This window comes from Dasypus novemcinctus, chromosome 7 (assembly GCF_030445035.2).
Source record: "Dasypus novemcinctus isolate mDasNov1 chromosome 7, mDasNov1.1.hap2, whole genome shotgun sequence".
NCBI lineage: Eukaryota > Metazoa > Chordata > Mammalia > Cingulata > Dasypodidae > Dasypus > Dasypus novemcinctus.
Window position 1 is genome coordinate 92,715,306 of NC_080679.1, and position 288,358 is coordinate 93,003,663.

A 288,358-nucleotide genomic window follows, 5' to 3' on the forward strand; every position below is an offset into this window, starting at 1 on the left:
TCATAGATCCACCTCCTATAAAGAAATATCCTCATTATGAAGGTACCATTTCAATTTAAAACTTCTGTTGTGTCCTTCCTTCATAAGTCAAATGTCATCAGGTGAAATCTTACACCAGTGATAATGCCATCTTAACACAGACTGCAAAATATTAAAGTTAGTATCGTATTTTCCTTTCTTTGATTACCATACATTTTATATATTTTGAAAACTGGGAGCAATGTACTTTGACAAATCTTATGTTGACAAATTTTAAAGCACTATAAATTTGATAAACTAGATTAATGAAAATGTTTTGAGCTGCTATATATTTTTTCCAGGCTCCGAACAAATTGTTAGAAGTCTGTCTGGAAGCCATTGCTTTGGGGTAGTCTATACAATTTCAAAGGACCTTCAGAAGCCCATGCATGTCTTTGAGCACACAATATCAGGAGGCAGTGCATCTAAACTACAAATGGAGAATATGCTCCACATATGTGTGTAAATTAAAACCTACAAAATAACATGGGCATTATAAAATTTGTGTTAAAACTGATAACAGCTTTACTGATTTACTGACAATGAAAATATATAGCATTTTTTCTGTCAGAGCATTTATCAACACTTGGCAACCCTGCACTAACCTGACATGTAAGATGATCAAAATGGATTATGTAATCTTTCCCATTCATTTCTATTGATTTTAGTTATGATAAAATTCATCAGTGTGCCTGGGAACGCTTAGGCTGAAACGCTCTGGTTGACAAAAAAAAGAAAGGGGAAAAAAACAGTTTCAACAGAGTTGTAATGAATGTAATTTTAGAATAGGATTTCACAAATACAGAAGCCATTCCCTAAAGGCTACAACAAAAAATTAATCCAAATAATCCTGGCAGTCTCATAAAATTACTTCTGTCCATGCAGAGATTCCACTTTTAAGATAAAATTACAAAATTCCAAGCTAAAAGGATTTATGTGTATTATTAAACATAGAGTTTGTGAAAATATTTTCAAACTTTCTTTTTAACTTCAGCACTAATTAAAGTTATTTCTCTGACTTTAAGTAACATCAAAATGCCAGCAAATGGACCATTTTAATCAGTTTTATTGATTCATGCTTTCAGTTCTTATTCAGTTAAAAACAAGGCACATTAAATACATCCTCTTACTGCTCTATAAATGCATGCAGCTCATTCTGTATATCAAAAGTAATAAATAATGGCAATAAAACACCAAGACAGTTATAAAAATGACAACCCAGCCTCAAACATAGTATTTAACAGTCCAATCTAGAACAATAACCCAACATAATACATAAAAGCGCCACATATGAAAACATGCAGTGTGCATATCCGCTCCAGTACTGGGGTTATACTTGATATTCTTTTAAAAACATAGTAGGATATTTTTATTCCCTAAAAAGGATTGATATAATGAAAAACAGTGCAAGTCACAGGTCCATTGACTTCAACATTATTACATTCATATACCAAAAAATCTTTAAAAATGCATAAAAAATAGGGAAATAAAATCAATGATCACCCTTACAGTGTATTTAGTGAAAGTAAGAATGAAATTTTTGTTGTACAAAAGAGGAAGCTATATATTGTGATACACACAAAGCAAAGCCAGGGAAATTAAAGCAGAATACGGAGCATGCGTTTAACAGTAGAAATTCTAAAATTGCACTCAGAATAAACTGATTGAAAGCAAGAATATTGCAAACAGTATGATGGATATGAGGCAGACAACCATGGCTTAACATATAATCCAGCATTATCACAATTATTATGATGTGGCGAGAGGTTACTTAAAGAAGTATTCAACTCTCCACCACAGATGGTGGTTCCTTCACCTGAATCCCCTTAAGGCTCTTAAAATAAATCACTTGATGATAAAAGACAATCCCTGCATACCTCACCCCTCCCCAACAGAGTTATCACATTTATATGAAAAGAAAAAAATATTCTTTTGCACATGGAATGGGTTTGGAATGGGCTTCTTCCTCTAATTTCCCCCTTTTCTTAAGTCAGGTCAAAAAGCTATAAAGGTTTAATTAAGAACTTGCACTAAAATGTCAGGATACCATATTTACAGTAAAGGCTTAGAACCAGCTCATTTCCAAGATAAGTCTCTGGGATTGGTGAAGGAGCGTAGGTTTGAAATCAGCAGATTTTAGGCAAAAGCAGATATGCTCAAAAGAAGAAAAATGCATTTTTCTTTGCCCTTAAAGGAACTTCACTCATAGCAAAGCGTGCATAAAATACACAAGGCCTGTTTTACAAACAGATCTCTCCAGGCCAGTCAGGATTTCTAAGCCCGGTCCCTATGTAACTGATTCAGGGAGGATACAAGCCATCTTTATCTTGATCTAACTAGAAAAAAAAAGAGAAAGCACAAAGGTACAATATATGGGTACATCATCTGGGATGTTTTAGAAAACAGATCTTCCACCTATTGAGGGTCATTGAGTTCTAAATAGTGAAATTTATTGCACTGAGTTACAAAGCAACATGTGTCCGTTTATTAAACAGCATAAAAACGTTACACCTTAAAAAAAAAAAGTTCACAGTGATACCTGGGAGGATCACTTGCCCTGTTTTAGGTTTTCTTTTAGGAAGTGGCAAGTTATCTAAACTTCACTTCAAAACAAAACGAGTTAAAGATGCAGTCCTTTCCTGGGGTTGGTTTGTTCTGGGAGTGAGGGAATGGACTTAGGTGAGTGATCTCCAGTGTTTATATTGTGACAGGCTCATAACCCACTTGAGTGAGGTATAAACATCTTCCACAATGTTGGCATATATAGAAATAATAGCACAAAGTGTTTTATGTACCAGTTTAAAAAGCAAGACCTCAAATCTTCAAAATGGAGGTTTGCCATGAAATAAAATGCTATATACTATTATATGTAGAACCTGATCTCAAAAAACAAAAAAAGTAGGTAGTTAAAGTTCCAAGAGCAAGCCCAATGAAAAATATTCAAGTGATTCTAGTTAAAATACCACCAAAAGATGCAAAAGCACCCCAAATTTTCCTTTTAAATTCAAAGGACTACTTATTAAATTCAATGCAGATTCTGTGTGTGTGTGATTTTACTTTTTATTTTTGGTTGAAAATTTTTCCATTAAAAACAAAAAAGAGAAAAACTAAAATGAACTTGAATAGTGGAATGTTTAGCCTTTTTTTTACACAACTGTAATTAAAGTTAACTAAAATCTATTTCTATAGTTTTGTGGTTTTTTGTTTGCAAAAACCCTCAAAAAATGATGCCGTAAACTACCCAAAATAGACAGACCATATTTGACAATACTGTATGCTCCAAAAGTCAGGATTTGGAGGCTGATAACTGTGCTTTCATATGGATCTATAAGCACAATATTTAACCCTTAAATTTATTACTACTGTAAAGATTTGAGAAATTTGATCTCATCTCATTACATCCAACCTGCCACTTGAATGCTAGTTTTAAGGTAAGAAAATCAAGGCTCTTCTTGGCAACTATAACAGTCAAAGAAAACCAGCAGTGACTGGGAAAAAAAATGAACTGCTGAGATGAAACTATCACTGCAACTCCCAGCAAATGTCAATGCTATCCTTATCTTATACCTGTAATTCTGGAATTTCAGAATTACTCTTTGAGACTGGCTCCTGTAACCATACCTAAACTTTTTCTTCCCTCTCCAATTTCGCCAGTCATCCTTTAGATTAAAAATTGTGCAAAGTTGTTTTGGAGGAAGAAGGGGATGGGAGATATCCAGAAATGAATGCTATCATTTCAGTAGGGCTCACTTCCCATTCCACTTCTTTTAGGAACAAATGCTATCTACCAGCTTAATGTACAGAGGTTGTGCGGGTCACAAATTTTTTCAGCTTTTCTTTCAATTTCTTCCAAAATATTCTGCCTCTAGAACTGCTCTAGAATAAAGGAATAAACAAACCCAAAAGGAGCATGTCCAGTCTAATAAGTAACAAAATCAACATAAAACATTAAATCAGTGTGCACTGAAAATGAGAAAATAAGACACACTTTTAGAAGCTACACTGAATGGCAAATACAATTAAAGGATATATACCAACATCCTAAAGCTTTGGAATGTTTCCCAGTGTTAAAAGGCAGCTATCCATAACCATAGTTTTGGAGTGGTGTAAGTCATCTCTAGGTGTTACGTGGGGATATGTTCTTTCTATGTTTGTTGGCTGTGGATTTACTGCTCAGACTCACAATCCTCCACAACTACGGTCCACGGGAATCGGAACTCTTCTGTCAAGGTTTTCTTCAGCGGTTTTCATTAATATAGCAAGCCGGCTGCCAGACACCCTTCCCTTTTGAATAGCACTCATCAGCTTAAAGAGAAAAGATGCAACAGATTCAGAAGGCAGGAACAGTTTCTTCTTCACAGCACTTTAATGGTTACTATTGTGGCAGACAGAGGTAATTAAGTGCTCCATCAAATACCATAGCAGGTGCTACAGATTAAATAAGAAGAATACAATTTTTGAACATTTCAAAAAGAGGGGAGGGCAGGTAATTCACCATTGCTGTAAAAACCACATCCATCTAGCAGCAGATCAGGCTGCCATTAAAAACAAATGAAAACATATTACTTTTTTTTGCCCCTTAATGTGCTCAGGGCACACATTTTTTTTTTTTTAAAGCAACTCAAATATTAGATCTTTAATCCCATTTTAAAACATTAAAAAGAAATCCCAGGGATTGAACAAATACAAACCATGACCCATATTTAACTACCCATTTTTAGTGTTACTGTACTTGACAACTTCAAGTCTCCTAAATTCAAATTTCTTAAAGACTTTTAAAAGTAACTTACATTTAAGTCATTGAAAATGGACCCAGAGATCTACCTTAAGAATTGAAAGTCCTCGACAGCCCAGATTTCAGCTAATTCATTTTTACCCAATGTGCAAAATCAGAATTAGTCTTGAAATTACATGCCATCAGTAGGCAAAGGCCTTTAATCTGGAAGGTACTTTGCAGTCATGAGCACAGGGACATTTCCCCCCCCCCGCCTTTTTGAGTTGATGTGGTTTTAGCTATTTGCCTTTCTTGCTCTCACTTGCCCAATATCCTTAATTAATTAATTTATTTTTAAAAACTTATTTAGCCATTCACCAGGAAAAATATATATATATATACACAAATTCTTAAAATATGTTTAGGTTTACAGTTTTTAGCCTATAGAGAGAGACATTAAAACATGGCTCTGAATGAGGGTTAGAGGCATCTGCCAAGGGGCTAGATCAGAATTTCATGACCTTATTAAAAGCCTATTCACAAGCTTTTGCTTATTAGAGATAGTCTTCTATATGCAGAAATGTCATTAAGGCCCAAACCTAAAAATAAAAGTCAGGTAAGCATGATGCATCTAGCATGATCCTTCCATGAGGATTATGGAAAAACTTATCTTTATTAAAAATTATTTTAATGGAATAAACATAGGCTCTTAATCTTCAGAAAAGGAAAGTATTTTATTTCAAAAAGCACTAAAACTTACTTTACATCTAATGAGAAATGTCTTAACAATAAGGAATACTGATATCTAAATACAGAATGATTTGTTTATTGTTTTGTCTCTGATGCCGTGACATCCTTGAAAATTTATCAGAGCAAACAAAACAGCAAACCGAAGTCATTTTTTCCAATTATAAACTGTATATGATATACCAATCTCTGAAAACTCAGTTTTCTTTAAACATTAAAAGTATCCAGAAACCATATTATAAGAAAAAATTTGGGTGTAAATATATTGTATGATAAACACAGTAAGATTTTTTAGTTGAAAGTTAATTTTTTGTACTTAGTAGAAGTATGAATTGTCTCTCATTTATAATTGGATAAGAATTGGTCAATTATTAAAATATTCTACAAGAAAACCTGCAGATGGATTAAATTAATTCCTGTGCTTAACTCTACTGCACTCAAGAAAGTTTCTTAAAACCAAATGTAGTATATCCATAAAATCAGATTCTTATTGTTTCTGAAACTCCAGGTCTATCAACTCTAAAAGCTGTTGTTTATTTTAAAACACATGAAATGAAGCAGCAGCCATTTCTTTGAAGAAAAGTTTTTTAGAATCCTGAGACAGATGATAAAACATTCTTCAGAAAACTATGCAAAAATATATTAAATGATTTTGAACCCCCAAGCATAAATTTTAAATTCAATTTAAAATGTGCATTTAGTTAAATAGCAAGCTAAAGAACCAAACATTCTTTTTTTGTAATGCTAGACACAACCTGTGAAAATTTTCTGCATTTAAATTCAACAATGCTCTTATCTGCAGCTCATCTCCTGAGAGACAATTACCATTTCCTTTGCCTTGATCTTGTTTGTTTAACTTGACACAGTGAAGAAAGGGCTGACATTGACCAAAATCCCCAGCATTAATTTATTTCATGTTCAGCATTCATCATTGCCATGGTACAAGCAAGACCTGGCATTCATTTGAAATCCCTACCCAAGAAGCACTATTGGAAAACCCTGGCTGCTGGGAAACCAATGCACTCCTCCTATGATCAGAGTCATATGGGCAAATAATGTATGAGTTCATTTAATGTCTTTCTGTTAAGGAAACTTTCAAGGAAAGATATGTAGCATCCAGTCTGAAATTACGTAACAAAAATTCCTTCAGTGATACAAAGATTAAACAATGGGGCCTTGATTAAGGTAAAATGCGAAAATGGAAATATTTGAATTATACTACCTTGACCCCCCAGAATAGTGGTTTCCTTCCTTTTTCTCTTCCGGTCCTTTATAATAGAAGAAACTAATAATTACATTCTCAAATAAATATGTTTATCAAATAAATACAAAAATAATTTTTTTTCCAACTTCTTCCATTAAAAGGTACCTTCCACATTGGAAATATTACGTTGCTTCTTTTCAGTCAAGTCGAGAATGGTGCAAGAGTGACATTCCATGGTACACTTCCTTAAAAAGCATGCATCCCATCCAACCCTTCAGACCACAATTAACTGGGATTTAATCTAAATTGCCCAGTACAACAGAAATTTCCTCATAAAAATTTTTTTTTAAAAAGTACATGCACCAAGTAGAGCCTGAACTTTGAAGGCAGACATATCAACCTTTGCTGGCTTCAACCTTTCTTTTTCAAAATGAAGTGACAACTGTGTAGACTTAAAAATCCATACTTGAACACCCATTTGCTATAAAGACCAAAGAAATATGCTTGTTTCCTTTCATCTCAACTTACCTGCAAAAATTCATTGAGTTCAACCTGTCCATTTTTGTTCAAATCTACTTCATTCAGAATTTCATGCAGTGTATTTTCATCCATTTGAACATTGATACTCTGAGTAAATGAAAAGTATAGAATAATTGTGAGGTCTACTTGAAAAATTAAGAATATTTCTAAGTTAATGTTTTCAAGCTTTCAAAAATTTAAACAAAGATACTTGTAGAAAGCATTAGATGAAAAAATAGCTAATATCACCTTTGTACTCTTCCACTATTAAAGACTAACATTGTAAAAAAAAAATACTACCTCTAATACACGTTGAACATCAACTATGGTAATAAAGCCTTTTTGGTCTGCATCAAACTTATGAAATCTCTTCTTGTACCTGGAATACAACATTGATTAATGGAAAGATATACTTACAGAGGAGTTTTTAAAAATGAGTGAGATGGAAACTTATTAGAAGTACCTGTCAATGTCTGAAGGCAGCAGGCTAATTTCAGATCGATCTGTTAACTGTTCGGATCGAGATTTATAGCCCATTTCATAATAGAGAAATTTCTTGGCTGTTTCAAGTTCTTCCTAAAACATAGACACACATGGAATTCAAAGATTTATAGAAAGAATTATTGATTTCTTTCTTTTTCTGAATGTGTATATGTGGGAGGGGGTGGAGTTCTGCAGAAAAAAAGCTGATCTTCACTTACTTGACCACCTTATTTTAAAAATCCAGCATTACTGAAGTATAATAACATGTGAAGTAAAACTCACATGTTAAGTATGCAGTTTGCTATCCTGCAATCAACAGGGAGAATATTTCCTTCATCCTAAAAAGCATCCTCATGTCCATTTGCAGTTAATCCCTTCCTTTAACCTCCAGCCACAGGAGATGACTGATGCACTTTCTGTCAGCAGAATTTTGCCTCTTCTAGAGTTCATAGAGCACATAGTCTGTTCTGTTTGACTGCTTTTACTTAACACAATATGATTCTGAGAGCCACATGTTTCACACATTAATACTTTCTTTTATTGTTGAGTGTTCTTCTATAGTATTAACCATCAAAATCTATAGGGCCTAATTCTTGTGGTTTGGTGACACGGACGTTGTTTGTCCTGTCATGGCCCACTGGGTGGACTGGGGCAGAGTGTGGACTACAATGTGGACCACTGTCCATGTGCTGCAGCGGGTCTCCAGAATGTATTCGCCCGGTGCAGTGGATGTGCCACAATGATGGGAGAGTTTATTGATGTGGGAGCAGTGGTGTGAATGGGGTGGGGGGAATATGGGGACCTCATATTTTTTTAATGTAACATTTAAAAGAAAATAAAGAAGAAGAAAAAAAGCAATGAAAAGTAAAGCTAATATTTAGGCCTTAAGCAATTACTATAATGTGGCATGCAGTACTAAGGCAGCATCATGGGATTATCTATTCTAAAATTTTGTCAGTAGGATTCTGATAGTTGGGTGGAATTGGGTGGAATGATGGGAAGAAACACACTATCCTGAATAGTTACTCTTCCTGTTTTCAGTGTCTCAACCCTCATTTGGTATTACTGTTGCTAACACCATCTCCCTTAGTTTTCAACATGCTACTTTCCCTAAATGACTCTTGTAGTATGATGTACTATATATTGTTCACACATATATCTGTTTCCTCCCCCACATGAGAGAAGTATATTTCTCAACCCCCTAGATGTGAGCTTGGCTATCTGCCTGACTTTGGCCAGTGAAATATGAGAGGACATCACTTTTGAGTAAAAGCTTTAAAAGAAACAGCACAATTTTGATCAGCTTCTCTTGTTTTCATGCCATGAGAAGGGTTTGTCCCAGATGAGACCTGGAGCCAACCTAAAACCTGGAGAAGAACCACAACAGCTAATGTAGCCTTCATGTAATGTGAGTGAATAATAAATGTTTGCTGTGGTAAGTTGCTGAGATTTTGAAGTTGCTTATTATACAGCACAGCACAGGTAAAGCTGGCTAATACAAGTCTCAAATTCCCTAGACTGCCCATCAGAGGATCTTACTAAATCAGTGATTCCCAAATTCTGGTCTGCAGAACAGTGCCAGTACAAAGAAAAATGAGGATAATAAAAGAATGTCACATGCACTTGTACACAACATGTTTGCTTATGTCAGTGAGAAGTCCCCTTACTCATTTTTCTTGCAAAGACAAATCATTCTACTTTCCTTTATCTTAGGAAGTAGATGCTAGAAATGTTCTTCCTTAATCTTCTCACATAGCAACATATAAAGTTGACAATGCAAAATAATTCTCCAGATTAAAAATATAAATGTAAAGGGTGTGTGTGTGTGTGTACTGCTCTTTAGAGTTTTCTTTTAGTTTACAACTACTCTTTGCATAAGACAGGATTTCAAATCCCTAAAACCATTCTGGATAACTTCCTCCAGATCTCAATCGGTCTATCTTATAACACCATTATCAGAACAAAATATAATACTCCAATAGAGATATTACAAGGACCTAGAAGAGAGTAACTACCAGCTTCATCAATCTAGATATATGATTTCTATTAATGCAGCTTACAATTGCAATTGGATTTGGGGGCAGCCATGGTCCACGGTAAGTGCTATGTATTCACAGTTAACTAAGACCATATTTCTTTTTCACATACGCTACTGCTAAGCCTTGTCAAATCTATCTTGAATGGATGGAGTTGTTTTTGTACTTTACGCAAGATTTGTCATTTATCTCTATTAAATTATACCTAATGAAATTTCACCTGTTGTTTCAATTTGTCATCAAACAGTCACTCTCCCTCCAGTTCTTGTTATTGATACACCAATGATGCATGCCATCAACGTTATAACCTAAAACCTTGAACCAAGGTGAACTGGGCCAAGACCAAAAAGAGAGTCCTTTGGACCTGGTTCCTAGAGATCTCTTCTGAGGCCAACACTGGTCACTGGACTGGTTACAAATTTACCGATTTTACAAAGACATTACATGGGGTTTCATAAAATGCTTTATAGACTCCAATTCATTTTGTCTCTAAGATTCTCCTGATGTAACAGTCTCATTACTCTAACTAAACTGGAAATTATTTTTCTAAATTTACTACTTATTGGTACATGTTGATAAAACACACTTAAAATGCCATAATCCTGCCCAAGGTCAATGCCAAGATCACCAATTTATAGGTTACAAACTCAACTTTTCCTTTTTGAAAATTGGTACTACACTTGCCCACCTTCTGTTTTCTGACCCATTTCCTATTTGCCACAATAGTTTAAAGATCAACTGTAGTTAAATAAGCCCATCTGCAAATTCTCTGAGCACCCCTGAGGTATAATTTTTCTGGGCTGGCATACAAATTCATTTAGAGCAGCCTTCTCTTTGTCTATTCCCTCTTACCAATATTTATTTTCCTCTTTCCACACTGAAAATCATTCTCCTTAACCAAAAATAAATAAATAAAGTTGGCATTAAACTGCGAGTTGACTAGTTCTCCTTTCTCTCTAGCATTCAATAATATTGTGTCGGTCAAGTTAAGCAAAGGTCTAGGTTAGTCCTTACCTGAATTCCTTTCAATTTTTAAAAACTTATTTCTGATGTCCTCAGCATTTTTTCTCAACACTAAGCCAATTCCTGACACTATTCATATATAGCAATTAGTCCTTGATATCCTTTCATTATTGATCACCTGTCTTCCATCTAAATAGATGGCGTTTATCAGTTTGCTTCTCCAGAGTCACACTAGCTTCCACTTTTGCCTCACTTGCTTCCCTTTCGTCCTAACTGGAATCCATTTTGAAAGAATTTCTTTTTGTGAGACTCTGTCTACTTGAACAGTCTTCTCTCTAAAGCAGGGGCTCTTAACCTGTTTTGTTCCAGGGACCCCTTTGTCAGTCAGGTGACTGGGCCCCTTACAAAGGCTATACTATATTGTGTATTATTTAATTAATATATCACACCTGCATCAACCTATCCCCATATGAATAATGTTTTTTTGGATTTCAATTCAAGCTCACGGACCCCTTATTAAGAACCCCTGCGCTAAAATCTCTCAATGAACTATATCTTTTTTTCCTGAATGTTATAAAATCTACTTTACCAAGTCCTATGGAAGCATTTCCAAAGTATGTCCTAAGCAATACTGCACCTCCCTTACTGCCCTTCCAAAAAGCCAGGGTTTGGTTCTGACTATATAGAAGTTCCTACTGTATAGCCCCTCTGAGAAACTGACAATGCACATAGCATTTTAAAGGCTCCATATTATTTTGCACTAAAGAAAATGATTTCATATGTTTAACTCAGTATTTCCTAAACTCTTTTTTTAACCTTGGAGTCATCTTTTCATTTATATTAATTAGTAGCTCATGGAACACACTTTGACAATGTCACTCTCTCTAAATGTCCTCACCAACACCTTTGACAACCCCCAACTCCCCCAGACATTGCCTTCCTCCCTAATCAGTTCTTCCAAATTGGTTGGATTTTGGTCTTAAGCAGCAGTTCCTCTACATCTTTCTCTAAATTTTAGAAAATATAAACAGATCTCTGAGATGTACATGTGTTGTAGCCTCATAAGATTTCAAAATCCCTAGAACTATGAGCTATTTATTATTCCCCTAAAATATTTGGAACAATGCTCAGTATACAAGTCACTCATTAAGTATTGACTGCTAAAAACAACCACCATTCATCTACTGAGAATTATTTATCACCTCATTTCTCTTTCACTTCTGCAGGTTAAATAATCCCAGTGCTTTTAACCTTTTCTCAGAATACCAACTTTCTAACCTTTTAGTTCTTTTTTTTCCCCCTTCTCCATTGTTCTCTCTAGCCTGTCCAATGTTCTCATTAACACTCCTATGGCTTGGATACTGAGTAATAACTTTAGGTCTTTTATTTCTGTGACTTTGTTGAGAGGGATAGAAGAGTATTTCTGAGCAAACAAATCTGCTTATAAAATTTGAACTGGAGTTAAATCTAGATTCCTGGGAGGTCCAAATACAACTAGTTTTCAGAATTTTCTTCCACCTTCCTACTTTCCACAACCTGAAATCATGGCACAAAATATAATTGTGCATATTCAAATCATTCCAGCCATAATTTTTAGTGGAACATAGACTTCTTCTATATAGTAAAAATGATTGGCAGGAGCACAGGAGTAAGTTTCACTGTTGTCCTGCCTCTATATACAGTTTAAGCTGGTCAAATCAAAACTCAAACCTGGAACAGGTATAAATCGGTGCTGCTAATCCAGAGACAACAGGGCAGAGTGAGGAAAGCATATGCTATGTGATCAGAATATCTGGTTTCAGTCCCAGTTCCACAATTTGCTAGTAAGTGTGAACTTGGACAAGGACTTCCTCTCTGACCTGTTTCCTCAACCATGAAAAAGGGGGAGAGTAATCCCTGAGAGTGGTAAGGTCAAGAAAAAGGAACCCTTTTTGACCAGTGATGCCCATCACCTGGAATGTACAGATTACATCACAAATACTAGAGGGGCACTTTAAAAATATAGGCCCAAGGCCTCACTCCTGAAAATTTTGACTCTGCTAGTCTAAAATCTAGCCTGAAAATCTGCCCTTTCCCCCACATTTCCCAAGGAAGTCCATAAGGTACCCATCTTGGGGACTCTGTACCAGAATAAGAATATTCTAAGATCAAGACTATGCCTCATCCTTCCTTGAGCCTTCAGCATATGACATAATTCTGACATAACGTAAATGCCTAATAATGTCAATTCATTCATTCAACAGATATGTATTCAATGCCTACTATATATCAGGCACTGCGGCTACAGAAACAAAACAGACTCAGTCCTCTCCATGAGTATTTCAGGGAGCCTACTTCCTGTGGGGAAAGGCAGACAATGAATAAACAAGTAAATTCATGGCACGTAAAATGATTTTAGGTGCTAAGAGAAAAATTAAGTAGGAAAAGGGGTAGGAAATGCCATTTAGAGGCTCTTTCATAAGCCCAGTTAAGGAGGCACAGTGTATTGAAGGGTGGCCCTTAAAAAGATATGTCCATGTTCTAACCCCCAGCACCTGTGACTGTGAGTTTATTTGGAAAATGAGTATATACTATACGTAATTAATTTAAGGATTTTGAGATGAGGTCATCCTGGATTAACTGGATAGCCCTTAAATCCAAAGATAAGTGTCTTTACAAGAAAAAGGCAGAGGGAGATTTGACTCAGAGGAGGGAAGAAGACCATGTAAATATGGAGGCGGAGATGGGAGTGCGGCAGCCAGAGCCAAGAAATACCTGGAGCCACCAGCAGCTGGACAAGGTATGGAAGGACTCTCCCCTAGAGTCTTCAGAGGGAGGTTCAGTCCTGCTATCACCTTGATTTCATACTCTAGCCACTAGAACCAGGAGCAAAGAAATTTGTACTGTTTTTAAACCATACAGTTTGTGGTAATTTCCAGCAGCCCCAGGAAACTAAGGCAGAAGTTCCCCTAAAGCAGAAACTAATAGGAAGTGAAGGGCTCATCTATGGGGATAGGAAGGAAAGAGCATTCCAGGCAGAGGATTCAGCAGGGTTTAAATTTAAGTTGGAGAGGGAAGTGGACTTGGCCCAATGGATAGGGCATCCGCCTACCACATGGGAGGTCCGCGGTTCAAACCCCGGGCCTCCTTGACCCATGTGGAGCTGGCCCATGCGCAATGCTGATGCACGCAAGGAGTGCCCTGCCATGCAGGGGTATGACGCCACACACACGGAGAGCTGACACAACAAGATGATGCAACAAAAAGAAATGCAGATTTCTGGTGCCGCTGATAAGGATAGATGCGGTCACAGAAGAACACACAGCGAATAGATACAGAAAGCAGACAACTGGGGGGAGGGGAAGGGGAGAGAAATAAATAAAAAATAAATCTTTAAATAAATAAATAAATAAATAAATGTGGGTTGGAGAGAAACAAATGGAGGGAAAGAAGGAGGGGGTAGAGTCAAGGAGGTGGTGAGGGGCCCCATCAGGCAGGGTCTTGTAAACCACTGTGGGGATTCTGGCTTTACTCAGAGAAAGAAAGCCCTTTGTTTTTAGCAGAAGAGTTGTTAATTATCCATCCTCTTCTTACTAAACCTATCATCAGCATAGGTTATAGTATGTAATATATCCCTTTCTTCTTATCATCTTGAAATACTTCCTTACCCTTTGGAACACCACTCCCTGTTGAGTCTTCTCCTACTTCTTCCAACTTCAATAGCTATTACTCTCCCATTCTCCTTCATTCTTCCTTATATCCCCAAATGTCTAAACTGTGGAGTGCTCTGACTGCCTTTGCTATTTAACTGCCCTAACTCTCTACATGATCTCATCCAGTCTAAGGGCTTAAATGACACCAATATGCTGACAACTCTCAAATTTTTATCTCCAGCCCAGACCTACCCTCTGAATTTTCAAACTTATACAGCCAATGATCTAATGGATGTTTTAATACAAGCACTAAGGTTGTCAGTAGAGCAGGGAAGTCAGGTAGGAAGAGGGAAGTCATTATTATCCATTTGAGAGAAGATGATAGCTTGAATCAGGGCGACAGAGGTGGAAAGTGCTAAGAAGTTGAAGTCAAACTATTATTTGAAGATAAATATGATGAGGTTTAGATAAAGGATATGAGAGAATGCATTAACTATGATACATAGATTTAGGCCTGAGCAACCAAAGAGTAGAATTGCTATTTACGACATAGAGAAACCTACTGGAGTTGTAGTTTGGAGGAGGCAGGAGAGAGATCCAAGAGAGGTAGTGTTTCAGAAAGTAAGAAAGTAGTTCTACAAGGAGGCATGAATCAACTGTGCCAAAAGCTATTATTTGGTCAAACAAAATGAGAAGGAGAGTTCACAAGTATATTGAGCAACACAGAGTTACTGGTGAGCTTGGTAAGAGCTGGTGCAGTTACATAGTGGGCCAAATACCTCAATGGCATGGATTTAAGAAAGACTAGGGGGAAAAGGAATTAGATGCAATGAGTACAGACACTATTTTTTGAATGAATATATGAAAATGCTTCACAAATTTCTGCATATAATTATAGTTTGGGTTAATTCAAAAGGGTGAAGATTCTCCTATCAGATTCACCCATATTACAAGCCCAGGCCTATACCTTAGCATGATTTTTTATTTGGATATAAATATAAAATCTAAAATGATGCTAATGAATAAGCACTTGGTGGGCAGGCAGTGAAACCACTATTTCCTGCTGAAGACAAGTGAGCAAGTAAGTGAATTTCACCAGAGAATACATTCTAAACGTGTTTGCAAAGAAAACCAGAAAAAGTTCTAGCACAATCATTTTTATCTTTCTTCAGGATTTATGGAAAATTTTCCTATAAGGGATGTTCCCAGTAACAACTAAGTTTCAGTATTAAGTACAACAATCTTTTTTCACTTTCCTAAGGGCTGGCAATATTAACCACACACAGACACACACAGACACACACAGACACAGGCAAGAAATTTAAGGTCACCATCAAAATGTATACAAGCCTCTACTAACAGATCAAGTCGTGATGTGTTTATATGGGGAACTGTGGTTTTAAAAATATAATACCTCTTTCTTATAATCATTCCAATTCAGTTCTCTGCCCATCAGCTCAACAATCCTAGGAAGGGCTTCCTCTGCTGCCTGGACATTTAGAAAGGCCAGTCGAGTGCGACGTGAAATCATATCCACTGCAGTGCAGGCATACTCCTTAATCCCATACTTCACCTGTATTCAAGTTAAAGAAAACTACCAGTTCAAGACCATTTTTCAAAAGAGGAAGTCAAGTTTAACCTAAAAATAAAACCAGTACTTTGGAAAGGTGACATTTTTCTTTACAGTCCCTGGTTACCCAGTAGGCATGAGATGAATAGTGGCAGAGCACATGTCCTCCACCTGCCTGTCAAAGGATGTTTGGAAAATGGGATGAACTGGACAAAAGTTAATGCCTTCTTCCTGAAAAGAACCTGGCTGAAACATGCAAATTGTATCACTTCTCATCTGCCATCCATAAGTAATTACTGACCTCTTTCCTTATACATAATATGGATGTTAATTTATATAGTAGAATAATCAAAGGACAAATATTAAAAAGTATGGTCTCATCTCTTCATTCTGTCACAGATTGAACAGATGATAGAAGTCCTGAATTCAATCAATGAACAAATGTTTCCTGGAGATCCAATTTTTTGAGGCAGAATGAATGGTAAATAAATATTAAACATGATCCCTATTTTTATAAAGTTTGAAACCTTTTTGAAAAACAAGGTTTAAATATTTGAAAAGTTCAGTGTCAAATCAAGGTATGTCATCAGGCAGTATATGGGTGGGAAAAATGCAAAGAGCTACAAGGTCAAAAGAAGGTACAAACAGCTGTGAATTGACAAGACTGGGGTTAACTCCATGAAGGAGAAAGAAATCCACAGTCTATCATTATTATTATTATTATTACCACTACCAAGCTCATTTCAAAATTCAAATTTTTCAAATGAAAAAATCTACTCTAAACAGACATTTTGCTCAAGGTTTAAGCTGATATGACATATGTGCATTAAACCTTAGCTTTGTATAATTTATAAATAAGATGAAAAATGAGCAGATGCATGGTAGCCCGTAGCAGATAAGAAATGCACACATGGTCATTCACATACCTCTGCTTCAATATATGGAAATTCTGACACAAGGCGCACTCCAACAATGGGCCACCGTTTTCCAGTCACACTTGCCATTTTGGCCACCTCAAAAGCTTTGTCACCATAGGTGGAGGCAAGATGCTGTGCCACCTGAGGAAATAAAATGCATTAAGTAGGGACTTTGAAAATGAATACCTCCTAGGTACAAAGTGAAAAAAAATACATGCCTGTCTTATCAATTTTCCCACAGCCTGTAACTAATTGTCTAGAGGAGTACTAGACTGATTTTGTGGGAGGAAACCACTTGAGCTTCAAATGCTTAGGGCAGCACTAACTCTACTACACATGTATCACTGCATCAATGACTGATGAAGCTTCAACGGCATTCTGCTCCTTTCTATCACTTTTGAAGAATAGCCTCCCTTTATGCTTGAGCAAGAATTTGGAATGCCCTGTCTGCTAGGAACAAGACAACTAAACTGCACGTTTTAAAATAGAAACGAAAATGCACAATGTTTTTTAGGTGAATAAAGGAAGGTATGATTTTCTCTCTCTCTCTCTCTCTCTTTAGTTTAGTCTCACAGTGAATAGAAATGAACCAGCAAAAGGAGCTCTGTGTCAGGGAGGCCACATGATTGTCGATTATCCTACTGGCAACAGTGAAATTAGGCAAAGAAAAAGATGATGAGGCAATGTATACCCACCTCACTTTCCAGTCCATAATCCTGCACAAGCCGAATGTAGAGTGTGGGGCTCCAATCTTTACCCCCTTGAAGGAAAAGTCCAACTGTTCTACTTGGTCCTGCATTCAAACTGTGAGTCTTGATAGCAGCATTGATGGTGTCTTCTGCCATAGATCGGTATGTTGTCCACTTGCCCCCTTAAAGGTAGATAAATAATCCATCCAGTTGGCACCCATTGTTTTTCTTATCATTTGCCATGTATTAACTTATTTAAAACAAAATGCAACCATTATTTACAAGAAACATGGCAAAGCAATGTGTCTTTACTTATAAGAATTACAAAAATCTCTGTTCATTAATTAAGAGGATTCAGGTGTGACAATTTCCCTCAAGTCCAATTTAACATCCCATACCTGCAATGGTGATAAGGCCACTCTCGCTGATATCAACAACATGATTCCGGGAGATAGACTGTGTGTCTGCAGACTTGGGATCTGTCACAAGGGGGCGAATGCCACTCCACGCGGCCAGGACATCCCCTCTTCTCACTGTCAGGATAGACACGCAGGTGTTAGAGTGGGGTGAGAGGATGATTCAAAAATATTCCGAAAAAAGTATGAAATGGCTATGAAGTAGGCTTGAATTCAGTAAGAAGAACCTATGAATGTGCACTCTGAAAGGGGGAAAAACCCTTGAGTATAGGAATTAAGTAGACAGGTGAAAGCTGATAAAGAATGAATTGTTTTGTTATACAACTCCATGTGAAAAAGCAAAGACCTTAAAAAACAGACACTTATCCCAAAGGCAAAAGGAACAAATGTTAGCAACCCTCCAGCTAAGTTAACCTGGTTAAAAGGAACAAAAAGCAAGTCTTATGATGATACTTTCTTTTTTCAAAGATTTATTTATTTATTTCTCTCCCCTTCCCCCCCGCCCCAGTTGTCTGTTCTCTGTGTCTATTTGCTGCGTGTTTTTCTTTGTCCACTTCTGTTGTTGTCAGCGGCACGAGAATCTGTTTCTTTTTGTTGCGTCATCTTGCTGTGTCAGCTCTCCATGTGTGTGGCCCCACAGGAATCTGTGTTTCTTTTTGTTGTGTCATCTTGCTGTGTCAGCTCTCCATGTGTGCTGCGCCATTCCTGGGCAGGCTGCACTTTCTTTGACGCTGGGCAGCTCTCCTTTCGGGGTACACTCCTTGCGCTTGGGGTCCCCTTACGTGGGGACACCCCTGCGTGGCAGGGTACTCCTTGCGCGCATCATCACTGCACATGGGCCAGCTCCACATGGGTCAAGGAGGCCCAGAGTTTGAACTGCAGACCTCCAGTGTGGTAGACAGACGCCCTAACCACTGGGCCAAGTCCGCTTTCCACTATTTCCTTTTAGAATATATCCTGCTACCTCTTCTCTGACACGACAAAGATTCTTATTAAATTAAGCAAACTAGCCTCCACAGGCACATGTATCTGAATAGGACGTTTTCTTGCCCTCATCATTACTATCAGCCTCTTTGTGAGCAGCTGCAGCAGGCCCAGCACTCTGCAAAGCACTTAACATTTCTCATCTCACTGAATCTCCCAAGGCCCCATGATATAGGTTATTATTATTTCACTGTACAGATGAGAAAACAGATTGAAAACATTTAAACAACTTGCTCAAGACATACATCTTATAAACAAATGGAGTGGAATTGGAATCCAGTACTTTCTGACTTCTAAAGTCTAAATGACACTATCTCTCAATCTGTTGACAATTTCCATATTTTACCTTTTTCCTGTTCTGATTTCATTTACTTTATAATTGTCACAAAAGCAGGTATACTGGGGCTCCTCCCAGCAGGTTCATAGTACTTATGGAATATCATGTAGAAATTCTTTCAAGACTCATGTCAATTTTCTTCATTATTCTTGCACAAATACAATTATCCATTTATATCAAGAATTGATGAAGTTTATAATATCACTAGGCAGCTGCTGAATAGGACTCATTAGTGGCCCAAAAATGGCTGAGGAGAGTAGCCAAGCCGTGGTTCTGCTCTACTGCCAGGGGCAAGGGACGAGCTTTCAGAATTTACCTTTTCATAGTGCAGATCAACATCAAGGATGGTTGGGCTCTTTTCCTCTCCACATCCAGGAGCTGACCTTGCGCATCAATCTACCAGCTGCCTGATGAGGGAGACTTCGGGAAGGTACATGACTACCTGGTTCTGCCTCGCCTGTCTTAGTAAACAAGTTAATTCATTCCTGGATAATAAAGAAGTAAGTGCAATATTGCTTCAATCATGATTACATCATGTGTGACCCCCTTTTACCTACTCCTATATATTACCCACATGGTATGAAGAACCGATTGCATATAGTTTTGAAAACATCAAAAAATAAGATAAATTGATACATTTTGAGTTTCAAATTATGAGCAGGTTAAGGAAATATTTTATATATAATACAGAAGTGTCAGGACCTCTATCAGCCCATACCTTGCCTTAGTTCAAATTAGTAAATCCCACACAGGGAGCACAGCTTAGAGAGCAAAGGGAAAGCCGGATTTTAGCTCCCATTCACTCCTCAGTTGCATGTCCTTGCAGTGAACAACCTGTATATCTACACACACAGCAGTCCTTGAGATATTTAGGTATGCCTCCTGCAGAATCTTCGTGAAAGGGATTATAAAGACTCCTTGAAATGATTAGAATAGCCCTACAAAAAGAGTCTGACCTAGTTTAGGGAAAAGACTCTAAAAACAAGCTATATTGAAAAATAGATACTCCCTCCATCTTTATCTCCACTGCAAAACAGATTACTGGAAAAGATAAATTAAAGCAAAGTAAACCTGATATATTTTCACAGAGCTCCTTAAGGACCACACACAACACAACCGTAATCTGAAAAAAGAGATGCCCATATGTCTCTTTGGGGGATGTTTAATCAAACTCATATCCAAACACAGTAACTGAAACAAAGGGGAAGAAACAAAATGAACTGGTGAGGAAAGCCTAAGGTTTCTAATCTTGTTAAGTGATTGGAGACTACCTGGGAGTCGCAAGGCTGGGATTCCATTCCAAATCTGTCCCTCTGATTTGTGTATTCTCTTAAATACATTTAATCCCATTGGCTTCCGCAGTTTAGGGCTTAATTCCTGACATGTGATTCTAAATGTCTTAGAGAAACTCAACACGAATCATGCAAAGTGTGTTAATCTTTACAAAAAATAAAAAACAAACCTTAACTAGGAAATTACCAGTATTTTCCATTAGAGTTCACATCACCCGCTGAGTCAAAAATAAAACCTAGCCAACCCAAAAACCCACTTACAACGTCATTGTGGTTACCATACAGTTCCTAGAGTTTATCTGTGAAATTCCTTAGGTAGCCACGCTGATCTGGAATTTGGCTTCAACTCTTAAAGTTCTCTGACTGATTTTTAAAATATTCGATGGAAAATTAGACTGTCTTGAGAAAATCGGAAGCATATGCAAATAATTTTCAGGACAAAATTGGAAGCATATGCAAATAATTTTCAAGGGTAAACACTTTAGCTTTTCTGTTTTAACAGACAGAAAACACTTATGAAATTGTGTTGACTGAAAGAAAAAGACTGATCTAAAACATTTAAGTTTTATACTGATAGAGAAATATTAAGAAAGTCATTACATTTACTGATAACATTTTACTTCTGGAAATGATACTCAAAAGGAAAAAAAAAGACTATTACGAAGTTTCTCACTTGTTAAGAATTAAGAACTCAAGTGTATTTTGCTTGAGAACTTAGCATTTAAATTTTTAGTTGGAGAATTATATGAGACCAATGTCGCAGCTGAATTTCTTTATATAAAATAAAGATACATTTAAGGATAATCAAATTTTTATTATCTAATATATGAATCAGTCTTTATGGCTTGTGGGATTTTTATATTGTTAGACCAGAGGGTGGCTGGACCAGATTATCGATCAATTCCCTTCCAAATTTAACATTTTTATGGATTATTCAAATGCTATCTGCAGCAGAAGAATAAAGAGCTTATACCTCTCATCTCCCAAATTAAGCAATGATGGTCATGGCATTGATACAATCCAGTTCCATGAGTCACAGCATAGCTATGTGAGACAATTTTAACTTCATTATTATAAACACAGCAACTAACTGAACTAAGTGGTTTCTCTAATAGGTTTCACCTATTCACCCACAATGGGAACCTTGTATACAGTTAAACCCTAAAATTTTCTTGAGAAAGCAGCAGAAGAGTAGTTAGAACAAGAATCCTTAAAATATTTTCTAACTCTACCTGGAACCACTGCAACCATGTTGCAACCCTGGGGAAGACAACCTTAGAATGAAGCCAAGTTAGACGGTGGTAGAGTGAAAAGAAATTAAAGCCATGGGTCCTAGACATTATTAAATCACTAAGCTCATCAACTCTTGAGCCTTCTTACAATCTGGAGGTCTTATTTTGCAAGATAAATCATTTTATTTACAATATATAGCAAAGAAAATACTAACTCAATGGCTATTAAATCTAATATTTCCTTTCCTAAAGGTATATATAAATATCTCTAGATCTTCTAATGGAGTATTGTCTCAAAGACTTTTCAGCATGTCCTATCTCTGCACTGTCCAATTTGCTAGTCTCTAGCTGTAAATGGTTATTGGTCACTTGAAATAAGGTTCACGCAACTGAGGAACTGAATATTCTTTCATTTTCTTCAATGTATATTTAACTTTTTTAAGTTTAACATTAAATAGCCTCTGTGGCTAGTGGCTATCGCTGTCCAGTGCAGCGCTAGAGTAAAAGCTTTCAAGCAGTAAATTTCAGACCTTGACCTGGTCAACCATCAAGCTCATTACTTCCCACGTGACCACATCTCTAAAGGATCATCGTTTCATTGAAATTTGACTCAACTTCCTTTGCTCATGAACACAATCTGCTGTAATAGCACCCTTTGCCTCAAAAACTTTTTTTATCACTTCAAACTATCCTCCTCTCCTACTAATCTCATGAGTTCAAAGAAATGAAAAATATTTTTATTAAATTTAGCATTCCTACCCTTAAGTTCTTAGGCAGAAACTGGTTCTATCATACAGGTTGTAGCTAAGAGCATGCAGTGAATCTCAACTACTTTAACTTTCCATAGTATAATATGTGAAAAAATAGCACAACTCAGGGCTTTTATGCTTCAGAGTTGGCAAATTCATCTTGATTTTTCTAATTTTAATACCACCAGGATAGCTAAACAAAATTTCATTACTGTTTCATCTCTATCTTACCATGTTGAAAGTCTTCAGTAACATCAACTCTAATATTTCTTAACTCTTTCCTCAATATCCCAAATATTATATTAAGTAGGTACAATAAATGGTATAGTGATCAATAAATATTAAGTGAATACTAATGTGTTCTCTGAACTTCTATATCAAACTTTAAGACTTGGAATTACAAAAATCAAAAGTAGGAGTATCCCAGCTCCTACAATCTGATTTATTGGACTCACCTCACTCAGCTAAGATGGAGTTGAAGAAGGACGGCCGCCACACCATGGAGCCTAGAGTGCCTACAACTGAGAGCAGGGGGATTGCATCCAGTATCCATGTGGAATCTGAGCCTCCTCTTGACAGGGAGGTGCAACGGACACAGCCAATCCAAGGTCCACAGAGAAAAGGTGGCTTTGGAGTGGGAAAAGTGGACATGCTGGCTGAGGGGTGTGGGGAGTGGCAGGAGGAGATGAGATGTGGGGGCGCCTTTGGGACTTGGGGTTGCCCCGGATGGTGCTTCAGGGGCAATCACCAGACATTGTGAGTCCTCCCAGGGCCCGCTGGATGGAGTGGGAGAGAGTGTGGGACTTGATGTGGACCGTTGACCATGGGGTGCAGAGATGCCCAGAGATGTACTTACCAGGTGCAATGGATGTGTCATGATGATGGGAGTGAGTGTTGCTGGGGGGGGAGTAGTGGGGTGGGGGTGGTGGGGTTGAATGGGACCTCATATTTTTTTTAATGTAATATTTTTACAAAATCAATTTTAAAAAAAGTAGGAGTATCTGGCTCCCTGCTAGACTCTGCGTAAGGTTTCTAATGACCATATATTTAAACAATTATATATTCCCTTTCAAAATAAATGAACAATTAAAATAAAACAAAAGAAAAGGAAACAAACCACCATTAAATAAAATTGAGAGAAATCTATCATTAAATAGCATTTATTACAATGGCTCATCCATAGGACACCCAGTTGATGTTTTTTAAGGGCTAATTCCCTAGACACTACCAAGGAGTACCTCAAAAGATTATAAAAATATTGTCAATTGTTGTTATCCACAGATTCCAGAAATTCCATACATACTAAAATTTATTTGCATCCCGAAATCAATACTCCCAATACTTTTGTCGTCATCTGCAGGCATGCACAGAGCAGCAAAAAAGTTCAGGTCCGAAATGAACGAGGCAACACTCTGCCTTCTTGTTTCAGCTCTTCTACTCTAAATAAATGTCCTTTTTGGGCCATATTTAGTGCCATTATTTTCATATTTTTGTGCTTTCTGTTGGTGATTTTGCTGTTTAAAATGGCCCCCAAGCCTAGTGCTGAAGTACTGCCCAGTGTTCCAAAGCACAAGAAGGCTGTGGTGTGCCTTATGGAGAAAACATGTCAGATAAGCTTTGTCCAGGCAGGAGTTCAATGTAAATGAATCAACAATATATATTACTCAAGGGGTCTTTAAATAGAAACACATACAATCAGTTGTGTATTGATAAGTTGGTGAAGATACTGTGAGCAGAATTTCACAAGAACCTCCCCTGTAGTCACCAGTATTAGTTCAATGTTTGCAGGGACTTGTTAGAACATAACTACCATAAATAAATGAAAATCATTGTACATGGCAATATTTTTAAAAGAATGGTGAAAAAACATATGGTCCTTCTTCCATCATGTTTAAGAATCATTATTATTACATTTCTGATAAATAACTCATTCAGCTTTTAGCAGATATATATACATATAAATTATATGTATGTAAATTTAATACATAGATGCAATTTAATAATACAAACAGCAACATATAAATAGTAAAGTTGAACAGGCATTTTTCACAACTGGCTGAAAAACTAAGTGTGATAGTGGCTATTTCAAATTATAATTAATATTTCTATTCTTAAAAACTTTGCAATATCAGTGGGTGTTTTTTAATATTAATAGAAAATGAAGCCCACAGGAATGGCAAGAGCTAAATGTGTGGTTTTGTTTCACATTAGTTATTTGGGCACATGTTTTTGGGTGCTCTTTCTCATGTCTGTCACTTTCCAAAAAAATTAATAAAACGTAGGTGAAAATATATCTACATGAATACCAGGGAAATAGTGTCAGAAATCAATACTTTTCTACCAGCATATTTAGCCTGCTGAAATGAAGTGTTAATCACAGAAAAAAGATACCATATTACATTTATAAACTAATGAAACTAGAAAAAGCAAAGCGCATGACACTATAATTAAACAGCTGGAAGACATCCAAGCCTGTGTAAGTCGATAACCCTGGTACAATCTCTGGCAGGGAAAAGGCAGGCCTGCAGTGAGTTGATATGGCCAGCTCAGTGTTAATTGAATAACAGGCAATCTATAAACACTACTAATTGCATATGTGAAAACCAGTGTACGACTAGAAATGGTGCCTAGAGAAGCACTCCAGAAAAACTACATGGATAAAGCACTCAGCGAATCTTCTGTCTCTCTCAATCCCGTGAAGTCATAGCTTAGTTTAGCCACTGCATCCTTCTGATTAACCTCTACACAGCAGTCTTAATGATACATTTCTCAAAAGATCATTTTTCTTCCTAACTCAATACAAACCATAGAACTATCAATTACCCATTTCAGAAAAAAACAAACAAGTAATCTAGAAAATTCAGCCTGTGAATGGAAAGCTTTCTAAATTGTAAAAGAAGACATGGTCTTATTCCCAACAGGCTTTTCAGAATTGTTCCGGCACATTTTGCAGAAGTGTGGCAGCTGCTGTGAACAGCATGGAGTGTTAAGATTTGACACTTTTTTTTTTTTCTTAAGGGTATAGCCATTTGGGGAGGCTCAGAAACTGTTGTCAGAATTTTACTTATTCATCTATTTAATAAATCCTTTCAAAATCATAATTTCAACCCTGGTGAATGGAAACATCTCAAAATCTATTACTCTAGAATCTAACCCAATCTTTTTTTTTAATCTGTAGAGAGTCTGGATGGGCCACAGGATTAGTTATGTGATATGAAACCTCCTCTAGTTTAACATTCAAATCCAAGTAAGACCGGTTGAGAGCAAAGGTCACTGACATTCTAAAGCTGTCTAACAGCTTCCAGAATGTAAAGAATTGATAGACTTAATCCTATCCACTCCCTACAGATACAGTATCACCTCAGCAAATGCTGAAGTACCAGAGTACTGACCAGACTTTAGAAGCACAGGCCTTGCAACTAGACTGATGTGTACTCACATCATGGCTCCGACACGAATGAGTTACTTGACACAAGATAAGAAATTTAAAGTTGTTGGGTCTCAGTTTCTTTATCCATAAAGTGGGAAGTACAAAATATAATTTAGAAGATTGTTATAAGGAGTCACAGAGAAAATATAGGCAATAGGCTTAGTAGAGTTTCTGGCATAAAATGTGCTCAATAGTGGAGTTTAAAAAAAAATAAAGCATCCCTAATCCTGTATGGAAAAATGTAAATATTAAATTACGTGCAGCAATAGCATGAAGTCAAATGACTGAATGATGCCTGAAGCTAAATCCTCTCATATTTCATCCATGTAGAAGAGATTATCAAGTTTCACCAAAATTCCTCAGAGACCGTGACTTTGAACATCCTTACTTACAATATTGACATACTTCAGTTAACTGACACTCTACATCAGGACCCAGCATATTTTCTCAAATATGAGACCTTCAGTCAATTAGAAATAATAATGAAAAGAAACTATAAAGAAACACAGTTAATTTTTTTTTTAAAGAATAGGCTTATGAATTGGAAAGGTGTGATAGATGGTAGGCACAGAGAAATAAAATGAAGTAGATGAAAGAGCTGTTGTCTCTGCTTTTACCATGGTTATTTGCTACCTAGAGGCCACTTCATAACAAAATATCCCCTGACTGCCAGGACAAAGACCTGATTAGATATAATTACCAACACTTTTCTCAAAAATCAAGATCGACAATAATTCTTTGTTAGCTTCATCAGTTCCTTATCAAAAGACAGGCTAATTGAAAAGATCCTTATGGACAGCTAGGTCCCACCGTGTATTTTCAATTTTTATTTTATTTACAGAATAAAAGTGAAAGAACAGCACCCACTGCCTGTTAGGGCTCAGGGCTCACTTCAGTGGTAGAGATCCCCATCTATGATGTGGGCACCAGCAGCCCTCCTGCACCCCACCTGCTCCCCGAACACCCAGCCTCAGCATGGAGAAGCAGTTGCTCATGAGTAACACATCTGAAAGAATTTGGAAACTGTCAGCATAAGCTCTTTGCTCTTGGATTAATTTTATTTCTTGCTCCAACAATCTAAAAGTCTTCATTTTAGGATCCACATATAAACCCAGTTTTAACAAATATTTAATTCTGGTGAATGTGAAATGAAGCATGATTCACTAACATTAATGAATACACTGAAAAACAATCACAGCCAGATGTGACCGTCTTGCCTAGATGGCAAAAGAGAAACAACAACCACCACCACCACCAACTAAATTGCAATGTACCTTGACTATTTAAATATGGAAAATATGGATATTAAACAAGATATGACTCATTTCGCTAATAAGTATGTATGGATGTGTATGTATGTAAGAATAAACATTAACCACCTAAAGTTCAACTACATGTACTTAATGTATTTATACTGTTTTTGTAGATATTCAGAGAGACTTTACTGAAACAGTGAAATTATACTCATAACTTTATATTAGAAGCAACTAAGACTATACAATATAGATCAATTAAACTAGGAGATTCATGTAAACTGTCTTTTTAAGCATTTTGCTTATTTTGTTTGTAAGTATGACAAACCAAAGAATTCTTTTGTAAAAAAAGATTCAGAGGTGCTAGTGCCTCACATCAAGCCTAAAATAGAATCTGCACAACCTTACAGAAGGTTCCTGATATAAAGAGGTAAAGACAGTAAGATTTTTCAACCTCGTAAACTTGTCTATTTAATTAATAAAGCAAGATTTTCAAACTATCAGGCTCAGAAGCCCTGTAAGCACCTATCAGTAATTCATTTTAATTCAAAATAGTCACAAGTGGTGTACCAGTTGAATAGCAAGCTTTATAGTTGAATAAAGGATCCTTATTCTCAAATGAGAATATACCCAAGACCATTACCTACAATATATGTCATGACATACTAGCAATGTGCCCAATGTCCTGTGGCAATACAGACAATAGGTGTTCTCTGAAATATAAATAGCATTTTAACAAAATAAGAAGTTGTAAAGAAGGGAATGCTGAAGCAAGGCTTCAATCTAAACACTGGATGAAGGTTTAAATGTGTATAGTCTGATATGAAACTGATTAGTAATTACAGAATGCATGGGGGGGAAGTAGTTGAATACAAAGCTGCAAAGGCAAGTTGTGAAAAGCCTTATGTTCTATGCAAGATAGTTTAGAATTTTTCCTAAAGTCAATGAAGAGACCTCAAAGGGTTATTTTTGTGCAGGAAAATGATGATCAAAATTGAGCTTTAGAAAGAGAGCTCTGATGGAAGAATCAGACTGGGTGATCAGACCTGACTTAGGAATGCCAATTAGTGGCCAATGCAACTGTTCAAGTGAGAAATGGCACAGGTGTGAACCAGGGCAATGAATGAAGTGGGAGGGATTCACCAATAGGAATTAGCCATTTCTAGCTTAGGTGACTGGATGGATGGAGAGGCTATTAACTGAATTAGGGAACACAGGATAATGTCGCAGAATTTCTGGAACTAATGAGGATAAGATAATTCAATTTATAACACGTTCCTTTGAAAAGACCAGTATGACACTCAAGTTAAAATGCCCAGCTAAGAACTGGAACTAAGTAAACTGGTTTGTTTCAAGTTACATTTGCCCAGTAAGAGCAGGAATCATTTGGAAGATAAAAGAGAGGGGGAAAACGTAAAGGAATGCATAGGTTACCTTCAACATCACAACTCAGGTAGTTACGCACTTCATTCAAAATGAAGTTGATATCTTCTTCTGAAGGAATTGGATGGCTTGTAATATCAGTTGGAGTATCGGTAGTGCCAGCTATGGTCATCTTTTCCCAGGGTAAGAAGAAAATAACTCTTCCATCACTGGTGGCTGGGTCAAGAAGTCCCATGCTCTCTGGACTGAGGTAAAAAGAAGGGTTATCTATTTTTTCAATTAGCAGAAATTTAACCTTAGTCTGCATTCTAAACACTACTAAATCATGAATTCTCAAAGAAGCAAATGAGAAAAAAATGAATTATTACTTTTACTGCTCATATCCTAATATGAGTTTAAACCCTAATATGGGTTTTTTAAAAAAAAGGAATGGAACAAGTGTGACAATAATAATATTCCCCAGCAGAATGGCCCCCTTCCCACCTCAATAATGCAAGGTTAATTTAAAAAGTAGACTTCAACCTCCAATGGTTTGAGTTTATAAACCCCTTGGACCATTCACATCAGATAATGTCAGCAGGATTAATGTCTATAATTTCTTTCATGATGGTCAATTAAGGACAGCTCTTCAAACTTTTTCAAGTCTATGAAAAGTATTTTCCTGGGACATTTGACATTTGGCATGTCTTTCAGTGGAAGGTCTCAGAAGTACATGAGAAAGTGAAGTGTCTAAGTTTCTAAAAACCAAAATGTAATCAAAAAGCTCTTTACTCCTCTATGCCTGGATGAACCTGTGCCACTTCACCAAATATGAAATTTTTTACTTTATTTCAAGGTTACAGAAATCTAAAGAAGTACATCTGTGAGAAAAGGGTTCAGCTTTCTACTACTACCTAAGTAACAATGTGCTAAGATAAGGTCAAAAGGAAGAGGTATACCTCAGCAATGAAAATCCTGAAATATAAGACACCAGTGTATTACCCTATTAAATCAAGGTTCAAGGGTGGCTCTCCTGACAGATTACATAAAATCATCCAAAATATCAGTCAAGAACTTTCATTGACACAAATTTAACATTCTAAAACCAAATTATAAACCGTGCATGAATAGGCAAATGAAAATAAACACTAGCAAAACCCATCAGATTTTGTTTTTAAAGCACTAGAAACTGTTGGCTTTAATGTATTCACTAACCATTCAAAGAAATTTGAAGTTGTTAAGGGGGTGGGAGGAACTTGAAAGTGTCATATTCAAATAGAACACTACAAATCATCAGTTAGCTGTTTCAATTTGACTGAATTCTCATAAGCCAATGTTAAAAGTATTTTCTGTAAATATATTTTTAGCTTCTATTAATACAAGTTCTTAAATAGGAAACATAATTTTATTTGGTTTGAACAAATTTCAAGAAATCCTTACACACACACATTTAAGAGCATAGGATTACTGTTTGGGACAATGGAAATGTTTTGGTGATGGATGATAATAATGGCAACACAACATCATAAGCACAATTAGCAGCACTGAAATATATATTATCTGAATGTGGTTAACAGGGGAAGTGTTAGATTATATACATGGTAGCAGAATAAAGTTTTTTTAAAAAATTCCATCGAATCTGCAATACACAAACAGTAAACCCTAAGTTAAATCATGGACTAGAGTAAATAGTATAATCATAAAACTGTGCTTTCATTAATTGTAATAAATGTTCCACATTAATGCAAGATATTAATAGGATGGTATATGAAAATCCTGTATTTTATGCATTATTGTTCTGTGAAACCAAAACTTCTCTAATAAAGAAAAAAAAGGGCATAAAGTCAACTTTTGCTTATCATTCCCAAAAAATAAAACTTGGGGGGTGGGGAGGAACAGACTGATTCCAAAGAAACTAAGAACTGTTTGAAAGCAAACCGAAAGCAATTTTCTTTAATAAAAAAGAAATCTAAAATCTAAAGTGGCCTAGTTAATGCATCTGTCTTTACTTAAACCACAGGAATACTAGTCTTTCTTTACAAAGTCTCCTCAGTCCCATGAAATGCCTACCATGCCTGCTCAGTCTCTGCATAAAGAAATCACAGGTTACAATCTACTTGAGAGACACAGAAGGGAGTGAGCTACAATGCTTCTGTTTAGCAAATGCAAAAATAACCTTTAAATCTTTACTTAAGATTCCACCTTCACTTAGAGGAAATCATTTCACTTTCACTCTAATATATTGAAAACTGCAAGTTTTGATTATTTTTGGAATCCTATGACCATGTTTTTCTTCATATTTGTCATAAAATTCTTAAAAGAAATCTGATATGTACTCTGTAAGCACTGTATTTGATTAGGGGGTGATATGCCCTTAAATTAAGTCAGTCACTTTGGGATTTAAAATTAACTGACCAGAGTTAAAGCATTTGATGTGATAAACTCTGCTATATTGAAACAAAAGGGTAAATTACATTTTAGGAACATTTCAACATTTAAGGAATAAATCATATGTTAATATATATTACATTTTGATCATTGTATGGACCAGAAATGATGTGCCTAAATAACCTCAATAAACTTGAGCATAAAATTGTAATATTCAGCAACCTAGTTATGAAATACTGTTAGAAAAGCTCAACTATGAAATCCTTTAAAATGTTTCAATGCAATAAAAGCAGTTTAAAGGGTGATGGTGATGGTTACCAAGACCCCCATAACTGGAAATCATAGAGAAGCAACTGCTTAAGTGAAGACAGATGTGTCAAACATAAAATTAACAAGCACAGAGGGAAAACAAAGGTATTAATGAATGGTATAACAATTTAAGAATCTTCTTGGATATGCCTTCCATCAGTTTGAAATTACCTAATTCATACTACTCATTAAAGAAAAGTTTGTTTTCTTATGAAGGATTTGTTCTGCAAGGTCACATTAAAGTTTGAAAATGGGTATCAATTATAGTGACAGCATGTGCAATATGGTGATGCATAGGTCTTTTTCCTGTATGCATGATTCATTTGACATCAGGAGGAAAAGTTTCCTGCTAATTTATGTGTCTATCTAGGGTTAAATGCAATGAACATTTTCACATGCAGACTATTATTTTCCTGAAGTACCCTTATTTAAAACCAAAATCAATTTACTGTTAACTACATTGCAATCAGTTTCAGAGCTAACAGTATGCACATGCTTTATAGAGAAAAAACTGACCTCTTGCTAGTAGTAAAAAGCATCAGTAGACTAAGAGGGAAGATGATTATTTTCATGTATTTCATTCATTTGGTGTATTATTACTGCTTCTGTAAGAGCATCAAGCCACAACCCTGATGAAAATTCCAGGCTTGTTCTTGATGTAAACTGAAGAGTGCCTTTGTTATACAATTATTTCTGTATTTTCGGTCTTCTGAAATTAAAACAACCCCAAAAAATGAATTGCCATGGCATACAATAATTCCACATGTGGATTTGTTAGCCAGCATCATAACAAGCTTAATAAATGCTTTAAAGATACTTCTGATAACTGACCTACAAAATATACTGCACACTTGGTTCTCACTCTTCATTTAGTAGCCTGCATACAATAAATCAATGGCTACTGAACGCACTGCATTTCCAAATTGATGAGTTTCTAGTTGAAAAGCGTGGTCCTAAGTTACGACCAGCCAATTTTGAGGGCAGCCCCAGAAAGTCCAGACTAGCTCTGGTTCATCCTTAAGGACCCGGTCAAAACCCTTGAGCTGTAACTACTGAATGTGATTGATTGATGAGCCCAAAGAGTCATTCCAGTCTTAGATCTCCTGACATCACCCAAGAAAATGACTTGAGATGGAGAGCAAAACCATCCCCATGGGATGCCAGAGCTACAGATACCTGAAGGGCAATGTGAAAAGAGGGAAAACTCCCTTAATTCAGGCTACAAACCAAAGCCAAGCGGCTCATCTGAAACAAAGCCTGAATGGGAATTAGGTTGCAAACTTCTCCTCTAAGGTTTCCAACAGGATCTATAGTTGTTGTAGTTCATAGGGATAAACGGGGATATTAACTACTCCCAAAGTAGAATGAGATCATTTCCTAACACCTTCATGATTTATGGGGAAAGTCTAAACTACTGACAATTTTTTTTAGCATTAAAGAAATGAATTTTATTCTGAAAATATTATACCTAGGTGAATGAATATATATAGACATATACTTTTTTTTTCTTGAAGGACATCTCTGTTATTAACAAAGCATAGTACAGAACAAAGCCTAACACCTATTTCATGATCCTTTCATGTTAAAAAAATTAAATATATATTTATACAAGGAGAAACCTAAAATTTTATGAAAGGAATCAAAAGAAAGTGTTGCCAGTTATCAGAAAAGAACTGGGGAGATTCTGGGGACATAAGGAAGCTAAGAGAGATTTTCACTTTTCCTTTTGTTCTAGTTTATGCATTTCTACAGTAACTGAAATTTCTTATCATACACTTATATTACTTTTATTTATCTTTTTTGGTCTACAGAGTTTAACTGGGCAGTTAGGATGAAGACTCACATTTTGTTTATATTTTTAAAATTATCTGTATTTTAAAATACACCTTTAAAATGTTATATAAAAATTTCATTTAAAAAGCCAACAATCCTAGTTTGGGCTAGTTAATACAAAAAGGTTCCTAGAATTGATTAAAAATAATATTCTTTAGGTACTATCCCATGTCAGACACTGTCTTAGGAGTGGGCAATATCGCAGTGAACAAAACAGATGAAAAAGAATCAAAGATCCTTGTTAAAATATATGTAGGATCATGAGGTAAGGAATCAGAAGCTCAAAGAAGTAGCTTGCCCAAGGTGACAGACACAGCAAGAGGTAGAGTGGTAAACAAACCCAGGGAGCCATACTGAGGTATTACTTTAACCTACGCTCAGTATTATCCTCTTGCCTTTGCACCTTTTAAGAACAAAATATCTTCCCATTTTAATGATGAGAAAGCTAAGGCTCACAGGGGGAAAAGGCTTGTCTCAAAGAATGCAATTATTAAGTGACAGAATTATCATAGGGTCTCTAAGGAATAATGAAGAATAATAAGTACCCTCTGACATCCCAGGATGACAGTGAAGGAAACATGAGACATAATACACATGACAAATAAGGATCTAAAAAATACAAGGAATTATGTTGATGTGCGTGTGTCCAGTTTAGGTATTAAAGCTCTACTCTACTCCTAAGATGTTAAAAACAAACAAACAAAAGAAAATAAATATATACGATTATGTTTTGCACTATTGCAAAAAACTTTCCAGACACAAGAAACATATGTGACATTTACATATATTTATTTCTCTTCTTTTCATCTGAACTGGACTACTTCTGGTTAAAACCTATTAGGTACCACTGCATAAGTTTTTGTTATCAAGACTGAAAGCACCTTGGTTCTGTCAGTCCAAAGAAAAAATACTAATGATGGTCTACCTTATCTCATATAGACATTTAGAAAATAGGATTGAGATGTCTTAGAAATTGGTGGATAAAAAAATGCTATTTAATACTTTCCTCAGTAGAAGTGTATTTGATGGAAGCACTGCTATATGAATGCTTTTGACAGATGTCTTCAACTGTACATTAGGAATAATCATTATTAATTTCTTACCTAGAACTAAATAAATGTATCTTTTTAAAAATAATTATTAACAATTTCAAGAATGTACAAAAATAGATTAGTATAATGAATCCCTATGTATCCATCACTCAGTTAAATGACTTTCAATTGATAGTTATTCTCATTTTGTCTCTATTCCTACCCATTTCTCTACCACCAATTATCGCTGTTATCGCTGTTAATGTGATAGTTTAGAATTTATATCTGGTTACTACTTGTTACAATCTTTTTAAAAATACAATCCCAAGTTATAAAACTAGAAATACAAAATGGCTCACTCAGATTTTTCATAAACTGAATAGCCAAACTCTGCTACATCCATTTCCAACTTGTTACTTAAAACTACAATTCACTACATCAAGTGCTTAATCTCTGAAGGTGACTACATTGGACAAAGCACAAAGATGCACAGATCCTAAACTGTCAACCCTAGAAATGAGGTTTACCATAAATGGCTAAGAAATCCCCAAGACTGGTTTGTGTTTTAGGTTTTGAAAGAGTTCTTTTCTAATTTCTCCTCATTTCAGACATCAAGCTAAACCATTTATTCTTGAGAAAGATGTGCTGGAGGAATAAAATATATGCCCTCTCTTGTACCAGTGTTCGCTAACCCTGACCTCCAGGTGGGAACACTTACCTGTAGTAACCAGGCATCACAATATGCACACCAGCACTCGGCTGGCAGATAGCAGTGGTGTTCTTGTCATCCATTTTGCGCACCGAGTCTGTGAAAGGTCCTGTAGCATTGATAACACATTTGGCTTTCACATCAAATTCATGCCCTGTGAAAGAGAGCAGCCTCAATCACACACCCATTCATTTCTCCGCTCACTGATGCTGTGGATTTCTAATTCATCTATTAACTTAACATATGGCAAAGTATACTGTATACCACACTAAGTGACATGAGTAGCTAGTTACTGAAGAAAAAAAAAAGTTCATATTTGAGTAAAAACAAGTCCAAATTGAAGAAAGAAAAGCATGTGATGTTGTCATTTTGGCTCTCAGTCTATTTTGTGAAGCACACAGCATCAAGGCACCACGCGTAAAGAAAGGGTAAGGAGTAAATGAACCGCTCTCTCCTTAAAACTAAAATTTGTAAACAGCTTTGCTGTGAGCCAATATACTTCAACATGTTGGTTTTGTTCAATGAAATAATGTAATCTTATTGCTGCTTTTTTTTTTGTCTTTCTGTTCTTTAGGAGGCAACAGGGATTGAATCTAGCACCTTGTACATAAAAAGTAAGTGCTCAACCACTGACTATACCCACTCCAAAATAATGTAATGTTAAAGCATTGCCTACAAGGTCACAGAACCGGGACAAACAAGAAAATCTAACCAAAGTGAAAGGTGATGGATTTTCACAACATATAAATGCACTGCATATGTCACCTGAATGAAACATTGAAATGTGGCACATTTATTTAGTCTTATTAATCTTAACATATTTTTATAAAGAAAACAGAATTCATTCCTATTTGTGGATATTATTATTATCACTATTGAACACAAAGGGAAAAACTGCCAAGTCCCTAGGGAAAATTTTCATGTTAAACCAACCACTTTTGACAATAAGGAATATAATTAATATGACTTTGAAGTCTGAATTAAAGAGAAGTGACAAAAATTGTAACCTGGTCATTATAAAAGCAAGACAAGATGCTAAGAAATACCTTCCTCTCAGAGACTTGGCATACCTGTGAGCACATCCTTGCACCGAGCCCCACTCACGCGCTCTCTCCCTGTTTGGGGATCTGTCTTCTTAAGCAAGTTCACTACCTCCATGTAATTGGCTGTGGCAGCCCCATACCTGGCAGCGGTGAGAGCAATGGCGAGGTTCATCCGTGCATCATTGTGTTGTCCTGCAGCAAGGAAAAGCATCAGAGGAAGGATAGGGGTCACCTCAAGCCCAGACTGGTGGTATGGAAGTGTGTCACAACAGATCTGTCACATCTGCCCCTGTCACCCAGAATATACATGATGGTTGGTCTGCTCTCCAGGGGACTATTTAAGAATACATGGTCATTATCAGTCAGGCATTTACCTGCCACTTGAGCTTCAACAAGTGCACATTGTATAACTCAAAAATAGTGGAAAGTATCTCTTTCCTACAAAGCTGACATCAATTATCTAAAAGTTAAGCGATAATTATTCTCTCAGTTTTGGAACATATGTATATGTCAGATTTCTCTTAATACAGACACCCCATAAGCATGAAAGTGAAGCAATTCAAAACTTCAGAATATTTGACACCCCAACTGGTGTTGATTAACAATTTCTAAAAGTATGTGCTCTATATAATATTCAAAATTGAGAGTGCAAGCTTCCACAGAGAATCTCTTAGTATTCTATAAAAGGAGTTTTCTTGGTTTGAATTTTGACATAAGAGCTTCTTAAAGTCTAATTTTTTTTAAAATTCTGCATAAAAGGTAAGAAATTAGGCAGGGCAAAATTTAATTACAGAACAATTCCTACCTGTATTGCTAAAGATTTATGGCTGAAAAATCCTAGTTAAAGAAAACGAAGGGGGAGGATATGGGGGGAAAGATGATTAATCACTTTAAAATACTGGCATCACTAGAGACTTTTTCTATTTATTATTGCCAGTGGAGTTAACGCTGACCGGGAAGAATTACTCTACATTGCAGGGGCCAGATTCTCTGTGCCCTGAATAATTAATTATCCAGGGCTGGATGTATTGAAGCAGGGTTCAAATTCCCACATGTTGGGATCAGTTCTATCAAGATAATACTGATAAAGAGATGAGTTTGTAATGGATATTATTGTTGATTTATGTTGCCAGCATACCAAACGTTTAGTATAAATGGTTTATGTAAAGTTTCTTCCTTGCGATTCAGTCTGTGCAGGGCTAGAAGCACTACACAAGTAATCTGTTCCAGCTAAAAGGGCAAAGTTATAAAGAGAGAATCAATGACTGAAGATTCTGTGTCCCTCCTCACAAGCATCTTATTCTAAAAGCGCAGAACTAATACAATCAGCCAAGACCCTTTCCCCCCAAATTAAATGCTCTATCAAGTGGAGAACATATGTTAAACCTCAACCTTCGGAATAATATTTTACCCAAAAAATTAACAATGAAATTGGGAGAAGAAATAAAAGAAAAGGAAAACAAAACAGTAGCTGAGCTGTAAGGAGGAATAAAGAAGGAGAACATTTCTTATCAATTTTCAACTAAGCATGATTCTAAACTCACTGTTAAAATAGTCACTGGTATATTTAAAGTTCAGTTCGAGAAAAATAGAAATGTGCTCCACAAAGTGAAATGCATGCAAAGTCCATAGAAACTAAATAAAAACTGCATTACAGAGCTCCTCTTTAAACCAAGGTAATTACACAGAACCAATGCACCCAATCTTTCTGACAAATTTCAATTCAAAACAATGAAACATCCTAGAGGGAAATATTTGATTGCACAATAGGGAAACTCTACCCCAGTCAGGTATACCTTGATTTATAGACAGGACAAGTCTCTGTAATACCAATGCATAATCAATTCTTTTAAATTCTAAATGAAGGCAGAAATTCCATTTATAAATGACAGACTCTTTTGCAATGCAGTGTCTCTATTACACAGTCAGCTGGGAAAAAACCTCAAAGTTGATTTTGAAAATACAAACTTATTTTTTAATATATTTTTTAAAATACAAAATCTCATCAGAGCAGTACTGGTATAATTCATCAATCTGTTTCTTCTATACTAAGAAATGCCTCATCAGTTAGATTCTAAATCCCAATACTGCTGAAGGTTAAGAAAGTCAACCTCAGTTAAAAATGTGAGGTAGAGGGAAACAGACGTGGCTCCACCAATTGGGCTTCTGTCTACCATATAGAAGGTCCAGGGTTCAATGACCAGGGCCTCCTGGTAAGGTCAAGCTGGCCCATGTGAAGTGCTGGCCTATGCAAGAATGCGCACCCATACAGGAGTGCCACCCTGCGTGGGAAAGCCACCGCCAACGGGAGTGCCAGCCGATGCAGAAAGCTGGCGCAGCAAGACAACAGAACAAGAGCCACAGAGGAGAGAAAATAAGAAGCCATAGCAGAACAGGGAGCTGAGGTGGCACAAGACAGTAATTGCCTCTCTCCCACTCCAGAAGGCCCCAGGATCAGTTCCCAGAGTCGCCTAATGAGAATACAAGCAGACACAGAAGAACACACAGTGACTGGACACAGAGAGCAGACAACAGGGGGAATGGGGGTGGGGGAGAAATAAATAAAATAAATCTTAAAAAAAAAAAAGTGAGGTAGAAGTTCCTATGGTCCTTCCTTATTTTCCACCCCTTTCCTAGCACCCAACAGGTCCGGACTTAACTCAGTCACACATGTCACTTATTTATGGAGGCCCTTCTGGTAAAGATCCCAGATTGCATCATTTTCTCCTCCCACTACTTCTACAAATAATTGGACAGCCCTCGAGGGTAATTCCTGTATACCCATGTCGTTTCACACCTTCCTGCCTTTGCCCATGCTAATTTTCCTGGCTGGAATACCCTTCTGAAGCTCTAGAAAACTCCTAGTCATCTCTTATGACATGGCTCCAGTAGCTCCCCATGAGGTCTCTCCTTTTATCTGCTTCCCTCCAAGGCAACACTGTTAACTCCTTCCTCTGGATCCACATTCTATCTTGTATATACCTTTTTTCAAAAATAGTCTTTATGATACTACATCATCCATTTTTTCATCCTCTTAAAAAAAATAGTAAGGCTCTGTTATGAGCCAGGCACTTTGACAAATGCTGGGAACAGAATGACAAGAAAAATACAGGGAGGTGTCTCCCTCCTGTAGAATTTACAACCCACTGCATTTACTGTATGACTTCATATATATTTTCTTGTCTCAGTAATGGGAAGGCAGGAAGCCTTACCTGTTCATCTTTTTGTTTTTCCTCTTTAGTACCCAGCACATAGGTATCCAGGAAATCGAGTTTAGCCAAATTCTAATCACTGTGTTAAACAAACAGTTATTTGGATTTAAGTCTTATCTCTAACTATGGAATGGAACCCAAACAAGACAAACAAGCTGAATAAGTGTAAGGGAAGGGGAAATGGTTATCACTGATGCTGTCAGGGGAATGAAAGCACAGGTGTTAAAAAAAGTTCCTAAAAATTGAGGAGCAAGTCATTTGACTTCCCGATAGGCGCAGGAGCTCACACTTCCACCCAGCAATTCCCTTCTTTACAGTGAATTAGGTTTAATTCATTTACCTCCTTGATTCATGTTGGACTTCCTCCCCCACAGCCCACAAGAAATATATCCTTTACCTGGATATACTCAGTATACGCTTTCTGTCATAAGTTGTATATTTTCACTATTCCTAAAAAAAATTCCCCCAACCCCCTTTCCTGACATTTGAAAGGTATCTCTACACTTCCCATAATTTTACTTCGATACAAAGCTTTTGACAACACTGTATGTCATTTGAATGTGATAAAATAATCTCAACTCCCCCACCCGACTGATCTGCTTATTAAGTTTAGATTTTCAAATCCATTTCCTTAGAGCCAGGCAATGTTATACTGCATTTCACTGATCAGTGAGTAGCTTTACATTGGCACTTACACAAGCACCCAGACGGAGGCTGTGAAAATCTGTTTCCTACTCTGTTCTCCTTTTGCACTTAAAATCTTACATATGTGCACATACAGAGCTTTCAAATCATAGGAGAGGAAGCGCGTAAGAGGTGGAACTATAACTGTTTTCCCTTGTTTAGAAAAACAAAATATAAAAATCAATGCACCAAAATGAGTGAAGGTTGGTGGTAGCAGAGGAGGATTTTGCCTTACTCCTCAATAGTCTTGCACACAGGGTAGCGGCAGAATATTATAAGTGAGAAAAACATGACCACACATATTCTAGAATGTAACCATCTAAAAGATGGGCCTCAAAGATAAATAATTTGGAGACATAGCAATATTGCTCTCCTCAGAGACTTTCAAAGTTTGGCAACTTAGTTAGCATGCAAACTAGCTGAGAAAATAAAAATAATCATCGAATGTATAAAGGTTATAAAGAATGAGTAAATGTTAAATATCCCCACCAAATTACCTGGCCTTCCAGATCTAAACTTCTCCAATCCCACATATAACTTCATGTTAATATTTCTAAATGGCCATTTTACAGGGCACAGACCTATCTATGGATCCCAGAGTCACTGTAGAATTTCTGTTAGAAAAAATAGTTCTTAATTTAAACCAAAGACAAAAACAAAAACCTGCCCAAACATTGTCATAGTCAATAGCAAGTGCCACTATTGAAGTGTTGAGACCATTCTTTTCTATCTTCCTGTGCCCTGACTCGGTTCTTTTGCAAAATCACTTTGACTAGTTCTGGTGGGGGGCTGGTGGAGGGAAGGCTTGAAAGAAAGAACACCTCCTTCAAGTTTTCATTCCATTTCTAACAAAATCCACACAGCATGCTTTATTATCTCAGACTGACAGTGTCACAATGACCTCCCTGGCAGCTTCCCCTCCGCAGTCTGTAAAGGCAATTCAAAGGCTAACTACCAAATGCAAGCTGATTCAATATCATAATTATATTTAAAATTTCTCCTTCTGATGGGAAGAGTGAAGGTGGAGGCAAAATAAGAGGTGTATGTATGTGTGTAGATTATTAAATTCTTGTTTCGTACACATGACGACACTCACAATGAGAAATGAAAAAACATACATTTCATCATGAGTCGTGACAATATTGCAATTTCCAAAAGTAAAATATTTATAAAAGTGATTATGTATGTGGGGAGAGGTAGGTGCCAGGGAGCCCACGGACAGGGTAAGGAAAATGTTCCTCATAAGATATAGTAAAGAAGGGATCTGGGCTTGGAATGATTGGGTTGCAAGTTTTAGGTATGTCACTAAACTGCCTGCAGGGATGTGGGTGATGCATTTTATACTTCTGGGTTTCAGAATTCTGTAAAAGGAAGAGAGCTTGGCATACCGAAAATTATGCAATGCATATAATAGCTGATCTATTTTTATTATTTATTTATTTTTCTCCCTCTCCCCTCTTCTCCCTTCCCCCTTTCCCTCCTCCTCCTCCTGCCCCCCCTCCCATCTGCTGTCTGTGTCCATTTGCTCTTTTTGTCTTCTCTTCTCCTCCCTCTCCTCTAGGATTCACTGGGATTCAATCCTGGTGACCTCTGACATGGAGAGAGGTTCCCTGTTAATTGTGCCACCTCAGTTCCTGATCTTTGCTGTGCTTCACCTTAACTCTCCCCTTCATATTTCTTTAGTTGCATCATGGTTGTAGCAGTTTGAAATTATTGATGAATTCAAAAAAGAAATAACTGGGTTATGCTTGCAAACTGATCTTTTCCTCCAGGCATATGAGATTATATTGGATTGATTACTTGATTACTTAATCAAGTAAACCTCTTGTGTCAGTAGGGCATTGGGTCCCCGCCCTTTGGTGGGTGGGGATTCGCCAATAAAAGGCATGGCGAAGGACAGAGTTGAGGTTCTTAATGTTGGAGTTGTGGGGTTTTTTTGTCTTTATTTATTTTTTTAATGTTACATTAAAAAAATATGAGGTCCCCCATCATCCCACTCCTCCCCCCATAACAACAACCTCCATCATCATGAGATATTCATTGCATTTGGTGAATACATCTCTGAGCACCACTGCACCTCATGGTCAATGGTCCACATCATAGCCCACACTTTCCCACAGTCCACCCAGTGGGCCATGGGAGGACATACAGTGTCCGGTAACTGTTCCTGCAGCACTACCCAGGACAACTCCAAGTCCCAAAAACGCCCCCACATCACATCTCTTCCTTCCACTCCCTACCCCCAGCAGCCACCATGGCCACTTTCTCCACACCAATGCCACATTTTCTTCGATTACTAATCACAATAGTTCATGAATAGAATATCAGTAAGTCCACTCTAATCCATACTCTATTCCTCCATCCTGTGGACCTTAGAATGGCCGTGTCCACTCCACATCTATATCAAGAGGGGGAGTAGATTCCACATGGATGCCAGATGCAATTCTCCTGCTTTCAGTTGTAGACACTCTTGGCTCCCTGGTGTGGTGGTTGACCTTCTTCACCTCCATGGTAGCTGAATGGGGTAAGTCCAATAAACCAGAGTGTAGGAGCTGCAAGTCTGTTGAGGCCCAGGGCCTGGCTATCACATGGTCAGTCCAGAGATTCAGGTCCCTTGGGTATACATTAAACCCCAGCACCAGCTACAGTTCCAGTAAAAGTAACAGGAGAGGCTTGTGGACAAAGATCACATCTGAGTCCAGCTCCATCACAGAGACGCGCAAACTCCAAATTAGGGCCAACTGACATGGCACTGAACTCCATCTGCCATGACCATAGACCCCGTGGGTCTCTGTAGCCCTCAGAAGAGCCAATACCTGGGGTTGCATCTACTTTTATCTGTCTCTGGGACTTTGCTCAGTTGTGCATAAGGGCAACCCCTTTGATAACCTCCCAGCTCTTTTTGGAGACTCATAACCATATAAACTCATTTGTCCTTTCCATTTCTGCCTTTTATTCAGGTCAGAAAGCATTTTTAACTCCTGGTATTATATGTAGACTGAGATATTCTGCTGGTCCGAGTTGACCCTTTTATTCAAGGTCATTTTCTTGTTACATCATCAGCTGGTACTTGGTAGTAATCCCTCGGCACCAGGGAGGCTCATCCCCAGGAGTCATGTCCCATGCTAGGGGGAAGGCAACACATTTACATGCTGAGTTTGGCTTCAAGACTGGCCACATTTGAGCAACATGGAGGCTCTCAGGAGGTAACTCTTAGGCACCCTGCAGCTCTAGGGCTTGTTCTTATTTCAGATGCACAGGCTTACAAGCATAGTCATTAGTACCAAGGGCTCATTGTTGGACCTTCCTTTTTTTTTTGGTCTTTGCCGTTGCACTTGGGGGATTGTTATTGTTCCTTTAGGGACTGTGATAGAGCTCCCCTGGCTAGGAACTCCCTCAGTTGTTGTTTTTAATTGTAAACACTATGAAAACTCCAAAGTAGGGCCAACTGAGATGGCACTGAACTCCATCTGCCAAGACCATAGAACCTGGGGTTCTCTGTAGCCCTCAGAAGAACCAACACCTGGGGTTGTGTCTACTTTATCTGTCTCTGGGACTCTGCTCAGGTGTGCATAAGGGCAACCCCTGTGATAGCCTCCAGGCTCTTTTTGGAGACTCATAGCCATATAAACTCATTTGTCCTTTCCATTTCCCCCTCTGATTCAGGTCAAAAGGCATTTTTAACTCCTGGTATTATATATAGATTGAGATATTCTGCTAGTCCAAGTTGACCCTTTTATTCAAGGTCATTTTCTAGGTACATCATCAGCTGGTACTTGGTAGTAATCCCTCAGGGCCAGGGAGTTTCATCCCCGGGAGTCATGTCCCACGCTAGGGAGAAGGCAACACATTTACATGCTGAGTTTGGCTTCAAGACTGGCCACATTTGAGCAACACAGAGGCTCTCAGGAGGTAACTCTTAGGCATCCTGCAGCTCTAGGCCTTGTTCTTATTTCAGGTGCACAGGCTCACAAGCATAGTCATTAGTATCAAGGGCTCTTAATGTTGGAGTTTTGATGGTGGAGTTTGATGCTGAAGTCTTAAGCTGGCACCCCAGGAAGTAAGCACAGAAAGGAAAGAGAAGCAAGTGCCAGGAAGAAAGGAACCTTGGACCCAGAGAGAAGCAAGACCCTGGAAGGGAGGAACCCAAGAAGCCTAAACCCTCACAGATGTCAGCAGCCATCTTGCTCCAACACATGAAAACAGACTTTGGTGAGGGAAGTAACTTACAGCCTGGTATCTGTAAGCTCCTACCCCAATAAATACCCTTTATAAAAACCAACCAATTTCTGGTATTTTGCATTGGCACCCCTTTGGCTGACTAATACAATGGTCTTGCTGTGCGACTCACTTGCATGGGCACTAGGCTCACCATGCAGGCACCGGTTCACCACAAAGGCACTCAGGTGGGCACTTGGCTCATCACGCAGGCACTTGGCTTGCTGCACGGGCACTTGGCTCACTGCGCGGGCACTTGGCTCACCACACAGGCATGCTTTCTCTTCTTATTTTTCACCATGGGGCCCCAGGGATCGAACCTGGGTCCTCCCATATGGCAGGCAGAGGTCCTATCACTTTGAGCCACATCTGCTTCCCTAATAGCTGATCCTTAATCATTATCTACCCCTTTCAAGTTTCACTTCAACATTTTCTTCATTTCTGATTTCTCTGACTTTGCCCCAAGATCCCTAAAAAGAAGCTGGATACTATTCCAGACCAAAAGACAGATGCTCCATGAAGGAAATCAGAAATCAGATTGAATAGAACTGGGGGTTTACCTATAATATTTTAATTTTTATATTGGGTTACTTAAACTCTCCCATTTGATCTAGAATTATAATTAAATGTTGATTTGATTAGGATTTATGGGCTAAAGAGCATATTATGAGAAATTGTCCCAATTCTTCTCCCCTCTTTGTAACTGTGCCATTTGCCATGAGCCTTCATAGTGTCCTCCCCCACTCAGACTCTGGGCTCAGCCATGTGAAATTATTTTGGAGAATGAGGTGTTATTAATAACAGACACAATAAACCCAGAATCTCAAAAATATTTCTGCTTGTGCTCTTTCCCTCTGCCATTGTCACAAAAAGACTTATCCAGGTTAACTTGCAGGTTCCTGGAGGAAAATGAAAGGCTTGGGGCTAGTAGACCTGGTCATCCCAGTTAAGGCCATCTTAAACCAGCTGACAGCCAACAATTCCACATGAACCAAAGTCAGTGGAGAATAGAAGAATTGTCAAGCCAAGCCCACGTAAGATCAGAAAAGCCACCTAGAGGGCCACCCCAATGTATGTGCAATAAACTCTATTTTTTTTTTATGCCAATGAAGTTCTGTGGCTGTTTGTTATGTGGAATTATGGTGGCAATAGATACCTTACACAGGCAATGTAGCCAGTTTCTATTAAAATTAGTCCCAACTTAAAAACAGGTTCTATATTCAAAACTGTATTCTAAGATGGTCATTTAGAAATCGTTTTTCCCCCACAGAAATGCTATAAACAACAAGGTAAAGCGATCACTTTGAGCAACAGAGTTATTTCAGTGCATACGGTACCTGAATAAGGGAATTAATAATTCCACCAACCCTCACACTCAACTAAATTTCCATGCTGACCATGGTGCTCATCTTCAAATAAAACTCTGACTCTTTGCTCATGTTGTCCCTACTCCAATGAATATCTTCCACTACCTGGCAGTGTCCTATTCAACTTTTAATCTTTTTTCATTTAAGCTCCCCTGACTCTTCTGTTTCCATGGCACATTGTAAATACATCTATTACAGCACTTACCAAACTATCTTCTGAATATTGGCATTCAACAATTATTCATTTGTTGAGCAGATATGTACTGAGTGCCTTATTGTGTTGGGATTATGCTAAGTAATGGGCTTACAAAAGACACCCAAGTAGACATAATTCTTGGCCTATGGAGCCTAAAATCTAGTGATATACTCCTAAAAGAACAGAGTACATCTTACTCAATTTTGCATCCCCAGTATGCCTACCCATACCACTGGCTTCCTAATAGACATTCAAATATTTTTGAATGAATAAATGAATGAATGAACAGGACCATAGAATATAATCCCAGGTCAGAGATTGCTCTAATAAGGGAAATGTGTTCAAGGCTTAAAGATTCTAGGAACAGTTCCAAAACACCCACTCCCCAACCCCACCTCCATCTCTCACTATAACTGTGATATCCACGGGACCAAAGAGTGCTGACTTTCCTATGTAGCTACCCAGTCAGTAGACAATGGAAGCAGATTATCTTCTATCACAAAATCTTTGGTGAAAGCATAAAAAAAGGGAGGAGGCCACTGACAAAGACAAGGCAAGCAAGGGTTTAACTGTTGATTAGTAGGACAGTTGTAGATTCATTAATCCCTTTAAAAGATATTTACTGAGTACATATAATGTGCAGGCATGGTGCTAGGCATTAGGGATCCACTGACAAGTGGGAAGAATAAGACTGTCCTAGCCTCTGCTATATCCTCATTCCAATGAGGGAAGATAGATTTTTTCAAAAAACAAGGAAATGAATAAGACAATTATAAATTACAATAATCAAAATAGAGGGAAAAATTAGGAGGCAGAGAGAGCAACATCTTGAAGAGGGGGTTATATGTTGGACAAGGTAATTAGGGAAAGTGTTCAAAAAAAGCATAGAAAATGCATAGAAAAAGCAATTAAGTCTTAACGGCAGGACCACCTACAAACTTAAATCACTGCTAATTTTCAATTATACCTAAAGCTTACAGGATGCATAAACTGGAAGAAATGAGTCTGTGGCATTAGTACAACCCCATTCATTAAATAGTGCTGGCAAAATGATTTTTTTGACACTTATACTTTAAAGAATTCACTTATATTTTATGTGTATTTATCAGGAATTAAGTTTAAAAATCTTCCAGGGTTGATGTACATTCTTTCAGAAACGTCTCCTAGTATAGGCTGGTGAAATTCAAAATAAAAGCATAATATTCAAAGTTTATGAATTGGAGTAATTTGCTGTCACCTATCTATACTAGAGTTCTCAGGAAGGGACACCTGTTAGCACTGCGCATGCAATCATTTTTATTATTAAATACAAAGGTACAATTAAATGCAGGCACAGGATGTGACCTGCATTGTAATTCTGCCCAGCCTTTCTCTTCACGATATTTTTTTCATTATTATGGACCTCTTGTTCCTTCCATGTTTCTTTAGTCTTACCAAAAGTTCTCGAATAAGCTATTTACAATCTGAATAATTAGCAATCAGTGCGGATCTGTGATCTTTGGCCCCATGTAAACGAAACACTCTGAAGTGCCTGAACATATTAAGTACATAAAGATTCTATACCATCAGACTTTCTTTTCCTGGAAAAGTTTTAAATGAATATTATGAGTAAATTTTCTACTTTTTAGACACTTAGGAATCTAGGTAGAGTTAAACAAAAATGAAACCATATTTAAACTACAAATAACAGAATGTTTTGGGCATTCATTAACTATTTCTGCACAATCAATTCTCTCTCTAACGCAATCCAAAAATAGTTTTGTTTTTTTAAATATATACTTTCATGGAGCAAAAAGGGGACAGGGCGTACTGGGACAATTAATTGGAATTCATGAAGTTGAAAAGTCAGGAAGCAAGACTCTTTTTTACAGACCATATAATTCTGTAGTATCATGATTGTGAAATGCACTCAATTCATTGATAAGTCACCCTGGAATGCCTACTTTGAGATAAAGGGTCTTTCTTTACTGAGAGCTTCAGTCTGAAAAGCATGGCATCTTAAACCAGTATAACTGCCCTGAGATGTTAGGAATTCATTCCTTTTGCAAACATTTTTATTGTGCAACTAGTATGTGCCAGCATTGAGCCAACTATCAGCATGGGAAAGCAGAAACTGAAACAATGCAGGTTGGCTCAGCTGCCCCAGGACACCGAGGCACAAAAAAGAACAAGTTTACAGTTTAACTTGGAAATGTATGTGTTTCCTTTCTCTTTCCTCTGTAGTTTTCCTAAAATAGCACCAAAGACAGTGCTCCAGAGCTATCTTCTTTTCTCTCTTCTGTTATAGGAAGATTTGCAAGGTTGCTTTCATAGAAAGAATACTTAAGTTTAAACCCCAGCTCTACGGAGTCTGAAACCTCCATCTAGTTACTTCATCCAAGGCTCTATTCTCTCATCCATACAAAGGGAATGATAATGGGATTGACACAGGGTTACTGCAGGGAATAAGTGAAATAGGTAATGTATGCTGTGGCTTAACAGTCCTCAATAAATATCAACCATTATTATTAAAGATGAAAAAATGTACTTGAAAGCCAAAATGACTTTAATACCTTAAAGGATATAGCTACTGCCTAAAATCCTTTAAAAAAAACAACAATCAAACAAAAAGCCCTCAATATTTTCCAGTTCTAAATGGCTTATTGCTCATCAATCTGGCAGACTTTCCCTGAAATGTGTGACAACTACTCTAATCTCTGCACCTCATGAATACTATTTGCTCATTTTGTCTCTTGCTCTCTCCCCCCACTTTTTAGCACTGACAAAAAAGGAAACTTGTCTACACCTCACAAAGGAGAGGAAGACAGAAAAATCGTTTTCAAAAGGGTGGAAAATGGTGCTGCTGATGGGATAATAGAGTGTTTCAAAATATTAGAATGATCAAATCTTAATCCAGAGGAGTCCATTTTCTCTAAAAAACTAAGAAGGCCTTAAGTTTTTACAAAGGAAAGCAATACTTGTTATAGAGTTTGATGTCTTGGGAAAAATCAGAAGGCCCAAATTCTAGTCCCTCATTGAGCCACTAACCTGGTATGTTTTATTGTGGATAATTGTCTCTTATTTTGCTTCTTAGCATCTAAACACCCTTCCCCATTTTATAAGACTTTCAGAGAGGTAGAGGAAGAAAGGAGAGAAAGAAAAGACCTGCTGGGTCTCTCATCCCAGATTTCAATCGAGAGCTAGTTACCCAAGGAAGCAGACACAGAGAATCCAACTGGAGGTGGAGACAATGGCAGCAGTACCATTCTGTTTCTCCAGCGATAATAAAGATATCAGCCTTGGCAGCAGGGCAAGTGACAATATAGTATTTCGAGTTCTCATCCTAGGACCAGATTTTGGCTGTGGCTTCTGTTTTTCAAGCCTGGTCTTTAGCCTTCCAAGCCATTGTGCCTATTGTTCAATGTCCCCTTGACAAACTCCTTTTCTCCTTAAATCAGCCAGATTGATTTTCCTACTCTCCAGTTCGTTGGACTCAACCACAACAACTAAAAAGGCATTGATGGTGGACAACACTCATCCAAAGGAATAGAGAGTGTCTACAATTGGAAGCAAGATAGTTCAACCCATCTGCCCCATGGGATCTAAGCCCCCTCTCAATTAGAAGCAGAGTGGGCATCACCACCCCAAAATTCTCAGGACTGGGGAATGAACAATGGACTAAAGTAGACTTATGAGTATTATTTATAAACTTATTGTTATTCTAACAATGGAAGAGCTTTTATCACTGATATAAAGGCAGTGGCCACCAGAGGTTCTGAGGAGAGAGAGAAGCAACAATAGGTATAATATGGGGGCATTTTTGGGAAACTGGAATTGTCCTGCATGACGTTGCAATGACAGATACAGGCCATTATATATTTTGTCACAACCTACAAAATTGTACGGGATAGAGTGGAAACTATAGTGTAAACTATAGTCCATGGTTAGGAGCAATGCTTCAAAATGTGTTCGGCAATTGTAGCAAATGTACTACACTAATGAAGGATGTTGTTAATGTGGGAAAGCATGGGAGGGGGAGGGGTTGGGACATTTGGGAATCCCCTATATTTTTTTATGTAACATTTATGTAATCTAAAGCTTCTTTAAAAATAAAGAATTATAGACCTTGAAAAAAAAAAGTCCATCTGACACACTGAGTGACCTGGGCAAGTCCAGACCCCCGTGTCCTCATCTCGCAAGCTGCAGAGTAGAAGCTGATGATCTCTCAGGTCTCTCTTCCAGCTCTAATAATTTTATAAGTTACAATCACAAAATTTCCAAATAAACCAACTGAAAACCTGAGAATCTATATTTCAAAGACAAAAGCAGCCCTATAATGTGAAACTAATAAACCTCTCATAAAAGGGCTGGCCAATGTGAGTAAATGAATGCTTTCATCTACACAGAAACTTTGTTTCAGTCCTTTCCTTATTTGCCTGTGAGTACATCCGCACAACTTTTTCAAAACCTGCCCCAAGGGCGATTCCAAGTGTGAGCTACATAATAAATACAAGAAACTATGTGCAAAGGACCAGCTGGGGAATTCTAACCGTAAGCAGCCTTTTGAGAACCTTTATCTGTTTCATGACAAGTCCTGTATCTTATCAGATTTTTCTCTCTAATCTCAGGAAGATTCTACAGCTTATCAAATTGTTATCAAATCAGTCTGACCTGAGCCCAATGTCCTGATTGTCTGGAAGAATGTGTACTAGTACATTAACATGAAAAGCCAGCTGCTGTTGGGTTGCCAGGACAGAACACCCGGCTTGGAGATTCAGAATGCCTGAGCTCAGAACACAGCTTCTCCATCTTCTGACTCAGATTCCAAGCACATCACTTTGCTCATCAGAGGCTGTTTCTCCATGTATAAAGCAAGGTAAACACCAACTTCTCTATCGATCTTCTAGAACCATTGAAATGATAAATTACAGCACATGTGAAAGCATTCGTACACTGCAAAGCATATAAGAATAGAAGCTATTATTGTTCAACAGGAATTCCTTCTACTAAATTTATTCTCCTTTTTATTTGAAGGAGTTCTTTATTTAATATCCAAATCATAAACATTTCTCAATTTTCATAATAACTCTTAGCCACACAGATTCAGTGTTTACTGGGAAACATTTCTGGGACTTGAAACTCTAAAAGAAACTCTAAAATAACAAAGAAGAAAATTAATTACCTTAATACAAAAGCAAAACATTCAAATATATATTTAACAGACATTGTTTCAAGCTGCGGTGAGAACATCCAATTCCTTCTGCTTGAACTTATATTCATTAAACAAAATCTTGATCTTTATCTAGTTATTAAAATGGATTCCTGCGGGTTTATTTTTTCTTTTAACATCAATCATGAATCATCTGATCAGCATGGATATTTTGCTTTGCATAGGAATTAATAAATTTAAATTAAGAACTTAGCTCTGTCCCACCCACCCTCAACCACCAGTTTATCTCCACAGGGCCTTGAAAGTAGGAAGGTGCTAAACTATTTGTTGTCTGAAGTAAGCAATTTCCAATTTAATAGGCTGTGAGTTTGGCTAGTGCCAATCAATTTAACAGAGCTTGATCCCCCTGAGAGAAAGGATAAAATAGACTTTCTGAAGCTTTAAAGCCAAGGTCAGCATGCCGAGGCAGATGACTGAAGCACAAATACTTTGAAAATCAGCTTATCAGGGTCCTTTCCTTAATTCTGCCTCCTCCCTCCTAAAAGCTAGTTGAACATCTGATTATCTCCCAGATAAAAAGATATAAAAAGGAAGTTTAAACGCAATATAGTTACAAATAAAACTATGTTAAATTACAACTACATACATCAAATACCATGCCAAAATTTTTAAAACCAACCAATTTTTTTCTTAAAAAAAAAAAAATGAGGACAAAGGAAATACACACTAACCATTGGTAAGAAAAAAGATCCACCCCTTTGAGAAAACAACTTCAGTTTTAAGTAGGTGGTGGTTCAGGAGGGGCATTTATAGTTTTCACAGGGCTGGAATGATAAATTAGCTAGCCACCTTCTCTCTAATTTGGAAACGCATACTTCTACGTGACAACAACAAAAAATCCACTTCCTGACTTCTGAAAAAAAAGTTTTGTTTCATTGTCCTACTCTTCAATGATCCTTCAAGTTCTAGGTAGCCAAACTACATCTCATATAAAATGTGAAAACACTTGGAAAACACTTTAAAAACATTTATAAAACATAAATATGATATAAAAATTATTTAAATTTAGTTGGATAAAATAATGGCATGGTAGTTATGTATTGATTTTTTTTTTTTTAAGTCTTTAGTTAAATATACTTTAAAATGCTCCAGAAGGGAAGCGGATGTGGCTCAAGCATTCTGGTGAAAAAGAAGAAGAAAAAGCATGCCTGCATTCCAACCCAGTGCCCGCACAGTGAACCAAGTGACCATGCGGTGAGCTGAGTGCCCGCGAGGTAAGCCAGGTGCCCACTGGGTGCCCACGTGGTGAGTCGAGGCCCATGGAAGTGCCCACGTGATGAGCCAGTGCCTGCACGATAAGCCAGTGCCCATTCAGTGAGCCGAGTGCCAACATGACAAGCCAAGTGCCCGCATGGTGAGCCAGTGCCCGCACCAAGTGAGTGACGCAGCAAGATGATGATGCAACAAAAAAGAGACAAAGGGAAAAGTCAAGGTAAAGTGCAACAGAGAACAGGAACTGAGGTGGTGCAATTGACAGGGAACCTCTTTCCACATCAGAGGTCCCTAGGCTCGAATCCCAGTGAATCCTAGAGGAGAAAGACAAGAAGAGAAAACAAAAAAATAAATAGATACAGAAGATCACACAGCGAATGGACACAGACAGCAAAACCAGCAGGGCAAGGGAGAGACAAGAGGAGGAAAAAATTAAAGGTAAAACATTGTAAAAAAAAAATGCTCTGGGGGTAGAGTCGGAAAACTTTTTCTATAAAGGGACAAGAAATAAATATTTTAGCCTTTGCAGGCCATAAGGTCTCTACTGAAATACTCAATTCTACCACTGACAATATGTAAATGAAAGAGCATGGCTTTGTTTCAATAAAACTTTATTGACACTAAAATTTAAATTTCATATAATTTTCAAGTATTGTGAAATATTCTTCTTTTAAATGTGAAAAATCATTCTTAGCCAGCTAGTCATAAAGAAAAGAAAGAATAGAAAGAAATGAAAAGAAAAGAAACGAAACAAAAAGAAAAGAAAAGAAAAGAAAAGAAAAGAAAAGAAAAGAAAAGAAAAGAAAAGAAAAGAAAAGAAAAGAGAAAAGAAAAGAGAAAAGAAAAAAGAAAAGAAGTGGCAGACCAAATTTGGCCCAAAGGGGTTCTTAACCTTTTTTATTCCACGGACCTCTTTGCCAGTCAAGTGAAAATCATGAACCATTTACTAAGTCCACACTATCCTGTGTATTACGTAATAAATATATCACACCCACATCAATTCAAGTTCATGGAGCCCTTGTTAAAAACCCCTGCCTTAGTTTGTTAACCCCTGCTTAAGGAAGAAAGAGTATATGTGGGAGAGAAGGGCAAGAGAGGAAACAGATTAAAATAAGATTATCCATGAGTTGACAATTGTTGTAACTGGATGCTATACACATAGGGATTCAAATTCTATTCTACTTTTGTGTATGTTTGTAAATTTTGATAACAAAAGTTAATATTTTAAAGAGGGAAAGAAGGAAAAATTGTGCTCCCACCACCACCAAGGATAGCTTTTTGCTGCTGATGGGAAGCTCCCATTCACAAATCTATAGTAAATTTGGTTTAGGTAAAGTTGCCTTTACCTTGTCAAATGTTGATCTTTCCAAACTAATTTAAGACATGGCTGTTAAGAACTTTCTCTCGAGGGAGAAAACAATGAATCCAGATCTAACCAAGACCTTTCGCATTTGAGAAAGACATTTCCAGTATTATAGACATTTCATTTAAATTACACTCAATAAATATGTAAGAACTTAAAAAATAAAATGATTCAATAAATAGGTTACAGACACATATCCAGTAAATTATCACATAAATTAAAATTACCTAGTACCATTTAAAAAATTTTTTTCACCAAAAAGTAAATTTTAACAAATGTCAAAAATTTTCCCTTTGTCTCTGAAATGCTGCAACATGATAGCATAAAGAAAGATATAAATGTAAAATAAAAACAAACAAAAAATTAATCACATCTTCTCACTCCTACCCATTCCCTATAATTTAAAAAATGAATAATAAATTCAGACATTATGCAATGACACACTAAATTGAACATATTTATTAGCTTTACTTTCGCTTTTTAAATACAAAGCAAGGAAATACAATGACTATTACTATTAATTTTCTTTTTCTTTTATAATTTTAAGTAAAGAGAATTAAATACCATGCTTCAGTGAGTAAGATTTCTAGCCTAGACTTCCAACTATTCTCAGTCTTCCTGGAAACATTAGTCGCTGATTACTGTCAATGAAAGTTACTGTTAGTTTCTACATGAGACAGTCCAGATACTCTCACCCAGTTGTAATCACTGACAACCTTGACCTGCAACCTCAGCTCCATTCAGTCCGAGTCAATCCTGACCATACCTAGCAATATTTAATGAGTCTCATCCAGCCAGAATTAGGGTCTGTCCACAAACTGTTATCTGCCTAGGCAAAACCCTTGATGCTCACAAGATGCGGTTGCAGACCTTCCCACAATATACACCAAGCATGAGTCCCGGCCCTGCCTTGATTTCTGGCTTGGACTCTCCATTCTTACTTGGGCTAGAACTCTGCTCTTATCTCAGGTTACTTGGCCAGAGCCCTGACATCCTCCCAGGCCTTCCCTCAAACACTGGCCTCTCTCTGTATTTCAAGAGAATGCCTTGTGCCCTGTACAGACTCTTCATCCAAAGAGTCCCCAAGAAGCTGCCATGCATTGGACCCCATGGATTATCACTTCACCAGGAGAAATGCTGCTGCCCTGCTCAGACCCACCATCAGAAACACACACGCTAATGCAGACTGGGATGAGTACTAAGGTTGCCTAAAGCAGCTGAGACAAGTGGTTTTAGACTGCCAGCCATTCTCCTTGCAGCCCGCCTCAGCCCGACTATATCTCCAGCCCAGCCCATTCTTGGTTCATGTCTCTGCTTCTTTCAGCCTGCCTTCAGGGAGCCCTGACTTCAAAAGCTGTTGAAGGATCCCCATATTTTATTGAAGGGTCTCCATATTTTAAGGACAAGAAAGCTTTTAGCAGACATAATCAAGGTTTAGTGCTGCCACATATAGCAATCCATAAAAGTAGAGTCCATGAATTTTAACTATCTAGAAATGAAGACAGTCACTCATCTACTCTTTATCAACATTGTAATTCAGGATGCAAATTCAAAGTCAAGTTTGTGAGTTATCAATTCACCTGGTCACACGTAAAAAAACCTTGTATGCCAGCTCTCTCCTCCTTCCCGTTCAACAAGCAGCCACAGCTCTTCATGCAGTGCCGGCCGCATCCCTGAGACACAATGGTGAAAGTTGAAATAAACAGATTTGGCTGTATTGGGTGCCTGGTCACCAGGGCTGCTGTGAACTCTGGCAATGGGCAGGTTGTTGCCATTGATTACTCCTTCATTACCTCAACTATACGGTCTACATGTTCCAGGATGTTTCCACCCATGGCAAGATCAAGGGCACCGACAAGGCTGAGAACAGGAAGCTTGTCATCAATGGGAATCCCATCACTATCTTCCAGGAGCAAAGTCCCGCCAACATCAAATGGGGTGATGCTGGTGCTGAATATGTTGTGGAGTACACTGGGGAAGGCTGGGGCTCACTGGAATGATGGCACCAAGAGTCATCATCTCTGCCCCATCAGCCAATACTCCCATGCTTATGAGGGGCATGAACCATGAAAAGTACGACAACTTCCAGAAGATCATCAGCACTGCTTCCTGCACCAGTAACTGCCTGGCCCCCAAGGCCAAGGTCATCCATGATAACTTAGGCATCATGGAGGGACTCATGACCACTGTCCAAGCCATCACTGCCACCCAGAAGATTGTGGATAGCCCTTCTAGAAAGCTGTGGCATGAAGGCCATGGAGCTGCCCAGAATATCATCCCTGCCTCTATTGGCACTGCCAAGGTGGTGGGTAAGGTCATCCAGGAGCTGAATGGGAAGCTCACTGGCATGGCCTTCTGCTTTCCCACCCATAACATGTCCATCATGGATCTGATCTGCTATGTGGAGAAAGCAGCCAAATATGATGACATCAAGAAGTCGTGAACCAAAGCAGGCATCAGATGGACCCCTAGAGGGCATCCTGGGTGACACTTGAGGACCAGATTGTCTCCTGCAACTTTAACAGTGACACCCACTCTTCCAATTTTAATACTGGGGCTGGCATTGTTCTCAATGACCACTTTGTCAAGCTCATTTCCTGGTATGAGAATGAATCTTGCTATAGCAACAGGGTGGTGAAATGTATTGTCCATGAGGCCTCCAAGGAGTAAGAGTCCCTGGACCACCAGTCCCAGCAAGAGCATGAAAGGAAGAGAGTGGCAGCTGCTGGGGAGTCCTGGCCCCAACTTGATCCCCAACACTGAGCATTGCCCATCCTCCACAGCTTCCATCCCAGACCCCCTGAAGAAGAGGAGGGGCTCAGAGGGCCCTACCTTGTCATGTACCATCAATAAAGTATACTGTACCCCCCCAAAAAAAACTTGTATGCCAAAAATATTGAATTCTCATTGAAAACCTAAGACTAAGAATCAAAGACCCCAACAAACTATAACAGTCTATTCACTTTGAGACAGTGAAATTATATTACTCCATTAAAATATAATTTAAAACATAGCATATTAGTCTTCACCTTAACACTCATCTCAAAACTTCTGAGGAGTGCTGCACAAAAACATTTTTGTAAAACAACCTCACAGCACTTTGATGTAACCGTATGTTCATTAAAAGGAAGTATTACTACTTACATACATAAGGTACATAATGAATTCAGTATGGATCTAGAGTTGGCTAATACTGTGGAAGCACATGCCAAAAGCACAGACTAAAAATCAAAACGTGATTTGTCAAAGTAAGATCTTTAAATGATACAGGTTAAAAATAAATAAATAAGCCACTAAAGTTCTGATATGTGATTGGAGAGGAGAGCTAAGCCTAAACTGAGACCAGGTTGCAACTGACATCCCTTTGTTCTATCTATAACTTTGGCTATTCATCTCTCTCTTCCACCTGGATAAGTACAAAATTAGCATGCACCCGGCATTCTTCACTCCCCAGAGGGTTTGTATCTCTAATACCACTTTAAAGATTGATATTCTTTCCAAAATGCTGACATAAACCAGTTGGGCAATTACAGATTTTTAAAACCCACATACCTGAAGTTTGAAAAGACCTAGATTATCCTTAAAACAGAATTTGGAAAACACTTGACATTAGTTTATTAATTCACTTCAAAATTCAGGGAGATTTAACAAAAGTCATACGAATTAAGAGGCCAAGCCACAAAGACAACAATCAAAAAGGTAAGAAAATCTAGTTAAGGGATACTGTTAAATTGACCGGGAAATATGAACAGAGATGGATACTGCTCCATGTATTAGACCTTCTCTTTCCTACATGTTCATTTCTCTCGTACTCCTGGGTTCTTTCCCATTAATCATCTGAATATGTTCCTGAGATCATGGGTCTTCCTGCACCAAATGCTCTCTCCTTCTCTTCAAAACAACACCTTGAAAGACTAAATCTGCATTCATGCTGTTCTCTTCACCTCTTTCATCCAACAATCATATGCTCTGTATCTGAATTCTTCTTGGCATTCCCTTGAAAGGGTGTCCAATAAAATCAAAGACTTTATAATTACAATCAGAGTATCCTTTAGTCTTGTAAGTACATGATCTTTCTCTAAAATCTAACCATTCTCTCATTTCTGAAGCTTGCTTTTCTAGATTAACTATGACATCAGGCTCATTTTCTCTTATTTCTTTGAACTTTTTCCTTCACCTATTCCTTTTAAGAGTGTTTACACAGAGTATGTGTATATGTGTTAGTATATATAAGTATGCATGTATGTGTGTAAAGAAAGAGAGAGCTGTATAGAGATGAAGAGAGAGATAAAGGTAGATATAAAGAAAGAATTGCCCTGCCTCAATGTTCCACACCTACGATTCCAATTACAACGTGCGTGCGAAAGACTCCAAGTTCTCTTCCTAACTTCTTGAGTTCCCGAACGATGTAGCTTACACCAACTCATGAGATCCAAACCTGAGGCCCTACTGACAGAATCCAATTCTTTAGTGGCCTAAAGGCAGTGTGGTGGGATGCAAGTGGTCAAGACGGGCTGCAATTTGTTGGGGAACAGCAGCCTCCGCAGCACAAACAGGAGGCTAAAGTTCTAATAGTGTTTTCCACATGTTCTACACCATCTTTCCAGGACTTCACTCAGGAGTTGTTGAGGGGGAAAGAGGGTGCTCAGCTTTTTATTATTTCCCTTTGAGAGATTAACCAAATCTATACACAGAGACCGCCATGATCTATCCATATGTTCCTCAGCGCTGCAATGCTACAGAATTTTCTGGAACATGTCCGTTTTATTTTGGACACAATGAAAAGTTGTAGAGAACAGAAGCAGGCCATGCTCAGTGGCTGCTGCTTCCTGTAGCCCAGAGGAATTTTCTTTCTTGGGAGGTTGAAGAGAGATTTTAAGTTCTGGGGTATCCTAATGCCCCTCGAGGTAGACTCTGGCCTCCTATCCTACCAGTTCTAACACATACAGATGCCCGGCTGAAACAAAGTGCTGCGGCTCTTCTTCAGTTTGGAAAATCTTTACGGCAACTTGCTTTAAGATGAGACTATCCGATACTAGACAATACATAAATTCTATATGGTGGAAATTTAAAATATTAGGGACTTTTTCCCCCAAGCCATCTAGTACTCAATAGCCTGCTAAGTTCCTGCTGCTTTATTGGTTATGGTCAGAACTTCAGTGACTTGGATTCCTGATTTCTGGGTCACACTGGTGTCTAATGAGTGCTGATGCAGCAGACTGTAGAATAATTTCAATAAAGGGCTTGCCTGGATCAGTCAATTTTGGTGTCACTAAAATTTCAAGAATGTCAGTATTTGTGAAAAATGGTGAAAATGCCATAATTAGAAGTGAATTAACAGTATAAAACAGTCTGAGAGTGCAGAAAATAAAGAAGAGCATCTACTCAAAACCTGATGGGGGAGGAGCACTGGGGGATGGGAGGAGGAAGAAAACACCTGTACACAGCAGGCCCTCAGTATACCCTAGATGCAAGAAAAGGCTGGTTGAACTGTGACACTCCATAGCAAAAGGTGGAAAAGATAAATCTCGAAAGTGGTGTTTAAATTAAAATTTATAGGGTGAGGTAATTCTATCCTAGGGAGAAGAACTAATGTTACATTAGGCAGCAAATGTAGCAAACTAAAATAAACTTTAGTGAGGTATTTAATTGCATTCAGGTATTTGTATTACTTTAAATATTACTCTAAATTGAACGTGTGTTTCATTATGTTTGTTAATCATGTTTATGCATAGCTTCTCTTCAATAGGTCCTTTGCTACATTTTAAAAAAAGAGAATTGCGCAAGGAAGTATGTTTCTCTCTATATATTCATATTTAAGGTTCATGACAACAACAGTTTCACCCAAATGTATGATCGGAAAAAGAAATATACAAGCAGGAGATCAGGGGGAAAAGGTAAGAATATAGATTAATCTCATGTTACCCAATAGACTTATTACTTACAACTAGCATACACCGTTTCTTTGTTTGTTTTTGGGGGGGGCTTTTTTGTTTTGTTTTGTTTTATTTCTCTCCCCTTCCCCCCTAACCCTCTGTTGTCTGCTTTCTGTGTCCATTTGCCGCGTGCATGTTCTTCTTTGTCCGCTTCTGTTGTCAGCGGCACGGGAATCTGTGTTTCTTTTTGTTGCGTCATCTTGCTGTGTCAGCTCTCCGTGTGTGTGGCGCCATTCCTGGGAAGGCTGCACTTCCTTTTTCGCGCTGGGTGGCTCTCCTTACGGGGCGCACTCCTTGTGTGTGGGGCTCCCCTACGCAAGGGACACCCCTGCGTGGCAGGGCTCTCCTTGCACACATCACCACTGCACATAGGCCAGCTCCACACAGGTCAAGGAGGCCCGGGGTTTGAACCACGGACCTCCCATATGGTAGACCGACCCCTATCCACTGGGCCAAGTCTGCTTCCCCACATGGTCGTTTTTAAAATGCTGTTGGGGAAAGCAACTATTAATCAAAAAAAAAAAAAAGATAATTGGAGAGCAGATGTAGCTCAGTGGTTTAGCACCTGCTTCCCCTGTACAAGGTCCTGGGTTTAATTCAAGGTACCTCCTTAAATTAAAAAAAGAAAAGAAAAGAAAAAGAATTATTTGGGTTTATTTTATTCCTTTTTGATTTTGGATTTTTTTTTCCTTTTTGGAGGTGGCAGTAAATTAATTCATTCAATTTTAAAATCCTAATTGTATTCAAATTAACTTTTTAAAATATATTTATATCCCTCTGCTGGGGATTGAATCATGTGCCCCACAAAAAACTTGTCCAAGTCAATGTGCTCCTGCGCCTAATAACCCATTTGTAAATAGAACCTTTGAAGGTATTATTATTAGTTAAATTAATAGCACATTAATTTATGTGTGGGCTCATTTGTGAAGAGAATCTTTGAAGATCCTGCTTAGATGAGGTCAAACTGAATCAAGGTGGACCTTAATCCTTTTGGCTGGAGACCTTATAAGAAGAGGAAATCTAGACAGACACAGATGACTACACAGGGACAAAAGCAGCAAGAACTAAGAAGAAACCAGAGAATGAGGCAGATGGCCACCTGATGGAGGTAGAGAGGCAAGCCAAGGAACCCCAAGGATTGTGGTAAGCCAGCGCCAGACCACAGGAGATTCTAAGAGAAAGCCTGGCCTATTGAGACCTTGATTTTGAACTTCTAGCCTATTGTTTAAGCTGACCCATTGTGTGGAATTTGTCATAGCAGTCCTGGCAAACTAAGACCCTCCTTTTACCAAAATGGATTTGAGGTAACTATTGAAGTAGAGTGCTTTGCACATAGAGTTATCAAGACATAGAAATGACTAAGAGCCACTTTCTTATTGCCCTTCATTCAGCCTTTGTTCATCAAAAGGGAAAGTAAAACTGCATGAATCACCCATTCATTATAGTATACTATTCCTCATGTTAAAAATTAGAAGAATTTAAAATTAGGGAAATATGAAGTTTCTCATTTACTGATAGTCTTGAAAATTACCTATCCCAATTTAATTCTGAATTATATATTAATCATCTTTGCCATGAAGCTATAAAGAAAGCTCCAGTTGTTTGACTTTGTTCATAAGCCAATAATAGCTTTCATCAAATTATTGTGTCCTTTTATCATTTTCTTCTCAAAGACCTATTATTCTGAATAACAGCAAATTTTTGGAAATACTTTTCTAGTAAATGCAAGAATGCTTATTTGGTTTCTTCTAGCAAAGCGGCATTAGTTATGTAAGTTCTGTGGGGAGTTAGTTGTGGGTGTGTTTAATGAGCACAGCTGAATTTAAAATGAAAAAATAGGTGCTGTGCGATTCTTGCTTTCCGTGGGTAGATGTAACAATCTAAGGAGTGTTTTGCTAATATAAAGTGTGATATGAGTAGGCATTAATAGTAATAATGAAACTAACTTGAAAATTCACATTCTAAAATAGCTCCAGGAAATAAAATCTACCAAGGGGTTAGTTTTATTTATAAGAACTATATACCAATGACTTTTTCACACTATTCTGTATTATATTTCTAGGGCTTGGTTGTAGAAATGGTAGTTGAAACTATAGTGTGCAGTTTTTTTATTGAAGGGATATTTTTATTACTATTATTTTTGTGAAATAAATACATGTCAGGCCGGTTTTCCACTGCACTAAGAAAGCTGCATGTTTGCGGGTATGTGTAGAGAACAACTCCAGAGTAGATTTGGTTACTGTTTTTCTTCTCTCCTTCTTCCTTTTTTTAAACACTTACCTGAGCAAAGAGTCTTGATCTCCCTGAATGATTGCTAAAACACATTAAAGTGGATAGAGCAGTGGGTGCCTAGAGAGCCTGCCAGCAAATATGTGAGCACTATATCATCATACAATAAAGTTGCAAGAACATCAGTTTCATATATATTTTAAAAATTATATTTTTACTTCCTATTTATTTCCTTATATTCTAATGGAAACTAGTTCCTTCCTCCCTCTCTCTAAATGTGACCTATAAGATTTTATTTCAGAAGGAGAGTTATTTTGAAACAAATCCACTGGATAGTTACATTAAGCTTCCACATGCATCATTTTTTTTTTATTTCTCTCACCTTCCCCGCCATCCCCCAAGTTGTATTCTTATCAGCGACATCAGGAATCTGTGGCTCTCTTTGTTGTGTCATCTTGCTGTGTCAGCTCTCTGTGTGTGCGGCGCTACTCCTGGGTAGGCTGCACTTTTTTCATGCTGGGCGGCTCTCCTTATGGGGCACACTCCTTGCGTGTGGGGCTCCCCTACACGAGGGACACCCCTGCGTGGCAGGGCACTCCTTGTGCACATCAGCACTGTGCATGGGCCAGCTCCACACAGGTCAAGGAGGCCCTGGGTTTGAACCCTGGACCTCCCATGTGGTAGGCAGATGCTCTATCAATTGAGCCAAATCCGCTTCCCAGATGCATCATATTTAAACACAGCTTATACCTCTTGGGCATGTATTTGCTCAATGTCCCTATTTTTTTTTTTTGTCTTTATTTTTTTAATGTTACATTCAAAATGCTCAATGTCTTTAAAACAAAACCAGAAAGTCACTCAAACTTTTAAATCTTAACCTTAAGCTGTAATTAATTAGTTTCACATCTAAATTTTTAAAATTGCATCATTAACATGAAGTAAAGAAAAATAAAATTTTACTAAGAACTATGCATTTCGAATATTACTATAAGACAAACCCATCTATTTAAAAGACTGTAATTAACATGAGCATTTAGTCTGACTAAGCAGATTGGCATTCAAGGCAAGCAGATGATATGAAGTAGGTTTTAGCATATTTAAACAAATCAGAGCATATTTTACATAATGATAATAATAGCATTTGAGACTTCCAGCCTAATTTTAAGCTCTCTGTACAGGAAAAACTAGTGGGTGTACCATTGTTTTGTAATGTCCAAAGAAAGTAAATAGGATTTCATTTTCACTTATAAAATGAAAAAGTAACTTGAAAATGTGGCTTATTAATGACTAAGATTGCTTTAATAGGTATATTTTCTTATAAACAGCTAATATAAATAGAAAATTTAATCCCTTGATATTTGGTCCCTGGAGCTTTTAAATTTACCTTTTTAAAACTATGTGGTCTCTTATGCTACTAGGGAATGAGATATATATACAATATTAGGTGAAAAGAGCAAGGCACTACTATGCTTTGATATGACAGGGGGAGCAAAGACAAGTATATATGTACACACATGCACACACACACACAAAAGGATAAACCAAGTTAAAAAAAAAACTGTTCCATTTAGGGGGAAGAATAGAATATGGTGGAGGGGACACGGAGAAGCTAGTCTTGTTCGAACAGTCTGTTTCTATTTTAACTTTGAAACTGAATTTTACAAAATTATAAAACAATAGCACAGGTTTTAAACAGAAAGCCCTAATGATCTAAAGCAAAATGAAATTGATCTGTTGTACTGAGTTGGTTAACGCAATGATATCCTTATGAACTATGCCAAGTAGCTTTAAAAGAAAACCATTTGTCCACTTAACTCCATTAGCTTATACCCTAAGAACAACCCCAAACAGAAAAACTGCAAAAAACCATTTTAAACTGTTGTCAGTTATAATATATTTGGAGGCATGAAAGATGGTATTAAATAAATCACCTCCTCTCCAAATTTGAAGCGGAACTATGTCTCAGAACACTTATTTTTCTTTTTGCCCAACGTTTTCTACAGATAGGCCTGGAAATTATGAACAACTCAGCAGCAATGAATATACATAGCAACTAGATTATGGTCCTTCGTTACAATTTTCCACTCAAAGAACCAAGGTTTATTGGAGAAATGGTTGCTTCCAGGTATAGGGCAGATAAGTTTCGAGATAAGCCTGGAATATCTTGTCATACCAAGTAGCAAAGAAGTCATTATACACCACTGAGCATATCAAAAGAGCTCCCAAACCAATTTGAGGAGGTACCCATAGGCCAGAAGTGGTGTCATTTGAACACCAACAACTCTAATGGATTGAAGCACATCAAAATTCATGACCCTATATTGAACATCAGAAATAAAATCTGGTCACTTTTAGGAGACGCTAGAAAATTATCTCATTATTTTTGAAAACTAGTAAACAAATGAAAATAAAACCAAGCATTTATCCAGACCTATCCTATATAAAATGTACATTGGGGCAAGCAAATAAGCAATCCAACTAATAAATGAAGAAGGAATGATAGAGTTAAAATGTACCATTCTGTAACCTCTAAAAAAATAATCAATCTGGGCAATGATCATAATGACTAGTAACAACAACACAACAAGACTTGGGATGGATGCTCACAACACCACCTATGAGGTATTTTTGACCCCCCAAAAATCTGATTAAGCCCCACAGTAACTAGTCACAAAGATGCCAACTCTCTCCAAGAAACCATTTCTCCTGGTTTTCTCATCTCTGTGATGTCTCCTACCTTAAATCTGGGCTGGCCCTGTGACACTTTAATTAATAGAATGTGGTAAAAGTGGGACCATGGACTTCCAAGGCTAGTCAGAAGAAACTGCATTTCCTGCCTTAGTCTTTCGGTACTCTGACTGGGGAAAGCCATCCACCATGTAAGAAGTCTGACTACCCTTTGACAGATCCCAAGCTAGCCAGGTAGAGAAGCCATGGGGAAAGAGAGATGCTGTTCCAGCCTTCCCAGCCCAGGCACCAGATAGGTAAAGTAAAAAAGCTATCAGAAGACTTCAACTTAAGCCACCATTTTACTTCAACATATGAGGGGTCCTGTGAGAACCTCTCAGGTGAGCTCAACAACCCCCAGAATTGTGAAAAACAGTTTCTACTTTTTTTTTTAAAGCCACTAAGTTTGGATGTCATGTCTTACACAGCAATAGATTAACAGAAAAGTATAACTACCAATTTATAAGAAATACAGGAAACCTGTGAAATGAAATCATGAGGAAACAAAGGAAGATACGGGAAACACGTGGGTTAAAAGAAATAAATTTACCTATATAAACACTAACTAGGACTTTGTTTTAATGGTTATTTTTTATATATGGAGCCAATTAAGGTTATGAGACTACTGCAGACATGTGACTGTGACCAGATATTTGATATATAGGTATTATCATTAAATATTTTACATGGGTTATGTTTAGAGTCCTTAACTTTAAAGACACATACTGAAATATGCATGGATATCTCCACATCAGTGATATAAATTCTTCCATTGCTACAGTCACAATAATTCTATAGTAGAATGCCACTAAGTCCACTCTGATCCATATTTTATTCCTCCATCCTGAGGACCCTGGGATGGTGATGCCCATTCCACCTCTAAATCGAGAGGGGGCCTAGATCCCACATGGTTGATGAATGGGATTCTCCTCCTTGCAGCCGTGAAGAAATTATATCACTGATGTGGAGACAGTGGCCATGGGAGTTGCTGAAGGCAAGGAGAGGGAAAAAGAGGTATGATACTGGGGCATTTTTGGGACTTGGTGTTGTCCTGAATGATATTGCAGGGACAGATGCAGGATATTATATATCCTGCCATAACCCACTGAATAGACTGGGAGAGAGTGTAAACTACAACATAAGCTAGAATCCATGCAGTGTAGCAATGTTCCAAAATGTACTCATCAAACGCAATGAATGTACCACACTAATGAAAAAAGTTGTTCATGTGGGAGGAGTGGGGGATGTGGGGAGTGGGGAATATGAGAACTTCTTATATTTTTTATTGTAACATTTTGTGTTATTTATGTATCTTTAAAAAATATAATAAAAATTAAATAAAATATGCAATTGTATAAGGTGTGAAAAAATATATGCATGGATGAAATGTAGGTTATCTGTGATTTTCTTCAAAATAATACTGGGGACAGGGGGAGTAGATAGGAATATAGATGAAAGTTTGACCATGAGTTAGTGTTAATATTAGAAGTTCATTTTATTATTCTCCTTACTTTAAATTATGCTTGAAATTTTCCATAATAAAAAGTGTATACTTCATTAAACTCTTTGTCTATTTAGGGAAGGAGAATGGGGAGAGCAGATGACAGACTTAAAACCAAGGATAGCTGAAAGAGGTTGTAAGCTTATAATCTGTATTTTGGAAAGAACTTTTCTTTTTAATTTAGCCAAAAAAATTACTTGTACATCCCCATATATCTAGAATATTGATTGAAATATTCAGCTACGATTTTTCTTCCTTCTTGTAAAATAGGGACACTAATACCCTATCCCACCATTGTGATAGTCATTGAGATATTTTCAGAGTCGACCAAGATAAATGAGGAAAAAATGTTTTGACAAATGTAAACATTATTGGTAATGGTGATGATGTGTTGGCATAATATTTAGCAGATAGACAGTGAACACTCTCCAAAGCCTGCAGGCTCAGAATTCTGTCCAGTGTATTTGGCCCTAATGCCAGGCATGAGAGCTGGCAAACAGTAGAAGTTCCATAATTATTTCTGCATGAATGAGTAAACTGGGGGAAAGAAAGGGTGGAGATTTTGATTTAGAATCTTTTTTGAAAGGGTCAACTGAAACGGAGTGGGAGAAGTAGAGAGCTTACTGTAAACTCACCAGAACTATTTGCTCAAACAACTTATATATTGTTGGGGGCGCGCCCGCCATTTTGCAGACCGCCCCACACCAGTAGAAAAAATGGCGGGCGGCATGATTCAGCACTGTTTCCCCCTGCTTCCTGCCCTCTCCCCACCCCTTTTTCCCCCGGAGCCCTTTCCAAGCCATATAAGGTCTTGTTCCAGCCCTGACCAATCCCCTTGCAACACAAATGCTTAAGACGCTATATAAGCTTGCTCTGTACAAAAAGAATAAACGGAAGAAGACGACACACCATGGTGCGGCTCTGAGTGGTTCTTCCCCACCATCTGCCCACTCTCTCTCTCTCGGGTACCCTGTTGTCCTCCTGGTCTCCGTACACCCGCTGGCGGGGCAGGAGAGCACAATATATCTATCTGTGGTGGTTTGGAACTATATGTACCCCCGGAAAAGCATGTTTTAAAAATTAATCCATTCCTGTATGTGTGGACCCATTGTAAGTAGGACCTTTTGATGAGGTTACTTCTATTAAGGAGTGACCCACCTCATTCAGGATTGGTTTAAATCCTCTTACCAGAGTCCTTTATAAACAGGATGATTACAGAGAGAGAAAACCATGAAAGCAAGTAGCTGAAAGCAACAAAACCTGGACGAGAAGGGAGAGACCAGCAGACGTTGCCATGTGTCTTGCCAAGTGACAGAGGAGTCCAGGATCACCAGTAGGATCACCAGTCTTTGAGAAGAAAGCATTACCTTTATAGTGCCTTTATGTAACATTTTTCTCAGCCTCAAAACTGTAAGCTATTAAATTTCTATTATTAAGCCAACTCATTTCATGGTATCTTCTTTCAGCAGCCTAGCAAACTAAAACAATATTCTACTATTCATGAATTTTGAGCACTCTTTTTACAATTTTATACACAGAATGAACGTGGTTGTCTACCACCTCAGAAGGATACATGTGATCAAATCAACTTTCATATGCTTGGGATTTTGTTTTAAAATGAATTGTAAGAGAACAAAAGCCTGGTATTTAATACAAGCTGGTCAAATGAGCAATAAACAATTGCAAACTTTCCTAGGGGCTATTTTGCTCTGTCTCATCATGAGGACACAAAAGCATATGTTGGATGTTAGCTGGGTGGACACAATGTGTCCTATTTATTCATTTCCTTTGAAGCCACAATTTCTAAGTTTTATTTCTTAGGGGTACATGTCAAACTTCATTTAGCATTAGTTGGTATCTGCATACACTGAATAGCAAAAAGGCAGCAATTGGGGGCAAAAAAAGATGCCTGCTATATGAGCAATAATGTCAGTTTCATTTATGTAACTCAGAGAAAACAAGAAGAGAAATACAAAGGAGAGGATGACATTAGGAAATCAAGATAAAAAATTATTCATTTAATTTATTAGTACAAAATTGCAGAAGGATAAGGAGGAATATTAAAACCAATGTTTTAAACTTGATGTTCCAATCAATGCCTACGAGTTGGATAATTTTAGAGAAACTTTTTTTTAATTGTTGTGTTTTTATCTTTAAAGTTCAAAGATTCTTTATTTACCTGGTGCACATTTATATGAACATTATTTTCCTTTCTCTTTAAGAATGTTTTTCCAATGCCTCTCTGACAGACCTGGAGCAGTTAATGTCTGCTGCTAAGGTTTCCACCATAGATGCAAGAAAAAGAAGATCTTTGCATGTTCTGTGTGTCTGGTTGTGGCAGCCAAGTTTGAATGGGGAATACAGGAAATTCTAAAAATGTGGGAAAGGGGAAATAATCTTTGAAACTCAGAAATAAACTTAAAAACAGCAAATAGTCTTTTTACTCAAAAAAAAAGAATGTTTTCCCCATTTTTCCAGAAGTATCTTAGATATTATAAGTCTAAATTTATAAATGTGAAAACAGACGAATAATGTGGGGGCGCAAAACACAGTAAAGTTTGCAAACCCAAGTCTTCTATTTCCATTTTGCTAACTATTTTAACCATGTTACAATACTTTGGAAAATAGTGTTTAAGTATGATTGTGAAGCTTACAATTGTGGGCAATTTATTATACCATTTTCCTAAGGCCCATTGTGTTTTCAGTTTAGCTATAGTTCATTCAATTCCAATGCTATATTTTTAATCCATTTCGTAAATAGTACACTCTAATTTATCTCTTGATGGATGTCTGAATTGTATCCCTTTTTGAAATTATACCCAGTGCCATAGTGAACATTTTTGTGTGTATCTCCTGGTGGACTTTTGAATTTCTCTTGGCCTATACCTAGTAGAATTGGTGAAATCACAAGCTATGTACATGTTCAACTTTAGTAGGGAGATAAAACTTTTCCAAAGTGTTTATAACTAATTTATGTAAACACTGTACATAATTTTTATAACAGTTCAAAAACAAAACTAATCCATATATTTTTTATATATATATATATGTATATATACAGAGAGAGAGAGAGAGAGAGGCATGATAAGATTTTAAAAAGGAAAAGAATGAACCTTAATAAAAATCAGGACTGTCCCGGTTGTCTGTTCTCTGTGTCTATCTGTTGTCTTCTTTGTCCACTTCTGTTGTTGTCAGCAGCATGGGAATCTGTGTTTCTTCTTATTGCATCATCTTATCTTGTGGTGTCAGCTCTCCGTGTGGGCGGCGCCATTCTTAAGCAGGCTGCACTTCCTTTGGTGCTGGGCGGCTCTCCTTACGGGGTGCACTCCTTGTGCGTGGGGCTCCCCTACGTGGGGGACACCCCTGCGTGGCACGGCACTCCTTGCACGCATCAGCACTGCGCATGGGCCAGCTCCACACGGAGGCCCGGGGTTTGAACTGCAGACCTCCCATGTGGTAGACAGATGCCCTAACCACTGGGCCAAGTCCACTTCCCAGCAGTTACTTTTTTAATAGCAAGGGCAAAGGATGAAATGGGAAGCAGTCAAAAATAATGTGCACATATTGGTCACATTCTAGGTTTTAAGGTTATTTGTGGATTCGGGGTCTTCATAATTCTCTTACTATGTGTTATATATATTATATGTATTAATATTTACATAATTTTTAAACATCAGTATGTACAATAATGTTAGGAGCTTTGGGAATTGTTGGCAAATAGATACTTTACATTTAAAAATAAATTTACTATGTTCTTATTTTAAGATGGAATTGAACATAAAAGCAATAAACAATGTTTTTTTAATGCATCATGCCATATTTTAGTAATTTTGAGATCTCATGACAACATCCCTCCTTATTCTATAATTATTTCTTTAAACCACCTCAAAATAAGTTCACAGAAATTGAACCTCAAGAAATGAAGGAAGGGGAAGCAGATTTGGCTCAACCGATAGAGCATCCACCTACCATATGGGGGGTCCAGGGTTCAAACCCAGGGCCTCCTGACCTGTGTGGTGAGCTGGCCCATGCTCAGCGCTGATGAACACAAGAAGTATTGTGCCATGCAGAGGCATCTGCTGTGTAGGGGTGCCCCACATGCAAGGAGTGAGTCCCCACAAGGAGAGCTGCCCCATGTGAAAAAAAGGGCAGCCTGCCCAGGAGTGGTGTCGCACTTATGGAGAGCAGACGCAGCAAGATGACACAACAAAAAAAGACAGATTCCCGGGGCCACTGACAAGAATACAAGCCGACACAGAAAAACACACAGCAAATAGACAAAGAGAACAGACAACTGGGCGGGGGGGAGGTGAGAGAAATAAAAAATAAATCTTTAAAAAAAAAAAAAGAAATGAAGGAAGGAATTTGATAACGGTTTTTCTCCTAAAGGAATTTTTCCACTTGCTAGAAGTATCGATCTTGAAAATATTCAAATTAGTCAATTACCAAAAACTAAAATCATGTCAAAGTACTAACCCAGTGGTCAAAAAGAGAAAAAACTAAATTATGTATTCTAACAGCGAAGTAAATATCAGCATGGATATCCATGCACTACTGTACTCATATATTAAGATGTTTAAACAATATACAATTAGACACATAAAAGGAATTTGATAAAAGTAAAACTAATAGAAGTTCTAATATTTTCTTCCTACAGCCTAGTGGATGGCCTAGTGTACCCCATGAGTGTCACACATGCCTCTTTGGAAATTCCTGCTCCAACCTTACAAGAAGATTTTCACTAAGAAGCACATTGTCCAAACTTGCATAATGACATTGCTATTTTGTTTGTAAATTCACATTGTTCAGTTATTTATTCAACCTTTTTCTATAACCCTGAAGAAACTTAAGTGTCTGTCAGATTTAAAGTAGTAAATAGCACATGATTAGGTCAACTGTGTTTGCAAATAGTAGGAATGAGAATTAAAGGCATCATCTTTAGATTTGACTTATGTTATAGGAACTCGAGGGAAAATCAAAAAGGGAAAATAAAATTTCTTAAAACTCACCTTTGTGTTATTAGGGTCTTATTTTCTTAGCTTTCAATTTAGATAAAATCAACACCTTAAAAGACTTGTCTTTAACCCGGACTTTCTTTTATTAAAGTAAACAATTGTAGGAACATGACTAGTGGAATAATAGTTTAATCCTAACAAAGGAGTCTGGGTACCACAATATGCCTTTTGCCAGAGGCATCATTCCCCAAAGCATACAGCTAACTGCCTCTCCTGCTGTACCTGTAACAATTTAATTGTGTAAGTCAGCCTAGTCAAGCATCTCCAGCTCATAGACTGGGAGACATGAAATTCATTGTCATTATTGTCCCTGTCATTTTGGATCATTATATCCTGCTGCAGAATTTTCCTCACTTCAGTGCATTTTTACCTCGAGGACCCAGGGATTATAGCTGAGGTTGGGGTGGGGGCAGGACCGTGAACTACATTTACCTCAGGGGATCCAGAGATTAAATTGGCTTTGCTCTCTCATGAGCTGAATTCATCTATGTGTGTGCTGTGAGTTTTAGGTTGGAATAAAAATGAATATTCTAGTGAAGTCTAGCCTTTAATACCCTCTTTGAAACATGGATAGAATCAACTTTTATTTACACTAGGAAAGCCAAAGTGATTTCTTGTAGGTTGCTATTTTCATATGTGCATAAGGAATATTTAAGGGCATCATAAGGTATTTGAAATAACAGACATCTCTCTCTGTCAATTCCATGACTCTCAGGAAGAATTTAAAGCCATCATTTTGTTCTTAAGTTTCATTTTACAGAGGCTTAATGGGGATAGTTAATGGTCTTAAATATTTAATAATTTTTAATTATATTTCATGTTCTGTGCAGTGGACTGGATGACTGAAACCCAACTAGGAAAGCACCCAAGATCTACTCTGGGACCTGGAAGATGGAAGTAAAGTTGATGGAGGAAGAGAAAATAAGTTCCTGAGGAAACTGGTTATCGACCACAGCTGATCCGTACAAACTCATTGCCTGTCCAGTCATCCGAGCTTGGAGTGCCTTAAACACTTCTTGCTGACTTGGGAGAGTTGGGCCTGCCATTACTCTCTACTTGGTAAGGCCCTTATCAGTAGTAATGGCCAAGGCCAAGGGCCCAGCTGGGGTATCTCTGCTAGAAAATGACAAGAGGCTGGATAGGACATGTCTTAGTCAGAAAAACCAGTGAGCTCGCTGCATGTTTTCTCTCACAGGATATGAGAAAAATATATAACTTGAAGGAAAACCTGGTATGTCACTCCTATGACAACTTTCATTTCATATGGATTTTACTAAGAAATTTGACATTTACTTTGTCTCTACTGAATAAAGATGGTGGTTATTCCTCCATATGTGTGAGTTTGTTGTTCAGCAGTTAACAATAAAATATGCCAATGAATCATACATATGTTGTGCACAAAATAACCACTATAATAACCACATCCAAAAGTATATGGAATTTAATATGCCCTATGTGGACTTTTGTGGGAGAATCAATTTCTCCTTAATCATATGTAATAACCACCAGAATTTATTTAGGTTGAATTGTGCTTATGAATAATAAAGAAAAAGTGGGGGGGGGGGCAGGTAAACATTTTGAACTTCAGTGAGAACAGCCTTAAGCCCTCACATCTCAAGGCTGAAGTGACTCTAAAGGTATCTCAGCGCCTGATCTAGTTAAGTGAATGGCAGTGTTTACTAGTCTGTCCCACTGGATTTTAACACCATTATATTTCACTTTTTGCTAGTGCTAAAATGACTATGATTATAATGTATTACTAATAATAGTATTTAGTTAGCAAATCTTCTTTAAAAGTTCATTTGATTATTTAAGCCACACATATATATGTAAATATATATATATTTTTTTATCATAATCAAGATTTTCCCATGGTAGTAATTGTAAAAATAGTTATATCAAGCAGTTCAAATGCATCTTGAAATCATTTGGGTAACTGTCATTATATTCTCATAATGGTCATTTATTTAAGAACTTTTTCTTCTAAAGAAAGGTTTGTTTTATAAACTACAATTTGAAGGTTTGGGTCTGCAGTGGTCAATGTTCAGGAAGCTGTTTTCCCTCTCTGAGAGAGATACTTTGGTAGCAGGATGATAATGTTCTTTCTCTGGCCAAGGGTTAAGACATTCCCTTTTTTCTCTGAGCAAAGCATTTAGTGCATTTAATTATTTTACTTACACCTTCCTCTCCACATTCTTTGCATGTCTCTATTATGTACACCAGGAGTTGTCCTTATCTGTGAATACAGTTAAGAAAGCACAGAACTATTCTTTGTTTCACATTGTTTTACCTCACCTCAAGCATGACATAGTTGGGCTTGTATCATTTCAGAAAATGTTTTAAACTATGTATTAGAATATAACAGAATACAATTATTTTCACCTGCATTAGTTCAAGATGTAAGATTTTACAATCAATTTTCAAACAGCAATTTGAAATTATTTTCAATAATAATTTTTAAATTTTTCAATAATCTTTGCTAAGCTCCTAATTCTATAACCTGTGCCAAGCCATAAATGCCAAATCTAGATTAAGTAAATTCTTCTTCCTCTTGATTCTAACAGGGTACTGTTTCTTCTGAGATTATGCAACATAGATTTCCCTGCTTCTCTGAGAAGAATCACTAAGAATCTTTAATTCATAACAATACCAAACCAACATGAGATATCACAAATTCAGATATTATATCTACTAATATTCCTCTTGAGAGTCCAATGTGCACAAGCTAAATAAATTTATAAACGTGGTGCTCTATACATCGCATGACAGAGAAAAGGAACAAGTATTTGAGATGGGTTTGTGCAGGAGAGATTAGAGATAAGAACAAAGGTCACAAACGCTTCCCCGTCAAGATGGCAGAATGCTATTTGCAGAATGGCTTCTTACTCCTTCTAGATGGAAAAACCTCTTTAATATAATCACTCAATAAACTACAATGGATTAACATTAAGGGTCTGATGCAGAGAAAGCAAATTCACAGTTAAGGTTGTCCTTTAACATGTAAGTTCAATTGAGAACACCTAAAAAGAAGTTAAATGGGCCCCCTGAGGTGTTTAGATGTCGGAAGGCACTGCAAACTGTGAATTTTCCAGCTTTTAAGGTTTCTCTAATACCCTTAAATTTTTCTAATACTTTTGCTGCTAGGATATTTTCTTGAGTTTGGTTCTCACTGCCCCTTCTACACATACATATTTTGCATTATATATGAAAGCCTGACAGCTGAATTGATTCAGAAACGTAATACTGGGGAGACAAACAAAAGGTGGGAGTGGCCTTGAGGACATCTGTGATATAAAGTATAAATATCAAAGTCTCCTGGAAAAAAATTTCTTTATGCTGAAAGTTTTTAGATATCCAACACTAAATACAAAAGGTCACATAATGGAGGAAAAATCTCACTGAACTGTACAGCCTAACCTATCCTTTGTGTCACAAAATGTCTAAGTCTTTTTGAACACATACAATTATCTGTGTCCAGCTATTTCCATATGAGTGAATGTACTGGGACTATTTCCCAATTCCACACCCTGAGTCTTTAAAAATGCTGGTAAACTCTCAGAAATGCTTTGCCTTTCTTTTTTGTTTTGTATTTTGTTTTGTGTTTGTGGTCCATCTGGAGATATATGAAGTCATCAGTTCCTTCAAACAAAAGTACACAAAAACATATTATACAGACACACAAAAAGAAATGAACATTGAACCCACGGCAAATGGACAGTAAGGTAATATCACTGTTAGAAAACATTATGAAATGAGCAATAGAAACTGAGGGATTTTGGTTATAACAAATGCAATGTTTATCAACCATCATCACATAAATTACATGTTCAAGAATTCTGTCCTGTGCAAAGCACAAACATGTCAATTTCAGCCTCAGGGGCATTTTTCTCCAGATTTACAACCCCTTGAAAATGGAGATTTCATCAAGAAAACCTAACAGATCCTCAGTGCTTTCAACATTATAATATATTCATAAGGCAAATGTTCACTGGAAAACACCTAACAAATTAAATCATATGAGGGCAGGATCCAAATTCATAATAATGGAAAATGGACCAAACCAACCATGAGTTACAATGGAGAAATCAAAGGAAAAAAGGTTGTGCAGAACAAACAATATTAAAAGCAAAACACTACGGGAGGCCTTTCAGTCAGTATTAGAGAAAATGTTGAGTACGTGTACCTGTGTACTTCGTGTTGTGGAAGACTAGCATTAAATGTAAGGATGCAAAACCTCTCATTAAGAATTTACTGTAAGCCTCATGAATGAGAGGAAAGTATCTGGTAAAAGAAAACAAAACAAACCACATACCGTCATAGTAGACAATTGCTCCTACCAGTTTGTCCTTCTGGAGCATTGGGAAATGCTCAAGAGCTCTTGATTTGCTGAGGACATAACTGCTTTTCAGGCAATTACTTCCAGCAACCAGATCATATAGCTTGATTCCTATCCAATAGTAAGGTAACTGCCACCACCTACAGCATAAATAGGAGGAAAGGTTTCCTTAAAAACAGAGTACGGCATTGTAGAATGTCACTCTAAATTACAAGATACTTTTCACTTAAGAAACGCAAAGTATGCCTAGAAGTATACTGTAAAGGAATCAGGAGCACTGCAAAACTGTTTCTGACACAAACCTTGCTGAATTACATAAAGAAGCAGTGAGTCTTTAAATACATTATCTCTAAGACAGTGGTTTCTCAACATTGGTTGCAAATTAGAATCTTCTGGGAAGCAATCGAAAAAAAATTCCAATGCCTGGGCCTCACCCATCCAGAGACTGATTTAAGGAGCCTACGGTGGAGACCTGGGTGATTCTAATGTGCATCCAGGGCTGAGAAGCTCTGGTCTAAGAAGTTGCAGGCAATCTATAACAAAAGATGGACAAAAATTTTAAAATCTAATTCTAGACTCCCATAACACTTGTGTAGCTAAATGAGTTCGATAATCTACTTTTTCAAATTACCCATATTCCAATTTAAAGAAACTTCATAGATACCTCTAACAATATCAGGAAAATTGCTGTTTATAAATTATAAGCTGATGCCTCCAAAGCCAATTTAGCCAAGCTTAACTCAGACACTTAAACCGCCCCCGCCCCCCCCCTGCCCCCCCCTGCCCCCCCCCCCCCGCAAAGTAGTTTGGGTTTGAGGTTGGTACAAGACAGGGTAGATTTTGCAGCAGTGTAATTCTTGGCTCTGTGTTTTACACTCAGCAAATGACCCTCTGATGATCCCTAGGACAAAATGCAGCCGCTCATCTATATACCTTCAGAAACTGGAATAAGAAGCTACTAATTATAATTGCAGAATACAACCCCCTTTGCCTTCAAGTTCTGGCCTTTAGAGGAGGGTCAGTAGAGAGTAATTTAGGAAAGAGCATACTTTTAAATACTACAAAGGAAAATATTTCAAAAGGATTAAAGATTAGCACCAATTAAAACTACATTAAGAAATACACATGGAGGGATTATTTCCATTAAAATTATGTTGTTCCATTGACCTCAGATAAGCAAATAGTATACAGGTGATATCCAAAGGCTTACTTGTAAAGTGGAAGCATTATAGGCAATGGAGCTGATAAATGGGGAGCAATTTCAAGTAGGTTGGCACGCTCATGAAGGGCTTCTTTAACCAGCCTATACTGAAAAGCAAAACAGAGAAAATTAGTTTGGCAGTAACAGATCATAATATTTTCAAATGGCAAATAGACACCCTGCCAACTGATTGATACACAGAAACCTCTCTACCTCTGAGTGAGGACAGCTTTCTCCTAATCAAATTTCTAATAATACATCATGCTGTCAACCTCAAAGATTTTTTAGAAACCTAACCGTATTTGCATAGGAGAAAAACATGCTGTCAGAGTTTCCAGGTGTAAGATATTTTCCTGACTTGAGTTACAAGATTATTGTAACAATTTATCTTGCATCCTCTGGATTGCCCCTTTCCTCAGTTCCCCATAATAGACCCTCTCGAGTGGTAGATAACATATTCAAATTCACGCTAGAAGTTTCCTTCTTGCCTTCACTAAACCAAGCAAAGATGATACTTAACAGTTGCATGGTACTTTATAGATTATTGAGAAGCTTTTGTCCCAACTTCTTTTGTCCTTATAACCTCCTGAAGAGGCACCACTATTATAATAATAATTTTACGTATAAGAAAACTTAATCACATAGCAGTGAAGTAAATAAGCCAGAATACATCATAAGTCATCTAACTCGAAATCTTATGCTCTTTTCCTTTTATCCATTATGATGCTGAATAGAAACATAAGGGAACAGATTCAAAACTGACAACGTCAAGTCAGTACTGCTATGTTGTTCGTGTATGAAAGGCAGAGCGTTCAGCTGATTTTTATTTTTTTACCCCTTAGGGAAATGTCATATTCCACACTGCCTTGGCAGTTTTCAAATGGTGGCAGACTGGACACAATAAAGTGTGACATAAGATCAGTATGACTCAGACCATCTTTTCCTTAAGAACATGTCAGTAGCAATATGAGCATATGACTGCAGTTGCAGGTATGACGATCAAGTCGACAATTCTCCTGCATTACAACAAGCTCCCCTAAAACCACTTGGGCAGTAGCAATTTGGTGGCCATCAGCAAAAACCCAATCACAATTGTTAAAAGGCAAACCATCCAAATGTGATTTTGTGGATCTGCTACTTTGATGTGCCTATGTGACTGTGCAAAAAAGTCCCTGATTACCCATAAATAAAATACTACAAGAAAGAACTGACACACCTTTCCTGAAAGACATTACAACAGAACACAGTAAATAGGTATTTCCAATAGGAAGAAATGTTAAAAGCCATTTAAAAAAAAAAAACCTGATTTAATTGGATAGAAAAAAGCATAGTTGCAATTTTTGTTTAACATCCAGCATACACAATTACCTGCTCAATATCCAACTTCAAGATAGCCTTCTGAAGATATCTCACACCACCATGGATCAATTTAGTGCTTCTGCTACTGGTCCCTGATGAGAAATCATCTCTTTCTACAAGGGCTGTTTTTAGTCCTGTGTAACCAGAAAACCAAATTAACTTCTTAAATTACACAATTTGTATGTAATTCATTAAAGGCACTTCTCCAGGGTAGAGACAATCACAAGAAAAATTACTCTGAACATGGATAAATTTGTATTCAAAGTGCAGTACACTGTCTATATTATAATGAAGAGATTTTAGTCTCTTCCTGGGGGAAAAGTCAAACCAGAACTAGAAGCATATTAAACTGTGAATGAATCACAACTAGAAAATATTAGAGAGGACAATTTCATGGCAGTAAATACTCTGGTGCTATGAGAAGGCCAAAGGAGAGCCTGGCACCCATCTTTACCCAAGTAGAATTAACTTAGAGTTAGGATGCTTTCTGGAACTCAGGTTCATCCCTAACAAGAATCCAATCATGTTCCAGCCCCTCATCTCTGATCAACTCAAATGCATCATACATAAATGTAGACTAGACCTCCCTCTATACACAGACTCATATTAGAAAGATACCTGGGGTGTTTTTATAGTAGATACAAAATGGGAAAGGGGGTAGCAGAAGATATCAAAAAAAGGAGGAAAGAAAGAATAAACTCTAATATTGAGGGATTTAGTCTAATTAAAAACATGCAAGCATAATAACATTTTAGAGTTACAAAGAAAAATATGTCAGGACAAATGAATAGAATGCAGAGTATATCCATGGGTAAAGGGAAAATATTCTTGGCAAGGTGAGGCTGAGCAAAGACAGGTCAGTTTTCTAGAAGCTGCTCCCTTATTTGGAGTGGACATAAAACTTTTAGGGATAAACTAGTGTTTTTCATTTTTTTTCCCTGCAGGCACCCCTGCATTTTCATGATTGGACAGGATCAGTGGTATTAAAAGTCCGATTCACTAGTGGAGAAAGAAAAAATGAAACCTGAGAAGATCCAAAGTATACATCAACACCAAGTTGTGAGGAATTTTCATGGCCAGGCAATGCAATGCCTAGCACTCTCTTGGGAAAGGACAGAATGTCATAGAATTCAATTGCAATGGAAATGCGTAATGAAAGCAGTTTGTGCTCACAAAGCTCATACATGAGAATCTGTGCATGTATTCAATTCAGAGCCATTTATTACATTTAATATAATACCAAAGGGTCGTTTTTATAACTTTTAACACTTTAAATATCGTACCCAAATGTCATCATAAAATCAGGGCAATTCCCTTGACTTGAAAGGACAAAACATTTGGAAATTGTGGAAAGAAAGTATAGAACTTTGATTCAAGGGCAGAAACTGCTAATGCCTTAGCTAACTCACAAAATAACATGAAAATTATAGGTATTACAGACCCAGGTCACTCTCTATAAGCATGTGTGCCAAAGAAAGATCTGTAAAATTCTCAACTATTAAAAAGCCATTTAATATTGGATATAATAAAAGCACAGAAAAATATAACATGATAGGACATATATTTTTTTAGAAGAATATTAACCAAGAGTGTACATGTTAGGCAAAGTGCTGGTGTTGGAAATGAGGTAGGCATAGACCGAAGCTTTCAAGCAGCTCCCAACCTAAAGAGGGGCAAATACAAGTGCAGCAGAGTTTTATAGGTGCTATATCTATAAATTTTGGAGGTAAATTCAGGACATGAACCCAAGATTGCATACAGTCAAAATTACATTTGAAAATGTCTTCAGAACGCACTGTCTTGGTGAGCTCATATCACCTTTTCTTGGTAAGTTTAACACAGACAGTTCTTCCTCCAGGACTGACATACTGAAATGGACCATTTTTTTCTTCAACTTAAGATCAGATGAGGGAGTTGACTTTCAAATGGCATTTAAGGACCAGATTATTTAAAAAAAAAAAAAAAAAAAAGGAAAAAAAATCACTTTAAACCCTGGAATCACAGTCATAGCATCAAGATGCTCACACCAAGGAGAAGCAGGGAAATAGGACAGAGAGAACAAGCAGCTCCCATGCAGTCCACGTTTTCCTCACCTGCGTCCGTCCAAAGGTGTCCTAATGGTTTTGGAGGCTGTGGTAAGTGGACTTTTAGGAGGACCCGCAGTGATTCTCACTTTCTGGTATTCAGACCCTTGTGTAACCCCCTCCCCTAGCACGTAAGCTGGACCTGGTGACTTGCTTTTAACAAACAATACCACTCCATGATTAGATTACAAAGACCCGCCCGGTCTCTCCACCTGTTCTCTCTCCCTCACTGGTATTCTCTTGCCCCCTCATCTGCCTGTTCTAATGAAGCAAGCTGTAATATTGTGAGACACGGAACCAAGGGAGGCCTCTGGCCCACAGCTCATGAGGAACTGAGCCCCATGAGGAACTGAATCCTGCCAAGAGGCAAGTGAGCTGGCCAGGAAGCAGATCCATCCCTTTGGCGCCTAGAGAGGACAGCAGCCTTGTGAGAGACTCAGTGTCAGAGGACTCCACGGAGCCGCAGCCAGGTTTCTGACCCACCAAAGCTTGTGACAGTGACTGCTGTTGTTTTAAGCCACTGAGTTCGTTGTGGCAATAAATATCTAAAGCAGGGGCCCTTCCACCATGGAGTGACACAACTCCCTGTGTGAGCAAAACCTCAAGTCCAGAGGGAGTTTTTAATTCTACCTGGCATTGGAGACTTCAATTAAAAACTGTCTAAAGATGAGAATGTGGGCGACAGACTTGGCCCAGTGGTTAGGGCGTCCATCTACCACATGGGAGGTCCACGGTTCAAACCCCGGGCCTTCTTGATCCGTGTGCAGCTGGCCCCCGTGCAGTGCTGATGCACGCAAGGAGTGCACTGCCACACAGGGGTGTCCCCCGCGTAGGGGAGCCCCACGTGCAAGGAGCACGCCCCATAAGGAGAGCCATCCAGTCCGAAAGAAAGTGCAGCTTGCCCAGGAATGGTGCCACACACACAGAGAGCTGACACAACAAGATGATGCAACAAAAAGAAACACAGATTCCCGTGCCGCTGACAACAGAAGCGGACAAAGAACACACAGCAAATCGACACAGAGAACAGACAATGGGGGGGGAGGGGGAAAGGGAGAGAAATAAATAAATAAATAAATCTTTAAAATAAAAAAAAAAAAGATGAGAATGTGTTCAAGGCAAGGAGAGGGGGAAAAAAGGGGCTATCATTGGCAAAGACCAGCTCATGCAAAAGAAAGACAAACACTTGCTATGTCCTGCTTACTCAGAAATGCTTATCTCTCAGGGACTGTAATGTAATGTGAAAGAGATCAGTGTGAGAAATAGGCAAGGCGGACCACAAAGGGCCTTTCATCCACGTTGGGGCACGTGAACTCTGTCCTGTGGGCCATTTTTTCTCACACTTAACATGTGGACTTCCTCAGAAGAAAAATGCCTCTCGGAACCCTGACAGCCATGGATCAATTTGAGAAATAAATGCTTCATTAGACCGTACAAAATGTAATCATTTGGCATCAATACAACACAAGCATGAACATGAGTACTGCACCCAGGTACAAGGTATCCATCCCAAGGAACTAGGTGTGCTTGTAAATTTTTTATCATTATAATAAAAGAATAAAGTTTTAAATGTTTCCAGAAGATCTCAGATATCATTTTGAGAAACAATATGTTGCCTGTAAGGGGAATGGCCAAACCATTTTAAACTAAGAGAGATTACATTCTAGAAAGATTTCTCTGGCTGCAGAATGGGGGAGATGGGCTGAGGGGAGGAGAGCTGGAGGTAGGAAACCATTTATCCAACCATATGTCTGCAGTGCAGAATCCAGCCTCACAAGGGCAGAAGGTAAATACTGGAGAATAATACAAAGAAAGAATTTTATGGGTTTGAGCTGTCAGGATGGATTTTTTTTCTTTCCAAATCACAGGGTGAGGCAGGGATCTACTCTAGGAATTAGCAAGCCATCTTGGGAGGATATTCCAGGATATTTAAGTGAGAGCTAACACTTCAAAGCCTCAAAACTGTTTTGCAAGTATTGGACATTTTAAAAGTTATTCACGTGTACTTATGTGAGAAACCCTAGTGAATACCAACGAAAGTTAAAATGGGCCTTTCTGTCAAATCAGGCTTCTTTTCTTGTCCGCTTAGTTCCCATGATGAATCGCTAAGCTACTCACCAGAATTTCTGGAGAGAACTGACACTGCTCCTTCCAGGGCAAAAAAAAATAAAATAAAAATTCAATCTCCAAAGCTACAGCTAAATTGATATATTAAAGCACAACATAAGCTAAAAGTATTAAATGTTCTCTAAACCACAAAAAGTGCTCTAAAAAAGGCAAATTTTTAATATGTCAGTTGTCATATGCTAAATGTTCTAAATTTCTCATTTATGTTAGATGAGAGTAAAAGAAGGAAGGAGAAAAAAATGAACTCAAAATTAAGAGTACAAAATTAAGAGAAGATTATAACTACTTCTCACAACTATATTCCTTAATCAACTCACTGCAGCCAAGACAACAAAAATGTTAAAAGCATTAAAAAGTTCCTATTTGGTTCTGTTATCCAACGTTTGTTTTACCTTATTTGGTTCTGTTATCCAATGTTTGTTTCCAAATGATATTCAAAGCTAATGTTTGGATAAAATAACAAAATTTGAAGGATATCAAAAGTACAGTATCCAGTTATGGGCTACAGTTGGTCGTAATACTTTGACAATGCCCTTGCAAAGTTTGTAGCAAATGTTTCACAACAATGCAAGGTGATGGTGGTGGATGATGTATAGGAGCCCTGTGTGATAATACACATGTTTGTTTTATAAGTTCACATCTTTAACTACACACTTATTGTTTATGGATGTTCATACATGAATGACATAAATCAGTAATTTTTTTTTTAAGTAATGTATCCAGGATTCAAGAAACAACTCATTGCTATGGCTATGAGGAGGCTGAAAGAAGACCATCCTTTAGAGTAGAAAAGACACCCTCCCCTTCCAGGCTGGGCAGTAAAGGCCTGGCATCTGTGTATTTAAGACAACTCACTAAACTAGTTCAAGATTTTAGGTGGAAACATTTGTGGGCTTTTGTCCCCCTTTTTGCAATTATGTTTTATGGAAAGCAATAAGCTCTATCCCTGCTGAGATAAACCAGAACATTTGGGAGTGGTATTATCATTATTTTATTTTTTGTTTTTATTATTAGTTATTGTTAGTAGGTATTCTTGGGAATTTAATGAGTGGTAAAATATTAATGTTTGGAGTGAAATAACTCTGAAAATGTTACACTAAATAACAACTATATATATACAGTTATAGTAGAAGAATAAAGCCAGGTGGAAATTTATCTTTCACTCATCTTCATCTCTTCTCTTAAGAAGTTAAAAATTGTAACATCTGGGTGGTAACAAAGGGTACTTTTCTCCATAATTTGCCTTTTCTGACCTGAATGAGAAGGAGTAGTTATCAGGTACTTCCAGCTAAACCAATTTGTGGATCAAGAGAGTTGGATGAACACAAAGGAATAATTATAATCTGAGGGGGGAACTGGTACGACATTTAACTTTCACAACATGAAACCGAACAGAAGTACATTTTAATACCTTTTACTGATTATCTTATTATGCATGAAAACATGCTCAATATAATAAATGCAGAGAACCAAAGAGAACAAAATAAAACTCTCCTGTAATCACACCACTCAGAAATAACCATAGTTGACATTTGGGTGTTTAAATGTTCACATTTTCTGTGCATGTATATAATCACATATGTACATTTTTACCAAAAAAAAAAAAATCTTTGTAACAATATATTTAATTCTTTTTTCATTTAACACTGTCTATTGTAAACATCTCTCCATGTCAATAAATATTTTTCTACCGTTTCGATTTTAATGCCTGGATACTGTTACATTAAGCATTTACAATGATTTATTTATTTGATCCCCTGTTGCTGAACATTTGGGTTATTTCCTGTTTTCACTATTATAGATACCACAAGAGTTTCATTTAAACTCTGCATCCTTAGCTATTAGAATAAATTTCTAGAAATGGTATTATTTAGATATTTTTAAATAGAAATGAAAGGGTAATCTCTACAAAGTAGAACTGTCAGAGGTACCAAGGTAATGAATAATGTACAAATGAGAAAACTCAGACACCATAAGGGCAAGTATTAAAGCCACATGCTCTATGAAGGAAAAGTACTATAGTTTAAGTACTATAGTTTCTTGAGAAAATCTTCGGCACTTAGGAAGCTTTGGACTTTAGAAAGCTACTGACATGTCATTACTAAGAAAAGAGACTAACCCGAAGTCTGAACATTTTATATGAAGAATCAATTTTTCTAAAAAAATAATACTCCTGTAAAGTCGCAAAGTAATTCTGGATTGTTAATCCTCAGGATCAGACTCCTACGCTCTAGCCTGGTATTTTCTAACAGTAAGTTTTATAGAATTATATACTATTGGATTGGTTATTTAAAACCTATTTCTATATTAGGAAACAGATAAACAATTAATAAAGCTATGTTACATTTGAACATACCATGAACATAGTTTGTGTTCCTTGAATATATGATTATGGAGGCATAAAATTGAGTTAAGCTAGGACATTAATTGTATTGATACAGAATTATTTGGGGCAGTAAAGGAGGTGCTGTAGTTGCTTTCTTTTTCTTATTTTCATTATTAAAATAGGCTATATTCAAAAAGGAGAAATGTCCAAACAATATAAAAGGATGGAAAGAGAAACTACCATATCACTAGATTCCAATAACTCATATTAACTACTAAAAAAATTCTATGTATTTTACCTATTTTAAGTTATATTTTTACATCTAATATTGCTTTCACTTACATTTCATCCATAATCAATGAGATTGAGCAACTTTTCCTCTGCTTATTAGCCACTTGTATTTCTTTTTCTGGTTACTGCTATTCATAATCTTTTTAATTAAGTTGCTTATTTTTTTAAATTGAATTGAAAGGTTTTTTTCTTAAGGAAATTCATTAAAACTGAAATGTTATAAATATTTTCCAAATTTCACATATGGTTTACTTTATTATATTCTTACCAGAGATAAATCTTAGTTTTTTGAAGGCAAACTTAGCACATTTTTTGGGTTTATTTTGTTTTTTGTGGGGCTAATTTTAAAACACTTTTCCTGCTCCATTATTTTTTATTCATTTATCCTTTCTTCTAGTAGTTTTATGGTGTTTTAAATCCTTGATCCACAAGGAATAAGTGAGACAGTATATACAAATATATAAAAAATATTAGGGGGGTAGATACTCCAACATAATTTATTAATTAACCAATACTGACAGATTTGAAATGCTCCCTTTCCCATATTCTAAATGTTATGTATTTACATCCATTTCTAGACCCTACTTTTATTCCATTGATCTTGATAATACTTTACCAAACTACTTTAATCATAATAGCTTTTTTTCAATATCTGACTGCCAATTCTATCCAAATAGATTTACAGATTTAATGCAATACTAATAAAAATTCCAACAGCCTACTACTTTATAGAACCAGAAAAGTCAACTACCAAATTTATTTAGAAGATAAAGAGGTACCAAATAGATAAAAACATCCTAAAAAAGAAGAACAAAGTTGGAGGACTCATGGTCCCTGACCTTGTGGTATATTATAAAGCTATAGTCGTCAAAAGAGGACAGTGTTGCATAAAGATAGACACACTGATCAATGAAATCAAATTGAGGGTTCAGATATAGACCCTCTCCTCTTTGGTCAACTGATTTTTGATAAGCTTACCAAGTCTACTTTTCTGAGACAAAACATTCTTTTCAATAAATGGTGCTGGGAAAACTGAAAGGATTAAAGAGGACCCCTATCTCACTCTCTATACAAGAATTAATTCAAAATGTATCAAAGAGCTAAACGTAAAGACCAGGACCATAAAACTCCTAAAAGATAAAGTAGGGAAACATCTACAAGCTCTTGTGGTAGGTGGGGGTCTCTTAAATCTTTCACTCAAAGCATGAGCAACAAAATAGATAGATAAATGTGACCTCCTCAAAATTAAACACTTCTGCACCTCAAAGGGTTCTGTGAAGAAAGTAAAAAGGCAACCTACACAATGGGAGAAAATATTTGGAAATCACACATCTGACAAGGGTCTAACGTCCATGATCCTACAACTCAACAGTAAAAAGACAAATAGTCAAATTAATAAATGAGCAAAAGACCTGAATAGACATTTTTCTGAAGAAATACAAATGGTGAAAAAAAAAATGAAAAAATGTTCAACATCGCTGGCTATTAGGAAACACAAATCAAACCTACAATGAGATATCATGTCGCACCTACTAGAATCTAGAATGGTCACTATTAACAAAACAGAAAACTATAAGTACTGGAGAGGATGTGGAGAGATAGGAACATTTATTCACTGCTGATGGGAATGCAGAATGGTACAGCCACTGTGGAAGTCTGTTTGAAAGTTCCTATAGAAGTTAGATATAGATCTACCATGGGGCCTGGCAATACTGCTACTAGGCATATACCCAGAAGAACTGACATCTGCACACCAATGTTCATAGCAACATTATGCACAATTGACAAAAGATGGAAACAACCCAGGTGTCCGTCAACTGACGAATGGATAAACAAACTGTGGTATAATATATACACAGATGGAATATTATTCAGTTGAAAGAAGAAATGAAGTTGGGAAGCATATGACAATAGGGACGAATCTGGAGGACATTATGTTTAGTCAAGCAAGCTGGGCACAAAAGGACAAATATTGGGAAGCAGATATTGCTCAAGCAATTGAGCTCCCACCTACCACATGAGAGGTCCCTGATTCCATTCCTTGTGCCTCCTCAAGAAGACAGCATGCTGGCACGATGGCCACAAGAGACACATAAGAAAAACATAACAACAAAGCAGGGAACAGAGGTTCCTGGTGCCTCCTAAAGAAGACAAGCCAAGAGAAAGGTAGGTGTGGCAAGCTGATGCAACAAGATGATGCAATAAAAGACACAAAAAGAAAAATACAATAAGAGATACAACAAAGCAGGGAACGGAGGTGGCTCGAGCAATTAAGTGCCTCCCTCCCATAGCACAGGCCCCGGGTTCAGTTCCTGGTGCCTCCGAAAGACACAGGGAAGAAAAACAGACACAGTAAGTACAAACAATGAGGGGGTGGGAGAAAAAAATAAAATATATTTTTTTAAAAGGACAAATACTGTATGAACTACAAATAATGAGCAAACTCAAGCAGTTAAGAGCTAGAATATAAATCACCAGAAAAAAGGATGTGGTTATGGAATGGAAAGCTGAGATTTAATCTGTGTAGAATTGGTAAAAAGTTGTTTAGAAATGAATAAATATGAGGAAAGCACATCATAGGATTCATAACTAGTAACACTAACATATGGGTGACAGTGGTTTGATTTTTTTGTTGTTGTGTGGTTTTTTTTTAATTCATTTATTTCAATTATATTTTTTGAAGATATAGATGACAAAAAAAGTTACATTAAAAAACATGAGGTCCCCACATACCCTCCACCCCTCACCCCACTCCTCCCCCATCAACAACCTCCTCCATCATCGTGGGACACTCATTGCACCCGGTGAATACACCCCAGAGCACCGCTGCACCACATGGATGATGGTTTACACTCTCCCCAGTCCATCTAGTGGGCCATGGCAGGACATAAATTGTCCAGCATCTGTCCCTGCAGTACCACCCAGGACAACTCCAAGTCCTGAAAATGCCCCCATACCACACCCCTTCTTCCCTCTCCCCACCCCCAGCAACTACAATGTCTACCCTCTCCACATCAGTGTTACTATTTCTTCCATTACTAGTCACAACAGTTCCATACTAGAACACCAGTAAATCTACTCTAATCCATATTTTATTCCTCCATTCTGTGGACCCTGAGATGGTGATGTCCACTCCACCTCTATATCGAGAGGGGGCTTAGATCCCACATGGTTGATAGATGCGATTCGCCTGCTTGCAGTTGTAGGCAAACTCAGTTCCCTGAAGTGGTGGTTGACCTTTTTCACCTTCCTGTTAGCTGACCTGGGTAAGTCCAATGAATGAGAAAGTAGGTTGCAACTCTGCTGAGGCTCAGGGCCCAGCCGGCAAATGACCAGTCCAGAGATTCAAGTCTCTTGAGCATATTGGATGTTGAAGTATGGGAACAATCGTTTCTTAAGGATTGGTTGGGACAATAAAAAAGTAATAGTAAAAGATGACTGAGATTTTGAATCCAGGTAACTGGGAACGGAAAGGTAATGACAAAATATAAGGACTGGGATGGAAGAAGATGATATGATTGTTTTTTAAACTGCTTTATTCATTTCACAATAATAACTGGACATTTTGTTTCCAAAAATGGCCAAACTGCCCTGCTGACAGAAACTCTTAGACTGAAACAAAACAATATTCAATTAGAAACTGGTAAGTGGAAACACAAAAATGTTTACAGCAAAAGTAAATCACAAAATACAAACTTGTAAACAGAGGCCATCAGGGAAAATCTTAAGATTCAAGGTATAAGACAAAAGTCATCATGACTGTCAGGTTCAGGAGTTTGGGAGCGCATATAATGCCTCATCTGTTGCTTCCTTATCTTTTTCCTGATTTCTATCATCTGCTCTACGAACCTTTCTACATCACCACCCACTTTGTGGTTATCAATATGTCTATTAGGTATGGCCCATCGAAAATTAGAGACAAGTCGCCTAATCCACATCCCCCTGACATTTCCTCCATGTACGAGGCCTTCACCCTTTCCCAGAGGGCAGACTTCCTCTCCTTTCTGCATAGGGGCCGGATCCTCTCCTTTGTTTTCTCCAAGGGCATTTTCCATGTTGAGATTTTTTCCCGATTATTCCTCTTTGGACTCCATTACTCCTGGGCCTATCCTGGCAGTCTCGTCCTCTTCCACCCGATTCTATCCATAAGTCATGCCGCGGCAACCCTCAGACCCGCAGACCTGCCCACCTCTCAGCTTCCTTTCGTGGCCGGCCCTGGCCCGCACGCCCTCAGGGCAACGTGGAGCAGGTGCCAAGACCCGAGCAAGCGAAGGCCAGGTGTGACTCTAGAGGGATTGTTGTGTTTTTTTGAGTAATGAAAATGCTCTAATATTGACTGAGGTGATGAATGCCCAACTCGGTGATTATAACAAATGCCATTTGATTATGCAGTTTGGATAAATGGTATGGTTTATGAACAAGAACAAAAAAAAAACAATAGAGTGGTTGGGGTGAAAATACACCAAACTTAAGATATGGGCTATAGTTGGTAGTAATACTTTGATGATGTTCTATCACAATTTGTTACAAATTTTTTTTTTAAATGTAAGGTATTGGTGATGGGCTGATATATGGGAGCCCTGTATGATGTTATGCATGTTTGTTTTGTAAGTTCACAACTTTTACTATACACTTATTGTATGTATAGTATTTATGTATGTTCATGTCTGAATGACAGTTGGACATGGAAGCTCCGTTTCCCAAAAATGGAGAGGAAGAGACAATTGGCTACTGATTTCAGCTACTGATTAGTTTATCTGGCCCGCTAAAGTATAACCCAAAGTACAGCTAAAGTTAGAAATGGACCAAGTTAGAAAGAGGCTGGTAGCCACCATTTTTATTCTGCCCTTAGCATGAGGGGAAGCCAGGTTTACTGAAAATCACAGTGATGGTAGGGACTGGCTTTTTACCCTGATCAGCCCACAGCACTAGTCTAGGCTTCAGCCCGATCTTTAGTAGGAAAGAAGCTAGCAGGTCCTACACCAGCCTCTCCAGGTAACTGTAGGTACATTTGGCAAGCACAGACTGAACAGTCAGAAGTCTACCAAGGCAACTGCCGTCATTTTGGACCACACAGTATAGATTGCTGCCTGCGCCTGCATCTCCACCCCCACCCTAGGCAGGGGAGAAAGGGACTTAAATCTTCATCAGTCTCTCTGGGCAACTACAGTCTAGGCCTGCATGACTTGGATTATTACACACAGCCGTGGCTTTGTCCCTATTCTTGGCAAAGGAGAAAGTTAGGAGAAATGTCATCAGTCCCTGGGGAAATGAGGGCAGCTTGAGCCTCCACAGCTTACAGCACCAACCATATCCTTTGCTCCTACAATACAACCAGCAAGGGAGAAAGTCCTAAATAGAGAAACTGCACTCAGAATAAACATATCTAAGCCAGACGCTAAGAAGCCAACAAAAAATTACAATCCACACCAAGAAACAAGAAGATATAGTCCAGTGAAAGGAACAAGATAAGCCTCCAGATGTCATAAAGGAGTTAAGACAAATAATCATAGATGTTCAAACAAAACTCCTTAATAAATTCAATGAGATGGCTAAAGATATTAAGGACATTAAGAAGACATTGGATGAGCACAAAGAAGAATTTGAAAGCATACATAGAAAAATAGCACATCTAATGGGAATGAAAGGTGCAATCAATGAAATTAAAAATACATGGAATCATATAATACAAAATTTGAGGAGGAAGAAGAAAGGATTGGTGAACTTGAAGAAATGTCCTCTGAAAGCTAACATGGAGAAAAGAACGGAAAAAATTAACAAGGTCTCAGAAAACTAAATGACAGCAAGAGAGGTGCAAACATACATGCCATGGGTATCCCATAAGAAGAGAAAGGGAAAAGGACAGAAGGAATATTTGAAGAAATAATGGCAGAAAATTTCTGCTTTACTGAAGGACAGGGATATCCATGTCCAAGAAGCACAACGTACTCCAATCTGAATAAATCTGAATAAACCAACAGTAAGACAAATAATAATCAGAATTGCAAACGCTGAAGACAAAGAGAGAATTCTGAAAGTAATAAGAGAAAAGCAATGTATAACATGTAAGGGATATTCAATAAGATTATATGCCGATTTCTCATCAGAAACCATGGAGGTAAGAAGGTAGTGGTATGATACACTTAAGATACAGCAAGAGAAAAACTTCCAGCCAAGAATCTTATATCTGGCAAGACAGTCTTTCAAAAATAAGGGCAAGTTTAGAATATTCACAGATAAACAAGTTTGCAGCCAAGAGACCAGCTTTGCAGGAAATACTAAAAGGTGTGCTACAGTCTGAAAAGAAAAGACAGAAGAGAGAAGCTTAGAAGAGAGTCTAGAAATGAAGACTACATCAATACAAGTAGTTAAAATTGTCAACAAAGTGGTGAAAATAAAAAATGACAGATAAAACCCAAATATTTAGTAATAAACTTAACCAAAAATGTAAAGCACTTGTATTCAGAAAACTACTACTCATTATTAAAAGAAATCAAAAAAGACCTAAATAATTGAAAGATATTCCATGCTCACAGATTAGAAGACTAAATATCATTAAAATGTCAATTCTACTCAAATTAATATACAGATTCAATGCAATCCCAATAAAAATTACACCAGCATTTTTTAAATAAATGGAAAGCATGATTATCAAATTTATTTGAAAGGGTAAGGGTCCTGAATAGCCAGAAACATCTTAAAATGGGAAAGCAAAGTTGGAGGACTCTCACTTCTGGACTTTAAATCATATTACCTAGCTACAGTGGTAAAAACAGCATGGTTCTGGCATAAAGACAGACACATAGACCAATGGAACAGAATTGATGGTTCAGAAACAGACCCATACACTCATACATCTATGGTCAAGTGATTTTTGACAAGCCTGTCAAACCCATCCAGCTCAGGCAGAATAAATTCAACAAATGGTGCTGGGAGAATTGCATATCCATAGTCAAAAGAAAGAGGACCCCTATCTTACACATTATGGAAAGATTAACTCAAAATGGAATAAAAATCTAAATATAAGAGCAAGAACCATAAAGCTTCTAGAAGAAAATGTAGGAAAATATCTTCAGGACCTGGTGGTAGAAGGTGGATTCTTGAAGAAGATAAGAGCAGGACCGAGATGGACTACTCAGGCTTAATGTATGTAGAAGTTTTAATTAACTTTACTGTAAAAGTGTAGAAATGGATAGATTTGATGGTAACATATTACATATTACAGTGAGTAACAGCTGGTTTATAAATGGAAATGTGGCTGAAAACGTTAGTCTAGGGTTGTAAATGCCAATTGACAGAAAGCTAGAGAATAATCTAGGGACTGAATAACACAGGAAACCAAGTGGTGGATGAGAACTGTGGTTGATGGTACGGATGCAAGAGTGTCCTTTGTAAGCTAGAGCAGCTGTACTTCACTATTGCAGGGTGGTGGGAATGTGGAGAAGCATGGGAAAAATGCAACTGGAGTGACTTATGGACTGTGGTTAACATAATAATGCAATATTCTTGCATCTATGCCAAAGATGTACTCTGCTGATAATGAGGGAGTATGGAAAAAGTGTGCCAAAAGTACACTATCGACCTGGTAATAATCAGATGATATTATCTCATAGTCTGTAACAAATGTTCCACTACACTGTGGTGTATTGATAAAGGGGTGTTGTATGGGAATTCTGAAAATTTGCATGACTGTTTTGTAAGTTTACAACTTCTGTCATAAAAATACATTTAAAAATAATAATAAGGTATGTTGGGGGAAAAATACACCAAATGTAATAAGCATCATAGTAGTAGTGTCTGCTATTCTGCTGTCCTAAAATGGGATCCTTCTTCCTATCCTCAGGGTGAGAGGTGGGAAAAACTATCATTCCCAGAATGGGCTGTAAGCAAGGCTCTCCCTTTTCTGCATTTCTTCTGCAAACATATACCCTCTCACTTTCCCAGCATGTTACTTATGGAGAAAAGTGTTATTATTATTTCATTTATGCATGAGAAACTTGAGGCTCTCTGTAACATTAAGACACTAGTCAAAGATCATGGAGCTAGTAAGTAATGAAGCCAGATTTGACCACATTTCATTCTAATCCCACAACCTGTGTTCTAATCTCTATGTTATAATGCCTTAGACTTGAAGGAACAGTAATGAGAAATCAGGAACTGCCAACCAGATACCATTTTTAAACTAGAATTACATAGTATACTTTATATATAATAGATATACTGTTTTAAAAGAAAAGAAATATAGCTAGTGTTTTCCTCTAGCAAGAAGCAGACTTCTCTGGACTTAAGTCATAAAGGTTAATTTAAAAAGTCAAACTTTTAAACCAAAAATGTACTAAGTGATCCCTGATACATGCAGATGAAGTCACAAAAAAAGAACATAAAAAACGTACGACTCCACTTTGGAGAGCCCTAAGGGAGGGAATAAATTTATCAGATTCTCTTTGTCCCGGCTCCCTTTGGAAGCAAAGTGCCTAAAACCCCACTTGTGTCCAGAAACTGAACACAATGGTGTTAAACAGTGAAGCAATTTCTATTGATTCTAGAGACCTGCTGAAGGATGTAAGGAGAAAGGTGCATATTATGTTTATAAAACCAGATTCCCAAATGAAACAAATGAAAATTGACTCTGGAGAAAATGCAGATGATAAGAATGCAAGTAATTGTTCCTTAGGAAGACTTTGTGGCTTTTTCTCTTTGTCTATAATCTTTGTTTATCCATTATCAAAATTGCATTTAGGAATAGGATTTTATTAGAAACCTTGTGCACAGATTTTTATACTAGCCCTTTAACATTCAGTGGTTCCCCCAAAACTTTGATGTCCTGAAAAATCTAATTATTACCGGTAACTTTAAAAGATCACAGTAATTTATTTTTGTCAAATGTGACTAAAGATTAATGGATACAATCAGGAATAATTTGGTAAAAACATATCAAACACAGAGAAAGCAAAATTTGTTGTTAAGTGAAGCATCAAATATAATAAAAGAGCAAATTCCATGAATGAACAACAGCATTGCACAATTCATTAACCAAATGCCCATGATTATTTCACACTTCAGAAGGCTACTGATACGATCAGAAATTTTAGTAAAAGGATAAATATAGATTACCTTCAGAAACTCTTCGTACATTTTAATTATAAATGCTAACCCCAGAGGACTAACACCATAATAAAAGAAATACAAACTAAGGTTTATCTATCCCTTCCATAAATCAAAAATCCATATATATAAAACAAGACATTCAGTCATTTATAAAAGACAGCAATCAATATGTTAAAAGATACTATAAGTGCATTTTCTTAATAATTATAAAATTAAAAACCTGGTCAACATTCAGTCTTCAGAAATGCTTGCTTTCTCAAATCAGCAGCAGCAGCTGCATCACACACGATTATCTGCTAATGCACTCAGTAAGCCCTGGTTACGTTACTGCCCCAAGAAAAATTTTATTTGTTCAACAAATATCATTGTACTACAAGCCCCTTGAGGGCAAGGCTATATCTTTTTAGTCTTTGTTGTCTCAGAGCTAAGACTTACAGTATTATTTTTATAGCAAAAAATTAGAAACACCAAACCCAAGAGGGTGTTACATAGGGTGATATAAGGAATCCTGAATTTTATGCATGAGTTTTCTATAAACACACTTCTCTAATAAAGAAGAAAAATCAAAAAATTAAACTAAAAACTGGAAAAAAACCTAAAGAATCATTACTAAAAACATCCTTAAGATAAATTCTTCATCCATTAAAAGCAATGACTATATTCATATAAAGATCAATTAAATATAGTTACTTGAAAAAACATTGCAAGAAAGAAAATGCAATATGATCTTGCCTATGTTCTAAAAAGATACAGAATGCATAAAAGTGAGCTTAAGTGAGACTGTTTTTTGTTTTTTTTAATATGGAATGCTTCACAAATTTGGGTGTCATCCTTGCACAGGGGCCATGCTGATTTTCTCCATATCATTCCAATTTTAGCATACAAGCTGCCTAAGTGATACTGGCGAGATTTTTTTAAAGTAGAAAAAGAATAAGGGGCACTAAATAAAACTGCCACAGGGGAGCAGATCTGAGAGGCAGAGGGAAAAAAAACTTTTATTATTTACCCTTTTCTACAGCCTTAATTTTGATCCTAGGTATGCATTGTAAGTTTTCTAAAAATGAGTATATTTTTTAAATTGTCAGGCAGAAGGTAATTTTTATGACAATTATGCAACTCAGTATTAAACATACTGGGACGATAAAAGATATTTAATTTTAATGTGAATGTTTATATTAGCAATATAAAGTAAAACAGACATTTAAGAAAATTCATATAAAATAGCAAATAGTTTAAAAACTCGGACTTTTCTTGACTTTCAATGAGTTAAATAAAACTGAAAGCATTCAGTAAATGATTTAAATTATGACTTTATAAAATAATAAAACTTTTCAGACCTACATATTTATTTTGAATTTTCAATTTCACAAACAAGAAAACAAGTCAAGAAAAATTGATATTATTTGGGTAGAGTTATTACTGCAGAAAAAAGTGACCCATTTAAATCCTAGCTTTCCTACTTATTAGGTATGTAGCCTGGGAAAGTCATACAATCTCTGACCCTCAGTTTCATCGAAGGTAAATGAAGACAGGATTGCAGAATCGTTCTGAGTATGACAAGAGTTAATGTATATCAGGTACTTGGTACAGTGCCTGGTACATAACAAGAGATTAACAAATGGCAGCTGGTATTTTCATTATCATTACTGCACTCGCATCTTTTAAGGCTTCAAGGCAAGTCTATCTTTCCAGCTTCCCTTACCTCCTCACCCTGCTCTAGGTTTTCATTTAAACAGTTCTCTGCTTTCACAGAATCTGTTCTCACTTTCTCTTTCTATCACTGACCCCCAGGCAATTCTCAATTCTGTATTCAACCCTACCATCTACTTATTCTGCTCCCAAGCTAGGTAATCCTGTAGACAGAAAACAAAACAAAACAACCAAAACCTGTCTTGCATGTATAAGAAGTTCACGTTTTCTAATCTCAGCAAAGCAGCCCCTATTTCCTACTACGTTCTCCAGAGGCCAGTTTTAAATCTTGTCCTCTCTGAAGTCCCCTTCTTCCACTTGTAAGTAGAGCATCTCACTTTGTTGTTTTCTTTTAAGAACAACTCTTCAGACTCACAGTTTCTTCTCTTATGTTTTAGAATTTTACCCTTTGTTTTCGTTTCTGAAAAATAAGTCTATTTACCTCCCTGCCAAAGCTAAGATATACCTTTCATATGCCATTCCTTGTATTTTCAGAAGATCTTGTTCTATTTGTTTGCCTTCCATTATCCGCATATTAAGCTTCTCCCACTGCTCTGGCTTTTTCCTACGAGCCTGCAAAAATATTCAGTTCACTCTTATCTTAAAAAAAAAAAAGAAGAAGAAGTTTGTCTATCCTTATATCCTACTGTATCATCAAATTCCCTCCTTTCTGTTTTACTTGTCTCCAGATCTCTTGAACATTTATGCCTGTACCCACTGGTTCCTCACCACCTAGCCACTCTCCATCAGCAAACCTAATGCACTTCAGTAAAGTGGTCTATTTAGTAAAGTCCTGCCTTTCCACCTTTCTCATATTCTCCCATATATAAACTCAGTGCACCAAGTGGAAACACATGCTGCCTCCCACACACACTGACTCCTTGCCATTCCTGCTGCATGTTCCCTCACACCGGAACACTACCAGCAAGCAATATTTGTCTGGTGAAATTTTACCCAAGCCAAATAGCAGCCTTCCTACTCCTTCTGTGACTACCCTCATCTTCACAGTTCCATAATGCCCTTGAACCTTTCTTAAGGCACATATCATTCTCTGTAATTTGGTCTTGCAAGCACTATAGAGCTGTGAGCACTCTGAGGCATCAACTATATCAATCATCTTTGTATTCTTATCCATATTGCCATGCAAACAGTAGGCACTCAGAAAACACTTGTGGAATTGAAATCAAAAGACTCACTGTATATTTCTGAATATAATGTGAAAATAACTCTGGAAATAGGAGAAATAAATATTCCTGAATCTTACTGAGAAAATGATTCTCTTTGATAGAGAAAATTGTCACCTAGTAAATCCTAACTTCTGGGAGGGGTGGTCCCAAATAACATCTGCCATTACCTTAAAAATGTGTCTTCTTTACCCATCCTGCTTCCCCAAGTCTCCACGGGAAAGAGTTGAGCTCAAATATGTTGAGATAACCATAACCACTCTTCCCATCTACTTCAACAGGTCCAAAGATAATATGAATCATATAATGAAGCCATGGGCAGAGACTGGTAATTATATGAAAATTAGGGTCAGCCTAGTGGAGAAGAATACAGTGCCTACATTTTGAACTTACCATTATTGAGAAGTGACAAAAGACCTAAGGAGTTAAACCTACATAAGCCCAAATCTAAATATGGGTCCCCTACAGTCATAGTAATCAGGGTACATTTTTGTTCGTGTGGACCCAAATCTGGTTAAATCATTTCATTTCTGTAAGAGTAAATTCTTACAAACAAACAAATAAGATGGGTTATGGGAGAATACATCAAATGCAAGATATAGACTATGGTTAGTAGTAAAACTTTGAATGAAGATGTTCTTTCATAATTTGTTACAAACATTTCACTACAAAAATTTGTTGTCAGCCCAATTTGATACATCTGAGGTTACCACAAGGATTATTTCTCTAGAAAATAAGCAATTGGTTCTAAAAGTCTTTTACCTTCAAGTAAACAGCAGTAGCCATAATACTATGTGCAATTGATTAAGCTTTTACTTTGTGTGGCAAGAACTATTCTAAGTCCTCTTCATAATTAGCTTATTTAGTCCTCACAAAAAGCATTAAAGAAGGTATTCGAAAGAAGAGGAGACAGAGAAATTAAGTAATTAGCCCAAGTACAGATATATGTCTGGAAAAATAGCTGAGCCTGGATATATATGCAGATTTCCTTGATACCAAGCACCATGCTAATAATCATTAGCAAAACGATTATTTTATTAAATATATCATATGTAAGAGCATTGGTGATCCTTACTGAAATTTATTCTTTCAGATATCATATTTTCATTTTCAAAAGACTTTTCCTTGTGCTGACTAATAATAGTTGACAGAGTGATTGAAATAGAACTAAAAGTTAAGAGGAGTCTTCTCCATTACTTATTCATATACAAACTTGAGTCCCAAGTTGCAGTTCATATTTCACTGGAATAGGTGATTTTAAGAGATAAATTAACAAAAAAAATTATTTTAATAGATTAATTCATTTTAATAAGTCTTTTCTACACTTGATTGACATAAATGGGATTTCAGGACATATGTGAACATTTTTTTATTTCATATAAATATTTTTACTATGTGCTAGAAAAAAATTAATTGGAACACCAAATCAATGAATGCAGAGGAATATAGGGTTTTCTCTCTTAAATAAACTTGTTACTATAAAGAACAAGCTAATTTGAGGTTGATTTATATTTAACTGAGAGTGCCTATAATTTTATATACATATATATACATATATATGCACATACACAAAAGAAGGTACTTTCCAAACGTTGGAAAATTAGGAAACACAAATTGAAATGTGATTTCACTAGCCATAATGCATCCATAATGTGTATTTACATTGGAGAAGACAGGATAAAACATTTATCTGTGTTACAGGACTTACCTCTGGTGACAGCATCTAGCGCACAACCACATCCTGTTGCTCCTCCTCCAATGACAAGGATATCAAATTCGGACGTATTTTGCAAAGTCAATATCTGAGCTTCTCTAGAAGGAAGCTCTCTGTTGACAGGTTCTGTAAGGAACTCTGCTGCTTCAACATAGGCCAGGTTCACCTGATATAAAAGCAGGTCATTTTCAGCTGTTCATCTGGACAACCACTGTAATAAACTTTACAACATTCTAAGAAGAGATTTGAGGAACATGAGAGCTATAACACAGTCCACATTCCACATGGATTTATTGGACCAACTGACTTGGGGTGGGGGTGGGAAAGGACTTAAAATTCTGGTGTTTTTTTTCATTAGCCACAATTATTTAGTGAAAGATTCAGATTCAATGCCTCAACTGCTTGTATTGGTATCATATACAGCCAGGTTAAATGATTTCAAACACTGTACAGCAATTTCCAAATAACTGATCTAAGACAACTTATAGGAAAACGTAAGGAAATATTTCACCCAACAGACACAATTCAGAAAATAGCATCATTTAGAAGTTTTTAAAGGAAGAGGAAAAAGCACTTTATGCCTTTCTATAATTTCATAAAAATTATATGGAGAAACGGATATAGTTCTAGTGGTTGCGCACCTACTTCCCATGTACAGAGACCTGGGTTTGATTCCTGGTGCCTCTTAAAAACAAAGCAAACAAACAAACAAACAAAAACTAACTCTCACTGGGGAGCGGCTATAGCTCAGTGCTGTTGAGCACCTGTTTCTCATATATGAGGTTCAATCCCTGGTACATCCTGAAAAAAAAAAAGCTGTCCACCAATTAAAAAGAAAATTATATGTTCTTATTCCTCAGTTCCCCTGACAAAAATATATTCTAAAGTTTGGGGTCTATAAGTTTAATCAGCTCAATTAAAAGTAGCTTAGTTACGGAAGTTACTATCTAGTTTAAATAATCAGTTATGGCCAATAGGAGCCAGTAGGAGTTCTCCAAGATTTTAGTCATTAAATATTTAATATAAAATTACAGATTTTACATATTTAATCTGCACTTTTTCAGTTTTTGAAGACTAACAATAAAGCCAGGTATAGTCTCAATGACCTTTCCAAAAAAAATAGTTGCCAGAAGTCAGAGTCAAACAACAACAATAACAAAAAAGTTAAGTATCTTGGTTTCTATTTTTTCCCAAAATGTTAAAACCAGGTTCATTCACTATACTGAAGAGTGCCAGGCAAAATTACTTTATATGCTATCCAAAGATATTTGACTTATATTTTCTTTAAATCACAGCATCAACACAATCCATAATTGTAATGTTTGCCCCATTCTTACATAGGAACCAGAATTTAAAATGGTGGTGCTTCCCCCATTCTTACTATAGAAGCTACATACAAAGTTCTGAACCACAAGGCCAAAGCTCATTCAAGGAGAGGTAATCTTCGCATGTAAAACCCTTCAGGAGTTTCTAACTTAATTTAGATTAAAGATACACATCTTTACTCTAGTTTCTAAGACTCTTTCTAGAGAGTCTTAATGGCCAACAAATTTTTTAAAAAAGAAAAAAACAGACAAGACCAAGTGCTGGAAAGAAAGCAACACCGTTAGAATTCTCTCACATGGCTGGTAGAAATGCAAAAGGGTTCATGAATTTTGGAAAACAGTTTGGGTGTTTCTTCCAAGGTAAACATAAGTTCAGCAAGCCACCTCATAGGTAATCACCCAAGAGAAAGGAAAAACTGTAACATAAAAAAACCTGTAGGCAAATGTTTATAGTGGCTTTATTGATAATTAATTGTCGAAAACTAGAAACAAGTAAACTATCCTTCAACTTGTGAACGGAAAAACAACCCATGGTGCATCTATGCAATGGAATACTACTTAGCAATTAAAAGGAAAGGGCAAACCACCGATACACACAACATGGATGAATTTCAAACACGTTATGCTAAGTCAGGGGTCAGCAAACTACGGCCTGTGGGCCAAATCTGACTGCTGCCTGTTTTTGTAAATTAAGTATAAATGAAACACAGCCATACCCAATAATTAATATATTGTCCATGACTACAACAGATTGTGTAGCCTGCAAGTATAAAATATTTACTATCTGTCCCTTTAGAGAAAAAATTTGCCAAATCTCTGTGGTAAGTAAAGAAACGCAGACTCAGAAGGCTACATAATACATGATTTCATTTGTATAACATTCTGAAAAAGCCAAAGTATAGAGAAGGAAAACAGATTGATGACTGCCAGCATCTAGGGTTGGGGGAAAAGGATTATCTACAAAGGGCATGAAGCAACTTTAGAGAATGACAGAAATGTTTTGTTTTTGCTTATGATAGTGGTTACACACCTGCATGTACTTACCAAAATTCAGAGAACTCTATATAAAAATGGGTAAATGTTGCTTCATATAAATTATACCTCAATAAACTTGACTTTAAAAATAACAATAAGCAAAAATATATACAACGGGTGACATCATCAACATGGCTATGTAAGACATCCCTTGAAAAAGACTCCCCAGATAACTGGCAAATAAAAGGACAAAATCCATTTACTTAGAACTCTAGAGGACAATAGAACCTGGAGAAGGACTCTACAAATGCTTAATGGAAGAAAAAGAAAAATCTGAGATAGGAGAGTTCCATCCTGGATGCTGGTCAGCTCCCATTCCTCTTCCCCTCACTCAGTCCTGCACAGCTAAGGAGGCATGGGAAGGTAGAGCTGGGCTTCCTCCCACTGTGGACGGAGACTGTAGACTTACAGCAGTGAATTAGAACTCTATACATATCCATGTACAGGGACCTAACTCCTAAGAGACCCAGGGCAGACCCAGAGCAGAGATGCTAAAGACTGTTGCATACAAAGATCCCCCAGATTAAGAAAAAAAAAAGAGAGAGACAACAAAATAAAAGGTCATGTCCTCACTCAATCCAGTTTCAGTTGGCTAAATACCTAAAGGCAAAATAGATTTTTCTGAAGTTACCCACCTTTCTGGGCTGACCCCATTTGGCTCCCAAGAGTAGGATATCCTAATGGGAAAGAAACCTGAGTCAGAAAAGGTCACAGGGGGGAAAAGGGGGGCAAGGGACTTAAACTGAACTGTTTTAAGACTGGACAGGTCCCAGAATGAATTGAAAAGGGTAAGCAAAATGGGACACTGAGTGAGGGAGAGAATTTAAACAAATCATAGAAGTACTGGAGCTAGGGAGAAAAGTCTTTACAAAACAACAGAATAGATCAAGATTCCAAAGAAGGAATAGAAGAAAAAAGCTCTCTCCTGGAGGTGAAACAACTGCACAAAAAAGTACAATCTTAAAAATTGCACCAAAGAGTCAGTGCAAGAATCAAATGAAGAAAAGCAGAGAAAATCTGAACAGTTAAACACAGGCTATTCTAAAGGTCTAGAATAAGTTAGGCCATGGGTCAAAGAAGAGCCTTAACACAAATCCAATCAACAATAAAATCCTAGACAAGAAGAATAAACAGACCTTCAGAGTTAACTCATCCAGATAATCAGAGATCTAGTCACCAGCAAAAAAATTACAAGCCATACTAAGAAAGAAGAAGACAGGTCTCAGCCTAGGGAACAAATTAAAACTTCAGAGGAGACTCAGAAGCTGGAATAAATAATCAAAGACATTCAAACAAATCTAAAACAATTCAAGGTGATGAAGGAAAATATGCATAAAGAGAAGACAATGTCTGAGCTAAAAGAAGAATTTGAAAGTATAAACAGAAACATAACAGAAATTATGGGGATGAATGGCACAACAGCAGAGGGAAGCAGATGTGCATCATATAGTTAGGTGCCCCTCTATCACGCGGGGGGTCCCAGGTTCTGTTCCCGGAGCCTGCCAAAAAGAAGACAAACAGACACAGAGAGCACACAATGAGCAGACACAGAGAGCGGACAGTGAGCACAAGCAATGGGAGGGAGGGGGAAAGAAATAAAATGAATCTTTTAAAAAGTACACTAAAGGTGTACACAACAGCAGATTTGAACAGGTAGAAGAATCAACAAACTAGAACAATCAAAATCATACAGTTAGAAGAACAGATAGAAAAAAGAATGGGAAAAAATCAGCAGTGTCTCGGGATTTAAGTGACAGCACAAACTGTACAAACATATGCATCATGGGTGTTCCAGAAGGAAAAGAGAAGGAAAAAGGGGTAGAAAGAATACTTAAGGGAGTAATGGCCAAAAACTTCCCATATCTTATGAGAGATGTAACTATACATGTCCAAGAAGAACAAAATACTCCAAATAGAATACATCCTAATAGACCTACTCCAAGACAAATACTAATCAGGATATGAAATGCCAAAGATAAAGACAGAATTTTAAAAGCAATTCATCATATACAAGGGATCCTCAATAAGACTAAGTGCCTCGGGAAACGGACTTGGCCCAGTGGTTAGGGCGTCCGTCTACCACATGGGAGGTCCGCGGTTCAGGTCCCGGACCTCCTTGACCCGTGTGGAGCTGGCCCATATGCAGTGCTGATGCGCGCAAGGTGTGCAGTGCCACGCGGGGTGTCCCCCGCGTAGGGGAGCCCCACGCGCAAGGAGAGCCGCCCAGCGTGAAAGAAAGTGCAGCCTGCCCAGGAATGGCGCCGCCCATACTTCCCGTGCCACTGACGACAACAGAAGCGGACAAAGAAACAAGACGCAGCAAATAGACACAGAGAACAGACAACTGGGGGGGGGGGGGATAAATAAATAAATAAATCTTAAAAAAAATAAGTTCCTATTTCACATGAGACACCACAGAGCCAAGAAAGCAATGGTATGATATATTCAAGGTACCAAAAGAGAAAAACTAGAGCAAAAACTCTTTATCTGGCAAAACTGTCCTTCAAAAATGAGGGAGAGTTTAAAATATTCACAGATAAACAGAAATTGAGAATGGCTGTCAAAAAGAGACCAGTCCTACAAAAATTACTAAATGGAGTTCTGCAGGTGGAAATGAAAATAAAGAGCAGAGTAACTTGGGAGTAGTGCAAAAAAATGAAGATCATCCATCAGGGTAACTAAAAGGGTAAATGCAAAACCCAATAGTACTGTTTACTCAATATAAACGCTACTCTTATCTTCACATAGGAATCAGGACACAACTGAACAAGAAAAAGGCATAATTCCTAACAGACACAAAATATGAAGTGGTAAAGTGGAACAGAAACAACATGAGGAGGGGAAGCAGAGGGATATGGGAACAGAAAACAAGGATGCTAATGAAACTAGGTTGGTCTATTTTCAAATAAGTGGGTTCCAGATTTGGGTTGTATAATATAAACCCCAGGGTAACCACAAAGAAAGTATTTTAAAAATATGCAGACACAGAAATGAAAAAGGGATCAGATACATGACATAAAATCAGAAAGTCGCAATAAAGAAAGAGAGATGGGAAAAAAGGGAGATAAGACACATAAAAACCGCGGAAGCACAGATGAGCCAATCAGGAGCTAAGAGTATTTTACCAGAGATGAACTTATCAGGTGCAATGGATGTGTCATGATGATGGGAGAGAGTGTTGCTGTGGGGGGAGTGGGGGGCGGGGGCGGTGGGGTTGAATGGGACCTCATATTTTTCATAATGTAATTTTTAAAAATAAATAAATAAATAATTTTAAAAAATAAAAAAATAAAAAAATAAAAGAGTATTTTACAAGCTAGGGAAGCAGCTGCTGGGGGTGGCAAGAGAGTCCGGATAAAAGCAAAGGAAGCAGGGGCAACCCTAAGGAGTTCAAAAAAGGTGTAGTCATGATGACCTCACTCCAAGTCAGGAAGGATCCACCCTCCAGGGTTTATCGCCACACCTAGGAAGATTCCCCTACTCGGTCAAGACAACTGCCTCTACCCACAGGCAACCCCTTTGCCCTGGAGTGGGAGAACCAAGAGCCAAGCGGATTGGTGCAGAAGCCATGGCTTACTCTTCAAGGCCCCTTCATTGGACCAGCAGGTTCCAGGCCGAAAGCTGTCCCACCAAACCGGGAAACCAGAGAGATTATGGGGAGCACTCAGCTCTGCAATCCCCTGAAGCCGATCAGGAATAGTCTGGGGTCAGTATATGGAACCTGGGATTTCTCCCCAAACAGAGGCTCCAGGGACCATAGAATCTGTGGCCGACCCTGCAGCGCTGGCCACCATCCTATCAGGTGCTGGTTCGAGGCAGCCAAGGAAACACCATCTGCCAGGGCCATTTTCAGTCCCCAGAACCTCCATCCACTGACTGGATCCGACCAGAGCTTCCTGCTTCTCAGGGCCGCAGGGACCAGGACTCCATGGCCAGACCTTGTGTCCCCAGAGGTTAGAGGTTCCGTTTCCATCTTCAGACCTTCCTTTCACCCCTCTATTCGCCCCAGCTCCCAGGAAGAAGAGACAGGGGGCAGGAGCTGGACTTCAGTGACCCAGGCCTCAGGACTCTCCCTGAAGAACCGAGCCCAGGCTGCCTCCCCTCTCCCTGAAGGAGAACATGAGACTGTGACTCACTCGGATGAGGAAGGAGGGGGGTCCCTCAGGGTGGCCCAGCAGACACCCTTAAGAGAAATCCATGGGATAACACACACCAGGGACAGCCATGAGTCCCAGCTGATGCCCTCCCCTGCCCCTGTGGCCCAGCCCATGCCTGGCCCTATGGTGCCAGCTACTGACACCCACCCTTCACACTCTGAGTGGGCTCAGCATGTACCTTCTCCCCACTCCTCCGCTCTGACCTTATATGTGGTGTTGAGGCATCTGGACATTTGCCCCCAAACCCAGTTCACACCCATCCCACCGGCCCCTAGAACTCAGCAGGCCCAATGGGTGAGTGGCTTCTCCCCTCAGTCCTGCCATGGTGCAGGGTGCAGTATGGTTGTTGGATAAGGAGAGTTTTGTAAGGCTATAGGAGGGGCCTGGGAAACCACCTATGGCAACTCCTAATGGACCCCATCCCAACTTCCAGGAGCTGAAAATGCAGTGCATCAGAACCCACAGCAGCTGCTGTGACAGGAGGTGGCGGGCCTGGCAGAGAACAAGGAGGCCCCCCCTTAATCAAGGCTCCTCTCTGGATAGGGCTGAGCTTCACCCCCTGCTGGCTGAGATTCCAAGAGCCCAGAATACCTGGGAGCATAATTCCAGGACTTTTCACCTTCCTGGACTACTGTAGTCGTCAGCACTGCCAAAGCCCTGCCTTCCAGAGGAGTGTGGGGAATCACAGCTCTGCCCTGGGTGGAGCCTGAGAAGGCACAGCTCTGCCCTCCCATAGAGCCAATCCCCAGACTTCTGCCATAGCAGGGAGCCTGGGACACCACAGCTCTCACTCCAGGAGCAGCCCAAACTACCAGAGCCCTGCCCTCCAGCAGGGCCTGGACCCCTTGAGCCCAGCCCCTCCAGGAAGACTGGACCCCCAGAGCCCTGTCCTAGGGAAGATCCCGGGCACCAGAGGCCTACCCCTGGAGTCCAGCCAACAGTCCTACTATAGTCAGGAGGCTAGAGTGACCCCCAACCTGACTGTCTCTTCCCATGCCCACTTTGTGCCAGACCCCCTTATCTGCTCATTCCAGTCTCTGAAACCCCTTACAGGTCAATCTGACCCCAGCAGTCTGGCCCATCAAACCCAGGCCCTGTCCAGCACCTCAAAGCATGTCTGACTGCCACCCACTGCTTCCACGAGGCCCACCTGGATGATGAGTGTGCCTTCTACACCAGTCAAAGTACGCCATTAGGCCCCACCCGGGTCTGCACCAACCCTGTGGCCCCATTACTCAAATGGCATGATGCCCTGTGTCTTATTTCAGTTGGTTCTGCTGCCCCTCACAGCTTTCCATTATGAAGCACCCACCTCCTGCCTTACCTTGCTCCTTCTTTTTAACCTTTATTAATTGTCAGCTCCCTCCCCCATGGGAAGGATTAGAAGGAAACTTCCTCAACATAAGAGCATATATGAAAAACCCATAGCTAACATCATAATGGTGAAAGACTGGAAGATTTCCCTCTAAGATCTGGAACAAGGCAAGGATGCACATGGAAAAAAAATTCTACTTACAACAGCAACTAAAAGAATTAAATAGCTAGCAATAAATTTAACCAAGGATGTAAAGGACTTGCTCACAGAAAACTACAAAACATTGCTAAAAAAACTAAAGAAGACCTAAATAAATGGAAAGACATTCTGGGTTCATGGATTAGATGTCAATTCTACCCAAAATGATTTACAGATTCAATAAAATCCCAATCAAAATTCCGGCACTCTTATTTGCAGAATTGGAAAAGGCAATTATCAAATTTATTTGGAAGGCTAAGGAGTCCAAAATAACCAAAAACATCTTGAAAAAGAACAAAGTTGGAGGACTTGCACTTTCTGACTATAAAGCATATTACAAGCTACACTGGTTAAAACAGTATGGTATTGGCACAAGGATGGACATTTTGACAAGTGGAATTGAACTGAGAATTCAGAAATAGACCCTCACATGTAAGGCCAATTGATTTTTAACAAGGCTGCCAAGTCCACTGAATTGGGAAAGACAAGTCTCTTCAACAAATGGTGCTGGGAGAATGGGATATCCACATGCGAAATGAGAGGACTCCTATCTCACACCATATGAAAATTAACTTAAAATGGATCAAAGATCTAAATATAAAAACCAGGACTCTAAAACTCCTAAAAGAAAATGTGAGGAAGCATCTTTGTGATCTTCTGTTGGGCAATGGTTTCTTATAAACCCAGAACACAAGCAATAAAAGAATAAAATGGGAGCTCCTCAAAATTAAATACTTCTGCACATCAAAAAAATTTTGTCGTGAAAGAGAAAAAGACAATCTACTCAATAGGAGAAAATATTTGGAAACCACATATCTGAAATGAGTTTAATATCTAGAATATGTAAAGAAATCCTACAACTCAACAATAAAAAGATAAACAACCCAATTAAAAAAGGAGCAAAAGGTCTGCACAAACACTTCTTTAAAGAGGATATACAAATGGCTAAAGAACACATGAAAAGATGCTCAACATCACTAGCTCTTAGGGAAACGTAAATTAAAACCATAAAATATCACTTAAACCCATTAGAATGGCTCTATTAAAAAAAAAAACAGAAAACTACATGTGTTGGAGAGGATATGGAAAAATAGAAACTCTAACTCATCGCTGGCAGGAACATAAAATGGTGTAGCTACTGTGGAAGACAGTTCTGGGGTTGCTCAGGAAACAAATATAGAATTACCATATGACCCTCAATCCAACTACTAGTTTTATACCCAGAAGAACTGAAAGCAAGGACAGGAACAGATATTTGCACACTGATGTTCAAAGTGGCATTATTCACAATTTCCAAAAGATGGAAATAATCCAAGTGTCCACTGACCAATGACTGGATAAACAACATGTGGTATACATATAATGGGAAATTATTCAGTTGTAAAAAGGAATGAAGTCCTGATGCGAGCAACAACATGGATCAACACTGAAGACATTATGCTGAGTGAAATAAGCCAGATAGAAAAGGACAAATATCGTATGATCTCAACGGCATGAACTAATTATAATAAGCAATCTCACAGAATTAGAATCTAGAATATACGTTACCAGGGGACAACCTATATTCTTTGAAACTAAGCAAATGATAATTAGTTTGTTCAGAATTTCTATTTAAGTTGATTGTAAAGGTTTGGAAATGGATGTTGGTGATTGTAGCACATTATTGTGTGTATAATTAGCAGTGCTGAATTATGTATGTGAATGTGATTAAAGGGGAAGTTTTGGGTTGCATATGTTACTAGAATGGAAGTTAGAAGATAAAGCATGGTATTGTATGGGAAGCACATGTGGCTCGAGAGACCGGGCTCCCGCCTACCACATGGGAGGTCCTGAGTTCAGTTCCCAGTGCCTCATGGAGAAGACAAGCAAGACAGCGAGCTGCCATGATGGGCAGGCACAGCAAGTTGATGCAACAAGATGATGCAACAAGGAGACACTAAGAGGAAAGACAATGAGAGACACAACAACAAAGCAGGGAGCTGAGGTAGCTCAAGTGATTGAGTACCTCTCTCCCACATGGGAGGTCCCAGGTTTGGTTCCCAGAGCCCTCTAAAGAGAAGACAAGCAGACATGGGGGCACACAGCAAATAGATACAAAGAGCAGACAGTGAACGCAAACAATGGGGGGGGGGTGTAAATAAAAAATCAATAAATCTCTAAAAAAAAAACCAAAAACATGGGCCTGTATAACACAGTGAACCCTGTTGTGGATGATGGACTGCATATTTGTTAAGTATAAGAAATACAAGTATAAGAATATTCTTTCATGAATTATAGCGTGCACAACACTAATACAAGGTGTTAATAATAGGGTGGTGTATGGGAAAAAATAACACCTAATGTAAACTATGGACTATAGTTAACAGCGCTATTTTAATATTCTTTCATCAGTTTAAACAAAGCTACCACACTAAAAGAAAGTGTCAACAACAGTGGGTTATATGGGAATACTATTTTTTACATTAACTTTTCCATAAACCTACAAATATTCTAATTAAACAAATTATATAATTTTATATATGCCAGGCACTTTTACCACGGTTTTACTTTTATCTACTCATTTCATCTTCACATTAGCCCTATGAGTTATGTACAATCATGATCTCCAGTTTACAGAAGGAGAAAGTGAGTCACAGAGAAGTTAATCTCTCCATACTGTACAGCTAGTATATGGTAAAGCTGGGAATTGAACTTACATAGCCTGGCAACAGAGACTAAGCTTCATATTACCATGCCATACTGACGTTACATATAATTTTGAGAAGAAATAACTGGAGACAGACTAAATAGTTGCAATAGGATGAGATGAAATTAGTTGCCAAACATTGTAGAAAGTTTTTCTGGTATGGTATTGCTATGGAGGTTTCAGTGAAAATCCCCCCACCCACCCAATTTTCTTTTAATATACAGCACAACTGAGGGTAATTTATTTAATTTCTAACACTACATTTAAAATAACATTTTATTTTTGTTTATATTTTCATAAAAGCTGGGAAGTGTTGCAACTGAGAAACTAAGCACCAAGCTTATTTTAGAGGCAGTAAACACAGCCTAAGGCCCTACTTTAAATTACCACGAGAAAGACTCTTTTGGCTTCATATGGCTTTGAGTCACAAAAACACATCTGCACTCTACCTTTCATAAAATATGCTGATGGATTGAAAATAAAGTAGAAAAAAAGGTAAAGGATTAAAATAGTGGTAGTGTATAGCAGCCCATTGTAAGAAAAGAAGCTGTTGGGCTCCAAATCTTCCTAGATGTGCCCTTTTCCCACTGTCCTTTCTAAGCTAATTTGATTAAACAGGAATCTGAAAGATAGGGTCCCTTAAAGGACGGACTCAGAGATTCTGGGAGGGGCCATGGAAAGGCACCATGTCCTAAATCACCAGAGATACCAAAACCCTCAAGAGTTCAAAGACCCTTGACTCATCATCATTTACTCATCAAATCATTATTTGAGGTCCTCAAGGATTTTACAGAGAAGAGGACAGAACAAAAAGATAAATAAGCAATTATGATATAAAACAGGTTATTGAAGCTCCAGACTTCAAAAGGCTTCTTGGAACCAACTAAAAGGCATGATTAGCTGGGTAACAAAAGCCAGGAAAGGAAGTGGGAACAGCACGTGCTAAAACCAGAAGCCACACAAGCATGTTTTCTTTCGTCAAAACAATATAGTCTTAAAAACATGTGACACACATCCAATACTTAAGAACTGGCACATTTCATGTAAAAATTGGGAATTCCATCTGAGATACAGCTGTTGAAACTGAGTTGCCGCTGCACCTTTTGGCAGGGCTTGTTTTCTCTTGTCAGCCCAGGGTTTCTACCCATGGGTTTCACACTTTGACCTCCCCAGCCTGACCCCTGTGGACTTATCAACCCTGGCCTAGAGAAAGGAACAAGTCCAGCATCAGCAGATTCAGAATCAATAACCTAATTCAGCCACTGAAGCTAGAGGAAGTGACAGCTAACACACAAAGCAAACCCTCACTTTTAAAGCCTAGCACAATTCCAGCCACAGCCCCCCCCCCAAAAATATTCTTACTTGGTGAAAGTAGGAGAATATCAAATAATTCAAATGACTTTGATGTTGTTATTTTTTTGTTATATTTAATTATGATGGGCACACCACAATGGGGAAGTGGTAGATTTTATTCCTTATCTTGAAAATCAATTTTCATCTACATTTTAAAACAATAAAATGTCCAACATTCTGATGGCAAACAGCTTTTGTCAAGAGGCTTGCATACTGAACACCTCCAGAGTTGAAAGCCAAGTTTCTAATCTTTGAGAATTTATATCTGAGAATATTCACCCTGAACAGGATTCAGAATGAGATCAGTTTCACTATGCCTGTGCACCATTAGACTTGCAAATTAAAAAAAAAAAAAAAACCTAGACATTTGCAACTTCAGATGAGACCAAAAACAAGATCTAATAATTAGTGTCTATTTCTGAGAGAGAAGTGCATATTTAAAGACCACAGGCAATTAACAACCAGGTTGTCCTGTAATCATGTACAGTAATAATTGGAGTATAAAGTAAGTGTTTCATGCAAATCACTTCATATTGCAACTATCACTCTCTCACCCATGTTATATGATTCAATCAATGGAATCATTAGATTTAAAGGAAATTGCTTTGTGTTCTGTTATCTCTGAAAAAGTCTTACCATATTTATATGCTCCTGGATGTAAAATGCAAGAAACATCTCTTTACAGTGAAATGTAATATGTTTTAATGACTTTCACTGCCAGATCATTTTGTGATTCTAAACAATGAGGTTTTTTCTTGTACTTACAAGACATGAAGCAACATTCCTCAGTGTAAACACACTTGGGGAGGAACTCATGATTACTTGGTAGGAAAAAGATGCTAATGGGTGGACTGTCATCTCCATTATAGACCAGACAATGGGAAACCAGTCTAAATTGCAACAAGAGAGTCTACCAGAAATGGAAGAAATTGTATCATTGATGTGGAGACAGTGGCCATGGGAGTTGCTGATGGCAGGGAGAGGGTGCAAGAGGTGTGATATGGGGCATTTTGGGGATTTGGAGTTGTCCTGAATGATATTGCAGGGACAGATGCACGACATAGTTTATCCTGCCTTACCCTACTGGATGGACAGGGAGAGTGTGAACTACAATGTAAACTATTGTCCATGTGGTGTGGCAGTGCTCCAGGGTTAATCAGCAAATGCAATGAATGTGCCTTACCGATAGAAGGGGAAGTTGATGTGGGAGGAGGGTGGTGGGGAGTCGGGTATACGGGAATCTCTTATGTTTTTTAATGTAATGTTTTGTGTGATCTATTTATCTGTTTTTTAAAATGATAATAAAAAAAGAGATTCAAAAATAAAAAGTGAGAGAGCGAGTCTAGGTTGAAGTCAGAAAAAAACCTATACCTTCAAAGCTGTGAAAAATGGGACACCTTATCCTCAAGGCTCCGTGGAGGTAAACTACAGCCTGAGGCCCACCCTTCAGGTGATGGAGGACAAAGGAGTGATAATTCACCTTAGGGGGCTGTCTGCCTTCATGTGGCTATGATGCTTTTGAAGAATCACACAAAAAGCTTTTAACAGCGACCATAGTATATGCAAAAAAATTAATTATAAATCGTTTTTATAGCTGAAAATGAAAAAAAAAAACCCATGGCTGTATTTGAATCTACTTCAAATAAACTGACTAAGCAAACTGAGATTTGGGAGGTATGTTTTACTGGTTTTCAAATAAATATTTCAAAAACACAGATTACGTGTTTGGAAGTGTCTAAATTGGATACACTACCCTTCAAGTCTCACCGTTTACTGAGAATTAGAGGATCTGAAGAGTAAGCCTGGGTCAGGGAAAATCAGCCACCACTTGGACAGAGAGGGAAGAAGAGAAAGAACTACAGCTTCCTGTGCCGCTGCAGTCCTCATGCACTCTAATACATCAGCACATTTAGGTCTTACCATGACACAGGAGGCATATCCTTTGTCCACTGAGGAAACTGAGTTTAGTTATTCCCTGGACAAATAACAGAATCAGAATTTGATCCCAGGTTTGATTCCAAATCCCACGTCCTCAGCTGAACTAGATTATCTTTGCTGATACATGTGTATTTATTCGGGCCCTAAGTATGCCAGCCTCTCTGGCACCAGCAATTCAGGGAACTGTTGATAGCAGTGCAGTGAAATAAGAAGTCTTAGGGCAAATACTTCACCTGTCGCCATTCACACCAGGAACTCAAATTGACACTCAGGGTCCTATGAGACAGCATTTTTCCTTAAGATCACCTTAGCATATACATCCAGAAGGGGATCCAGCACTGAAAGAAGTCCCACTCTTCCCCCCTTCCCCAGTCAAGTGAATAAAATGTTGACCCACTGAATCAAATTATAAACCAGTTCTTATCTTTACAGTTGTGATGGCCCTCAACTGCATTTTAACCTTAGGTTTCAAAATAGATTTCCATCAAAGTTGTGATACCCACTCTCTATTTCCCCTCGAATTATTTCACCAAATATAGAACTTTGTATAACTTTTCTAGATTATACTCACTAGCAGGATCTCAGAAATCAGAAATTCTTTGTTTAAAAATAAATAAACCATACAAAATTGGTCGTAAACTACCTCTTTTTAAAGCACCAATTTTCTTCTTAATTTGCAAAAGTTTACTAAGAGGAAGCCTTCCTAGCATGAATATAATTTAACTATTAAACCAGAAGATGGGAGGAGAAAGGAGGAAAGCTAAAGGGCTCTCCACAAAATAAAGTTTGTTCAGTCCAACCAAAACCCTAAAAAGTTTCTTTAAGAGGTCTTAAAATGAATAGCTGAAAATGAAATTTAAAGTCAAATCAAAATGAATGTCAATGTTGCTCAGTTAGCAACAGCCTAGAAGCTCACCAGCTGTCAACGCTAATCATAGCTCAGTTGTTGACTCACTGTGTGACCTATAGAAGTACAGTTAACCTCTCTGATTTTGTATGCCAGCAATAAAATAGCATCACAAACTCCTCGAAGGCTTGATGTGAATTATAACTCAAAGACATTGCTATGGCCCCACTCTGGGGGCTAAGTGTTAAATAAAAACCAAAATTATATGGACGATGATAGGCTGCTCTTCAGAGGACATTTCCAGCTCTGTCTGCACAATTTCTGCTCTTTGATGAAACATGCCTCTAAAGAAACAGTTAAGCATACAAGGCAGTGAAGAATAGTTTCAGCTGGCCTCAATCGAAATACAGTATATTCTAAATCCTCATCAAGCCTTAGACATCAGGCACAGCTCCAATAAATTTAGCTGCTTTCTATGAGAAAAATAGTTCTTCCAGGAACTGCTGTTTGGGATTATAAACAAGAGAAGCAAGTGAAAGTGAGATGCAGTCTTTGGTATAAACCCTAACAATGAAGCTCTCATCTATACAGCTCATTTGTCGACTAGATTAGAAACTAAAGTCAGGACACATACATGATGGCTGGATGTCTAACAATACATTTACCCTTCTTCCTGAGAACACCATTGTACTGCATTCCCACTGTGACCTTTTGAGATTATTTTTGTGAATCCCAAAAAGAAGAAGATTAGGTTTGTAAACTAATTATATACTTCAGGGTGCGAGTCCTTTGATTATATTGGATTCAGTTGAGGGGCCCTTGATTAAACTATCTGTTAAGGTTAGGGCTTTGATTCAATCGTGTCAGTAAGGCATGACTCAGGGTGAGTCTCCACCTGCTTGGTGGTTCAATATAAATGGAAAGTCACTCAAGAAGACACACTGGAACAGAGAGCTCTGTCATTTTTTCATCCTGGGGTCCCAGGGAAAGAAAGATGAGGCATTCACCTGATAATTTGCAGCTTACCTTGTGAAGAGAACAGAAGAGCTGAGACTGATATAGAAAGCCTGGAAAGAAACAAGCCCTATGCCAGGAGAGAGAGGAAGCCTAGGAAGGAAGGCTGAACCCTTGCAGAGAGCAGCAGCCATCTTGCTTTAACATGTGGCAACTAACTGATGAGAAAGCAACCTTGAGCTGGACTCTTGAGGACCTCATAACTGCAAGTTTTTACCCCAGATAAAATATCCTTTATGAATGCAAACAGATTTCTGGTAGTTTGAATCAGCACCCCTTTGGCAGACTGATACACCCACCCTTTCTTAAAATTAGGTGGAAATGATCCAGTGGGACAGCAAGGCCCTATAAGAAGGCAGAGCTCAAGGACATGGGTTCCAAAAGGATTGTAAGAATTAGGTCCCTCATCTATATTATCCCATGCTGAACTGTAACTTTAGCATTAAATAATCCTTCATTGTGATAGGCCACTGGTCCCTGGAGATTGCTTATTATACCAACTGGCTTGTCCCAATAAATATACAATAACTAAATGTTTACCATTACAACACAAGACTCACAACTAGCCTCCTTTGGAAACAGTCCGTACATGATTCTGAATCTTCCTCTGATAGATGAGGCCATTCATTTTCAAAAAAAGAAATCCACAAAGATAAAACTCCCAAAAGACAGATTATCAAATGTAAACCCCAGCAAACCACAGTGTGGAGACATTTCTATATTCATGTTTTGACATAATGCTCTTGCTGACAGGAGACAGGTGGAAATAAGAAGCCAATCATTCAACAAGTAGTCCTTCCCCACCTTCATATATATTCTTCGTATGGTATCTAATACTACTTCATACTTTAACATTAAAATCAATAAAAATGAAAAATGTTTAAGAAGAATTGTATTTATAGCATTTTATAAGTTTGTTTTTGTTTGGTTGGTTTATTTTAAAGGAGAAAGGCTGTTGATGAATCTATGAAAAATGTTAGTAGAGATGGAAGATTACATATTCAGGGAGAACAAACAAGTCTGTTAGTCTGAACTGGCTCACAAAGTTAAAAGCAAACCACAGGCTTCTGGTAGACCAAGATGGTGGTGTAAGATGCTCCAGGGTGTTGTTCCCTCACAAAATCTTTGAGCACCTAGGAAAAACTGGCAGACTCATCTTCCTCAAAACTTCAGGAAATAGCTGAAGGTCTGCAGTAACTGGGCAAATGCCAAATCAAGAAAACACATTTTAAAATAGTAAGGAAATCTCATGGTGCCCATGCTAGCCCCTCCACCCTTCCCTGCCTGGCATGGTGTGGTCAGCCTATACTTGCATAGTAAGTGCCTGATCCTGCTCCAGAGGTAGGAGAATAACCCTTATGCATATACTGCTGTGCCTGTAGGTCCCTGCCAATCTAACCTGTGTAGGTCTGGAAGCCTGAAACAGGAAACCCCTCGCTGGCTCAACCACACAGAATTTATCTGGAAGCCAGAAGCAGCTTGCAAACGGCTAAAAACAATGTAAGGAACAATTAAGCCAAAGTGGCCTGGGGCAAAGGATTACCTACTTTAAAAGTTATGCAATAGAGAACTAAAGAGGGGTGAAAGCCTATTCCATAGGGAGTAAAGAAGACATTCAAATCCTGCAAATAGGGGAATTTCTCTAAGGCTACTAACAAGCAAAAACCCAGGACAAATTCAGGTTCAGAACAGACTGAGAGGATCCAGCACTTCACATTTGCCTCAGACTTATTTTCTGGATGGGAGAGCTAAACTCTGAAGGCGACCAGCACCCAATGCAGAGCCAATTTGCAAAGACTGTAAAAGGTGTTTTTTTGCTTTTGTGTTCTTGCTTTGTTACCTCCTGGCACTCAAGTAAATCTATACCATATCACTAGCTAGATACAAATTTAAGGAACAGACTTTTCATGGACTAACTCCCAGAGTTAACACTATTAAAATATTAAAATGTACAGTGTGCAGCAAAAAAATTACAAGACAGATAAAGAAACAAGAGGTGATGCAAAGAATAAGACAAAAATCCAGAAACTATAAACAAAGAAGACTGGATAATGGACATATCAGAGAAAGACTTTTTAAAAAATGATCCTCAATATGCTTAAGGAGAAAAAGTACAATACAAAGAACTGAAAGATACAGGAAGACAATGAAGAAACAATATGACAATCTCAACAAAGAGATGAAAATTTTAAAAAGGAGCTGCATTAGTCAGCTAAAGGGTGCTGATGCAAAATACCAGAAATTGGTTGGTTTTTATAAAGAGTATTTATTAAGGGTAGGAGCTTACAGATACCAGGCCATACGGCATAAGTTACTTCCTTCACCAAAGTCTATTTTCATGTGTTGGAGCAAGATGGCTGCTGATGGCTGTGAGGGTTCAGGCTTCCTGGGTTCCTCCTTTCCAGGGTCTTGCTTCTCTTTGGGTTCAAGTTTCCTACCTTCCTAGGGCTTGCTTCTTCCTGGGTTCAGGGTTCCTCTCTTCCTGGGGCTGGCTTCTCTTTCCTCTGTGAGCTTACTTCCTGGGGCTCCAGCTTAAGGCTTCAGCATCAACTCCAACATCAAAACTCCAACATCAAAAACCCTCGCATCAAAAGCTCCAACTCTGTCCTTTGCCATGCCTTTTATCTGTGAGTCTCCACCCACCAAGGGGTGGGGACTCAATGCCCTAACGATGTGGTCCAATCAAAGCCCTAATCATAACTCAATCATGCCCAGTAATAGACTAGATTACAAACATAATCCAATATCCATTTTTAGAATTCATAACTATATCAAACTGCTACAGGAGCCAAAATGAAATACTGGCATTGAAGACCACAATAACAGAAATGAAAAACTCCCTAGAAGGGTTCAACAACAGATTTCTCCCTGTCCTGGCCTTGCTGTTTTTGCACTCACTTTCTGCTCTCTGTGTCTGTTCATTGTGTGCTCAGCTTCTTTTATGGGAAGGGCCAGGAACCAAACCCAGGACCTCCCATATGGGAAGGAGGCACCCAATGGCTTGAGCCACCTCCACTCCCACTTTTTGTCCCTCTCATTGTGTTCCCGTTGTGTCTCTTCATTGAGTCATCTTGTTGCATCAGCTCACCATACCAGCCCATCACATCGGCTTGCTGTGTTGCTTATCTTCTGTAGGGAGCACCAGAAATTGAACTCAGGACCTCCCGTGTGATAGGCAAGAGCCCAATTGCTTGGGCCACATCCACTTTCCCTAAGCTTATACTAATCAAAAACTGTTAGAAGGGACAAAGGTCATTTCATATTGATAAAGGGTCAGTTCAACAAGAAGACATGACAATTAGAAATGTATCAGCATGTCCCCAAAATACATGAAGTAAATTTTGACAGATCTGAAGGAAGAAATGAACAGGTCCTACATTAATAGTGTGAGATTTCAATGCACCACTTTCAGTAATGTTCAGTAATAGAACATCTAAACAGAAAATCAATAAGGAAACAGAAGACTTGAACAATACTTATAAACTAGACCCTACAGACATAAATACAATACTTCACCCAATAGCAGCATATACACATCCTTCTCTAGTGCACATGGATCATTGTCCAGGATAAATCATATGTTAGGTCACAAAACAAGTCAAAATAAATTCAAAGATATTGAAAGCATACAATGTGTCTTCTCTGACCATAATGTAATACATCTAGAAAGCAATAAAAAAGGGAGAACTAGAAAATTCACAAATACATGGAAATTTTAAATGCACTCAAACAACCAATGGGTCATGAAAAAAAAAAACACAAGGGAAATTAGGAAACATCTTATGCAAATGAAAACAAAAACACAACATACCAAAACTTATGGAATGCAGCAAAGGCAGTGCTGAGAGGTAAATATATACCTCTAAATTTTCATATTAAAAAAGAGGGGAGGTGGTGTAGCTCACTGATTTGAGTGTCTCTTTCCCATGTATGAGGTCCCAGGTTCAATCCCCAGTACCTCCTTAAAAAAAAAAAAAAAGTAGAGGAAGAAGAAAGAGCTCAAATCAAAGATCTAACCTGACACATGGAAGAAGTAATAAAGAAGGGCAAACTAAAACAAAAGCAACCAAAAGGAATGAAATAACAAGGATTAGAGCAGAGAAAAATGAAACAGAGTTTTAAAAAAAGAATCAATAAGACCAAAAGTTCATTCTTTGAAAAGATCAATAAAAATCAACAAATCTTTAGCTAAACTGACAAAAGAAAAAAGACACAAATAACTGAAATCAGAAATGTAAAGGAGGGCATTACAGTCAACTACACAGAAATAAAAAGGATAATAAGATACTATGAACAACTGTATACCAATAAATGAGATAACCTGGATGAAATGGGCAAACTCCTAGAAACAAGCTACTTACACTGATGTAAGAAACAGAGGATATCCACAAAACATTAACAATAGTAAAGAGATTGAATTGGTCATCAAAAACCTCCCAACAAAGTAAAGCCAGGAACAGATGGCTTCACAAGGGAATTTTACCAAAACATTTCAAGAAAAATTAACACCAATCCTACTCAAACTCTTCCAAAATATTGAAGAGGAGGGAAAACTCTCTAACTCACTCTCTGAGGTCAAGATCACCCTCCTACCAAAGCCAGATAAAGATACCAAAATAGAAGAAACTTATAGACCAATAGTTCTTATGAAGATGCAAAAATTCTCCACAAACTACTCACAAACTAAATACATTAGCACATTAAAAGAATTATACACCATGATCAAGTGTGATTTGCCCCAGATATGCAAGGGAAGTTTCAATTAATGAAAATCAATTTATATAATATACCATACCAATAATATGAAGGGGAAAAATCATCTCAATTGACACAGAAAAGGCATTTGACAAAATTCAGTACTATTTCTTAACAAAAACACTTAGAAAAATAGGACTAGAAAGAAACTTTCTCAACATGATATGGGGCATATATGAAAAACCCACAGTTTATATCGTACTTAATAGTAAAAGACTGAAAGTTTTCCCTCTTAAGATCAGGAAAAAGACAAGGATGCTTGCTGTCACAACTGTTATTCAACACTGTACTGGAAGTCCTAGCCAGAGCAATTATGCAAGAAAAATAAAATAAAAGGCATCCAAATCAGAGAGGAAGAAGTGAAACTTTCACTATTTGGAGATTACATATAAACAGGAAATCCTGAAAAACCCACAACAAAGCTACTAAAGTTAATGAGTTCAGCAAAGTGGCAGGGTACAGGATCAATGTACAAAAATCAGCAGGGTTTCTACATACTAGTAATGAACTATCTAAAGAAAAAAACAAGAAAAATTTTCCATTTATAGCAGCAACTAAAAGAATCAAATATCTAGGAATAAATCTAACCAAGGATGTAAAGAATTTGTACACAGAAAACTGTAAAACATTAAAATAAATCAAAGAAGATCTAAATAAATGGAAGGACATTCTGTGTTCATGGATTGGAAAACCAGATATTGTTAAAATATCAGTTCTACCCAAAGCCAATTTACAGATTCAGTGCAATCCCAATCAAAATTCCAACAACTTTCTTTGCAGAAATGAAAAAGCCAACCAAAAAATATATATGGAAGAATAAGGGAAACTGAATAGTCAAAGCCATCTTGCAAAAAGAGAACAAAGTTAGATGATTCACACATTCTGATCTTAAAACTATTACAAAGCCACAATAATCAGAACACCACGGTACCGGCAGAAGGACACATATAGAGACGAATGCAATTAAATTTGGATTTCAGAAATCATCCCTCACATTTACACATAGATTACAATAGATTACAATAATCTATTGGGAAAAACAGTCTCTTCAACAAATAATAGGAAACTGGGCATTCATATGCAAAAGGATTAATCTGGACCCCTACCTCACACCATATACAAAATACTAACTCAAAATGTATCAAAGAACTAAATATAGGAACAAACTATAAATCTTCTAGAAGAAAACATATGGAAGATCTTCAGGTCCCTGTGTTAGGCAATGGTTTCTTAGATTTTACACCAAAAGCATGAGCAACAAAAGAAAAGAGATAAATGGGACTTCATCAAAATTAAAAATCAGTGTACATCAAAGGACTTCATCATGAAAGTAAAGATGACCTACAGAATGGGAAAAAATATTTGGAAACTACATATTCAGCAAGGGTTTAATATCCAGAATATATAAAGAAATTCTACAACGCAACAACAAAAAAAGATAAACAACTCAATTTTAAAAATGGGCAAAAGACTTGAGTAGACATTTCTCCAAAAAGATATGCACATATGGCCAAAATCACATAAAATGATGCTCAAAATCATTTGCCACTAGGGAAATGCAAGCCAAAGCCACAGTGAGATATCATTTCATACACACTAGAATGGCTACTACTAAAAAAATAATAATAATAATTGTTGCAGAGGATGTGAAGAAATATGAATACTCCATTTTGGGTGGGAATATAAAACGGTACAGCCCCTATGGAATACAGTTTGGCAGTTCCTCAGAAAGTTAGGTACAGAATTATCACATGACCCAGTCATCCCGTGTATTTCCAAAAGAACTGAAAGCAGGAACTCAAACAGAAATTTGCACACCAATTTTCATAGTGACATTATTCACAACTGCCAAAAGAGGGAAGCAACCCAAGTGTCTATCAGCAGAGGAATAGGTAAATAAAACATATACAAATGCAATGGAATATTATTTGGTTGTAAAAAGGAATAAAATTCTGATACATGTGACAACATGAAAATAATTAAAGGGGAAATTTTAGACTGCAAATATGTTATCAAATTAAAATTTTAAAAAAAATTTAAACAGTGGCCACTAATGTAAACTATGTACTATAGTTAATATAATTATAATAAAATTGTTTCATTGATTCTAGCTTGTCATACTAATGCAAAGTGTCAATAATAGAGAAAATTATGTACATGAGGGAGTTATACAGGAACTCTTGTTTTCTGCATGATTTTTCTGTAAATCTACAACTTCTGTAAATTTTTAAAAATATAAAATAGCAAACATGTCACATGACCATTTCAGCTATTTCACCTGTCAGGAAGATTTATACTGATTTCAAATCCACAGATATATCTTACAAACCAGAAGAATAATTATAACTAAGGTTAGACAATTCCTTAAGAATACTAATGTGTTCTGCAAATAAATTTCAATATTGATTCAAAGACTGCTGAAATTGATGCTTAAGTGAAATTCTGTAATTTAGTTTTGGTTTTCATTAACATCATGTCCTAGATGCCATGCTTATGAGCTTAGTCATCTTCAGTGTTCATGTGAACTTCAAGTGTCTCTACCCTTTGCCAATTTCCCTGGCCAGTAGTTAATATAAGCAAAATTAAACCAACCAAAAGCTTACCTATTTAAAGAAAGCTGGTGGTATACCTTTATTGTGCATAAAAATGCTAGTTTAATTTCAAATTTTCATATCCTATATTAGGGAAGGGAAAGGAAGTCAAATACTTACTAAATACCACCTACATAGGTACTGTGATCATTACCTCGTGTATGGTGCTTGGGGAAAAAAGAAGACTGGGAGTAAATTGATATTACCTTTACTTTACATAGACAATGAAGTCCCAAAAATGTTTACAATCTGTGTTCAAGAACAGGCTCACCAAAATCCAGCCACACTTTATAAGAGACACATTCAGGAAGCTAAATGACTTTTCATTTTAGGGACCACTAAAATAAATCATAAAGTGGATCTTACTTGACTAGAGATGATAGTTCTATTTTTTTGCTTCCTCTCCAACTTTATCTTTTGCTACCAACTTTTAAGTCATTGGTACTAGTGATCCAAAGGAACTGCTTTATTAGAATCTCTTACAAATAATGTATTGAGAGGGAGACTGAAGTTAGAAGTTAAAACAATGTTTCAAAAATCTCTGTGGATTTTAAGTATCCAGGCATAATTTTGTCTCTTATTAGCTTTAATATTTTTCTTCCTGGATTTTGATAACAGTAACAAAAAAGGTAGTACAGTTTTACCTGTAATTCAACTAATCTAACAACATCACTGTTATCATGCTCTTTCATGTTTCCTTAATTAACACATATAACTGAGAGCTCTTATACTTAGTAAGCTACTCACAAGTATACTGAGTTATTGTCTCTTACAAAATGAGAAGCTATTTTGCAAAGCATGAAGATCCTGTTATTAATGAGTATTACTATATCACATGCTCAAACATCACTGAGTTTAGAAAAGGAGAAATAAATTTAATTGCACTCCACTTCAAGCTAAAATTATATTGACAATTAAGATTTACAAATGAGAACTCAGAGGTTTTTTTTAAGTATTTTAAATGTTTCATCATAGAATTCCAGTAAACAGAAATGCACTATGTATTATTAATTTATCAGAAACTATATAAACTCAGGTAAATTTTCAGGAACATATAAGCCATATATATCAAGTCTACCATAATTCATATATGCCTAAAAAAGAAAAGGAATGGTAGAAACTTCAAGGAATTTATTACTACCATAGGAATGATTATTTACAACAGGAAAAGGGTTTGTCAATAATTGGGGTTGCCCACCTTGTTATTGGCCCATCTTTATAACAAAAAGCAAGGAAAAGAGAAAACATAAGGATGTCCGCACAACTGATTTCTAGCCATTACCCTACAACCTCAGATTAAGGATGTATCATTAGCTGCTAATCTCAAAGTCCTAAAAAGGTATCCTGCAGGCAATGGCCTGCAGTGACAAGAGCAACTTTCTTGCTAACTACAACCACTCTTCATTAAATCCTTATCACTTGGGAATCTATAGATAACACTTTTTGAAAGCTTACTATGTTCCAGGAACTCTTCCAGGTTCAACTGCTCTTCAACAATCCTACGGGGCAAGTACTACTCTTTCCCCATTTTATAGAAAGGGAAGAAATGAGGCCCACGTAATTTAAGAAAACTGCCCAAGTCACATAGCTATTTTTGAAGTAGAGGTGTTGAAGGCAGGCACTCTGCAAAGACGCTCCAAAGATCACACTCTCGGACGTCTGTTACGTCTGTTACGTTGCTTACAAACGGGACACCAATCCCATTTGTAGAATCAGTTCCTTGATTCCATTAAGATTACCCTCCAAACTGAAAAGAGATCTTGATATGCATACTTTAAAGCCCACTTCTTTCCTATGTATGATGAAGGTTAAAAAAAGAAAACTTTTCACATCCGCGCTTTGAGAAGCCCTCTGTGCTGCTCAGGCTTCACCTTAGTCAGCCCACAGCCAGCTACACCCTCAGAGTGGGTAATGGAAGGAAAAAAGCTGGTGTGTGTTCTGTGAGCGGGCTCACCCTCAGACCTAAATAGACTTTTGTTACATCAGCCACACCACTGGTGTTAAAGAGAAGCCCACACCACCTTACCAATATTTCCAGTTAGGACCTAGAAGTTATAAAATAGACGTTGAGTTTTAAAAAGTTTTCAAAAAGTGCCCTTGGCCTATAATGAAAGGAAAAAAGATGCAGACAGTCCTGGTTTAAATTCTCATACCCCACTCCCTATTTTCACCCCATTCTCCCTGGTTGCCCCTCTTCTTCAAGTCTACCTGAGCAACCCACATGCTGCCCTGACCTCCCCGCGCTCCACTTCCGCTCCTCACTCACTGAGGTCTGCTGGCTCTGAAAGTACCCCTGGGTCTCCTCTAATTTAAATTCTCCTCTTCACCTACTCCATTCTCCTGCCAGCTTAGAATTAGAAGGAACCTCCCCCATGAAGCAACACTTCCTTTCACTTAGCTACCAGGGAATCACTAGAAGAGCATGTGGTCCCGAGGGGAACACTGCCTGATGCATCCCCAAAGTGCCCTCCATCTAAAAGTTTATTATTAAACCAACCGAAACTGCGTAGTGAATTACAATTATCTTGTTCTCTAAAATCTCCACACCACCACAGGGGTGTCTGCTCCTTTTGGGGAGGGCAAAAATCGAGATGAAGACTTAGTGGAAACTTAGTGACCTACTTGGGGGGTAAGGAGGTAAAAGGAGGGGGAAAAGCACTGACCAGGAAGCCACTCCTAGGCTACTATAAAAAGCCCTGTACATAGAACTGAAGGGAATCTGGAATGTAGATGCCATTTTTGGCCCCGAGCCTTCTTTCCTGCAGGTGGACACTCAAAAGAAGTTAGTCAACATTATTCTTTCTGTCAGATCCCTTGACCACCACCTCCCCTCATCAGAACTGAAGATTTAGGCTGCCCCAACTCCAAAAGAAAAATAATAGCCTTCTACTTGACCCTGATATTTCTACATCTCTTCTAAATTTTATCTATTTTACCTGAAAAAAAGAAAAAGAAACAAAACTCTAGGTTTCACTTAGGTCAACAGGGAACAATATTCAGTGTTGATCAACATAAGATGTTAATACTATGTTTAACCATACCAAGGAACCAGAGCGTCTACAACTGTAAGCAAGAGAGTCCCATCCATCAGCCATATGGGATCGAGGTCCTCAGGATTGGGGAATAAAATATGGACTAGAGTGGACTTAGTAGCATTTTACTGTAGACTTACTGTGATTCTAGCAATGGAAGAAATTATATCATTGATGTGAAGACAGTGGCCACTGGAGGTGCTAAAGGCAGGGAGAAGGAAAAAGAGGTGTAATATGGGGACATTTTCAGGACTTGGGAATTGTCCTGAATGACACTGCAATTACATATCAGGCCATTATATATTCTGCCATAACGTACAGCATTGAGTGGGAGAGAGTGTAAACTACAATGTAAACTACAATCCATGCTTAGTGGCAATGCTCCAAATGTGTTTATTAATTGTAACGAATGTACCGCACTAATAAAAGAAGTTGTCAATGTGGGGAAGGATGGGAGGTGTGGTGAGTGGGGCATATGGGAATCTCTTAGATTTTTGTGTGTAACATTTTTTGTAATCTTAATATCGTTTTAAAAAATTAAAAATACATTTTTAAAAAGTTTAAAAAATGATATGTTTATAGGAAGAAAGACACACTATGAAGGAAAGTGAGACAAAAGAACCAGTATCACTACATATAAACCCCACCACTTCCAGAAATCCCAGTCTTCACAAATGTCTCTATTTCCTTACCCTCAGTAACTTTTATTCAAATAACTGGATTAAAGATAAGAAGAACCATGTAACTTATTCCATTTTGTTGTATTTTCTGTTTAATTTATCCAAAAAAGCATACATAATAGTTCTTCTATTCTCCTTGCAAATACAAGCTAATTTAACCAAAGCTTCTTCAAGTGGAACTGGCACCGAAACACCCCTTACAGCACTATCTCATCACCCAAACACACTCTACCCAGCGACCAAGACTTAGAATACAACCCATTTGTTAATTGAGAACTGCCTGTGTTTTAGGAAAGAAATTTTGTAGAAGAGGTATCAAATGAGTTGGGAGTCAGGGGAGACAGAGCTGCAAGTGCAGGAATGCCCACAAAAAGTGCCAGCCAACAAGGAGCATTTTCATTGGTGTCTTGGGCTTTCAACACCAACTTATTCTTAAAGTAAGACAGTTTATCAGTCAGAATCATCTTACAAAATTGGAAAAAATTAAAAACACAGTCAGTAAATACACCTGTACAACAAACCTATACTTTAAACATCACTCTGCAGGAAAAAAATGTAGCACCCCTATTCACATTTAAGGTCCAGTTTCTACAGAGGCAGATATTTCTTAACTATTGAAGTCAGGAAAATTTACCACTTTAGAATGGCTTTGATTGGCAGGCATTTTGTGAGAAAGGACAGCTGGTTTTAAAAAGTTCCATGGTCATTTGACATCAGTGACTCAAATGAATTGTGCTCGCTCTCTCGCTCTGGTGCTCTCTGTCGCTCACTCTCTCTCTAGCCCAGCCCCATGGCTACATCCTACCTCCTAGACAAAATATACGCTCATGGCAGGGGCTTACAGGGACAGGAATCACCGCAAAAGAACTGTACACAATTGCACGGATATCTTATTCAATGTGTTGATTGAATCTGCCTATAGTGATTTCTCTCAAGAGAGCCTGTCAGCTCAAAATTACCAAAGACTTGAAACTGCTGGGATCTACTTCATTTGGCAATTAGGGTGGCGGCGATGTCTAATTTAGGAAAGAGGAAACGACAAAAAGTCCCAGGGATCAATAAGCCCTTGTTTTGCCTTGGTCTTACTGACTAAAGTCCATCCCTAAAGTGCTATATCTGGGGCAGTATCATCTTATTCTATGCTGTGAATTCAACTTATTAAAGAGAAATCAAACAAAAAACATGAAACAGTATTACCTAGGCACAAATTTAAGCTATAAATTCTGAAGTAGAACATGCTTACTGAGGGTAAATGACATAAACCATGCACACATTTAGCAACAACTCATCATATTAGATATCACGACCTTCGGCCTTGGCATTTCCAGTGTCGTTTCGGATAGCACTGGTAAAGATGGCAGAAGTAATCTAACCCCGTAACACATACGTACCAAACAGAACTGCAGCTCTGAAATCACCTCAATAGAAACAACATCTTTTCACAATTACTTTTAAGGAAACAAGGTAATATTTTAAAAGAAATAGTGCATCAAGTATAACCAAGTATGAATTTCAATACTAAGTCAGTCAATAATAGCGACACCATACACTCCTCGGGAAATCTTGAGGGAAATGTGTTTACAGTTCAGAATAAAGAAAAGACTAACACGACCTTATTCAACACTGTCCACCTTTAGGAGGAAGCACATTAAAAAAAAAAAAATGAGCTTCTTTTCTTTAATTAACTGTAAGCCAGGAAATTATTTCTTCCTAATATATGTCTTTAACTTGGTACTTCCCATTCAGGATATAGGATTCAGAGCAACATGCCTGGTTCCACCAACTTGTACTATACCACAAAGAAACAGATATGACAAGCGCAAGGCAAAAAAAAAAAAAAAAAAGGTATCCACAAAAAGGAAGCTTCCCTCACTATATAACATAAAATCATTTTCTTCAAAGTCCTTCACCTCCCTCTTCAAAAGGTACAAGAACAGGGAAGCAGATCTGGCTCAACTAATAGAGCGTCTGCCTACCAAATAGGAGGCCCAGGGTTCAAATCCAGGGCCTCCTGACCTGTGTGATAAGCTGGCCCATGCACAGTGCTGATGTGCGCAAGGAGTGCCATGCCACGCAGGGGTGTCTCCCACGTAGGGGAGTCCCATGTGCAAGGAACGTGCCCCCGCAAGGAGAGCTGCCCCATGCGAAAAAAGCAGGCTGCACCACACACATGGAGAGCTGACACAGCAAGATAACACAACAAAAAGACAGATACCTGGTGCTGCTCACAGGAGTACAAGCAGACACAGAAAAACACACAGCAAATGGACACAGAGCAGATGATGGGGGGAAGGGGAGAGAAATAAATAAAAAATTAAAAAAATTAAAAGGTACAAGAACACACTGCCTGACTAGTACCACAAAATACCCCAGCAGCCTAGGGGAAGATGAACAGTAGAACAATATTAACTACTAAAGAGGTGGCTGTAAGAATTTCAAACCTGTAAACAACAAAACCGTTTAGCAAAATTGTTTCCTGGCATCATTGTGGACTATGTGAAGGCATATTTGCAGTACAAAGGAAAAAAACAGAACGAAAACAAACTGAACGCTTTATTTGGAATCTTTATACCAATCTCACTTCATGGATTCCCTCACAAAATTTGCACTCAAAATGAGATAATACTACATAAGTAACTACACTTTTAAGAAATAAAACCAGGATTCAGAGTTGGACCCTTTCTGTAGGTCCTTTCATTTCCATTTCCTTTCTCACCCTCCTGCCTTCTAATAAAGACAAATTTTTGGCAGGGACTTAGAAGGTATCCAGAACATTTGGATGAATTAGACAAGAGTCTAAATGAACAAACCTTGGCACTTGTAAATGAAGAAGTCTTTTGAAACCAAAGAGCCAAAACAGAGGAAAAATAACATAATGCTTTCTGAAAAAGAATTTCACTTTTTAAAAAAATAAGATACACAGTTCTCAAGAATCAAGTGCAGTATTCCAAATTAGTATTTCTCAAATCAAACAGAAGTTTTGACTATAATTTCTAAACAAAACCATCAGCCTACACAAGTCCCATATATAGTTTTTGAGCAGAAAGAGGTATCTTGTCATAATCAATTCATGTACAATGACTTACTTGCTTCCTTCTGTAGTGAGTAAACTGCGAGAGGCCTAAAACAGTGGCCACAGCACCTCCACCTATGAGAATAGTGCCCTTTACAGCCTTTTGAAATGCCATTTCTTAGCCTACAAAGAAAAAAAAAGAAGTCAATTGCTATTTTTATCACATAACAATCCCAATAACAAAAAAGAGACCATGTCGATTATTGAAGTAAGTTAAGCTAGAAAAGTAAATGTAAAATAAGGCATTAGGATGCCAATTTGTACACAATTCAAAAACAAAAGCAAGAAAAAGTCTAAAGGATAGCTTACATAAAAGTTACCTTCCAAAGGGTAAATTAAGAAGGCAAATTAAGAAACAACTGAGGATATTTAAACAGTGTAAAGTTAAGAGAGTTGTGAAAAGAAATGCCATTGTAGATTTGGCAAAACTGCATGCTGTACTTGCACATTTGTTCAACAGCTAACCCCTTCACAAGAAGAACTGGTAGAAGTCTTCTGTCACTCAACATGACAATGAACCTCTCCTCTCAGGTTCTTTGGCAAATGTTTAATTCAATTTGTGGTACAACTCCCTTCCAGAGTTTTTTCCTCCCTAATGAAGTTCTCTCACCAGAGCTGAAAGCCAATACACATTTGTATCCCCAAAAGGGTCTATGCTTTACAGATAAAAAGCCAAAGGAAATCATGCCTCGATACTTCCACAAAGGGACAAACTTAACACTGCTGTAGTTCCTTTTGGTAGAGGAATATTTTTAAAACAGTTTCTCCTAGCCAGAATTGCATGACACCACAATTTTAAGGAGGAAGTCCTCTAGATCATATACTCTTTCATATTCATTGTGTATTTCTAAATAAAATTTGCACTGCAAGTGTTAGCACTTGACTTTTCTTTCCTTTGTTCAAAATATCATATTTTCACTACTGGACTAAAGAATTTTTTAAAAGTTTTTGAAGACTTGAAATTATTCTTTAACTCTTTCAGAAACCAAGACAAAAAACAAAAACATAACAATGAAAAGTCCACCAAAAACACTTGTCAGGTTTATTCCGTTAAACATAAAAGATAACATTGTGTGATCACCTAACTTAGAATTAATATTGAATAATTTTACCAGCCTAAGACTTTCCATTTGTAATAGCAATTGTATACACCCACTTCTTAAGTGTGTAGCACTTGGGGAGAAGCCAGTACCTTATTTTTCTGTATGGGTGGAGGTTTGACTTGTCTGGACAACATACCTTGTAATTTACAGATATCTCATGACTCAAGAACACATTTATTATAAAGGCAGTTTTGACTTAAGATACTAAATAATATACAGTAGTGCAACATAAATTAAGATACAGTTAAATGCTTGGGTCCAGCCTGGATGGCTAGGAGCTATTAAATTTATCTATCAAAACTATCTTAAATCAAAGAATTTCAGTACAATTCGTAATTATGATTCTATAGAAAATTCATTTTAGAACACTACAAATTATATATTAAAGTTAAAAGGTTGACATTTCTTAAAATTATATTTTTCCTCTAATCTCATTTCTTCTGGCAAACTCCTAAATTTTAAGATTCTTTTAAATAAAGATACTCCCCAGGAAAATATTTCACGTGCAAACAAATATACTCTGCTGCTGGAGATCTTTCTTTATAGTCCCTTCTCTACATCCCCTCTCTCCAAAGTTATGCAAGATGGTTGATGGATGCTACCTAGGGCCCTCCATTCATCATTCAGTAAACTCTAAGCAAAACCTTATGTCCAATTTGTTCTGATAGTAAAAATCAAAACTTATTCAATTTAGAGGGCACACATTTGTCCTAAGTCACAATCACCGTTTCTAGTACTGCTGTAAATGTATATATGGATACTATATTTTGCTGTCATTGCCCCCCAAAAAAGACCCTGGTCTCAAACACTCACCCAAAGTGTATGACAATCCCTTAGCATGCTATCTCCAGGCTAACTGGGTTCCCCTGACAATTAGGAACAGAGACTACAATTCAAGTTCTATTTACCTAAACATCCATGTGCCTGTCCCATATAGACAGCAGCCTGGTGATCCTCTGGATGCAAGTTTTGTGGTTGAATGACTTTAACTTAGTATCACTGCATCCATCTTGTTGATACTGTCATTGATGACTTCACAAAGGATACTAAACATCAACAGAACCAACTGAGGGATTTTACATAATACAGTCAATAAATGTCCCAGAGTCAGAGGTGTTCATCTCATTTTGGTTTGGAGTGAGTCTTACGAAATGTGTGGATCCCTGAAATTCCTTACTCACTCTATTATATTATATTGCTCCAATTTGATTTTGTTTGAGACCAAAACTTGTGATGGGGGATAGTTACATGGGTTTCCTCAGTGAATCACTATTCCTAGTAAAAGACTGCATTAACATTATTTTACAGAGTTAGAGGGAGATATTGACTATAATCAACAGTTTGGTTTTTTGATAAATTCACAAAATAATTTATGCTTAAGGGATCATTATTCCTACTGTGATCACATCCATCCACTAGATTATCTACTTAATTGTAATAAATCACTCTTACAAATAATTCAAAAACAAAGTCACAGAATCAGTGAGTAGCACCTGACTCTCCTAAATGATTATCATTATTATTATTGATGTTATAAAGATAATGGCGGCCATTTATTGAGTATTCCCTAGGTAATAGATAGTATGCTTTTCTTTACATATATCAGCTCACGTGACCCTCACAACATCCTAATTTCAAGGAAGAGGCTATTGTGGTTCAGAAGAAATAGGGGGAAGCGGACTTGGCCCTGTGGTTACGGCATCCATCTACCACATAGGAGGTCCGCGGTTCAAACCTCAGGTCCTCCCTGACCCGTGTGGAGCTGGCCCATGCGCAGTGCTGATGCGCGCAAGGAGAGCTGTGCCACGCAGGGGTGTCCCCCATGTAGGGGAGCCCCATGCGCAAGGAGTGTTCCCCATAAGGAGAGCCGCATAACGCGAAAAAAAGTGCAGCCTGACTAAGAATGGCACTGCCCACACGGAGAGCTGACATAACAAGATGACACAGCAAAAAAAAAAACCAGATTCCCGTGCCGCTAACAACAACAGAAGCGGACAAAGAAGAACACGCAGCAAACAGACACAGAGAACAGACAACGGGGGTTGGGGGGGGGGGAAGGGGAGAGAAATAAAGAAATAAATTAACATTTTAAAAAAAAAAAAAAAGAATAGGGGATTTGCCCAAGGTCACTCCCTGGTAAATGGGAGAATCATGATTTGAGCCAAGGCTTTCAAACTAGGTGGTTCTGCACAGCCTTTGGTCTCCAAAGGCAACTTCTCCCCAAGTGCTACATCATATTTTCTTATCACTCCCAAAAGAAGGCCCTGGTCTCAAACACTCACCTAAGGTACATTTCCTTACCATTAGGGTTTTTCTAAGCAATGAAGAAGCCTCCAGCAAAGCATCTACCTAGAAACCTTCTGCCTGGTAATACAAGAATTTTGTTTGAATATTGAAAGGAAGAAATTCAAAACCAGATAGGGAAGCGGACTTAGTCCAATGGAAAGGGCATTCGCCTACCACATGGGAGGTTCACGGTTCAAACCCCAGGGCTCCTTGACCCATGTGGAGCTGGCCCACGCACAGTGCTGATGCGCGCAAGGAGTGCCTGCCACGCAGGGGTGTCCCCCGCGTAGGGGAGCACCACGCGCAAGAAATGTACCATGTAAAGAGAGCCGCCCAGCACGAAAGAAAGTGCAGCCTGCCCAAGAATGGCGCCGCACACACGGAGAGCTGATACAACAAGATAAAGTAACAAAAAGAAACAGAGAGTTCTGGTGCCTCTGATAAGGATAGAAGCAGTCACAGAGGAACACACAGCGAATGGACACAGAAAGCACACAAGTGGAGGCGGGGGGGCGGGGCGGGGAGGGAAGAGAAATAAATAAAAAATAAAAAAACAGATAAATATGAACCAAGTACTATCAGTTACTTGTAAGCACTTGCATTTTACTGTAAGAACAAGAGTTTTCATAATAATTGCAAAGAAGTAAAGATGGCTCCTTTTAAGTAAGAGCTGCAAATAGGAAGTTAGTAAAGATGGAAACTAAATGTGGCAAAAAATCTTTACCTTCTGTAACCCAGAGTTGTGAGACAATTAGAGGGAGGAAAATTATCCAAAAATAAAATTAGCTTAGTTATCACGGTCTAATGTCCATGTTTTAAACCTATGAATTAAATAACAAATACACTGACTCAAGAGTGGCAGTGACAAGTGCCAAAATTCTAATTCTTTCAATGAGAACACTAGCCCAACTGGCAAAAACTAAACATAAAGGTACTCAACTAAGGATATCTGTGATTCTATCCACTGTGCTGAAGAAGTTTATTATCTATTTTGGAGGATTAAATGTTAAATTCTGTCTTGTTTTATAACTAGTGCTGCTACCTTGAGTGTTATTATAAATACTCTGAGACAAATGAAAGCAAGGTGCTATGTGATTGTAGAGGAGGGAAAGACTGATTCAGACTAAAGGAATAAAGGAAGCTTCAAAGAAGACAGTATGTTTGAGAAGGTCTTGAACAAAGAAAAATAATTAGAGGACAGAGAGTAGGAGGAGGTTTGGTAGACGATTTAGAGGAGAAAGAATGTGACAGTGATGTTCCAGAGGCGTGCAGGAACTTTCTGGTTTGGGTAGGGTTGGTGTTCAGATGGAAATATGGTTTAAGAAGTAGCCGGGAGCCCAACAGAGGAAGACTGTGTATGTGAGGTAAGGTATTTCTGGGGTATTCTGTTGGCAACGAGGAATTGGGGTTGTAATTCAAGTAAGCAAGAGGATTCATCCTGTTATTTATGAAGAGTATTCAAGTAGGTTGATGTGTTGAAGCTTACAGTGAAGACAGAGAGAACAATTAGAGGCCATTAAACTGGCCCCTGTGTGAGAGGATGAGAGCCTGGTTCAGGGCTGGTGTGAAAAGTGCGAATGCCAGGATGATCGCTCTGCAGAAATCTCTAGGGACAGCACTCACTGAGAGGCCATGACAGGACCTGAGAACCGATCACAGGAGGAAGCAGGACCTGACTGAGACGGAGATTGGGTAGCTGGGGCCTGGCTTCAACATTACAACAGTAAGATTTATGAAGAGCAGCACATTCAAGGGAGAAGAGGAGCTCAGACTGGTAGAAGGAATTGTTAAGGTACTGACAGAAGACCTGGTTGGAGAAAACAGATATGATATGAAATCTGAAACTCACGAGAGTAATGTGAGCTCAAGATGTGGTTTGGGAAATCTTCTACCTAGAAGTGACAGATATAACTGCTACATATTACAATGCACTTACTGACAGCAAATAAAAACTGGGTCTGCCCTTCTCAAAGTTTGCCCACCAATGCTTTCTTTTTCTATTTTAATGTACAATATTCGACAATTTATGCATGAAAAGGTGCATGTATATATATGTGTGTAAATGTATATATATATATTCATAATACTTATCAGCAAATTACTGTCTTGTAACCTGTTTATATTACTCAAGATATCATGAGTAATAAAACCATCTTGTATGACATTTATTTTATCAGGTGGTATTGATGGACCATGATTTATTTAACCATTCCAATTTGTTGGACATTTCAATGATTATCATCGTACATAGTTACATGCCTATCCTCCATCCTTGTGCTCCAAGCTGCACTTCTTTTCTAGGCCTGCTGCACAGCTGGTGTCAGACCTCCCTTAACCTGCTAGTGTGAAGGTAACTCTTCTGACTCCTTGCAATCTGAAACTATTTTTTTATTCTGCTTCCTCACTTGACCATCTTTTGGTTATATACAGAGTTCAGGGCTGAAAATAATTCTCTCCCAGAACTCCCATGATATTGCTTCATTATCTCCTAGTCTCCACTACTGATGATAAAAAAACAAAAACAAAAATCTCATGCCTTCATGATTTCTCTCTCCTTTGTATACGCTTGACTTTTCTACTCTGAAAGATTTAAAAACCTTGCCTATATATTTGGTGCTCTGCTGACCCATGCTTTTGGCTGACACTGCAACTCATCTGGTTCAATTGAACTCTTAGTTGTCCTTTTAGGACTCCCATTATAGACAGAGTGACTTCAACAAGTGAGAGCAACTGCTAAGATACTATTTCAAATAGTCCCTGAGCATTCACAACTCCTGCTTCCTTCTATGGCTACTCTCCCAGATAAACTACACATTTGAATAACTTAGCCACACACTTTAGACTTTAAGAGTGCAAATTGTAAAATACAATTAATGTAACTAATGGACTATAATAGCAATATTGTAATATTCTTGCATCAGTGTCAAAGAAGGTACTGTGTTAATAATAGGGGGTATGGAAAAAATATACCAAATGTATCCTAACCATAGTCAGTGGTAATAGTCTGTGGATGTTCTCTCTTAACCTCTAACCAATGTTCCACAACAATATCAGGTGTTGGTAGAGGGGAGTCGTATGGGAATTCTGCACATTATATATGATTGTTTTGTAAGTTCACAACTTCTCCAATAAAAATATACTTTAAAAATATTTTAAATATTTTTTAAAAAGCAAATAATAGCCACCCATTGAAAAGGGAGAGGATCCCATCAGCAACCACCCATAAGCAAATTTATTACAGAACAAGGGAATACTTCCTGGCCCTTGAATTCTCTAAATAGAGTACTAGATAAAATACTCAAACTCTATCCTCATCTTATCTCTCCATTAGCCTAACTTCTCAAAATACATATTTAGCATAAGTAAAAATTCATCCATCTGCATTCATCACTCCTCTGTGGAAAGACCCTGAGGGTTTTCTCCCAAAATCCTCCTATCCCTCTGGCCTCTTCTATATAAATAGCAATTACCTTTCCAATATCCATGTTCTCCATTAATTCAAGGAAAGAAACATAACTGTTCAGTGTTTTGATTCTTATACCAGCTTAGAAGAAGGCATATTTCTCTCCATCCCTTAGCAAGCGTGATTGGGGGTGGGGCGGTGGGATAAGGCAGTGCAACTGAAGGATCATTTTCAGGAAAATAATTTCAACCTCAATCCTTGCAGTCTTTGGGACATGAGTTCTCTAACAAGATATAAAGGCATTATAATCAACTGATCACCTACACTGAAAAACTCAGATGTACTAGTCTTTTAAAACAAAGTAAACCCCCTAGAATATAATTTAGATGTAGCATGTGTTGCTTTACTAAGCCCGTTTCCTAAGCATACACAAGTCCAAAGGTAGCAAGAAGCACCTTACACTTCAGTTGCGCAGCCACCCACGTTGTAGATGTGCATGGAAAATGGCCCCTCATCTCTTTTGTGTCAGAAGGGCTGTCAAACTCACAGAAGACACAACTCAGGGCACAGGTCCTCAAAATCTACCCACATACAAATTCAGTGACTTAACAGGAAGAAGTGTGTGAATCTTACAAAACAAGGATGTGGAACTTCTTCAGAGGAAGTCCTAGCTATAAACCTATAAAGGAAATTGACAGCAAATCCAAGGCAAAATGGAGAAAGAGGGAGGGAACTCAAAAGCATCTTCCAACCCAGCAGCCCAGTTTTAACTATAAAAGTCAAGATTTGGGCTGCTTTAATCTTGACATGTTTCAATAAAGTAAACCAATTAATAAGATATAGAAGGCTTTTTCTAATTCCCTCTAAGAAAGTACATCAAGGTTCAGGCATACAAACATACGCTGATAAAGTACTACGAAAGTACAGAGACAAGCAACAATCAAAGCATACCACATACTACTTACTCTCTCCCTAAGGATTACTTTACAATAAGGGTAACATTAGCACTTTGCCTGCAAATGCATCCTCCCCAGCCAAGCAGAGAGGTGCTTCTACACACACACTTCTTACACAGCAGCCAGTGATCCCTACAGAAACACACAGAGAGCCCTCAAGCATGCTTTTTAAAATCTGTCAGATAAAAATGAACCTAAAAAACAAAATAGTCAACATCAGAGGCATGTCAACCTGTTCTCTTGAAACAGACAGGAGTCCTGGCCCATAAACTGAAACTGAATTGTCTCTTTTTTTTTTTTAACTGCTTTAAACATTTTTAAAAAAGAATTTAGGCCAATTCTGACTCTAGCCTGGATAAGAAATTCATTCAAGAGTTACCTACAAAAAACCGAGTGGAAAGAAGTTACCAGATCAAGGCTGAGAAAACAGACTCTTTCACTTTCAGTGGCCTTCTTCCACTGCAACACACACACGCACACACACAACCACACACAACCACAACACACACAACAATGGCAACCTCTCCTGAGGAATGAATTCACTGAACAGGATATCAAAGGACAAAAAGAAAGGTTTTACTGAGTTCCTTGAGAAAAGCATTCTTCTATTACTACAAAATGAATGAAAGAGCCAAATAAACGTCAACAGAGAAGTTAGAAACGTAATGAACCCTCCATTGCTGCTGTCCAGAATCTTGGTTGATGAGGAAGCTAAAGCAACATAATCCCACACTGCTGGTACGGCATCCAAACCATTCCTTCTTCCCTGTTTTCGCACCATATCAGGAAGCCAGGTGACTTTAGGGAAGGGCATTTTCTTCCATTTCCAATGGATTTCTCCAGGAAATCTCTTGCCAGAGGGTTCAACCCAAAATATTGGAGGAAATTTCAAAGGGAGTTTATTTTAATAGACAAGAGAACCAAAATCAAGACACAAAGAGAAAATGAAAGAAAACAAAATACTATATGTGCACCGGTTTACATAGTTTCAAGGCAAAAAGTACTCTGGAAAAGCTCAGGGGCACCTTCAGGCAGGTTTTATCATTTTACAAGCTGGGTGACTGAGAAATGTTAGCTCAGGACCGTCCGCCAGGCTCAGAGGATCCTGGGCAGGAGCCTGGAAGCTTGACAGAGGAGTTGGCAAAGGGAGGCGGTATTTCCAAATGTTCTAGCAGAGTTCAAGAAATGTAAGCAAAGGCTCCAAAAAAAAAAGAGGAGAAAATAGGTCAACAACTATAAAAGTGAGCCAGTTAAAAGTCTCTGTTCATAAAAAAAATTTGTCTCAAACTTTATTACATGAATCCTTTCCATGTGTAATTTGTTTTTTAATATGCAATGCCATAACCAATTAAATCATTTATTTTACAAAGATCTGAAATAAAATAGGAAGAGAGGGGGCTCTAGAGGAGCAAGAGGATGCAGCCTCACACTCTAATAGTCATTTATTATATGAGATTCGATTTTTAAAAATACTGTTTCGCAAAGCAATTTCCATATTATGTATTTTTGCTTTCTGCCATTTCCAAAATACACATCAATACTCCAGAGACAAGCTATTGTGGTAAATTTTACCCTTTTTCCCTATTTTCATGGGGTTTACTGAAGAATTACAGAAATCAATTAGCCCATTTCAACTAACAGATTTCTATTCATTAAATGCAAATGATCATAGATTAATTTCTATCACATTTGCGTTCTGTAGAATTGCTATTAAAAAAATCACAGGGAGCAGATACGACAACAGTAAAAAAGAAACTACCTTACTTTCGGGAAGTGGGTGTAGATCAGTGGTTTCAGTGTCTGCTTCCCATGTATGAGGTCCTGGGTTCAATCCTCAGTATCTCCTAAAAAAAAAGGAAAAAAAATCACAAAGATTTACAGTTGGTTCATGCAAGTGAACTTGTTTTCCATTTTAAATTCATTTTAAAATCAAAATTAATAATTTCTCTATCACCCCGGATATATTTGAGGATTTTGTTTAACGTCACACAATCCTAACTTTAATCTTCCACAAAAATATATTTCTGCTTTCTTTTCTACCATATATATAAACATAGGGTAACTCTGAAAGGCAAAAATAAAATGCCCCTCTCAAGTGAAAACCTGAACCATTCCCTCCCTAAAATGCCCACCCCTTACAAAAACACAAGTCAGATTAAGAAACTGAGTAAATAATAAAACTACTATGAAATTAAACAAACTTGCATTTATATAATCAGCCAGTAAGAAATACCTCACTTAGTATTAAAAAGAACACAGCAAACGCTCAAAAAAAAAAAAAAACAACAACACTTTAATTCTGCTTTGTGGAAGAAGGAATGTTGCCAATGAATCCCAAAGAATGTTCATCAGGCAAACAGAACACGCTAGAGTCCTGTGCAACTTTCAGTCTCTCTGCCCCTTTACAAATCCTATTACTGAGTTAGGAAAATGGCTGACATTCCTTTGGCAGCATAGAATCTATTTTAGCTTTTACATGCTGTTATAGAATTTCCTTCAGTGATTAAGACAAGAAAAAGCCCTTTACTTTGTTACAGCGCAAACTTCATACCAAACAATAGAGTTCAAAATGTGTGTCTTGACACTGAACTAAAATACCTCAAGCCTCTCATCCAGATTTATTATAACTCTAACGAAGTCTTATAAATAAATGTCAATCATGATAACACATCCCAAAATGTTTCAGGAAACATCTATTTCACCCATAGAAATAAATGTACCTCAAAACTGGCTTAGATGTTATAGAATAACATAGAGGCATTGTGAATCATGTGGAAATGTTTTTAACATAAATGGGTGATAACTTCAATTCTATAGACCAAAGAAATGCACTACAAGAAAATCTCAATTAAATAACATGTTCAGAGACAGGGCTCTTCAGATAAATTTATATTTGCCTGAAGTTTAATCAGAGGTTCCTTTTGTTGTTTTAAATGTCTTATATTTCTATGAAATAGAGCATTATTATAAATTAGGGAAACTCTAATATGGGCATCTTTCTTTGAAGACCCCTCAAAAACCTTAAAAATCTAAAATCATAATTCTGAAATCTCCTCTTTTTGAAATAGCATAGATATGGAAGGCATGAGAATTGTACTTCAAACATAATAAACATAGACAAAACTTTTAAAAACTGGCTTTTTTTTTAAACTTCAAAATGCTGATGCCAATTGGTTTTCTAAACTATTGTTTCATTACTTTTTATCACTGAATGAGAAGAAAGTACACCAATTCTTCCAAAAGTTCCAACTGCAATTTAATATATATGCCATTAGAAATACATTTTAGGAAATACTTATTGAAGACAGTTTATAAAATCTGAGCTTATAAAAAATATAACTGACAATTATAATAGTTACAGCACAATAATTTCAGTTAATTGAACTGATGTAAAACAAAAAGTTCTAAACTTGATTATAGCCTCCATTAACAAACTGTACTATACAAATATTAAATACACAAGTTGTTACTAAGCAAAAGCAGGGTGTTCTCTGCCTGATGCACTCCAAAGACCAATTCGTGAGACAGAGGGGTTTCAAAGAGAGATAGGGTGCATTGCTAAGAGCAAAGCAAGGAGATAAGATAAGATTGGCCTAAAATCTAAGGAGTTTAGAGTTTTTACAGATTCACACCAGGGAAGTTAGAGTGGTTATCACTGCTATAACATGTATAAACAAGGGTTGGGATTTAGCCTAGAATAACCATCACAATAGTACGGTTTAAACAGGGCTGAGACTAGTTCAGCAAAGTTCCTGTAATTTCAGGTATTAACATTTGACTATTCTACAGTAAAACAGAAACTTTTTGAAAAAGCGTATATATAATGATTCAGTAATCATAATCATTTGTTAATTCTTAACTCTCAGTTACAAAGTCATGGTTGTGGGTTAGGAGACCAAGTGGTATGCTGAGGTGGGAGATCTGTTACTCTGCTGCCTTGGTGTTGAGAAAATCCCCAGCAAATAATGTTAACCACATTTTAGACCCTGTAGCTTTTTTTCCCCCTCTGTTGAAATTTACATTTAAAATTCACTCCCCTGCACATCTAACTAATAATCTATTGCAGGTATAAATGCTACTCTCAAATGGCCAAATTACATAAACAAAGCATATATGCAAAGGGAATTTAAAATATTCTATATTCAAAATAATCATGTATTGTTTCTTTTAGCTTCATGATCACACTTCCCAAGAATGTATGACCCATAAGGAATCAGACAAGAGAGACAGTAATTCATATTTCTTTTAAAATTCCATTCAAAATATGCAAAACTAACACATTTTCTAAATGCCCCAAAACCTACCACTGGAAAGATGGTAAAGCAACAATAGTACATCTTCCTTCACCTATGCAGAAATAATGAGCAACACTATATTTCCATCTCAAGCACTTGCTACAACACTCCAGGTCACAGAAATCTTACTCCCTGAGGCACCCTCACAAGTCCCTCCTTCTTAGATTCTTCTTTTCAGCTGGATTCACAATTCTTTCTTCAATTCTGCCTCACCTGAGCAAATCCACATTTTCTTAAAAATGTGACCAAAAAAATGTCTGATTCTCTCTAGAAATAAGTAGAATAATTTTCTGTGCTCTCTTAGATTTAAAGGAAAATTTATGGACAAATGGGCCCAAAAAAATCTGCCACTCTTAAAAAGAACTTCAAAATGTCTTGCTAAAAGTCAACTTAGAAAAGCACATGCTTACCATTAGTGTGGTAAAAATAAAATTTATACACTCTAAGAAAATAACCGAACCAAGAGTTTGATAAACACTCAGGAAAGTATCCCTGAAAGTCCTACACAAGTAAAGAAGGTAAAAGGAGGGACATTTGTTCCTAAAACATGCATTTCCATGAAATTGACAGCGCACTGGTATAGGGGCTGGGAATTTCTCACTCTTATGCATTGAGGGTGATAGAAAATAAACATGTAAACCAATCTAAAAATTGAACAATTTGTAAGTGCGAAGTGCTATGAAGAAAATAATAATAATAGGATCAAGAGTGACCGGGGATAAGAAAGAGCTACTTTAGATAGGATGTTCATGGAGGTGATTAGACAAAACTGAACTGATGAGGAAGAGCACAGGGATCTAAAGGAAGGGTCTTCCAGACAGAACAAGCATGGAAAGACTCCAAGCACGCCGAGCTTGGCCTCTTCAGGAAACTGAAAGGCCAGCCTGGAGGCAGCGCTGTCAATGACGTGGGCAGTGGGTCCCAATGAGGCAGTGGGCTCTCTTCAGAGAGTTAGGCTAGTCACAGATAGCTCCCCTCTGGCAAGGCTTTTATTTTGAAAGAGAAAGAAAGGCAATGTTTTAATCAGTACAATGATAAGATGGAATTCATCCTTTAAAAAATAAAACAAAAAACCACCCTAGCTGTAGGATAGAGAATACCTTTCAGGGAAACTAGAATAGAAGTAGTTGGTTTTCCACTTTAGGACACCATTAACCATATGCAGAACGAACAGACAAAAGCTTGAAGAGAAAAATGGGAAGAGAGAGTTAAAAAAATAAATCACAGGAGAAAACAGTCAAAACTGAAAACCACAATCAAAAACAGGAATCTATACATGGAACACAAAGAATTTGAGGATAATCTTGAATATAAATGTCTACTGAACTTACACACTTGAAAGCCTGTTCCACCCATTCAATCTAACAAGCTGGTAACAAAGAATAGAGAGTGTCAACTGAGAAAGCCTCTCAAACGCCAACAGCAGGAACATTTTTTACATTTCTATTTCCTCTAGGGCTGGGGCTGTTGGTAGGTGGCTTTTTTGTTGTTGTTGTTCCCACAGCTCATTATATCCTGAACTGATTTTAGACGCTGGCTTGGGGGAAAAAACCTGGGTCTCAACAAACCAACATATCTGGAACATTCCCCACCAACCACAGGCTGAAAAGTCAAAGAGCTGTGTGAAACTTACTGACCCTGCTGAATAAAGATTTAATAGGCAAAAGAGACTACATATGATTAATTACAGTTATTTATATTTATGGGTTTGCATCTTGAGGATGCCTGACCTCACCCCATTTTATTACATAATTTTCCCCCTGTTGGAGACTCAAGAGCAGAAGTCAATTGCCTGAGTGTTGGTATCTCACTGGAAACTAAAGGACCATGCATTTCAATTCCAGCTCAAGAAACATTCTGGCTGAGAGGATGCAATTCACCAGACCCCAGTGGAGGAAGCTCTCAATGTTGTCAGTCAAATCACATAGCAAAACACCTTAGCAATTTATATTCAACAGACTTTCCTCAACTTTAAATTCTGAGATAATGTTAAGAAGAAATCCAAATTTAATCCAAAAATTAGCCCATATTTTAAGCCTTTGTCCTTACCATGAGGCAGTCGTTCAGGCCGGAAGTTACTCACAAAATGGCATTTCTACTAGGACTCCTCTCAGAACTCCAGGTCCCAATATCAACACCACAACCTTCAGGCCTGACCTCACCCAGTGTAGTTGTGCCTAACCCTCCCCTTGGCCATTAGCTTGGCAGCTGCCAGAAACGCTGTTTCCCTGAGGAAGCCATGTGCTCTGCAGAGATTACACAAGGGGCAGTCCTATGACAATCATCTCACTGCTTAGGCGGAACAGTCTGACCTCTCTGGACTTCACTTTCCTCACATTGAAGATTGAGATTATGTGTGCACTTCTCATTTAATGACTCTGCAAACCCCATAATCCTGGCCTTTCTGTCTTCAGGGCCTCCAGCTATCAGCTATTTTCCCATCCAAACTGGACAATAGGGATAATAGGTCACTCACCAGGCCAAAAGGACTACCACCAGGATTCCTCTGCTACACTTTCATTTGAAAAAGCAACATTTTTATGTGCTAATAATTATAATAAAGGAAGCTCTGGAAATAAGTGGAACCAGCCTTACATAAATTAGACATTCCAGAATTTTCTTCATTGCTTAGGAATTAATTCTTTCTGGGCTAATTACACTCTGATGAAGATGGAGTAATGGGCAAGTAGAAAGTAATTACGAAAGAGAAAAAAGCAGATAAAACAGTATCTACATGTATGGTTTATGTGTTTGTGGATATATGCGTATATATAAAGAAATATATACCTTCCTTTTATTAAAGTATACATGCAAACACATACACAAGTGAAGACAGAAGGATATAACCAAAAATGTTAAAATACTCATCTTTGAGGGGTAGGTTTGTAAGTCATTTTTATTTTCTTCCTGTGTGCATCATTTTCTAAATTTCTGAAATGAATATGTATTATTCTTGTAATAAGAAAAAAAAAAAGACAACCTCTGTGTGTGTATGTATGGTGGGGGAAAAAAAGAGTAAGAACTCTAAAGAGCACCAGACAGACGGATAGCTGACATTTAACTAACTCCCACATCCTCTGACCATTACTTGAGTTATTTTCCTATATCATTCAACTTTTTTCATCTTTACTGAACTAGAGTAGAAAACCCATATAGAGTAAGAAAAAAAGGCAGTTTGCCTTTACATTGAATTAAGACTCTTGGAACAAGAATTGGGAAATGTCACAGGATTATCTAACTTACTGAGAAAGCGTCTCCACCCCATTGAGAATGAGTTGGCGCTGAGTATCTGACAATAACTATTTAAGCCTGAGCTAAACTGCACCTAAACTAATCCTGAATTCTTGGTTATTTCACACTTTACCCTCTCAGGGACTTTAGATTTAACCAAACTTCAGAAATTCCAACAACATAGAAATTCAGTGACCTTAAAGCTGATCAAACTTATTGGAATTGGAATTGGATATACCCTAGAGTTCAACCCCATAAACGCAGATTTCTTCAATCAACAACACACTCAGGGGCCCTCCACTGTACCAGCCATAAAAGGAACAAATGGATACAGAGCGAAAGGGTAGTTCATCCTAGATGGGTACTAACATTCCCTCTCTCTCCCTACTCTGTGACAATTCTGTGCTTGCACTGCAGGAACAGAAGCTACTCCTCTAGACACAGCTGGGATCCTTCTAGTCAGAGGGTGCTGTCATGGACAGATTCAAATGACAAAGACTGTGAAGTAGAACATTCACTGCAGGAGGCAGCAAGGAGAGTAGGCATTAGAGACAGAAAACCCCAGACTAAATTCCAACTGAGGCACTTACTAGCTGTGTAATTGTGACCTTTAGTTTTCTCATCTATAATATCCTTCTCTAGGTCACAAGTTATATTGAGAATTAGAGATAATGCAAATAAAGTATACAAACATATCTGCTTTCAGCAACTCCCATTGCGAATACATGCCATTCCTTATAGAGCACCTACTGAGGGCACTTTCCATCCCCCATCCCTTTCACCCACATTTGCAGTGCAGAATTAGGGTGATCTGAAAGTCTGGCTGAAGGGGAGAACAAAGGCAGTCAGTCTACACAGGGACACAACCTACTTTGGCCTACCCAGCACTTGGCTCTGACCAACCAATCCATCACTTCCTGGATAAAACAGTAGGCAGACCTCCTCAGGCATTTCTTCAGCATCTCCCCCCAAAACAAATATTCTCTCAAACAGAACAGACAACTGTTATTTGTGAAGTGTTCTACCAGAAACAAATCCCTATTATGTTCAACATCCAGGGATGATTTAGCTCCAGGCCACAGGTTGCCTGTTTCAGAGAGCAGAGAAGACCACCGGTTCTCATTCACATTAGCTCAGGCTAGAATCACATGGAGTTCAATGTTTTTATGCATCTATCTCTGATAGTTCAGTTAGTGAGTGAATTTAAGTCATTTCCTATAAGAAGCGTGATCAAAGTTTTGTGACCTGAATTAACCCAAGTCATTGGAACAGCTTTGACCCAAAAGAGTGGGGTTGTTGTTGTTTTTTGTCATCTAATCAGAATTGTATCTATTTTTAGACCAGAGAAGGTGGGAAATTGGTTTCTGGCTCAATCACAAACCTCTGGACATCCCCCACCTCATAAAAAATACTAATATAAAACAAAAAGCTATCAAAAGAGTCAACTCTATCCATCAATTTTTTTTAAAGAAATCAAGATATTTCTCAGGAATGTGTCTCATCTAGGAAAATGCCCTAATTTCAAAATGTAAATACAGACACCATGACTTGGTAGCCTTACAGCCAGAACTTGAGGAAAATCACATTTCAAATTCCACAATGGGTCTTACTTGATCACTCATTCAGTGCATGTCAACCACTGACCAGCAGACACAAGCCACCATTACCCAAACCACATAATTTCCTCCATACCCCACACACTCATCCATCACCCCTCAATCCACCCTTGCCCTCCCCTTGCCACCATTTCCCACCCATCTGCACTTAGAACTGACTCACTCCTGCCACCTCATTTCACATTTGCCCTCCCCCCTCTTCTCATATTAGACATATATTGCAGATATTTGATTTACATTATCTCAATTCTTTGTTATATATAATTAATTCATGCAGAATCAAGGAAATCAGGGTTTGAACAGCCTTAAAAGGAACTGGACTTTTTAACCAAGGTTCCAGAAGGATTCACATGCCAACCCTACAATTCCAAGTGGACACTGCAATTGTAATGCAGTTACAATGCAATAAGGTTAAAGCCTTTGTTCTTCCCTTCAGCTAGACTTTCAGATCACCCTAATGGGAAAACCAGATTTGTTTGATGTTTGTATTTCTTTGGGAATATCACTGAAAAAGTTAATGATTACAAGTCAGCATAAAACAACGACAATGGTGAGTAATAAAAGTTACTCAGAAGACAAAAAAAAAAAAAACCAACTCACAGGATTAAGTTTGATTCTGATTCTGATTCCATATGACTTCCAATGTTTTTCTGCATTCATCCTCTAATTCATCTAAAAACTTTTCTCCACTGTTACAAAAAAGTAATTTTTTTATTTCACAAAAGAAAGGGAATATATAAACTGAGAAACATAATGAATTTTCAGTTATTCAAAAAACATGTATTAGGCACCTATTGCATTAAACCATGGTAAAGAAGGATGAATAATATATGATTTTTGCCTTTAAGGGACTTATAGGTGAGAAGAGAATATTCTAAAACAAATATAAGTGATACAAATAAGATTTGAGCAGGGGCTAAGGGAGTAATTATCCCAGGTGGAAGGAGACTGTAGGCGGGGGAATCATCAGGGTAGGCTTCATAGAAAAATCAAATGTTGAAGGTTTACCAGATTCATAGTGACCATAAGAAAATGTTGAAGGTTTACCACATCCAGAGTGACCATAAGAAAAGACATGATAATATGAATAAACACTGCATTTTCAAGAACAAGGGAACTTGGTATGACTAGTGCATAGAATGGTATGCAGTAATGATAAGGGATGAGACAATGAGACTGAAAAGGCAAACAGGGATAAATTGCTACAGATCTTTTGTATCATACAAAGGAATGTGGGTTTGTCCTGTGGCAATGGATTGTCAACGAAGGCTTTTGACCCAGAGGAAAAAAAAAGTGTGGCTGCATACTCCATTATGAGGACTGTTCTAGTCTGTTTATACATGTTATATTTTTTTCTTTTTTTTATTGATTTTGTAAAAATATTACATTAAAAAAACATGAGGTCTCACTCAACCCACCACCCCCACCCCATCACTCCCCAGCCAGCAACCCTCACTGCCATAATCATGACTCATCCATTGCACCTGGCAAGCACATCTCTGGGCATCTCTGCACCTCACGGTCAATGGTCCACATCATTGCCCACACTCTCCCACATTCCATCCAGTGGGCCCCGGGAGGATCTACAATTTTTGGTGATTGCCCCTGAAGCACCATCCAGGGCAACTCCAAGTCCCAAAGGCACCTCCACCTCTCATCTCCTCCTGCCATCCCCCACACCCATCAGCCACCATGTCCACCCTTCCCACTCCAATGCCACCTTTTCTCTGTGGACCTTGGATTGGTTGTGTCCATTGCACCTCTATGTCAAGAGGAGGCTCAGATTCCACATGGATACTGGATGCAATCCTCTTGCTTTCAGTTGTAGGCCCTCTAGACTCCATGGTGTGGTGGTTATATTAAACCTCACAATAATCCCAGCAGAATTAGACAGCATCACATTTGAACTTAAAAATTATCCCACCATCCCCAGAAGCAGTGTTGGGAGATAAATTGAAAGGCCATGAGTCTGGGAACAGGAAAATCAGAAAACTGGAGGTAAACATCCACATAAGAAATTGAGGATCCAACTGAGACAATGACAGTGACAATGGAAGGGAGAACACACATTTTGGAAGAAAGGTGGTTAGAATGACTGCTCCCAGACGCAGTAGTCCTCAGCTTCTGCCATATAAGAGAAAGCCCCTTCTCCAGGGGCCACACCACCGTCTTGGTTGAGAAGAGGCCCTCAGAGCACTTCTTGCTACTGGTCACCTAGGAACAGTTCCCGCAGAGGCCTTTATCCTCCTACTGGCCACTGCACCATCAGGAGAGGCCCTACTGCTACAAACACTTCAAAAAGAGGCTGTTGTTCACCCCTGACCACCACACCGAGAGGAGCTGTCACATGGCCCCAAGCAGCTTCCCCCAAAACATCGCCAGAACTGATCGCAGTAGGCATCACAATCCTGGTTACCTCAGTCATCATCAGACTTCCCCATATCTCCCCTTCCCAGCTCTCCCCCCAACCCCATTATGCCCTCTGGAACTCAAAATTTATCAGCAAACCCTATTACATTCCTTCTCTGAATGTTCCTTTCACCAGGCTGAACCCTGAAAACACAGAGAACACAAGACTTAACCTGAATTTTAAAGACTGAATCCTTATAACACTGTTTACCCAGCATTTCCTCAGGGACACCCCTCAAGTCTCATTTACAGCCTGTATAAATAGGGACAGTTGTACCAGCTGTTACAATATCGAAATACTTCTGAACCAGTTGATAACCAGTCCCCTTTTTAGGGCTTTCCCATGATCAAGCAAATAAAGGGTTAATGTCTGGCTTCACAAAGGACCCCCGGGACCCTGCTCTAGAGGAAGACTTGCACCTGTGGGTTCCTATCCCACACCAGTGGTTAAATAATTTGAGCAACACGCCAGCTCACATCACAAAAATTCCCAAGCCTGGAGGTGGATTAAGTGTCTCTCCATTGTACCTTTCAATTTCTTCTCTATCTTCTTTTAAAAATTTCAGTTGTTTTGACATTCATGCCATTAGAACCCATTATAACTTCCTGCTATCATCTTACCCATCTACTGGTGTCTCCTGCTCATTTACTGACTTAGCTCCTGATTTTCTCCCTTTCTAATCTCATACCTATCTTCATTCCTGTTGTCTTCTCATGGTGGCTCCAATTCTTCAATCACCTTGCTTCCAACAATCTATTTCTTGGGAGCCCTACCTGTGGGACCCACTCTCATGTCATAACACTTGGTTTTCTGGGGGAGGGGTTTGTTTTTTTCTAAAGATTTATTTTTTATTTATCTCTCTCCCCTCCAACCCCCCCACCCCCACTCCCATCCCACTCCTACCCCAGTTGTCTGCTCTCTGTGTCCATTCACTATGTGTTCTTCTATGACTGCTTCTATCCTTATCAGCAGCACCGGGAATCGTGTTTCTTTTTGTTGCGTCATCTTGTTGTGTCAGCTCTCCATGTGTGCGGCACCATTCCTGGGCAGGCTACACTTTCTTTCGCACTGGGTGGCTCTCCTTACAGGACACACTCCTTGTGCATGGGGCTCCCCTATGCGGGGGACACCCCTGCTTGGCAGGGCACTTCTTCCATGCATCAGCACTGCGCATGCGCCAGCTCCACATGGGTCAAGGAGGCCCGGGGTTTGAACTGCGGACCTCCCATGTGGTAGGTGGACCCCCTATCCATTGGGCCAAGTCCGCTTCCCAACACTTGGTTTTGACATCATCAATATTTGCTCCAGCTTTGAGACTTCAACTTCAAGCACTCCATCCTGTGAATACTATCTTCTCTTTTTCCAACTCATATGCTCTGGTTTTTCTATCCCAACATCACCCTGGCATTATCTGGCTCTCCAATCCATTAACCTGACCCTACAATTTTCCACTATCAGTCACACCCTTCCTTACTTCCTGTCCTGCCCAGCCTAGCGAAGGTCCATCATTGTAATTTCTCCTTTGCAACCTCTCTCATCTCTCTTGCTGCTCTCTTTCTGCTCCTTCCTTATCTGGAAAATCCCTAAATTGGTTAAATCCAACTATCTGCCTGCTCAGTATCTCTATCCAAGCAGGTGAAGAAAATGCTTGGAGAAAAACCCACTACCATGCTGACTGGTTTCATTTTCAATTCATTGCCACAAATCTCTAACAGGCAATACGCATTGCCCAGCAATCCTATGACATTTCTCCAAGCTGTTTGAAAATAGCCATTTCAAATCTCCTATCTTCTTAAACCCACTTCACCCTTCCCCCACTCCTCCTGTATCATCAAACTACAGTTGGTGGGGGGGAAGCTATCAGGTAAGAACACCTTTATATTCCCACTACCTATACCATGATCTACCCCCCTCTACACCTTCTCTCTGTTCTCCTTCCTTTTACTGGGAATGACATAAATGTGTCTGTTCCTAGCAAAGACAACCCCTCCATTTGTACCCTGTATCTCCTCCCTTTGTGGTTATTCAGGAATTTTACTTTTTCAATATCCATCACTCTCTACTTCATCATTTCTCCTCTCTACTTTCAGCATACGAGTATATTCTATTACCCTCTAACTCTAACAAATGCTTTCTTGACCCATATTACTTCTAAGTACTGCTCCATTTCTCTGCTGCCCTTCAGAAAAAAAGTCCATAGTCACAATCAACCCAAACCTTTTGTCCCAGTTTCATCTTTTAAACTGTATGTCAGCTTGTCAAAATCACAAATGACTTCTTTTTATCAAATTCAATAGTCACTTCTCTATAATTATCTTGCTCCACACTCTTGGCAAGATTTGACACAGTAAATCCATCTCCTTAAGCATTTTGAACTTTTAACTTCAGGAATATTACTCTGTTCTGGTTTCCTTTCTATCCCACTGGCAACTTCTCCGTTCCTTCTACATAATAGAGCATTAATGATTTCTTTCACTATTTTTACATTCTCTCTAGACAGCCACAACCAGTATCAAATAAAACCTATATGTGAATAACTCCCATATCGTCAGCAAAAACCTTCCCAGAATCTAAAAGCTTTGTTTATTCAATTGTTTAACTAGCATCTCAGAGAGACCTCCCCAAACCTTGCAAATCCAAAATAGTCAAGTAGTTCTCATTATCTCATATGTCTCTTTTTCATTTGATCATTATTGCTCCCACCCACTCACACTCATCCCCTCTGGTAAGTAAACTCTACAGGAGCAGACTGTATCTCTTTGGTTTACCACTAGTAGGTGGTTGATAATTTAATGAATGAATGGCTATTGGAAGTGGTGAGACAAAAAAAAAATGTGAGGGTGATTCTCTTCTGAACTGTGACACTCTGGGAGTAGAAATAGAATTGAGGTCAGGCATGAGAGGGGAAGCAAGAGAAGATAATGAGCCCTGCCTGGTCTGTGGAACACCTAAGAGGACATGTCCAGTAGGCATTCTGAGCTCAGTGATGCTAATTTCACAATCACTGACACCAGGGATACTGATGCATTTGGTATAGAGAGAGCCTACAGCGAGAAGATAATGAACAAAGCATAGACGCTGGGAATACCAGTATTAAGGGCTTAGTAGAGAATGAAGGGACTGCAAAGAGATCAATAAGGAGTAGTGCAAAAGAAGAACAAGATGTCACAAGTAGCCTTGTGAAAACGAAATTTCACAAAGGAGGGAATGACCAGAATTGCAGAAATGGCAAGTTAAAAGTTCCTATTGATTTGCTAGTCAGGAGGCACCAATAATCATAACAAGAACAGATTCATCTCAAGGAGAAGCCAGAGTTCCAACAATTATGGAGTTAATGGAAGGTGTGAAGAAGTAGAAAAACTAAGTATAAACTACACTTTCACTAGCTTAACTTGAAGGAAAAAAGAAATTAGCATATAGCTAGAGGGAAATACAGTGTGAAAAAATAGTTTTGGTTTTTGTTTCTCCTTTGTCTATTTTTGTACTAGGAGATTCTTGAGCACCCCTGTAAATATTTGAAAATGCAAGTGGACATAAAGAAATCTGACAAAGTAAGGTATCTAAAGGGATAGGTTATCCAGAGTACTAGGGAACTTTGTATAACTACTTCTGGGTTGGGAGATAATGAAGGAGTTGATGGCTTCAGATACAAGAAGGATGAGGAAAGGAGGGAAAAAAAATATTTAAGAGTTGACATGGTATCTCTGTTTGCTCAGTATAATAAGATGAAATGACATTATGAAAGAAACTGCTAACTTTACCAAAAATCCATTTCCTCTTCTTCCTGGGCTTCCAGCTAGACCACCTTTGCCAATCACCCTTGCAGATAGTGTGGCTGCAACTGATTTCTAGTCAGTGGTGTATGTGAATGGAAGTGAGACATTTATTTCAAGACTAAGCTTTCAGAACGTTGATATGCTACTTCTCTTTCACTACCCAATAGCTAGATGCAATTGAAAACTAAGGGATGACAGAGCCACAAAATGGAAGGATCCAGGGTACTTGAATGATCAAGTACAGGAAAAACTGAGTCCTATCTATTAGAACTATAGCATGAGCAAGAAATAAACTTCTGTTATGTTTGACTTTTTATCTACTTTCGCGTCTTTCTGTTATAATAGCTTAGTTGTCCTAACCACCACAATCATCTTCTGATAAAGAAATGCACAGGGGGAGCAAAAGACTCAAAGAAAATGCAGAAGTTTGGAAAAATTATGACAAGAAATGTGGGGAAAGGTGCTAACAAGTATCAGGCAAAAGAACTACCAGGTGGCTAACTAAGCTCAAGAACATAAATTTGTATGTACCTACAATCTGCATGGTTGCTTCAAGTCTCCCAGTAGCATTCAGCAACCCAGATGTAGGAGTGGAAAAACAGATTGATACCAAGTTGCTAAGAGAATGTTAACAATGTCATGGATTCCTAGAAGCCAAATCAGAAGCAGTATTGTTTTAGGCAGGCGTGCTATGTCATGCATTTAGTTGTTTGAACAAGTTAAGCATCTACGTTGGTGGAAACCATTGAACCACAGGTTAACCGCACATTAAGAAGCAAAGTTCAATGAGTTGGGCAGTGAAATCCAAAGTAGAAAAGAGCTGGATATACATTACAGCAAAAGGAGTGGCATTATCTCTTGATTCTATTATTTTGTAATAAACTTTCAAGAAAGTAACTATGTGGCTCTGGCTGAGTCATTTAACTGCTCTGGACCTCTGGATATATGAGATAAAATCCTTAGCATAGCCTAGGAAATGGTCATTGATCAATAAATGACAACTATTTTATGTATTATTAATAAAAAGATAGGGTTGGGTTAGAGCTCTAAGCCCCTTCCTATTTTAAAATTCTGTGAATCTGAATTTTTTTCATCTATTTAACGAGCTGGGATGAGGAAAAGGGCTTAATATTAGCAAACATAATGCAAGAAAAAAGTAAAAATATACTTGTTATAGTAATCCTACAAGTACAAGCCCGATGGCAGAAGCAAGGAATGCAGCATCCTCCTGATATAAATACTAAACTTGGAGAGACCAAGCGAAAGGAAATCCCAACTCAGAAAACAGAGGGAAAGTGAAGCCAGGATCCAGAGATGAACAGAACCCTTTGGCCAAGATCAGTTTCCATTAGGCAGGACAGAATAATAAAACACTTCAAGTTATTCATGGGCTTTAAATTCATGTCACCCAGCTAACTCATTTTCCAGAGAAGGAATCTGAACGGTGTGGAGACCTACCAAAGCCACACCTAAATGGCTACCACAGGACGGCAGTGATGCTCAGAACTGAACCTGTTCCTCCTACCCAGCCTACATAAACAGGCCCCAAGGTTTTGTGTGCTTAGAATCCAGACAGCTTTGCTAGGGGTGATAAGCTAATTTTATCAATCATCTTGATATGAATTAATTTTCTAGATTCCTTATTAAGAGTTTGCTTCGGGTGAGCAGGTGGTGGAGAAGGGAAAAAAGTAAAGAGAAGGGAGCCCTCAGTGGATATTAAATGAAGATTCCTCATTTAGATTTCTCCACTGATTTTCTTCTGCAATTGCTTTTTAGCTGCGGTTTACCTGTGTAATTTCCTGCCACTCCTCCATGCCTTCCCCAGCCCTCCTCTACCCCCAAATATCTTTTGGATATTAATAATGCCAAAGGTGTGGGGAGACCTGGAAAAAATTATGCTGAACATATCCAGTTTAACTAATTATCTGAAATGCATCTGTCTCCGTGTAGTCTGCTATCCAACCACACTCAACTCATTCTATCACTTATTTCTACAGTAATTAAGGGATGAATGAATTATCAGGCAATCATTATTTAATAACTATTTACTAGGAGTCACACATGTACAAGGCACATGAGTTAGGCATGTGGGGTCCATAAAATTTTGTAAGATCCAGCTCCTGCCCTGCATGACCTTTTGCTGGAACGGAAATGACGCATGTTTTCAAATAACTATAGTATGCAGGAGTAAATAAGAGGCTAAAAAGAGTAACTGAGGGGAAACGGACTTGGCCCAATGGATAGGGCACCCGCCTACCCCCGCGTAGGGAAGCCCCACGCACAAGGAGTGGGCCCCGTAAGGAGTGCCGCCCAGTGCAAAAGAAAGTGCAGCCTGCCCAAGAACGGCGCCGCACCCACGGAGAGTTGACACAGCAAGATGACGCAACAAAAAGAAACACAGACTCCTGGTGCCTCTGATAAGGATAGAAGCAGTCACAGAAGAACACACAGTGAATGGAACAGAGAGCAGACAACTACTGGGGGTGGGGGGAGTAGGGGAGAGAAATGAAAAATAAATCTTCAAAAAAAAAAAAAAAGAGTAATTGAGTTTAGGAAATGGGAAAACACGCCTGACTGGGGCAGTGTGGGAAAATGTCATAAAGTTCGTAGCAAATCATCAGGACCTTCAAGAATTAGTTGGATATCAAGAGCAGAATTAGAAGGAATAGCATTAGCATAGGGACAACAGTAAGAAAAACAGATTTAGGGAATTCTAAGTAGTTCTGTTTGGCTAAATCACACAGAAAATAAAGGCAAAAATATTCGCTTGGGCAGATCCATTTATTCCAAGACAAAAATTTGGAACATGATCCAAAAGAGCAGAGTGATCCATGGAAGGGTGGAAGAAAGTGACACGATCAAAGCAGAGTTGGCACTGCCACATGAAACAAAACATCCTTTCTTTATCTGGAGTAAGTAAAAGGAAAAACGTTCTTGAAAACTTAGTATCCTGAGTAATATTGTTTTCATCAATTTTGAAATACAGTTAGAAATATATTGTGTTTTACTAGAATAATGACATAAAATATTGACCAAAATTTTCCTTAAATATTCACCTTGAACATAAACTTTTGTTACTTTTATGTATATAACCATCTAAAGTTTCCGCTTGGCCTTACTGGTCACTGGGGTTTTTTAAGTATATGACACTCACCAGTCACCAAGCCATACCCTGAAGCCATCTCATCTGACAGCAGCAACTTCCAGAAATCTCATTTTCAGAAAACAGCCATCTGTTACATTTTGTGGGTTTGGCTTTTTTTCCCCCCAGTATATTAAAATCCTTTATAGACAGATACATGTAGATAATCAAAAGTGAAATTCGAAAGATAATATATCACTATTTAAAGACTACAATGCTTCAATAAATCAAAATTGACCAAGGTCACTGTTCGAAAAGTACCTATACGCTAAAAGATATCTCAGTGTTAAAAAATAAAGTACATTAGTAATAATTTCATTTTGCCTGAATAATTAAAAGATATAATGTTTTAAAAAATTTTTGTTAGTATATATTTCCTAATAAAATTGTATCTGGGAGGTGTGGTAGGCTGTATTGTGTATCCCCCAAAAAACACATTGTAATCTGCATTCCTGCGGGTATGAGCCCATTCTAAATAGTATCTCTCAAATAAAGAAATTCAGTAATAGTGAGAGAAAGGGACGGGGAGGGGGGAACCGGAAGATGAAGGTCAAGGGAACCAGAAACAGAAAGGAGAAGACATCACCATGCACAGTGCCATGTGACAGAAAAACCAAGGGCCCAAGGGGCAGGGGCAGCCAGCCCTAGAATACCACAAACTTCAGGGTGAAAGCCTCACCTTGCTGATGCCTGAACTTTAGACTTTGTCTAGCCTCAAAATGGTAAGCCAATAAATTTCCATTGTTAAAGCCAACCCATTATGCAGCATTTGTTTTAGCAATGGGGAAACTAAGACAGGAGAGGAAAATTCTAGATTAATTTTTTCCCACTACTTTTTTAGTGAATTAGTAATAGAACCCAAGATTGTCCTAATTAATATCAGAAACTGTTTGTATGCTGCATAAATCAGAAATCTGGTTTTGAAAACCAACAAAATATCCACAACTGAAAAACGGCAAATAAGAGCATAGATATGATACAGAAAAAAATACTCCACCCAAAAAAACAGTAAGAACCCCTAACAATGAAAGTCCTGGAAAAACAAGCAATACTTTAATCTCATTCAGCAAACAAAATTTGAATTCTGGACAACCTCTGACCACAACCATTATCTAAACAGCCTGAGGAAATCATAATCTCCTCTTGCTTCCTTTTTCTTTAATGTTCCTGAGATGCAGCCCTACTCACATAATACGAGCTACTCTAAAGTTGTTAGAGATTTCCTGGCTTGCAGCCACTTTGGCCACTATCTTTTCAATTAAGGTTGACTCACAACATCTCACCTACCACACCAACAATTCCGAAACAAGTAAAATGTAAAACAGATCTTTATTAGTTTCTTCTTCTCCTATGACACAACTTCCAGGTTTTCATATCATAACAAAGGTGATGAATTACCTTAGTATTCTGATGAGCAATTAAATCCTACTTTGTTAATACCCCCTTAGTTCCAAGAAGGTTTTCCTGATCTCCTAAAATAACAATACTGAAATTAGCCCAGTTGTGGTGGAGCTCAACCCTAATAACCAGTGATTTTTCCTTGATATTTCAGATGAAAAATAGATTCCAGAGTGCACAATTTGATAGAGTTACAAACAGGTAGAAACATCCTTTGTCATCTGAGACTTTTTGAAACAAATGCGTTAAAAATGATAAGACAGAAGAGTTATACTTTTTAACTCCAATCCTGGGCCTCAAAACTTCAGAGTCATATTAAAAAGCATTATTTAGTGCCATACAAAATTTTACTGAAGATTTCTAATACACTTTTACACATATGATTCATTTTTTAAGTATAAGATTGTTCTGGCTATTTAATACACTGAAGTACAAAAAGAAGATGTTCTTTCACTGTAATCTTCAGGAAACGTTAAGTCTCTCAGTTACTGAACTAGCATTCCTTTCACCACAAAGAGGTATCTAACTACTTAAATCCATGTTAATCTCTCTCTTCCATAAACACAAAAACTAAAGCCAACATCCTACATCCTATCACTGGGTATATGATAATGCAAAATCTTATATTGGTCTCTTAACTATTTTACCTTGTTAAAGTCTAAACTCTCAAAAGCAGGATAACCATACTTTTTATTTTCCTGGTATATGTTGCTACATGATGCTACACAAGCCTACAGAAAACTTCTTAAGAGGAAAAGCGTTATATATGTGTGATTTCCAGTGCTCTTCCTAATGGTTCATTTCTGCACTCAGGACAACCCCGTGAGTCTGGGTATTGACAAGAAGAAAGAATCAAGTTTTGGGAAACCTAAGAGGAAAAATTATCACACTAAAAAATAGAGAAAAGAATTAGGTAATGATGCTGGAAATTGCCTCTTTTCTCTAACCAGTGTGGTCACTAACATCCCCACAAGCCAAATTAAGTGGGCAGGGGAATGGATAATTCATGCACAAGCAAAAACTAAATTATCTAGTTAACTGTATTCTTTGACCCGATTTTTCTTTTGAATGTGAGAAGGAAGGACCCTAATATTTGAAGTGTACAATCTGTTAAATGCATTTCTAGCTATTTTTCATGTGTTGTACATTATTAGTCACATTTTGCCAGTGAGAAAATTGATGCTCTATGAGTTTAAAAAGCTTACCTTTTAAAGTCATATACAGTATCAGGTAATATGAAGAGCCATCCCCATCTAGGACTAAAATCTGTTTCTTCCCTCACTACACTTGACTAGAGTTTGTCCCACAGTTGAGTTACTGAGAAAGCATTTACTGAGTGTTCATTAGGCATCAGAAACAAGAACATGTATAAATGAGTCCAAGCCATACTCTCATAGAATTTATGTTCTAGTCATGAAAGACAAAAAACAATCAAACTGGAAAATTTCAGAGTTAGAATAGTTTATCAATATGACTTGTCCACTATGATAATCAAATCTTTTTAAACATCTATTAGATTAAATAGTTGCAAAAACTAAACTGGATGGTAAAACCCCCTGATGATTGGGAATACTGTGGCCCTTACATCAGTTACTGAACCACGCCTTTGTATCTTTTAATAAAGCAGAGATGGAAGAGAAAGCAGAGTTTTGGTGCTGCTCAGAATTTCGTTTCTCTACCAAATGAAGTGACTACGTGAGATATAAGAATGGCTGACTCCAACAAGGTTCTCAAACCCACAATTCCATCTTTTGTCCACTATTCACTTATCTATTACTACATTTTTGAAGAGGTGATTGGTAAAACCAGTGTAGTGAAGTAACTTGACATAATGCCCTTTGAGAAATACAGGGAAGTTTCAACATCCACATAAGTGTCAACATCCACATCCACAGCAAGTGATATCCATTGGGCAATGGAATCTAGTTTTCAAGGATGGCCAACAGCAAGAGGACCCAGAGTAGTCTCTAACTACCAGAAGTGCCTGGCCCCAGTGTGACAGCTGCCATTACCTACCACACCCCGAAAGGAAACTTCAAATCCCTTAAACTTGGAACATACGCAAAAACTAACAGTTTTGTTTTAGGCAATAAATAGCCTAACTTAACTTCCTTCCCTCAACTATTTATACAAGCATGCTAACTAAATTAGCTGTCAACTAAAACGCTTTTTAAAGACCTATTTTATAACTGTCTTGTATGATTTTTATAATGTGTTGTGTAACTGGGTTTGGCCCATGTCACTAAAACTGTGAGAATTTGTGCTTGCAAATTACTCTGGACTGCTGGGCAAGGCTGCGCTGGGAGTGGCCCTCCTCCGCACCCCGTGGAAGCCGGTCTACAGACCATCTGCTGAGAGCAGCACTTCATTCATTCACCCGGCTCACATTCATGCCTATATCTATTTTTGCTGGTTGAAAGTACCACGTGGGCGGAGTGAAGACTGTTTTAAGTCCATCAAGTGTATACCTTCCTTTTCCACCTACAACTGTGACGGTCCAGCAGCTGAGGTTCCAAAAGCAGCCTCAGCCCCCTTTCCCACGCTTGCTTCAGAAGAGAGCAACAATCCTTATCACTCAAACGAAATCCACAAGCAAAAGTGTGCAGTAAACTTACGAGGTATCAACCCTAGCCCAGAAGTTATGCCACCTTACCAGGGAGACAAATATATTACGGCGCCCCCACCTTCCCCACCCCCCAATAGAGGGTAATACAGCTAAACCCTAAACAAGGAGACCATCTTCAATCGGTGGGGAGAAATTCTAAATCTTTCTCCAGATTCCCGCCAACACCCACCCCAAAACCAGAGTCCTAGCATACGCGCGCGGTCGGAAAGCGATCACTACCCATTACTCACACACCAGAGATTGATCCTCTCGCGCGAGGGGAGAGAGCGGAAGCCCCCAGTTCTTCCAGCCAGGGCGGAGCTTCTGCCTCCCCCCGAATCAGAGACTCGGCCCAGATGCCACCCGCGAGGCGCGCGCGGGCGTCACCCTCCCGCAGGCCGAGCTAGTGTAACCCGACCCGCCCGCGCAGCGGCCTCCCCCGACTTCCTCCTCCTCCAGCTCCTCCTCCCTCCCGAGGGCAGAGGCGGGCGGCGGGGCCGCCACCCCGCCCGGATGCCTCGGGCCCGGGCTCCTCCGGCGCAGCGGGGGAACGCGGAAGTGGTGGCGGGAACCGAGGGCGGGAAGGGGGTGGAGGGCAGAGTGGCGAGCCAGCGAGGCCGCCGCCGCGCGAGGAGCGCGACCAGACGGGGACACCGGGACACAGGTTTCGCCGAGGGGGGCCGCGCTGCGGCGGGTGCCCCGGCCCTCGGCCCAGGCTGCGTGTCCTGCTTTGCGCCTTCGCCGTGCCGGGCTCCAGAGCCTCCATCCCCGCCTTGCTAGTCGGAGGGCAGCCGGGGAAGCCTCCGCACGTAGGCCGGGGGAGGCCAGTGGACGTGTCCGATTTCCTCTGCCCTCCCCCACGCGGGCCGTCCTCGCCACCTGGCCTAGAGAGGGGAGACACCCGCCCGGCTGCGCGCCCGCGGGGGCTGGCTTACCTGACTTCTCGCCGCCCGCCCGGGAATCTGGCTTCCCTTACTCGGCCGCTCCCGGCAGGCGGGCGTCCCTAGGCCTCGAAACGTATCTAGGAGGCGGGCGGACCCCTGGGACCACGCCGTCAGAGGCCAAAGCCCTGCGCTACCCAGCTCGCTTTGGAGGCGCGCCGGGCCTCCTGACCCCCAACTAAATGTCAGCGCCGGCCCCGCTGCGAAGCCCAAGCCCAAGCACCGGGGGTGGGAATGCTGAGCACAGACTCCTCAGGTCCAGCCTCGTACAGGTGGGGGTGGGGAGGGGGAGACGGAGAGCTCTGGCAGCAGAGCAGCGGACTTCCCGGTTGTACCCCCGCCCCCCCAAAACCGACCCTGCCCACTGAGCATGCCCAGCTCATTAGGAGCTACAACTGCTAGGCGAGACCAAGAGGACCCAAGGAGGGCACAGAAGGGGTTCAAATGGACCCCACTTCTTTAAGACCTTACCTCCGAAGACATCTGGGTGCTGTTCAAATAACATTTCTACCATAGTATTGGAAAATACCCAGGGGATGGTCGGAATAGACCTTCCAGAGGCAACTCCAATTAGTTTGAACCAAAATTTTGGGGAAGTTTTTTTGTTTTGTTTTTTAGCCATGTACTTATTGTCACTTCTTTCTTTATTTTTTAAAATATATATATATTTCCCCTTCCCCGCCCCCGTTGTCTGCTCTCTGTGTTCATTCGCAGTGTGTTCTTCTGTGTCCTCTTGTAGTCTTGTCAGGCAGCAGCACTGGGAATCTGTGTTTCTTTTTGTTGCATCATCCTGCTGATGTCAGCTCTCCTTGTGTGCAGCACCATTCCTGGGCAGGCTGCGCTTTTTTTCACGCCAGGCGTCTCGCCTTATGGGGTGCACTACTTGCACGTGGGCTTCCCCTACGTGGGGGACACTCCTGCCTGGCACAGTACTCCTTGCGCGCATCAGCACTGCGTGTGTGCCAGCTCATCACACGGGTCAGGAGGCCCTAGGTTTGAGAACCCTGGACCTCCCATGTGGTAGGCGGATGCTCTATCCGTTGAGCCAAATCTACTTCCCTTTAATTTCTTTAAATACCATATGATTCCTACAGTTGACCCAGAGGAATGTGTAAAGCCATTGGGATTCCTCTAAATTCAGGATAACGCCAGGAAACCAGCCATAGGCTGATCCAGTAGAACACTGGTTCTCCACCCCAGATACTCATTAGAACTCCCTACCATGTTTATAAGGCGACCAATGCCAGCCAGCAGCAGCATCTAAGAACCTGTTAAAAGTGCAAATTATTCCACCCTCTCTAGGCTACCTGATTCTTAAATTCTGGGTTTGGAGAGAAGCTATCTGTGATTCTGATGATTCTGAGGCAATGAAAGTTTGAGAAACACTGTTTGAAAGCTTCCCCAGGGTATGATAATATGCATTCATCAATGAGAACTCCTGGAATATACCAATTGTTTTCACATTGTGTCAAATCCCAAATACTTATCTAAAAGCACAACATGTAAAACAGAAAAGAACAATCTGATTGAATCGGGGTGGAAGTCCTGGATTTCCTTCCATCTAAATCTCACAGAACGGGTTAGTGCTTGGAAAATGGGGAACATCTGTTATTAACGTTTGTTCTCTGGTGCCTATCACAGTGCCTAATACCAAATAGATGGTTGATAAGTGTTTACTGATTTGGAATGAATGCTTTGGTGAACAATTTGTTCCAGGTCCTATTATCTCTGCTAATAAAATCCCTGCTGTTTGTTTCCCCAAGTTTTAGTCCCTCACTAGCTAACCAGCCAGCAGGTATTCAGTTTTCATCAATAATCCATGAACATTTGTGATGATCTAGTCCAGGTCAGACCCTGTTGGAATAGGACTCGGAACTTGCACATTCTGAGGCACTAGAGAAAAGTGTGCTCTTTTATAAGTTGTTTTTAAAGACAAACACTAGATAATAACAAAAATCAGAGTCTCATGATGTCGCCAAAAACCGCAGGTTTGCTTCCTGATGCACACTGAAATCTGTATAGTGACACCAGTGCTTCAGAGAGAGAAAGGATTTTCATTCAAGGTTGACGGCCTTTAGAGATGGAGTCCCTTGACTCAAATCAGTCTAAGGAGTTTAGGGTTTTTATGGACTCAACAAGGGGAGGTGGAGTTGTTAGCATTACAGTAACAGGTATAAATGAAACAGGTTAGCATAGGGAAAGGGAAGATGCAGCTGAGACTGGCAAAAAACATGGCCACGAGACCATGTGGTCATGCAACCCCACCTGGAAACCCCCTGAGGGAAAGACTCCAGGACACCCCAGCAAAGAGATCCCATTTGGAAGGAGATCCTGTTCAGGGTCAATGGGAAGCCGGATACCTTCAAGAGGCCTCACCTCTGGCCCCCTGAGAACTAACGGGCAGGATAACCAATCAGAACAGCAAACAGCTGGGGCTCCTCCCCCAGCACTAGGCAGGGGAGGAGTGAATGATGGCTTAATAAAAGTAGCCCCCCAAGCCCATACATACTGCCAAGAGGCACCCACATTTAAGTTTAGGTGTGTAATTCTGTTCTCCCATTTCTCAAACTACTGGACTAGCTAAACCAGCATGTTCTTAAATTCCTTAATATAACATAGTCAAGAACCTAGAGGAATCCATCATTCCCCGACTGCATAAACAGATACAATATCATGTAGAGTTGTGGAGCTAAGCTAAAGTAACCATTACAATGCCAAGTATAAACGCTAGTCAGAAATGATACTTTTGCGTTAAGACCATACAGAAACTTTAAAAATCAAAAAATTATCCCCTATTTACTCCAACATTTTTCTAAAGGGAATTAAATACAAAAAGTAAAAATTTCCTTTTATCTCAGTACATTATAACTTTTTAAAGGTACTATTAGTGAGTATCTAAAGTAACTTTCAGCCTTTCTGGCTCTGCCCCTGTGTCTTGCTCCTATTGCCACAAGAGAAGAATTAGGAAATAGTTTGGTGGCTGATTGGGGTATCTAAAGGAGTGCAACTTCCCAAGTGCCTGAGCAGTATCTTATTATTAAGAGAATTTTCAGGAGGGTGGGGAAATAATAATTATTTTAGGAATACTCATGAATTAATTATTACTCTAGATCCATAAACAAACATACATGTTAAAAAAAAAAAACTACCTCAACACACATACACTAATGCCTGCTTCCTTTTATTTATGGAATTAAACCAAAACCAAGCAAATAAGCAGGTTGAAGGCCAAAAAGAGTGGAATGGGGGCAGGGAAACACCTACCAAAACCAAATTTAAAAACATGAAGTAATTATTTCAGCAGAAAAAGCAAGCTACTGAAGATAAGGACCTCAGGGAAGTGACTCTTAAATGTATTTTGTCATCATAAGCATGACTAAGCGTTGGAATGAAACTTTGTTTACTGTCTTTCAGATTGAGGGTGTCAGATAACTGGTGCTCAAATAACTCTTTTCTCTTGAGCCTAAGAAAACCAAAACAGTGATGGGTTTTCAGTCTCATGTGGCTACACAAATCTGAAAAGCTTTCCACTTTCTTTTCATTTTTTCCTGTCTTCCCAAAGCCTAAATTTGCCCACCACCAATTTATCTTACTAACGTAGTGTTTTCAAGTGAATTTAGTTTATTGCACATATTCTAGTGCCACAAAATGACCAAGAAATTATTCCCTTCCCAAGCCTGCTAAAATATCTTAAACCCAATGCTAGGAGTGACCTTCTCCCAGTATAAGGAAAACTTCCATTGTGATTCTTTCATGTGCCTTTAATGATCACCTGCCACATGCCCAGGGGTCAAACCCTTTAGTCTCTGCCCATTTCTGGAGAACAAATTCCTTCATAGCCAAATAGCCATTAGTCACTAAAGCAAGTGTAATAAAATTCATGGACTATTGGAACTGAAACGGGTCATAAATGTCATCAAACTCTATTCCTCAATTTTCCAAATGAGGAAACTGAGGCCCAATGATCTTAAATAACTAAATTAAAATTACTGAGTTAACTAAATATCGAGCCAAGACTAAATAAGAAACTGCTTGGTATGAAGTGGGTGTGGGCTTCAAAGTATTGAACCTTAATCTTGTTCTTTTGCCTCCCAGAACCTCAGTTTCTGCATCATGAGGGATGTTAATAGCTAGTATTAAATGATGTTTACTCCATGCCAGGCAATGGTCCTAAAAAAGAGCATAGAATCTTTAATCCTCAGAAAAACCCCATGGTGGTGATACTTGTTATTGTTGTTATTTATAATTGGGAAACTTGAGGTACAGAATGGTTAAGTAATAGGTCCAAGATAAAACAGCAAGCAAATGGCAGAGACTGGGATTTTTGGGGTTAAAATAAGTAAAATGTCTGGCATATAGACTATCAATAAAAGTGTCAGCAATATCATTTCCCTTCCCCTAAATCCCAGGCATTCTGACTCTTGGTCCAATATCCTGCCAAAGCCCTTTGTACTGAACTTTGTTTGGTACAGGTGTCTACGTATTTCTTCCACTATTCTTTTACTTTTGATACATTCTTTTACTTTTGGTGTATTTCAGTAGTCTATATGATTTAGGGAGTATTGTATGTGCATGCAATTTTATCCATTGTTTAAAATATTTACAAATACTAAGAAGCTAAAGTTAAAGACTACAGGCTTAATTAATACTTTCAAAGAACAAAATTAATACCGAGTTTCTAAAGGATTAATAATGCTGTACAAGAAAATCTTTAAACAAATCCTCGAACACCACTGGATTAGCCATTTTGGGACCTTAAGATTACAATAGCCAATTTAACAGACATCCATCTACTTGTTACTTGAATTATTGAAAGCAGAATTGTAGACATTTAAAAGTATGCAGCAGAAAATCTTCCCCTGCCAATGATTTTCAGAGTTAGGATCAAGAATCAGGTGAAAAATATATGAGCCTTGAGAAGATGAAATTAAATTACTGAATATATTTTTAAATGGGTACTTTAAGTTTTATTTCTGCTTTATGAGAATCTGGGAACGCATTTTTAAAATAAATTTTTAAAGTCCAAATATAAAATAGTACCAGGAAACTTAGATTTCAAGATCTTGAGGGTTAAGGTAATGCATACTCCTTCCTTAGGAAGGAATCCACTGTGTTCCTAGGACAGGGCAGCACAGAAAACAAGCATTTGCAAACACTGATGATATAAATTGAATAATGTTGTCTCTGAATATAGCCTTCTATTTAATCACAGCAGAAGGCTGTGGGTAAGCAGAAGTGTCCCAAGAAACTCATGCAGAGAACATGAATAAGTATCAGGTTCTGATATGGAAGCTGAAACAGAAATGGAAAATTGGGCTCTTTGATAGAAAGCTGGTTACAGTAATAGTGAAAGTGACAGCTCTGCTGAGTATAAACAGCCCAAGAAATTGGAGATTTATTCAGATCCATAATTGAATACTGAGTACCTGTGACATAACCAGGAAATGGTTAAAATCTCAGCTGCAAATGCTTAAAATAAACTTGACCACTGTTTGTAATACTGTAAGTGATTATATGTATATATATATATGAATGAATCTGAACAGCAAAAATAGAATAACATAATGGCAATGGACAAGATTTATGTCTGTACATGATTGAAATGAGGATACTGTGTGGACAAACTGTGGACATCAATGTAATTTCTGCCATGTCAAGAGGAAGGCACATGCAAAGAACAAGTATAGATCACAGTGCAACATATGCTGTTCCCCTCAGCAAATACCCTGGCCTCAGAAGCAAATGTGCTTCCTTCCTCCTCTATCAGCAAAATCATAGTGCAAATCCTAAAATCAAAGACAGAAATGTAGAGATTATTTCTTCTTTTATCTTTGAGCTATGAATTGAAGTTCATATTTGGAATAGAAGAAGGAGAAAAGTGGTCCAATGTAACATCTACCAAGAGAGAATTTACAATTTAATGGAAAGTCTATTATTTTAAAATTCTCTAGATCACACTGTAAACAGGTAATTCCCTTCCCTCCCTGCCTAGCTCTGTAACCCTGGCCAAGTTTCTGAGAACTGAAACAACTTGACATGTGATCTAGAGAACTGGTATCAAGCATCTAAAAGTATTTTTTCCCTAGTGTATTTAGAGTAATGTGTGTTCTGAATAGTATCTTTCAGTAGTCAAATATGGAATGAAGCAATTTTTCCTGAGCATGGGTTCTTCACTATCAACCTCTTTCTCTTATATTTTTGAAATGGAGCAAAAGTTCTGACCTCACAAAGGTGTGGCCTTCCTAAAGTGGGTCTCCAAGTGCTGCAAGGCAAAGTTCTGACTTTTCCACATTACAGTTACCTAGACACAATTTAGGTTCCTGCTCCAGAAAAAAAATGCTAGGTAAAAAAGCGCATATGGTCCCTAGGCTAATCTGAGCTAAAGCAAAGACTTAAAATCTTCTGTGGTAGGCGAAATAATGCCACCACACCACCACCAAAAGTGCCCACATTCTAATCCCTGGAACCTGTGAATATTAGCTTACATGGAAGAAGAAAAAAAACACAAAACTTTGCACATGTAGTTAACTTAAGGATCTTTTTTTTTTTTTTCAAGATTTATTTATTTATTTAATTCCCCCACCCTCCACCGGTTGTCTGTTTTCTGTGTCTATTTGATGCGTCTTGTTTCTTTGTCCACTTCTGTTGTCATCAGCGGCATGGGAAGTGTGGGCGGTGCCATTCCTAGGCAGGCTGCACTTTCTTTCGCACTGAGCGGCTCTCCTTATGGGGCGCACTCCTTGCGCGTGGGGCTCCCCTACGCGGGGGACACCCCTGCGTGGCAGGGCACTCCTTGCGCGCATCAGCACTGCGCATGGGCCAGCTCCACGCGGGTCAAGGAGGCCCGGGTTTTGAACCGCGGTAGACGGATGCCCTAACCACTGGGCCAAGTCCGTTTCCCAAGTTAAGGATCTTGAGATGGAGAGATTATCTTGTATTATCAGGCTGAGCCCTAAACACGCATGTATCTTTATAAGAGGGAGGCAAGAAGGAGATAACACAGATGAAGAGGGAGGCAATGTACCCAAAGACAGAGAGATTAAAGAGATGGGGCCACAAACCAAGGAATGCTGGCAGTCACCTGATGCTGGGGGAGGTAAGGAACACAGTCTCCTCTAGAACATCCAGAAGAAAAACAGCCCTGCCAACACCTTGGTTTTCACACAGCCCTCCCAACACCTTGATTTCCACCTAGTAAACTGATTTTGAACTTCCAACATCCAGAACTGTTGGAGAATAAATGTTTGTTGTTTTAAGCCACAACAGTAATAGGAAACTAATACAGCTTCCTCCATTTACTATATTTGTGCACTAATACTAGCATGAGTTAAGAAAACATGGAAGGGAAGCGGACTTGGCTCAATGGATAGGGCATCCACCTACCACATGGAAGGTCTGTGGTTCAAACCCCGGACCTCCTTGACCCGTGTGGAGCTGGCCCATGCACAAGGAGTGCTGTGCCCATGCACAAGGAGTGCTGTGCCACACAGGGGTGTCCCCGGCGTAGGGAAGCCCTACGCGCAAGGAGTGCACCCCACAAGGAGAGCTGCCCAGCGTGAAAGAAAATGCAGCCTGCCCAACAATGGCGCCGCATCCAAAGAGAGCTGACACAACAAGATGACGCAACAAAAAGAAACACAGATTCCTGGTACCACTGATAAGGATAGAAGTGGTCACAGAAGAACACACAGTGAATGGACACAGAGAGCAGACAACTTGGGGAGGGGAGAGAAATTAAAAAAATAAAAGAAAACTTAAAAAAAAAAAAAAGAAAACATGGAAATGTGTTCATCTTTTTCCCATCCAGGTAATATTTGCACATATGCTTTGGTAGCTGATCTGGCTTTGTGTATCTTTGTAGAGCTAGGCCTTTAGTACATCACTGACATTTGTAGGTGTATTTTTCATTCAGGATCCCAAAGCAATTTACAATGATATAAAGAGGCCTCTATCCTGCGGAAGATTCAAGCAATACTAGAGCCTTGCAAAAGTTGAGACATATCTGGACCACTTTATTTTAGTTTAGTTTAGTTTATTATTAAGCCTCATAATAAAGAAATGCCAAAAACAAGATATAAAAAGTTGTAGTACAACCTGAATGTTTACAATTAGCCTACTAATGCTTAACACAAGAAATATTTCAGTAACTGTTCATATAGCCTCACTTATAAATAAGAGCAAAATTTTAAATTCAGAGTCTGTTTTAGTTCCCTGACTGCTAAAGCAAATACCATGCAATGGGTTGGTTTAAGCAATAGGAATTTATTGGTTCACAGTTTTGAGGCTGGGAGAAGTCCAAAATGAATGTGTCATCAAGGTGATGCTTTCTTTCAAAAGACTGACATTCTGGGGCCAGCTGCCAGTGATCCATGGTCCTTGGTTTCTCTGTCCCATATCAATGAACATGGCAGTATCTTCTTTCTCTTTAGGGTTTTGGTGACTTCCAGGTTCTGGCTGCTTCCTCTGCTTTTTTCTCGCTCTGTGTGGCCTTCCCTACAAGACCTTAAGGAAGAGGATTAAAAGTCATTCTACTTCAGTAGCGCAACACCTAAACTGAAGAAACCTCATCAAAAGGTCCTATTTACAAGGGCTCAAGCTCACAGGAATGGATTATTTTTCTAGGGTACATAGCTCTAAGCCACGGAGTCCTTGGTGAACCCAAAACTGTACAGACTAGATCTCCCTTCAAGCAAGACTTACGTCTCCAGCTGCTGGGAGGGTCTTCAGCAGGTGGCCTCCAGTTCCCAATTCTTTCAGAATTTGCCTCTACTGGAGAAAGCCACCTCATCTAAGGTCGTTCCTCTTCTGGATTACTCATTACCCCATGATCGAGTGAGGCAAGTGTATAAAAGTTAACTCAGATGGGTTCTTTTCCAGAATTCCCTCGGAGTTTGACTGAGACTTTGTTGGCCTGTATCACAGTTCCACTTTTCCACCTGCCCCCTTCCTTTCACAGGTATTAATCCCTAATAAATATTGTACAAGTCAAACTCTACTTCACTATCTGCTTCCAGAGATACCAATTTGCATCAGGGGCCTTCATAAATATGAGGCCAGGGTAACCAAACCACTTGACTTCCACAGAATTTTAAATTCATTCTTCCTCCTTGTTCTAATTTCTCCACTGAGACTATAAATTTCTGTCAAAAAAAGAACCACCCCCTGGAGCCAGCAGGCCCTTCAATCCATGCTACATATATAAGAACACAAAGCTTCTTTTTTTTCTTTTTTTAGGAGGTACCAGGAATTGAACAGAATCTCATACAGGGGGAGCAGGTGCTCAACCACTGAGCTACATCCACTCCCCAATGAGAGTTGGTTTTTTCATTTGTTTGTTTTTAGGAGGTACCAGGATTGAACTCGGGACCTTGTACACAGGAAGCAAGCATTCAACTACTGAGCTATGCCTGCTCCAATGTATTTCTTTTTTGCACAAATGTCTATTCAAGTCTTTTGTCCATTTTTTAATCAGGCCATTTATATTTTTATTTTTGAATTGTAGCATCTCTTTATATATCATGGATATTAAACCCTTATCAGATATGTGATTGCCAAATACTTTCTCCCATTGAGTCAGCTGCCTTTTCACCCTTTTGAGAAAGTCTTTTGAGGTGCAAAAGTGTTTAATTTTGAGGCAGTCTCATATATCAGTTTTTTCTTTTGTTGTTTGTGCTTTGGATGTAAGGTCCAAGAAACTACCACCTTCCACAAGATCTTGAAGATGTTTCCCTATATTTTCTTCTAGTAGTTTTGCGGTCCTGACTTTTATATTTGGGTCTTTGATCATTTTGAGTTGATTCTTGTAAAGAGAGTGAGCTAGGAGTACTCTTTCATTCTTTTGGTTAGGGATATCCAGTTTGTCCAGCACCATTTGTTGAAAAGACTGTTTTGCCCAGGAACATGGATTTGGTAGATTTGTCAAAAAACAATTAACCATAGATGTGAGGGTCTATTTCGGGACTCCCAATTCTATTCTACTGATCAATGCCATGCTTCTTTGACCACTTAGCCTTGTAAATATTGCAAGTGAGGCAGTGAGAGTCCTCCCACATCACTTTTAATTTTTTAAGATGTTTTTGGCTATTTGGATGCCCTTTACCTTCCAAATAAATTTGCTAATTTCCTTTTCTATTTCTGTAAAATAGGCTGTTGAAATTTTGATTGGTATTGCGTTGAATCTATAGATCAGTTTGGGTAGGAATATTTAGTCTTCCAATCCAGGAAGATGGAATGTCTTTCCATTTATGTAGGTCTTCTTTGATTTCTTTTAGCAGGTTTTGTAGTTTTTTTGTATGTAAGCCCTGTACATCTTTGGTTAAATTGATTCCTAGGTATTTGAGTCTTTTTGTTGCTATTGCAAATGGAATTTTTAACCTAATTTCCTCCTCCAATTGTTCAATACTCATGTAACAGAAACATTTCTGATTTTTGCATATTGATCATGTATCCTGCCACTTTGCTGAACTCATTTTTTAGCTCAAGTAGCTTTGTTGTTGACATTCCAAAATTTTCTAAATATAGGATCATGTCATTTGCGAGTTTTACTTCCTCTTTTCCTATCTGGATGCTTTTATCTTTTTTTCTTTTCTTTTTTTTTTTTTTTGTATAATTGCTCTAGCTAGAACTTCTAGTACAATGTTGAATAGCAGGGGTGACAGTAGACATCCTTGTCTTGTTCGCAGTCTTAGAGGGAAAGCTTTCAACCTTTTCCCATTGAGTACAAGGTTGGCTTTCAGATTTTCCTATATGCCCTTTATCATATTGAGGAACTTTCCTTCTATTCCTATCTTTCAAAGTATTTTTATCAAGAAAAGATGCTGGATTTTGTTGAATGCCTTTTCAGCATCAATCCAGATGATCGTGTCTTTTTGTTTGTTTCTTAGGCAGTACCCAGGTTAAATCCAGGATCTCATACATGGGAAGCAGGTGCTCAACCAATTGAGCTATGTCCACTCCTCAATCAGGTGTTTTTTCCCTTCAATTTGTTGATGTGGTGCATTACATTCATTGATTTTCTTGTGCTGAACCACCCTTGCATATCAGGAATAAATCCCTTTTGGCAGCGGTGTAGAGTTCTTTTGATATGTTGTTAGATTTTTATCTGCAAGTATTGTGTTGAAAATCTTTGCATCGATGTTCATTAGAAAGATTTGTCTGGGAAGTGGATGTGACTCAGTGACAGAACTTCTGCCTACCATATGGGAGGACCCCGGTTCAATCCCTGGGGCCTCCTGGTGAAAAAGAAAAAGAGAAAGCATGCCCGCATGGTTAGCCAGTGCCTGCACAAGTGAATCACACAGCAAGATGATAACACATCAAAAGAGAGACAAGGGGAGGGTCAAGGTGAAGCACAGCAGAAACCAGGAAGTGAGGTGGTGCAATTGACAGGGAACCTCTCTCCACATCAGAGGTTTCCAGGATTGAATCCTGGTGTATCCTAGAGGAGAGAAAATGAGAAAAGAAGACAACACAGACAGTAAAAACATGAGGGCAGGAGGAGGAGAAGGGAAGAAAATAAATAAATCTTAAAAAAAAAAAGAAAGATTGGTCTATAATTTTCTTTTCTTGTAGAATCTTTATCTGGTTTTGGTATTACAGTGCCATTGGCTTCATAAAATGTGTTGGGTAACTTTCCCTCGTCTTCAATTTTTTTGAAGAGTTTAAATAGGATTGGTGTTAATTCTTATTGGAATTCTTGGTAGAATTCACCTGTGAAGCCTTCTAGTCCTGGACGTTTCTTTTTTGGGAGATTTTTGATGACTGATTCAATCTCTTTAAATGTGATTGTTTGTTGAGTTCTTGTATTTCTTATAGAGTCAAGGTAGGTTGTTTGTGTGTTCTAGGAATTTGTCCATTTCATCTAGATTGTCTAATTTGTTGGCATGAAGTTTCTCATAATAATCTTTTAGGGTCCTTTTTATTTCTGTGGAGTCAGTCGTAATATCCTCACTTTCATTTCTGATTTTACTTATTTGTATCTTTTTTTTTTCTTTGTTAGTCTAGTAAGGGTTTGCCAATTTTATTGGTCTTTCTCAAAGAACCAGTTTTTGGTTTTGTTGTTGTTATTGTTCTCAATTTCACTTATTTCTGCTCTAATCTTTATTATTTCTTTCCTTTTGCTTGCTTTGGGAACAGCAAACATTGTTCTTTTTCTATTTCCTCAGGATGTTCAGTTAGGTTTTTCATTTTAGCTCTTTCTTCTTTTTTAATATAGGCATTTAGGGCTATAAATTTTCCTCTCAGCATTGCCATTGCTGTATCCTATAAGTTTTGATAAGTTGTGTTCTCTTTTTCATTCATCTTAAGATATTTACTAATTTCTCTGACAATTTCTTCTTTGACCACTGATTGTATTGAAGTGGGCTGTTTACCCTCCACACATTTGCAAAATTTCCCATTTCCTATCTATTCTTGATTTCCAGTTTCATTCCATTATGATCTGAGAAGGAACTTAGTATAATTTCAATCTTTCTATATTTATTGAGATCTGCTTTGTGACCCACAATATGGTCTATGTTGGAGAAAGACCCATGAGCCCTCGAGAAGAATGTATAACCCACTGATCTGGGATGCAATAGTCTGTATATGTCTGTTAGGTCTAGCTCGTTTATCACATTGTTCAAGTTCTCTGTTTCCTTGTTGATCTTCTGTCTAGTTATTCAATCTGACAGTGTGGGTGGGGTGTTGAAGTTTCCAGCTATTATTGTAGAGATGTCTATTTGTCCCTTCAGTTTTGTCAGAGTTGCCTCATGTATTTTGGGGCACCCTGGTTAGGTTCATAGATATTTATGACTAATACTTTCTACTGGTAGATTGTCCCTTTTGTTAATATTCAATGGCCTTGTGTATATCTTTTGCATTTAAGGTCTGTTTTGTCTGATATTAATATAGCTACCTCTGCTCATTTTTGTTACTGTTTGAATGGAATGTCTTTTTCCAATCTTTCTCTTTCAGCCAGTTTGCATCCCTGGATCTAAGGTGAGCCTCTCACGTACAGTATTTTTATCCATTCTGACAATTTATATCTTTTGACTAGGAAGTTTAATCCATTCGCATTCAATGATATTATTGTAAATTCATTATTTACTTCCACCATTTTATTCTCTGGCTTTCATATGTCATATTTTTGTCTTTTACTCTTTTAGTTATCCTTTCTGATAGTCTTTGGTTTGCTTCTGATAGTCTTTGGTTTGCTTCTCCCTTGTTCCTTTCAGAGTTTTCTCTTTATCTTTGATATTTGGCATTGGAGTAGGTATATTCAGATTTATTCTGTTTGGGATATGCTGTGCTTCCTGGACATACAAATTCATTTTTTCAATGGGAGCTGGGAATTCTTAGCCCTTATTTCCTCAAAGACTCTTTCTACCTCTTACTGCTTCTCTTTGCCGTCTGTAACTCCCATGACACATATGTTGTTGTGTTTCATGTTATCATTCAAATCCCTGAGCTTCTGCTCAACCTTTCCATTCAGTTCTCTCTCTTTTCTCTTTTTTCAGTTTCAGCTGTTCTGTCTTCTGCATCACTTATTCTTTCTCCTGTCACTTCAGGTCTGCAATTGTATGACTCTAATGGTTTTGTTTGCTTGTTTGTTTTATAGTACCAGGGCTGGGGAATGAGCCCAGGACCTTGTATGTGGGAAGCTAGTGTTTAACCACTGAGCCATATTGACTCCGTGAGTTGGTTTTTTTGTTTGTTTGCATATTGTTGTTGTTGTTTTTGGTTTTAGGAGGCACCAGGGACCAAACCCAGGACCTCCCATGTGGGAGGGAGGGTCCCAATGGCTAAACCACCTCCACTCCCACTTGATGTGTCTCTCATTGTGTTTCCTCATAGTGTCTCTTCATTGCATCACCTTGTTGTGTCATCTTATTGGGTCAGCCTGCCATGCCAGCCCATCGTGTTAACGCAGTATCTTGCTTGTCTTCTTTAGGAAGTACCAGGAACTGAACCCAGGACCTCCCATGTGGTAGACAGGCATTCAACTGCTTGAGCTACATCTGTTTCCCTCTAATGAGTCATTGATCTCACCTATTGTGTCTTTCATTTCCATAAACTCTATCATTTTTCCATTCAGGTTTTCAAATTCTTCTTTGTCCTTGCCCAGTGTCTTTCTCATGTTCTTTATCTCTTTAGTCATATTTTCTTTGAACTTGTTGATTTGATTTAGATTTGTATGAACTTTGTTGTCTCAAATCCTGTGTCTCATCTGGGGCTTTGATATATTCCTTTGCTTGGGCCATATCTTCTATTTTCTTAGTATGGCTTGTAATTTTTTGCTGATGTCTAGGCATCTGATTATGATGGTGAGTTTACTCTGATGCTCAATTTCTCTCACTTACCCTGGGATTTACTGGAGGGAGGCTTTGTGTTACTGCCATTCTTTGATTTTTTGTTCAACCTGTTCTAGCTTTTTAGAATTATCCTTGTTTAGTTGCTCAAATCCAGGCCATGGATCCAGTAATGAGTTTCTTCCAAGAGCCTTGGGCCTTGTAGAAGGAGGCTGTAAAGGCCCACAAAAGCCTCTCTTACTTATTTACTTTTAATTTCTTTGCATGCACTTGCTTGGTCTTCCAGCTGATGGCAGTCTTTGACAGACTTCTCTGTTTGAATCTTGGTTGGAATGCATTTGCTGCAACCCCGGCTGGAACAATATGATGTAGGATATTGCCTCAGGGCTATTCATAAGCTTGCAAATAAAAATTTCTCAGAGGCTGTTCTCCAACCTTTGATAGCTTCCCCCTCCTTTTTCCCAAGTAAGAAATAATTCCACTCCCCTCTGCATCCTCAACAACCAGTCACATTCAGTAGGGAGGCTGTTGAGAGTTGGATCTCTTTAGTCCCATGCCAGGTCCCAGGGCAAACAATGGCACAGCCCAACTGGCCTGGAAGGGCTTATGGCACACAGCAGACAAAATGTCTTGGCCAAAAGCTGAATCAGCCATAGGTGGCATCCCTCTCTCTCCCCCTTTCATGGGGAGGCAACCCCACATGCCCCTCTGTCCATGGCCACCAGTCAGAAGCTAGAGAATTCAAAGCTGCTTCTCCGAGGGTGGGGAAGTGGACACTGGCAGGTGCAGCTGCAGCTTTTATTCAGAGTTTTCCCATTGAAATTCTTTCAATTTGCCCTCTCTCTTCTGGGTGGTATCTAGCCTTCCCCTGGTGTCCCAATCCTATAACCCTTTTTTCCAGGCTGTTTCTGCTTGTCATCTAGCTATTTTTCTAGGAGAGAGTCTCCCTCTTCAGTTGTTTGTACCTTAGCTGTTCTTAACTTCACCATTCAATGAATATTTGTAGAGTACCATCTATATATTATATTATTGTGCCAGGTATACAGTGCTATTTGCTATTATCACACACTTTAAATTGCACTGTGTGATATATATTTTAGGCTGAGGTTTAGATATGTCTCCTGAGCAAGGTAAAATGAGTGAATTAGGTTAGATATAAGACAATAAGGAATGGTGGAGTCTGTAGCAAATGGAGAGAGAATGCCTCATCTAACAGGATTAGCCAACTACCTAAATCTGGTGATCAAATTTTGCATTACCAACTGGGACAACCAGTTGCTTCCTGATGTGATGTAAATATGAAGTATACTGCACCACCTCTCATTTCTTTTGTCCTTAATATTTAACCTGAGTGATCCCAGCCTTTAGATCTAAATTCTAGTCAACAAAATATCTGGCCCTTTCTCTTCAATAAGACAATGTCATAGAAGGAAAGAGAGCTGGGGAGAGGGAGTGGAGAGTTTGAGTGAAAGTGACATATATGACATAAACAAATGCACTGCATGTGTCTTAATTGGATTCTGGGAAAAGAAAATAAATGTAAAGGATATTTGGGGGGCAATAAGGAAACTTGAATATGGATAAAGTATAAAATGGTATTGGGGTTAAAAAAATTTTATCTCAATTACTTAAAAAAACATTGAAATAAAAAAAAATAACACAGGGATTACAACAGATTGTTTTTCAGTGTGATCATAATATTGGTATTGTGTAGGAAACTGTTTTATTTTTAGAATGTATGCTAATGTATTCAGGGATGAAGTAACACCTCCATAGTTTAAAATGGTTAGCAAAATATAAATATACAGGTATAGGTATTTAAACTTACAATAAAAATGGCAAAATATTAACAGTTGTTAAATCCAGAGGTAGGTCAATAGATATTTATTGTTCTTTGTACTTTTCAATAAGCTATAAGATTTTTTTCTACAAGATTTTCATAATCAACATTTTTAGAAAAAGCAAAAGGAGTAGCCTCTACTCAGCTCTTGTCCATTGTTGTTTTCATGGGGGAAATGGGTCCAGTGGTACTAGATACTCTGATTTTTCAAAGAAATAGAAAATCTATAAGTTTTTTTTCCATTTTAAGAAAATATTGCCAGCCAAATCATTTTTTTTAACTCTTTGCAATCCAGATACAATGTATTTGCATGCCACAGTTGAACTGTAGGACTCTGTCTGACCATCTCTAATTCAGACCCTTTCCATATTAATAATTATAGCTTAGATCTCTGACCCTCCAACTGGGCTTTTCTGCTTTCTCAAAGTATTTCTGGCTAACTTAATACTTTTTTCCCTCTTTTCCTTTCTTTCTTTCTTTATTTTATTTCCAACTGGCCTCTGCCACTTTGCATTACATGGAACTTCTGGGGAATAATGTGAGAATGATTAGCAAATGGATTTCTCAGGAGTATCAGATAATTTAACAAATTGAGAATTATTTAATAATTATCCCAGAACACTAAACATGACCCTAATGATCTAAAATTGTTATTAAACCTCCTCCACTTAAGATTTTTAAATAGCAACATCTGTCTTCAGGAAGTATTTCTATTGCATGTAATATTTGCAAGACATTTACAACTGCTTTTAGTTATATATCATACTCTATGATAAGTTAATAGTATTTTTCCTTATTTAATGGCTGAAAATACTACTTATGGAGTTCTAAAGGTAACTCGAGTCCTTGGTGTGAGGAGGTATTAGATCTAGGCAAGCTTCCTGGATAACAGCCTGATGTTTATCCAACTGTGCCATGTTCTCTCCAGCTCCTGTTTGCTTTATTAGCTAATTACCAGGTTGCACAGTCAACCCAGGTTCCAACTATATTAAGGGCTATTTACTAGCTAAAATCAATACCCTTTTGATTAGACACCTGGCGTGGCTTTTGGTAACTAAGCATTATTTGGGCTTCAGCACTTTTATTCCATCGGGGAGATGGGAAATTGCTCTATTTTGATTTTTTACACTTAGTGGCTACTGCTCTTAGCAGTAGGAGATAACTGGCAGTGGGGACTATCTCTGCAGCGGCTGAGAGTAGGAACAAACACATGATATTTACTGCACACAAAAAGGGGCAAAGAAAAATGGAATGGCAAACTGTGATTTTATTGTTTAAAGTAGTTTTAATTAGATAGAACTCCTCGTATATATGTCTGGTATGCCAGGTACAGCACTAAGCCCTAAAAACACAAAGATAAATAAAAAACATTCTCCAACTTAGCTGAGCTGGAAAGAGCAGCTTGAGATAATAATTACTACTAGAATGCAAAAAAAACAAGGAGTAGATACGGAACAGGATTTTGAGATAGCACAGCGAAAGGAGCGATTCATTCTTTCTATTAAAAAAATGCCAAGAAGACCTTTTTCTTGGTGGTGATGTGGTCATGGTGATGGTGGCAAAAACAATTGAAAAGGCCCTTTTTGATGTAGATATTTTATTACAGAAATAATCCAGGTTCATTATAGAAACATGGAAATATAGAGACAAAAAGAGTGAGATATATAAACCCCTATAATGCCAGCATGTAGATTACAGTTAACCTCTGTTAATAGCTTTCTACAAATACTTTTAAGAATTTTTCTACAATTCTTTAAAATAGTAAAAACAGAATATGTAATACCTACCTCTCTGGATTACTGCAACAGTAAATGCTTAATTGATAAATGATAGAGGTACATCACTTAGAACAATCCCTGGGACATATAAGGCACTCATCATATTCATCCATCTGACATTAACAACATTGCCTTGATTTTATTCTTATTCAACTGATTTTTTTAAAAAAGATTTATTTATTTCTCCCCACCGCTCATTGTTTGCACTCACTGTGTCTGTTTGCTGTGTGCTCATCTTCCTTTTTTAGGTAGGCACCAGGAACCCAACCCAGGACTTCCCATATGGGAGGGGTGTGCCTAATCACCGAGCCACTTCTGCTCCCTGCTTTGTTGTGTCTCCCATTATGTTTTCCTCCTGTGTCTTCTGTTGCATCATCTTGTTGCATCAGCTCACCATGCCAACCACTTGCTTCAGCTTACTGTCTCACTCGTCTTTTTAAAAAACATTTTATTTATTTATTTCTCTCCCCTCTCCCCCACTCCATTGCCTGCTCTCTGTGTCCATTCACTTTGTGTTCCTCTGTGTCCATTTGCATTCTTGTCAGCGGCACCAGGAATCTGTGCTCTTTTTTTGTTGCGTCATCTTGCTACATCAGCTCTCCATGTGTGCGGTGCCATCCCTGGGCAGGCTGCATTTTTTTCATGCAGGGCAGCTCTCCTTACAGGGAGCACTCCTTGTGCGTGGGGCTCCCCTACATGGGGGACACCCCTGCATGGCAGGGTACTCCTTGCACGCATTAGTGCCGCACATGGGCCAGCCCACCACACGGGTCAGGAGGCCCTGGGTTTGAACCGTGGACCTCCCATGTGGTAGGCAGATGCTCTATCCATTGAACCAAATCTGCTTCCCTAACTCAACTTCTTTAGGAGGCACTGGGAACTGAATCTGAGACCTCCCATGTGGTATGCAGGAGCTCAATCGCTCGAACCACATCTGCCTCCTCCAACTGATTCTCAAGGATATTATTGAGGCAAAGATCAAAGAACATTTTAAAATCTTTTTAACACATGCTGCTAGCTTGTGCAAGGGAATCTTTCAGAAGGGGTATATGACAGAGCTGGATATTTAAGAACGCAGAAGAAAACTGTGAAGACAAGTGAAAGAAAGACATCAGCAGGAAGGAGTTTGTTATCTTCAAGTTATTCTGGGTCGTAATCTAAAGCAAGGCATGTTTTGGGCTAAATAGTTTATAAGAACCAGTAACAGTTAAAAGGGAACATTGAGAGTAATCCAAGATAAAAGATATAAAGGATAAAGCTGCTGGGTTTTTTTCTCGAATCTCAATTCGTTTCTAAAGAGTTGGGGTACCTTATGAAATGCTGTAGGTGCATTCTCATAGCCGACAACACTAGAATTTTCAAGGAATGCAAACCATTGCTACCTCTTAGCCCATTCTTCCAAGATCTACTCTACCTTCCTTCTGCCCCAGGAAAAATACAAAGCTACAGAATACTTGATGTAAAGTTGTGTTTTAAACTTAATATATGAAAAATAAACAGGATTGTTTATTTTTAAATGTTTATTCCTAGAAGTAAAGGGCACATCCATAGATTTTGACTCAGTTAAAACAGGGTGGTGACCAAGGATTTGCATTCAAATGGGCACCCACTCAATGTGATCCAGATAGCCCTCAGACTATAATACAGAACAACTCTGCTGTAGATCCTTGCTGCTCAAAGGATGGTGCATATATAAGTAACAAAAGTATCAACAGTTTATGAGAAACGCTGAATCTTGGACTTCAGTCCAGACCTACTACACAGAATCTGCATTTTAACATATTTAACCATGTTTCCTGAGTGACTTGTATAGGAATTAATATATTTTTTAGGAGCCATCAGGGATTGAACCTAGGACCTCTGTCATGGGAAGCAGGTACTGAGCCACTGAGCTACATCTACTCCCCAGCAAGAGTTGGCTTTTTCATTTGTTTGTTTGTTTTATTTTTAGGAGGTAATAGGGATCAAACCCTGGACCTTGTACATGGGAAACAGTCATTCAACCACTTGAGCTACATCCACTCCCCACAAATTAACTTTTTATAAGCATTGTTCTGTAAGTTAACTTTCAATCATCTGTGAGTAGATCGAATTCAAAAAAATTCCTGTGGAAGTAGAAGTCCCATGCATCTGATTATCTGGGAGACCTAGAATACAGATAATACTTATACACTGAGAATATGCAGCAGGGAGCCTTGTTTCTCAAATTCTTTCAGCAACTCTTGAGTAATCTGGAAGTAAAAAAAATCCCAGAGGGATAGGTCTGTCACATATAAGACTCCTTCACTAACATTCCAGGAAATGTAATGAGGAAAAATGAGATCTAAATGATCTATTAATCGTTCTCTAGTTATCCTTTTCTGCTTATATATCAATTTGTAAATCTTTTCTAGGTATATATGACTTCATAGAAGGTTGAAACAATGAAGATTTAAACAGTTCAAAGTATGATCAATAGATCCTAAATGAAATAAAATTAGTTTGGGTTTTATATCTTTTGTCAGTTTCTATTGAACAAATTTTAAATGGTAAAATTATGCTGCTGAAGCTAAAAGCAAATAGGGGAAACCATGGAGATTTTATTTAGCATTAATAGTTGTTATTTTAAGAGCTGTGAAATTGGTTACATTTTATACAGTGACAAACTTTATTGTATTAGTCCCTTAGAGGAAAGTGGCTGGAGAGTAACCACTTTGCACTACAATCTAAACATTTGATAGGATATCTGATTTTTCCCTTAAGTAGTTAATTATTTCAGACAGGCAGGTTGAGATTTGGAACAAACCTTGACGGGAGGAGATGTATTGGATCACAGGACATTTATATATCCCATAATTTCCTGTGTTCCAAATATACTTAGAGAAAAGTTTCTACGTTTGTTAGACTTTAAAAATGCAATATAACTTTAGATGGTTTAATTCTTTAAGTTTCATTTTAAATAAGGCAACAGTTGGCTTTGATTAACCAAAAGCAAACAAATAAACAAAAAACAAGATACAAAATTAACTATAGAACATTTATGAGTTTTGGTTGGCACCCAAAGTTGTATTTCTTCATGCTCATTTCACTATAAAAATACTTAGGTAAAATTTAAGCAAATGGTAGGAGGCTAATGATGATAAAAGAAGAGAAGAGAGGTCAAGAAAAGACAGCAGGAAGAGATCCAGATGAGAACTATCAGTAAGGAGGCTTTATATCAACCAAACGCCCAAGTTTAAATCAACAGTAACAATAAGAAAAAGAACTGGAATGATGATACTTTTCCTCCTTAAAACTACAAAGAAACCACCACCATTTCTCATGAACCTAGCTTCAGTCCCAGTTTTAATACTTTACAGTCCATTTGGCTGGTCAGGGAGACTGGATCTCTGCGGAAATCTTTTGGTTGCTACTGTAGAATAAAGGTTCATAAAACAATATTTCTCAAACATTTAGTATTTGTACATGTCTCACAATGTTTGCTTCCTTTTCTATTAATTTAACATTTTTCTTAAAATCAACCAACTTGCTTCTTTTAAACTTTTTCCTAAGAAGTGATTTCTATGAATCGCACATTAATATAAACACATAATTTTCAAATTAAAAAATGTCCATATGCTACCTAAAAGCATCTCATGAACCAATAGTGTTTGGAAAATACTGACATAATTGGTGCTTAATAAATATTTGGTAAATTAATGAATCAATCTTAACTTACTTTTTTAGTATTTTGTCTAGGAACTTAAATGTACAACACACGCATCAAAAATCATTGCCTGGGAGTGGATGTGGCTCAAGCAGTTGGGCACCTGCTTCCCACACAGGAGGTCCGGGGTTTGGTTCCCAGTATCTCTTAAAGAAACAAAAACAAGAAGCAATCAAATGAAAAAGCCAACTTGGGGGAGCTGATGTGGCTCAGTGGCTAAGCACCAGCTTCTCACTTATGAGGTCCCAAGTTCAATCTCTTATGAGGTCCCAGGTTCAATCTCAACCCCAGTACCTCAAAAAAAAAAAAAAAAAAAAAAAAAAAAGACATTGCCTACTCATTAAGACTTTGCCCTGAAACATCAAATCGACCATAGCTTTCACCTTCTAGTAGATGTTTAATTTTATATAATAAAACTTCAGAGTTTATCTAATTATCAGTATTAATCAAACACTAACTTTTCTTTGAGTCTTTTTCTCTGATCACCCCCCTTGCAAAGAATGAGATCAAAGAAAAAGTAGAAATCAATCCACCTACTACAGGTGAGGCATTGTGCTAGTTTCTGAAAAATGCAAGGTAAATAAGACTTAATCCTATATTCAAATGGCCTAAAATTTGATGAGGAAACCAGACAGGTAAACAGATAAATGCAACTGAGGGAAATATATGTAACAAAAGAGGTATGTGTCAAGTGTCACAGGAGCACACAGGAGTAGATAACCAACCCAACAGTGCCTGAGGACAGCCGGGGTAAGGTTTCCATGGAGTCAGGCAGTAGCTAAGCTCCTGGATCCTGCACCTTAGCTGGTACTCAAGATTATCATTTTAAAAGTAAATGAATAAGTGAAGGATTACAGTCAGATATTAACCACTTGGATAAACAAATCAATTCATGCCTAAACCATCAAATATGCTGGCTAATTTGAACTTTAGGGTAAAGCGATATAAATCAGGGGGAAGCTTTGAAATGATCCCATTTAGTTTTAAACCATGAATCCTGACAGGTTGATTTAAGTAATATTTTTCATTTTCCAGTCCAATTTCAATGGATGAGTTGTACTTGTTTCAACTCTTACACAAGTGAGATTATTGGGAAAAGTGTAAGACTGAGTAGAAGACCTGGGATCTGATGCAAGCTCTGTCGTTAAGAAGTCAAAGGTTCTTAGTCAGGCCACAGTCCCTCTGGACCCAGTTTTTCTGCTTTGGAGTCATCCAACTGTTGGCTCTACTTGCAAAATACATTCAGAGTCTAATAACTTCTCACCATAGCCACAGCTACCTTTTTGGTCCCAGCCATCACAATCTTTTGCATGGATTTTTGAAATAACCTATTAACTCTTTATTCCCTTTCTTGCCCCATATCACTCTGTTCTTAACTCTGCAGCCAAAGAAGTCCTCCTAAGTAAAATCAGGCTGCTCCTTTGCTCAGTCTTCCCATGGCTTCCCATCTCACTCAGAGCAAAAGCCAAAGTCCTAGAATGGCCCTGGCACCCACTGTGCCTCTGACCTCATCTTCCACTGCTTTGCCCTCTTTCATTCCATTCCCACCAAAAGGGTCCCCTTGCTGTTTCTTAAGAAGGCACTTCCCTCCGCAGAGACCTTGCACTTGGTGCTCCCTCTGCCTAACACACTGTTCTCCCTTTTCAGGTCTTCCCTCAAGTGTCACTTCCTCAGGGAGGCCTTCCCTTGGCATCCATTTATAATTTCAGTCCTGTGCCGACACTCTCTCGTCCCCTTCCCTGGTTTGTTTTCCTCCACGGCACTTAATCACCATTTAACATACTAGGCATTATGTGTTATTTACCGTATCTATTATGGATCTCCCCGTATTAGAATGTAAGTGTCAAGAGGACACGGATTGTGTCCATTTTGTGCACTGATGTATGCTCAGAAGAGTGGGGGGCATATAAAAACCCTCAATAAATATTTAATGTATGGCTAGATTAATTTTTGAAAAGTAAAGGTCTGGATTAGACTCCTTTCTTTTCTGCTCTTCCACAGTTAAACAACAATACATGTTGTCATTATATTGTCTAAAAGAGAAAATAAAAGCATTTTGTTTAATTTCTGATTCTAATTAGATATTACATAATACGGTTATGTCCTTAGTTAACAACATATGCTAAAGGCCTACTTTACTCTTCTGGAACAGTTGTTATCTAGAATATATGTGGAATAATTGGTGGCACAATCAATTTTTAAAATGTAAATGGCATTGAAATCATAATCATTTAAAAAGTAAGTACTCATTAAAGCAATGCCAATATTAAATAACCTGTGAAAAAATTTCTTAGAACTCAGTCACTTTGAATGTAAAAATTTGATTTCTTTTTTTAATAAAGTTCATCAATAATATGATGTTGCTTATAGCCATTGAAATGTCACAAAGCTACAGAGCTAGAAAGTAACTTGAAATCATTTGGTTCATACCTTTTCCATAAAGTATGTGACTATCTAAGCTATTCAGGACCCATATATTTCTTTGGATAGAAACACATTTAGATGTATCTATAAGAAGCATTAGGAATGCTTTCAGGTAATAGACCTGTTCTTTAAATTTTTGTGTGAATGTTTTACCTCATGTTGATTCTCTCTCCTTGTGTTGTAGCATCATTATTGCAAAAATGTTAGGTTTAACCTTCGGTTTGTATAAAATTTGAAGAATAAGAAACATAAGTAGGTATTTATATCCAGGAAATATTAGTCTGCTTTTCAAACATCAAATCTGAAAGCACTTTTATTTTAGAGCACTAAAGTGAGAATAAACTAGTGGCATATGTTCTCTGTATTTGTATTACAATTCTTTAAATGTAAGTAACAACAAAAATGACATCAACACCCTTTCCTTCATTTATAAGGAAAACCAAGTTTAGTCACAAGTGATTTGTGCATTTTTATCAATTCTTTTTCATCTAACTTTGCAAATTATGTAAGCAGAAGTGACTGGATTTTTGAGGCAAACAATCTAATTGACTACTTTCTGTTGTGTTGAACACATAAATCACTATATCCACTTTTTTCATATTTCCTTGGAAGAAGATTCAGGAATTCAGAATGAAAAAAAAACATGTGTTTGAGTCCCAGTTCTGCCACTTAAAAATATTACCTTTATTTGTCTAAGCTTCATTTTCTTCACCCATAAAAGGGAAATATTACCAATCACACAGCATTGTTATAGAGCAAAATAGCTGTGAAAGTACTTTTTGGCTATACATCTGCCACAAACACAAACGACTTTTATGATAATTACTTCTATCATCACCCCTACCAAGACTGACCCAAAAAGAATAAGCAAAGATTATGAAATATTTATAAAATGAAGAAATGCCATTTTTGCAAACTCAGAAAATATATTTTGGCTACTATGTAGATTCTTTCCACAGTTTCATACTTATTTGTCCTTGTAACTGTATTACTCATCTTTATAATTATTAGAAGCAGGTTTTACAATGTTAATTCTCATTATTGTTAACAACTAATATTTATTGAGCTAAGCTTATCATGTGCTGGACAATGTGTAAGAACTTTATAAGTACTAGCCTACTTAATTCTCACAGCAACCCTATGTATGTCCATTTTACCAAAGAAGAGACTGAGGTACAGAGGTTAAATGTCTTGTTCAAGGTCACAGAGCCAACAAGAGATGGAGATAGGTTTCAAGCCTTGGCAGCCTGGTCCTAGATCCTGTAATCTTAACCATTATGCCGGCAGTCTGGTGGCACTTTCTGAAGCTGACTAATAAAGTCTACTTCTTTATTACCCAGGACTGCTAATGAAGGCCTTGGGTGGTTACCAGTGCTCTCAACTAACTTGGGCAAGCTCTTTCACTCAGGATGGTAAACTGAGTAAGGAAAGGACACTTAGAATCTGCGTGGGGTTGGCTTTTCTGGCAGGCATAATACACCTAAAGCCCAGGAAGGATTCTCTAGGAAGAATTCTTATCAATGATTCAAACATTTAAAATGCTGTGTTTATAATACATATGGTTCTATAATACAGGATTTGGAGTCAGAATATGGCAGTTAGATTTGGAATTCTTTACACTTCTGAAGAACAGCTTCCGGATTAATGATCTTTAAGGTCATGTAGGAAGGCATCTTATTAGCTTGATATCTTCCAGCTACTTGGTCCTAAAGAAAAAGCGTGTAGGAATTTCTATTTCTGAAGTGTTTAATATATCAAATTTAATATCACTGGAAAATTAAAGAAATCAAGCATAGAGTAAATCTGTTATGTAGCATAGACCAGTTCTCAAGAGTATTAGAGGCAGAATTCCTATCCTCTACATATATTTTTAAGGATCTTGAACAAGTTATTTAAGCCCTCTACTGTTAACTGGAAGTGTTTTAACTTATGGTAATTATTTTGCTGCTGGTTCAAGTCAAACAAAGACTATATAAATACTGTGTATAGTTTTATTTATCTTCACCAATCCTATTATTTCCCTTTTACTAAACATAATTAGTCTTAGAGGTACAGAAAAAAATCACATTAAACTGTAAATAATTTGTCTGTGCTAGACATTCAGCTAATTGACCAAAAAGAATATTTCTTTCACCAGTGCTTTTATCCTTTTTGAGTAAATAATGTGTGTGTATGTGGGCGTGTATGTATAATTGAGGAAAGAAGTGGAAGAGTGAAGAGGTCTTCAAATAGCTAATAACAGTATTAACCCTTTAAGCATAAACTCAAGATCAGAGGGCCATGAATGTTAAGGAGTAAAACAAAGCCAAGCAGTATATGCCTTTGCCATGCAGCACTTGGACTTAGTGAATCTAACGCCATAATAAGGGCAAATGTGTTAACGGTCTTTATTATTCCACCAAAGGTGAACTGGGAGTTTCTATTAGGGTGTCTTACTCTTTGACCACTTCTTCATTGGTAAAATGACTCATATCCTGACTGCCAAAGGTTCAAGGCATTTATAAACAACTCAGAAAATTTATTCATCCTTTATATTAGCACATACTTATGGAAAGCTAGCTCTATGCAAATTACTGAGAGAGCATAAATTTGTATAACGCATTGCCTCAGTTATCATTTCAGGGCAATGACATAAAGCCTGGGGCTAAAACGAATTGAGCCCAGGAACTGTTGGGGTTGAAGCAGACAAATGCCCAAAAGAGGGAGCACAAGGAAGTAAAGAAAGTTGGGGATCATTTCCAAGCAGCAGACCAAGAGCAAGTCCAGGCAGGGGTCACAGGGGAAAGGGAGACAACGGAACACACCCAAAAAGAGCCAGAATTTGTTAGGTAGAGGTTTCATGGAGTGTCAGCCTGAGCAGGTTGGACCCTGGGTGAGCTGGTTTGAACATGGATTTCTAATGATCTACTATATTATAATTTACCATTAATACTCTTTAGTTATAAATAAACAAAGATGTTTAGAAAATAATTCACTTCTAGAAGTAGCTTGCTACTTCACATTATTCGTGTAACCTGAAAACAACACTCTGGCCATTCAGTTGACTTAATCTTTTTTTTTTTTTTGTCTTTATTTACTTTTTTAACGTTACATTAAAAAAATATGAGGTCCCCATATATCCCCCACCCACCTCACCCCACTCCTCCCCCCATAACAACAACTTCCTCCATCATCATGAGACATTCATTGCATTTGGTGAATACATCTCTGAGCACCGCTGCACCTCATGGTCAATGGTCCACATCATAGCCCACACTCTCCCACGATCCACCCAGTGGGCCATGGGAGGACATACAATGTCTGGTAATTGTCCCTGCAGCACCACCCAGGACAACTCCAAGTCCCGAAAATGCCCCCACATCACATCTCTTCCTCCCATTCTCTACCCCCAGCAGCCACCATGGCCACTTTCTCCACACCAATGCCACATTTTCTTCGATTACTAATCACAATAGTTCATGAATAGAATATCAGTAAGCCCACTCTAATCCCTACTCTATTCCTCCATCCTGTGGACCTTAGAATGGTTGTGTCCACTCCACATCTATATCAAGAGGGGGCTTAGATTCCACATGGATGCTGGATGCAATTCTCCTGCTTTCAGTTGTAGGCACTCTTGGCTCCCTGGTGTGGTGGTTGACCTTCTTCACCTCCATGTTAGATGAGTGGGGTAAGTTCAATAAACCAGAGTGTAGGAGTTGCAAGTCTGTTGAGGCTCAGGGCCTGGCGATCACATGGTCAGTCCAGAGATTCAGGTCCCCTGGGTATACGTTAAACCCCAGCACCAACTACAGTTCCAGTAACAGGAGAGACTTGTGGACAAAGATCACATCTAAGTCCAGCTCCATCACACAGAAACACAAACTCCAAAGTAGGGCCAACTGAGATGGCACTGAACTCCATCTGCCATGATCATAGAACCTGTGTGTCTCTGTAGCCCTCAGAAGAACCAATACCTGGGGTCGTATCTACTTTATCTGTCTCTGGGACTTTGCTCAGGTGTGCAAAAGGGCAACCCCTCTGATAACCTCCTGGCTATTTGGAGACTCATAGCATATAAACTCATTTGTCCTTTCCATTTCCCCCTTTTATTCAGATCAAGAAGGCAACTCAATTGACTTTAATAATCAGGAAGATGTGTTGTAGGCAGCAAGAGTGATCTCCTAAGCAAGGAGCAGAAGAGCTATTAATATGTCAAAAGAAAATAATATGTCTCTAAGAAGGGGTTAGGGATATTTGTCTTGGAACAGAAAGACAACACTTTAGCTCTGTGTAGCCCATTCAAAGATGAGAAGGGGGAAAACCTGTGGACTGCTCAATTTCTGTAGCAGGGATATATATCCATTGTGAAGATGGAAACATTGGTTACTCCATAAACGGATGCCATTAAATGCTTGTATTTACAACAGATTCCCCATGCTCTTATTCTATTTTTACCAACATCCATCAGATAACAATCTGACTGCCTTTATGCTTTGACCATAAGAAGTAAAACTCACTCTCATGCATAGAAAACAGATAACATAGGAGACTAGTACAGTTTAAATGGGAAACCAAATAATTGTCTTTCTTGTTTAATGTGCATCTGACTCAGAGAGATAGTTCTATTCTGATATAGAACAAGTGGAGTTTCTGAGATTGCAAAATTAAGGGCCTGACTCTGAGAGGCAGAGGTAACAAGGAAAATAAGTACTCTTGGACAGTGTCTGTCCTGATTTTTACCTTGCGACCTGCCTCCATCAATCTCTAACACTAATGATTGATAATGACCCCACTAACTTAAAAATATTTAGGTAATTGGATTTTTAAGTAACTTGTTTTTTATCTATTACAAAAGAAATACATGTAGAATTAGAAAAAATATGGAGAAATAAAAACCCAAAATTTATATAATAAAGGGCCCTTTCTCAATCAAGATTGTGGAGTGAAATCTTCAGGGCTTCTTCTGACCACAGAAGGTCTGAGAAACCAGCTAGAACTGGCAAGAACATCTTTCTCAAAGCTCCAGAAACAAAGTAGTTCCAAATCAAGAAAAAGTCTATTTAAAAGCTTGGGGTGGAACTACCCATGCTTCCAGTGCGAATCACTATTTCTGGTTCCAGAGGGAGCAGAGTACCCTCATGCACCTTCTGGGAGTATGTTTGTCTGGCCCAGTCTGCCTGGTGGTACCTGAGGGACTCATTGTTCTAGAACTTGCCGTGCAGGTAGAAGGTGGCTTACAGAGCTCCTCTACAGTATGCTGTGGGAGAAAGGTCAAGCAGTTGCCTAGGGCAAGGGATTGTTGGTCTTATGAAGGTTCTTTTGATTTGAAATATCAGAGATCTACACTATCTGGTTTATATCAAAGTAGTTATTAATATAAGGAAAGAAAAGAAGAGTAGGAAGTACAGTGGGGCCTAAATGTGATCTGGAACCAGGCATTGGAAAGCCATGGGAGACCAGAACTACCTACTCTTTTTCTCTCCTTCTTGCGGGGGGCTACAGGAATTGGTTGGCACCCTCTCTCTCTCTCTCTTTCTCTTATAGATACACATACATTTGCATATATTTATATATGTATGTGTGTATTTTTTTTGTCCTGAGCCATCTATGAGTTGCAGACATCATGACACATCATCCTTAAATACTTCTTTATCTCCTAAGACAGCATGCATTCTCCTACATTCTCCTACATAACCACAATACCATTGTTGCAAACAAGAAATTCAACATGGATAAAATAATTTTATATAATATTCAGTCTGCTATGGATTGAATCATGTCCCCCACAGAGACATGTTCAAGTCCTAACCCTGGTCCTGTGGATGTGAACCCATTTGTAAATAGGGTCTTTGGAGATGGTATTAGGTAAATTGAAGGCAAACTGAATCAAGACGGAACTTAATCCAATATTTTGAATCTGGGAATTTGGACACAGTAGTATGAGAGAGACAGAACTGAGAGAGACAGCCATGTGACAGTGGCAGAGACTGAGTTATGGATTGCCAAGAAACTGACACCAGAATGCTGCAGACTGCAGAGAAAGCATGAGCCTGCTGACTCCTTCATTTTAGACTTCTAGCTTCCAAAACTATGAGACAATAGATTCCTATTGTATAAACCAAGTAGTCTGTAGTATTCGTTACAGTAGCCCTGGCAAACTAAGGCATGGTTCATATTTAAATTTACTCAATTGTCCAAACTGCTTTTTTGTTTTCATCCAAGATCCAATTAAAGACAACAAACTGCATTTGATTGTCATGTCTCTCTAGTCACCTTATTCTTTTTTTTTAAATTTTGTACCATAAGCATGAGGTACTTATTTCAAATATATATATGTATATATAATATAAAAATATGTATGTGTATTAAAGACCAAATTCTTTGGGAAGAAGAGAGGGCACTTGGGAAGGGAGGGGAAAGCCATTTCTGCCAAAGATGGTGCATGGCCAAGTGAGACAGCTCAAAAGTATTTGAATAAATATCACACCCAGAAATGGGTATCAAGAGAAGGGTAAAGAAGTCACATCCACATTTCTTCCACCCTAAGGACTCTGCATGGATTGGAATTAATTCCATCTTTTAATCAGAAATAAAAGAATAACTGCATTTTCAAAAATTAAGGAAGGAAGAAAAAGAGGGAAAAAATGAAGGAGGAAAGGAAGAGGGAGCGAGGAAGAAAATGTACCTTGTAACCACGTGCAAGATGGAAAAGGAAATCAAAGAGGTTTTCCAGGTAGCCTTGAGAATGAGCTGATAGGGTATGCACTAGGTCAGAGCAATGGGCTTCAGGAGGAAGAATGGATTCCAAGCCATTTCAAAGGAAGAAAATCAAACTTGTTGACTAATCAGACATGCTGGAGGTCTAGGAATGAGCATATCCTGAGCAGATGATTTTTCAGTGACAGCTTTCCAGGAAAAATTGTGGCATTTTCAGCATCTGCATGCATCTGAGAATTACACCTGGAATCTTTATTTCCATGTCTTGATTTTAATCCTTAGGAAACTAGGCCTTGGGGTACTACTTGTGATTCTGAAATGGAATAAGTAATGACTTAATTCCCAGTCAGTAAAGGGCAATCCAAATGACTGGTTCCACCATTTCCCCAGGGCTAGTTTGTAACCTGGGACAGAAATAAGCTCTGTGTATTAAATCAATACAGTCACTCACATGATTTAAAAAAAAAAAAAGCATTGCTACAGTGACTATGTATTATACACACTATATCTTAATGGTTTACTTTCTTCAGATGATATAAACCTGACTACATTTCCACAGTGAGCCAACATCAAGCAGGGACTCAGTGCCTTGTACCTTAGCAATTGCTATAAGATGCTAGGATGCAACTTTACAAGCCCGTGACTACCCCATTGGGGTGTCACTTTGACCAGGGTTGCCTAAGAGAGCTGATTTTGCAACTTATCATGGCACTCCAATGCTTTTTTCAAAACTCCCAGCTAACATCAATAGGAACAGATCATCAGAGCATAGGAGTGCAGCAGACTAGGGAAAGTGTTAATGTGTGCCACACAGAAGGCACTGGTGGTTATCCTTTGATCTTTTTCATGCTTGACCACACAGATAGAGAAATTGCTCCCTGCCACAGCATCTTTGATGTGAAACAGGATTAATACAGAGTATGTCTACAAAACACAATAATACATGTATTTGTTATGACGTGTTACTCAGAATCAGCAGAAGAGCAGGGCTCTGCCTGTCTGAAGAAGCTGTGTCTCCACGGATGCTATCACATGCCCTTCTGCTGCTTCTCCACATTCTTTGGCTCCTTCAACTCTTCCCACTGCTTAACATAGGCCTTGCCAAGGCTCTCACCCCAGAACCTTTCTTTCTGTGTGATTTCCTCACTTCTACATTCCTACCTTTCACTTCTGTGCAGGTGACTCCCAAATTCACTTCTTTAGTCTTGGTTTCTTTAGAGCTACAGATGGAGGTTCCAGCTGCTTAGTAGGCATCTTCCCCTGGCTATTGGCAAACACCTCAAAGTAAGGGCTTGCAAAAGTAAACACTTTACTCCACCCCTTCATTCCAGTCTTTTCTGCTCCTAACTTCCCTACACCACTATTCTCGCAGTCACCTACTGTATTAGTCAGCCAAAGGGGTGCTGATGCAAAATATCAGAAATCTGTTGGCTTTTATAAAAGGTATTTATTTGGGGTAAAAGCTTACAGTTGCCAGACAGTAAACATAAGTTACTTCCCTCACCAAAGTCCATTTTCAAGTGTTGGAGCAAGATGGCTGCCGACGTCTGCAAGGGTTCAGGCTTCCTGGGTTCCTCTCTCTCCCTGGGACTCGATTCTCTCCTGGCTCAGCTGCCCTGTTCCATTGTGTGCTTATTTCCTAGGTTCCAGTTCAAAACTCCCAACTCTGTCCTTCATCCTGTCTTTTATCTGTGAACCACCACCCCTTGGTGGGTGAGGACTCAATGTCCTACTGACATGACCCAATCAAAGTCCTAATCATACTTTAATCAAGTAAAAGCGAAAACCAGACAGACCAGTTTACAAACATAATCCAATATCTATTTTTGGAATTCATAAACAATATCAAACTGCTACACTTACACTAGATTACTAAACTTATTTTTACTCCTCTTTTTGCCTTGCCCCAAACTTCCACCCACTTTCATTCTAGAGTCTTCACCAAGGTTCAGAACATCACTGCCTCTCCACTCCCACTGTAACCATTACCTGAGCAAATTTCCCTACTTTTAGTTTCTGTTATTCTAATTTCTCTGACACATTTTTGCCAGATTATCCCTTCAAATGCACAAATACTTCCCTTGCTCAAAAAACCTTCAGCGGTTTCTGTCACTACAGAATTAATCTTACTCCAACAAGCTAGGGACACATCCTACAAACTTTTTTCATGGTTTTTATTGACTCTTTTGTACTTCTTCCATTGATGAATTTCTCTAAAATTTTCTTCACTTCTCATATTGTCAACCTACACCACATTCTGGGGGGCAATGAGGTCCCTAATTTTTTTTTGAGTAAAAGTAACTCCTCAATTTGTTTTGTTCAGATGCAAGTGATATAAATTCTACTCAAACTAACTTAAGGGGGGAAAAACCCCAACTTATTGAGTAAAGACAACTTATTGACTTACACAGAAAATCCAGAATTTCTTCTAGTCAGGCCTGGCTGCTTCTAGGAGTGCAATGTCATATTAGGGATGTGTCTGTCTCTCATTCTTTTGGAGAAGCAAAATGGCCACCAGCAGTCCCAGCTTTATGTTCAATCTGTTTGCCCACCCCAGCAAAAGACAGTTTTTGCTTACAGCTCCAGCAAGAACGTTCTGGGAAGGACTGATTGTCTATCGTGCTATGTGCTATGGTCTCATGCCCATTTCTAAATTAAGCACAAAGGGGAGGGAAAATAGTTAGCCAGACCTGTTTCACATACTTAGCACTGTACCCTGTGACAGAAATTAGGATTTAGGGAGAGAGTTATCCTCACCCAGATCTCGGGGTACTGATCTTCTATAGAATAGAGAGTTTATTGTACCAGGAAGGGGTGGAGAGGAGTGCTGGAGACACACAAACATGTAGACACCGATATGTGTTACTGGAATGTTACAAGCAAGAAGGAACAGGGAAGCTGACATGTCTCAACTGATAGAACATCTGTCTACCATATGGAGGGTCCAGGGTTTGATCCCCAGGGCCTCCTGACCCATGTGATGAGCTGGCCCATGTGCAGTGTTGCCGCATGCAAGGAGTGCCGTGCCACACAGGGGCGCCCCATGTAGGGGTGCCCCATGTGCAAGGAGTGCACCCTGCAAGGAGAGCTGCTCCGCGTGAGAAAAGTGCAGCCTGCCCAGGAGTGGCACTGCACACACAGAGAGCTGATGCAGTAAGATGACGCAACAAAAAAGAGATGCAATTTCCCAGTGCCGCTGGATAACGCAAGTGGATGCAGAAGAACAAACAGCAAATGGACAGAGAGAGCAGATAGGTGGGGAAAAGGGGAGAGAAATAAAATAAATCTTTAAAAAAATAAGAAAGAACAGGCCAAAAATAGCTTATATAATATCTTTCCCAGAAGCCCCCAGCAGACTCTACTACCACAACCACACCCTCCTCCCCATTGGCAAGAACGAGTCACAAACCCACCCTAGTCCAATCCTTGGAAAGGAAGAGGGAGTGACTGGTTTAGCCTACCACATTTGTCCCTTGGGGTAAATAGAATCCTTGGATTTTTAGTGAGCAAGAAAGTGAAATAGCCATTGGGTTAGGGCAGTAATAGTGTTTGACAAAAGAACATACTTTTTATTTGATTTCTTCTACCTGTTTTAAACTTTTGGTCCTGTTTTTTGTGTTCTGAGATGCTTTTTCATCATTTTATATTTTGATCTTTTAAGCCATAGAATCATAACATTTCTGAGTACTAAAGAATTTTAAATCATTTAGTCTAGGGGTTTTCAAACATTTTTATTTGGGGCCTTGTATTCCCATCAAACAATTGTAAACAATTTTGGGAGTTTAGAAAGAAGCTGAGAGAAGGGAGGGTACTGGGCAAGAAAGGTGGGGTGCCAATAGCCATTGTCCCTAAGGTACTTTTTGAAAGACAGCATGCAATTTTAAAATTACACATCTCCATTTCTCTCACCTTAAGGAGGAACAAACTGAGGTATAAAGGTAAAATGATTTGGCCTTGTTCTTTCACAGGTTATTTAGTCAGGATTATAACTTCGATTTCCTGATTCCTTAATCTCTTCATATCTTTCCTGTCTTCATAATTCTGTAATGCATTTGTTTTCTGATTTTGCTCTTCAGCTCCTTGTGAGAAAGTCTTTTTTTAAAAACTCTTAATATGGAAGTCATTCTATTAATTCAGTAGTTTTCATGATATATCTCTAACTGCTGTTCTTGATATATAACCACCTGAGTTAATATGAGTATTTTTTTAAGGCCAGTAACAAGAGTTTATTAAGAAATAAGAAAAAGGTAAAGTACACACCCAAGCCACAGGTGCGGCAAGCTGCAGAGTGAGATGCACACATGGGTCCTGGCAGTAGGCTCTTTTACGGCCTGTCCTCCTCCACTTCCCCCATATTAAGGAGGGAGCTCAGCTATTTGCTGCCCTGATTGGTTGCCCTTCTACCTTCATGTGTTAGTTTTCAGAAGCCTTTCTGTTTGGAGTGGTCTGGGACTTCTTTTGAACCCGGGGATTTCAAACAGGACCTTGCGACCAGAGTCTTGGTGGGCTTTTCAGCTGCACCAGTTATGGCGTTGTTCTCAAGTAGGTGCCTCCCCACCTGGTGGGGTCTCATGGCTATGTTCTGACGGGTGGGGGGGGGGGTCCCAGTTGTTACAGCTTTATTCTGACCAGTCTACTTCCCTCGTTCCCTTTGGTTACCTGCCTCAACGTCCCCCTCAGAAAGTTTACACCCTTATTCGGAAGGGGAAGGGCCAAAGTTGTCATTCCTCTGTAGCTGCTTCCTGCTGGTTAGGGGCAGTAGTCCTGCTTCGTGGGGGTTGAAATTCTCTGCCTATTCTATTGAGGTTGAGAGAAGGTAGGTCCTGCACTGTGGTTGGAACTGTATGAATTCCCAGCTGACTAATACCTTGTTCTGGATGGCATTCATAACATGCAGTATTTTGAGAACAAATACAGTGATTGATTCTGTTCTGGTGACTAAGCACCCAGATATTGAAGATGATACTAATGTGTTCCGATCTTGCCTCTAAGAGTGCAGTTATTAAATTGGGGTAATTTTAATGTCTACCTCACTAGGATGATGTCCCTGTATAATGTAGTTACATGGTCTGGCACATAGTAATTGATAGGTTAAGTGTTAAATGTTATTTTGTCATATTTTTTCCAAAATCTTCCTTGGCCAGACAAAGATCTGCAAAGTTTGAGAATTTCGCTCCTTGCTATAAAGGGCAAAAGATGACTAAATGCAAGAACCTTCTATCTTATGTTTAGGTGCATTTCCATGAATGCATTTCCTTCACTTTACTTTCTCTGCCTCACACATCTTTGTATCCTTTGCAATTTCATCTTTCCATGGAAACTAAGGGTAAAGGATCAGACTCATACTTTTAGAGTTGAAAGGGGTCCCAACATCAAGTTATTCATAAGTGAAGGAAGGGGCATCTTAGAGAAATTAGGGCACTTGGCAGGAGTCCCTAATGCTTCAAAGCTCCCTGTGCCAATCATACATCTCTAATTTACCCTTATAATTTGGATGAGGGTCCAAGTACCCCTTTTCTACTGCCTCATCCCTGCCCCCAACACCAGCCAAATCTCCATGGGGTATTTGTCTAAATAGGTAAGATGATAAAAGTAAAAATGGGGGGTACGGGTGTTTGTTCTAAATCATCTAAATGTCGGAAGATAAAGCTTGGTGACTGTGTGATAGTGTACAAACATAAAATTTCATTTGCCTCTTTCTTCAAGGACAGTGCCAGAACAGTCTCCTCCTAAAGTTCAACAGAAATGAATATGATTCGAATTTATGTAAACACTGTTTTCCAATATGTTACGATAAATTATTTAACATGCCATTGCTTTCTCTAATTTTGAATACATAAATACAGTATTAGAACCAAAACACAGTACTCACTCCTCATGTCTTCTAAGACAAAACAAGAGACACAGGCCTGTGAGCATTGGTGGTTCAGTGGTAGGATTCTCGCCTGCCACGCGGGAGGCCCGGGTTCGATTCCCGGCCAATGCACTCAGGAAGCTTTTTTTTTTTTTTTTTTTCTTCTTCTTCTTCAGACAGGTTCAATAATGCCGTCTGAACGCTGTCTGCAGGCAAATAAAAAACTAACACTATAAAGTACTTTACTTAGAAAAACAGAAATGGCTGTTTCCCTGTACTTCGTTACGTTTCTAGACCTTCCTTTTAGATTGTTTTTGGACGTCCTGAAGTTTGCGAGTATGGGATGTCCAGCATTCCTAAAGTTTGCGAGTATTGGATATCCAGCATTCCGGGATTTGAAGACAGAAAGCGAAAGGAAGGGGAAAAAAAGCGACCGGCGGCTGTTTGGAGATGCCGGGGATTGAACCCGGGACCTCACACATGCGAAGCGCGCGCTCTACCACTGAGCTACATCCCCCAGCCGGCTGCCAGCGTTCTGATATAGATACTCATTCCGTTTTCTTAGCTGTAATCACCCTGCCGGAAAGCTTCAGTAGTTTATTTTGCTGGGTGCTTCTGAAGTACGTTTCGCCCGTTCCCACCTACGCCGCCGCTGAAGTCCCGCCTAACTCCTTCGCCCATTACCGCGCAGGCGCTCGAGCGTCCGCAGGCGGCGGGAAGTTGGCGGGCGCCTCTGCCTCGACTGGATCCCCCGCGCCCGGGGGCCCCGGGAGCGCTCAGCCGGCGGGAAGCTCCGCTGGCCTCGCCCCAGGTTCCCAAAGGGGCCTGCTCCTGAAGAAGAGTGGGGACGGGGCGGGGAGGGGACAACACACACACCAACACACACACACACACACACACACACACGAGTGCTGGACACCTTTTATTCTCGCCTGAAAAGCTTCTTTTGGATTTTCCGGAAGCACTGCCCTCCACTGACAAAAGAACGCACATCTCAGGGAAAAGATGTGTTCACGCCAAGTCCGCATTAAGTGGATTACGTACCGGTCACGGCCGGCCCTTGGAAATTAAAATAATTTCACAACATGCTTTTTATTTTCGTGGGCCCAAATTGAAAGAAAATGACACGGCCATCCCCTTCGCAGCTTAATCTTACATAAAGTGTGATAAAAGTGTGTATGGGGGAAGGGCTCAAGATGGATTTTTCTGTTTGGTATTTACTTCTTAGGCCAATCTGACTGATATATATATATGTTATGACAGTAATGTAAATTTCCGAACCTTCCTTAACTAATCCTACCCCCACACCTAAATGAAGAAAGTACCCTGATTCCTGTTCTCTTGGAAATTGCTTCTCTACAGGTTGAGTGGTAGGCAAAATGAGGCACTAACTTACAGCGTAGTGAAATGAGGCGTGAGAGACCTTTCTGGGCGCAGTATAAGCTGATATCACCCCCAGGCAGGCCAAGTCTGGGTGGTGCAAGCCTCAGGGGACCCTGATAGGGGAAGGGAATAGATCTGGAGTTAGGAGCACAGGCTGACTCCAACTCGTACCACAGTGGGGGCCTGGAATTCCCACTCTCTTCAATTCTGCAGGGCACCCTAATAAATGAAATAAAGGGTCAGCAGCCAAAAGCAAGAAAGTAGAAGTTTCAAAATCATTAACGGTAAATCACAGGATTCTTAAACAATTCCTGGATTTTAAACATTGCGTCTGCTCATGGTAATTTAAACAAATTATCGCTCATAATCAGTTTTTGTTCTTAACCAGAGCAAGCGACATACTGATCTAATGGGCAGTCATTAAAGATATCTACTATCCGCTCAACCCATAGTCCATGTTTAGCTCTAGGAATTACGAATTGTATTTCAGTGGAAATACTACAAGAATGTGTCTCTCAGTTATCGAACAGCTGTGGGGGAGGGGAGTGGAGAGAAGTTCTGCTCCAGGCTGGAACATTTCCAAGTCAATCCCTGCACCCTTTCCCGTGGCACTGGAACACTGGAATAGAAACGTCTTCAATTCTGAATCAGGGCACCGCGTTGTCCTCAACTCAAGATTTTCACCAAGGCAAGTTAAAACTGTAATACTGAGTTAATTGTGAAGGAAACAAGTTTTGCCTCTGCTATCCCCTTTCTCATTTTATGGCTTATTTTTCCATCACTTGAGTCTCTCTCTTTCTGGGTCTTTTTTTTTTGACAGGCAATCCAGAAATTTCAGAGCTAAGCCTAGCCAAAGACCCCTCATTAATGCTCACTTGACCTGTTCTAGGAGCCAAGGCCTAACTCCATGTATCTGAAGAGCAAAATGAAGTCCAGCTCTAAAACCAATGGGGGTCAGAAAGTGGATTTAATTGCCTGCTTTAACCCAAAAGAAAAGCTCTAATTTAGTAGGCCTTTTCAGCCACTGTGGTGGATAGTAGAGAATATAAACAAGGGGCACACTTTGGGGTTACAGGGCTTTTCAGGGAAACTGAGATTACATCTATTCTGGATGCAAATAAAACTGCCCCTACACTACTTGTAGATGAAAAGAGGCTGACAAAATGTCCAAAATTATGGAGTATCAAAAATCTCCAGTTCTGTCTTCTGCCCGTCTCTCTTAGGTGGAGACAAATTTCTCCCATTCTCAGACCACCCTACCCCATCTCACACATGCATACACACATCATTTAAATGTTGACCTTAGGATCCCCTTTGAGGCAGCTGACATTTATTGCTGGCACTTTTCCACATTCTCTTGCAAATCTCCTGCTTTACCTCCTGAGTTCTTTGTCTGACAGGTGTTGATCACTCTTCCCTCAGAGGTATTTATCCTCAGGCCAAGCTGTGGTTCTTAGTTCTGAATGCACATTAGAATCACTGGGGGAGACTTTGAAAAATCCTGATACTTGTTTGAGCCTAATACCAGAGCAATCAATCCAGACTCTCTAGGAATGGGATCCAGCACTACTAACCCAATGGCTCCCAACCTTGTATGCACATTGGAAACAGCTGGCAAGCCTTAAAAAAACGACTGATGCTTGGATCCCATCCCCAGAGATAATCATTTAATTCTTCTGGGAGTGGTCTGGACATGGGATTTTTAAAAGACCCCTCAGGTGATACTAATGTGCAGCCAAAGTACAGAATCACAATATTTGAATCTGTATTTTCTCAAGTTCTTTATCCAGTTGTATAAACAGTCTAGATTGCCATAATTCTCAAAGTGGAGGACTCATTGCCCAGAGCCCACACACTCAAGAATTAGTGTTACTAGAGAATGAAAAAAGCTTACTCATTCTACCTTATCCTCCCTATTTTTCTCCATATAAAATATAACTGGTAGAGACAGGTGTTCAAATGCCAAAAAACAAGCATTTCTAAGCTTCATATATCCTGTCTTCTCCATCCCATCCCCTGTTATATGAACGGATTCCTCAAGTGGGGTGCCCTTGCTTGTCATTAGAAACACTCAATAAGAGGCTATGTTTGGGGTGTGAGGAGAATAATCTATACTTGGCAACTAGAAATACCCTGTGCTTTTGAATTCTTGGGTGACAAAGCAAAGGTTACTTTACTCAATGCTTATAGAAACAGGCAGCTCTTTCAAATACATTATTTTGTTCCTCAGGGTCATAAATATTTGTAATTCTTCATCACCACAGTTAATCATCATTCATAATAAGCTCAGGGTCAAAAAAGCTTCTAGTTACATTTAATTTAGAGAAAGTTAACAAACATTACTCTTTTCAATAAGTACCCCAAAGTGAAAAATTATAGTGATCATAATTTGCATATAGAATTAGAAGTATTTATTGAGCAGTAAGCTAGATCCTACTTGGAAAGATGTAAATTCTATAATTTAGATTCTGGTTACAAATAGATGGAAACAGAAGGAGGTACATATTTAAGATGACATTTAAGAGGGAAGAGATGTTACAAAAAGCCCATACTTCTGGAAATTGTCAATGGTCAGTCAGTTTAAGAAACAATATTTTAAGACTGGATGAGGAAAAAATAGATATCTATATGAGGTAGAAAAGATTTTTCCAACTGTAAATGATATGCCCAACCAAGGAGTTTCTGTAGTCTAATAATACTAGCCTATTTTAAGTAGGAAATTGGATACATATCTTCTTAAGGTAGTCTCTGACTGAGATCTTGTTTTGCCAATTCGTTAGCCCCTGAGATTAAGTATTGTGGTTTATTCTATTTGAATTGCTCTTAAAGCCAAGCACTCACTGGGTTCCCAGAAGGCATATAATATGTGCTGGTTTAAAATTCTTATGAGCGACTGGTTTTTAAAAAAATTCAATGTTTTTAAGGGTAAATGGGCATAAAGATTTGTATTGGGATAATGCGGTGGACTGAATTGTATTACCCCAGTTTGGACATGTCCTTGGTCTTGGTCCACATTCTGGTGGGAATGAAACAATTGCGAATAAGATCTCTTCAAGATGTTAGTTCAGTTATGGTGTGACTCCACTGAATCAGGTTGCCCTTTAATCCAGATTTCTAGAGTCCTTTATAGGGAGAGTGAGTGTGGGATGGAGAGAGAATCCAGGAGAGGCTGCCATGTGCATTGCCATGTGACAGAAAAACCAAGAACCAAGGATCAGCAGCCAGCCCCAGAACACTATAGTCTTCTAGACAAAAAGCATTGCCTTGCTGATGCTTCATTTTTGGATTTCTTCCAGCCTCAAAACTGTGAACCAATAAACTCTTGTTTAAGCCAACCCATTGCATGGTATTTGTTTTAGCAGCCAGGAAACTAAAACAGGTGATAAAGATGTTCTAAAACTGGTTTATGGTGTTGGTTACATAACTTGGTAAACTTACTAAAAATCACTTCATTGAACATTTAAAATGGGTAAATTTTATGATTTATAAATTACATCTCTATAAAGTAAAAGAAAAGAAAGGGGTGCTTAAGGAGATGGAATGGGTAACAATGGAATGAGTTAACATGATAGTGAGAAGCTACGCATACAGACTGAATAGGTAACTGTATATAAAAAGAAGAAACAAAGGTACACCAAAGAGGGAAAGTGGAGAATGATATCAAAGAGAAAATTATTTCCTGTGAATGTAGAATGAAAGGAATGAATAGTTGTTACAGAGATAGGGAAACCACTAAGGGGAATATGCACATAATTGTTACAGGAATAGAGAGTGATTACCTTATTTAGAATACTGAGCTAGATACATGGGGACCCAAAGATAAAGTGCTACATAAAATGATAAATTCTATAATGGAATTTTGCATGGAGTATTAAAGGAAGAAACAAAGATTCAAGAACACTGTAATTTATGCAAGTTCACCCAGGCAGAGATGTTGAGAGAAGAAGTCAGACCAAGGCTATCTCACCCTTAAATCTATACTCGAGGCTACATTATCAGTGTAAATCTGAAGAAATGCTTTCTAAACCTGTGCCAAAGACTGCTGCCCATTCCCAGTATGTGTTCCCCCTTCTATGATAACAGAATTCTCTTTGACTTTTAGCTGGACACATATAATGATGACATTTCCTACCTTCCTAAGCAATGGTAGAGAGGAAGAGGCACATCTCCTTCCTTTAAGGACATATTCCAGAAATTGTAAACATCACTTCCTCTCATATCTCTCATATCTCAAATGCTAAATCTAAATGCAAAATGAAGGTTGGAGCACCATTTGAAACTAAAAGTGAAAGGCTACATCTGTGGCCATAAGGAAATACTTTTTCTCTATGTTACTTTGATATTTTAGCTATCATTAACATATTAGAAGGAAACTGATTCAAAGAGAGAAAAATAGCCATAACTTTTCCCTTGGATTCAGAAATTTTGCTCTAAAAGATTGTACCTCAGGTTGTTACCCTCCAATTCTAAGCTTTTGTTATTATTTTATAAACTCCTGAAAAAAATAGCAAACAAGATATGACTGTTAACTGGTATCCAAAATGCTCATTTTTCTTGTCATTTTGACTAACAAAAGAAGATCCCACCATGACACCACCCTTATCCTCACTCAGGAAACTGAATTTTCCATTGATTTACAAAAAGGCCAAAAGTATAACAAAATTTCCTCATACTCTATTTTTTTTTTGTCTCTCCCCTTCCCCGCCCTTGCCCCCCAAGTTGTCTGCTCTCTGTGTCCATTTGCTGTGTGTTCTTCTGTGTCCTCTTGTATTCTTGTCAGCGATACTGGGAATCTGTGTTTTATTGCATCATTTGCTGCATCAGCTCTCCATGTGTGCGGCGCCACTCTTGGGCAGGCTGCACTTTCTTTACGCTGGGCAGCTCTCCTTACGGGGCGCACTCCTTGTGCATGGGGCTCCCCTACGTGGGGGACACCCCTGTGTGGCACGGCACTCTTTGTGCGCATCAGCACTGTGCGTGGGCCAGCTCACCACATGGGTCAGGAGGCCCTGGGTTTGAATCTTGGACTTCCCATGTTGTAGGCAGATGCTCTATCCGTTGAGCCAAATCCACTTCCTCACACCCTATTTTTGATGTAACATTCATGTACTCTAAGAAAGAAAGGGGGGAGGAGGGAGGGAGGGAGGGAGGGAGGGAGGGAGGGAGGGAGGGAGGGAGGGAGGGAGGGAGGGAGGGAGGGAGGGAGGGAGGGAGGGAGGGAGGGAGGGAGGGAGGGAGGGAGGGAGGGAGGGAGGGAGGGAGGGAGGGAGGGAGGGAGGGAGGGAGGGAGGGAGGGAGGGAGGGAGGGAGGAAGGAAGGAAGGAAGGAAGGAAGGAAGGAAGGAAGGAAGGAAGGAAGGAAGGAAGGAAGGAAGGAAGGAAGGAAGGAAGGAAGGAAGGAAGGAAGGAAGGAAGGAAGGAAGGAAGGAAGGAAGGAAGGAAGGAAGGAAGGAAGGAAGGAAGGAAGGAAGGAAGGCACAAACCACTTCCCTGCCTCTAAAAGGAATACCTCACCACTGTAAAATTGTTGCTACTTCAGATTCTTGACCTCTTCTGCCCTATATTTGCTATTTAGAAAGCCCTTGACTGGAAAACTTCATTCAAAATGTCAAAGAGTATATACAAACTTTTCACATAGCACGGTATACATGTGAAGATTCCCCCACAGCCATGTGCATAACTTAAATCTCCTCATAAACTGTTTTTGTTATGATGTAGGTATAAAGAATGTATCTTTAGTAAACATTATCCTTATTAAATTTTTTAAGTTTATCTTTTTGAAAAATAAAAGATCTAAGGTTTAAAAGGCAGGCATCTAAGAAGTCAGGTAAGATGCCAAAGATTTAAAATATCCTTTAGATTTAGTGATATAGAGGTCATTGGTGACTTTTAATAACAGGTATTCATGGCAATCAAATGTTAATTTTTCCAATATATGTGTTGGGGATTGAAACAAAAGGCATGTTTAGGTGTTGTGGGTTTAATTCATTTGTAAATGGGACCTTTGAAGATGTTATTGGTTAAGGTGTGCCCAGCGTGAATAAGGATGTGCCTTAATCCAACATGACTGAAGTCTCTATAAGCAAAGAAAATTGGACTCAGATGAGAAGTTATGGGGAGCGGCTAGAAGCCAGAAGTCAACAGAACCCAGAAGAGAAAGAAGACCCTATTTTGTGGACTGCCGTGGGACAGAAAAGCCAAGGATTAAGGAACACTGGCTGGCTGCCGGCCTCAGAATGCCATGGTCTTCAGGCACTCTGAGAAAGCAGAGCCTTGTTGACACCTCTATTTTGGACTTCTCCTAGCCTTCAAACTGTGAGACAATACATTCTGATAAGCCAACCCATTGTATGGTATTTGTTTTAGCAGCTGGGAAACTAAAACAATATGCTCTGCAATTCACAGTCATTCTCTCTTACTATTGTTCTTAACTTGAAAGAGATATTTCATGGTCTTTACTTTTAATACCTACCTTAAAGAAACTTTCTTTCTAAGCTTAAAATAAATTCACCTGGAAATTAGTGTGAGCTAAGCTATCAAGAAAGGACAATAGACACAAATACCTGTAAGTTACAGGTGAGTTTCTAAATTGGAAAGGTTCTCTTTCTTCTTTTCTGGATCCCACAAAGCACATTCATTCATTTACTCATTCATTCATTCAGAGAATATCTTTTCAGCACCTACCATAGATCAGGTACTGTGATCAAGGCTGGGGATAAAACAGTGACAAAGTTAATGCTGTATCTTCCATGACAGAATTTAGGGCCAAAGGGAGATGCAGTCAAGTAACAAGAAAGTACTAATTGTATGATAAAGTCTATGTTAGGAGAAGCTAAGGGTTCCATGTAAGAAAATAGGAGGAACACCTATTTCCACTTAGGGAATCAGGGGAGACTTCTGGAAAGATGTGAATATGAGTAGCTGGAGGCATGGTGGTTGATGGCCTCTAACACCTCCTGCCTGGAGGGCTGCTGTCCTGTGGCATGAAAGGTCAACTTGGTAGCATAAACTGTAATGTAAGGTGTGGTCCAAGTAGTACATGGATAACCAAGGCGATGCTATCGCTTAGAAAATTCCAAAGATCCTGTTCTTCCCAAGAACAGGGACAAATACCAGACCTCTCTTTGAGCAAGGCCAAATTCTTTACCACACAAACCATCCCTGGCCTTTAGTCAAAGCTCTTTTATAGCAAAATAATCCTATTTGTCTGAATATCTACATTTGCTTCCTCCCCTCCCCCATCTGGACCTTGTGATAACTTTGTGCAGAATTATTTAGCACAGAAATTAGCTGATGGTTGGTTAAAATCAGTCCAGTCATTTTCTATTGGTATTACCTCCTCAGGAGGCTTTAAATAAAATTCCCAATATTTTGGATGATAAATTTTTAAAAAAGAATTAAGGAGCAAAGCAACTTCCAAATACCTTTAGACAGAACTTGTCTTTCAATAGGTTACTGATGTTTTCAGCCTGTCAGCTTCCAGAACTCCATTGTTGACTCAGTTCTATCTGTTTAATTTGAAGGGACAGACTTTTAAATAAAAACACTTAATTGTTCCCATAAATGGGATGATAAGCCAGAAACACTCCTGGCTTTCTTAAGAATCACTCTCTGTTTAGGCTGATGTTTTACATATCTTGCAAAGTACTCTTCTTACTCTCTGGAGAGAAAAATGTTCTGGAGAAAGCATTTCTTAAAAAAGGTGGATAAATTTCTTTACTAATTTTCACAGAGAGGGCTTCTTATTTAGTTTTCAGTGTGGCAAATTTCTCAAACACCATTATCATTTGTGATATATATATATATATATATATATATATATATATTTAGTGTGTGTATCTGATGGAGACATATATATGTGTATGTATCAGACACACAAACACAAACCTAGCCTCCTGTCTCTTCTAATGGAATTGATAGTCACTCTAAGGACAGGGTCATATTCACAATATCTGAATTTGATTAGTAAGATGAAAATGACAACAACAACAACAAACCCCATACTCTTATAAAGGATTTAGAGCAACTGGATGAGAAAAGTAAAGTCTAAAGGGGTTTGGTAATTTTGAACTAGAATACACTTTCCTTAGAAAAGCTAGTCACACCTTTAGAGAAAGTTATCGTTAAAGTGAAGTATCAATTTAATATGAGTTTTGGTGTGAAACCCTAAAAACTGTAATTAAATTCTACCCCCTGCAAAGAGCAAAGTATTTTATTTTTAAGATCATGACGTTAAAATGAAAGCAGAGTACAAGTTATGTTTTAAAGTTGGCTATTTTCCTTGGCTCTAACCAAAAATTACCAATTGAGTTATAAATCTCAGCTCCAACTATCTATAAATGGTTTCCAAATTCCAGAGAGCACTGCCTGGGAACATTGTTCAAACCACATATATCCCATCATGGTTTAAAACACATACCACTGCACAACATTACCCTTGTTTATATGTCTTAAAGCAGCATCTAGTTCCAGGAAATACTTTGTCATCATGCACTTGAAATTTTTTGGTTGCCATCAACCACATCACAAACTTAACACTCAGCTTTCCCAGCCAGTCTTTCAGGGACCCAACTCGCCTCTTTCTGTTTGGGTTTCCATGCTGACATTTAGAAAAACAATAGTGTCACTGGACTCATGAAGCCCTTCTTCTCTATGTTCAGTATAATTTTTAATATTGACTCTCTCCTAAAAGCTCCAAAATATTTTTAAGATTTTTTTTCTTTCTTTTTGCAGGATTGAGCTTCCAAGCTTGTATTTTTTTAAGTGCTTCCAAATTTTTTCTTAACATATGTTGCATGAAGTCTGTCCTATTAACAGAATCCACTCCTCTTCCAGACAGTATAAAAATCCAAAGATTTAGCCTTTCAGAGAGGCATTTCTAGGTTATACAATAAATTTGAGCTTTGTGGTTAGCACTATCAAATTTTTAAAGTTAGGTTCTCCCATGTATTTATCTATGGTCATCAAAGGTTCTGAGTTCCAGTTCATTTCTGGAACACCCAATTTGGTGCCTATCTGGGTAAGGCCATATTCCTTTGTACTGAAGAGAAGAGTGAAAAAAATTTTTTTAAATAACGTATCATTAAAAGAAATTTATTCTAACATTTTTGAGCAGCTACCCTTTGCTTCTCTCTCCCAGTCAGAAAAACCCTTAGTTGACAAAGAATTTGATAACTACATGTAGTGACTTTGGAATTTTAGAGAGATTTTATTGCTTATGATTAAAGATGTGGATGCTGGAGCCTGTCTGTCAGGAACTGGATCTTAGTTCTGCCACTTCCCCCTTGTGCAAACCTGAGGATGTTAACTCTCCTCTCTGTGTCTCTGTTTCCATATGGGAAAAACAACAGGTAAATGGGGATTGAGTTGTTAATATATGCAAAGCACTGACAACAATGCCCGGAACATAGAAGTAATACATGTTAACTATTTCTGTAAAACTGCATTAAATAGAATAAAGTATATAGATGAGTTACCAGGAGTACAGATATAGTGTTTGGAAGTGACATAAGAGATCCTCAGGATACATAAAAAGGATAATTCTGGAAGGAATTTGACAGAAGTTCCTTTGCAGAATTTCACATATTGCCTTGAATTTCAATTTGCTTCATAAAGAAATAATTTTATAGTATGTAGTGTTTAAGGAATCTTCTGCTATTTGCGATTATATGCAGTTTTGGTATTCATTTCATGATAGAATTAGGATTTGAATAACATTTTTTTCCCCCAATTTTGACTAATCTGAGCCATCATGATCCTGAAATTCTATCATGACAACTGTACAATAAAAAAACTGGAGAAGTCTGCAGGGGAGTAATGCAGGAGAGGGCAGGAGGGTCGCCTGTTCCCACTCACCAAGACGGCTGTTCATAAATTCTATCCCAATCACTTACAGACTCGTGGCAAGGCCAAAAAAGCTGAAACAAACATCTGGAGTGTAATTTAGGATGATTAATTCTTGAATTTTTGTTTCAGCTTTTAAAGAATTTCAGTTCTACTGGTAATGACCTCAAACTCTCAAGATGTTGTCTACTACATTGTTGGCAGACTCAATCCTCAGTTAACCTGTATGGATGGCATGGACAATGGATTTTCTAAAGGCAAATAAATACCCTGTGTATGTTCAGTTACATCCCATGCCTCCAAATGGGTAATTCACAGCTAAAGTCAGAGACCAGGCTATCTGCTCCAGCGGCCGAGAGGCGCATGCAGTTTTGGGAGTTAGAACATTGTGACTCCTTCCTTAAGTGTGGACTCTCCGTATAAATGCACACCACTGACAGTTCACCACCACTCAGTAACTTTTGAGCTAATTGTTAGTCTCAGCTCTCTGAGTATGGAAATGGATGGCATTCCTACTTCCTCCTATCTTCAAGGGGCTTATAGTCCATAAAAATCACACCCTCAGACAACAAGGTGAGAACACACAAAACAGCACTTGTAATTTGAATAGAGGACTTCTCCAAAGTAAAATTTAAAAAGTAAAAAATTTAAAAATGATAATTAAACCAGCTGAAATATTTTTTTTTTTTTGCCTAGAAAATAAACAAGTAGGATTGTAGCATTGTAGCAATGTCCACTCTCCGTAATGAAAGCTCAAGCTCCAAATATATGTCAGTGCCTACAAAATAGGTATATACTAGCTTTTATGACTTTGACATTCTGAGATAAGGAGGGTGAAAGTAATTATATAGATTTACACAGATTTTAAAGTAAGAAATTTCCAGACAATTAAGTGATTCAGATTTGTACATGCCTTTAATTTATAACCCCACTTGTATATCCAGAGATCTGATTTAAAAATTACAATGGCTTTTAATTAGGATAGATCATTAAACAGGACAATTCTATTTGATTCAAAGAACTCTTGATCATAACAGTATTTCATACTTAACCCTAATCTCAGTTGTGTCAATATATGTGTTAAAGTAACTTCTGTTGTTTATTATTTTTAGGTTGTCAGTAACATACAACACAAGTTTGTCTACATTTATGATTTCAAGAATTTTTTTTTTAATGCCTTACAAGCATCCAGGCAGGTTGTATCGAAAGGAACATATACTGATACTCTATTCTGGAACTAATGTGATTAGTAATGGAAGTAAATATAGCACTGAGATGGAGAAAGTGGCCATGGTAGCTGCTGATGGTGGGAATGGGAAGAAGAGATGTGATGTGGGGGCATTTTCAGGACTTGGAGGTGTCCTGGGTGGTACTGCAGGGACAGTTACTGGACATTGTATGTCCTCCCATGGCCCATTGGATGGACTGGGGGAGAGTGAAACTGTAATGTGGACCATTGACCATGTGGTGCAGCAGTGCTCAGAGATGTATTCACCAAGTGCAATGAATGTCCCATGATGATGGAGGAGGTTGTGGTTATGGTAGGAGGAGTGGGGTGAGGGGGGTGGGGGGTATATGGGGACCTCATTTTTTAAAATGTAACATTAAAAATTAATTAATTAATAAAAAAAAGAAAGGAACATAAATCAAGCTGACTTCACATTTCACAACAGTACCTTTCTAAGACAATGGAAAAACATCTTAAGAGTTTCAAATTTTAAAATTACTAAAATATTTTATACCTAAACAAGCTATCTTTCAGGCTTGAGGGAAAAAGGAAGACATTCTTAGACATACATTGTCTCCAAAAATATAATGCCCTATAATTATAGTCCAGATAACCCAGAGATGATTCTGAATTTAAGAATTCAAGAATGCAAAAGTAGTGATATGAAAGAAATTGCGTAGTTGGGACCTTTCTCATTAATCCATTTGATATGGGTATTAATCCAGTTTGAAAGATGAATTCCACAGTCCTGGGGCAATCTTAATCTACACTGATTCTCTGACCTGTTTTTTGTTTTCTTTTCTCATTACCTTAACATGGATATTTATTTGAAAATCTTTATTTCTAAGTTTATAAAATCTCTCGCTACATTTAATGACAACTTAAAATATTATCAGTTGTTTGGTTTTACTGCTTGTTAAAAAATCATAAACTACTTTTGGTTAATGATCAAAGTAAAGTATAAATTCACAAAAAGAATAAAGAATGTGAGATGAAATCATAACAGAGAAGAGGTCAACAAATTTGCGGAAGAAGGAAAGCAGATGGATGTGCCCTGGGAAGGCTAAGGTATCAGAGACATTATCTCAAAGGGTGAGGATGGTGGCTGGAATTGAAAATGAAAAAATTACTTGGAAGTCTGACAAAGGAGCCATTACGCAATCGCATTCCCACATCCCACGCTACCCAGCCAAGCAGCTACCCACTCAGCACAACCACCCCCTAAGTTTCTCCTCTGCTCCTATCTAGGTAAGTGTCACCTTCCTGAGCAGGTTTCAGGCTTCTGGGTGGCAAGAGCCAGAGATTTATTGTCCAGATAAATTAAACCACAGAGGCTCCACATTTGAGGACACAAGACACAACAGAGACTGGGAAGTCAGCCCCCTGTGGAAAACAGGGAAGTGTGTTAAATTGTTAATGAATTTTGAGATATCTCAGCCCCATCCCCTGCTCTGCAACTAGAAGGGCTCATCAGGCAGGACATTGGAGTGTGTAGTAGGCAATATAAAGTCCCTCCCAAAATGTCCACATCCTAATCCCTGGAACCTGGGAATATGTTATGTCACATTGCAAGGGGCAATTAAGGTGGCAGATAGAATTAAGGTTGCTTGTCAACTAACCTTAAAATAAAGAGATTATCCCGAATTCTCCCAGTGGGTCCAGCATAATCTCAAGGGTCCTTTAGATGTGGAAGAGGTTTGTAGAAGAGTCAGAGTCAGAATGATGAGATGTGAGAAATTCACTGTTGGCCATTGCTGACTATGAATATGGAATGTGGGCCATAAGCTGAGAAAAATTTGGAAAAGGCAGGGAAACTGATTTTCTCCTAGAGCCTCCAGAAAGGAAGACAGCCCTGCCAAAACCTTGATTTTAGCTCAGTGAAACCTGTTCTGGACTTCTGAACTGCAGAACTGTAAGATAATTAATTTTGTTGTTTGAAGTCACTAAGATTTTCATACTTTGATACACAGCAATTTAAAACTAACACAGAAGGTATTGTCAAAATAAGGAGCCAATCCTAAAGCCTAAAGTCAACAAATGTACCCCTGATTGCATATTGCAAGCAATGCCCTCCCCCATCACGAATATAACCTCTATAGCATATAGAGCTTCTCTGTTGATTCTAAACAGACGATCCAATATTTCCAGAAATGTCAATGAAACCTCCAGAATAGAAAATAGAAAAAGAAGCATTTAAAATAAAGATAAATGGATTGTAGAAGAAGCAGAACTGTGGAGGAACAGAAAAATGCATTATTTTAAAAATCTATGATTAATATAATAAGAAAGCTAAGAGAAGATATTACACCTATAAATCAAAAACTGAGTGTTAATGAAGACAAAAGTAGTGGAAGGAAAGGTGGAGGAGATAAGAGCTCAAGTAAATTAATACTTAACAGTAATATTGTAATATTTTTCAGTAACAGCAAGAAAATATTTTTTCAATACTAACAGACAACAATAGGGAGGTGTAAGGAGAATGGGATTTTCCCTTTTGGAGTAATGAATATTCTAAAATTGACTGAGGTGATGACAGCACAATTTTGTGATGAAAATAAGAGCCAATGAATACACACTTTGAAAGGATTGTACAAAGCATGGGACTGTATAACATGGTGAATCCAGTGGTGGATGATGGCCTGTGGTTAACAGGACAAATATGAGAATGATTTTGTCCAAACAATAACAAATATATAATACCAATGTAGGTGTTAATAACTGGGTGACTTAGGGGAAAAATACAACAAATGTAAGATGTAGGTTATAGTTAGTGGCAATATTTTGATGATGCTCTTTCATAGTTTTTAACAAATGTTTCATAACAATGCAAGGTGTCAGTGGTGGGGAGAGGTATGGGAGCCTTGTATGATGATATGCATGTCTGTTCTGTAAGTTCACAACTTTTATTACACATTTATTTTTTATGTATGTTCATGTATGAATGATATACTTCAATAAAATTTATTAAAATAGATGTCAGGAGAAATTTTTAAAAGTAGTAAAATGATTGCAATATAAAGTTGGGGAAATCTCCCAGAAAAATAATATGGAAGGCAAGAAGAGTTACAGTAGGAGAAGAAATTTAAGATAATTAAGAGCACTAACTTAGGAGGCCCAAAATCAGATCAATAAGAATTTCAGAAAGAGGAAAAGATGGCAAGCACACAAATGGATACAAATAAATGATTAAATAAATAATATAAGAAAATATCCTATTACTGAAGAATATGTTCCCACTGAGTTCTTGGGATGAAAAAAGAAAAACCACACACACACAAAACAAAACACCAGATGTCAAAGCACATGATATTAAGATTTCAGAACATCTGTGATTAAAGGTAAGAGCTTCCAGAGAGAAAGCAGTTATCAGATGCAAGGAAGTGCTACTGCAAACCCAGAATGTCATAAGAGGGTACCTTTAATGTTCCAAGAGAAAACCACTTTTAATCTTGAAGTATCAACTCAGACTGAAATATGGGCCAGTGCTGCTGACAGAGCTTCCACAGCTCCCTTCTTTTCTATCATTTTCTCAGCCATGTGACTAATGGCAGTGGATGACACAGAACCCAAACACCTGATAGCATCTTAGCTGAAAGATTTTATTATTTCTGTTGCTGATCGTACACCTATTCATTTAAACTTAATTCCCTATTTCTGCTCCACTTGTTCTAACTGATATTCTTCCTTGTGTTGATAAAAGCAGAAGCTAATTCCTGTCCTTCCAGCTCTACCTGTTCGCCAAGAATGATGAATATAGGACTCCACATATATTTGTTGTACAAAACTCTTTGGTGGAGAGCTTTGTACAACCAGATCAACCTCAAGGATGTTGAATCCATACACAGCGACATTAGTTGCCACCAAAACTCCTCAATCACCATTTCTAAAACCTTTCAGGGTGATTTCCCTTTGCTTCTTTGGAATGTCTCCATGCAATGACTGGGTATCTTGCTTTCTGGACACATTTGTGACAACTCCTGGACATCTTTCTTGGTTTCACAGAAAATGGTAGTACACCCATGACAACCACTATACACCTGGATCTCATCCCCACAAATGTCCTATGAGTCTAAATGGCACTTGATAGCCAGATGCTCCACAGCTATTGCCGTTTTCTAAGTCTTTTTACCTATAAGGTCCACTTGTTCATATGTGGACTTAATGTATTTCCTAGCAACATTATATATCCAATGGGGGCAAGTTATAGATACAAGCAATATTTGCGGATTGTCTTCTGAAAATTTCTTGTATGCCACACTTAAACTCTCTTCCACTTGATCAGCAAAACCCATATCCAACATTTGCTCACCTTCATCCAGGACAACATGCTTAAGCTTGGTGACATCTAGCTTTCCGTTTGTAAGTGGTCTTTGATACAACCAGGCGTCCCAACTAGGATATCAGTCTCATTCCTCATGCATTCAATGTGAAATCCATAGGGAATTCCACCACAAAAACAAGCCACTGCCAGTGTCTTTGTGATGTCACTGAAGTCTTTGCTTCCATGATTTGCCAACTCCCTTGAAGGTGCAAGAATCAGTACCTGAGGGGAAAGCCTTCCTTTCTTCCTGTCTTGCAGTTCTCCTGGAAGTTAATCAAGGGGATGGCAAAGGAGAATGTCTTCCCAGTTCTTTACAGTGCCTGTGCCATTAAATCCTTCCCAACACAGACATGGTGAAGCATTTTTGCTTGGATTGGAAACAGGAAGGTCACACCATGGGTTTTGAAAAGTTTAATAATCACTTCAGATGCAGGAAAATTAGAAAAAGCTCCTTTTTTTTTCTTCATCAGGTTTTTCCTATTCTAACTCATTGTTACTTTCTTCACTTGCAGCTTCATTTGAGGTAGAGTCAGGTCCAGAATGTGGGAATCCGTTCTTCAGCCTGGAGTTTTTATCTCCAATTTCTCCATTCGTTTCTTTCCTTTCTTTAGCCTCTTGGACTTAGGAACACCTATTTCTTCTTCAGAAGGTTCTTCACTTATTACTTTTTTATTTCAGGAGGAACGTTTGTTTTCTGAGGCTTTCTTTTCCTTTTTTCACATTTTCAGTTTTAGGAGAAATAATGTCATTTTGAGATGTTGCCTCTTCTATTTTTTTGGATTTAGGAGAAAGAATTCATGTCAACTTCAGAAGGTCCTGTCTTTAACTTTTTTTTTTAGCTTTGGGGGAAGAAGTTTCCTCCTTTTCTTCTGCAGGCCCTTCAGGTTTTTATTAGATTTTGGCTTCTCTTTTATGCTTTTCTCATTTTGCTTTTGTGGTGTCTCCAGTTTTTCCATGATCATGTCTGTTTCCAAGTCAACTTCACTAAGGAGTTCCCTCAGCATCACTAAATAGAACCTGCTTAGTCCGACTCGACTCCTGAAATTATTTTACTAGAGACAGCAAGGGTATGAGATTTGTGGATGTATTTGGGAATAAAGGGATAAGTGAAACTATGGTAGTTCCTACAACTTTAATTCTTCCCCTTCCCATGTTTATGTAGCAGATTTTTGCTTTTGATGGGCTTGCAAGCATCTCCAGCTTCAGGCATGGGTCTTGATGTGTTAAATTGATTAGGTAATCCCATTTCCCTTGGCACCGTCCACTGGCTCAGGACTGATTCTAATCTAGGGCTGAGTTCATCGGTGCAGACATTCCTTGCCCCTAGTCATTACTTCAGGATGGCCCAATCACCTTAAGGCAGGAATTTTTTTCCTGGTTAGGAATTTTTCTCTCTTTCCTTCTCCCTGTGGCTTTTGTCTGCCACCTTGAGAAGACAGCTAGAAGCTCAAAATCAAAACACAGAAGAAGGTAGGACAGAAAGAATCATAGAAAAATAAGAGTCTTCTTTGAACAATACTTATTTTTACAAGATCTAGATTGCTCACTTACCTGAGACAATAAATCACTTTTATTGTGCAAGTAAGGTTAAACTTAGCAAACCAAAGTATCTTATGTGATAACATAGCAAGAGAAAAATTTGAGCGTTTCTCATGTACCAGGCATATTATGCATGTTATCTAATTTAACCTATATAAAATCATCCTATTACCTTTTTTTAAATGTTTGCATTTTTTTCAGGTTTTAAAATTTTTTTATTTTTTATCTTTAAAGAAGCTTTAAATTACATACATGTTACATCAAAAAATTTAGGGAATTGGGAAAAGGACTTGGCCCAGTGGTTAGGGCGTCCGTCTACCACATGGGAGGTCCGCGGTTCAAACCCCGGGCCTCCTTGACCAGTGTGGAGCTGGCCCATGTGCAGTGCTGATGCGCTCAAGGAGTGCCCTGCCATGCAGGGGTGTCTCTCGCATAGGGGAGCCTCACGCTCAAGGAGTGCACCCCGTAAGGAGAGCCGCCAGCACAAAAGAAAGGGCAGCCTGCCCAGGAATGGCGCCACCCACACTTCCCATGCCACTGACGACAACAGAAGCGGACAAAGAAACAAGATGCAGCAAATAGACACAGAGAACAGACCAGACAACCGGGGGAGGGGGAGGGAATTAAATAAATAAATAAATCTTTAAAAAAAAAATTTAGGGAATTACTATATGCCCCACACCTCCCCTTCCCACACATTCCTCTATTAACAACATCTTTCATTAGTGTGGTACATTGTTACAAATGATAAACACTCATTGAAGCATTGCTACTAACTATGGTCTATAATTTACAATATAGTTTACACTTTGCACTGTACGGTTTTATAAGTTTTGACAAAATGTATAATGGCTGGTATCTGTCATTGCAATGTCATGCAGGACAATTCCAATGTCCCCCAAATGCCTCATGTTACACCTATTCTTTCCTCTTCCTCCCCTCAGAACCTCTGGTGGCCACTGTCTTTATTATCATTGATACAAGTTCTTCCACTGCTAGAATAATAAGTCTACTTTAGTCCATAGTTACATTCCCCCCTTATGTTTGTTCATTCCTCAGTATTGGGAATTTTGGAATGGTGTTGCCCACCCTGTTTCTGACTGAGAAGGGGTTTAGATCCCATGGGACAGATGGATGGAACTCTTGTTTGCAGTTGTGGATACTCTGTTTTTTGGGATAGGCATTGTCCATTACCATCATTTTATTAGTTGTCCTGAGAGAGTCCAGTGAACTGGAGAGTATGTGTTAGAGCTCTGCTGAGATTCAGGGCTCAACTGGCATATGAACAGACTGAAGATTTAAGTCTCTGGGACATACATTTAACGAGTATAGTGCTAATTATAGGTTCAAATAAAAGGGGCAGAAGAGATATGTGTAGGGAAATTATAAATGCATCTGTGTTCATTGGGGAGCATATATTCCAAAGTAAGGCCCACTGACAAGGTGCCGAATTCTTGAGATTGTCTGGTCTGCCTATAGTGTCTACATGTCTCTAGAGCCATCAGGAACCCTGCTGTTTGAGGCACTATTTACTGGGGCACTCAGTGAGATCCTGCTGAGATGTGCATGAGCATAACCTCTGCAATGACCTCTGGACTCACTTTGAAATCTCTTAGCCATAAAAACTCACTTGTTTTTAATATTTCCCCCTTTGGGCCAAGGTGTTTTTCCAAATGCATTGCTAGTTGGTGTTTGGTAATAATCCCTTAGTGCCAGGAATGCTTATCGCCGGGAATCATTTCCCACCCTGGGGGGAGAAAGGGAAGGTAGTACATTTATATGCTGAGTTTGGCTTAGAGAGTCCACATTTGAGCAACAAGGAGGCTTTCAGGAGGTAACCCTTAGGCAATATGTAATACTAGGCTAAATCTCAATTTCATAAGAATAAGGTTCATAAGTACAACCATTAATATCAAGAGACTGGCACTGCCCATGTACTTGGGAAATTTTTGCTACTTTATTCAATAATTTAGCAGGACTTTCTAGGATGGGAATTCAGAATTGTTTTGGTTATCGGGTGGGTTTCCACCCACTGAGATACTGTCCCATGACCACTTGAACATTTTCATATGCCATAGAAGTATGCCCCAGGGACACCTCCTCCCAACACATCCCCCATTCTATTAGCTTTTATTACTCTAATTTTTAAAATCAGGAAACTAGGGATAGTGATATTAGTAACTTACCCAAGATTACAAACTAACAAGAGTTTTGCTCATTTTATTTTGGTAAGAACATTAAAAATATGTATCATCACACTTTCATAAAACGAAGAACATTTTAATCAGAAATTAAGACCATCTTAATCAAATTATATGGTCATGATCTCAGAAAAAAAAAGACATTTCTTCTTAAAAATAAAAGACATCATTACATGGATATCTTTACCATGGACAGGTAAAAGCTCCATCAGATGTGGGTGCAGATAAGCAGCATATAAAGTTACATGGGAGGTTTATTAAAAATACAAACTCATGGGTCCATCCATTGGATATTCTGATTTAGCAAGAGTTGAGTAAGGCTTGGAAATATGGTTTTTCAAAGCACACCAAGTAATTCTGACATGTAGTCAGGATTGAGAACCACTATTCCGGGACACAAGGAATCCTTCAACAGAACAGGTCTCTTTTGCATTCATTGCAAAGAAATTGTATTCCTGTCTCCACTCTGCCTCTATTTGCACTGAGACTATCCTCAACGTTGGGGGTCTGTGGATTATGTCTCTTGTGGTCCTCAGTTTCTCATACCTAAACATCATTACTCTTTCTCTTGTTGTCTCAGTGATAACCTGGTTCCATTTTGACTATTGTTTTCTTACTTAGAACAACTGAGGGAAGAAAAGAAGGTTTCTCTATGAGCCATTATCCACAAGCTCACAGAGAGGAAACGATGGCATGATTATTCCCAGAGACCTCACACTTTAGACACTTACCCTGAAAGGTGAAGTCTAATTCAGCCTGGGAATAAAATAATTTAAGATAACCAACCTTCATCAATAGTTTTATCTGAATATGTTGTAATCTTTGAGAGAATATCATTAGTTTATATTTTGAGAATAGACTCAATGTTTCCTATGGTCTGATGAAAATTACAATGGTGAGACAGTCCAATTCTCTAAAGAACTGTACAAAAGTTGATACTCAGTGTTCTTCTCTCCCCTCTAGTTTCTAAGATCAGAGATTTACTGTGTTAATCTTTAGAGCTCAGCTATTGCTCACTTTCCCTCTTCCTCTTATTTTCTCTCTAGCACTCTCTCTCCCCTCTCTCTTCCCTGCTGTAGATGCACCTTGCCTCTGTTTCTGATGATTCTGGGTCCATCTCTCATTCTGTCAGCCTCCCCAAACTGAGATCTGATTATGTCGGTTGGCCATTACCCAAGAAGTTGTATTCCAATCAGGCAGATTTCTGCTCACGTTCTGACTCCTTGGCTCAATCAACAACCATCGGGGTGGAAGGACTGATTTCACTCCAATAACTCATCTTGGTTTCAGTAGGGGATGTATAGCTGGCAAATTCACCAAGTCTCCATAATCCATTGAGTACAATCTGGTTTAGCAAACAGCTGAAAATCCCTGGGCAAGGTTTAACAAGGGAGAGACAGCAAAAAGATGTGATGAACAGTGAATGCTCTCAGTAATATCCTTTAAATCTCCAGATTTTTTTTCAGCTGTGTATGGAAGGAAAGCCCAAACAGATATTTATTTGCTGTTTAACAACCTCAGAATGAACGCTGTAGGTATGAGAACTTTACTCCCTGCTTTCATGACATTGCCCCTGCCAACTTCTACCATCACTTCTCTCACTTTTCTCCTACACCAGCTATATCTAACTATGCAGTTCTCTGATTGTTCCATACATTGGTATAAACAGTTCTCCCTGTCTTTTCAATCTTTCCAAACTTGGTTCACCTGGCTGTATTCTACTTATATTCAAGATTTAGCACAAGCATGATAGCCTCCATGAAGCCTCATGAGTGTAACTGGTGGTTTCCTGTGGCAGACACTGTTCCCTGTCAACTTCCTTGAGCAAACGGAGCCCTGATTTTGTTCAGAAATCAGGCAATAATCTCAGAATCTCAGGAAAAGTGGCTCCAGCAGCTGGTCTAGGGACTATCATGGTATAAATTTCTAACCAAAAAGGTGAAAAGAGAAACCTGCTATAGGACTTATCCTCAATAAGAGGTCAGTACAAAAGGAGAGACTCACTTGCCTATACCACCTTCTGCTTTCTGCCTTTGAATACTTCTTTGCTAGGTTTACTGTGCCAGGATACTTTTGAGCTGCAGCCATCATTTTATTTTGAGGGGACAGCCAAGAGAATTACAGAGATGGCAGCCTTGAAGTCATTGAGCCACTGAACCTCAATTTATTTACGCCTCAATAATCAACTAGTTGATTATTTTGCTGCTTGCAGCTGAAAGCATTCCTGTTACCTCCTCTGTGTGCATAAATGCAATCACTAAAATATCCTTTCCATCTTCATTTCTAAGCACTCTTGGATTATTAACAACAGGAAAGCATCTGTAAATTGGTATATTTGGACACATACTTTGCCAATAAAACTAAGACAGCTACACTGGCAAAAAGATCTCATGCTGTCACTGATTTTAGTATAGAGCTATATTGACCAGGCAAATTGTCTTTGCAGTATGCCTGCATAGGGAAATACAAGAAGGAAAACTTCTTTCAGCTGACTAGAAATAAAATTAATTTCTGGTCTAATGATTTTCAAAGTCTCCCCAAAAGAGGATCAAACCCCACATTATAGGAGCCAAGAATTATCCATAATCAGCTATTTGTATCTTGGTCTATATTATTTCTGTCCCAGACACTGGAATTCTGGACTTCTCCCAGAGAAGAGAACTGTCATTTTGTCACATGATTGCAATTGGCAAGTCTCACCCAGAAAGTTTGGCAGATTCTTTGAACAGGACTAACATATGCTTTATATATGTGTGGGTAGGTATATATATAGCCATCCATCCACATACATATATGTATACTTATTTATTTATAAGCTCTAGTTAAAGCTACAAAAAATTAATTTAGATGCACATGGATAAGTCACAAAAATTAGGACTAGTTTCAAAGGAATTAGTATACTGGAGAAGAAATCATCCTGATTTATTTTAAAGTAAAAATGCCAATGCAAATTTTAAAAGTACAACATCATGTTAATAACTTTTATCTTTAGGTTATTGCTCATTTATATTAATGATTCATTCACATTCAATGAGTATTTGCTAAACACCAACTGCAAAGATGTAAAAGACACAAAGACAAAGCCCTTTCCTTTGAGAACCCTATGGTCTAGTAGTAGACAGAAGATAAAAGGAAATAATTCATTCGTCCAATCATTCAAATAATTATTGAGGACCTTTTATATTGGTTATTTGCGCTAATAATACAGAGGGGAAATACAGAACTTCCTTGCTTTTACAGAGCTTATGCAATATTAGGGGATGAAAAATAATGAACAAACATCAACATACACACACAGAAGAGTGATAAATGCAATGTAGAGATTTCAAACAGAATGATAACATAGAGACTAAATGGTGACTACTTTTAGATAAGTGGATGGGGAAGACTCCTCTGAGGTAAAAACATTTAAGCTGAGACCCAAAAGATTGTTGGAGTGGGCATGGGTGTTTTTGCTGTTGTTATTGTGTGTGGGTGTATGTGTTGAAGAAATGAATTACTAGAAGGGGTTTATAATAACTGAATAGATTAGAGATGATTCAGGAGTGGGTGAGAAAATAATTGAGGAACCACACCTTTGAGAAGGTGAGATGAATAGGATCCAGAAGAAAAACAGAGAGGTGAGTCAATGACAGCAGAAGAGACACTTGATCCAGGGAGAGAACAAGCACAGATTAAGATGGGTAGGTAGTTTTAGGGTAGAAAGATGAGGGAATTCTTGTCAGAAAAATTCTCTTTTCTCAATGATTTATGAAGCAATTTATAAGCTGAAAGTGTGGATTGTAAAAGGGGTGTAGGAGGTTTAATGAGTAAAAGGGTGTGAAACTATCATTTTGGGAAGTGGAAATGCAAAAGCCTATGGAAGTAATAAGATTGTGCTTCACCAGCTATTTGAGATTTGTAACCAGAATTTAAGGTGATATTGGTCAGCATAGTTCTTATGTCTTCATCAATGTTCAGTTGTGTGGGTGCAGAGAGACTGTTGGGTGCAATCAGGGTTGTAACAGGGCCAGGGCAGGGCAGTGAAGGTTGTTTTCAAGCAGTGGTTTAACAATGTATCTTAAAATTTAAGCTGGATAGAGAGTGAAGAGAGGACCCAAGGTGGGCAGATTAATGGCAAGAAATACATAAATTCAACAGATTTGAACATTTTCATGAAGTCAAGATGTTGCTTGCGTAGATGTACTTGATTTAATGAGCTATTACGATAGGAGATGGTAGTCAGAGAGTGCTATGCTTGAATGTGAGATTTTGGAGATGATGGACTTACTGATGATCACAATGGCAAAAGTATGAACACAGGAGTGGGCTGCTGAGGGTGGGTGATGAATAACATTATTCTATTTGAGGTGGGGGGTCCAGAATCTGGGAGTCCAAAGTAATGGATGTGCCATTCATGTGGGTAATAAAGTCAGTAAGAAAGAAGATGGTAAGAATTGAAGCAGAATGATAAATAAAACTATGAGTCAGGTGATAAAGTTATCAAAGAATGAAGGCAACGGAGCTGTTTAAATGACAAGAACAAGGAGAGGTAGTAGGTGACAGATGCATAAACTTCAAAGGAGCTGGAGCTTTGAAAGGATGAGGGAAGATAATAGATTTGGAAGTGGCACTGGAGAGCAAGAAGAACTCCCACCCCAGGGTCAGGCTGCAGTTTGGTAAAATGGAAAAGATAAAGAAAACCTCCACCGACAATTATGGCATCAGAAGTGATTTCAACAGGGCACAACCAGGTTTTATCTTGGGCAAGAAAGCAAAGGGAGCATTCAGAGATGATGCTGAGGAGGCTGGGATGCTTGCTGATGATGAACTGTTAGCTCCAAATGGCAGTGTGGAGGGGCTTGGGATGGCAGAAGTGAAAAATCATGTCAGGTGAGTAGACATACAGAGTAGTAGAAGGATGAGTAAGGTCAGGAATAAGCAAGCTTTTTCTATTAAGGGCCAGATAGTAAATAGTTTAGGCTTTGCAGGCCTGATGATCTCTAGTGCAAAAACTCAACAATAACTTCTAGTGTGAAAGCAGCCATAGATAATATGTAAATGAATGTGCGTAGCTATGTTCCAATAAAACTTTATCTACAAAAACAGGCAGTGGATGGAATTGGTCCATGGGTAATACATAGAGCTTGTAATAAAGAGAGCTTGTGGTTTTGGTGATAGGTGAGGTAAGTAGAAATGTTTGTGTATTCATTTCTTAGCTATGTAATACTATGTGTATATAATACTATGTAATATGTGGTTAATGGTTGGCTCACACTTGTGAGGCTGGGAGAAGTCCAAAATTGAGGAGTCAGCAAGACAATGCTTTCTCCCTGAACACTGAGGCATTCTGGGGCTGGCTGCTGGTGATCCCTGGTCCTTGGCTTTCCTGCCACATGGCAATGCACATGACCATATCTTCTCTTTTCTCTCCCAGGTTCCTGGTTCTGTTGACATTGGCTACTTCTATGGCTTCTCATCTGTGTCCCATTTTCTTTGCATATAAGGACTTCAGCCACATTGGATTAAGGCCCATCCTCATTCTGTATGGGCACACTTTAATTAATAACATCTTCAGAAGTGGTATTTACAGGGAAGCAGAATCGACCCAGTGGTTAGGGTGTCCGTCTACCACATGGGAGGTCCGCAGTTCAAATCCCGGTCCTCCTTGACCCGTGTGGAGCTGGCCCATGTGCAGTGCTGATGCACGCAAGGAGTGCCCTGCCACACAGGGGTGTCTCCGTGAAGGGGAGCCCCACGCACAAGGAGTGCGCACCATAAGGAGAGTCGCCCAGCGCGAAAAGAAAGTACAGTCTGCCCAGGAATGGTTCTGCACATACGGAGAGCTGACACAAGATGACACAACAAAAAGAGACACAGATTCCCATGCCGCTGACAACAACAGAAGCGGACAAAAAAAACATGCAGCAAACGGACACAAGAGAACAGACAACTGGGGCCGGGAGAGGGGAGAGAAATAAATAAATCTTAAAAAAAAAAAAAAAAAAGGAACTGTTATTTACAAATGAGTTCACACCCATAGGACCAGGGGTTGGGGCTTGAACATTCTATTTGTGGGGGGCATGACTCAATCCCTAATAATACATCAAGAGTGAATACTTGATGCTTTCTACATGAAGGGGGATAAGCAGTTCAACATGGGAGACATAAAGCTACCCAGCTTCTTCTTGCTCCTGAAGTGCCCAGATATGGCAACCAGGTATGAGAAAAGACCTTGACAGGGAATTGCTGTGATAGGCGGCAAGGAGAATTAGTTTTGGTGAAGACATCTGCTTTTGAGTGCCCCAGCATAATTCAGGTTGGTAAGTGGCTCTCACCTGGAGCTAGAAGCTTGGGACTACCTCTTTCCATGGATGGTCAGAGAAGTGTCCTAAGGTGCTGTCTCCTCTCAGAGTAATGAGTTCTATGTTAAAGGATGAGTTCTATGGGAGTACAAAGAGGTTCCTTCACTCCGATTCAGGAAGAAAGGATTAGAAAAGGTTTTATATAGGTGGACCCATGTTGACTGAGTTTCTAAAGAAATAAAGAAGACACAGTCATTGGTAAATAGCAGAATGGGCAAGGTTCTCTTACTCAGGTCATGTCTATATCCAAAAACACAATCACTAAGGAGGTTAATTCAGATTTCTTGAATGTTTACAAATTTCTTGAATGTTTACAAATGATTCAATGGCTTCCAATCAAGCATACTTTTCTATTATTGCTAGACATAAAATTGTCCATTGAGGTCATAGTGTTTTGCATCAGACATATATAGACTCACCAGTCACTCATTATGACAGCATTTTGAACTCAATCTATAGAAACAAATTTTAAAAGACCCCTTGATTGAGATCCCAGTAAATGTTAAATAAATTCTCTACCTGGAGATGGTTCCCAAGATGCTAGTTTTTAATAATTCTTTAATGAGAGATTTTCATCCTAATTTATGAAAGATATTAACTCCCAAATCACTAATTATACTCTACAGAATTGGGCCAAATATCATTGATGTTGTGGTTATTTTGTTGTTATTATTGATTATACTATTATTATTCCAAATGTTTAAACTATTCTCTAAAAAAAGTGTAACTCTTTATAGGGAGATACTAACTTTTTTTATACACCTGGAGTATAATTTGATGCACTTTGCTAATAATCTGAAGGTATTTAATGTACTTCTTTTTATCATATAATGAACTTTTTTTAAAAAGAAGTTTTAGATTACAGAAAAGTTATATTGAAAGTATACGGAATTCCCATATAACCCACACCCTTCCCTAATACATTTTCTCCTATTATTAACATCTTATATTAGTGTGGTACATTTGTTACAACTGATGAACAAATATTGAAATGTTGCCAATAACCAAGGTTTATAGTTCACATTACGGTTTACATTTTGCACCACACAGTTTTATAGGTTTTAACAAAATGTGTCTGTATCCCTCACTGTAGTATCGTGCAGAACAATTCCAATGCCCTACAAATGCCCTATATTCTACTTATTCTTCTCTCCCTCTCCCCTCAGAACCTCTAGTAACCGCCATCTTTATATCAATGTTACAAGTTCTTCCATTACTACAATTATAATAATAAATCTACTTTGGCTCATGGTTGCATTCCACCCCCCCTCCCCACACACACACTTTGTTTGTTCATTCCTCAATCTTGATGACTTTGGGATTATGATGTCCATTCTGCTTCAGACTGACAGGGGGTTTAGTTCTTATGGGGCAGATGGAAGGAACTGGCTTGTGGGTTTGTAGATACTCTCTGTTTTTTTGGGATGGGTGTTTGTTTGTCATTATCATTTTGTTAATTGTCCTTGGGTGAGTCTGATGAACTAGAGAGTAGGTGTTGGCTGCAACTCTGCTGATATTCAGGGTTCAACTGGTTTATGAATAGACCAAAGATTTAAGGCTCTGGGACATATATTTAACAGGCATAGTGTTAATTATAGATTCAAATAAAAAGGGGTAGAAGAAGAATAACGTAAAGAAATTATAAATGAGTCTAACTCTGTTACTTTGGGGAAATATGTTATATATATACCGAGGTAAGGCCCACAGGATGCTGATTTCATGGGGTTGTGTGCCTTACCTATAGTGCCTGGATGACTCTAGAGCCCTTGGGAGCACCTGTTTGAAGATTTGTTTACTGTGGCAGTCAGGGAGATCTGCCTGAGATATGCATAAGCATATCCTCTGAATGACCTCCTGACTTACTTTAAAATCTCTTAGCCATAAACTCTTGTATTTAATGTTTCCTCCTTTTGTCAAGGTCTTTTTCCAAATGCATCACTGGTAGGAGCTTGGCAGTAATCCCTCAGTGCCAGGGAGTCTCATTTCTGGGAGTCATGTCCCATGCAGGGGGGAACGTAGTGACTTTATTTGCTGAATTTTGGCTTAGAGAGAGGCCACATTCAAGTTAACAAGGTTTTCAGGAGGTAACTCTTATGCAATAGATATTATTAATATTAGGTTAAATTTCAGTTTTATAAGAATAAGGTTCAGAAGTACAAGCATTGATATTGAGGGTTTAGCGTATTGGTCTGTTTTATTTTATTAGACAATGCCTATGTTCTCTAGAGATTCTTACCACTTTATTTGAAACTGTAGCAGGACTCCCCAGTATGGGAATTTAATATTTTGTTGGTTACTGTGTGTGTCTCAACCCACTGAGATAACTAGGACCACACGAACACATTCACATTCCATAGTGGCATACCCTATGTGGACCCTTCCCCACACATCCCCTTACCACTGATACTCTGCACCAGTGACCCTCCTTTGACAAAGCCGCCAAAAGCACATTCCCACAATTGTATTCTCAACCAGTCCTCAACCTCCCAAGAGTTCACCTGTTCCTTCCTCCAGCCCTAGCTCCATGAATAGCTCTACCCCCCCAACCCTGCTCACAATCACACTCACACCATCACCCCCATCCACATCACTGCACCACCATCACCCCATCATCTTGGTAGTAAATTCGGTCCTGGAATACTGGTTTATTGCTTATAATTGCGAGGTTTCCATTATACTGATGACAAAAGACATGGTCTTTCTTTCAAAAGAATGCTTAATTTGATCTTTTTACTTCATTTTCAATATTTATTTATTTTTGAAGTTGTTTTCCCCTTACCCCCGTCCTGCTGTTTTTGCAGTCTGTGTCATTCACTGTGTGACATGACTTTTGTCATGATTTCTCTTTTTTGTCTTCTCTTCTCGTTTTTTCTCCTCTAGGGTTCAACAGGATTCAATCCTGGGGAACTCTGATGTGGAGAAGGGTTCCCTATCACCTGTGCCACCTCAGTTCCTGGTTTCTGCTGTGCTTCTTGACTCCCCACTTCATCTCTTTTGTTGCGCCATCTTGCTGCATGACTAACTCACTTGCGCAGGCTCTCAGCTCGCAGAGTGGGCACTCGGCTCACCATGCAGGCACTTGGCTTGTTGTGTGGCAGTCAGCTTGTCACATGGGCACTTGCATGGGCACTTGGTTCACTGTGTGGGCCCTCAGCTCACCATGTGGGCACTCAGTTCACCACGTGGGCACTGGCTCATTGTACAGGCACACTTTCTCTTTTTTTTTTCACCAGGAGGCCCCAGGGATCGTGCGTCAGTCCTCCCATATGGTAGGTGGAAGTCCTATCACTTGAGCCACATCTGCTTCCCTTAATTTGATCTTAACTGAAAAAAAACCTTTTAATTTAATTAAAGTGCATTAGTATACAAACCTATCTCTATTCTTTTTTTTTTAAGATTTATTTATTTATTTATTTATTTCTCTCACCTTCCTCCCCACCCCGGTTGTCTGTTCTCTGTGTCTATTTGCTGTCAGCAGCATGGGAATCTGTGTTTCTTTTTATTGCGTCATCTTGTTGTGTCAGTTCTCTGTGTGCGGCACCATTCCTGGGCAGGCTGCACTTTCTTTTGTGCTGGGCGGCTCTCCTTATGGGGCGCACTCCTTGTGCGTGGGGCTCCCCTACGCAGGGGACACCCCTGCGTGCCATGGCACTCCTTGCGTGCATCGGCACTGCGCATGGGCCAGCTCCACATGGGTCAAGGAGGCCCGGGGTTTGAACCGCGGACCTCCCATGTGGTAGATGGATGCCCTAACCACTGGGCCAAGTCCACCACCTCTTTATTCTTTATTTAAGCTATATCTGCCTTATAGAAAACATAGGTTTTTATTAAAGACATTTCATGGCAGACTAAAATTCTGAATAAAATTGAATAAAATTCTGCGTGTATTTTGTAATTACTATATGCAGAGACTCATGGAATACTCTTTTGGGGAAACAAAGTTGAATAAGGCTTGATGCCTTACATATCCTTGGTTTATGTAGGTTTATATATAATTTTGTATAAGGTGGAAATGTTCCTATATATGTTAATATATTTAAGACAGAAAAATGAAGAATTAAGAAAGAATGTTTGAATAGAATAGAAGGAACATAGGGCATTTTTAGGGCATTAGTATTGTTCTGCATATCTTGCAGTAACAGATACAGGCCATTTTAAATTTTGTCAAAACCTATAAAAGTGTACGGAGCAAAATGTAAACCATAATGTAAATCATTGACCATGGTTAGTAGCAATGCTTCAATATTTGTACATCAGTTGTAACAAATGTAACATCCATGTGTAAAATGTCATTATTAGGGGAGAGTGGGAGAGGGAGAGGGCTTTGGGTATATGGGAATCCCCTATATTTTCTATGTGATTTTTCTGTGACCTAAAGCTTCTTTGAAGATAAAGAAAAAGATACTGGGGGAACATAAAGAAATCGTCATTATACATAAAAGATAACAGGTCTTACAGTGATGAGAGACAATATATAAAAAATGTTTTTATTTTAATTAAACTTTTTTTTTTACTTTTGTTTTTTTTTTTTTTACTATTTTATTTTCCTATTAATTTTATTTGGTTATTTTTTTGGCTTTGTTCTTGGAGAGGTTTTGGCTCACAGAAGGGTCATAACTGTGGCAGGAGAGGATCACTGGTGTGGGGTGTCTATGGTAGGGATGGGTACACCTGGAACATGCCTCTAAGACATATGAATATGTTCAAGTGTTCATAGGACATTGTCTCTGTGGGTGGAGATCCACACAACAAGCAAAAGAATATTGAATTCCCATCCTGGGGAGTCCTGCTACATTCTTTAAGAGGATAGTCCTGTTACATTCTTTAATTCCCCAAGTTCAAGGGCCAGGCCTAGTGAAGGAAGAGAGACCATTATGCCAGGCCCTTAATATTGATGATTACACTTATGAACCTTTTCTTGTGAAATTGAAACTTAGCCTAGTTTTATACACTGCCTAAGAGTTACTTCCTGAAAGCTCTCTTGTTGCTCAAATGTGTTTTTTCTCTAAGCTGAACTTAGCATATAAATGTACTACCTTCTCCCCAGTGTGGGACATGACTCTCAGGGATAAGCCTCCCTAGCATCAAGGAATTATTACCAAGTACCAACTAGCAATGCATTTGGAAAAAGACCTTAACCAAAAAGGGGATGGATTAAATACAAGTGAGTTTTTATGGCTAAGAGATTTCAAAGTGAGTCTGGAGGTCATCGCAGAAGTTATGCTTACACATGTCTCAGCAAGATCTTATTGACTGCCACACTAAACAATGCCTCAAACAGTGGGGCTCCTGAGGGCTCTAGAGATGTTTGGACACTATAAGTATGGAGGAAAATATCAGGAGTTAAGCACTCTGTGGGACTGACTTGAGAATTTATGCTCCTCATTGTAACAGAGTTAGACTCATTTATAATTTCCCTACACATGGCTCTCCTGCTCTTTTCATTAGAACCCATAATTAGCATTGTACCTATTAAACATATGTCACAGAGACTTAAATCTTCAGTCTGTTCATGTGCCTATTGAGCCCTGAATCTCAGCAGAGTGACAACACCTACTTTCCAGTTCATTTGACTCATGCAGGACAACTAATAAGGGGAGAATGATGGACAACACCCATCCCAAAGAAGAGAGAGTGTCTGCAACTTCAAGTAAGACAGTTCATCCATCTGCCCCATGGATGTAAGCCCCCTCTCAATTAGAAACAGAGTGTTTATCACCATCCCCAAATCCTCAAGATTGGGGAAAGAACAATGGACTGAAGTAGACTTATACTTATTCTACTATAGATTTATTATTATTCTAGCAATGAAAGTACTTGAATCATTGATATAAAGGCAGTGGCCACCAGAGGTTCTGAGGGGAGGGATAGGGAAGAATCAGTATAACATGGGGGCATTTTAGGGACATTGAAATTTTTCTGCATGACATTGCAATGATGGATAAAGGCCATTATACATTTTGTCAAAACCTATAAATTTGTGTGGTGAAAAGTGTAAACTATAATGTAAACTATAGTCCGTGGTTAGCAGCAATGGTTCAATATGTGTTCATAAGTTGTAACAAATGGACCACATTAATGAAAGATGTTGTTAATGTGGGAAAGTGTGGAAAGGGGAGAGGATAGGGTATATGGGAACCCCCTATAATTTTGACGTAGCATTTATGTAATCTAAATCTTCTTTAAAAATAAAAAATTTTAATGCTAGAGTAAAAAAAAAGAATGAATGCTGTAATATACATATACGTAATATAGCAGTTTAGGATTATTGAACCTCTACAACTACTCAAAATTATAATAGCCATTTTACATGCAGTAATTCATTTACATTCCAAAATCCTATGAGATGGGTACTGTTATCTCATTTTTAAGATAGGAAATTGTGACTAACAGCTAGTAAGTGGCAGAATGGAGACTCAAAAGCAGGTCTGTACAACAGCAAAGCCCTTGATCTTAATTTTTATCTCATTACGTGTACTAGTCAGCCAAAGGGGTGCTGATGCAAAGTATCAGGAATCTGTTGGCTTTTATAAAGGGTATTTATTTGGGGTAGAAGGTTACAGTCACAAGGCCCTAAGGAATCCACTTCACGGTACCATAAAGTACCATAAAGAGGTACTTTCTCACCCAAAGTCATTTGCCATGTGTTGAAGCAAGATGGTAGGCAATGTCTGTGAGGATTCAGCCTTCTTTCTTCCTCTTAAGGCTCTGTGGTCCCAGCTTCTTCCCACCTCAGCTGTAGGCTGGCATAAGGCCAGGGATTCTCAACCGCTCTGTTCTCTTCAGCTGCAAACTATCAGGCTCATCTTTCTTCTGTTGTATCTATGAAGCGGTCTCTTTTTCTCTGTGTGTCTACTTCCATGTTTTTGATTAAGCAATCATTTTTATAGCCCACCAAGGGGGTGGGGACTAAATCATTCATGTCCTAATGATGTGGCCAAATCAAAGCCCTAATCTTGATTTAATCAAATAAATGTAAAGCCTTTGAATTTAACACAACCAAAGGGTATCATTCCCAGAGAAACAGACCAGTTAACAAACATAATCAATATCTCTTTTTGGAATTCATAAACACTATCAAACTGCCATATTATGTTTCAGAAAAAAATACATTGTAAATTGTATAGAAAAAAAAAGCTAAAAGCTGGTTATTATAGGATATGGATTTTTGCCATTGTTGAGAGACAGAAAGATGTGACATTTCAACTACTAGCTGTAGGTCTTTAATAGTTCCTTCTAAGATAGCAAAGTTGTGAGGTGATGTCATCAAGATGACAGCCCCAGGAATGTTTTCTTTTAGAAACAGCTAAGTAAAGGGTAGTTCCAACAGACCTGGAACTCTGGAGGATGATAGAAACTGGAGAAAGACTCTATAAATGCTCAATCAAGGAAACAAATGAACAAACCACCAGAAAGAAAAGGTAGGAAAGCAGCGTTGACTTGTCAGTCTGTACCCCTTCCCTATACTCCGTTCCATGCAATTTAAGAGACACACAGGCAGCACACCAAATGGACAACTACTGCTTTGATTGCTGACCACAGAGCCACCCGAATGCACATTCGGGCCTATGGTGGGGCCCTAGTTGTCAATGTGCATGCTCATACAAAGTGGGCCCCTGGAAACCAGAGCAATCTGTGGCAGAACGATTGACAAGCTGCACACATTCCAAGTCTATTTCCTAATTGCTGGTGCACCTAAATGAAAAAATTAGATGTTTTTGAGCACTGATCTCATCTGGCTCTGTGGATCAGGATTCCTTAATATGCAAGTTACCAGAGGCAGAAAACCCACATAATAGGAGAAACAGATCTGCTGTAATGCAGGGAGCACTCAGGGCTGAAAGCTGGAGTGAACAGGTAGCCCAGAATGCAGGAGAGGACTTGAATAAATCATACCTACTGGGAGGAAAATTTATATAAAAACAAAGGGAATATCCCAGAAACCCCAGGAGAGGAACAGAGGAAAAGAAATCATCTCTTGGAAGGGAACTTTTAGTTTTAAAACTAAAAGTGACTGTGCATGCCCAGGGCATGGGGCAGCTGCACAAAGACTTAAGAAAATCTGCTGTTAAACACAGCTGCTCTAAAGTTTCAGTGTAAACTGGACCATGCATTAAAGAAGACCCTTAACACACAGCCAGTCTGCAGTAAAACCCTAAGCAAAATGGAGAAACTGAGTTCCCATTAGCACATCAAAAGAACAAAATACCCAGACAGCAATAAAAGATCAAAAGTCATAGAAAGAAACAGGAACAGATAATTCATTCAAGAGAACAAATTAAAATGTCAGAGAGGCGGTGGACTTGGCCCAGTGGTTAGGGCATCCGTCTACCTCATGGGAGGTCTGCGGTTCAAACCCCAGGCCTCCTTGACTGTGTGGAGTTGGCCCATGAGCAGTGCTGATGCGCTCAAGGAGTGCCCTGCCATGCAGGGGTGTCCTCCACGTAGGGGAGCCCCACGCGCAAGGAGTGTGCCCCGTAAGGAGAGCCGCCCAGCGTGAAAGAAAGTGCAGCCTGCCCAGGAATGGTGCCGCACACACGGAGAGTTGACACAACAAGATGACGCAATGAAAAGAAACACAGATACCCGTGCTGCTGACAACAACAGAAGCAGACAAAGAAGACGCAGCAAATAGACACAAAGAACAGACAACCGGGGTGGGGAGGAAGGTGAGAGAAATAAATAAATAATCTTTAAAAAAAAGTGTCGGAGAAAACACAGACACTGGAAAAACTAATCAAAGATATTCAGTCAAATCTACTAAATCATTCCAAGGAGCTAAAGGAAAATGGGGATAGAAATAAACTAAATATGGATATAGAACTAAAGGATACAAAGAAAATGATGCATTAACAAAAAGAAGAACTAGAAATTTTAAAAAGGAACATAAAGGAAATTATGGGAATGAAAAATGCGATAATAGAGATAAAAAATACACTAGAGATATTCAGCAGCAGATCAAATAGGCAGAAGAAAGAATCAGCAGATGAGAAGACAGGACAATCTTTGCGCTGTCAGAAGAGCAGATAAGGAAAAGAAAGGAGAAAAAAAAGTGAGCAGAGCCCAGAGGACCTGTAGGACAACATGAAGCATACCAAATACACAATATAGGAGTCCCAGAATAAGAGGATCAGGAAAAAGGAGAAGACTATTCTAGGATATAGCTGAAACTATCCCCAATTTAATGAAATACATAAATATACATGTCCACAAAGTGCAACAAACTCCAAACAGGATAAACCCTGAAGACCTACTACAAGACACATAATAATCAAAATGTTGAAGGCCAAAGAGAAAGAGAATTCTGAAAGCAGCAAAAGAAAAGTAGTTCAACACACACCCGGCTTCTTCAATATGATTAAATGTAGATTTCTCATCAGAAACCATGGAAGCAAGAAGGCAGTGGTATGATATATTTAAGGTACTGAAAAAGAAGAACTGCTAGCCAAAAAATCTATCTATGGAAAACAGTCCTTTAAAAATGAGGGAAAGTTTATGACATTTACAGGTAAAAACTGAGTAGTAAGTAACCAAGAGACCTGCCCTGTAAGAAATGCTAAAGGGAGTTCTTCACCTTGAAAGAACAGGAGATGGTAGCTTGGAGAAGTGTTAAGAAGTTAAAATCTCAGAAAAGGTAATTACATGGGTAAATGCAAAACCCAATAGTACGGTACTCTCGGTATGTAACTCTACTCTTCATTTCCTGTAAGATTTAGAATGCACTTGAATAAGAAATAATCATATTTAAATGTAATGGATGTGCAAAATATAAAGAGGCAATGTGTGACAAAAACAGCAAAAAAGAAGGGAAACAGGAGTATAGGAGCAGAGACTATACTATTGAAGTTCATTTGGTATCTTTTTGAATAGTAGGTTATAAACTGAGGTTTTTTAATACAAACTTCAGGGTAAACACAAAGAAAGTATTTAAACTATATACAAAAATGGAAATGAGAAAAGAATACATCAGCTACATCACAAAAGATCAACTAGACACAAAACAAGGCTGTAATAAAGGAGAGACAAAAAGATATACCATATAAGAAACAAAGGACAAAATGTTTGATGTAAGTCTTGACTTATCAGTAATTACACTGAATTTAAATGAATTAAACTCCCCAAATGAAAGATGCATGTTGGCAGAATGAATTTTTAGAAAGCATGATACAACACAAGAAACATATCTTAGACCTAAAGACAAAAATCGGTTGAAAGTAAAATGATGGAAAAAATATTCCGTGCAAATAGTAACTAAAAGAGAACTGGGGTAGCTATATTAATATTGGACAAACAGACTTTAAGTCAAAAACTGTGAGAAGAGACCAAGGAGTACACTATGTATTAAAAAAGGGATCAATCTACCAAAAAGAAATAGCAATCATAAACATTGATGCAACTAACTGCAATTCCCCCAAATACATGAGGCAAACACGACCAAACACCTTTACTATAATAATTGGAGAATTTAATATACTATTTTCATCAGTGGACAGAAGATCTAGACAGAAAATCAATAAAGAAACATAGAACTTGAACAGTACCATAAGTGAACTATATCTAAAAGACATATACAGAACACTGCACCCCCAAAACAACAGAATTACATGTTCTTCTCAATTACATCTGGATCATTCTCCATTATAATCCATAAGTTATGTCACAAATGAGTCTCAATAAATTTAAAAAGAGTGAAATTATAAAAAGCATCACAAGAAAACAGTGGAATGAAGCTAGAAATCAATAAGGGGGAGAATTGGAAAATTCACAAATTTGGAAGTTAAACAACACACTAATAAACAATCAATGGTCAAAGAAGAAATCGCAAGGAAAATCAGGGTATATCTTGAGGAAAATGAAAATGAAAACACAAGATATTAAAACTTATCAAACACAGTAAGACGGTGCTGAGAGGGAAATTTATAGCCCTAAATGCTTACATTAAAAAAGTAGGAAGAGGTAAAATCAAAGACCTAATGGACACCAGGAGGAGCTAGAAAAAGAACAGCAAAGCAGACCCAAAGTAAGCAAAAGGAAAAAAAAACAAAGATTAGAGCACAAATCAATGAAATTGAGAGTAAAAAGCAATAGAGAAAATCAACAAAACCAAAACTTTGTTCTTTGAAAAGATTAATAATATCAACAAACTCTTAGCTAGACCAACAAAGAAAAAGAGATTGGATGCAAATAACTGAAATCAGAAATGAAAGGGGGTACATTACTGCTGAGCCCATGGAAATAAAAAGAATTATAAGAGGATGCTATGAACAATTGTATGTCAACAAATTAGGTAACCTAGATGAAATGGAGAAATTAATAGAAAGACACAAATTACCTACACTCAATCAAGAAGAAATAGAAGATGACTACAGATCAATAACAAGTAAAAAGATTGAATGAGCAATCAAAAACTTCCCAACAACAACAATAAAAAAACAACCCAGGACCAGATGACTTCACTGGTGAATTTTACCAAATATTTAAAGAATTAACACCAATACTGCTCAAATTCTTCCAGAACATTGAAGAGAAAGGAATACTTCCCAACTCATTCTATGTGGCCAGTATCACCATAGTATCAAAGCCAGATAAAGATATCACAGAAATGAAAATTACAGACCAATATCCCTCATGACCTTAGATGCAAAAATTCTCAACAAACTACTAAAAAACTGAACCCAACAGCACTTTTTAAAAAATTATGCACCATGATCAAGCGGGATTTTTAACCAGGTATGCAAGAGTGGCTCAACATAAGAAAGTCAATTAATTAGTGTAACACATCACATTAATAGAACTAAGGAAAAAATCACAATCTTCTCAATTAATACAGAAAAGACATTTAACAAAATTCAGCATCCCTTCCTGATAAAAACAGTCAACCCACAGCTGGCATCATAATGGTGAAAAACTGATACCTTTGCCTCTAAGATCAGGAACAATACAAGGATGCCCAGTGTCACCACAGTTATTCAACATGTACTGGAAGTTCTAACCAAAGTAATTAAGCAAGAAAAAGACATAAAAGGCATCTAAATAGGAAAGGAAAAACTTTCCTATTTGCAAATGACATGATCTTATATAGAGAGAATCCTGAAGAATACACAACAAAGCTACTAGAGCTAATAAACGAAATTTTAAAAGTGGCAGGGTACAAGGTCAACATGCAAAATTCGGTAGGGTTTCTATACACTAGTAATGAGCAATCTGAAGAGGAAATCAAGAAAAAATACCAATTACAATAGCAATGAAAAGAGTTGATCACTTAGGAATATATTTAACCAAGTATGTAAAAAACTTATACATGGAAAATTATAAAACATTGCTGAAAGAAATTAAAGAAGATCTAAATAAATGGAACAGGAACAAGACATTCCCTGTTCATGGACTGGAAGACTAAACATTGTTAATTGTCAATTCTACCCAAAGCAATTTACACATTCAATGCAATCCCAATCAAATTTTCAACAGACTTTGTCACAGAAAAGGAAAAGCCAATCATATTCAGGGTTAACTAGTATCGAACAGCCAACATCATCTTGAAATAAAAGAATGAAATTGGAGGATCACAGTTCCGGATTTTAAAACTTATTACAGGGTAGCGGATGTGGCTCAAGCAATTGGCCCTGCCTACCATATGGGAGGCCCTGGGTTCAATTTCTGGGACCTCCTGGTGAAGGTAAGCTGGAAGCCTGCACTGTGGAGAGCTGGTGCAGCAAGATGATGAAACAAAGGCAGACAAGCAGACAAAGTAGAATGCGCAATGAATGGAGACAGTGAGCACAAGCGGTGGTGGGGCAATAAATAAAATAAATCTTAAAAAAAACCTTACTACAAAATTACATAATCAAAACTGTACCGGTGCTTGCTTCAGCAGTACATGTATTAAAATTGAAATGATACAGAGAAGATGAGGCTGGCCCCTGCACAAAGATGACATGCAAATCTGTGAAGCATTCAATATTGTATAATAGTACAATTATAAAAATGTTCTTTCATCAGTTGAAACAAATGTACCACACTAATGCAAGATGTTAATAATAGGGTAGCATAAGGGAACTCAGTATTTTATACATGCTTTTTCTGTAAACATACAACTTCTCTAATTAAAAAAAAAAAAAAACTCTTACAAGGACAGACAAATAGACAAATGGAATGGAACTGCAAGAGCAGAAATAAGTCCTCCCACATTTGGTCAACTGATTTTTGAGAGGGTGCCAGGTCTCTTCAGTGGGAAAGAAGAATATCTTCAACAAATGATTCTGGAAAACTGGGATAGCCACATGCAAAAGAATGAACATGGATCCCTACTTCACATCATATACAAAAATTAACTGAAAAGGAATCAAAGACCTACATATAAGATCTAAAACTATAAAACTCCTAGAAGAAATCATAGGAAAACATATTCAGGACCATGTATTAGGCAGGGGGTTCTTACACTTTACATTAAAAGCACAAGCAACAAAAGAAAAGATAGATAAATGAGAATCAAAATTAAAAACTTCAGTGCATCAAAGGACATTGTCAAGATGAAAACTTAGAGAATGGGAGAAAATATTTGGAAGCCACATATCTGAAAAGGGTTTAATAAAGTATCCTATAACTCAACAACAAAAAGACAAAAAACCCAATTAAAAAATGGGGAAAAAACTTACAGACATTTCTCCAAAGATAATATACAAATGGCCAACAAATACACAAAATGATACTTAACATCATTAGCCATCAGGGAAATGCAAGTCAAAACCACAATGAGATACCATCTCATACGCACTAAAATGGATACTATTTTAAAAAATGGAAAATAACAAGTGTTGGAGAGGATGTGGAAAATAGGAATACTTGTTCATTGTTTGTGGGAATGTAAAATGGTACAGCCACTGTGAAAAGCACTTTAATGATTCCTCAGATTATTAAGTATAGACTTATCATGTGATCTGGCAATCCAACTTCTAGGTATATCTTTTTTTTAAAAAAGCAGGGACTTGAACAGATATTTGCACACTGATGTTCATAGTGGCATAAATCACAATTGCCAAAGGTGGAGGCAACCCAAAAGTTAACTTAATAAACAAAATGTTGTACATTCACACAATGAAAAATTATTTGGCTGTGAAATGGAATGAAGTTTTGATGCATGCTACAACATGGATAAATCTTGAAGACAACATGCTGAGTGAAATTAGCCAGATTCAAAAGGACAAATACTGTTTGCTCTCACTTACACAAAATAAGAAGAATTGAAAATTCATAAATGCAGAAGACTATTACAGATTACCAGGGGCATAGGTGGGGAGAGGAATGGGGTGTTAATATTTCATTGGTATGGAGTATTTGTTTGGGGTAACAGAAAAGTTTTGGCAATGGATGATGGTGATGGAGGCACAACTTTGTGAATATAATTAATACCATTGAACTTTATATGTGAGAAGTAAAAAAGGGAAATTTTAGGTTGGATATAATTTACCACCCATAGAACTGTGCAACATAAAGAATGAACCTAATGTAAATAGTGGCTAAAGATAACAGCATAATAATAATAATAATGTTTCATCAATTGTTACAAAGTTACCACACTAATGCAAAATGTTAATAATAGGGAAAACTGAGTGTGAGAGTGGGGCATATGGACACTGCACTTTCTGCATGACTTTTCTGTAAACCTACAACAACTCTAACAAAAAAAAAAAGCAAATTTGTATTCCTAGAAGAATAACATATTAAACAACAAACCTTTTCAGGCTTTTAACATGTGGTAAATTAGTATCCTTGCAAAATCTCAAACCAATGAGACAAAGGTCAGGTAAGTTTTGATAGGATTAAGGAGCGACAGGTATAGATCAAAGAAGAGGCCAACCTGAGAAGGGAGTATGGGGCACTACCTCTAAGAAGTAGGCAGCATGAAAGCACTGGGCTTGTGTGGTGTGAGATCCTAATTGGGGAAAAGATGAAAGAATAATCCAAGACAAGGTTTTATAGTACATAATCTGCATCAGGCCAGTGTTGCCGCCACCACAAAAAAATCCAATGGTACACTATTAGCAAGTACGATCAAATTCCTTTCTATGAATTGCAAAAACATATTACCTGCTTTAAACAATGACTGAGATATTATTCCTGTTGTTAAGGGGCTTATAATCAAGGAAACATTTTTTTCTTCTTTCTCCACTATTCTTTAAATACTGTCAGAAGATTTTACCTATAATGATCTACCTGTATGATCACCTGATTCTGAATTAGCATTACACCCAGGACAGAGAAACTAATCTAAATGATTTCTGATTAATTTGGTCACTCCTTTTCATGGCAGTCACTTTTTTAGTATAATACTTGTCGATAGATGACTCATTCACAAAACTTAACTGCAATTTTAGTTAAATGCTTAGTTTCCATCACCTAAATGCTAATAATTACAAAGATGAGGATGATGTTAATAACAATAAACTGAAGTAGTTTTAGGGATAAGGATGAGAGTCTAAAAATGATATCTTCATGATCTGCGTTTATCCTACATCAATAATTTTGCATCAAATTTGCTCAATTTACAAATCAAAAATAGATTTTTCTGTCAGCAAAGCAAGATCAGTCTTGTGTCTAAAAATCAAGCACAGATTGTACCTCATCATTAACCATAAAGCCTCTGAAATCAGAACTTAGCTGCCAATTTTGTTGATGATGCAGAAGATGAAATAGAGTACAGCTGGCTCTTCTGTCCTATGTTAGCTCTGCAGTACTGACATTAGTGAAAAATCTGTTTATTTTTTGTTTCAGGAAATCAAACAGCTATGACTAAAATGAAGCAGAGGGAAGCAATATATCTGGGTAATAAACAGGTGCCATTACTATTTTTAACTTTATTTTTTTCTTGTAGATTCACTTTGATGACTGCATCACTATTTCAGTTTGACCAATTGTGATGACCTCAAAAAAAAAGTGGACATTCTCAAAAAAAAAAAAAAAAGCCTACCTAGAGGATTTCCCCCACTTTTTTTTGATAAATGGGACCAAACAACCTAAATCATTTATATTTTGACAACTTCATGAATAAATATAATCCCCTCAATGATTATTTCTTCTAATAAAGGGCCTATAGACAAATTTCCCCTTATTTTCCTCAATAAGATGTGCTTGCTGACATTTCAACTGCCTTTTCAGAAAACTGCCTTTCTGATTTAGGACCAAACTTTAGTGCTTTAATTGTGGAGAAAATAAGCCAATTTTAAAATCCTATCCCAAAATGAGGAAATTACAGAATTTTATATAAGGCAACATTAAGTTAATGGCATGAAACTAAATATTAAATTCTTAATCTTTGGAAGTTTGGTGAGTCAAGAAGATCATTATGCTGTTTTCCAGACAAGCATTAAATATCCTCTGCCAGCTCAGAATTAAAGTAAGGACTGAGTACACACACATATTAACTGTTACCAATTCACTAAATCCTATTAAAATGATCTAAAGACACAAAAAGATGAGAAGAAGAAAAGAGATAATAGCAACAAAGTTTTGAAAATTAGCAAAGAGGTGGATGAAACATGACTGACTAAGCAGACTCCAGAGCGTAGAAACTAAACTGGTAATGGGAAAAGCTGAGAAACAGTTCCAATTATACAACAGAATCCTCAATGGTTCATGAAATAGTAGCACCAGGTAATTCTGGAACTGAAAGTGAAGGAGGGAATGTCAGGGCTAAAGGAGAATTGGGGGAAAAACAGTTGAGAAGCAATTATCTCCTCACACCTGTCTCCCAATTACTTGCCAGTGGGAGGCTGATTCTCCCCACTTTGGCATAAGTCTGTGCTATTATTTTCTGGGGAAACAACAGTGTTTCTGAACTGAGTGAAGCCAGGCACAACTGAAGATATAAGTATTCTTTTGAAGAAACCCTCTTAGCTCCTCCACACAATCAGCTCCCAGGACAGTGGTGGCCAGATCTCTACCCTCCAGGAAGGAGAGAGGTGGACTTTTTGTGATTGGAAAGACCTAAAAACATGGCTAACAATGATTCTCAGCAAACATCCTTCCCAGATCACCTTGCAGTAAAGCTCAAGTTCAGCGAGCAGCATCGACAAGCAGAATTCCCAATCAACTTTTCAGTTTTTCATGCTTAATCGAAAGCAGAAAACCAAGGATTAGAAGACATCTGAGAAGAACGTCTAACATGGAAAAGAGTGGCCAAAATGAAGAAGCAATAAATGCAACTTGGAGGAAAAAGAATGCAGGGAGCATATACATACATACTACCATTCATATCTGCAGAACAATAAGAGAAGATATTGCAGCCATGAAAAAAAGAGCAAAATGCTATAAAAATGAAATAGGGAAATCTTGAAAATTAAAACTACATATGATAATAGAAATTTTAAAAATAGATAAGGAAAGCTGGAAGATAAAATTAAGAAGATTGTCTAGAAAACAGAGCAAAAAAAGCAATAGAGATGAAAAAGAGAAGGAATAGGAAAATTGGAGGAGAGTCGAGGTGATCCATCATTTTTTTTTAAAAAAGGAGTTCTAGGGAGAGGAAAAAAAACAGAGCATGATGGAGTAAATAATTGGTAAAAAACTTAAGAAAATTCTTCACAATTGTAAGACATGACTTTCCATATTGAAAGTCTCCATTCAGTGCTCAATACAAAGGCAAAGTTAATAAATAAAACCAAATCAAAGCATGTCATTGGAACATTTTAGAATACTGAGAACAAAGAGAAGATCATTAAAGTCTCCAGAAAGGAAAAAATTGGGTCAGAAATCACAACGGCATTGAATTTCTTACGGCAAGACTGAAAACATGCTTATCAGTTTTGGGGAAAAATAATTTTCCACTTAGAACTCTATTAGGAGCCAAACTATTATCAGATGGAAAGGAAGAAAAAAGAGCTCCCAGAATGGCAATATGTCAAAATTTTTACCTCCCAGACACTCTTGTTTTGGGACTACTGGTGGAAGTATTCTGGAAGAATGAGCGAGACACACATAGAAGGAGGGAGACACAGAGAGAAAGAGAGAAGGAGAAAGGGAGGATTACACTAAGAAAAATAAGATTACTTGGGGCAGAGGAAACAGGGGATCCAACACAGGAGAAAAGGATTAGGGAATTCCCAGATGAAAGAGGATTACAGGGTGAGTGCTGGCATCGAGAGAAAAGAGAGGGCAAACAATCCAGATTGGAGCTGGTTAGAAAAATTTTGGCTGAGGTAAGTGCAGGGCACTTTATCCATAGCCTCTCTCCACCCTGTCTCACCACCACAAACAGACATAGAGAAAATCAATGCAATTATCACTTTAAATGATGATAATGTATGAAAAAGTGTGCTCTTAATTTAACTGAGTCCTTGGCAAGAGCCTTCTGGTCACAACGAAAAAGAAAATACACATTTGCCTAAATAAATTAAATTCCCTATTGGTACATTATTGTAGGTGTGTGTGTGAACATAATAATCTCTGACAGGGATATGAAGAAGTTGATAACATATTTGCTTTGGGGGAAAGGAGGTATGGTTGGGCAAAAAGGGCATGAGGAAGACTTGTCACAATCTATCTTCTTTGTTCCTGCTGAATTTTCATCACAATTTAAAAATGAATAAAGTATATTCCTTAAAAGACATAACTTTGGGAAGCGGACTTGGCCCAATGGATAGGGCATCCATCTACCACATGGGAGGTCTGCAGTTCAAATCCCGGGCCTCCTTGACCCGTGTGTAGCTGGCCCGTGTGCAGTGCTGATGCATGCAAGGAGTGCCGTGCCACGCAGGGGTGTCCCCTGTGTAGGGGAGCCCCACGCGCAAGGAGTGGGCCCAGTAAGGAGAGCCGCCCAGCACAAAAGAAAGTGCAGCCTACCCAGGAATGGTGCTGCACACACGGAGAGCTGATACAGCAAGATGACAAAACAAAAAGAAACACAGATTCCTGTGCAGCTAACAACAGAAGCAGACAAAGAAGAACACACAGCAAATAGACACAGAGAACAGACAACTGGGGCGGGGAGGGAGGGGAGAGATATAAATAAATAAATAAATCTTAAAAAAAAGGAAACACATAACTTTAACCAAAAAATTCCATTTCGAGGAGTTTATACTAAAAAAATACCTGCCTATAAGCAAAATGATATAAATGCAGGTATATTCATTATGGAATTGTTTGTGCTAGCAAAAGATTGGAAACCATTGATGACATGGCCATCAATTCAATACTGGTAAAATAAATTGTGTACATCCCTGAAATGGAATAGCATGCAACAAGAAAATGTAATTTTAAATCTCTTTATATATTGATACAAAACTATGTCCAAAATAAGCTATTAAGGGATAATAGACAAGATGTATACCTAAGCACATATGTATCCTAACTTTTGCTTGCAGGTACATAGATTATTTCTGGGAGAAAATACACACATTGGTGTAACCTGGAAAGAATTGGGTGGAGGGGAACCAGGACATGACAGAAATTCTTCTCTGTACACATTTGTACCTTTTGAATTTTGAGCAATGTGAATATCTTACCTTCAAAAACCAAATTGAATTATAATTTAGAAAATGTGGGGCATTTTTAAATAGCCTAGATTATTTTCATCTAAATTCTCTCCTTTTCTTATATCACAAAGCCAGTATGAGATCTTTCATCTAATAATAACACTCTGGTTGTAGTTCTGCAATGCTTAAGAAATAAAATATGTTACTCTTGCTGGGATCAGAACAGTTGTCAGTATATGTGGGCAGCAGTGGGCGAAGAGCTTTCAAATGAAAGGCATATAAACTAAATACCAAAGTTGAACATATTATAACATCATTGTTGATACAGGGGAAATCTTACATCAATGACATTTATGAAGACATCAGTGATGCACTTCTCAATGATACAGATGAAGGCAAGACTCTGTATACTGGCTTTGTGCTCTCCAGTAAATTAGATAACCCATAGATGTGAAAGAGAGAGTTAATGGGAACTCTAGACTGGATTTCAAAGCTATGCCTGAGTCCCTGTTCAATGGCATGACTTACTGGGATGGATAGAGTGGGTTATTTTCTGGTCCTTCCTTTCACCTCCATGTGTTTATAACATTACGTATGTTAGAAATTAGGGCATTACTTAACCTCATAGAAGACTTTTGGCAATGCTATAAATCACTAACTTTAGGAAATTAAACGGGTTTTGTGGGTGCCGTAAAACCTGACATAGATAATGAAGATGTGCCAAGCAGTGAAGAGCCATACCCCCATATTCCACCACTTGTTAGAACAAGTCTACTTGTGCCCAAAATCTGTGTTCATGGACCCCATCATGCTCTCTCTCAGATGCCAAATCACCATCTTTCTCCACCCAGACTCATTCACGACCATAAATATTTGAAGGGATTATAGATTTATTAAAGAAACATACCCCACAGACCTTATTGGTCACTATGTGAACAAAATTTTTTTTTCAAGGACCTCACCGCCATCTTTCTGTGATGCCATCTGTCTCAATACTGAAAGGCTGGGTAGCTTTAAATGACAGACAGTGGAATACTCTTAGCATGGCAAATGACTTCAATGGCACCTCTAAACAGACCACAATTACATTTTTAATGATTCAACAAAGAGCTCAAACTGCTAGCTTTGAATACCCAAGTCTCCAAATGAAAGGAGCTACTTTCAGTAGAAATCCTAAGGACAATATGCAGGTAGAAGGCACGGATAGGTAGGGTGTTGGGGAAGACAACCATGAAGATGGAATGGAGCAGGGACAGACCAGAGCAAGGGGTGACTGGTGGCAGGAGACAGCATAGGAGGCCATTGCTAAAGTCCAGATAAGAAGTGATAAAAATTAAAGGAAAAGGGGCAAAACTGCCTGATTTTGGGGAGGGGGGGGGGAATAGTGAGAAGTGGTATTTAAGTGTGGAATTGCCAGGAAGTTCTGGTACCTTTGGGAAATAGGGTTTTTGTGTGTTTTGTTTCTTTGTTTCTCCCCCATGACTGCTCCTGAGTTATCTGCTTATTCTGAGCCCATTCTGGGCTTGCTGCTCCTTGCTGCTTGGCAGGCCATCCTTATTTCCTTGCCATTCACTAACCAGAATGTTCAGATTACAGAACACTGTTCTCCTCGATAGGAATATAGGGACCGTGGCATTGGCCTTGGAAAGCCGTGCTGTGCAGAAAGTTATACTTCCTTATGTTGCTCTTTTCCTTAATTTTCCCACACTTCCACAACACAGGTCTGTGCAGGTGTTAATAACAACTGAAGGTTAGAGGAAATGAAGGGAATCACAAAATTGAGGAAAAGTTAAAAAACTGTTGACTAAATAAAACTTTCCCAAGAATTCAAAGGAAAAGAACAAAAAAACTTGCTATTTTCAGAGGGATGCCCTTAAGAGCATATCCTGACTCCTAGCCTTGTTTCCTTGTCTTTCATTCCTTATCTCAAGGTCCACCATTATTTACTTTCCTCTTACAAATCATCTTTCTGTGTAGCTCTACTGTACATATCCTTTTTAAAAAGATTTATTTAATTTATTTATTTCTACCCCCTTTGTTGTCTGCTCTGGAAACCGAATCCAGGGCCTCACCATGTGAGAGGAAGGTGCCTAATCGCTTGAACCACCTCTACTCCCTGTTTGTTGCATCTCTCATTGTGTTTCCTCCCTGTGTCTCTTGCTCATCTCACTATGTCAGCTCATTTAGCCAGACTGTCCAGTCAGCTTGCTGTCTTGCTCTTCTTTAGGAGGCACTGGGAACCGAACCCAGGACTTTCCATGTGGTAAGCAGGAGCCCAGCTGCTTGAGTTACATCGGTTTCCCTATAGTACATATCATTAATAGTTTATTCCCTACACTTGGCAGTGTATCTCATGGAGAGTCTATCCCCTTTTCCCAAACAGTGCAGCCCTCTCATATTGTAATTTGTAACAATACCTTTCTAAAAGTCTGAATAAGTCAATCTAAAATAATACTACTGAAGGACTCTAACAGCAGTGCAGCTATAGAGTTTGCATCCCAATTCTTATCCTTTGGTAGCAGTGAAAATTAAAGAGAAACATTTCCCCCAATATAGCATAATCTGCATTGAGTCTACCCTCAGTGGAGATGTCTATACATTTTTATGCAACTAATGTCAAGTCATACTTTGTTCATTGCATATTTCTAAGCATGGCGAGATTCCTATAGGTTTATAAGAAACAGGATCCAATACAGTAAACTTCTAAAGTGACAGCAACTCCCTTCCTACACAAAGTTAAAACCATAGAATTATTAAAGAGTATGGATGTAAATGTAAGCATGTGTGTATGCAAAGTGGATGGAGGTTCATTTCTCCAGTTATATTTAGCTTAGCTCATTTAGATATCTGAATTTATTTATAATATTGACCAATGTTTTGGCTCTTGGCTATAATAAATTATATGTTATGATAAATATTGTGTAGGTATGGGGAGTAATCAAACAGATATCCATATATAGGAAATAAAATGCTTAAAGGGAATATAAAGAAGTTCTTAAATATAAAAGATAAAATGAGGGTAGCCAAATTTTAAAAAGAAGAAAAATTTTAACTCTGTAGTATATTGCTATATTTATGCAAGGATAAAATAAAAAATGCTATCGTATGATTAGTTCTGATGGAATTAAAATTTCCACTCTCTTAGAATTTATAACTGCAATTTCTGCTATTGTGGTATGTATTTTTATTCAAAAGGATTAGGTAAACTCTAAGGTCCCAGGAATGAAAATGTATGAATTGTATACATTGCATGGATACAATTATTTCCACTATTCACAACTAATTGCTGATAGCCTAATGTCCAGACTCCTAAAAATATCAAGATGAATTGGGGCTCTCTCTGCCTAGAGGAGCCCGCACCAAATCTTGCTATATATTTCCATCTTTCGCTCTCATTTCTTACAAGCTCTTATTCTTTCCCCCATAAATTCTTTTACTGGCCTAACAACAACTAAAAGATGAATTGGAGATAATTCCTATCCTCAGAGAGTTCAGTTTACTAGGAGGCAGAGAAGTAAACAAAAAATTGCACATAGGCCATTATAGCAGATGTAGTGTGCAACACAAGTAAGATATCAGTTTCAGAGTATGTAGCCAGGAGGTATGGGTGGCAAGTAGCAACTGTGTCAGGTAATGCTTCCCAGAGGCTGGGTAATTGAACTGGGTCTTAACTGGTGGCCAGTATGTGAAAGGTCATTGCAGTATGGGGAAAGAGCTAGTGCAAAGAAGATACTAATGCACGAAGCAGCATGATCAATTTGGGAAGCTATAATACTACTCGACTGGGACTAGAAGCTGGAGGCAGGGTTACAACTATAGAAAAAGAAGTAAGAGATGTCCGGGGACCAAAGACTGCTGCATTCCATATCTCTAGCTTGACTGTTTAAACTTCTCTATTGTAGTGATAGAGAAGTTTAATGTCTCTGTGGCAAGAAGAGTCCTCTTGTCCCTGGAAGTTCAACCAAAATTGGACACTGCCATTTGATTCTGGCATGTCACTTCATGTATGATAGTATTAAATTCCTCCTCTCCCTGTTCAGTAGTAGTAGTAATATAATAAACTGATGACTTATGCATTTGCACCAATATTAGTCAATATGTAAGTTCTGACTTACTATGCCCCTGCACCAAGTCCTTGAACAGGTATCCATGACAAGGGTATCAATAAGGGCTCTTTCTGATGCAAATGACAGAAAATTCAATCCAAAGTGACTTTAGTAAAAGAGAACTGATTTACTCACATAACCAGGGAGTCCCGGGCAGGTTTAGCTCCAGAAAGAGCTTGAGCCAGGCTTAAATATCTTCAACATCCAAGTTCTCTTCCTCCATCTCTTGGTTCACTTGGTTCACTTTCTCTGTGTTGGCTCTATTCTCCACCTTGAGGTGGCAAAATCACTGCAGGAACTTGAGGTTACTTCTTTCCATCTTCAAATACAGAGAGCTAAAAAAGAGGGAGATCCTTCGTCCTAACGAATCTGTGTAGCTACCTGGGGTACTGATTGGTCAATGGAAAGAACTCATGTAATGCCTGGCAGAGAAAAGAGGTCTGGGTAGTCTCTGTGTGATGATTCCTCGCCCATGACACACCTGGATGCTAAAACAATGACCTCATGGGATTCCTTTGCCAAGTCCTCTTTCTTGGACCTTGGGCCCCTTCTTCCTTGGACAACTCCTCCAATATCATATCCCAGTTCCTTAGTTTCTCCCTCCCTCAGAAGCCCTGATCAACCTGTTTCCTCTCCCCTTGGATGTGCCCATGGGAATCCTTTATCTGTTTCCAGGTAGATCTTTTCCTCTTGGTGCTTCTTTGAGATATTTTGTTGTCCTGGAGCCCTTTCCCCTGAAAATTTAAGATTTTATAAAACAAAGCCAGAAAGACTCAGACCATTTTTGTGTTTCCCTTCTATTTGGCTCTTCCTGGGACAATGAAAACCTAGCAGAATATTTGCTTAAAGGGGTGGGGAAGGAGGAAAAAAGCAATAACAGAAAATATAAGAAGAAAGAACAATTTAATTTCAAAATATTATCCCAAGGGCTCACATACATAGTGATATTTCATATTAGAAGTAAAGAAAATTTTTCTCTTTTCTTTTTTTTAGATCTGAGGAGGCAGAGACCACTGGTAAAAAACTGGCAAATAAGGGGGCCTCATAGAAGATGTGTGATGTAAGTTAAGCCTTGGCAGGTGTTATATGCCACCCTTCTTACTATCATGGCATTTATGTCTCAGTCTCACTTAAGTATTAGCCCTGTTCTAACTAATGTGCAGTAGAGTTAGATAATATTTTGCATTTATAATTTTTAATACTATGTTCACAGAAAATCAATTTTTAAAAATGTATTAAGTTTATTTCTCCTTTTCTAAGGACTGAATTCTTTCTAGGCACTTCCAAAAAGTGCAGTTCAAATATCTAGCAAGATAAACCCAAGATGTAACTGCATTTTCCATGTGTTACATCCAATAATGTCTCTCAAGTCAGGGCCCAACCAAGAAAATGAAAACTGCTCTAAGTATTAAACATAGGGACAAGTTAACTCAAGAAATTTTTAAGAGAGGTGACAAAAGAGTTGAGAGACTAAATAGAGGGTAGTGATTTTGGATAGGATAAAGCCACTAAAACAACTAGGCTATAGAAATAAAGGACAAGAGGTAGGCACATAACTGGAGCCCAGGGTCAGGGGTCATGTGTCATCTTGCAGGAGCTACAGCATGGAGTAGCAGTGGGGAATAACCTGGCTTCTCCCATCCTCCAGCTCTTCAGTTTCCTGCTCATGTGTCCCATTGGTCAAACCCAACTGGCAGCCAGCTCACAAAGGAGACAGGGAAATGCAACTTGCAGTGATCAGCTACCCTGTGATATAATGCAGAGAAGGGGAAGGGAGAGCCAGCAATGGATTAGATGTACAGTCCTGGGCAAACAGACCCAAGACCCTTACCCTCACAAAGGATTAAAACAAATTTATTGTTAACCAACCCTGGTTTGATGTTGCTAATCTATAACAAGCAACAAAGTTGTTTGCAATGGATCCCATGAATTGGATACTGAAGTCTGTGCAGTTGGAGGGCTGAACCATTAATCAGGACAACCTTATCAGAAGGGACATAGGTGTATATGTCCATTTTGAGCTGATGTGGGAGTTATGTTAATTTTGCTGAATTTAGTCAACTTTACCTTTAAGAACACTGCCTTCCTTATTTTCTAGTCCTTTTAAATTGCAAAAAACTTCCAACTCTATAACCTGTGGTTCCCTTTTCCTTTCATTTGGAATGCTGAGAATCCCTCATCATTTTTCTTGCTAACCTTCTATTTACCCATTTGAAGGTTGCTGAAATTTGCTTATACTATAACTTCAATGATATTTTCCAAAATGAATTTTCAATCATCAAAACTATACTGCACAGGATATGGCAAATATTTGTGCTCATTCCTTTGAAGCCTCAAGCTGGCTAGCATCACTCTCTAAATATAGGTCAGGATTAACTGAGTAATAAGGCAAGAGTGCACAGTAGTTTCTCTAATAAATTCTTCAATACTATTATTGTAAAGGAGTCTTTTCAAAGGATTTAACCTCAGGCAGACAGAAACTTTAGAAATATTGGGAAATGTCCACATTCTAAAACATTCACTATGTTTGAAAAATTGTAACAAGCTTTATGCTATCAAGAAGAACCAAATAAAAGACATTCCATATTTCCAGTAGACTATTTCACAAATTTCAGCATCATTTTTTTTTCTTTTGTTTCGGAGAAGCTGGTTGTTTCACTGTATTTTGACCAGCTCTAGAACTAGGGTTTTTTTTCCTCTGAAATTATACATGTTTAAATATTAGCTGGATACCCTATCTTTCACTGTTAAATGTTTGAGGGTAAGGATAATGCAGAATGGAACTGAACACGTTAAAAAGGGATAAGAAGTAACCAAAAGAATTTTAATTTAAGACTATGTAAAGAGAGAAGTTTCAGGAAAATAGGGGTGAAAGAAAAATACCTCTTTGTAAGCAGCTGAAGAAAGAACTTTAAGGTGAAATTAAATTAGAGTTACCAAACATTTTATGGGAAAGAGAGAAAGATGTGCTTTTGGAACTGGAAAAATATGGGTTAACTTTTAGTTGTGATCACACTTTGGTGGTATCTATGTGAAGCAAATGTTTTCACTCTAAAACTGTTTCTGCTACTTTTGTGTTTTCTCCCTTCACCAACCTGGAGACAGAATAAATCAATTCTGTCCCACTGATGAGGCTCATTCAGTAGACCTTCCTCTGCCTCACTGAAGCCACTCATTGATAAACAATTTAGTGCCTTGCAACTGAAAATTTTCTCTTAAAGACCACACAAACCAGAACTGGGGGTTAATTTGGAGAAAGTATTCCTAATGAATTTTGCTAACCATAGGCCATTCAATCATATGGGGTGTGGTGTTAGAAAGTATCTAATGATGTAAATATGTCATATAAATAAAGCATATTGGGACAGTTATATTTTCCTCTTAAAAGTATGTTAAATTTATTTGTATATCAATGTTACAATTTACTCAGTTAACACAAAATAATAATAACTATAATAACAATAAATCTGCTTTAGCCAGCAGTTATACTCCCCCCTTATTTTCGTTCATTTCTCAGTCTTGAGGGATTTGGGGTGATGTCCACTCATCGCTTCAGCTTTAAAAGGGATATAGATATTATGGGGTAGAGGAATAAAATTGTTTTGCTTGCAGTGAAAGATACTCTTTGCTTTTGGGATTGCGCTGGTCCATTGTCATTGTTTTGTTAGTTGTCCAGGCCAAGCCTGAAGAACTGGAGAGTAATAGATATGGCCACGTATCTTCTGGGTTTCAGGGCTCAACTGGCATAGGAACAATCTGACAGCTTTAACTTTCTGAGAAATATACTTAGGTAAATTGAAAAAGCATAGGCTCAAATAAAAGGAGTAGATGAATCCATGATTAAGGGATTTATACATGAGTATAACTATGTTATATTGGGGAAATAGATTTTCATGTAGTCCTAGATAGAGCCTGCCCAGGAAGTGTTGATGTCATGAGGGCATGTGGCTTGCCCATAGCTTCCAGACATGCCTAGGAACCTAAGGACCACTTTTGTTTGAGGCTTTGTTTCCTGTGGCAGTTTGTGAGGTCTGGCTGAGACCTGCATTAAAATAGTTTAATGGTATAATTATATTTGTTCTTTTTCTGAAGTGACCCCAATACATTTTCTTTTTGGAAAATGTACAAATTAAAATCAATAGTCAGAAACTGAGTTATTCTACATTTGGTTTTCCTTTCTCCCATGAGACACTGGATGCTCGTATTAGTTTGAAGAAGCTTTATATATGAACGCAAGTATATCCTTTGGAGTCCTAGAATGTTAGTATTGAAAGGGGCTTAGAAACCATTAGTCCGTCAATTAAAATATGAAGAAACTGAGGCATGGAAAGGCTGTGATTTCTGCAAGGGGCCCAGAAAAGAATACTGAAGATATAATTAAACCCTAATTTCCTGGTGTGGTGGTTTGAGACTGTGCATACCCCAGAAAATCACGTCCTTAAAGCTGCTCCACTCTTGTAGTTGTGAACTTTTAATTAGATTTCTTCAGTAAGGCATGGCCCAGGGTGCCCATAATCCTCTTACTGTAGTCCTTTATAACCAGGATGAATTCAGACAAAGAGAGCTAGAAAGCCAAAGAAGCAGGAAGCTGGAGCAATGGCACCCGAAGGAGAAGGGAGAGACCAGCAGACACCACCATTGTGTTTTGCCATAAGACAAAGGAGAGAGCATCACTTGATTATGCCTTGATATGGACACTTTCACCGTCTCAGAAATATAAGCTTGCAAGCAAATAAATCCCATTTGTTAAAGCCTACCCATTTCTGGTATACTGCACTTTGGCAGACTAGCAAACTACAACACCAGGTCTTCCAACTCCCAGCTCAATAACCACTCAACTACACCACTCCGCCTCGATTGTGGACTAAGAACCATTTCCTCGGTCCTATTAACTCACTCTATCCATGCCAAATCATTTCAACATCTTCCTTGCATCTGCAAATTATCTATACATCAGTAACCCAGAAAAATGGGGTTAATAAATCTAAGACAATTGGCTAAAAAAGAAAAGTAATAGTCTATTAAATGGTGGTCCCAAGGAAAAAGACTACTTCCAGTTGCATAAATAAGCACTTTAATAGCAGGATGCGTGTTAAGATGACGGACAGAATTACTTAAGTTTGGAAACTAGTGGGGAGAATTCCCACAAAAACATCTCTAGAAAAAAAGACAAGCAAAAACCCTTTAAAGTGGCAACCTTGATGAAAGTCCAGAAAGATCTCAGAATGTTTAAAGATTATAGACTTTGGAAAATTCAAATACAGGCTTCCCATCCTATGTCCAGGCCAAGGGTGTAGGAAAAGGTCATGCAAAATGATCTTGAACTGAGCCCTGAATCTTGGAACCCAAGACTACCTCCTAGTGGGCTCCTTTATACTCCCCCCCCCCCCCCAATTAAAACTCAGTAAGGAGGGTCTGGTCCCACAGAGCCTAGAAAAAGAATTCTGGTGTGATTTAAGGGAAAGACGAATAGGGTTCAGTTTTAGAGTGGGATGGAGACAAAAACCTCACGAGATACAAACACACGTACACTCTAAAATATGTTATATTAGGACATTTCAGATGGAAGGTTTTTAAAGTTGAGGACTTACACAAGGACACATCTGACCTATGCTAGAATGGGTGTGAGGTTGCGCAGGAAAGGATCAAGATGTTTTTAAACCAACTTGAAAGTAACACAGCCTACCCCTTCACCAAACTCGTCGCCAACTCCTCTGCGCCCTGGAGTTTGCAGACCCTAGGGTCTGCAAGTTACCCCTCCGAGCAGAACGCTAGGACACCGCACGGCTCGCTTCTCCTAGCCGGCGAGCGGCGCTCCCCGCAGGGCTGCCCGCGCGGGGAAGGGCGAGTGCGGCCAGCAGGGTCGAGGGCGGCGGCGGAGGGCGGAGAAGGGAGGCTACGGAGGCGGGCGGGAGGTTTTATTGTTTCCTTTCGCCCTCCTCCTCCCACGCCTCGCCCGGGCGTCACTGGAAAGCCGCCCAGGCCTCCCAGCGGCGAGTTATTTATAGAGCGGGCTGCGCGCGCGTCACGGAGCCGGGCCGGGCTGACGGGGCCGCTGACGCGCTTGGCCGCGGGGCCGGGGCCGCGGGGCTGCGCGCCGGGCACCGGCCACAATGGGCTTCTGTGTGTGCAGCTGCCGCCGCCGCCGGGGGCCGTGGGAGGGGGGCGGGCGTCCCCCTGACTCCCCTCCCTCCCGGCCGCGACCCCTTGAAAGGTAACCCGCCTCTTCCACTCCAGGCCAGGATCCCGGCCGCCGCCGGCTTTTTCTCTTTTTTTGCCCTTCCTTCCTGAATAAGTTCCCCGTGCCCCAGCCTCCGCTTCCATTTCCCCGGTTTCCTCCCTTAACCCCCAACAAGACGAAAGAGGGGGAATTTTCCGGCCGGGGGCGACTGCTTTGTGCACCCCGGGGAGCGGGACCCTCTCAGGCGCGCTCAGCCGCGAATGCGTTGACCGAGGGGCCGGGAGCGCCGGGCAGGTAACGTATCCTGGACCTAAAGTGGGGCGCTTTGTGTGGGGCGGGAGTGGGTGAGAGCTGGGCCGGGAGGGAACGCGGGGCAGCCCTTTCCGGACTCCCCTGTCTCCTTCCTCCGCCCCCCTCGCCGGCGCGCGCAGGAAGCCAATCTGGGTGCGTAGCGCGAAGAGCGAAAGAGAAACTTCGGCGGCGTGACTGACTAGATGAGGCTCCTCCTGAGAGGCCAAGATCTTAGACTCCCCCCAGCCCCCTACCCTGCCTCCCGCCGCCCGCTCCCCCACCCCTCCCCCTCCTCGCCCCTCCCCCTCCTCGCCTCACCCCCACCCCCTCCTCGCCTCGCCCCCACCTCTCCTTCCTCGCCTCGTCCCCACCCCCTCCTCGCCTCGCCCCCACCCCCTCCTCGCCTCACCCCCACCCCCTCCTCGCCTCACCCCCACCCCCTCCTCGCCTCACCCCCTGCCCACGCCCGGGATTTGACTGCGCGGGTTAGTCCTTTGCACGCCCCCTCCCCGCGGGAGGAGGGGCTGGCGAGGATTTTAGGGACTTCCTGGGCTGTAGAGACCCGATCCTGCCGGTTGTGGGGGGACGCTTGCTCTGGAGCCTCTCGCACGTGGCGGGCAGGCGGAGAACTTCTGTGCCTTCTAGGAAATTGCAATCGATTTGTAATGCAGTTTCGCTAATTGGGAGTTCAAAATTAAACTTTAATAAAGCATTTGTTTCGTGTCGTGTAATTGTGAAAGCTTCCATCCGTCCTGGTAGATAGACTCCAAGTCTCAAGTTAATGGCGCTAAGTTAGACCCCCCCCCCCCACCAAGTACAATTCCTTCAGCCGTCGTTGGCGCAGCTGGATTTCCGTAAGGTACAGATGTTGCTAATGGCAGCTTAAGCACGGATGGGCAGATAGCATACGGAATGCAACATGTTGCCATATGGTTCCTTTAGCCTTTCACCTCCAGGGATATCAATCACATATATTCTGGGAGGAACTTAATGACTATCTGAACAGCAAAATGAATTACCTGGTACAATTTATATCTCTTGACCTGATACGTTATAACAACAGGAAGATAACATCTCACAGTTTCTGTGGTATAAATTGAGCCACAGAGCTACATTTCAATTTCAATGTCTTATTTGTAGTTTGAGAGGCCCTGTCAAATCATTCTGGCTGTGAAATCTGTTTTTGTACTGCCCTTTCTCCATTTCCTTGCCATCCACACACCTCTGGGGGATGCAAAGTTTAGCAAAACCGTTGTCTTAGAAATTGCTATTAGTAATTGATGAGGGTATGGAGAAATGGAAAATAGAATCTTCAGACCTGGTTACTTAAACAAGAGTCAGCAATTTTTAGCAACAGCATACTTTTGAAACCCAGAAAATTAAAGGCCTCCTAGAGAAAATGTGTTTTCTGAGAGTTCAATGTAACTCCTAAATTCATTTGGAATTCTCTAATTGTTTTAGTTCAACCTTAAACTTTAGAAAGTAACAAAGAAACAATTTTCAGGACTATAAAATATAATCATACAAGTAAGACCTAAGCAAACCAGTTTCTACACACATGCACACAGACCACACACAATGTTTATATCTTAACCTGAGTCATGTATGTGGTGGTACTTGTATTTTGTTTTCCTCTCCAATGTTTCAGAGACAGCATATTGAAGGCACTGCTTAGGGCCGGGTGGAGTGATTCTGCAATATTTCACAAGTCTTATTTTAAGAATTGTGATTAATAGAAGTTTTTTATTGTTTCTAATTTCAGAAGATAGAAACTTGGTTGTCTTTTACTGTATCCTTAATTTTTCCTTCACTAATGTAGACAGCACTGAAAAACAAGCAATAGCTTAAGGGTAAGAAAGTAAAATAACATTTCAATTAAAAAAATCTTCATGTTTACTTTTACCTACTAAGTTTTTCCTTCTAACAACATGTAAACGACATGAATTCATGTGATCTGGCAAAATGCACAAAGTAGACATGAGCAGTATTAAGAAGGATGTATTTTCAATCATGTCAAGTTTCAGAAGTTAGTATTTTGAAAGTTTATCAATATACCATGTCTTTTCAAAATAATTTTGATAATAAAAGATGTTTCTCTTACTTTGTAATGGATGATGATTTGTTATCTAGTATTTGAATAATTCAATAATTTTGACTATAAGATCTTTATATATATATATATATTGCAGAAAAGTTTCTACAGAACAAATTAAGATAAACATGAAGTATAGCAACCTCTTCTGGGGCTGTTTTTGGTACTCTTTTAATGGCTAAGTTTTATTTTTCCGGAGGTGGCAGGGATTGAACCCAGGACCTTGTACATGGGAAGCAAGTGTTCAGTCACTGAGCTACATCCGCTCTCCTGATTGCTGAGATTTTATTTCTCCCGGTAGCACCATTACTCAGTGAGTTTTAACATTGATCAGTGGTGAGCTTGTCAATAATGACTCTATCTTCATGACTTCTTAATAGACAGTGAGTGTGTCCTCTAATCAGTCACACAGAACTTGCCTTATAAAGCTGTTATTGTCATGAACAGATATTGCAGCCTTTTGTTTAGTCGAGGGATTATTAACATACTCCTCCTTCAAAAGCAAGGCGGAAAGTGCTGCTGTGTTGCATTTCAGAATTCAGGTCCATTAGTAAACAAACTCCCCAGCAGTCCTATTTGCTTTTTTCCACCTATAATATTGTATTTTTCATAAATAATTTCGTGCCCTTTTGTAGACATAAACTCTGTATATTTTTGGTATATGCATATGCAGTAATAAGACCAAGATACGCATTTTGCAACACTACTTTTATTTTAAATAAAGATTTCTTGGATGTCCATTGTTCCTCTAAACGAGATGACTTGCTGCCAACGGGTCCCTATAGAGGGAAAATACTCAAATTGTTATTGTCTACCAGGGAATCACTTTCTGTTTTTTGACCTCTCAACTTCACCTCCTGTAAATATTGCTCTCCCATATTGCTAATCTGAGAATTAGTTTGGTAATGAGAACTTTTGAAAATGTGTTTGTGTTGGCGAAGAAGATTTTCACCAATGTTTCTGATTGCCTTTTGGTTTATGGCCTTTATCTTGAGCTCGCATATGTTTGCATATGTTCTGAGAAGGAAGAAAGAACTAGGTGTATTCCCCAATGCTCTAAGTAAATTTAATTGTGATGTAATTCTAGCTGCTTTCTTATTGTTATTCACAAATATATTTTAAGATATTTAATATAAGGAAGATACATGCTTTTCTCAAGGTAACATGGGATTAGCTATGGCCCAACATTAGGCCTCTAATAAAAAATCTTCATTTGAGTGACTAGGGATGGGGAGGACAACCATCAATCAGAGGCATTTGTCCCCTTTGCTTTTCAAATTCAAAACTCACATTGCTGCACTGGAAACTTGTTTCTTTTATAGCATTTTATTTTATTTTCAAAGAATGTTTTACTGTCAATCTGTAAACATTTAACCAGCCATGAAAGAAACAGTCTTTTATTCTCTGCTATATGCAGCTTTGTTTTTATCTGGGTTAGTATGAGTGTCATGTAAATACCACATAAAAACTTGACTTTGCTTGTCCTTATTTTGAAGATTGACAGGGCCTTCTTTAATTCATCTTGTTCTCTTTCATATTCTGTATTTAGATACTGAAATATAGTATTTTATACATTTATAAGATTGTGTTTGCATTTATTTAATTTATGTTTCTTTTTTTAAAGCATGTAGCCTTGAATGTTTGTTCTACTTTTTTTTTTCTTCTTCACTTCATTACTCTGGTACTGCTTGATGTAACTTGATTAGCTCCCTCCCCAGTCATGATTGGTAATTAAAATAGGCATTAAAATTAGTCACTTAGCAATTTTGCTGTTCAATTGGCAATTAAATTACTTAATTGCAATTAAAGTCCTAATTTTAATTGGCAAAATGATAGATGTAGATTTAAGATAATATGTATAAATACTTTAATAAGTGTCTATATAAGGATTACTTAATTACTCAACTTCAAGTTTGTGCTGTTAACTTTAGAACTTTTAAGTGAGCAATGAAATTTATATTACATCTATTCAAAGGATATGGTAATTAGATTTATTACTTATCACTAAACAGTCCTTGCTATAAGTTACTTTTGTAGTGTTAAAATTGTAGGCTTAATAATTGCAAAATTATGATAAGGAAAAGGGCATATATATGCCTTTGTCTTATTATATCAAAACCTTAGCTTCATTTTTTATAAAATTGAGAGGTTCCTGTCTAACAGTTTTAGGGAAAAAATCAAAAGTGATTATTTTCCCTTTAAAGATAGAACTACAAATTAGTTGTGATTTATATATAAAAACTCTGTTGCAAAGTGTATGCATTTCATCTATTTTTTAAAATGCTACCTAATACTTTATATGGTTATTAGTGTTATTAGGTACATTTAGAATTTCAAGTGACCTTAATGTTTTCTTATCCCATAGTAACTTATTTTCAGAATCTTTATAATGTCTTTTGGGACTTTGTACATTTTCATGAGTCCCATATTTACTGAAATTAGCAGTGAAAGCTTCTTATCAAAAAGAATTCTTACATAAGCAAACACTGCTTTAATTTAAAAGCAAGTATTTAGGAGATAGTTACTGTGAACCAAGTATTAATGAAAGATGAAGAATTTTTTTATTATGCAGAATACTTTTGAGTGACATGAGGTTTTACCATATGTTCAGTTTTATAATTTATAAGTAGATGCTTCTAGAATAAAAGAGTCCTGTTTTTTTCTGCACATCTTTACAAAATTTCTAGAATTAGTTTTGAATTAAAGTAACAAGTCATTTTTAAAATCTTTGCTTTAAGTGGATTTTGTTGAAAAATGGGCTGAGTATAACTGAATAAAAAGTTACAACCACACAAATTGTGAAAACTAGCTAAACAATTGACTTGTTCTCTAAGTATCCTTTGGGAAAGGAACAAATGATTCATCGGTAGGAATGAAATGACAAAACCAAGGACAACAATGATTTTGTCTTTTAAGAAACAGCTTTTTTTCAAAGTGAAAATTACTTTCTTCTACCAATAATGTAGAATTGCCTGCCAAATGGTAAGAAATGCTGTGAATGTAAGGTTGTCTAAATATAACTTACAATATATATTGCCTTTTGATGCTTAAAATAGGTTCAATTAAGTAATTTTATTATGAAAATATGTTCAAGTTACCATCATTCTTACAGCATAACAGGTGTGTCTACTTCACTAAATCTGCAACGTTAGATCTACTCTGATTCATTTTGGGAAAAGAGTGAAATAAATCCCTAAAGGCCCCTTTCCCATGCATTAAGATAGAAAATCTTATGGGATTATATTCATGTTTGCTTTCTAAATTATACCAAAAGCTCAATTTTATTAAGTATAATCTGCTTAGCCATGCCTAAGATATAATACTTTGGTTTAGGTGGGAGTATATGTATTATTTATATTAATATTTTTATAAAAATGTTTTTCTATACGTGGGCCAATATACTCTGGTTAATATTGGTTAATATCATAAAAGTTAATATATTAATATAACCTTTCAAAATGCTTTTTCTATCATCTAATATATAATAATAGTAATGATAATTTTATAATTTAGTTTACTTGATTTCAAAACAGGGAGCTACTTATAAATAGGATCAGTTTTCACTTCCATTTATTTTATTTTATTTTATTTTTTAGCATTTCACCAAAAGTTTTATTTCTTAATAAACTTAATTTTTACAGTGTTAGATTCAGAGAAAAATTGCAAGATTAGCAGAGGGAGTGTCTATAAACATGTGCTTACTTTCCCCTCTTCTTCACATCACCCATTCAGAATACTAACACTTATTTGTCATAAATTCTTAGTCTTTTAGTCCCTTTCTCAGACTATCCTTGTTTTTGACAGCTAAGTAGTTAGGAGGAGTGCTGATCAGGCATTTTGTAAAATGTACCTCTGTTGGGATTTGTCTGTTTCTCTTACTAGACTGGGATTATGTGAATTTGGACATTTATTTTAATTATTAAGAAAAGAGTAAATATTAAAGGGTAAATGAATACCCCTTCATTTTGGAGTAACTTTATAAATGGCAATAATTAAAGTTATATTAGATACTAGGCCCCCCAAAAACCCACTATTGTCTCTTGTTGAGTTATAATATACTTTATTTGAATTACTTAAATTCAATAATCTGAAGGGGTGTAGTCATATAAATGCAAAATTTCCGTTTCTTCTAGCCTAAAGCATCGTTGTAACATTTTCTAAAAGGTTGTTCAATCCTACATTTTTATTCCATTATATGTGCAATTAAGCCTCTGTGCACAAAACCATTCTCTTATGTACTTGCAAATACATCCACAGGAATCCTCTTCTAAACTATAATTTATTTAAACATGTAATCATAGGATTTTAAAACATGCTTTCATTTTTTAATTTTTCCAAACTATTTGCCAATTCGAACTACCATTTTATTACCAGTTTGATTTTTCTCCCCTGTGACGTAGTAGTGAGTTAAATATGGACAGGAGGAAACAAAAAGAAAAGGAAAAAAATCTATTGTGAAACTAATCCCAGGTATTAAACAGTTTCCCTTTTCACGGAAAATAAAAGAATAAAAATAGTTATTTATGAATTCCAGGGCAATATGAGTTTTTGGACCTGCAGCTTTCTCTCCCGGGGCTTGGCCTAAATAGGTGTGTGCGTGTGCGTGCGTGTGTGTGTGTGCGTGTGTGTGTGTGTATGTGAGTGAGAGAGAGGAGGAGAGAGAAGGGTAGAATCTTGAACGTTGTGGAGTCAAGCCCCCTACTGACAGAATCCGTCATTACAGACCTCGAGCGGTACTACTTGGGACTACACCCGATCAGAATCTAATAGGGAAACTACAAGCTGGAGTTTTTAAGTTCTGGAGTTTCAAGTGGAGTCTTTCTTTATATTTTCCTGATCCCTGTGCTGGATCCCTTTCATTCCGACCACACTAGATCCCAACTAAAAACGCCAACCAAAGAAGTAGTTTGTTTTGAGAGTATCAGTCTTGGATCAGGCGAGTCTTCCAAGAAGCATCGCTTCGCGGGAACCAGAGTAGGAGTTTAAAGAAGAAAGAAAGAACTACACAGATTGTAGAATGGAAGAAAAAAAAAAAGTTACCATTTTCTCTCATTTTAACGTTATATTTAATCACTCCATTCTTAGTAAGTAATAATTATTATAATAAACCGAAAACTACTGCTCAATCTTGGGCAAAGGATCGAGAAGTAGTTTTAGCACTAAGACTTGGGCAAAGGATCTGTTATCAAGAAGCCAGAATCGACAGGTTGCTATTAAAAAGAATAACAAATCACATTCAAGTGTTTGGCCTCCTTGGACTCTAGCTTTAAGAACTCTCGAACATTTTCCCACTCCTTGGGCGGGAATTCTCAGGTTGTCCCCACGCTCAACCCAGCCTCAATCTGGATGTGCTGTTAATGGTATTGGCGCGGGGGGCGGGGGGGCGAGGGGGGCGCGGGAGGAATGTGATCTCTTTAGGTACCTGTATTTGAGTGTATAGAGGGTGGTGATTATAACCTTAAAATTCTCCCTACCCTCCGCTCTCCTAGGACTAAATTAAACAATAATAACTTGCCACCCCAGAGTGGCTGCGCTTGTGTTTCCGACTGCCTGGAAAAAAAACTGCCGGGAGCCTGGCGCACCGCGGGGATCAAGGAACGCTCTCCCCCAGCCGCGCCCTGCTCCCTCGCGGAAGGGGAAGGGAACCCGGGAGGGCGCCAACAGTGCTGAAGCTCATGCTATTTTTGGGGCCCGCCAGGCGGGTGCGTCAATGCCTGCGCCCCTGCGTCACCGCCACCCCCACCCCCTTCCTTCTCCCCTGCTCTCCAAACTCTCACTTTTTCCCTTTCGTTAGCGGGGAATCGCTTCTGCCCACCCCGCACTGACGCTACCGCGCTCTAGCTAATAAGCTATTCTGCGCCCTACCCCCTCTCAAGCCCCTACTCACACTCTCACCCGCCTCCACAACGTCCCCACCATCACCACACACACACACACACACACACACACACACACTTCCTGGTTTTATTTTTTCTTGCGCCCGCTAGGGCACCACCGAGCCGCAGCGGCGGCGGTCGCAGAAGCGGTAGTCGTAACATCTGGGGGAAACTTAAGGTGGTCACGTAGGTTTTCCGGCGGCTGCAGTACAAAAAGTGCCCGCGGCTTCCCGGGACCGCCTCGGGGCACCTGATGGTAGCGCCTCTCTCGCCAGCGCGTAGCAGGCGCGGGCGGGCCGCGGTGAAAGGCGGGGGTGTAGGTTAAGGTCGTGTAACTCAGGAAGCCCGACTGGCTCCACGGCGCTTTCGGCCCAAGCTGACAAGACCTGGAGGAGTGGGTCGAGTTGCAAGGACCGACCCTTCACTGCCCCCCCCCCCCCGCCCCAACCTGGAAACGAGCAATGCCGCAGGAGGAGGGGTGGAAGGAGTGCACTTCGCAATCCGAGAAGAGGGGCAGCTTTCAATCCTCCTTCCCTTCGTCCCACTCGCTTCCAACGCCTCGGGAGAAGGCCCGCCCAGCTTGGGCCGGGGGACCCGCAGTGGGGCTCCCCTGGCGGAGACGCCGGCGTTTCCTTTGCTCGAAAGCGCCGAGCGCTCCGGGCGTGGAAGGCTGGTTGACATGCCCGCTGGCGACTCCGGATGTCGTAGGGGTGCTGCCCTGGTCCGGGGGCGCTGCTACGGCCCACTGGGGTCCCTCTCCAGGGAGGGCTGGACGCCCATAACTTCCTTTTCACAGAGATATCCCCCTCCTTCAAGCAGTGTCCTGTCTTCCCCCCTCGGCTCTTGGATTGAGTTCGTGGGGACGCTTAAGTTTCAGAAAAGTGTCGATTAATTTCCCTAAAACTTTAGATGGTGGACACCGAGCCATGTCTAAAGTATTAGAGTTGACAGAAGGTGGGGTCAGAGCACCTTTCTGCAGAAAGCGCACCTGTTGCACGCTGCTCGGCTTCATTGTTCGTGAAGCAGAAGCGGACACGCTTCACTCTGATTTTGGGATCCCTGAAGGGTGGGCTCTTACTCCTACCTCATCCCCCCTTCACGCGCTACGTCCTTCCTCGCGTGTGGGTCCCGCAGGAAAGAAGGAACACGGAAGTTTAGCCTCTCCCCCTCTCCCGAGGACTGTGTGTGTGTGAGAGACAGAGACAGACAGACACAGAGAGAGACAGAGACCAGAAGAGGCCACAGACAGGAAAAAGAAGGAAAGGGGAAGCACCGAAGCACCGAGCTAGGGAAATCCCTCCCCAACTTCCTGAGCCCTTTGATCGTTCGGTGTCAAGGGACGTCTGTACGCGCTTCAGCCAAGGCGGTGGACGAGAGTGGGCGGATAAGGTTAGGGTGCTGCGAGGCACGCCCCATCCCGTGCGACGCCAGGTGTGGTCTACCTGGCCCACGCCAGCGCTCCCTTCCGCCCGGCCTTTTGTTGCACTCTCTCCACGTGTGAGCGCCCCGGTGGCCGCGGGGGCGCGTGGGCTTGGGGTGAGATGTCGCGGCGCTGCGGGCTGCGCTGGCCTGGGTGGAGAGGTCACACCTCTTTCGGAAAAAAACAGAAAACAACAACAAAAAAACACAACAGCACCACCAAGCCGGCTACCAAGGTGAACCCAGAACGGTTCCCACCTTAAAATCTGTCCTACTCGTGACGTCAGGTCGGAAATATACCAAAGCAAGCGCGGGCCAGGAGTCCGGGGAGCGCGGCGGCGCCGCGATTGGGTGGCGGGCCGCTGACGCGCGCTGACGCGCGGAGACTTTAGGTGCATGTTGGCAGCAGTAGCGCGAGCCACATAAACAAAGGCACATTGGCGGCCAGGGCCAGTCCGCCCGGCGGCTCGCGCTCGGCTCCGCGGTCCCTGCTCGCAGTCCAGCCGGCCGCCTGCCCGAGTTCCATCCCCGCTCGTGCTGTCCTTGCTCCCGTCGCCCCGCTCGCCCACCCCTCCGGGACCCCGCCACCCAGGCTCCCAGCGGAAACTGCATTTGGGTAGAGTTGAATGAATGAAGAGAGACGCGGAGAACTCCTAAGTGAGTAGGGGCAGACAGTGCAGCTCGCCTTCTTTAATTCTTCTTTTGCACGTCTTTTCTTTCCACATGTCTGGGACTGGTTCTCTGGAAGTGGGCGCCAAAGGCGCGGAGCGCGAGCCGGGGCGGGAGGCTGGGAAGTGGGTGAGCGCAGTTACGGAGGGTGTTTGTCCGAACTCCGGCTTTGGCACCAGGGGGGAGTTGGCTCTCAACCTCGGCTTCCCGGCGGAAGGGAGATTTGCACAGTACTGGGAGCTGTGGATGTGCCGCGGGAATATGCGCAAAGTTTGCTCTTAGTGTGGAACTGATGGTGGTCTTTGGACAGGGAAACTACAGGTCTGTCGTATATGAGGGGCCTGAATGCCGCCCGCAGAGGGACAGCGAGAGAAAGTTCTTTAGTTTATGTGTTGCTTGAGAACTGTGTCACAGCGGCTAACGAGCGTGCAGATGTTTCCCGAGTGTTTTTGAGTAAGGGTGTTATTGGTAGTGTCCTGTTGCTAAGTTGTTTGAAATTTCTGGTATTGACATGTGCCGTGCGTGTCTATGTGAATGTATCAGAGAGACAGACCGAGAGACAGAGAGATAGATGTAGAGAGAAACGCGGAGAAAATGTGAAGAGTACTGTTATGAAGCTGCGAAGCTAACAAGAACTTAAAATATCCAGAACAGGCATATTTCCTAACGGCTGTGAGGGTCAAGAATCTCCTTTCTTTTGCATACTTTTTCTGGTAACCCTCCCCCACACCGAAGCAAGATTTTCCATTCTCAAGTGGAAAAAAAAAAAAGAACAAGAGTGGATGTTTGGCTTTCTTCTTTATTATTATGATTAGTAATACGTTTGCCTATGCTTTAGAATGCCTTCCAAGTGGGAACATCTGAAAATTGCTAGGACACAAGTATGTCTTGTTCCAGCAAGTCGGCAGACGGGAGAAGGCTGTATGGGGAATATGATCAACTTGCAAAGCTAGTAGGTGCTGCTAACATTGGTGCCAATATCTTATAAGCAGTATTACCTAACCTCTGCAATCGGCCTAAGATCCATCTGGAAAAGTATAGTTCCCCTTTCCCCATTCCTTGGCCATTAAAGATATTGGAAGAGAAGATTCCTGGAAAAGCAAACACCAATTCACCTGTATCCTCAATCCTGAAGAGCGATCTCAGTGATCTGTCAGGAGCACTTAGGCAACTCCCATGCTTCCACTCAAATGACCTTTCTTACTGCTGGGGACTTGCTAACACTTTGTAACCTTTGTTACAAGGGGGCTTATTATCTCATTTTATATTCTTGACTTCATCTAACTTTATTCCTCCTTCCCTAAAGAAAAGCAAATTTTCACCATAGGAAAAAGAAAATCACAAGGAAGTTCCAATGCTGTGTTTTATTAAACTCTAGTCTTCTTTTTACTCCAGGTTTGAATTAAACTAAAATCGAAACACCCTTAACCCCTCACAGTCTATTAAAGGGGTGGATTCATTACATCCTAAGTGTTAAACAGATACTTGGAATACCTTTCCTCCTTCACAAACCTCTCTGCAAGGATTTTATGACTGTAATGGGTGGCATTTTTTGTTGTTTCCAGCCATCTCTTTTACACATTCCTCTTAACTGTTATACTTGGTAAAGGCTGCACACTGATTTCTGAGGAGGGCGTCCATGGGCCTACCTGGTCAATCTACATGTGCCCGTCTGTAGAGAAAGTCACCCTTATGAAGCTTCCTGTGTCTGTATTTCAGGGAGCAGGTACGACAGGCTGGACTTCCCATTGCTTTTCTAAAAATCTTGGAAACTTTGTCCTCATTGAATTACGACACTGTCCACTTTTCATTCCCTCGAAAACGCCTGTAACTCGGCTGAAGGTTAGTGCAACTTCATTTCTTTTATCCCCCCACTCGAGTTCCTTAATGATCAAGAGACAGGGCAATGCGATCTCCTCACCCTCTCGCCCTCCGCAACCCTGTAACTTAAGGCTTCTTGGACCCATTGCTTTCAGGAACAACTTTCTCACTGTGCTCCTCACCCTCAGCGCTGTGGTTTCTAGAACGAGCTGGCTGAAACTGAGCTTCAGATAAGACGCTCATCTGAGAGGGGGTGGTGGAGAAGAGGGGTGGGGGAGGCATTTGGAAATATCCAGTAGTGTAGACCCTCAGGAGCTTTCTAGCTGTGGGTCTTTATTTGACCAGCCTTTCCTCGCCCTGCTCCATTTTGTCCCGCAGCACTTGCGCTTTCCCGCCTGTCCTCTCGCGCCCCTGCTTGCTGTCTGACCGCCGCGGGCTGCTGGTGTAGCTCCAGGTGTACCCGACCCCGGGAGAAAGTGTTCAGTTGACCAGGCTGAGTGTATATTACCCTGTTTCATTTCCAGCCATGCCTTGTGTTCAGGCGCAGTATGGGTCCTCGCCTCAAGGAGCCAGCCCCGCTTCTCAGAGCTACAGTTACCACTCTTCGGGAGAATACAGCTCCGATTTCTTAACTCCAGAGTTTGTCAAGTTTAGCATGGACCTCACCAACACTGAAATCACTGCCACCACTTCTCTCCCCAGCTTCAGTACCTTTATGGACAACTACAGCACAGGCTACGACGTCAAGCCACCTTGCTTGTACCAAATGCCCCTGTCCGGACAGCAGTCCTCCATTAAAGTAGAAGATATTCAGATGCACAACTACCAGCAACACAGTCACCTGCCCCCTCAGTCCGAAGAGATGATGTCGCACTCCGGGTCAGTTTACTACAAGCCCTCATCGCCCCCGACGCCCACCACCCCGGGCTTCCAGGTGCAGCACAGCCCCATGTGGGACGACCCGGGGTCTCTCCACAACTTCCACCAGAACTACGTGGCCACCACGCACATGATCGAGCAGAGGAAAACACCTGTCTCGCGCCTCTCCCTCTTCTCCTTTAAGCAGTCGCCTCCGGGCACCCCCGTATCCAGCTGCCAAATGCGCTTCGACGGGCCACTGCACGTCCCCATGAACCCGGAGCCGTCGGGTAGCCACCACGTGGTGGACGGGCAGACCTTTGCTGTGCCCAATCCCATCCGCAAGCCCACGTCCATGGGCTTCCCCGGCTTGCAGATCGGTCATGCGTCGCAGCTGCTGGACACGCAGGTGCCCTCGCCACCGTCGCGGGGCTCTCCCTCCAACGAGGGGTTGTGCGCTGTGTGCGGCGACAACGCGGCCTGCCAGCACTACGGTGTGCGCACTTGCGAGGGCTGCAAAGGCTTCTTTAAGGTAAGCAAGCGCAAGCGCGGAGGAGGCGGGCAGGGGCCCCTAGTTCCCGGGACCCCCGAGGGCTCTCTCGGCCTCGGTGCCTGCAGCCCAGCCCCAGTTCGCGTGGGACCACTCATCTCTTTCCGCGGGTCAGCCGGGGCTGCGGCGAAGCCTTCCAGGGGTGTCTGAGAAAGGGGAAAGCAGGAAGACAGGGAGCCTTGGGGTCGACCTGCCGGGCGCACAGCGGCCCCAGCGGGTCCCCGCCCCGAAGTTGCTGGGGCCGGAGTCAGAAGAGGGTCATTTGCATGTGCTAGGAGCTGTCTTCCCTGTTCAGATTCAAATTGGTTAGGACAGAGAACCGTGTCTGAGCTAACCAAGTGGAACAGAATTCCCTATGGTCAAATTAAGTGATCTCTTTATTTCGCCATCCTGATTGAATAATCTTATCATTTTAAATAGAGAAGGTCTCCAAGGAATGTAAATAATATGAATGCCCACGGATTTGTATTTACTGAGCGTCTCCTTCTCCTTCTCTTAGCATATAAAGCACAGCAAGGAGCGGTAAGGTTAGCTCAAATGTTAACGCTATCAATTTTCTTCTGTTAAATGCCCTGGGGGAGGAAAAAGAAGAGAAAGAGAAAGAAAAGGGAAAGAAATAAATTAAAAAGTAGTTGTGTGAATGTATATTTGTTTGTGGGGAGGGAGCATCGACCCCAACCGTTCAGAAACTGTATTCCCTGGGTTGCCGGATTTTTAAGATTTAAAAAGTAATAATAATGTTCGGTGATATTGTCTCCTTTTGCAGCGCACGGTGCAGAAAAACGCGAAATACGTGTGTTTAGCAAATAAAAACTGCCCTGTGGACAAGCGGCGCCGAAATCGCTGTCAATACTGCCGATTTCAGAAGTGCCTGGCTGTTGGGATGGTCAAAGAAGGTAGGTCACGCTAGCTGCCGACCCACCGGTCTGCGCCCCTAGGTAACCAGCCTCTGCTCGCTCTCCAACCTCACTTCTCCCGTCTGGAAACCTGGGGGTCTCTCGCTCCTAACTCCCCACCCCTCCTTTCTGGCCTCCACGACCCCGCAGCTGCCTGCTAGCCCAGCGTCCCTCAGAGAAAACCTCCAGGCCCTTCTCGCCTTTAACTATTCGACTCATTTGGAGGATGAAATAAAATAACCCTGCGTTGTTTTTTTTGTTTTTTGTTTTTTCAAATGCTTGCCGCCAGTTCAGGCTTTACAAGCGATGGGGCTCTGCGCCGCCGGGCGGGGCGCCCCAGGACTGTGGCCTTCCCCGGGGAGGGCCCCGAGGCGGCGGCTGGGCATGAGCTGCAAGGAGCGGCGCTGACCCGGCTATTCCTTTGCAGTGGTTCGCACCGACAGTTTAAAAGGACGGAGAGGTCGTTTGCCCTCGAAACCGAAGAGTCCCCAGGAGCCCTCTCCCCCCTCACCCCCGGTGAGTCTGATCAGTGCCCTGGTGAGGGCCCATGTCGACTCCAACCCGGCTATGACCAGCCTGGACTATTCCAGGGTAAGAAGCTGGTGGGGGGGGTACTGTGTGGACAAACCCGCCGATGGGCAGAACCCTCTCCCCAAACCCACCATTAACCCCCAGATCCCTGGGGTAAAGGAGGCAAGCAAATCTGTCCGCCTCAGAACTCTGGGCAGGGCCACTGGAGACAGACCCGATGAACGTTGTAGCCGCGGGTGTAGACCTGAGGATGCGGCAGAGGAAGGAAGAGAAGACACACCACAGTGGTGGAATCTCTGCCTACCGCTACCACCACCACCACACACTTACACCAACACTTCTATTGCAAAAACCAATGACTGTGCAAAATCCCTCCAGTTCTACTTTATACCAAGTCCTCCACAGAAATGCTTTAAATCCTCATCTTTCTGGAACTGCCAGGGTGAGGGTTGGGGGGCCCTGCCCGGGTGTCAGGGAATGGAAAAAGAGGGCATAGGGTGAGGGATCATGTGGTCAGATTCCTTCTTTACTCCAGCTGTGAGAAATATGCAGGCCTTAATTGGAGGAAGTAAATTGGGCAAACCTAGAAGCAACTGTAATTTTATTAAGATCTGCAAAGGGCGGCTCTGCCCGAGACCCACTCTGGGACTGGCATGAATACTAACGTGTCAATTGTTTTGTGGAGATAAGAGTGAACGTTTCCCAGGGCTGGATGGCACTGTATTTAGTCTGTATGGAAATGGTAATTTACATATTTAAAGCAGCGACCTCATAGCACCATCCCTAATTGAATTAATTGCCCCGGAACATCTAATTTCCTTACTGGTCAGAGAGAGGTTTAATTGTTATAAAAACCTGGCTCCCCTACTAGAAACGGGGTTAGCAATTTCACGGGTTATATATTTTAGAGAACCTCATTAAGTGCTTTTTAAAATGAAATTCCAGTTCCAGGCAAACCCTGACTATCAGATGAGTGGAGATGACACCCAGCATATCCAGCAATTCTATGATCTCCTCACTGGTTCCATGGAGATCATCAGGGGTTGGGCGGAGAAGATTCCTGGCTTCGCTGACCTGCCCAAAGCCGACCAGGACCTGCTGTTTGAATCGGCTTTCTTGGAACTGTTTGTCCTGCGATTAGCGTACAGGTAATGAAGGAGGAAGCAATCCAAGGAGGCAGGCAGAGGAGGAAGAGGGGAAGCAAGAAAGGAGGAAAGAGGGGAGAAAAAAATAAAAGTGAGAAAGGAGAAAAGGGAAGAATAGGAAATGAAGAAGGATGGGGGAAAGGTAAGAAAGTATAGAAGACAAAAGGAAGGGAAGGAGCAAGCCGGGAAGCCTTGGATGAGTGGAAAGGAGGTGGGATAGGGGGCGTTCTTGATGGTTATGAAATTAAACCCCTTCAAGGTCCACTGGTCTACGTTTTATTAACTCTTCGGTAATTAGGTGCCTCTTAAATCCCTCATTTATTGCTCTTCAAGTAATTAGTTGTTTAGCTTTTCTCTCTCTCTTTTTCTCCCCTCTCTCTCTTTGGTATTAATTGCAGGTCCAACCCAGTGGAGGGTAAACTCATCTTTTGCAATGGGGTGGTCTTGCACAGGTTGCAATGCGTGCGTGGCTTTGGGGAATGGATTGACTCCATTGTTGAATTCTCCTCCAACTTGCAGAATATGAACATCGACATTTCTGCCTTCTCCTGTATTGCTGCCCTGGCTATGGTTACAGGTCAGTACCACAGGTGCAGATATTTCTCCTGCAGAATTGCCCAGTGGGAATTTTCCAGGTTTTCCCTTGCTACTATTCCTTCCTGGTTCTGCAAACTAGCTAACTGCCTTGTGCATTCCTCTTTTGTTTTGGATTGTTTTCTGCAGAGAGACACGGGCTCAAGGAACCCAAGAGAGTGGAAGAGCTGCAGAACAAGATTGTAAATTGTCTCAAAGACCATGTAACTTTCAATAATGGGGGATTGAATCGCCCCAACTATTTGTCCAAACTGTTGGGGAAGCTCCCAGAACTCCGTACCCTTTGCACACAAGGGCTACAGCGTATTTTCTACCTGAAACTGGAAGACTTGGTACCACCGCCAGCAATAATTGACAAACTTTTCCTGGACACTTTACCTTTCTAAGACCTCCTCCCATGCACTTCAAATGAACTGGAAAGAAAACCTAAGCTGTCCAGAGGCGGAGAGTCTGCATGGGCAGAGATAGCCTCCTGAGCTGTCTCAGCGCTAGTCACCACCCCCTGCCACAAAACTCCCTAGCCCCTTGATCCCTAAAGAAAAAGACAAAAATTGTTGCTATTTCCTAACCTGCAGGCAGAACCTGAAAGGGCATTTTGGCTCCGGGGCATCCTGGATTTAGAACATGGACTCCACACAATGCAGTGGTATAAACTTTTTATTATCAGTTTAAAAATGAGTTTACTGTTCAAGGGAAAGATTCCTAATGTGTGATGGAAAATGACTGGCCGTGCTTTGTTATAGCAGTTAAGACAAATGTAACACACATACATGTATTAAAGGGACCCACAAGTATTGCCCTTTAAAAGACTTCAAAATTTTCTGCTGTAAAGAAAGCTGTAATATATAGTAAAACTAAATGTTTTGCGTGGGTGGCATGAGTTGAAGAAGGCAAAGGCTTGTAAATTTACCCAATGCAGTTTGGCTTTTTAAATTATTTTGTGCCTATTTATGAATAAATATTAAAAATTCTAAAAGATAAGTGTGTTTGCAAAAAAAAAAGAAGAAAAATAACTACATTAAAAAGGGACAAGCATGTTGAGTCTAGGTTGAAAATGTTATAGGCACTTGCTACTTCAGTAATGTCTATACTATATAAATAGTATTTCAGACACTATGTAGTCTGTTAGATTTTATAAAGATTGGTAGTTATCTGAGCTTAAACATTTTCTCAATTGTAAAATAGGTGGGCACAAGTATTACACATCAGAAAATCTTGACAAAAGGGACACATAGTGCTTGTAACACCGTCCAACATTCCTTGTTTGTAAGTGTTGTATGTATTGTTGATGTTGATAAAAGAAAGTTTATATCTTGATTATTTTGTTGTCTAAAGCTAAACAAAACTTGCATGCAGCAGCTTTTGACTGTTTCCAGAGTGCTTATAATATACATAACTCCCTGGAAATTACTGAGCACTTTGAATTTTTTGTTTTATTAAAATGTCTAAAATTGTCAGTTAATATATTATTTTATGTTTGAGTAAGAATTTTAATATTGCCATATTCTGTAGTATTTTTCTTTGTATATTTCCAGTATGGCACATGATATGAGTCACTGCCTTTTTTTCTATGGTGTATGACAGTTAGAGACGCTGAATTTTTTTTCTGATAAATTCTTTCTTTGAGAAAGACAATTTTAATGTTTACAACAATAAACCATGTAAATGAAAAGAATTTTGCTTTCTTTCTGGATCATGAAAAAGATAACCAAAGAGCAACACAAATAGAGCTGAAGAACTGATTTGGGATAGGTCATTTATTAAACATCTGCGTCTCTCACACTGACAGCCCCTAGTTCTACTCTGGCAAAAGGAACTGGGGGATTGAACTATTTACCTCGAGAATAATTCAGCACAGTATTTTTCTTTAACTGGAATTTTCCAGTTTGGCAACTAACTTATATTAGTCAGAATCAGTTGAGAATATCTCAACTTTTATTTTAACTTTGCTAGCAAATGCAACTTTCAGAAGAGAAGTTCAGGAGACCAAAGAGCTTTAGAACTTTTAGGAAGTCAGGAATCCTGTCAGGTTTTTGTCTTCAACACTGTCTAGGAAGTATCATTTTTTCTTTTTTTTACTCAGAAGTCAACACTGATTTTAAAGTGTGTTGTTGAAAATCTGAAAAAATCCAATTCCTCCACCTATAACTTCTGGACAAGGTCTTGGACAAAGGAAGGATGAGCATTTCTGGGCCTTTGGGTGCTGGATGAGTGATCTTTGACATAGACCCAACTCAGTAGAGGATTTTGTTTTGTTTTGTTTTGTTTTTGTTTTTAAACTACTTTTTGTTTTCCTCCTTCAGCTGATAGTGACCAGGTGCAACATGATGTTTTACAATGATGTTTCGGCCTTACAATTTTCTCAGATAAATAATACAATGCCTGTTTGTCAGGTCCTGGGTATGATATAAGTAAGTTATGACATGGGCCTCTAGGATTCCACCCAGCACCAACTTTCAGCAAAGAAAGGAAGCTGTTGCTGTAAAAGTCGCTTACTGTCTGAGCATCCACCTAGCGCCCCACGTCCTCGGCGAGGTCTAGCCTTAAGTCAACTGTGAATTCATAGAGAGTGCAAGATGGGGACGGTCCTCACCGCTGACCCTGGTGAAACACAGATGACCTCTGGGTCACTGAAATTTACAGAGAACGTTACTGTTTTTAAAATGCAGAGTTGGAACAATAAATTGCCTCGAGAGCTCCAGGTTATTTTTCCTTTGCCTTTCTTCTCTTTTCTAAAAGAAGAGCTTTGAGGGTCGGAAAAAAGGAGAGAAAAGTCTCCGGGGTATTTTAAGGTTATTCTCACGCGATGCGTCTCTCTGTGGGTAACTGAGGGGCAAGGCAGGGTGGCCACATAGATTAAATAATAAGTGAAGTGTCCAATTTCCTGACTTTCTCGAAAAGATGAGACTAGCCATTTCCTTTTATTTTCATATCTTCTGCCCAACCACAGCCACAAACTAATAAGCAGAGGGAAGGAGAACGCTCTTTAGAAATGCCGGGAGTCTTCAGAGCTGTCAGCGCTTGTTTCCCAGGTGTCTGCAGTCCCAAGACAATTGCATTCCTTCTCAGAATCCCCGAGAGTTGAACCCAGAAAAGAAACTTGTGGCGGGTCCTCCCTTAAGAAGTGGCTACGCTTCACCGGAGGCCAATGGCGTGTGGGGTAGTTCCCCTCTCGAGAATTTGCGGTGAAGGGAGGGGGGGATGACGCTTTCCCCTGTCCGCGTGCAGACTGCCCCGGCTAGGCGCATATTCGGTTGTGATACCTAACCTGCAAACTGATTCACAGTTACAGAGGGACTCTCCAAGTCCCGGCTGCGCCTCGGGAAGTACGGGGAAAGAGCCTTGCACACTTCTGGCATCTTCCAAGAGACTAGGGTAGCTGAGGACTTTTTCTGTTCTAGTCTCTGTAGGAGTAAAACGCAGGAAAAGCAATAGACACGCTGCATCGCAAAGGCGAGACGTTACATGGACCTTCCTTAGAAAAGAGATGAAAGAGTCAAACTGGGGGCTTCATCTCGCCCCCTTCCTCTGCACATCTTAATAATTTCAGTTGTTATGTATCGTTCCAGCTATGGAAAATACGTAATCATTGTTCCAAAGACATGACCATACAAGTGTCATTCAAGTTTCTCAGCTCTGAAAGAAAGTCTGATTTTAAGTTTTTCGCGGTGTTTAGACCCATGTTGAGTGGTTATCTAGAAAGCTTGACTTTATGAAGAGATGCCCTGACTCGAAGCACAGATCAGCGGAGTTACCGCCTGTTCCTTGCTGGGTTCTGTCTCTCGGCTGTCCCGGCGACCACCGCAGCCTCTGGGTGCTCTGGCTTGTCCTTGCTTGGACCTTCCGCTTACGGAGAGAGAGAGACTCTGAATATCTTGTCCTGCTTCTAACTAGAGAGATATGCACTCACTGTCCAGGGAGCTAATGGCATCCTGCATTGACAACTGCACCCAACCACCTGACCTTGTATTTTCTTGCTGGCGCCTGATTCCATTCCTAGAGAGTTTGGTTGTCCTTTCCCCCCAAAATACCGGTCGAAAGTCTCACGGGTCACTGGTTCCCAGCGTGTAGGAAGCTCGACCAGGAGACACAGTTATGGAGAATCGTTCTACCAATTTAAGAATGTCATTAGAAGATTCCATTTTTACTTTGCTTTGAGAATTCCTTGGCTTTGACGGTGTCACTGTGTGGTCGCTAATACCTAATGATATTTCAAACCTCTGCGACAGTAGTGAAGAAATACTTCCAAGGTACAAACAGGTGTGCAAGGGAAAAGTTTTATTTCATTTTAATTATTTGATCACAGAGTTTTCCGATACAGCATACACTTCCATCTCGCCAGGCCCTACACTGGGAAGCGACAACGGGACGTTTCTCCTAGGCGTCGCGCGTGTCGCGCATCCTCGCGCCCCTACCAGCTCGGTGCCTCGTTCTGCACGCACGTCTGTTTCCTCTTGTAGCCGCCGCGCGGCAGCGCAGAGGTGGCTGCAGAGAGCAGGGGCCGGGGTCTCACCCACCGCACCTCGTCTCTCCGGGTGGGAGAAACGCCTGTCCCCAGGCCGCGTGACCCCAAAGCCCTGTCAAAAGCCGAGACAGGTTCTATCTAGACAGGGGACCAGGGGAAAGGGAGAGAGGTACCTAGTCCCGCTGATTTACAAACTTTTTTCCATTATATTTTTGAATGTTGAGCAGAGGTCCGGGAGTGAGCGTCTCGAAGACCACCGCCACCAAAAGAGGTTTTGTCGCGTTATCCCGGTTATCCCGGAACAGGAACTCTCGCATCAGGGGCGCTCCCGGGAACTTCCCAGCAGTCCAACTTCCCCGGCATCCAGCGAAACTTGACCCAAGGGTCTCACTCTTGGAGTCTCACGGATGGGGGACGGGGTCTCAGCCGACGCCCAGTCAGCTCCTCTTCTCCAACCCTCTTCTTCCGAAGAGAGAAACCGCACCCCGGCTGCAGGAGCCTTCGAGAGAGGTTCTGCTTCAGCCCGTGCGTCTGAGAAGTCAAACCCGAGCGGTCACGTTTCTCATCCTTGAATTTATTGGGTTCAACCTATCCTGGTTGACTTTATGGATAAAGATATGAATTCCAAGCAGGGTCATCATTTTTCAGTAATTCGTTTTTAATAAAAATAAACACGTGAAAATTCGCTTTTACTTTCAAAAATTTTGCTGGAAACCAAAAATTGGATATTACATTTATAACTATTTAGGATGGCAAGACTGTCATTTAAAGACAGTTTCACTTCACAGGTTTCCCGATCACGACTCGGAGCCACCGATGGGCCGCCAAGTCTTTCCTCGGACTTTGAGTTTGCGTTTCCTTAGCAAAAGTCCTGCTTCCGTCGGAGGGTGCTTCGCCGTGGGTCCCGCTCTCTTGAAGGCGGAACTCCACCCCTCCCCGGGGACGCGCGGAGGAGAGCGGCACCTCTGGTCCCCAGGCACCAAGTGCGCTCTGCGCCTTGGAGATGGTGGCGCAAGAACTCCGCAGAGCGGTGCTCGCGCCACTTGCTGCCCGCCCCACGCCTTCCCACGAGACCACTCTACCCGCCTGCTCTGATTTCAGACCCAAGGTTACGTGAGACTGTGTGTTTGGGGTCCGGCCCGGGGGCGAAAGTGGAGGCGCAAGCGCGCGCGTTCTGCCCACAGAGTTTTGGAGACTCGAGTTTGACTCGCGGCTTACAACTGGGAGACTTTGTCTAGAGAACCCTAGAGCAAGGAGGACAGACTCTCCTCCTCCTTCTCCGTCCCTGCTCTCAGCTTCCTCCCCAGATGTCCCCTGTCCGCCGGGGTCGGCGGCCGCTACGGGTTCCCGGCGCGGAGTGGCCAGGTGGGGCGCCTCAGGACGCCGGCGCCGAGCATCTGCGAACGAGCGCGCCCCGGCTTCTCCCTGCACCCGCCGATGGGAAGTCAGTCTCGGGTCTCCGGGATCAGTGAGCGAAGCTGGGCCGTCCTCTCACAAGAACCTGGGGAAACCCTCTTTCCTATTTCTGGGGGTCGCGCAAAAGAGCAGAGCGTCGGCACTCGGGAAAGGGCAGGCGAGTGGCCCACACACCCATACTTCTCCACCCGCGTGCGCACAGCCCGAAGCTCCGAGGAGAGGCCGCGCGCGTCCCGTCCCTGCTTCCGGGTTTCCCCGCAACATGTGTAATGAGCCTTTGCCAACGCGCAGGGAGCTACTCGTCAGGTGGCCAGATCAGGGCTGCGCCCATAGGGACGGCGGGGCGGCCAATCCGCCTGCAGAGGGGCATGATACTTCCTCTCTTGAAGATGCGGACTGCGCGCGGCTTGCCGCCCTGTTCTCGGCTTAGCCGAGCTGTTTGTCGCGCTCAGCTGGACTGGACACAGCGCAAAGCAGGGACCCGGATCCTAGGAGAGACCACGCTGCTGCCACGCTTTCTTTCACATTTCTCCCCACCCCCCCTCCTCCAATTAACCTCTAACTCCCAGTTCTTCCTATTTTTTTTTTTTTTCTAAGTCTGTTTAGAGAAACTAGGATTTCCAGGACACGCTCCACCTGTCCTAGCAAATACAGTGCCTGGATTTCTGCTACAGTAGAGACTTCACCAGAGCAGCAGAGGCTGGTGGAGGGTCCCTTCCGCCTATGAGGACTCCTTAGCCTCATACCAGAAGAATTAGTATAGAGGGGCTACGCCTCCCAAGATTTCCTGGCTCTGGAAGCTTGGGCAGGAGGATTGTGTTGAGTACCTCAAGTTAAATTGGAATTTTGAGAAAGATATGGCATAGGGTTAGCAAGGACTCTCCATTAGTAGGCCTCGAAGGACAGTATTTTTCAAACCGAGGGCCCAGATCCATCAGTGGCTTGCAAAATTGATGTAATGAGTTTCGATTAGAATTTTCTTAAAAAAAAAAAAAAGAATAACAATAGAAATTATGAGTTCTTTGCACAGGGTAGGAAAGTAAAACAAGTCTAAGGATTTTTTTTTTTTTTTTTTGCTGAAACTTTTCATGGGCCACAGTAGAAAATGTATTTATTACTGTGAGTCTCAGTCAAAAAGTTTGAAAGCCACTGTGGATGGACTAGACTGCTGGAATTGGTGGTGAGAGGCCACCTTTAGTGGGCAAAGAGGTTTTGTGACCAATCCTCTTTAATGGCATGAGTATCTCTTTTATCTGTCTCAGTTTTCCTTTTTGGGGGGTGTGTGTCCTAAACCCTCCCCCACACTTCAAGGGGCCTCCCCATCTCTTTAACCTTTACCTGTTCTCTGCTTTGAACCCAGCTGCAAGCACTTATACCTATGCCTTTTCTTTTCCCCCAGCAACCTGGTACCTGGGAAGAGGGTGAACTCACAGATGATTGGGTAGGTGTGAGGCAGGGAAGAAAAAGATTAGTGAAGAGGAAACAGAGAGGAAAGGGACAGGAGAAAACTTCCTATTGCTCACTTGCCGTATCCTAGGACCTCTGCCAGCCCTTTCATTTATATGCTATTGCCAAACATGAAGAAGGAAGCAGGAACTATTGAGGGAAATGGTTGGAAATAGAGGTGGATAAGGATAATGACCTATACTGTCAATGATCCTGTGAGTGACTGTAAAGCTGGAGGATGAGGGTGGGAGGTTGGGGGAATGCATTTAAAGGGCTTATCTGATCTGAGTGCTAGACTTGAAGGCAAACAAAGATGGGAGGGAGAGGATGAAGATGTCTTAGAAACACAGGATGCCAGTACACTAACATTAATGTGGATGACTTTAAAGAAAAAAAAAGACAAATGAGAGAAAATAAAAAGTGCATATAAAGGATGCTGGAGGAGGAGGCAAATTTGAGATGAAAGTTGCATGTGGAGGCCAGTGAAAGGATGATGTAAGGCAAGAGTGGCTTTAGGTGTAGGAAGCCATGGGTTAATGGGATTCACACAAAAGTTTCAAGTTAAGTCATAAAGGAATTAGAAGGAACAAACCATGGGCATAGAAAGGTACATCACCTGACATTCCATTCTAACTGAAGGGCTTTGAAAGCAGACTTGTTTCCTAATGGTTGCTGCAATTTCCTATCAGGGGTGATATGGCCTCCTTCAAAGATTCGCACCAGTGTGAAAGCAGAGCCAAGTGTCAGAGAGAGTCCACTTTCTATGGTTTCTGAGGTTTTTCCATCACAAAAACTATGGCCACCATATGTTGCAAGGGCACAGCTCAGCTGATATAATCCTCTCAACTCCAACTCTATGAGGCTGGCATTATTATCTCCATTTTACAAATAATGAGATGAGGCTAAGAGGGGTTGAGTATCTTAGCCTTAAAGTATATGAAATGACTACAATTTGAACTCAGAGCCACAGAGCATGCAATTCCAAGTACCTTGCTTTTGCACTGCCTGACCTAGGATTGTACTTTTTCTCACAGCTTCTGCAGAAACTGATTAGGGAATTCCTCGTCCCTTGTGAATTGAGGTTGTTGCTTCAGGTGTGTTAAGACATCTAGAGGGGAATACTGACATGGAATCATAGCAAGATAGTGATAATAGTACAATGCTCTTTTCTCTGAAATTCTAAGGAAGAGATTAGTTTGATTGCTTTTCATATTTAATATGTGAAGGTGCTTTGAGTTGCTTGCTTTGCTGCCCAAGAAGATTGAGAAAGATTGCTGCATGGGTTTGTGTCATTGTGAAAGTCATATTAAAGGTAGGAAAAAGAAAAATGTTTTTCTTCCTCAAGCTGTTTGAATTTCCTTGTATTAATCATTTGATTTTCAGCCAGCTTCTAGGTTTCCCATCAGGAAAACCTAATTGCACATTAGTAAGTTCACTTTAGTCACAGCCCTGAGCAGTCTACTTTGTAAAACTAAAAAACTGTCTGGGTATGAGCCATTTACTCTTTCCTCCACTTCTTTATTTGTGGTCTACATTGTTTAACTGTTATTAATATTTTCTTAAAAGCTACTCACAGTCTATCAATTGGTATAAATAGATTTTGTTTAGAGTGTCAAGTGGAGAGTAGTATATCTTCAGAAGACTATCTGCATCTAACTTGGTGTGGTCAAAGGGTTGCAAAGTAGTCTTATTATATTACAAATTTTACTAGAATATACACCCTTGACAAACAAAATATGGTGAATTTAGGCCAGCTGCTTGCTTATACAATAGATTTTGTTTGTATGTGACATTTAATTTAAACTTCACTTATCTGAGGGCCAGGAATAGGCTAAGTATGATCTGTATGTGCTGTGCTTCTTGTTCTCTGAAACTTATTTGCCTGCATTTATCTGACAATAATTCACAATTGGTGACTTAGGAACAGGGAAGCCTTGTGACATTTCTGAAAATGCCTTTCTGAAAAGAAGTCCTGATAAGTTGAGTTATGGAGACTTTAACAGGGTTTTTATTTTTGAAGAATGGAGATAGCTACATTTGTTTTCTTAGTCTTTTGCTTAATTATCCTCCCTGCATTCTGAATTGATATTGTTGAAAGCAAGCTTCTAGAAATCCATAATGAACCCATTTGATGCCTGGAATCTGTGTTCTGTGTAATTGTCCTATTCTCAGCAGTGATGGGCAGAATTCTCTACATGGGCCACATGTGTGGAAATGACATAGAAAATGTTTGACACGTCTGCGACTTATTTTAATATATCTGAGAAAAATAAAGTCTGCTGCTGTAAAATCTGCACTTGCCGATGTGTTAGCCCTAAATAACCTTTAAAATTGGTTGTGGTATGGTGGGGATGTTGGTATTCATGAGTGTTTTGACATGTTTGACATTTTATGTTTGGTGTACTGCTCTGTCTTGCATTTTTCCCCCCCAATGGAGCATATTTTCTACTAAAATGCAGATTTTGGTGTTTATATTTTGGGGCCTAGTCTGCTTATTGGATGAATGATTTGTTATTTATGCAAATACTGTTTTCAATAAGTTTGATTAGTATTGCTTTTCATACAACAACCATAAAAGAAGAGATAATTTGATTTTCAGTTAAAATATTTATGAATATATAAATATACTTGATACATGTCAAGTGTCTCAAACTTGCTACAGTCCTGCATTAGGAAGCAAGGAAAAGCAGTGCTTCCATGGAATGAGTATGCTGTTAGCAGCCAAGGAATTTGTGCATCAGAATCTACTTAATGAATAGGGGTTTTGAAAATGGTCTGAGCAGCATTTAAAATTGTATTCTATTCATTTCTTTTTAGAAGGAGTAAAAGGGTTTCTAGTAGGGAGTTGCCATTTGAACTGAGAAATCTAGGTGGCTTTGAGGTAAGTATATTATAAGAAAACATTCCTAAATATATGCGAAGTCGGAGATTTCAACACCACTCCCTGAATAAGACATAGGTTTGTGCACTGTGGTCACCTTCCCTATGTGCCACTTTCTATGTTGTTTCTCCAAGTTGAACTCAGTAAAGGATTTCAAAAGTTTTAATTAAACTTTGGTGAAGCATTTAAAAAATTTATGAGTACCGCACTATTAAAAGAACTGCATTTGTTTTCTAAGTCCTAGAAAAGGCAACCACTTGATTGAAAAGCTTTTGCTACCACTTTTTAGCTTGTGTGATAAAACGATGTTCCACAAAGTCTGTTCAAATGTTTATTCAGACTTGTCTAATAGATGTTGCTAAAGTTTCCTAATGTAGAAATAAGACTCACTAATTACTTTCCCCCCTTTAAAGCAGATGCTAATAATGTGGCTTTCCTTTAAATGTTACTCTCTTTAAGACTATAACTGACTCTAAGGCTTTGACATTTTTTTGTCCCAGATATTTCTCCTGGTTTTAGTCTCCACTTGTCTTGTATCAGGACAGCATTATACCTTCAGGTGGGAGGACAGAAGGGCAACTTTCTCTGTCTGGGGTGTCAGGGCTGTTTTTCCTCTGACATGCAAGTTTTATGTGCACTTTCCTTTGTACCTTCTCCCTGGAGACTAACGCATCGCCATTATGACACACAGCAGTTGTGGCTGGGGTTTGATGAGAATGCCAGAAGTTTACTTTCAGTAAGCAGAGGTATTTCATGTTGCTTCTGGCAATTCAAATGGTATCAAGAAACCAACTGGCAAGCACTATAGGCGAGTATCCTCCCAGTTTCTCTTCTTGACTAACAAAATCTCTGCCTTTCATGTACCTTTGAGGATCTTCCTGAGCAACATTTTATTCATAAAACATAAGACAACATAAAATGTTAACATTGAAGGTGTAGTTTTAAAATATTATTTTTATAATATCTTTAAAAATATTATTTTAGTAACAAATAGTAATGTGCGTGTGTGCGTGTGGGGGGAAGGCTTATATGGGAGCTTTGCATTTTCTACATATTTTTCCATCAGCCTTCAGCTTCCCTAATAAAAAAAAAAAGAAAAAATATTTTGGTTTGTAGAACAATGTGAATGATCATAGTCTGTTACTAACAGGATTGTGAATCTCATTTTCACTTTTATGAGTTAGGAAAAAATGCAAGGCTTTTCTTGAATGTGCTGTGTTTTGTAGGCTCAACATTGCTTTCATCAAAATATGTACTGTTGATTCATTCGTTACATTTCTTGTCTGTACTTAACTGAAAAGCAAGAAAAAGAAAATCAAGTGCTTGTCTTTCCTCGAGTTAATTTCCCTTAACATGTATTCAAAATAAGCATTCCAATGTAGCATAATATAAAATAGTTATGGAATTTGGTGATTATAGGAAGGTTGGTGTGGGTGAGAAATGCATCATTCATTAGCTTGCAAGTAGCAATGAATGATATAGAAAAGGCAAGGTACTATAAAAAACAGGAGCTGCAAATAGGCATTTTCATCCTTTCTATATAGAATGCAAATACTTGTATTATGTAGACACATTCATAAATTTTGATGATAATTTTGTGAAATGGGACCATAAATATAGAAACTGGGCATATTATTAAACTTATATTATTTTACAATGAAAGCTTATTATTTTTAAAAGTCTATGTTTCTATGGTTTTCACTTAGAGAAATCAATTTCCCAGTAATATGAATAGCTTAATCGTTTTTTTTCCTCCAGCTAATAACAGTAACTTCCAAAATTGAAGACTAAACCACAGCAGTCAAACTTAATAACCCTTTGATCAAATTACAAACCTGGTGACTAAAGGGAACATGAAACCTGTGATACAGTTTCAAAAAATCGTATTTGAAGTCTTATTCAGATTAACATGAACACTGTCACATGTCCTAAAAACTGGTTGAAAGACCATAAATAAAATATACTGTTATCTGGTAATAAGCTGACTTGTGGAGTGATTCAGTGGGATTGCTGTTGTAGGGTTTTTATTTAACCTTATTATTAATAATTCTTATCCTGGACAAAGATCATATTGATTACATTAAAAAAATGGTGCTTGATTGCACATTTGGAGGGACTAGAGAAATGCAGTGACACAAAGAGGGGTCAGGCATATACAGAAAAATCAAGCACTTAGCTGACAAAGATGAAAGCATATAGATCCAATGCGCATCTCAGCATAACTGATTGAGCACAGAGTATAAATGAAGAGAAATAGTTGTCAAATATTGATGGCTACAGAGACTTGAAGTAAAGGCTAGATAAAAATTAAGTAGAAATATTCCATGTAAAAGTATAGCAAGAAAGCTTTTTAAAGCTGCATGCCCAGGGACTTTTCACCATTAGAACAAGAAAGGTGATCATCATTTTCTCTGTAAAGCATTTATGAGGCAGTATCGGAATCCCTCCTGCAGTCCTGAACTTTCCAGTACCAGAGGGATGTTGACAAATTGGACAGGTTTCAGGGAAACACAACAAAAATGATTATGGGGCTGGAGCAACTGACTTAGGAGGAAAGATTAAAAGAAGCAATTATGTATTGCTTACCCAAACAAGACAAGATGGGGAGGAAAGACAAGACAACCATGTATGACTATTTGAAGAGTGTAAATATTGAGGTAGGAGATGAATTGTTTAGATTGGTCGAGGGTGGCTATAACTTTGAGGTAAGGGGAAGAAAATGAGTAAAGAGGAATTTGGTAGATTATCAGAAAAAATAATTTGCAGTGATGTTATTTGTAAAATAATGGAAGCAATTTTGAGGAACTGGTAAACTGTCTTGCTTAAAAAAATTTTTTTTTGAAAAACTAAAAAAGACATGCTTTTTTTACTCTTGGGAAAACTTTTGGATATGAAAGAGGAAAAAGAAGAAGAACCTATAGTTGATTTTGATTTAGAATGTGAAGAACTTTATATGTAGTTTAAATTAAATATGACACATGCACATAAAGTTCAGAGTGAATCTTAAATGAAACTGTCCTAAAAAATAGGACCATTCCTACTTTCACAGATCTTCTTAATATTATATATATTCTTGACTGTATATTCTATAATAGGGTAATCTGTTGTTGGCCAGGGTAATAAGAGAATTTTTAATTGTTTTCTTTTAATAAAATATTCCTCTCATAGAGTTGTTCTCATAATGAAAATCTTGTTGATGGGATATAGATAGGCCAGTATCAAACTGATGAAAGAAAGTTAAAGGTGTTCTTATTTGTCCTTTATTACTACATTTCTGGCATGCCCCTCTGAAACTTAGCTCAGTTTGGAAAGAAAGGGAACAAATGAAATGAAGTGGTCACTTTAAATTATAATATGCATGGAAAAAAGGAAATGGTTATTGCAAAGCATCCAGTTCAGGAAGCCAAGCAAAAGAAACAGTTCATTTCAGTGTTGATGAATATAAATGAATTTAAAAGTATTAATGATAAAAATACTTAAGTAAACTCAAGACCCATGAGGATCTCTAGCTTTCTCTGTTCTAGGAGGAGAGTGATTTTCCTGTGCTAGGAGATACAGCACCGGAGGTAGAGGGATGCAGGAGAATCTCATTAACATGAGCTCTCCACTCCCTTTGCACTTTGAAACTTCCTGCTGTCAGGCTGCTGAGAAGCCAACAGATGCAGGCTTCCCAGTCGTGTCTGCTGCGGAAGGCTGTTTGTAATCACTTCTGGATAGGATCCTATGTATGATTCCATCACGATACCGACTCATAGTCTGTCTTTATTTAAACCGATATTTCCTGTACGTATAATTTAAGCTTCTAATAGGGAGGGATCATATTGGGAGAACACACAGATATTTTCTCTTATGCTATGTAGTACAAACTGATGTGTGAACATGGATGGGTTGACTGTGCTGATTGGAAAGTCCCCAACCTTTGTTTTTATTTTTATATGGGTAGAGTAGTGGTGGGAGAAGAAATTGTTTATAACCAGTTGATACCTTGTGATCAATTATATCTAATTGGTTCATCTACACTATCTTTAAGTTTCTAATGGGTTTGTTTTATACCATAAAAACCACAAATAATTTTAGTTTTGAGATGAAATATAAAGTGTTTGCTGTTTACTCTGTGGCAAGAGATCCTGTTTTTCTTTGTTATTATTTTATAAAAATAATCAGTTTTTAAAAATGCATTGCCCCAATTAAAAATGATGAAAAAAATTAACTAGACAATTTTAAATGGAGAAGATGCTGTAAAATTTCAGTGTATTTTTTCTTTTTGTAAATGATTATATTTTCTGTTTTTATTTTAGACAGTTGTTCTGCCCAGAAATTTGTATTAATCACTTTTGTCTTAAGAGCAATAGAAAAGATATTACTCAGGTAAACTGTGTTGTAGGCAAATGTTTATAATGCTAAACTGCATAACTGTGATAATGATTTAGTGGGAAAATGACCTTATTTTTGTAGAAAATATTAATTAAAGAAAACAAAGCTGCTATCACTGACTTTTTCTTGCAGAACAAATGATAAACTTTTCGAACAAGAGGCATTTGTGCTGTAGCTTTTTGGACATTTAAAAATACCAATGTGGATAAGAGGGTAGATCATTGTTATTTTGTCTTATGACTTATTCTAACTTTCTTAATTTTTCTGTATCCTTTAAAGGAATGTTAAAATTTTGGTTATTTTATATACAGTGTTTGCACCTAGATTCTAGTAGTGCTTAATAGTAAGGTTAACAATTAACGATATAATTATTCAAGAACCAGGAATTTGTTGTAAGTGATATTGTTTTAAAAATTAATATTCTTTTAGTCTTGTTATGATTTCAATGTGCGATCTTAGCGCTAATCCTGGGATTCACATGCTAAACCTTTATTCAGTTTGATCTTTAAATTATTTTGAGCTCAGGTTTTTTACCATAAAATATGAAGTGATTATCCTTTTTTCTTTCTTTCTGTGTTGTTTTTTGGTTCCTTTCTGTTTAACTTTTGAAAGCATAAAATGAGTTTGACCTGGGCTGAGAGAACATGTTAAGGAAGCTGAGAGTTACACAAAGGGACTGTTTGGATGAGTTTTCTAGATTTTTTTCAAATTTGCTACATCATTGCACAATGCTTGGATTTTCTTTTGGTTACAAGGATATTACATTTAACTATGACACAACTTGTGCAATGTTTGTAACGCCTATTTAATGAATTAGATTTATTTTTGAGGAAGTTAACATTTTTTATCTTCTTAGGAACATAAGCACGTATCTAGGATTATAGAATTGTAAAATGGGCTCATAAGGTTGACTAAGGCCATCTTTCTTTCTCTTGGGCAATCTTGAACTGCTTCCCCTGCATGTCAAGGTTTAGCTCCAGCTGAACAAAGAGTAATGTGTCATAGAATGGGTATTTGAATAGTTTTTTATGAGCACTTTAATATTTAGACACTAATTACTTTGAATAATCTATTAAAAGGAATGAAAGATTTATCTTTTGATAAATTTCTGGGACCTAGTGAAAATCCTTATGCATTCAAGTGTTTAACCCCATAGTGCATAATGCATTTATATTCCAGATAAACGTCTCAGATATCACTGTATTTAGGCCCACTTTAGTAAGGGCATATTTTGCATATAAAATATTATGATACAGTGACAGAATATTATAGCATTTAGTGACTGATCTAGTGAATACGCTCCCAAGTGTTTTTAGGATGCCAAGTATAGCTAAATTACATTATGTACATTTGGCTTACTTATACAAAGTGTATTTATTTATAGAAAAAGTAGTTCTTTAAGATGATTCTTTAGCATATGTGAATAGCGTCCATTGATATTTTTCCAAGGAATAAGAACTCTTTAAATTAGTATGAGCATGAGAATTTTTGACAATGGTGAGGTCTATTGCTTAACACTTTCTTTGTGGATTTATAAATAATGACTTACATTCTAAAGATATGCACAGTGTAGAGGAAATGTTTGAGGCATTAGACCTATAGTATTACATGTCCAGATACTAATTTTCTCTGACGGTAATTAGGGCATAAATAATGGCATACCAAATGAAAGACAAGTCAAACATTTGTTTACTAAATAAAATAAAACTTATTCCTTTGTAGGTTCAAAGCTTCTCTGTTTAGTAAGTAGATGAGGCCACAGTTCCTGGTTTTGTGTCATTCTATGTTGAATTCCCATTGAAAGTCTAGGGTTTGGAGGTATGTGGAAGCAGGAAGTGTTGGCATGATGAGTCCTGGTCTCAGAACTTTTTATTTTCTGTAGGTGTACAACAGATGCTATGTATACATACTGCTCCCCTTGGTCTGTTTTATCTGTAGTGTTTAAGGGAAGGATTGACCTAACTTGTGCTAATATCAAGAGCACTTCAGGAAGTCAGCTGGTCACCTGATTTATTTATTTATTTATTTTTAAAAAGATTTATTTATTTATTTAATTCCCCCACCCTCCACCGGTTGTCTGTTCTCTGTGTCTATTTGATGCGTCTTGTTTCTTTGTCCACTTCTGTTGTCGTCAGCGGCATGGGGAGTGTGGGCAGCGCCATTCCTGGGCAGGCTGCACTTTCTTTCGCGCTGGGTGGCTCTCCTTACGGGGTGTACTCCTTGTGCGTGGGGCTCCCCTACGCAGGGGACACCCCTGCGTGGCAGGGCACTCCATGCGTGCATCAGCACTGTGCATAGGCCAGCTCCACACGGGTCAAGGAGGCCCGGGGTTTGAACCGCGGACCTCCCATGTGGTAGACGGACGCCCTAACCACTGGGCCAAGTCCGTTTCCCTGGTCACCTGATTTAAGACTTCAGGTTTTAGGGAAATGAAGGAAAGAAGCAGCTTCTAGTAAAATGGTAGCTTTAGAATCTTTTAGAAGTATGCTGGGGAATAGTTTCAAAGATTTAGATACACATTTTGGAGTTGACTAAATACAAAATAATAATTATTCCACAACTCAAAAATTCAGTGCATTGTATCACATATAAAATAGGTTGATTCCTGGACTTTATGTGAGCACTGAAATAAAACAAGCAATTATTGGTAATCAGCTGAACACCTAAGTTTTTTGTGCATTCCCATTTAGCTATTTAGCTATGTCTTAGTTGCATCATCTGTAAATAGGATAAAAATAGCATCTATTTCTTAGAGTAGTTGAAAGGTTTAAGTGTATAAAATCTTAGAAGAGTGCCTGGCTCACAATTAATCCCCAGTATGTTATTGCTGTTATTTCTCATTAGGTTCTGAGAGTATCATTACTTTTTATTTCAACTCCCCTCCCCCCCTTATTAACTTTTTTGGTTTTACTTGGTGGTTTAAAATGCTGTTCAGTGTGAAGGGTCTCTTTTAGATTCATTTATTTCACCAGTCTTGTTTGCAAATTCTCTATGTATTTGAGTGTAGGAATGCAAAGAAGAAAATCTGTAGTCACTGCCCTTGAGACCCTTACAGTCTCTTAATCTCTTAATAAAGGTGATATACATGAAAACAACCACTTTCAACATAATAAGTTGAAACTCCAACAGAAGAATGCAAGTCATGTGTTGGAATGGCCTGTCCAAGGATGCCTGGGACATCTTCGTTTTTGTAGAAAAGGTAGCTTTTATTTGAAGGCTAAAGGATGAAATGGAGTTTCCTCCTAAGACAAGAATGGAATAAAAGGTTAAAGACATAATAGGAGAAGGGTTGGAATTTTTTTGGGAAATGCTGGTATATAAAATTCAAGGGAGGGGGTATTGACCGATGAGGTTGGACACATATTTAGTACCTGGATTCTGTACACCATACAAAAGAATTTGACCAATAGGCAATAGGGAACAATCAATGAAGCTTGAGCAAGTAAATAAAATTATCTGATTAGATTTTATAAAATCATTTTTAGTTATACATAGAGGATGTATTGAGGGCAAGAAGATAATTGAAGAAATAGACTGCCCAGAAAGAAATTGTAGAAGTCCAGAGAAAAGATGCATATTTAAATTAAGGCAATGACAGTGGCGATCAAGGGTCTTCCCTTTAACCCTTGGATAGATCCAAGAGATGCTTTATTTTTTATTTATTTAATTTTTTGAGGTACTGTGGCTGGGGATTGAACCTGGGACTGTATATGTGGGAGGCTGTCTATCAACCACTGAGCTACACCGGTTCCCCAAGAGATGTTTTAGAAGAAACTTGGAAATAACTTAGAAATGGATTAGCTGTGAGGAGTAAAGAAAGAGAATTAGAATTTAATTCTCAGACTTTAGATCTGACTGTTAGCGTGGTGGCAGTAGACATTATGGATGGAGAGCAATTGCTAGGAACTCTTAAATGCCCCATTTAGTTTTCTAATCTATGAGCTGTACTGGGCAATGTAGAAACTTCAAGAACCTTCTTCCACTTTGTTAAGACATTTTTAAAAAATATCGTAACATATAAATTAAATATAATTCTAATTAAAGCAGTTTGTTTATATAAATTAGATAGATCAAATAGTATTAAATGGCTTATGATAAAAATAGCAGTCTCTTCCCTCCATCCCTTCCCATTCTACAGTCCTTTTTCCCAGAGGCAACCACTTTGAGTTGTTTTTCTAAACCTATTTGATTAGTCTTCTATTTCTTAATTTATCCACTTTGGACATCATTTATTTGGACTTCCTGCTATGACTGTTGAGAATTTTTTTCTCTTTGAAGTCATTTCTACATCTCTCTGCATTTCCTCATTTCTACATCTCTCTGTTTCCTCATTTCTACTTCCTTTGTCATGTAGTAATTTTCAGCCCAGCCAATAGCACATTATTATGTGATTTATTTTTTTCATGCAAATTTTAACTTACTTTTTCACTTCATTTTTGCTTGATTAGTTTTCAATGTTGGGTGTCACTCCATTTCATTCATTAGGTTTCCTTTGTTCCTTCTCATTAGTTTTCTTTCAAGTGCCCAGATTTGTTGTACCCTA

The 288,358-nt window shown here is 39.0% G+C and overlaps 2 protein-coding genes, 4 non-coding genes and 3 pseudogenes across 20 annotated transcripts; 5 read left to right on the forward strand and 4 right to left on the reverse strand.

Moving 5' to 3' along the window:
- Positions 1 to 1,066: 1,066 nt before the first annotated feature.
- GPD2 (glycerol-3-phosphate dehydrogenase 2) lies at positions 1,067 to 159,675 on the reverse strand. Of its 9 annotated transcripts, XM_058300899.1 has the most exons (19): positions 159,304 to 159,675; positions 137,660 to 137,739; positions 128,161 to 128,270; positions 98,143 to 98,314; positions 77,635 to 77,759; positions 76,276 to 76,373; positions 75,042 to 75,205; positions 35,888 to 36,052; positions 34,827 to 34,971; positions 28,620 to 28,813; positions 17,891 to 18,025; positions 17,499 to 17,674; positions 16,813 to 16,944; positions 15,731 to 15,889; positions 7,666 to 7,778; positions 7,503 to 7,581; positions 7,212 to 7,310; positions 4,202 to 4,323; positions 1,067 to 2,354 (listed from the first exon to the last, which is right to left on the reverse strand). In XM_058300899.1, the coding sequence occupies exons 3-19, from the start codon at positions 128,260 to 128,262 to the stop codon at positions 2,351 to 2,353; spliced, it is 2,184 nt and encodes a 727-aa protein (XP_058156882.1). In that variant the 5' UTR covers positions 128,263 to 128,270; positions 137,660 to 137,739; positions 159,304 to 159,675; the 3' UTR covers positions 1,067 to 2,350. The 9 variants fall into 9 exon arrangements, with proteins under 9 accessions (XP_058156882.1, XP_058156883.1, XP_012378920.1 ...); XM_058300900.2 differs by lacking the exons at positions 1,067 to 2,354; positions 159,304 to 159,675 and adding an exon at positions 158,620 to 158,816 and having other exon boundaries at positions 2,481 to 4,323; XM_012523466.4 differs by lacking the exons at positions 1,067 to 2,354; positions 159,304 to 159,675 and adding an exon at positions 158,624 to 158,788 and having other exon boundaries at positions 2,481 to 4,323.
- On the forward strand, positions 55,005 to 55,991 carry LOC105745703 (glyceraldehyde-3-phosphate dehydrogenase pseudogene; annotated as a pseudogene).
- Positions 94,357 to 94,461, reverse strand: LOC111763088 (U6 spliceosomal RNA). Its single transcript, XR_002796032.2, has one exon. It is a non-coding gene; the product is annotated as a U6 spliceosomal RNA (small nuclear RNA).
- LOC139439365 (tastin pseudogene) lies at positions 101,825 to 105,401 on the forward strand (annotated as a pseudogene).
- A 36,263-nt stretch (positions 159,676 to 195,938) lies between the features above and the next one.
- Positions 195,939 to 196,009, forward strand: TRNAG-GCC (transfer RNA glycine (anticodon GCC)). Its single transcript has one exon. It is a non-coding gene; the product is annotated as a tRNA-Gly (tRNA).
- Positions 196,010 to 196,322: 313 nt separating this feature from the next.
- Positions 196,323 to 196,394, reverse strand: TRNAA-CGC (transfer RNA alanine (anticodon CGC)). Its single transcript has one exon. It is a non-coding gene; the product is annotated as a tRNA-Ala (tRNA).
- A 147-nt stretch (positions 196,395 to 196,541) lies between these two features.
- On the reverse strand, positions 196,542 to 217,183 carry LOC101439376 (nucleolar RNA helicase 2 pseudogene; annotated as a pseudogene).
- An 18,410-nt stretch (positions 217,184 to 235,593) lies between these two features.
- Positions 235,594 to 235,700, forward strand: LOC111763087 (U6 spliceosomal RNA). Its single transcript, XR_002796031.1, has one exon. It is a non-coding gene; the product is annotated as a U6 spliceosomal RNA (small nuclear RNA).
- A 16,658-nt stretch (positions 235,701 to 252,358) lies between these two features.
- NR4A2 (nuclear receptor subfamily 4 group A member 2) lies at positions 252,359 to 270,908 on the forward strand. Of its 7 annotated transcripts, XM_004453938.4 has the most exons (9): positions 262,590 to 262,826; positions 264,558 to 264,680; positions 265,184 to 266,049; positions 266,834 to 266,963; positions 267,391 to 267,554; positions 268,440 to 268,642; positions 269,038 to 269,054; positions 269,159 to 269,216; positions 269,363 to 269,555. In XM_004453938.4, the coding sequence occupies exons 3-9, from the start codon at positions 265,186 to 265,188 to the stop codon at positions 269,448 to 269,450; spliced, it is 1,524 nt and encodes a 507-aa protein (XP_004453995.1). In that variant the 5' UTR covers positions 262,590 to 262,826; positions 264,558 to 264,680; positions 265,184 to 265,185; the 3' UTR covers positions 269,451 to 269,555. The 7 variants fall into 7 exon arrangements, 5 of the variants coding, with proteins under 5 accessions (XP_058156887.1, XP_058156888.1, XP_004453993.1 ...); XM_058300904.1 differs by lacking the exon at positions 262,590 to 262,826 and adding an exon at positions 252,359 to 252,785 and having other exon boundaries at positions 269,038 to 269,216; positions 269,363 to 270,908; XR_011649275.1 differs by lacking the exons at positions 262,590 to 262,826; positions 269,038 to 269,054 and adding an exon at positions 252,377 to 252,785 and having other exon boundaries at positions 269,363 to 270,908.
- The last annotated feature ends 17,450 nt before the right edge of the window (positions 270,909 to 288,358 follow it).

What these genes read in the sequence shown, in the direction of transcription:
- GPD2 (XM_058300899.1), bottom strand. Translation starts at nt 128,262, where the DNA reads ATGGCATTTCAAAAGGCTGTAAAGGGCACTATTCTCATAGGTGGAGGT. An exon ending in ATTATGGACTGGAAAGTGAG is followed by an intron (nt 16,945 to 17,498) that starts GTGGGTATACAT and finishes TTATTTCCTCAG; the next exon opens with GTGGCACAGCATCTTGCCTC. An exon ending in ATGTTCAACGTGTATTAGAG is followed by an intron (nt 7,311 to 7,502) that starts GTAGTATTTTTT and finishes TCATTTACTCAG; the next exon opens with AGTATCAATGTTCAAATGGA.
- NR4A2 (XM_058300904.1), top strand. Translation starts at nt 265,186, where the DNA reads ATGCCTTGTGTTCAGGCGCAGTATGGGTCCTCGCCTCAAGGAGCCAGC. An exon ending in GCTGCAAAGGCTTCTTTAAG is followed by an intron (nt 266,050 to 266,833) that starts GTAAGCAAGCGC and finishes CTCCTTTTGCAG; the next exon opens with CGCACGGTGCAGAAAAACGC. An exon ending in GTCCTGCGATTAGCGTACAG is followed by an intron (nt 268,643 to 269,037) that starts GTAATGAAGGAG and finishes TATTAATTGCAG; the next exon opens with GTCCAACCCAGTGGAGGGTA.